The sequence below is a fragment of the Sceloporus occidentalis genome, unplaced genomic scaffold, assembly GCF_023333645.1.
Source record: "Sceloporus occidentalis isolate IW3139 unplaced genomic scaffold, rSceOcc1.0.p SCAF_19, whole genome shotgun sequence".
NCBI lineage: Eukaryota > Metazoa > Chordata > Lepidosauria > Squamata > Phrynosomatidae > Sceloporus > Sceloporus occidentalis.
Window position 1 is genome coordinate 13,815,001 of NW_028316999.1, and position 242,500 is coordinate 14,057,500.

The 242,500-nt window shown below is 39.6% G+C and overlaps 5 protein-coding genes across 30 annotated transcripts; 4 read left to right on the forward strand and 1 right to left on the reverse strand.

Moving 5' to 3' along the window:
• Positions 1-5,842: 5,842 nt before the first annotated feature.
• On the reverse strand, positions 5,843-61,586 carry LOC149302474 (clathrin coat assembly protein AP180-like). 25 transcript variants are annotated; one of them, XM_089482668.1, is made up of 27 exons: positions 61,457-61,586; positions 38,895-39,037; positions 38,420-38,495; positions 36,108-36,210; positions 35,835-35,928; positions 34,042-34,153; positions 33,393-33,499; positions 33,125-33,166; positions 28,505-28,575; positions 27,253-27,274; positions 25,574-25,674; positions 24,019-24,119; positions 21,523-21,537; positions 21,249-21,425; positions 16,964-17,071; positions 16,273-16,533; positions 15,359-15,436; positions 15,167-15,238; positions 14,221-14,304; positions 13,032-13,109; positions 12,295-12,447; positions 9,706-9,849; positions 8,160-8,190; positions 7,453-7,567; positions 6,403-6,486; positions 6,045-6,140; positions 5,843-5,935 (listed from the first exon to the last, which is right to left on the reverse strand). In XM_089482668.1, exons 1-27 carry the CDS (start codon positions 61,584-61,586, stop codon positions 5,843-5,845), a joined length of 2,691 nt encoding a protein of 896 aa, XP_089338794.1. The 25 variants fall into 25 exon arrangements, with proteins under 25 accessions (XP_089338794.1, XP_089338797.1, XP_089338792.1 ...); XM_089482671.1 differs by having other exon boundaries at positions 9,706-9,834; positions 16,270-16,533; XM_089482666.1 differs by having other exon boundaries at positions 16,270-16,533.
• A 28,655-nt stretch (positions 61,587-90,241) lies between these two features.
• Positions 90,242-107,605, forward strand: LOC149302475 (protein ripply2.2-like). The gene is made up of 4 exons (XM_089482558.1): positions 90,242-90,306; positions 90,473-90,554; positions 105,340-105,410; positions 107,431-107,605. Exons 1-4 carry the CDS (start codon positions 90,242-90,244, stop codon positions 107,603-107,605), a joined length of 393 nt encoding a protein of 130 aa, XP_089338684.1.
• Positions 107,606-113,580: 5,975 nt separating this feature from the next.
• LOC149302476 (cytochrome P450 3A24-like) lies at positions 113,581-125,641 on the forward strand. 2 transcript variants are annotated; one of them, XM_089482510.1, is made up of 13 exons: positions 113,581-113,651; positions 114,337-114,430; positions 115,296-115,348; positions 116,695-116,794; positions 116,876-116,989; positions 117,699-117,787; positions 118,127-118,275; positions 118,946-119,073; positions 119,571-119,643; positions 120,039-120,199; positions 120,729-120,955; positions 121,504-121,666; positions 125,552-125,641. In XM_089482510.1, the coding sequence occupies exons 1-13, from the start codon at positions 113,581-113,583 to the stop codon at positions 125,639-125,641; spliced, it is 1,512 nt and encodes a 503-aa protein (XP_089338636.1). The 2 variants fall into 2 exon arrangements, with proteins under 2 accessions (XP_089338636.1, XP_089338634.1); XM_089482508.1 differs by having other exon boundaries at positions 119,571-119,620; positions 120,010-120,199.
• Positions 125,642-138,452: 12,811 nt separating this feature from the next.
• LOC149302477 (cytochrome b5 reductase 4-like) lies at positions 138,453-211,263 on the forward strand. Its single transcript, XM_089482658.1, has 16 exons — positions 138,453-138,527; positions 141,593-141,746; positions 152,489-152,589; positions 153,282-153,366; positions 159,596-159,637; positions 160,267-160,321; positions 181,264-181,321; positions 185,125-185,218; positions 187,178-187,210; positions 189,887-190,009; positions 191,197-191,337; positions 203,038-203,190; positions 206,265-206,415; positions 207,258-207,344; positions 209,772-209,936; positions 211,209-211,263. Exons 1-16 carry the CDS (start codon positions 138,453-138,455, stop codon positions 211,261-211,263), a joined length of 1,572 nt encoding a protein of 523 aa, XP_089338784.1.
• A 19,497-nt stretch (positions 211,264-230,760) lies between these two features.
• On the forward strand, positions 230,761-242,083 carry LOC149302478 (melanocortin-2 receptor accessory protein 2-like). The gene is made up of 3 exons (XM_089482559.1): positions 230,761-230,887; positions 239,224-239,323; positions 241,696-242,083. The coding sequence occupies exons 1-3, from the start codon at positions 230,761-230,763 to the stop codon at positions 242,081-242,083; spliced, it is 615 nt and encodes a 204-aa protein (XP_089338685.1).
• The last annotated feature ends 417 nt before the right edge of the window (positions 242,084-242,500 follow it).

The following is a 242,500-nucleotide window of genomic DNA, read 5'->3' on the forward strand; positions in this document are numbered from 1 at the left end:
ATAAAGTCCCATTGAGATCTCCAGTTAATGGAAAGTAGCAATAACAAAAATACTGGAATAGTGACCCCTACTAACCCACAAGGGTGGTATACCTGTTACAGAGAATAAAACCATGTCATTAAAACTAGTGTCACCATATGCTCATCTTAGTAGAACCAGAGACTGAAGGCACTTCCAAAGTCAACTTTGAAATTTGAAAGCGATATATATCTGTACAATAACGTTTGATTTTCTAAATATGCATTGCCTGAGCTGTAAAATATTTTTCCACAAGGTTTTTTGGGAAGACATGCATCTTAACCAGCCAAGGGCATACATATCTTCTACTCAGGGTTTGCAGTCCTGCATATCTCGCTTCATATTTCCTGCAAGCACACAATTCTATATGCATGAGAGCACCAGTAACCTTGTCATTATGGTAACATAATCCAGTGTTTACAGCAGGCAATAAATGCAGCCAGAGCGAAATGTTTGTATTGTAAATGAAACATGCTTAAAAAATGATGCTGTATACTATTACAGTAGGCATAGCAAGTCACAATATGTGTCCGGACAGTCGTTAGCTATCCAAGTATTGATGGTACTTTAGAACTAGTAGTCCACTGTACAGTGCTATAGAATATGATGGTGCTATATAAAAGAATAAATAATATTAATAGTAGGAGCACCAAAGATACAATTTCTGAAGCCTTGCAAATGAGAATTGATTTCTGCATATTCCACGAGAGTATTGGGGACCTGGAGATTCTTCAGTGATGGCTTCTGAACATACTGCCATCTGTTTTACTCCAGAATGAAACTGGTCTCTTTTTTGACTTAGACAAAGTAACCTTCTACATCAAGCCTTGTATAAAATGTAAGATCAAGTTTCTGGAAGCCCAAGCACATAAACATCTATGGGTTTTGGTTTTTTACAAAGGAACCACCAGTACCTTATTTTCATAATTTAAGCTTTTCTCTCTAGATGCAAAGACACAGAAAAAAAATTAATGTTTTATTTTATTAAAAAAAAAATCTTCTGTGTTTCGGTGCTACACTCATTGCCTGCTCCTCACATTATAACTCTTGAATAGGCCACACATTCTGACTATCCTTATTTGAGCAGGATCCTTTGATTGAACCGTGTTCAAGCTTTGATATAAAAAACTGTTTAGACATTACTAATCTCTTATGATCACTTTATAAACTGCTCAGTAAAAGAATAACATGTTAAATAGTTTTTTAGGATTATTAAGCATGTTTTTTGTATGACGTTCCATTTGGAGGTGTTATTTGCTTAATTAGGTCCACGCACATAAATCTAATGATACCAGGCATTGCAATGCAATCTATCACCGCCTTTGCCGTTGTTATGTGGGATATATCAAGTCTTTCTGTTGGAATGTTTGTTACCTGCTCATGCGCTATATATATTTACCGCTAATGCTGACATTATTAACCTCACCATAATTAACCAAAGACTTCAGGGACCGTAACATTGTATACTCATCAGTAAATGTCTGGTACACAGAGGTAATACGCATATTGAGCTCCATTACTGTAGTCATTTCAGGGGGTGCAGTTATCACTTTGGCTTCTCCCTGGTGGTCAGGCAAAAGTGGAATTTGGGCATTGATGTCACCAATGTCCACTGTTGAAGTAAACTGCAGAAGGGGAGAGCAGGAAAATAAATTGGTGGCATCAATGACCAAGTCCAACTTTTGCTTCTCCCTGGTGGTCAAGCGAGAGTTGGATTTGGTCATTGATGCCACCATTTTCCATTCCTGCTGCTTCAGTTTACTTCAACAGTGGAAATATTAATGCAATATGCACAAGTATAACCACCAGCTTTTCTTAGAAACCATTTAAATTGTTTCCTACCCTACTCGAGATCAGGTATAAAAATAGAAGGTAACGGTAATGGTTACAGGTAACAGTAATGCAGGAAATTAGCAAGGGGAACTTCTGCTTTGTTGTTACTGTCACTTTACAGTCTTGCTATTTAGAATACATTCATAGTACAAATGTAGAATATTGTATATCAGTGTTTCTCAGATTGTTTCCCAAACACCCCTTGATATTAAACCCGTTCTGTTTCTTAAAACTCAAGTCATCACCACTACCCTAAAGTGCACATAAACCACAGGTTGAGAAATTCTTGCTAATTCCTAGCAAAAATTAAATAAATAAGAATGTTATTCTTTGCAATATATCGGCCTACAATGGAGTTATTTTTTACCCCCTGGGCTCATAAGATGCCTACTTGTTACTGAAATTTTACAGTCTCATACTGTATATGGTGCTAAAACAAGGAACATAATAACTATTTGCCTATGTTACATACTACTCACAGGATGTTTTAGGTGCTATCTTTATATGATCATTTATTAATGTATTATAAACCAGTTGGTTTTATTTAAATTTACTACGTTAAATACTTAGTAATGTAATACATTCTTAGAAACATGTCAGGAAACATGCATGGCATTCAATGTAACACGTTTCATACACTTGTAAACCATACTGTGTAAAATGTGCTTGTATGCACCCAAAGTACTGAAACTATGAACTGTAATATAGGTAAATCTGCGTTTTGTAGGATTGAAAACACAAATACAGTACATCAGAGCTATAAATCTTTATAAGTAACGTCAGAATTAATTTATTGTACTTTAATGCATCGTTAAAATAAAAAACTAACCATTTCTCCTTGAGCCAAATCCTCATTCTGTCTTGTGTGGAATACAAAGTCATGCAGTGATACAACAGCCAGGGCAAGTGACTTTAAGAAAACCACAAACACTCAATAATGCACCAATTCACCAAAATATGAATAAACAAGCTGAGAGTTACGGCTGCCGGTTACCATAGTGTTCAGGGCTCACAGCAGCATCCAGGTTTGTGCTAACAACCAGGAATGCCCACAGTAGGAATCTATGGATGAGATGTGCACTTATTAATCATTGATCTATATATATAGCAGCATTATATTCTGTAGCGTTGTACAACGGGTAAACAGGACATAACATGTAGTCCATCACATACTCTGCCCAAATATGCTCATAAAATAGACATTATTGAAGTTATCACATCTTTATCTCTGTTGCCATCACGCCCCTACCCATTTCTTACTGGTTGCACAATGTGAGATTGAAGAAAAATAGAAGCCCATATGGTTTACACAATTACAAGAAAACTGGGGTATTTTGAGTTACTCCTCTAGCCATTATTTAAATAAAAAATACGGTACTAACTTTTCATAACTATAATACCCTCCCTATAAGATTAATTTATAGAATTACGTAGATCCAACAGCAGCCCAGGTAAGAATACTGCCCTCTCCCCCACTTGGTAGCCAAACAGATATAGCTTACGTGCTAAACAATGTCCTATGCCTATCCCTGTTAAGAAGCCACCTCCTGACGTCTCCTTCCGAAAAAGTCCTTTACGTAGAACTTTACTCTTCATTCCCGAGCTGCCCTGCCGACACCAGGACCTCTTACAACTCTAAGCCCAACACCCCACTGATTCAGGCACCCCAGGCTGCTATCTGGGCCAACCTGGTCACGCATGATCCAGGATGACTTTCAGTTTTATACAGTCATTTAGCTGGAGCCAATCATTTCTCCCTAGCACTCCCATTAAAGTAACTGAAGCAACATTGAGCGATTTCAAAGAGGGTTCTACTGAGCATCTGCAAGAATCATTGGCGGGTGCACGGAATATCTAGGTCGCATTGGGGGGGGGAGCGCAGTGCAGGGGGGAAGCCTCTGCATATCCCCATGTCTTCAATCTTCATATTGCCTAACTCCAAATAACTAAAAAACAGCCTGCATCGATTAGCATGCAGTAAAATAAACTGGTGTTCATGTAAAATGGACTCCCATATAGAATTGACATGGAAAAGGTCCTGTATTAAAATTAAAGCCCACTTTTCTTCATTGCTAAACAAAATTTACTATACACAGCACTGTACATATGATCAAATAAAATTGCATTATTTTATAATGTCATTAGCAAAAGTAACTTTAGCAAGATTTTCAGGCATCCCTGGGCAACTCTACCTGGTAAAGAATGAGACCAAGACTTTGTATACTTTTGCTTCTGTTCAAGGTGTTTATTGCATCTCACAGGGCATACATGCACTGGGTCTTTAAACCAAGATACAAAGGAAAGCCATTTTGAAATTGATTTTAAATACTTTTATCCCGTTTGGAGTGTATGTTTTCCCCACAGTAAATTCAGATACAACCATCGATTAAATAGTTAACTTGAAAGACTTACAATAGGTGAACATCTTTCCTAGCCAACGGACTTCTACAAACAGCTGCTAAGCCACTTGTAACACTGATCAACAGTGACTTTATTTGTATGCAACCAAGACCTTAAGCCAAGCCATCAGCACAAAACAGTATGAGTGTGTGAACAGAAGTGTAAATCTCACAATATGTACAGGAAAGGGTACAACTGGGTTGGAGGTCATTCACAGACTGTACAAAAGCTACTCACAGCCAACTTATTGAATGAGAAAACAAACAGAGTTAAAAAGTAACACAGAGCAGCACAAATTAAACAGAATTACAGTAAAACGTTAAAAATTATATTAATGTATGCATTGACTACGGGTACACTAAAGTAGTTGGTGTTCCATGAGAAATACACCTACATTTCTTGAAATAGCACACAATCAATGCAAGCTTAACCTTCAATTATTTTAGGACAGATCCATAAAGCTAACTCAAGACATAAAATAAAACATAACAAATCAAAAGACAAATAAAATCGAATTAAATATATATAACTTAAACAAAAAACTATTTATCGTTTTCCTGATATGTCTCTCAGCTCCAGATGACTACCAACCAGAGCAATATCTTTGATTTTTTTGTTATATATTACTATAAATGATAAAAAAAGTTCAGAACATATATAGTACAAGATACAGAAAATAAGAATTCGTTTTTCTTTCTAGAATGGACCATTTCTGTGGGCAGTTCTTTCACACAATCACACACACTTACACAACAACAGGTTTGTATTGGAGCCTTTTCTGTACTTACACAGATAGAACAATGATATTCAAACATCATAGATATGATAAACCCTCAAAAATAATAGACATTTCTCCCCTGACTGCTCAGTACGTGCACACACACACACGCACACACACAACACCTGCATATTTTGTTTCTATTTGAGAGATACAGAAAACAACCAGAAGATATGGGAAACATATACCCAATGATGAAAACTGGAAAGCACAGAAAACCCATATGCACAAAAATATGATATATAGCAGAAAACAGCTAAGGTAGAACACGTCCCTAATGTTTACTTTCACAGCTGTGCTACACATTTCGGAGGAGAGAGGAATCCAAGTACTGTGTTTGGTACTGGTGGCTCATGTAAGAAATTCTGAGCAGCGATCTGTTTGTAGGCTCCAAATTCAAATTGTCATTTCACAAAAATAGCATCTGTGAAAAAAAAAGTAGCAAAATTAGCAATAAAATTGTCGGAATGGAGTGGGTCAATATTTGGCCAAGTCAGAATAGTGAACGCATACAACAGATATTCTTAAACTACTTTTTTAGGGACTATTATGTGAAAATTAAACCAGTACTCTATAGCATTTTCAATATCTGATGAGCGACTCCCATTTTTCTAAATTATGCTCCTTTTATATGTTGCTGACCTGCCATTATGTGGAAGAGGACACGGCTAGCAAACACGACGACAACCATCAAAGGCACCCAAACAAGGGTAGGGGATAATATTTGGGAGAAGCGTCAGTTTAAATATGAACACTATAAAATATGAACTTTTAAGAGGAAAAAAAACCCAGCATATATTATACCTTACAGATTTATAAGAAGTCTTTGATATTGAGGTCTGCTAATGGATCCTTTGTTGGAGGTTTCTTAGGGCTTGGAGAAGCAGGAGTTGGACTTGGAGAGAGCTACAGGAGTAAACCCAACATTTAGTAGAAAGAAGAACAGTTTATTGCACAACTGTAAAAGGAGCATTAGAAAGAATTTAAAAAGCTTATAATGCAAGCTGAATCATACCGGAGTGGTATTTCCCCCAAAGGCCGGCCGAATCATGGGCTGCCCATACATCATTGGCTGTTGGGGCATCATAGGGACATTTGATCCAGCGGGAGGCTGAAAACAATTATAGGCATGTAAGAAGCAATAGAAAAAAAAAAACACTCTCTGGTTGCCAAGCAAACACACTTCAGAACAAACATAAGTGTATATATTATATACACTTATGTATATAATATATTATATATAGAGACAGACAGGTATTAGAAAAGGCATAATGTACGCTGTTAAGTTAATATGATTTCCCCTCAGTGAGGTGGGGGTTACTTTGACTTATTTCATTATTATGTTAATGTGCGCATGTGTTTCGTTTACTTACAAGACCAAACCCTGCTGCTGCCTGCGCACCCGGAGCAGCACCTGCTGCTGGGGGAACTCCGCTCACAGGAGGTACGGACCCTTGCTAAAAAAAACAAATATAGGATTAATCTGGGCCCCATAAACACCAAACTGCCAATGGAAACCAAAATGAATATATTCAAAGTCAACCAGGACTGGCATCATTGGGTAACTATGGAATATTAGAACCTCTACTCAAGGACACCCACATTAAAAGGGCCAAATTAAGCAGCTCAATGAGATTCCACCAGCATGTCAAATGATCAAGACTCAAACACACATATTACAACAATAACGGAGACTGACAACGGAAGAGGTCAGCCGGCGGAGTCCAGACGGCAATCAGCATGCAAAACACAAAAAAGAGGTTTGCCTGACAATTCCTCTTGTGAAAACAAATGGCAAACTATCTATTTCTTCTTAATGTTATTTCATAAAGGTAACAGCAGGAAAGCACCACAACAAAACCCGGCTATGATTAAGCACAAAGCTTTACTGTGTTTTGTTATACTGCTTTCTCACTCGTCTTTATTAAGTACATTTTTGAAATTTGCTTGGGTTTTTTTTTTCACGAGAGAAACTGTCTTCTCAAAAACACATATGCCAGATTTCCTTTATAGAATTTGTCCAAAACGGAATTGGGTTTATTTGACAGGCACTTTTTTTCAGGCATTTTTCCTACTTAATACCTGAGAAAAGGTCAGAGAAAAACTATCTTGACCCGACAGTGGAGTCAGTCATTGTTCACAACTGTCCAAGGAGCATACAATAAATCTGTTCCTATTTACCAGTTATTCAGAAGACACTACTATCTCATTATGTAATGTAAGAGCAGAAGTGACCTCCAAATGGATCGCACACAACTTTTGTACAGGCCAATGGGCGAAAGCAAAAGATGTTGAATTCAACAACAATCTTAGACCAAGGTCACTATATGAAACTACCCTGCAGTAAGAGCACAATGGTAGATTTTATAGATTAAGGTTTAGAGGGAGAAAAGAGTAGAAGAGATATACAAAAATCACCATACCATAGGACCACTTGATGGACCACCACCAGAAGCCCATGTTGCTGGAGCAACCTTTGGCTGCCAATTAGCACCGCCTGTAAGCTTCTTCTCCCCACCACTCCAGTGAAGATCTCCCCTGGGCGAGTAACCAAATGTCATTTATCGCAAAGCACACAGCTCGGACAAGCAATCACACAAAAAGAAAATACAGATCCAGGTATTAAACATTTGCACACTTATACCTGATACTTTGGCCATCTGTCACAAACACCATCCTGGTGGTCAACATTGTGCTTAAAATATATTCTAATCAGTTGTACAACTAGTGTAGAACCAATGAGGGATAATGTCATTTGAAAGGGCAATGATGGATTTATTACTGCAGCTGTATATACGGTATGTGAATAGCATTTTTATTTCAATGACGTTAAGGCTGGTGGTTGTTTTACAAAAACAAAATTCACAGCTTTCTATAAAGCATATCGAAACATTACAAAAGAGTTTCATTTTAAGAACAAAGAAAATCAATGGCAACATACAAAGATACTTCTTAGACTGAATTTACACTAGTTATGGCGGTTTAACTTAAAAAAATGTAAGTCTTTTCTATTGTCTTGTGAAGAAAATCTTCTGGTTTTACTTTGGGGTTTTGCCTTTTACACATTTTGCATTTTTCAGAGAATGATTTCTTAGTTTCCAACTAAAAAATAAACAGGAAAAATGCTTACTTTTTAACAGTGGTGCCAGAAATTCCAAGATCTGAAAAAAGTTCAAATTTCATATATGCATTAGTAGAGGTAGGAGTGTTACAAAAGGTTTCAGGACAAAAAAGACTCAGAGAGAAAAAGCAGAGCTACAGAAGTTCATTTCTTTCATCATTCCTACAATACACAGAACATAAATAGAGCAATTTACTTAAATCAGATAACAAAAATGTAGCTTATGTCAGTGAAAAAAAAAAAGATATGAAATCCAATATAAAATAAAAAATTACAAGAGCATAGTTAAACAGTAGAAGAACAACTCAACTAAGGCAAGACCATTGGGCAATTGGAACTGAACTTATATCATGACTAGTTGGTAAAAAGAACGATTTAACTCCACTAATAAGGATTGGTAGGTTTAAGCCAACATAAACAGTGCCTTCAATCCCACTCCTAAATTTTTAACCCATAATGATTGCTAGGGTTACCTCCTCTCGCATGATTCAGCAAGCTCTACTGAGTAGAATTTTATATGGGTTCAAAAATCTGTCTATAAAGAAACTATGCTGTTTGATGCTCTGTTGTAAAATTTCGGATTTAATAAGCAGACTGAACAATAAAGGGATAATGGCTTTCCGAGGTGTCAGGGCAGCATCAGCCATTACAGTGGAGCCAGATGGATCTACCTTTAGGGCTGATGATGCAGAAACCACCACTTCGCTGATGTATGCGCACTGAAGGTGCAAAAGAGGCAAATGTATATCTCCTCTTTGCTCGTTTGCTGATCACCTGTGCTGTCATCCACAGTGACGTGCTATGATATCATACAGCCCACACACAGAGGCATGATGCCATATCCTGGCATTCCACACATTCACTGTGCCCTGCTTACGTCACTGCTTCCATGATGCAAGCATGAGTATATGCTCCATAAAACACATAGTAACTGGAGCATATATAGTGCATGCATGCTTGGTCTCAGAAAAGAAAAATACTTCATGCAGAAAAATAATTTAATATGCCACACATATAACTTCAATATTCTTCAGCATGGAGGACAGCCAATTCTGACTGTATGAAGAAGCTGTATATTCCCTATATTTAAGAAACAGTTTCTGATTATACATTAAATAGTTTAGCTAGTATTAAATACTAGCCGAGGTGCCTATCATTAAAATGAGAGAGGTGCCCAGCCCACTTACATATCAAATGAAATCCGCATGGAGTGGTTCCAGTAAAGTCAAGCCACTAGCCGAAAGCACTCCATACATACAGGGTGTGGCCAGCTGGATATGACCAACCACACGCTGACAAAGCCTAAAAACTAAACATGCGACCTGTCATATCCAGCCACCGGCTGCCCTTATGTCATCAGCGTGCCCTTAAATTAAAGATGCTAAAATGCTTGGAGACTTTTTCTACGAGAATCGAGATGGCTAAAGTTTTTTTTTCTCAAAAATGACATTAAAAAATGACCTTTATGAAATGAAATTTTTTAACCCAGTTAACGGTGTAACTAATTATTCAACTGTTGGTCTGAAGCAACAAGAAATGGTAACATCCAACTTACTGCCTACTAAGCTGGCGAGAGACGAGTCGAGGTCACTGGCCACGGGTTTGCCTTGTGCAGTACTGTTTGCTGCTGTGAGTGTAGATGGCATCTGGGATGAGGGGGTCATAGTTGGCATGAGAAGATCTCCTAAACCATCAAAAACTAAGACAGGTGAAGAAAAAAAAAGATAAGAGGTAACTAATAAGAACATGTGCATATACATGCAAAATGCAAATATTGACATCTTTTGTAGCAATGCTGGATTCCTGGATTTGTGAAACAGTATCCCTGCAGCTGACATGTCATTGAAGGAAATGTACTATGAAATAAGCATGTGTACGATGGGTATCTAAAATGTAGAAAAAAAGAAATCAGACGTTGACAATCTCTTTTTCTCATAGGTAATCTGTTAAAGCATATCCATTATCCATTAAGATTGCTTCCTACGGCAGAGCATTTGACATTTTCTTTCACTCTTAGGCAGGCAGAGTAAATCGTGTATGCCACTTTATTATTCTCTCGTGTGTCGTTCTGTTTCCCCTGCATTGCATCCTACAAACACTGATGTCAGATATAGACACCTATGCAATTCTTTATGGAAAAGAAATCTTCACGGTTGACTAATCACATCATTGTAAACACAAACCATATCTGTTTTTAAAAAAATTACATTTGTATAGATTTCTTGAAATGATTTTGTTCTGCTAATCCAGGAGATTATACGGCATTATTCCCATCTGTGTAGTTTTAACAGTGCTAATAGTAGGGGGGTCTGTGTAGACGTTCTTCTGGTTAAACCTCATTCTCAACCTGGGGCACATGTGATTTTGCAAATAGGTAGTTCAATCAATATATTTCAGATTCAACCAGGTACCAAAAAAACAATTATCTGGAGCTGGACACATTTCAGAAGGATACTACAGCTTTACCGGTACCTAGCCTGCTTAACATAACCAGAAATGGAATGAGAGTTAAGTGTGTATGATAGTCTTAAGATGATTAATGCCAGATTCCTGGAACAGCATCATGCAATTCACCGGGGTTTAGACACTAAAGTGAGTGTTGGCCGGAAAGTTTCAGCTGCAACTCAATCAACTTGATAACTTTAAGGAGGGACAACCTTGGCAGGCTTCTACTGCAAGGATGGACGAGTCAGTCCTGCATCATTTATAGTTGAGTGGGTTTTCTTGAGTAATTGTCTGCATTATGCAGATCCAGCTCTAGGTTGGCCCTTCTTGCAGAAGAATCCCACTGGGGATGGACCTTCATAATGTATAATGGAGTTGGTGGGCTTAACCGTAACTCTCCGGTGATCTTAACGGTCAACTCCGACTTAAGTGAATAAACCCCAATAGCTATTAAAAACAAATGCAATGGTCTACCGATTAAATGCACAACTCACCATGTAATATTGTGGCACAGCCCCAGCATGGAAAGAGATAAAACGAAACAAAAATACAAACAAAATGAAAGCACGGTGGAATGTCGCGTGTAACAATAAGTAGAAAAAGGGCTTGCATTTTACTCGGTTAGTTTCACATGCAACCTATAAGTACATTTCTGTTACTTTATAGGGATACGGCTTGTGTTTACCTGTGTAAGTGAATAAAAACCCATGCAAGTATACCATGCCAAATTATTAAAATAATTAAATAAAGCCCAAAAATGATAATGCCACTATATACTCTTTCAGCCAATAAGCACTTAATAAAGCTTAGATTTGACACCAACAAAATAATTAACATATTGAACTGGACTGATGACTGGAATGGCCTCTAATCAAGAAGAAGTGTCACCAGTTAACCCTAATTCTTACATCAGCATGATTAGAGAAACAGACAAATGTAAGCATTATTTAGTATTAGTATTTTTTAGGGGGTGGTAAGTCTCTACCATTAAAAAAAATGTCAAAGGTTTTAGGTGTGGAATACAAAGTCAAGATGATCCATACACATTCAAAAACATAGTGGCGTTCCCAACAGACACAAGCCATAACTAGACACCACTGGAGAAACTAAGCAATATAGCTGTATTATAAGGAGTGCGGGAGGCATTTTCATTGAGAACTTCTACATTTTTCATTGAGAACTATAATATGCATGGTAATGATCATTCCAGACTTAACTGACAATAACAGTTTACTTTCAAGGATGAGTGAAAACACGTCTGTTTTCCAGACTGACCACAAATCAGCTTCACGAACAATGTTCCATCCAAAGCAACACCGAGTAAGGGCTTAAAAGAACACGTCCTATGCATTTAAATAGCTTTTGCTTCTTGCTAAAGCATGACTGCTGTGCTATTTTTTCTATACAACGTATGGCTTTATTTTAAACTGCTGAATAGAAAAATATCTACAACAGGCCTTTAGAAAGTATTCAATTACTGAAATGAAGCCTATATCCTTTACACAGTTCAATAACACTCCATAAGGAGCGCCTCAAACACAAAGTTTTAAAAAATGGCCTTATCGCCATAGTTCCTGCTGATTTTTTCAATTTTACACCTTTTGGTCAGAACTGCTCATTATAAATTGTCCCAATGGCACATCACAAAAGGATGATTGCAGTGCGTTATAAAGGATCAAGTATGTTTAGAAAAACTCACCTGAGGCATCGAAGGAACTTCCACTGCTGGCAGCGGCGGCTGTGGCAGCTGGCTGACCTGCTCCAAATGCTGCATCAAAGTTGGGCTGGATGAGGTTATTCTGTGCTGGAGTAATTGGTGCTGGGGATGGAGCAATAAAGGAGCCTCCAAATCCTTCAAAACATAACCTCCATTAGTTAGAAAGATTAAAGCTTAGATGATAATTATACAGAATTTATTGATAAAATCAACTAATTAAAGTCAATAAAGTACTGGTATGATAAACTTCACATAGGAACTCCCTTTCAGCTTTAAAATGCTCTATAGTTAACAATAAGCAGGGGGCCATTTACTTGCCCTTAATAATGGAAAATAACTATTCCTTGTAATAAAGACACTTAAGAGGTTTATTCAGCTGGCTGAGAGGTGAAAACCTAACATACAACCATGTTAAAGATTCTCCAGGTTACTAGTGCCTTCGTCTTACAAGGTCTAAGATCCCCAATACTGGTCTGTGTAGATTGTTGTTTTATACATACCACTGCCAATAAACGGCCATGATAAATGTTAAAAATCACACACCCTCCAGCCGAAAGGGCTGCAATGTACTATGTAAAATGTACTAATGTACTAGGTTGATTGGGCAAATATGACCTTTTGGAGAATCAAGGCAAATATTGAACTAGTATTCCTGCAGGTTGAAGTGCAATGGTATTAAACATGTATGTTTTATTCAGCATTGCAAGGCAAACATTTACCAGCCAGCAGGTCTGCAGAAGCCGATGAAGTAGTAGGTGCCAAAGCAGCTGGCTGTGGTTCAGTTACTCCAAAGGCATCTGCCATGTTATCCAGGTTGCAGCAAGTAATGTAAAGAAGATTCCAGTAAATGTGTTGTGTAGTTCAACATAGAAAGTCCCACACACAAATTAAACTACAGTAATGACACTTGTCTGTTAAGCCTGGCACTCACAGACAAGATCACTTGCTTCAAGACCACTGTCTGACTTAGCAAGCCAATAGTCTGAGAAAAGCCATGAATTAACAAGAACATAATTTAACTGTTTTCTTTGGTTAGGTACCTGGAACTTAATTTGCCCCTTTGGATTTCGAAGAGTTAGCTAACACACATGCAAATGCTTAAGTTTACACACTATATGAATATATTCTAGTTAAAAGGTAATCAGGAGAGAGGACATCACCAAAAGCACTGTCATCCTGCCCTTACTTGAACTCAGGGCAATATGGCAGCACTTGCGGTGACATCCTCTCCCCTATCCTCCAATGGGGGAGAGGATGTCATCAAAAGCGCAGCTATACTGCCCTGCTCCACATTAGGGCAAAAGGGTGGCACTTTTGGTGACGTCCTCTACCTCAATTGGAAGATCAGAAGAGAATGTTGCTGCCATTTTGGCGGAAATTCCCGCTGGGCTATGTCCGCAGAGATGTGGACAAAGATAGCAGATTGAAGGTAGAAGAGAAGATGGTTGGCAGAAGCCGAAGTGGTCGGCAGAGAAGGCAAACATTTGAAGAGCATGAGAGAGAGTGAAAAAGAGTGTGAGTGAATGTGGGCACAGAGCAACTTATTTTATTCCTGAAGTAAAAACCCAGAGAATTTTTAGTCAAATCAAATGGGCAGGGAAAAAAAATTATTGCCCATCGTTTATGGCCAATTTGCACATGTCTAATTCAAAGCACATACGTGATATCCTCACATAAAATGAAGAGCAACAAAAAAGGATGTTTTCAATTGTTTTAAAAAAAATTAAGAAACATCAAAAAGAAAGACAAATATAATTTGGTAGATGCTGCTTTTACTCAAAGAATATGCAAAGCGTGAGTAAATGGGAAAAACCACATCTTAAGATATTTCTTATTTTGATTAAAAAAAAAAAAAAATCTATATAGCAGAAGAAAATCACAGGAAAAAAAATGTAACCCAATACAAACCCCCAAATAAGTCGAGAACAGCTGATGACTCCACTTTTGCTGGAGAGGCGGTGGGTGCAGGTGATGGAGAAGCGAATGTGTCCACTGCATTAAAAATAAAAGGAATCACAAAGCACATTATACTTAAAGTCTGCTACCAATTATCATCATCCATCCCTTAAGGCTTAAAATCATTTAAAAACTGGAGCTGAATCAAGTATTTCTCCAAGCTAACAAGCAGTGCCACTGTATAAAAAATACCCAGACTACACGTTGAACTGTAACACTAGCCGGTAGCCCAATATCCATGCACACAGCTGTGGAAAAAGACATTTAGCATCCAGACAGAACAATTTTATTTCAAATGAGTTTGTGGGCGTAAACTTTGTTTGTATATTCACAGTGCTTTACATTCTTGGGATAATGAAAAGCATAAACCACCGAAGATAAAAGTCTGCAATACACAATACACTGTCCTTATGGCTCATAGGGAAGCTGAGCGCTATGGCTTAGGAATTAGTTACAACAAAACTTCCCTTGCTTGCAAAAAGTTGATTGCAATGGAATTATTCTGCAGTTATAATTGTGGGTATACATAATTGTTTAAACACAGCTTAAATAAGAATACAACGTACACATTATTAAAATAGAAGGGGGAAGAAATCAGTGGTTATTTCTGTACTTTTGCAGTACATGCGACAAAAGGATAAATAACAAAATGCAGAAAAGATCTCCATCCTGCGAGTTGATGGAGCTAGAGTGAGGTGCAGAAAATGCTATGTTATTGCAAGCCATGCTCATATCAAAATGTAAAACGCAATTAACGAAGACACCAACGCAACTTTGAGACAGATGAAAGGGTTGGATATTTTACCCAATATCCACCTGGACTTGAAGCTCTAGTTTGTGAGCGACACATCTAAAATAGGGTATACCAACACAAGTGCTTTGAGCAAAAAGCACTCACCAGATAAGAGGTCTCCAGTAAGGGAACTCTCGGGCACAGGAGAAGCCCCATGTGGTGGAGATGAGAAAGCATCTTTCCAAAGCAAAAAGAAATAAAAGTCATCAGTTTGACAAAAATGAGGATGAAAAAAATCAAAAAGCAGCAGTAGCTCATGGAGCCAAGGACGCCAATGAAAAACATGTCGTGCTTTACCTGTGCCAAACAGATCTATGCTAGGTGTGGCATCTGGCTTAGGTGCAGCAGCCGCCTCCGAAACAGAATCAAATAAATCTAAGACCAAATACAGGCATGTTATTTCATTACTGGACCACTAGACAGCATCTCGTAAATAAGCATGAATCGGTAGGCAAAATGTAGAGTAAAAAAAAAAAGCAGAGTTTGTTTGGTTTGGTGAACATACATATGGATCTGGGCAATCAGAATGTCATGTTCCAACTCATCACACAGACACAAAGGATTGGGCACACTGGATTGTAAGAAAATTATGCATTTTTCATATCATATCTAGCAACAAGCACATTATTAGCTAAGAATGACTTAATCGTTGTTCTAAGAACCCAACTTTTAAAACCACTAGCCATATGTGTGTGTCTGTATCTATATCTATATATATACATATACACACATACAGTAAACATACATATTTACAGTGTAAAGTAAATAAAATCAAAAGTTTGTTAAGATATTCACTAAAGCACGTTGTACGACTCAGAAGCATAGATGTCTAGAAATCCCTGTAATCTTCACTGAATGAGCGTATATTGATGTGCAATAAGCAAAAATATCAGAAATTAACGTTTTGCTCACTGGTAACATACTTCAAGCTCTCCATATAGAACATGTATTTGGTAGTGTACATTAACCCCTTTAAATGGTGTGTATAGTGCAATAAAACAGAAAAAGAGAGCACCTGTCTGTGGATTATGTGATGAGATAAAACATGGACGTTTAAGGTCAGATTCAAATGTATGCTTTCATGGATTTTCAAAAGCGCAAAAACTAAAAATCCATAATGTGCTAATAAAGAAATCAATGAAAGGATAATCTAACTCTTCTGTAGGAAAGAGGGGGGAAAAAGATACTAAAGCACCAAAAAAAATTACCACCAAAGATATCTAGAGCAGGAGGAGCAGTAGTAGTAGTGGTGTTGGTGGTGGTGGCAGCTGTGGCAGTGGTAGCAGTTGTAGTAGTAGTGGTAGCAGTAACTGCTGTAACAGGAGGAGGAGGAGAAGGAGTAGTTGCAAGAGCCGTAGCGGCTGTACTAGTCGTGGGGGTAACTACAGGAGCACTGGTTTCGGTTGGCTTCAAAGCAAAAAGGTCCAGTTCAGCAGCACCTTCTGCGCTACCCTCGGATGGGGCAAAGGGGTCTTATAAAGGAAGAAAACAGATATAGGATCAGTCAGGGAGGGATCCAGATGAAATAACAGTACAAAGAGTTTTAAAAACATCTACAAGCTGGAAGGCCATGCATCAAGTATATTAGTACGCAAAGTACAGGAACCTATAAGATTAGCCATTACACTAAGAGAACCGTTAATAAGAAATCACCTACATCACAACTGAATCTCTTTATGGACAATAAAATGCAAAGAAAATGTTCACATGACATGAATGTAACGATACCCGTTAAGGACAGGAATTAGACTGGCAGTTATTTGGTCAAAAATACAGAAACCATACACCACGATACTTCTTTAGAGTGGACACATATCAAAGCAATAGGTCAGCCAGATGATCCATACAACAATTGGTACAAGGCATTCCAGAAGAGGACAGGGAGCAGAAATAGAAACCCACCGTTTCCAGAGCATGCATCAAGGGCTGCTGCAACAGGGACAGGGGTGGCTGGTGCTGCAGCCCCTTCAAGTGTTGCAGGGGCTTCTCCAGGAGATGCAGCAAAGGCATCTGTGGTGCATTTTTAGTTTAAGGTATGCAAAGAAAGAGGAAAGAAAGGATGATAAAAAAAATAAGAAAAAAAAATCCACACATTATTTTACTAAACCCTTATACAACAAGTGTCATCTTTTTTCCGAAAAAAAAAATAACAGGCCTGTATTGTATAAGGGCTTCATGCATTCATATTCACTATCTCAAGCTGCATTCTTCCATGGTCGAAACCAAAGCAGGGAACAGATTGCATAAACAAGGGCTTTTTGGCTTCTCTTCTCATTTTTGTCTCTGTGATCTACAAAACAGTGTTTTTACTCAAATTTTTCTTCTACTGTATGCAAACTTGAACAGATGGACATAAGCATTTATTAACTAAAGCAGACGTTTGCAGGAGAGTTTCAATCTCAATTCCCTGCCTTCTCTGTGTATTAAGAAGGGCCAACTACATGAGTATCCCCAGGGAACCTGCGAGTAACCTTGTATACACATAGTTAAATCAGTAGGCTCTTGAAAGACATCTCATTGAATTATATATTAATCAGGGTCAGCATGGGTCTTCTTGTATGAGAAGTTCACTAGGGTTAGCCCTTCAACACACATAATGAAGTTAGCGAACCATAACTGCAATATCGTACTTTGGTAAATAAATTCCATAACACTTCTGTAAATCTTTATAATTCTCCTTCATGGGAATGCAGTTTGAGAATCCAAACGTAGTTTCTAAAATATCAGAATGGAAGCCCAAGGATCTAGCCAGTGGATATACAGCCAAGGCACAGTTCTTCCATGATTACTCAATACCTCAGTGCTTCAATGGATTGCCTGATCCACTTGTATAAGCAATCCAAACATTACGTTCTTCAAACATATTTTTGCGTCTAGAACACATTGGGATTATGTATAAACAGTGCTTGAGAAGTTTGTAAAGTGGTCTTTCCAAACAATTGAATGGTCCTGGTAATTTTAAAGCCATAGAATCACTTCTTTATACATAACGCCAATCGAGTACTAAAAGATGGAGCTTGCAAGCAGAAATAACCTTGCATACACTTCTCTTACTTGGGTTACACTTGGGTTACATGATTTAGTCATAAAAGGTGAATTGTTTGCAGGAAAAAACTCAACCCAAATTCCAGATTGCATTATATATAGAGAATCTGATTGAGCTATACCACTAACACTTATACTGGCTGTTCCAATTATTTACCACCTTCTCGGCAAACTTCTTTACAATAGATCTAAGGCTCTGAGATTCTAGTTTTAGACTCTATATCTCTTGTAATATTTGTCAATTTTTTCATCTGTGAAATAAACTTTGGGGTTTAACTGAAGAGGGATGCATGGTCTTCAGAACCGTACACAAATGCTCTAGGCGACATCTGACCAGAAATCAGTAAAGTGGCATAACCACCTTCCTCTTCTTGTTACAAATGCCTTGAGCCATACAACCCAGCATCATGCTTGCATCTTTTACCGATTGCACAAGCCATTTACATGGTCTCCGTTATTTTGGTAAAAGGCTGATCCCCGAAGGGCTGAGGTAGCACTGTATGAAGTAGTGAGATTTCATGAAACTCTTCTCACATATTTAAACTGCAAGAAAAGCTCACTTACGAAGCTTCACAATTTATGGTAAAGCCACAGAGCTGAAATGTTCATAATTTCAAGGGATTTATTGAGTTTCCGATAAATATTTCTTTATAATACGTGTGTGACATTCAACATGGACTGTAGCGTGTTGAATGTCACACACGTATTATAAAGAAATATTTATCGGAAACTCAATAAGTGACTAGCTCAGGGACAAGACTTTTACCAATAGTAATATTTCCAAAAACAAGACCTACAATTTTTTCAATAAAACTGAGAAAGACTATGCATCACTTAATGGAACTTTATGACATAATTCCACATTTTTGAAAAATATCAATGGAGACTTGTCCATGGCAAGCAACTTTCATAAACATTAAATTCAAATTGGTCCTTTCTTTTTACAGTTACATAATGGGCATAAAATTGAATTTTTACAATGTGCAGTAAATATGAACTTTGTGCATTAGCATAAAAAACAGAGTATTTTGAGGGCATGTATAGTTTTTGGGATGATATAAAAATTGTGCTCTAAAACACAGACCTTTTTTCCCTCTGTTTTCCTTTCTTAACGGAACAATTTTCAGATATAAAGCTTAAAAGGATTTTGAAGAATAACACAATCAGGGTTATACCTAACAAGTGATACTACTGTTTGCCATGAACATCTTTGCGTGACAGAAACCAATAGAATTTCCTACTACAGAATATTTTGTATGAAGCTCTGAGGTAAAAAGGCCACTTGTCATACCTAGAACCACAACGGCTCTTTATAAATAACGTCCAAAGGCTTTTAATATTAGCATCTAGCTGGAATCTAGTGAACTTTCTGAGGCTGGTTAAAAGACTAACGCTATATTTCAATATCAACCTTAATAAATTATGGTGTTAAGGTGAGGGAGACAACATGGAGAATTAAAGGCGCATTTCAAGGGTACATTATTAATTCAGAATGCTTGCATTGTAGTGTAATGAGAAAATATAATGAATATGGAGGGAAAAAAATCTTTAACTTGGAAATATTACAAGGGTGTTATTTGCATAGGTCAGGGCTCGACAAATCCCAGGCGCCAGGTCGCCATGGCGACTCAGAATTTTGTCCTGGCGCCTAGGTGTTTGTCAGCCTGTGATCGCGGGAGGCGCTGCTGCTGCTGTCTGCCCAGGAGTCTGGGCAGACAGCCCAGCCACTCAGAGCCCGCCCCCGAGCCTGTGATCACTCCCACGGAGTGATTCTGTAGGCTGAAACCGCGATTGCATGAAAACCTGCAATCGCATTTTCAGCTGCCACAGGCAGCTTCAGGAAAGGAGGTTGAGTGTTGACAAGCGTGGGGACCTGACACAACACCCCCCTGCTGCCTGATCGCTCCATGAGAGCGAAAGTGCAGCGTTAACCCCTTCAATGCCGCAATCGCGGCATTTAGGGGTTAATTCCCGTTTTGTAAGGGGCTTTGCTGCTGGTGGTCTGTCTGGAAGCCCAGGCAGGCCAACAACAGCAAAAACGAGCCCCCACAAGGCCTGTGCTGACTCCTGTAGGCATGGAAGCCTACAGCAGTCATCAAAGAGACTCCCCCTGCAATGGCTGGTCTATAGACCAGCAATTGCGTCCCAGCTGCCAGAGGCAGCTTCAGGGACAGGGGGAGAGGGTTCTTCGGTCTCCACTTGAGTGTGGAGACCAGACCCAACACCCCCCTGCTGCCTGATCGCTCCATGAGAGCAACAGTGCAGCGTTAACCCCTTAAATTCCACAACTGTGTATAACACATTTGTGGCATTGCAGGGGTTAACATTTGTCCCCACAAGCTTGTGGGGACTAAATATCAGTCAATGCTGTGCTCCAATGGAACATCAGCATTGAAAGCGTTAAAAAAAAATAATAATAATAATAAAAAAAAACAACTACAACAAAAACCAGCACTGACCTGAAAGTCCAGGGTGCTTCCAGGTCAAATGCTGTGATTTTAGTAAGCGGGCTGATGATGATCAGATCACTCCTAACCAACTGTTAATTTAAAAAAAAAAAATCCTGGCTCCTAACTTTTTTAGCTGGCGCCTAGATTCACAACAAAATTTGTCAAGCCCTGGCATAGGTTTAGCATGAATTTGGGGATGTAGTTTAGAAAGTACCATTTGCTTTGCTTTTTTTCTTTGTCCGATTTCTAGATACAATTTACAAAAGAAAGGCCCAGAAAGGGATCCTACATGGCCCCAGTTTTCACTTATCTTCAGTAGTGTATGTGAGTGGCAGTTTAGCACTTAAAGATGGAGTCATAATAAAACGCTTGAGATAAGCTCTTAAATAGGCACTCAACTAAGGAAACTGAGAAGCAGTGGAGACAAAAAGTGAAATTATAGATAAAAGGAAAACAATTGAACAAGCAATAAGCACTGGATACACAAGTGACCAGAATTCTTCATTTTATCCTAAGAGGTACCAGCTATTGCAAGCGAATATGGTTCCATTTTACACGGGTTTGTAGAGATACATGGTTGGGACAAGAACAGAGGCCATGTAACTATGAACGAAAGCATCAGAAATGCTAAACTACAAGGTAAACCAATGAGTCTCACAAGGAATACAGAGTTTTCGGCTAGATGTACAAACCTCCGAAAAGATCAACTTCAGCAGTGGTAGTGGCAATAGTTGCAGCAGTGGCAGGGGCTGAAGAGGCTGTGGATTCAGTGAGGACAGAAGTAGTGGCAACACTGGGCTCAGTACAAAAAGGATCAGAAAGCTGAAGAGGCTCTGAGGAAGCTGCAGTAGAAGGTGCAGAGAGAGAGTCTGCACAAAACCATGAGTAGAGAGTAAAAGCAAAGAGTGAGTGACAGCCGAGACAGAAACACACACAACGACAAGTAACACAGCTACAATGACTTACCCTCGCCTAACAGATCTGTGTATAATCCGGTGTGTAAGCAGTTCAAGAAGAAAATAAGTGTGAGAAGTGGAATTTTACAATTTTTCACTGCCAAGTGACCTACGGTATTTAATAACTATTGATAGAGAAAAACAAAGGGTTATTTTTTTTTTTATAAACTCCAAAATGACCCAAGCCTTGGTTACACATATTTTAAAACTGAAAATATGGATTGATATTCTGGTGCTTTAAGTGAGACTCTCTGAGTACAACTGTACTAAAACTAAAGCCAGAGTAAACCCTAAGAACAGATCTCCATGTATGTGTTCAGAAGCTCTAGACTGCAGACTTCTGACTTGTTGAGGACCCAGAAAGGTCCTGGAGCATATTCCTAGAAAACGAAAGTGATGATTTTTTTGACCCCAAATCCAAAAGAAATGAATTTTCTGTAAAAACATTTTCCCAGCATCAATATTTCAGCAAGTCTCCTCTTTTGGCATATTATAAGGCTAATTAAACTACTTTATTTTTGCTCCTATACTAAATAGAATGCAGATTTCTATTGAAAGTCACACAACTGTGCAGCTCAAATACAAATTCACATCAACAGTCCTATGTTATTATTAGATTACATTTATAGCACACCTACGAATTCCACATTATTAACTGTAGAGAATAAATGCATAAAACTCAAATATTCAATTTATCAATTATAAAATAACCAAACCCCTACTAAATGGCTTCCCTAATGGATCAAGAATATAGGAACTCAATGCCGGGCCGATCCTTGATTATTCAGTATGACAAGGTCCCCTCTTCAACCCACTAGAATTGCTTTTGAAACTCAATGTTTTATATTAAGCTAAAGCCTAAGTAAATATTCAATGCTTGCAATCGTAAAAATAACTTTCACAATCTAAGAAATACTATGGCTTCTTCTACAAACATTACAGCAGTATTTCATTTCATTTTTGAAAATTATTCATAGCGTGCCAGTAGATTCCATTGGGCTTTAACAATAGGTTAAGTGTTTGGTATAACTTTTTTGGTCTACTAATGTTTCAGGAAGTGGGAGCTGATTACCCCTGATCTGAATACCTAGAAGCACAGACCATGATGTCATCTGGAAGGGAACTTCATAGCTAGAGGCAGAGCCAGTGGTTAATTGATTAAATGTAATAATACACACTTCCCATAAAGGGAGAGCTTTCTATGTTTAGTTCATAGGAACAAAAATAAAAACAAATAGCATTATCATTTACATTAAATTGAAAACTAAAAATATTAAATTCACTTGAGCCAAAACAAATGTAAACATTTTAGTACAAAAAGCATTCATTGCCCTGTAACTCTGTGTTACACAAAATAGTCCTCAAGAGGCCTGGATGAGACGCTGAAATACGGTACTAATGTTGGGCCTATTTGATGATACTCTTTCAGCTTTCATTAAATATTAGTGAGATATATGCAAACAGGTGCTTCCACTAGGCTACTTATTGTAAACTGGAGAAAACGTTCAACAAAAAAAGACTTTCTGATGCTCCATATCAGAGTGCATCCCACTTTTGCTTCTGCCAGCAATACTGTTTCCTTCAATCAGCAAATGCTGCTAAATAATAGATCACGCAACTGTCACGTTTATCAATCTATATGTAAAAATGGGTTGAGTTATAAAATGCTCTTTTTCTATAAACAAAACTAAACATTGCAGTATACAGTAGTAGATTTCCCTAATGTAATTATCATATGTATTTCCAGTCATCTTCATATACTTCTTACACAATTTGGACCCCTGCTGAACAATAAGATAATTTTATTAGCATTGTTCTTAGACTGCTGCATTGTGGACTTTTTTTTTTATACCTCTACTATAAAGACTTTATTTTGTATCTGGAATGAAAGATAGTACTGACTAACCATGTATTCTTATTGTGTCTGATTGCAATTCTGTGTGTGAGTTAAGCTACCCATGTGTTTGTGTGCTGGCATGTTGGACAGCTTCAATGTAATACACAGAGAAGCTATGATTTCTGTGCTTGATGGTTGCCCCTTGGTTCTTTGGCCTCCTAGCAGACAACACTGGTTTCCAGGTTTATACATACTAACTTCATTTTATTTTTTGACTTTTTTTTTATTATTATTTTTTTTAACATGTATACTTCCAATAGTTAATCTAACATGAGAAAGACACACTCATCAGTGTGAAACACTTTACAGCTGGATGATTTAACAGCAAAGTTTCATTAAGATGTCGTCTTTTGATTCAAGGGAGGTAAATGAGCCCATATGAAGAGCAAAGCACTAATTCTGCGTTTACTCCTCAGAGAACAAGAACATTTTAAATAAGCGAGTATAGCCTTCACCAGTAATTGTAATGCACTAGGTAGTATTGAATGGCAGCTAGTCAAATTATAAATTATTATTCTCATTTGAGAGTGACAGCTGTAGAAAGAAAAAAGGGTGCACAAGCACAGTAATAGCCTGGTTCCAAATTTACAACCAAAAACTGAGTATTACCTCCCCATGCGCTGGCTCCTGCAGGAACAGCTGGTGCTGACTGTACAGTAGAGGTGAAGTCTGGCTGAAGATCCAGAAGATCATTGGATGGTTTAGCAGAGCTGTTTGGAGAACCGCACATTAAGTGTAGTGAGACACTAAATTTTTATTTTATAAAGGACATTAAAGCCAATCTTAAGCTTGTTTGGTTGCAGTCCCCCCTTATAAAATGTAACAGTAGTTTCAAAGTGGACTTTAAAATAATACCGTATTTGCTCGATTATAAGACGAGGTTTTTTCCAGAGCAAATGCTCTGAAAAATACCCCTCGTCTTATAATCAGGGTCGTCTTATAATCAGACCTCAAATAGGTCTGATTATGAGACTAAGATCCAGATCCCCCGCAGCGATGCAGAGGACCTGGATCCTCCTGTGTTAACCCCCCCCCCAACTTACCGGTGCTTCTGAGTCCCCGGTGCTTAGTCCGGGCTGCGTGTAGAGCTCTACACGATACAATCGCGTAGAGCTCTACACGCTTCCCGGACTAAGCACTGGGGACCCAGATGCAGGGGACCTGGATCCTCCTGTGTTAACCCCCGACCCAACTTACCGGTGCATCTGAGTCCCCGGTGCTTAGTCCGGGCTGCATGTAGAGCTCTACGCGATATAATCGCGTAGAGCTCTACACGATACAATCGCGTAGAGCTCTACACGCTGCCCGGACTAAGCACTGGGGACTCAGAAGCACCGGTAAGTTGGAGGGGGGGGGGGCATAACACAGGAGGATGCAGGGGACCTGCATCCTCCTGTGTTATGCCCCCTCCAACTTACCGGTGCTTCTGAGTCCCCGGTGCTTAGTCCGGGCAGCGTGTAGAGCTCTACGCGATTGTATCGTGTAGAGCTCTACGCGATTATATCGCGTGGAGCTCTACATGCTGCCCGGACTAAGCACCGGGGGCTCAGATGCAGGGGACCTGGATCCTCCTGTGTTATGCGCCCCCCCAACTCAGAAGCACCGGTAAGTTTGGAAGAGGGAGGGGGAGTGTTAAATGGGGGGTGTAAGGCATTTCTGGAGGCAGAGTGCTCTGTGAAATGCTTTTTAACCCCTTTAATGCCACTCTGCCTCCTGAAATGCCTTAAACCTCCCTATATGCCATAATATGCCTTTTAATCCTCTAAGTGCCAGAGTGGCATATAGGGTTAAAAGGCATATCATGGGGCACAGTGGCATATAGGGTTAAAAGGCATATTATGGGGCACTGTGGCATTTAGAGGGTTAAAAGGCATATCATGGGGCACAGTGGCATATAGGGGGTATAAGGCACTTCTGGGGCAGATGTGCATAACTAGGAGGCAGGTTGGAAAATAGAAGGAAATAAAACCAAAATATTTTTCTTTTATTAAAAAAAGTGTTTAAATGAATTAAAATTTACTGGTAAAACTTTTTTCCTATAGGGTCGTCTTATATTCAGGCTTTTTCTTTTTTTCCTAAATTAATATTAAGATTTGGGGGGTCGTCTTATAATCAGGGTCGTCTTATAATCGAGCAAATACGGTATTAACAAGACAAGACCTACCATATTGGAGAAGCAGTACTTGAAGCTGCAAAAAGGTCAATAGGTGGAGATGTGTCTACACTTTTTGATGGGGTGGTGTTAGGTGATGTAACTGGAGAAGACTAAACACACAAAATACAAAACAAGAGATTATTATTTTGACATGGCCAATGTTAATTCAAAAAGTAACAAAATCATTGAATGTTTAACAAGTCCCCTCTTTTCAATTTTATACACACTTGTACAGCTAGACTTTTTTCCATTTGGAAATTCCCTTGCAGTCTTTTAACGTTGGGTTATTTTAACCCCTTAAGGACAATGGGTGGTCCCTAAACCCATTGAAAACAATGCATTTTGAGCCCGTACATGTACAGGCTTTGTCATTAAGGGGTTAAAGAAAAACTATTTCACGTTGAAGTATAAATATATTGCAAATCTCTTTTCAAGCAAGTAAGTACTACAAATATGGCTACATGTAATGTTATTGCATTGCCAGACCAGTATCACAGATGTTCAGTAATACTGAAAGGATGGAACTGTCAGAATCTTGCATCACAAACTAGGGATGCACCGATATATCGGTGGCCCAAATATATCAGCCGAAAAGGGCATTATCGGCAAAATGCCGATATAAAAAAGAAAAAGCATCCGAAAACAATCGACTGCGGGTGCCAGGCTGCTTACATGTGCGTTGGTCGCACAGTGTGCGAGCGGCGTCTCTTGTATCGGCCAGGAAAAGCAGGAACCCAGCAGAGTCATGTGAATGCATGTCACATGACTCTGCTCCGTTCCTTCTTCCCCTGGGGCCAGAACAAGAGATGTTGCTCCCACAGCAACACAGAGGGAAGCAGCATGGCCCATGCAGAAGTCTGCGAGTGGGAGATCTACAGTTCAGGTAAGGGGCTGGGGAAGGGTGTATGAGCGATTGTAGTATGAGACAGAAGTATGTGTGATTAAGGGAATGAATGAGTATATGAATGAGTGAATGAATGCTTGTGAATGTGTGTGTGTGTGATAGCATGGATGTGTAAGTGTGTGTGTGGGGGGTAGCATGGCATGGCATAGGTAGCCTGTAATCACACTCCTATCATGCCCAGGTTCTAGCATGTACCGGCTGCCTGGACATGATAGGAGTGTGATTGCCGTTAGCAATTATATATATATATATATATATATATATATATATATATATATAATATTGTTGTTGATTTTGTTGGTCCAATTTTGGTGTGTTAACCACACTTTTATTAAAAGTAAGTAACACACCAAAATTGGACACAAAAAATTCAATAACATTATATATATATATATCATTGTTAAACTGCAGTCACATTCCTATCATGCCCAGCTTCTTTCATGCCCTGGTCATGATAGGAGCGTGATATATATATAAAAAATTTCTCCTTGACTTGGTTTATAAAAATGAAAACAAACAAAATAGGTCACCAACCCAACCGGGCTGGGGGAGTGGTAGGGCTTTGCGGTAGGATGTGTTCTCAGAAACATGAGGCCATATTTTATTCTATCAATACCAGAAGATTAATTAGATATTTGAAATTAATATTTGAAGGATGCAAACTCATTAATGCTAGATTGACAACACATTGTTATATCACCAACACTTGTTAATATAGCTAATCTCTAAAATCTGTGTGTGCACTGTATTCTGATCCAGAAGCATACTATTATATGTCATTTACCTTGCCCAGCGGAGACCCAGAGCTGAAACCACAAGATAAATACAGTGTGTGTTAATAACTGAATTACTTAGAAAGTAAAAAAACATCTTAAAGAATGTCAAAAAGTAAATTACGCTAATTTTTATTCCTGGGAACTTCCCAAGGCTGTTCTAATGGAGCGCTACTTTTTCTTATGGAAGGTAGGAAGGGGTGGACAAGCCCCAAGTAGATGGAAAGGGGTGCAGGGAGTAAATAAAACCTTGGCAATGTGTGGGCAGATTCGAATTCCATTATCCAACTTGGAGAATAAAAATCCCCCAGGGGTCGGGACAACCGCTGACTCAAGTGCAAATCAAGTGTGTCTGGATTTTGCTAACAATGTTGCTTTCATAAGTGAGGATTGCATGATTTTGGCAATGGTAGCACTGCTACTGCTACGTGATGCTGCTAAGGACATAATAAATTACTGACCAGATAATGTCCTGATTTAAATAGAAATTGATCAGGTCTTTCTAACTACTACATAAAGAACATGTCCTTGTAACATTTATTCAGAAATGTTCTTTAACCAGCTAGTAGAAACTCAACCTTTATTTCTCAACCTTTTCCAACTAAGTACATGGTACTGGATTTTTCCTACAAGACAAAACTATTGTACAACTCTTCCTTAGTAAGAAATGTTTTCTACCCAATTTCTTTTAAACGAACTGTTTGATGTTATCTGATCATAGAGAAGAATACACTATCAATGCCAACATGTTTATTTCTCTTTAAAATTAGGGCCATGGATACTTTTTAAATGAAACTGTATATATCTATATATTTTACTTTCTTAGAATGGACACAGCTTATGATGTTGCAGGAATAGCTCTACTGGGATAAACAAATAATGTGAACAGATTATTAGTAAACTTCAAGGTCACTCCAGAAAATTCTGACAAGCTCTTTCTTTGAACAATATTGAATAATAATATTTTATAAACTACATTATGTACTCACTCTTCACTATAATATCCAATGAAGCATTAACAGAGGTAAACATGAAAATTAGAACAAATTGAAAGTTTCAATTATTCAAATATAAAAAAGCACCATGCCTGGAATCAAAATTCCTACATTCCATCTAGATTCCAAAATGTCGATTACACAAAAGATGAATCCTAATTATCAATAGTTTTATACAGGTAAATTATTCACAACACATTCATAACACTCACTTCATAACGGACTTGTCTAATTTTGTAGTCAGTAAGTGGTTTACACAGACACATACCTACTCCCTGGTTTCTTCCCTTCCAGTGTATTTAGATGCTGTTCCAAGGTTTCCATTAGGCTGCTTGGTGCCTATAAAAGAAAATACTAAATAATTTAGACAGCATAATGAAACAATTTACTTCATTGTACACTTTTTCTATTTGCGCTATATTTTACATTTGAGAGTTCAAAAAGGAACACATGGGTTAAACTTCAAGAGCTGAAGGGCCATGTAAGTTAGGAGGTGAAAGGCAATTTAAGTCACCCAGGTGGAGTAAGCCGAGGATAGTTCACATAGTACAGAAGTCAAAAGTACCCAGTTCATGAAGATTCCCAAGTTCACGGCGACAAATGTAGCAGCAGCAGGGGTAGAACAATGCTGAATGCAACATGTTGAACTGCAATACAAATAATAGTCCAACGCCACCTGTTAGGCCTGATGATCCTCAAAAACTTACATAGATAGTTGTGTTACATAGCGCTTTTCCACTGGTGCAGTTGTAAACGCTGGAGAGAATTGGTTTTAGTTGCCAGTTTCCTAATTTCACCTGCTCGGGTTTGCATACTCACAGTTCAAGTGAAACACGTTGTTTATAAGCCATATATATACTTGCAATAAGGCAAGAATTTTAGGTTAAAAAAAAAAAAAAAAAACACCCAAAAAATTGGGTTAGGTTTATCTATGCATTCCATGCCGGGGGTTCAACAAGTAAGACAGGTTTCAAGGAGGAGCCTGGGTTGAGCAGGGCCCATAACGTTGGGTGACCCTGCAGTAGAAGAGAACCAGCTCACACGGTGTGGGAGTTAGTGTGAGTGTATGTGTGCATTTGTGAGTGTCTAGGTGTGTATGCTTACATTTTATAAATCAGATTTTTCCGTGGGTAACACATCCTTAATGGTATTTTGTTTATCCCAGGATGGGCTTATCCACGAGTATATACGGTACTCTTCAACACTTAACTACTGAAAAACACTCTACATTTCATACTGTGCGCCTTCAACTCTTTTTTTTTGTAAACTACGTATAAAGTCGCATCAGTTGTATGAGATTAATGTTACTAGTATAAGGTGTTGCCGAGTGTAGAAAACGCTTACGTCATACAAGTAACTTAATGCACATGGATTCCCATCTGAAATGAGAATAAACCAGTTTCTAAGACAACCACAGCTCTCCAACTGGTTTATTTTACTGCACTTTAGTACACTTACCGGTAAATCAATAGATGTCATTTTTGATCGGAACATACAGTAAAAACAAATTACAGGGGTACAACCACTTTGATTGTAAACCTACACATTTGTGTACGGCCTCTGAAAGCAGAATGCGTTACATACAGTATGTTTCATTACATACAGTATGTTTCATCTGCTTTGCCTGTTAAAACTTAAGTTCCGTTTCAGACTGCATTCTGGATAGAGGCTGGGTAATCAAGATTTCAGTTTAAAAACGCAGCCATTTCCAAATTCCTGGCAGATCTACCAACTTCTGCTCTTTTGCTGATGTATTGTTGTCAGGTGTAGAGGATTACAGTTGCATTAAATATTTACCAAACATCCTCTTAATGCATAAGGAACCACCGGTACACAAGCAAAGATTTTCCATATTTGGGGTAAAGGGAAGTCTGTCACGTTCATTATTTTTATAGAAGTTAGGCTTGTCTGCTAAGGGTGTTTGGCATGAGCAAAGCCATCATTTAAGGAGACATCATCATAAAACACCATTAGGTAAACGGAATAAGACTAATACAGTTGTTTATACAAAAATAACCTAAAAACAAAAAAAAAACACCCCTTTCATTGTCTACACAGCTTTCTGCTTGAGTTACTAACCCTGAAAAATAAAAATGTTTACCATTTAATTATTATAACCGGTTTTCTGGTGGAAAACCTTTTCAGTTGCTGTTATCTATTGCCATTTCTCAACAGCAAATAAGGCAGATAGAGTTCTACGAGTCCCTGTTTATAATAAGACGTCATTATTTGGAATTCATTAAACAAATCTGGTAAAAAAAAATAAAATAAACCTGTCATCTAAGGAAACCCTTCCTCCAGTGGACTTCTCCATCTACGTACATATTGCCATACCAGGAAAGCTGAGTTTCCAGGTAAAGCTCAGGTTCCTTGGGCCTCTTGGTCAGTTACTTCAATCTCCGGGCAGGAGTTGTGAACCAAATGTAGTGCTAACCCCCTCTAAAATCTCCAGTTAACAAACCGGTTAAAGTTCCCAGGTATGCAAGATTTTCAAGATGCTTCATTTTATCAGATGTTCACCCATGCTCTTGATACAAGAATTTGAAAAAAAAAAGTGCAATGGACAGAAGTTAATAGCCAGAAACAGATATTAGTAAGAGTGTGAAGTTTACAGCCAAAATATTCTTTTGTAAATCAAAAACTATTTACCGGTTCATCGACGATACCATCCTTGAAAGAAGAAAATTAAAAATTTCAGAAATGCAATGAACTGTACATATTTGCTTTATATTATGGATGTGTCTCATTCTGTAATATCACAAATTACATAAACAAATAATAAAAAATAAAAAAACACAACAACAACACTACCTATAGCTACCCGAGGGTGTTGGCTGCCCCCTATTACTATACTAAAAATATCAAAATACTAGCGAACGTCCGTTACTCCCGCTCAGGATATCTGGATATGAGGCAAGTAATTATTATAGGTTCACTGGTACCCAAGCGACAAGGCATGAGAATACCCAACATGGCTTTCGAAGTATGTGAGCTTAATTATAAGATATACCACATCCTCCATTCTCAACCATGTTAAGGATATAAATTAAAAAAAAGACATGTAAAAAGTTTATTATCCAACATACATTTGAAAAACCTACAAAACAGAAAGCTGAGCGAGTCCTTAGATACATTTATTCCTTTCTAGATGAAATGACAAATTAAACCAAAGACGTTTGGCAATTAACTGAAATCCTATGAGAATAAAAATATGGAATAACATAATTAGAGACCTTTACATGTGGTGTGATTCCCACAACTAGCTACAGGGACCGTTAAATAAAAGGGATTTTCTCAATGTTAATTTAGCTGAAATTTGCATACTGAAGCAATCTTATCAAGAACCCTTGGGCACTCCATTAAACAGTCCTAACGCCCCATTTACTTTACAAATATGTAGACCACGGCACTATAGCAGATTATTGCCCAATTTATGAAGGTTTCCAGGGAGACTTGATTTTCAAATCAAAACATGCAGTCATTGCTAGAACCATTTCAATCCATAAAGGGACATTACAAATGAAAGCTGCCATGTAATTATAGACTATTTTGCAGTGTTAAAGGGAAATGTCCACCAATGTTTTTATATTACTAGTGCTTTCAAAATTGAGTCAAAAAAGAATTACCTTTTCAACACAATATAATGTTTTTTATGGCTGCATGAGTCCATCTGCTGGCACCCTATACCCTCCAGATTAAAAGTCGAACTGCTGACCCTTAACAATGGAGCTCTTAATATTTCACCTATACCTCTGCTTTTTAACTCCCAAAAAATACTTGTTACAATTCCTTACCTTGATTCTCCCCTACTTATTCGGGCTCTTTGGGGAAGCATACAATCTATACTCTTAAAACCCCACAACCTACATTCTTCAAAGAAACCATCTATCCCCCAAAAGATCACCATCTTAAAGTCACCGGCATCTGTGTGCGACCGTCACTACAATCAAGCCACCCTCTGCCAAGCAGTCCTTGTCATTCTCGTTCTCAACCTCCTAACAGACTGGAAACTTACAAGCGCAGGGCCATTTTTTCCTTCTGCACCAGTATGTCCTATGGGTTTTGTGTTTGGTTTGGATAATCTTAATTTCAATGTTAAATTTGTATTCACCTTTCACCGCAATATCGTCGTGAAAATCTGCGGCTGCTTTATAAATAATATATAATACTAGTGTGTTTAAGCTGTAATATCTTAGCCCAATCTACAAGACAAAAACACTTATGGTGCAGCCTCACTTTTAATCACCTAGGAGAAGCCTCTGACTACGCAGAAACAGACTGTATTCGCTATACACAGGTCATTGTGTTTGTGTATGGCATGTTGCCCAAATATCAGACTGCTACGTACAAATGTGGTCTTCAGTTCTGCAGATCAATTACATTTTAACAATTTGAAATACATTCTGCTTTTCTACAGAGCTGTAGTACATTACTGTATACAACACTAATAGTACTTCCAATTTGTGTGTCTTTGTATGGGTATTAGTGTAGAAGCCATTATAGGTTTAAATAGCAAACATCAATTGAACTACCTAGGAGACTAAGCTGCTGTGTACACATACCCAACGGATACCGAAAATAACATTCATTGTATGTAAGTATGGAGTATAGAGTCTTTCTTACACGTCACACTGTTTTAATTAGCTTCTATTACACAGCAAAGAATAAACCACTAGCTAGCTACAATAGCACGCCGTCCATTTGTTTGTGGTGTTTAATGACACTGATGGATATGGCTCCATCTGAAAAGGTACAGTCAAAGCAAATCTTTCTGGCACATACTAACTGCTGACCGCATACAGGCAAAACGCTGGTGCTTTTTTCACGGAGGATAACCTGGGAAATGCACTGTGAAAGGGATAAAGGAAATGTAAATTGCGCTACTTACTTGTGTAAGATCTGGTATATCTCCTTTATCAATGCCAACTTGCTGTAAATTAAAAATAAAAAAAATTAAAATACAATATATATATATAGGATGTGGTCAAGGCCCAATTTGGCATCACCGATGAATTGGAAATAGGATTTGAGAAAGTATTTTTAACTGACATTATTATGCATCTATTACATATATTAGTGTAATATAATATTAAAAAACATTTGGATAAAAAAAAAAAAAAAAAAAAAAAAAATCACAATCTGGATTACATGCTTACCTCTGCAACTTTCATGAACTCTGAAACTCTTGTCATTCGCGTGAGGAATCGCTTATAAATTTCTAGAGCATCTTTGCATTGTCCCTTTTTCATTTCAAAAAATTTTTCTATCATGCAAGACAGAAATTGGATAAATGCGTTATCGTCATGTGCTTACCTATACACATAGTCAACACTGTCAAACCAACAAAAACAACAAACCACATCTTCCCTACGTCTAAAATTTTAAACTGATATAATTACCAACCACGCGATCATACCTGGGAACTTTCCGGGTTTGATCCGGACAACTCTAGAAGAAGCACCACTTCTCCGATTCAACACCCCAATCTTCCAGGTTTCCCCTTTAGATGGGGGTGTTTCCCAGGGTGTCAGAGCAAATGCCCCCGACATCAGCAGGCAAGTCCTGGCCACATCCCACAAGGGAAGGATCTGGGTAGCCGGAGCCCATAACTTCCCAGGTATGCACACATGTATAATTATTATGCAAAGTTGTAAATTAGATTCATAATTGTAATTAAGAGTACCACTACATATTTCAATGCCACGGAGGACACATTTAAAGGCTTTTTTTTTCACGTAATGTGAATCATACATTTTAATTTAAGGGTTTGTTTTTTTCATATATCTGTATTGTCTTAGTACTCACCCAATAAATTAATTATTCCATCATTATAACAAGCAAACAGCTTGATAAGATCTTTAAAAAGCAGCAGAAACGCAGCATTTATAACACCATTAGTCAGCTCGTTTGGATGAACCTGTCACCAAAACACAAAAGATTAAAAACATATAAAAAAAGATTAAAAGGCATACTTGTTACCCAGCCACCATAAAATGACCCATCCTAATGCAGATAATAGATTCACATGTGTGCATGTCTTTAAATACAACCACCTGGATGGGCCGATAGCTACACTTGGTAACTTGCAGGTTTAGGCTTCACTGGGGAGTCTGTATTGGAGTGGAATAAGGTGGGGAGTGGGCATGCCAGAGATTTACGGCCGTGGCCCAGAGATCAGAAGGTGTGGTGCTTTACCAGGAGTATCTGGGCGACATCCAGAGAGCTCCCAGATATGTAAATATCTTAAGAGAAATATGGATCTTAAGGTTAACCAACATGGATGTTTCTTTTAATCCATTTTTAGCTTTGCATCATTTACTTATATAGCGCCAACAATACACAGTGCAAGCACAGGATGTTCTACTTTTACATCACACTGGGAAACAGGAAATAAGGAACACCCATACAAAATATATGTTTCCCTGCTGTTCTGCAGCAACCAAAACCTACTTAGCATACATTACTTGGCACCCTATTGACAATATAAATATGCCATGTACAGAAAAAGAAAACGCTTGGAATTCCCCTTCAACGATTGTTCTCTTAGAAAATATGCCCCATAGTATCCAAATCCATCTATAATCCTTTAGGGGAATGTTTTGTCACATGGCTGTGAGAATACAGTGGAACTTTCCAGGATGGACAAGAACATAAAATGTTCACAGAATCAAAACACAAACTAGCAGCAGAAGACGTCTTTATATTTAAATAAGGGAAACATGGTTATTTTTATAAATCTAACCTTGTAGAATTCTTCAAAGAACTATGCAGATAAGGTACGTTCCTGCCACCACACCTTCTGCACTATTCAGCATGACACGTTTTGACATTTCAACGGGTTAATGTGATTTTGAATGCCAATTAAAATGGTTTTAAAATGGATTAAACATAATCTGATGATTAGAACTCGTGCTGGCCAAACCAGGAAATTTTATAATACTGGAGTCTCTGACTATTCTTAAGCAATAGAGTTATACTACTGAATGTTACATTATCACCAAATCCATAGAGGCTCTCAAGCCAAACTTTAGCACTTACTTAAAGCTCTCTTTTTTTTCGTGACGTGCCTGACCTGTCAATGGACGTGAAGGGGTTAAAAAAGGTTTGACCCGAAATCTCCAGGTGAAGTGGTGGTCTCTGGGTCACCTATTTTCTAAAGGAGGGGAGCAGCATTTGGCCACATGCAAACACCACATATTAACACCATACAATTACACGTGCACACTCTGCTAACAAAGTAACACACACTTACACTAACACCATGCTCACATAAACATTCTTGCAACACATGCATACTTTATTGCCAACACACACACTCACTATATCACCATACATTAACAAATATACACACACTCTCCAACAACATACACATGCATATAAACAGACACACAAACTCTCTCCATCTCCCATCTTTCACTCCCCTTACCTCGCACAGTGCCCCATCTTCACTGCAGCTTATTATGTGACAATGCTGAACTGGCTAGCCCCACCCTGTGACATTTCTAGGTATGGATATATATATATATATATACACATATATACACACACACACACACGTTCTGTGCCAGTTATGTGCGTGACTGTAGCTACATACTTACATCAAACTCAAGGAGAGCATCTATCTGTCCCTGGAGTATTGGCATGCCCTTTAGCAACTTTTCTGGCACCATCGTCCTCATGACTCCTTCAGCTCTGCAAAGGGATTTCATGTTAGACAGGTTTGGGTGAAAAGCTACCCACAGGATTTAAGTTTTTTTCAGCAAGGGGATATTTCTACTTTTTTTTTTTTTTTTTTTTTTTTTACAGGGTATAGATATAGAACATGAATACATGTTTTCAAAAAAAATGTTTCAAAAATAACAATTCCATACCCTTTCTTTACTCTTGCGAAGTCAAATGCCATTTGTCTGTAGGAGAAAGCTTTTTCGTTAAGATACCTGCTGTACCGCCTTATAAACGTGGACATATCATAACCTGAAGAAAAAGAAACAGTTTTGATACTTTAAGGGTTATAATGTATATAAGTGAATATAAGTGATAGGCTAAAATGTTCAAAGGCAGTCCTGTCTATGGCAACCAATGGAATATTCCTGCTTACTGAACCATTAAAGCAACTGCTATGGCAATAGGACCACTTTTCAAGCACTGCACCCCAATCACTGTGAAACTGTACAAAATGCTCAAAGCTACTGTGGCAAAAAGAAAAATTCTGTTTCATGATGATAGTCCGCTGTTAAGTGCTGCCATTAAAAGCATGAAAAGAGTTGAGAGTTGACACTAAGAAGAATGTAAAAGATAAACCATTTTAAACAAAATTGTTCCATTAACATTTTTGGGCAAGGGGAATAAAGCTCATAGAGAGCTACTGTGCTAGAATGTTCTCTGCTTTTCAGAAAAAAATGGACACATCAATATGCCAAATATTAATCAGAAAACCTGGCGTATTGTAGGGCTTCAGGACTTCAGTCAGACAATGGGGATATAGGGGTGTATGTTTACAATTGGTATATTGTACCATAAACATTAGAAAAAGTATATCACGCAAATGTTAGCCATAATAATCCGGCTGAAACTGTGTTATTGGACAACATTAACAAGCTATGTGGGTTGAAGGTTTTAATATTAGGTAGGATTCTTACAGCTTGATGCAAGTACTTACACAGCAAGAGAGCAGTTTGTTTAGCTTCCTACAGAAAAAGGAGCCCCAAAGACTGAATATGAGCTATAAAGGAATCGTAACTAGCTTCTACCCTCCTAAATATACAACATCATAACGTAACAAACTAAGACTTACCATACTTATACAAACAGTTTCACAAGACTACTAAACATAGCCTGACGTGATATCCTATAACTTGACGAGCCTTGCTTTTATATGCAAATAAACAGTTTAACAAAGTGGGCAAGCCATGTCTGGGGGCCTCGTTAAAATCATTGCTGCCGAGAAAGATATAAAGCCTTTCACTAATTATATATATATATATATATATATATATATATATATATATATATATATATAGAGTGGAGGTGTCTAAATGACTAAAACAAATTAAAATACCCTTCACTTGGTATTTTACCTCTCCCTTCTCAGCACTACCCCATCTTAAGGAAAATGTAATATACTGGGGAGTAATAATCACGTAAAAAAAGGAAGTTACGATAACTGCTTCTAGTTGTGATTATTTTTATACTGAACTATAGCATTCAGTTTGGGAAAGTGGCAGATCCCCAAATTTCTTCTTGTGGAACATAAACAGTCTACTCTCTAACAATATATATGTAAGGTCTGTTTAATTGATAACCATAGCTGGGAATTTTCAGGGTTTCACCCCTGAGTCTCAGGCTTTTTTTCCCCCATAATCTCAGAGTGAAGGGGCACATTTTTTGGGTCACCCAGTCTGGAGTTAACTCCTTATTATCCTACACTGTTGTGATCATATATAAATATCCCAGTTGGTGCTTTTGCGACCATTACGTGTGTGGTTGTTATGTTAAGCGTATCGTTAAAAAAATAAGTTGTCAAGGTTTCCATAACAACCAGTATTAGAGTCATTTGGTAATACATTTGGTGAGTCTCTATGTAAAATCTTCCCGATGGGCTAGAAAAGGATTAATATTTCAAGAGTCTCAGGGAAAGCTCTTTTAAAAAGTTCCCAGGTATGCCAGTTATTGTCCTAGAACAAAGCTATGAAGCAGTGGAGTGTTTTGGCCTAGGTCAACTAGGCTTCACGTTTTCATTCTGGCTAGCACCCTTTGACCAGCTGTACTGGGGCAGATGACCCTATGAGGAGATGGGGCTTCCCAGCTGCTCAACAAGTTGGGTCTGTGCTTCATCCAGCAGAGACCACCATAGTATTTTGTACTGAGCAACCTTCTGGGGCAGACAGCCAGGATATGATGTCAAAGTGTGGTTCACAAAGAAGACCCACAGTGAAAGGTGGAGGGACCCCCTCTAAGATTGTACACTTGTACAAGGTTCTGGGGATTGTACACCACTGATCAAATTATATCCATTTTCAGTGCAGGTTAGAATATGATCTGTAGCACAGCAATCATACAAAGATGGCAACCAAACCACAAGAAAACGCAACAAAATGATATGAACGAGGTGAAATACATGCATGCACTGTGAAAGCATTTTTCAAACAAATATTATATTTAACACGAAGAAATATTTTCTTACCATGTGATCCACTTTTGTCCAAAAAATTACTAAGATTAAATAGTGTATTCCGTGATGCCAAATACTGGATAAACCTCTGAAAAAAAAGACCATACTGCAGTTATCCAAATCCAATACATTTATTTGTTATTGGCATTATTGTGTTTTACCCTTTCGAGTTGATCCATAACAGTATCTAGTGAGAGTAAACACCAACCCTTCACTACTGAAACCACTCAACTAATCACCCTATTTGTGGCTCCTGCTATATATTATATTTAATAACCAAAATGAAGTTTTCAAAAGCGTTAGAAATGTTTAAAACCTTATTTACAAAAATATAATTTGGTAGATATTGCTAGGTTATTTACGATGGGGCCAATTATTAACAAAAGTAAGGGTATTTACTGAAAATATCAATGGAAATTCTGAATACCTTTAGATTTCCTGCAACTGGTTACATTGTGCATTCATCAGCTGCAGCTGGCATCCTTACCTCATTGCCATGGACCATCAAATGATGAGTTGTGACTAAGGCTTTGAACACAACCACCCAGCTGCTGTTAGTTGCTCGTTCAAACAATGTGTCAGCCATTTGAGGAATATTCACATTGGTTTCATTGGTAGCCTGGATTAAATCTGGGTGGGGGGAACAGACAAATGTAAGGAACGCCAAGTAAAACAGAATATGTCATGACATTATGTAAAAAAGAATTTGACATTTATTAGGAAGTGCAGTTGTCGATAAAGATTTGCTGTCTGGTGGCTTGCTACTTAATGATTCTGTGTATATATGTGGAAAAGATCAGAATCAAAATGCCCAAACGGAAACAGTCAAAAAAATGATTCTCACAGACTTAAGAATGCTACATGTGTTTGAAGGGGCATGCTAATGCGCATGCACCAGGTAAAAAAGGCACCCAGACCTTCAGGAGTAGTACGGCAGCTCGCTCACAGCTGCACTGTAGACAGAACTATGCATGAGGTAAGGAGGAGCCGGAGGAAAGAAGAGACAGGGAGATATGCCCAAGCTGCACTGAAGGTGGGGGGAGAGTGTGTGTATATGTGTGTATAAGAGTAGGGAGTTTGAGTGAGTGTACATTTTTGTATGGGGTTAGTGTGCATGTCAGCGTATGACAGTGTGAGTGAGCAAACGACATTGGCATGTGTGTTACTATATGGTGTTAGTGTGTGCATTAGTGTATAGTTTTAGCGTGGTGGCAACGTATGGTGCTAGAGGTCAAGGATGAGCCTAGGGTTAGTGGTGCCTGGGAGAGGGGGAGTGTGTGTGTGTATATGCATGTAAATGTCTGTTGTTGGTGTGAGTGGGTGACAGAGCAAGTTTGCATGTTAGCGTGCATGTGTTTGTGCATGTTAAAGAAATATTGCACCCAGGCACCATTAAGCCTAGGCTCAGCTGTGCTTTAATATATTACGCTAATAAACCTTACCAGATGTTTGCTTTTATTTTTTTCTTTAAAGGACTAAATCACATAAACAGAATTTTTCAGTTTCTATAGCAACGACCTATCAGAGCCTGCTTTTGTGTCACGTGCTTACTGCAAAAACTCTATATGAGAAAAAATTCTGATTAAAAATATTTCTTCGACGGGTTTGCTCATTTAACAGTAATGCTGCAAAATGATTATCATTAAAACATACTTCAGAATGTGTGATGAAAGCTAGTAATACATTTCAGTGAACACCCATATACTAAAGACGGCAATATATTTCCAGAAACACTGTAGTCAAATCACCAAGGTCAACCATTGGTTAATACTGCCTTTCATTCCGACATATCCTCTAACAGGGATATTAAAGAGCTTGATGCCGCATCTCTTAGGAGTAGCTTGGGAATTCACAGGTTAGTCTTCAATTAGTTCTCAACACTGCACACATTTACAGAGCACATACAATTCCCTAACGTGCATAAAGGGAATCCAGCCAAAAGCAGCAGGCGGGCGGTGAATCAGCACGGTCATATGTTATCTTCTGTATAATTCACTGTACCCCTGTGAATGTGCCAAGGGGATATCAAAATATAGCAAAGAGTTTTGACATTTATAATTCAAACATTATATATACAGTGAACCTAATTTATGTTATGCCTTTTATCGGAGGCAAACATCAGAGTGAAGAGGTGGCCAGATGAAGACCTAGGAAGAATTATCTCCAAGATGCAGGCATACCCGGCTTTAGGACCTTCACTTTAAGGACATCCGCAAGTAAGGATACAGTTACAGCACAATCATTCCACTGTTAATATGCGCTCACGTCTTGAGAATAGACACATAACAGCATGTCTCCAGCTTGTCTTTTGAATCTTTTGAGCATTTCATGCTTTGTAGCAGAAATGACCTGATGACTGCAGTGCAGTACATGCATTGATGAGCGAAAAAAGGCAGTGCTTCAATTTTAGTCCATTTTCGTTTTGCATACATGCTCTGGACACATTGTGTACCTTAATGCGGGATATGCCTGTAGTGAAGACATAGTCATGTGTTAGTATGGACTCTTCAATACAAAGCTCATCTTAGCCTACAGCAGGCTGCTACTAGATGTGCCGAACCTTGGCTCAACCTTTACCTTTTTTTTGTGTATTGTCTATAAGAAAAGTCGATGCAAAACAAAGCTGATCTAAGGTTAACGCAATTGAGAGTCATAACTTCTTTTTCATTCTTGCAAAATATTTTTAAAATATTGAAATGTTTTATTACAAGAACTAAACATCAATGAATGATTGCATGGATATATTTGAAGATAAACCATTCCATTAGTGGGAGAAAAATGGCACTAGCACTCTTATAGAAGAGAATATATCACCATCGCTATCCATAGCATCTCCCTCTTTCAACTTCTCCTTATCTATTTCCAAGTTATGGTCTGATGCTAAGGTTTGCACACAAAAGTTAAATTCATTTACATACAGTATATTATACAGGGAACTCCCTGTCCTGGATGTATTTACCCCTTAAATAGACAGCTGCCACCGAAAAGGGTGTCTAAAAAACAAAGAAAACAAAAAGTAACGAGGCGGAATAATTATTCATATATCATAGACTACATTAAATATTTCTAATTCTTACAGATTATTAATGTCCTCCAACCCAGACTACAATGGCTATAACATGAACCTAACTCAACATTTGTTCTTGAATGTCTTCTGGTGAGCTATACATTAGGCAGGGCCAGCTCATCCCTTCTTACAAGAGAAACTTGCCTTTGTTTTTGAAATGCATAATAAAGTCAGTCTGAAACTCCACTGCAAACTCACTAGCCAACTCTCATCTTCGTGCATAAACTCTGCTAGACCAACCCCAGGTAAGAATGCTCTCGTCTACCCCTCCCAGAATTGGGAGCAAAAGGGATAAGCAACATGCCCAATGTTGTCAATATTGCGTGACCCTGTTGAAAACCCACCTCTCATCTACTGGAAAATAGAGTTATGTCCTTTGCTCAGAACGTGCCCAACTATTGCCAGGACCTCTGACAACTCTAGGTCCAGGTTTACTTCAATTTAACAGTGATTTGTGGCATAAGTCAGCAAGACTATCGCTAATCAATTTCACATGTGGAAATTATCACTCTTGCCTTTCCTTATCCCTTACGATAAACAACAACTAGCAACAAATGTTAAATGCAAGATTTGCGACAGATCCATTTTAAAAGGGACAATTCAGCCATCATGGGCCCTCGTGCAATTAATTGTACAGTGCTCCCTATGCATATGAACTGCCTCCTGTCCCCAAGCTTTTTGGCTCGCAGGAAATGTATTGAGCCTAAAGCATCTTCTGTGACCCATGAACACATTCTCACAGGGAGCCAGCTTCAGCTCTGACTTCCAGCAGAGTTCCAGGGAGCCTGAGACACCCTGTGTATATTTTTAACAAATCTTCAAACTATCTCAGAGCCTTCCAAAAAGTATAATGAGTTATTGACACCTTTCTCATATTCATTAGAGGGACACTCAATAATATGCACTTTAATGCATATGATAGCCGAGTGGTACCTTAAAATTTCTGCGTGGTCCCTATTGAAAATAAATGGGGGATTCAGTAGATTTCTCCATTTGTATTTTCCCCTTTCCCTGTCCTCAGCTATTTGCCATGTATGCTTTCGTCTCAACACAACTCCTGCCACGTGTTGTTCTTAACATCAGTTAGCTCCAGTGCTGGCTCATCGATGCGTTCCAGGAAAATGGGTGTTTGTTAGATATTTGTTTTGCTTAAATTCCTAACTTGCTGCCCCGAGCTCCTTTTTTTTTTTTTTTAGCGGAGGAGAGAGAGAGGGGCGTTTTCAGTACCCGCTCGGCGCCCCTCTCTCCCCTCTGCGAGCCCTCTAGATCGGTCTCGGTGCCGGCTTGTAATGTCTTGGGCCGGCCCTGGGTGTAGGCTCTTTCTTTTTTAAATGATGACGGACAGAGAAGGGGTTGAAGGTAAAGGCGGTCTCCATGTCCCATTACCTTTTACGGCAAGAGCATATTTATAGATTTGACTATTATATCATCTTCCATATAAACTTTTGCCACGTGATTACAACACATGTCCCTGTCACTCATGTTTCAGTTATATCTAATGCAAATGTATATTTAAAGAAATCATGCATTTCTTACAGTGTTCAGAAAGTGTTGTCCCCGAATATTAATTAGTGATGTCCGGATCATGAACGAATCATTCATTTGATCCGGTTCTTTTTAGTGATCCGGATGAATCGGTTCACTAGACTGAACGATTCATTTGTAGCGGTTCAGTCTGTGAATCATGCAGCTGTAACCTGATCCTAGAGCTGTGAGTCATCTGCAGAGCACTCAGACACAGACTCTGGGGTCAGGTTACAGCTCATTAATTCACACAGGAACGATGACTCAGAGTCAGAGAGTCGTTCAAAGAGTCGAATGATCCGAAGAGTCGAATGATCCGAAGAGTCGAATGATCCGAAGAGTCGAATGATCCGAAGATTCAAATGATTCGAATCTTACAGGGATCCGGATCTTACAAGGATCCGAATCTTACAGAGATTCGAATCATTCAGAGAATATTACTGATACCATACTTTTATAAATAAATACATTAATAATGTTCACACTGTCCCCAGGATTTAGATTCCCCTGAGTTTGCCCCCCTTTACCTATAACTGCACCTACAGTTAACTTTATTAAATTAATTAAATTAACCCTCAGTCTTCAGCATAAAATTAACCCTTATACCCCATCAACCATAACTGCCCCTGAAATTAACCGTTAAGATCCCATTAACCATAACGGCCCCTGAAATTAACCCTAAATACTCCATTAACCATAACTGCCCCTAAATTAATTGCATGTACTCCAGATAAATTACCTAATAAATTGGTATGGTTGATGGGGTCTTTAGTGTTAATTTAGGGGCAGTTATGCTTAATGGGGTGTTTAGGGATAATTTAGGGGCAGTTATGCTTAATGGGGTCTTTAGTGTTAATTTAGGGGCAGTTATGCTTAATGAGGTGTTTAGGGTTAATTTGGGGGCAGTTATGCTTAATGGGGTCTTTAGTGTTAATTTAGGGGCAGTTATGCTTAATGAGGTGTTTAGGGTTAATTTGGGGGCAGTTATGCTTAATGGGGTCTTTAGTGTTAATTTAGGGGCATTTATGCTTAATGGGGTGTTTAGGGTTAATTTGGGGGCAGTTATGCTTAATGGGGTCTTTAGGGTTAATTTGGGGGAAGTTATGCTTAATGGGGTGTTTAGGGTAAATTTGGGGGCAGTTATGCTTAATGGGGTGTTTAGGGTTAATTTGGGGGCAGTTATGCTTAATGGGGTGTTAAGGGTTAATTTTAGGGGCAGTCATGGTTGATGGGGTGTTAAGGGTTAATTTTAGGGGCAGTCATCGTTGATGGGGTGTTTAGGGTTAATTTAATGGTGAGGGTTAATTTAATTAATTTAATAAAGTTAGCTTAAGGTGCAGTTGCATGTAAAGGGGAATGTAAATCCTGGGGGCAGTGATTATTAATGTATTATTTATAACAGTATGGTGATATTCTCTGAATGATTAGAATGCCAATGAAGGCAGAGAGTCGTTCAAAGATCCGGATCTTACAATGATCCGGATCTTACAATGATCCGGATCTTACAGTGATCCGGATCTTACAGTGATCCGGATCTTACAGTGATCCGGATCACTGTAAGATTCGGATCCCTGTAAGATCCGAATCTTTGAACGACTCTCTGCCTTCATTGACATCACTGGAGGCAGGGGGGAGGATTCATAATGAAAGGGGCGGGGCCAATCGTTAGTGTGCCTGCACGGAGTTACTGGAAAACAGGAACTCCGTGCAGGCACACTGAGTGATCTGAAGATCCGGATCATGAATCGGATCATTTCAGTGAACGAATCGAAATGATCCGATTCACTTTAATGATCTGAACTTCCCATCAGTAATATTAATGGAAGCGCTTTCCTGTCTACGATTGGCTGCTCTAACAAACCACAGCTGAACACATCTCCTACCATATGATATACTAACCGCCGGTGATCTCCAGCGCTGGCTAGGCAAGTTATTCAGAGAGGCAGATTTAGTAAGACGAACCATACATATGCATAGATGTCAAAGGGAGTGCTTTCCTGCCACTGCCAATTTTCCAGAAGGTTAGTATTCTATTTTGTTTTAAAGAATGTGTATTAAAGTACTCAGAGTATTTTAATGTCCATTCTTCTTTGGCGAGGCTGCCTGGGACATTAATCTGCCCCATGAATTCCTTATGGGGGCAATGCATGGTACTGATTAGCGCTTAAGCAGCTGTATATTATAGAGGGCCATGCTAAGGCAATCCACAAAATATATTTTCTTTGAACAAAATCTTATAACAGTAAGAATTGCATTGCTTAGCTCATCTATAACTATTCTGTTTATCATTTGTAGTAGAGATGAGTTACACAAATCATTTTCCATATGGCCCCAAACCTCTACAGTCCCCTTTCCTAGCTCCAGACACTGGTATGGATTTTTTTTATATCAGTCCAGTGGTGATTTACGCCATTGTATTTTGTTCATTCTGGTTTGGTTTGTACATAAGGTATATTTCTTTCTGAAATGCTGGGGTGTTAAACAAATTTTCTTCTGTTTTTTTTTTTAATTATACTTGAATATAAATGATTTATCATATTGTTCTTGCTGTTAAATTGCCTTTTTAGTTTTACAAAAGTTGAGAACTGAAAAATAAATGCAAACATTAAAGTACCTAGAATTCACAGAAGGTGGCAATGTATCTGCAACAGAAGAATTTACCAGCAAGCAAGTTATGAATGGAGAGTAATGTATTACCCAACAAGAACACCATTCATGAATGTACATTCCAGATAAATGCTAGGAACTTTGTCGATTTTTGGGATGTAAGAAAAAAAAAACACACATTAATCGTTGATAAATAAGAAAAAAAGAGCATGTTAACTTGTGACTCACCAGTAGACACTTGTGGATTAATAGAATATTATACCAAAATGTCTTCTCTATATATAACTTTGTGGACAAATTTGACCAAATGTATACAAATGGCTTCAAAAGATAACACTGTTTACCCTTACCAGCTGAGTGCCTCTGCACATAGGGAATGTGGCCCCTTTTTGCAAAGTCCAAGCTTTACATAATTATAGATATCTGAGCCTACTACTGGAATTAAAAGAATGAGCATTGCTTCCAACATTTACAGAAGCCTTTGCTTAACCCCTTCAATCTCCTATAGATGTACCGGGACGTCCAAAAAACACCCACAAAGAAACCCCTATGGACGTCCCGGTACGTCCAGCCCTTCGTGCAGCGTCAGGGACACATCCCTGCCGCTGCACGGGAGACCAGGCTGTCGTTTGACAGCCTGGACTCCCCCCTGGCAGCAGAAGCCAGCGTTGCTGGCTTTCTGCTGCCCGATCTCCCGTAACAGCTTCCGGCGCGAGGCCGGAAAGCTGTTACAGAGAGAAGTGCTCGTCGCTACAGACGTCACCTGGAAGCTCACAGGAGGATCGGGTAGCCCAGCAGGGTCTGTCTAGACCGTGCCGGGCTACTCGATCACTCCGGTGAGGGAGCTATAACAGTTTCTAGCAAGAATGCCGGTAAACTGCTACTGCTGGAAATGCGCGATCGCGCTTTCCCTTCCGGGTCATGTCACTACTGGCATGAATGCCAGTAAACTGTTATAGTTGGAAATACTGCTGGCTTTCTGCTGCCCGATCTCCCGTAACAGCTTCCGGCGCGAGGCCGGAAAGCTGTTACAGAGAGAAGTGCTTGATCGCGCGATCGGGCTTTCCCTGCCAGGTGACGTCACTACTGACGTCACCCGGAAGTTCACAGGAGGACAGGGTATCCCCTGCAGGGTCTGTCTAGACCCTGCTGGGCTACCCGATCGCTCCTATGAGGGAGCTGTAGGAGTTACCGGCACGAATGCTGGTAAACTACTACAGATATATGCCCGATCGTGAGATCGGGCATTCCCTCCAGTATGTCATTAGCCTTGGGGGACTGCCCTACATCCGGGGCAGTCCCCCAGTGCCACACATCCGGCAGTAATGTCACATGATCGCTGTGATGACCAATCACAGCGATCGTGTGACCGTTACTGCAGATTCTCTTCCTCTCTCCTCCATTATTGTGATCGGAGAGAGAGAGAGAGAGAGATCATTGTGCAGAGCTGCAGCGTTTTGTGAAAAAAACACATATATAAACCATCATATATAAACCCCTACTACCCGTCTTATCCAAAATCAACCCACCCTTTCCTCCCCACAATCCTCCAAAAAAAAAAAACAACTTAAAAAATAAAATAAAAATAAAAAATATATATAAAAAAAAAAAATTGGGTTTAGTTTGGTGGGTGGTTAGAGGGAATTGGGGATAGTGTAGTGTCTTAGAAATTGGGTAGGTAGGTGTCCTGTATAATGGCGCAACGTGTCTTCAGCGCTGAGGAGGCTTATGACTTCCTCACTCAGTCGGATGATGAAGCCACTCTGACTGCGTCAGACGACGATGCCACTCTGACTGCATCAGATATTGATCCAGTATCTGATGGATCTACGTCTGAGTCAGAGGAAGAAGATGATGGCCAGGGTCCATCTGCTAAAGCCGGGCGTGGAGAGCCTGACTCTAAATATAATTGGGTGCCCCCAAATATGATTGACCCAGTAATCCCTGCTTTTACTGGGACTCCTGGCATCAGATGTGACATGATGTGTGATGCTAGTGAGCCAAACTCATTTTTCAATTTAATGTTTGCCCCCGAGTTTTTTGAGCTGCTAGCAGCTCAAACATCTATGCAGCCCAGTGTCAGGCAGCTGACCAAGGAGACAGAAGCCAGACCTGGTACCCCACTGACCCCATGAAATAAAAAAAATTTGGGCCCTGACCCTTATGATGGGCATTGTCAAAAAGCCCACGATACGATCATATTGGAGCACAGATCCCATAATATCCACCCCTGCTTTTTCCCAAATAATGCCCGGGAACAGGTACTTTGAGCTCCTAAAATGTTTACATTTTAGCGACAATTCCCAATGCCCCCGTAGAGAGCACCCCCAATTTGACCGTTTATACAAATTGAGGTCCATTATTAATTTTTTTTCAAGTAAATTCCCTGAAATTTATACCCCCGATCAAAATGTGGCTATAGACGAGTCCCTGGTCCTATTCAAGGGTAGACTGAACTTCAAACAGTATATCCCGTCCAAGCGCTCGAGGTACGGTGTAAAGTTATATAAACTTTGCAAGAGTGGGACGGGATATACTGTTTCCTTAAGAATCTATGAAGGGAAGGACAGTCACCTTGATCCCCCTGGCTGCCCACAATCTGTGGGTACTACTGGGAAGATAGTGTGGCACCTGCTGTCCCCCTATTTGAATAAGGGCTACCACCTCTGGGTGGATAACTTTTACACCAGCCCAGATTTGTTTCATTTTTTATTTTTACAGCAGACCCTGGCATGTGCCACTGTTAGGCCAACCCGCAAGGGTTATCCTAAAATTCTTACGTACCCAAAACAGAAGCGCGGCACTACCAGTGCTCTGCGCAGTCAGGAGCTGTTGGCCCTCAGGTACACTGACAGGAAGGATGTGTATATCCTCTCCACTATACACAATGAGAAGGTGGTACCTGTCAGTGTACGTGGGGAAGGTGATACTCAGGGGCTCAAGCCTCAGTGTATCACCGATTACAACAAGAACATTGGGGGTGTAGATCTTTCTGACCAGTGTCTGCAGCCGTACCTGGTGCTGCGTAAGACCAAGACCTGGTACAAAAAGGTGGCCATTTACCTCACCCAGGTTGCCATGTACAACACATATGTGTTGTACAAGAAATGTGCCACTCGGAAGATCTACACCTTCCTAGAGTTCCAGCTGAAAATCCTAAGGGATATCCTCTTTGAGCAGGCAAACCCTAACGTGCAGGATGAGAATGTCCTGCGTCTTACCGGCAGGCATTTTCCTTCTACAATCCCCACCACTGGTGCCAAACAGAAGCCTCAGAAAAGATGCAGAGTCTGTTACAAAAAGGGTATTAGGAAGGACTCCAGGTACCACTGCCCTTCCTGTCCCTCTTTGCCAGGACTCTGCATCGATGAGTGCTTCATGATCTACCACACCAAGGTAGATTATTACATTTCCGTTATACTTTTTATTTATTTTTTTTTGTGTGTTAGGGTTAGCCACAGGGGGGTATTTTCAGTTGGCACAATTCCATAAGTTTTTGCCCTACAAATTTAAAAAAATCCATAAATAACCATATGCATAAAAAACCTATGCATGTGGGGTATTTCCGTAATCAGTGATCCAGTATGCAAGCACGTTACAATTTATGCCCTGTAATGTCCAGAAAACCACAAAAAAACTAGGCATGTGGGGTATTTCCGTAATCAGGAGAGCCGGGTGAACACTTTAGGCTGGATTTCTCTGCCGTAACATATACCCTGTACAAAATATCCTCAACAACACAGATGTGTTGGCGAAAAAATTATTGCTACGGCTGACTTTGGCAGTGATTGGCGGCCACATGGTTGCATGAAAATTGTCCAAATGCTCTTGATGAGATACTCTGGGTTGTCTGCTTTTCAGAAAGATATACTTTTAAAAAACTAGGCATGTGGGGTATTTCCGTAATCAGGAGAGGCAGCTGAACAATTTAGGATAGATTTCTCTGCCGTAACACATACCCCGTACAAAAAATCCTAAGAATACTACAAAATATTAAGACGCATTGTTGAAAAAAGTGCAGGAACTAATTTCTGTGGCCACCTTTGACAGTGATTGGTGGCCAAATACTTGCATGTAGAGTGCCCAAATACCCCTGATAGGATAGCCTAGATTGTCTGCTTTACAGAAATATATACCTTTGTGGGTGTTTTTGTTGTATTTGTTTAAAATTAGAGTTGCAGTCCCATCATACCTAATGTAAAAATTTAACGGCTTTGTATAAAGTAATGTACACCTTATAGTATGTTGGCTTTATGTGCTGGAAAAGTATGAAAATTCTATATAAATTAGGTATTTCTGAAATCAGGACACCTGAATTGATAAATTTGGATGGAATTTTCTGTCACTTTACCTAATTTTGTGAGGATTCAGAGGGAAAATTTAAAAAAAATTAGGTGTTTTTTTCTAATTTTTGCTAGTTTTTACTACATTTTTAATTCTAAATTTTCAGCTAATCATCCAACTATGGTATCAAAAGAAAGCTCTATCTCTCCTTGAAAAAACAATATATAGTTTACATGGGTACACTATTCACAGGAAAAGAGAATCATCGCTGAACCGACATACCCCAAAAATGGCAAAATTGCTCCGGGCTTTGAGGTACCAAAAACCCCTGGGATTGAAGGGGTTAAAGCACACATTTTGTTGGAAGTCTTATAAAGCAATTACTACAGGGGTCGACAAATTTGTTTTGAATCTAGGCTTTTTTCCTGTCCCAATCATGTTTTTATTTTCCTGGCATCTGTGGCTTGTCAAGCCTTGCCTTAAACTAACAAACATTCCCACACTATAGCACCATACAGTAACTGACACATGCTAACATATTATGCGCATAAGCACTAATACACTGTAGTTAGTTACTGTAGTAACACACATGTTAACATTCAACACTCATGTACACACATGCTAACACCATACACTAATACACAGACTCTAGCACTATATGCTGACATACACACTCACGCTAATGCCATATTGTAACATAAACACCATACATGCTAGCATCACTCTTATACACATGCAGATATACACACACACTGGCTAACACTATACATACATAAAATTACACACTAACACTACAGTATAATGTACATCCGCTGACTCTAGTACCATAGATATACACACTGACTCTGACACAATAGTATACACACACAATAACATACACTACTCCCCTTACCTACCCTCTCTCACGTGGAGAACAGTCATACCTTTGCCTATCTTCTGCTATTGTGAATGCGGCACCCTATGCTTTCCTACATGGGCCCGGTGAGGCGAGTGCCGTGAGGCACCCAGCGGGGTCACATAACGTGCGATACGTGAACCCGCTGGGAGCCTCATGGAACACACTATACCATGGAAAAGCATACCCAGATTCATGATGGTAGCCCTGCAAAACCCTGGGTGCCAGGAAGTCGTTTCTAGTCGCCATGGTGACCTGGGGTCCGGGGTTTGTCAAGCTCTGAATTACTATTCATTGGGGTATAAGCTAGACTTGTGCATTCGTATTTGTATGGGGAACATGAATGGTGCGTTTTCTTTATTCAAACCGAATAAATTTATATGGCGGAGGGTAAACATACATGAAGACAAAGAAGCACAAGAAGAATCTTCCTCTTCGTTAATATCTCCTAGCTGATCTCCCTGGTCCCTTCCCACTGCCTCTAGCCTACCTTGTCTACGTAGCATTGCAGGGGTTAACGGGAATCTGTAGGTTTGCGCCAGGAGTTAAAGGTCCATACGAGCGACTCTATTGGTCCCAGGCAGGGAGCTTCCCTGGCATCAACCAATGAAGAGCAGCTGCCCTTCATTGGTTGATGCCAGAGGAGGCCCCTGCCAGGAACCAATAGAGTCGCCCATACGCACCTTTAACTCCTGGAGCTTACCCAGGTCAGGTTGTGGCCTCTGGAGTTAAACGTCCATACAAGCGACTCTGTTGGTGGCCGGCACAGGGCTCCTCTAGCATCAACCAATGGGTAATTTGGCCTGGGGAGACTAATGGCTTAAGCATTACAGAGGATCCTGCAGATTCTTTCCGTATGCACTTGCCCTTCTCCCTAGCTTTATTCTGTGCAGATGTGTTCAGCTGAACACCTCTCCCTGCATGTGATATACCTCCTCCAGCACTGGCTCAGCAAATACTGTAGGTGGGAGTCTATTCAGACCCCATGAATATTTTTGGAAAGTGCTCCCACTGATTTCAACAGGAACACTTTCCTGCCAGTGACAGCGCTGTTTCTTCTGTGTCATGCAAGAGCTTTAATTTTTATTTATTACTTTTGGAACAATGCATATTAAAGTACTCAAAGAGTATTTTAAATATGTATTCTTGTATAGTGGGGGTGTAACGGACATTAAAGAGTGTGCTAAACCCATTAATAATACAGAATAGACATCAAGATCACTATATTAATAACCTCCAAACAACCAAATTTAGTATAGTAAGTCTGCACAGAAATATTCTGCAAAGCCTACAGCAAGACATGGTCTGAAGCAATGACCCACAGAGTCTCTGAGCTCATTTAAATTCTTTAGATGATTGCTTAGCAATAACTTCATAAAGATGGGCTTATGTACTAAAACCTCTGTGGGAATGCTTCACTAGTAACCGAGTGCTGACTCAGCCACATACCTCCTGTATAGCACTAGAGACAGATTGCGCAACCAGCACCTTACTGGATGGCGTGAGCAGCTGAGCATAGTATTGCCCCGTCACTGAATTACACGGACTGAAATAGGAAGGAGTTATCCTTTATTCTTCAAGTGCCCATCTGTTTCTTCAGTGCTTCACTAGAGCGACACATTAAATAGACAGCATTTATCAACCTCTGCTATAAATCCGATTCCCCTACAGTTGTAATGAAAGCAGTAAAACATCGTATTTCAAGATACATTGGCCATTGATAAATGGTAGAGCCAAAGGACACCCTGCATGGTAATAAATGTTATTAATGAAAAAAGGGATTAAAAAGCTATTTAAAGAAAATAAATCAGGAAATGGCTGTCAGATTTAAGATGGTTACATGTACCATCAAAGAACACAGTTGAGGATATTAAAGCAGTAGAATGAAATAGTATATTAAGAACTATTAAATAGTGGGTATTTTTCCCATTTTGACAATAATTTGTTCATATTTGTACTTTTCGTTAATTAAAACAAAATTGGGACTTGCTACATAAATGAGGACTCTGAATTCAGGATTAAACAAGCCTACAGGATCTGCGATTACCAGCAGCCAACAAATGGGAACAAGTCTGGTAGCCCACTAGGCATTTGCATTGCATAGCCCTAGGGTAGACCGGGCTTGTCAAAATGGATTTATATATTTAAGGGGGAAAAAAAGATGCAGCAGTTTACCTTTACGACCTTTTTGCATAATCTGTTATAAATTAATAATCAGATCTCTTTTCGGTCTTGCCCATTAATACATATATAGTACAATGCCTTTTGTTGTAACACTAGCTGTGTCTTTATTGCTTAAGTCCTTGGAGAGGCATTGTAAGCTTGTTTCAGCAGGGCTCTCCTCAACTTTTGTTTCTGTAAATCCAAGCTAATTATGTACCGCTGGTTATGTTCTGTTTATACTTAATATGATGATGCTATATAGATCAATAAATTATTACTATTTTAAATGAATTTTCCATCATGCGCCAATACAAATTCACCATATTTAATATATGCAAACACGATGAACTGAACTGTAGACTATTTCAACATTATCTCCATAGCTTTAGTCTGTGGGGGTTCCCTTAAGGAGACAGGATAGGATTCTCTATTCTCCGATTACAATATTTCAAACAAGATGATATTACGGGCACTGCACAAAACTGATCTTCCTGAGCGGAGATCTATACTCAATTGTAATGCTGGCGCAAAAAGATTTAATTTCTTTTGTAAAACGCCTCCCAAAAAGAGAAAAAGCCACAAAACAAACACAAATATGTGTTTTTCGTCTAAATTAACTACATTTATACATCCCCCCCATTTCGGCAGAATAGGACCAATTATTTTGCTTGTGTAGCGATTCAAACAGAAATCGGAGAAATTAGAGAAATATTTATAGGTTAAAAGTTGTTGGGTCGTCAGGGGCCACAAACACAATGGAAAAAGTTATGCTTGAGACCAGTCGGTTTGCCACCAATCTACCAATCAAACTGCAAAATAATTAAAGCAGAAAGTGTATTTCTGGGCCACTATTAGGCTGCATGTCAATGTCTGTTCCACACAATGATACTGAGCCATGATTACTGTAAGATGGGTGCCAGACCTTCTGCATTTATGAGCCTGCTATTCGAAAATAGAACACTACTAGATTTACAATTGAGTCATCTAGTACTCCTGTTCTTTACTAGTTCTAAATATCCAATATTCTGCCATATCAGTAGATACTAGCACTGGTTCCCAAGTATGGTGTGCCTATATACACAGGGTGCTCTACTCCATCAGTGGACGTTGAAGTAAGGTAAGAAACTTTTGGACCACCTGGAAAATCTTTATATTCTGAACACTAATTCAACAGCACTATGAAACTATCACAGAAGTCTCTGTGCCCTAGGCTCCTGAAAGGGCCTGAGGGCCAGCCTCCTCCCTACAGACTATGGGCCCTGGCCTTGGAAGAGGTTCTGTTTTTGAGGAGGTGGGTACAAGGTGTCCGTTGGGACTACTTCTTCCCCCTGGTACTAAGTTACCAGTCCAAACTGCTTATAACCAGGCAGAGTCAATTTAGACTCAAATTACACTCTTTTAGTCTCATCAAAAATTTTAATACATAGATATGATAACTTAAATGTACTAAAAGCCTACATTTCTATTAAATATTTTTTCTGTTGCCAATTTGCAGTTGGCGTACACACTATTTTAAACCAAGTGCATTGTTGCTTTTACACCTCTTGTATCATCCTGAGGACCATCATAGCATGTCCTGGAGACAGGGGAGGGCTGGGAGCCTAAAGCCTGGGGGGCAAGTCTAGTCAAGTAGCCCATTATTCCACCGAATCAGCCCACCATCCATACCCATCTTTTCCTAATTTTGTAACGCATATTGATGTAATGTGATGGGATTCGGGATGCCAAAAGCCACAATTTACTGCCACTAATCCTTTTTTAATAAAATATGCAGACTTAAATAGAGTAAACAACACAAAACCTTTACTTTCCCTCTCACTGTGACTACAAATTCAGGGGGGCGTTTTATCTCTGGATAAGTAAAAATTAAATAGTTCAATTTATTCCTACAGTAAGTAAAGTGCCAGGAAACAGGCTCTGCCACAGCGCCACCCATCACACACACCAGGACAGGCTCTGCCACACCTACACCCAGACACACACACACCAGGACAGGCTCTGCCACACCGTGTGAGCGAGTGGCAGAGTGCAAGCGTGCATGTGAGCAAGTAGTTTAGATTTTTTCCCCAATGGGGTCATCTTATATTCAGGCCTTTTTTTTTCCATTAAGATCCAACGCTTGGGGGTCATTTTATAATCAAGGTTCTCTTATAATTGAGCAAATACAGTAAACGTTTAAAACATGGCCTTTCCTAACATTTCAGACTGCTCCTTTGCTCAGAAATCTTTTCTTTTCAAGTCTCCTATCTTATGTAGTCTAAACCAAGTGATGGACAAATGTAGGTAGCGTACAGGAGCTGTCCAACCCTGCCTTACCTATAGAGGAAGCACTCTTTCAATGGGAACAGTTATTTATATATCTGAAATGCTCTAGTGGACGATAATTGCAGATAGCAGATTGTTTAACCAGTTTGGTAGGCAACATCTATTCAGTATAGATGATGAACAGAAGAGGCACACAACAGTTCCCTTAAGGTCATCGTTATGTTAATTTAAAAGGCAATCATAGTGTGCCGTGGAGTATGCAGTAAAAAATATGTGCTGAGCAGCTGTGCATGTCATGAACCAGTATTCAAAAAATGTAAGTTAATTAGTTGTATTATCCAACATCTAAAATAAAATCCAATGTTTATTTGCAGAAAGAAATAAAAAAAAACCATTAAAGTATAGAGCTGTACTACCATTACCGTGCAGATGATACATCCAACCGCCTAAATCATTTCCTAGATAAGATACACTTACTCCTAGGTGCCCTGCAGACCCAAAACATGATGGAGTAGATAAGGCTGATAAGTCTACCACTGACAAACAGGGTCAAACCAAAAAAAAATATATCAAAATGCTGCAAAGCCCAAGCACGCACAGACAATTTAACAAGTAGCTAGAAATATCCCTGTAATTGAAAACATAGCAGTACTCTAACACACACAAACACTAAAACCATCAGCAGAAGTATAAAGGGCAATGTGTCAGAAATGAACATAAATTAACAGGGGCATCAATTCGCGGGATAAAAATATAATTTTGCCCAATGGTAAGGCCGCACCTTGAATATGCTGTGCAATTTTGGATACCTATTCTAAAGAAGGATATTATGGCACTGGAAAAGGTACAGAAGCGGGCTACAAAATTAATAAAAGGAATGGAGCACTATAGTTATGAAGAAAGGTTAATTAATTTAAATCTGTTGGTTTAGTAAAACGTCGCCTCAGAGGGGGATATGATAACATTATATAAATATATTCGGGGCCAATACAAACCATTGTGTGGAAATCTGTTCATAACAGGACTATGCATAGGACACGTGGTCATGCGTTCAGATTGGAAGAAAGGAGATTTAGTCTAAGGCAAAGGAAAGGGGTTTTTTTACAGTAAGGGCAATAAGGATGTGGAATTCTCTGCCTGCAGAGGTAGTTTTATCGGAGTCTGTACTGACGTTTAAACTGCAACTGGATGGATGCCTGGAATAACATAATATTCAGGGATATAATTTTTTAATTATGGGGAAACAGCTTCTTGAACCAAGGATAGATCTGACTGCCATTATGGGGTCAAGATGGAATTTTTTTCCCTAGTTGCTGCAAAATTGGAAAGAGCCATTTCTATGTAAATAGAAATTTAAACATTAATATGATAAATTGAATTACCGTATTTCCCGATTATAAGACGAGGTTTTTTTGAAGAGCAAATGCTCTGAAAAATAACCATCGTCTTATTTTCGAGGTCGTTTTCTAATCAGACCTCAAATAGAGGTGTGATTACAAGACTAAGATCCAGATCCTCCACAGGGAGGGTAAGAGTGGCATATGGGGGAGTATAAGTGGTTTCTGGAGGCAGACGGGCATTTAGGGGGGTTAAAAGGAATATCAGGGAGGCAGAGTGGTATATAAGGCATATCTGGGGCGTAGATGTAAGGAAACAAAAAAATCATTTTTCTCAATCATAGTTTTTATTAAATATGAAAAATAGTTTACATGTGAATATTTACTAGTACCATTTTTCTCTTAAGGTAGTCTTATATTTAGGCTTTTTTTCCTAAATTAATTTTCACATTTTGGGGGGTAGTCTTATAAACGAGCAAATACGGTATTATATACCGAAATGTACAACAAAGAAGAATGTCTAATACATTGTATATAAGATATGCCTTATTATCAATGAAATAAAAATACAAATCATCACAGAAAATAAATGCATAGATATATTATGTCAGATATTAAACTCAGATGTTAGCAGCTCACAGGACTTGGTTCTTCGCAATGTATAATGAAATCAGAGAGCTGAAATGTTTAACATGCTTATAAACTCAAACTTCAAGGCATACTCCTCACTGGACCATAGCAGAAATATACAGGATTAGTAGATTCACAATGTTTAGTTGGCGCTCATTACTTGTTTAGAGTGAAATGCCCTGACAGTAGATGAGGGAGAAGCGAGATGTGCAGCTGGATGAATAAACCTCACTGGTACCCATGGTAAGATTCATTTAAGATATTAAGCTAGAGATCAAAATCAAGATAGATGTTCTTAAAAGAGGAAAAAAAGGTACTGCAGGTACTTGGTTAATTAACACATATCTATTTAAAAAAAATGACGTGGCTCCGCCATTTTGGGAAAGTACTCCAAGAGGCTAGAATATTGCAGACAGATTCACAGAGAAAAAGAAGTGCGGAAGTACTTGGATAATGGAGCTGATACCGAGAAGCGGGCAAAGAAATAACAAGAAGAGGCAAGAAAAGAAACTGAGGAAAAGGAGACAGGGACTAGGAAGCAGTAGGCGGAGGATGTAGGGTGACATTGATGGTGTGATAACAGTGAGATCAACAGGGTCATCTTATTTTCAGGCCTTTTCTTTTTTTGTTTAAATCATTAAGATCCAAAGTTTAGGGTTTTGCACAAATACTGTATTCTTCTTATAAGATTTATTTTAGTGGTATTTATGTCAAAACTAGTTTGTGAAAACATGACTCAATAAAAGCTGGTGGGGGCTTTATAATTATAGCAAGCATTCTTGTCTGAGTCATGGCATAGACGATGAAGTGTCCCATATGTCTGATGCACAAAACGCATGCCTTGTTCCATCAGTAATTATGGTCAAAAACTGAATGTGGTAAATATTCACAAAGAGAAATGTAATTATAAAAAATAAAAATAAAAAACATGAGGCACTATAACAAAGTCTGCACTAAGGCAGTCTGTACTTTTAAGGTTTGTCAAAGAGAAATTGATAGGCAGCCATATTGACTAAGTTTAACAATATATGGCAAACAAATCCAGAATACTTCACACCATCCCTTTGTTTATTATTGTTATCATATTCCGATAGACAGAGAGTTAGTAAACCGGTAGTTTTACTTATTAGCTAAAAAAAGTAAGAGTAACAGTGCCTTTGTCACCTTGACATACTTTATTCCAGACTAAAGAATTAGAAGTCATTATAAGCCAAATTATGAAAATATATATTTTCCCAGGAAGAAAGTGATCTTGCTTTGTGCCTTTATTCAGTGACATATACTGGTTTAGGCCTTAAAGGCCTAGAGTGAGAGGATGAGGGGACACCCGATCACTCTCAGTGGGCCTGTTGGGGAGATCTTCCGTGAAACCATTTACTCTGCCGAGATTGGTGTCCCAAAATATCTTTTCAACTCATTGCGAGGCTTCACAAACACAACAGTGCATACAGACAGACCACAAATTTAAAAAGATCACTGAATATGTACATTATCTTTCTGTCACAATCTATTGTTCAATATATTCTACCCGAGTTCTCCATGTCTATAATACTCCACTATCTCATCTGAAAAGTTGAGAGATACAGTCCCACCTGCAGGGTCTCTGCAGTCCCAGCATAAAACGTGGTATTTCAGGGATCAATCTCTTTAGCTGGACACTCCAGCCACAGTATGCATTTGAATGCATATGATAGCTGACTGGTCTCTTTAAATTTCCATGTGGTCCTTTTGAAAATGCATGGATTCTGCATAATCCCCCATATGCATCTTCTTATTTTCCCTCTACTTGGCTTGCAGGAGATGTGTTTGGCCAACAGACTCACCACCAGTCAGCTCTGCATCTTTAATTTGAGCTGAAGAGCTTTCCTGCCCCTGGTTGTCTGCTTCACCTGGAATCATCCAGCTGTACCTTCATAAGTTAATCATCACCAAACACTTCCATCCACAGTCTGACACTGGTCACCAACAACCTCTTACCAGGAGCTACATTCACCCAGTAAACCACTTTGGTCCTAGTCACACCTTTAATTTCAAACACTGGCACAAAGTTAGACAGCAAGGTTAATAAAAGCACCTGGCTGCTTCTCATGGGTTCTACAATTATATTCTTCTAGAAAAAGTGAAACATTTGGGTGACATAAGCCCTATTATGTCTGTTGAAAAGCAAGTAACACATTCTACATTAAGAACTAATACCAGTGCTCAAGAACGGTGACTGCGGTGTCATGGTTAGGGGATATCATTGAAAGAACCATGGATAAATGCCAGGCCACTCATCTGTCAGCTGAAGCACAACTGTGTCAAGGATGCAAGACAAGGATGTGTAATATACAAGCTACTATACTGCAGAGCGGATGAAGAAGATGAATGGATGTATTGGAATGGCCAAGTCAAAGTCCAGCTTTACACCCCACTGAGATGAAACCAGAAACACACAAATGTCACTGTGTTAAAGCAGTTCTGCATGTCGCTATAAGTAACTACAGGAAAGATTTTCTTGCAGTTACTGCTGCTAAGGGTGGCATAACCAGGTTTTGTCTCAAAACGGAAAACAATTCATTTACTTACAACAAACGTATGGTATGTAGGTATCAAAACTATGTTTCTTCAGCCTTGCTAACACCGGGGAATAGCACTAACCACTATAACAAATGAACCAGGGGTGTGGTAGTAGAAGGAAGAATATATTACAGCTCCTTCATTTTCTCCACTCAGCATTAGTGCAGTGAAACAGAGGGTGAAGGAAGGTCAAAGACAGATATAAAGATGGACGTTGAGAACAATACAATATATATTTCATTGATGTAAGTATTTCTATCTTCATCCCACTGCAGGTGAAGAGCCTGCAATGCACTGCACAGGATAACAAAATGATGATTGATTGTTTGGTAGCAGATTTAATGGATTGTGGGGCAGTACTAGCAACAAAGAGTTAATCAGTTTATTCTGCATAGGTTTTCACAATTTCTCCTTCCATTGCACACAATTATATTTATATCTATGACATAAATTAAATTATATATTAGATAGAGAGAGAAGGAGAGACAGAAAGAAAGAAAGTGATCTGTATTCTAGCATGATTTAAAATCCATCTGTAATATGAGGTCACTAAGTCTACTACTATAAAACAAGCTAAGCTGTTCATGATGCAACCCAAACTTACGGGTGTCACATATTCTTCCTTAGTGATACGAAAGTCAATCCTACAATATGATACATCAAACTAAGCCCTATTCATAGGAGTCATATCAGACCACCAAACCTCAATAAATATTAACCTCTTAAAACCCAGACACATCAAACCAAACAGAAGCTCATTCTACCCATAAATCCATTTAGATGGGTTATCTCCATCGCATCAGAAGGAAGACGCTTAATTTATGTGTAAGTACCACATTCTAATAAAGCCACTACGGTCGGCAGTAAGTGTTACAGAATGGGTGCTGGACAAAGGCCAGGGGTGTTATACAGATTGGGTGCTGGACAAAGGCCAGGGGTGTCATACAGACTGGGTGCTGGACAAAGGCCAGGGGTGTCATACAGAATGGGTGCTGGACAAAGGCCAGGGGTGTCATACAGAATGGGTGCTGGACAAAGGCCAGGGGTGTTATACAGAATGGGTGCTGGACAAAGGCCAGGGGTGTCATACAGAATGGGTGCTGGACAAAGGCCAGGGGTGTCATACAGAATGGGTGCTGGACAAAGGCCAGGGGTGTCATACAGAATGGGTGCTGGACAAAGGCCAGGGGTGTTATACAGAATGGGTGCTGGACAAAGGTAGCGACTGACTGTTAAACAAAATAGGTGCTGTACAAAGGCTGCCACTGTTATACAGAATGGATGCTATACATCGGCTGGGGGGGGTTATACAGAATGGGTGCTATATAAAAGCTGGGGATATTATACAGAATGGGTGCTATAGATAGGCTGGGGGTAATATACAGAATGTGTGCTATACATAGGCTGGGGGTAATATACTGAATGGGTGCTATACATAGGTTGGGGGTAATATACAGAATTGGTGCAGTAAAAGGCTGGGGGTAATATGCAGAATTAGTGCAGTACAAAGGCTGGGGGTATTATACAGAATGGGCGCTATACACAGGCTGGGGGTATTATACAGAATGGGCGCTATACACAGGCTGGGGGTATTATACAGAATGGGCGCTATACACAGGCTGGGGGTATTATACAGAATGGGCGCTATACACAGGCTGGGGGTATTATACAGAATGGGCGCTATACACAGGCTGGGGGTATTATACATTGATGCTTACAGTCCAAGTGCTTCTTCTTGGGCCCCATCACTTCATGAGTGGTCGCCTTGCATACTGCCCTGGCCACGGCCGAGCCGGTGACGCTGTACTGTGCGGCTGCAATGCGATCTGTCAGCGTCTGGCCCGACATCTTCTCGTCCTCTTCTGCCACAAACAAGAGACTTCACATTAACGCGCAGCCCCACCACCTACTTCCACGCGGACCGCCCCCCAGCCCCCTGTACAGCGTGTGCGAGCATCCACCGGTACTCAGGAGGGCAATGACACCGTCCGCATCCCCGGGTATCCTAGTTACCGCAAACCACGGAGCAGCCCGTGCCCCCCTCCCCTCCTCTCCCTTCTGTCTTCCTTCGGCAGCAGCTGCCATCATTTGACAGCCAGACCCCCACCCCCTACTCCGCACATGACAGCAGCGAGCTGGAGACCCTCGGACAGGGAGTCCACCTTGCTTTGTACAAATGAAGCAATTTACCTTGTCAGCCTCCCAACGGAGCAAAGCCTTGTACCAAACCACCCTGATGTCCCCTCTTCTCACTCACCCAGCGTATCCTCCTCCCTGACAGCCAGGGATTATCCCCACCCCCACCCTGCCTCTCACATCTTGCCTTTAATAATTAAAAGGCCAAAATGCCGGCTGATCTCTACACATCGGGGACGGGGGGCACCAAACAGCGCACCTCCGCGATGCAAAGATCCCCATCACCCCATGCACCCCCCCCCCCTTCTGCTGCCATAGGATGCCATTAACCCTTTGTCGTAAAGAGGGGCCTGCACTGCTCTACCGAGATACCTTGTGCACAGGTTATAGGTAGGGGACGTGGTGCTAATGAATGGGTGCAGAGGGATCAGGTAGCACGGAGTCAGACCTGTGCCTGGCTCTGCGGGTTATCCTTCTTCCTTGCCGTCCTCCTCCTCCTGCTGCTGTAACTGATGCTAGAAGGCAAAGACTCTGCCCGTTCCCTCCCCCAGCACTCCACACAGGGAGGTGTGATCACCTACGCCTATTACAGTAACCCCCCATATACTGTAGATAGCTGCACTGCTACCCTATTCTATTTATACATAATATAGACATAAACACACACACATTATATATATATATACACATACATACATACACGTTCTATAGAAAATAATTGCCTTGCTACAATACAGATTTTGGAATGCATATATGCGGTGTATTTCATATAGCAAATAGGATATCCAACTGTATTAATGGTTGTTCTTTTATTGCTATTTTTGGGGACGGGGGATCAAGTAATACATATATATATATATATATATATATATATATATATATATATATATAATAAGCTGGAGCTCCCCATACATTAAGGAAATGGGTTTAATGTAAGTCTGGATGATGCAAGGTGTACCTATAGAATATAAATAATTTAAATAATGGTTTTCACCATCCTTTTTTTTTGGTACAAAAATCCCCCTTGGCATAGTAGCTTCTAAATGCTATGTTCTAGTCGCCCCCCCCCCCACTATATTGTCCCAGTGGGTGCTACCGATTGTTCCACTGTGGACCCAAGGGAAGGATCATCATTGTAAAAGCCGAACGAAGCTTGTATCCTTGTTGTCGTTATACCCACCATGAAACCTGGTTTGCAGGTTATTCAATAATAAATGTAATTATTTGCTTGATAGCAGAAGCATCGCTGCTTGTTACCAGGTGTGCGCGTCAGATCAGCGCCATTTCTCCCTACAATGATTAATGGTTTATTCTAATCAGGTGGTGCATTTATAGACAGGATAACGGGATTAACCCCTGCACCGCTGCCACAGTTTAACCCTTTACGTAATAAACACTGAATAAAAAAAGCATGAGTTCACGGTTAATGCCGAAAGAACACTGCCAGCTAAGAGAGGAAACATTGTAGCAGCAGTGCAGATATATGAAGTCATTTGCATACAAGCACTGCAGTACACGAATTGATATTTAGAAACAAACAAGGGATATTACTGCGGTGAATTCAAGTGAAATTTGTTGGGTTTTGGGTTTTTTTCCCAATATTAAAAAAAAAAAAAGGAAACAAAAGATGTTCTCTCTTTGTGACCCAAGGAGCATCTCACAGATGCAATGCATGCCAAAGAGGCACACCAGTGTCTGGTAATCCTCAGGCATGGAGCAATGCAGGTTTTAATAATAGCTCTGCATCAATACAGGCCTATTAACCAAATTCCCTAAACCAATTATTTTTCCACATATCCGTACATTCGCGTTAGAAATTAAAGGTCTTATGTACAGAATGTGGTCTTATCACCATAGCAACCAGTGGCATGTTCCTGCTGACTGGATCATTCCATAGTTTGCTATGGTGATAAGACAATTTTTCATATTTTTGGACCAGAATTAATTCTTAAACATGTCCCCTCCCATGCGTGCTCCAAGTGTTAGATATTGAGAAGAAAACATAAGGAGGTTTATAACGTTCCTGTCACTCAAGTATCCCCAATTTGGAGGGATAGTCCCCAAATCAGAAATAATTTCTTTAGGACTTTGTAGAATTTATTATTATAATATTCAGTATTATTCATATTTTACGAGTATAATTTTTTGCATTGCCATTCACCATGGTGAATACATTTAATGGTGTTTAAAGCAGAAACACAAGTTGCTTTTGAAATATAATTCACCTTTAAAATTGAGAGCAGGGGACAGCCTATTGCCTGAAAATATTTGATTATGCTACAAGGTGTGAAACATGGTCTGCAATAGTCCAGCCAACAGGATCATTATATTGGTTGCTATTGTGATAAGGCCACGTTTCAAACATCGCTTAATAATTTTTATATCCCTGTCCAAAATTATAAGGGAGATATGAGATTCCATGTTTTATACAGTACAACCATATGCAGCCCCTATATGGAGACTAACATCATAAAAATTCAGCATGCAGAATACCAGGTTGCGGTTGTGAAGTAATGCTTATAGTCTGAATTTCTTTTTTTCAAAACAAAAACAAACACCTATACTGTCAGAATGTCCACTGAAAAAAAAACACACCAGGATCTCCCATGGCCATCCCATTTTCAGAGTGTTCTGCTCTATTGCTCAAAACAGGCGAATATGGAGGTTACTGGCTTCCAGAACTAATCAATGAAAGTAAACTGCTTTAGAGAGGCTTTCTTAGTTCTCATAAAACACAGCTATCTAAATGTCCTACCATCCAAAGGTTTCATACAAAAGGCATTTGGTTATCAAATTTCCTAGATGACGGTATCCTGAAGCATACATTGGGTATGAAACCAGATTTAATCGATTGACATGTCCCTAGAGATACTAGAGATGCCTCAATTAGACACAACTTTATGCTTTCGTGAAATACAATTTGAAGCTAAGTACTCCCCAAAAATGAGGTCAGAACATTCATGAAGTCTACAACAGTGGACACAATTGCTTATAATGAGTATTTTATTAAATCTGACACCAATGGTTACAACACAAACCACTTTGGATAAAGTGATAGGAGCAAAGGTGCACTAGACAGCCTTGGTCCATGCAATTTTATGATCAAAATGACTGGTCAAGAGTGATCATAGACAGTTCTCTAAATGCATTAAGTTGGCAAATTTTGTATAGAAAGAGCTTATAAACAAAGTGCTGGTTTAACACAACTGCACGTATTAGCTAATACCAGGAAAATTTTCAATATCCACGAATCCCAGAAGGGACCATTTTGGTATTTTCCAAATGTCCAAATTTTCTCCATTCACCATACAGTGCTTTTGTTACTGGACATATTTTACTCCACAATCTGACTTTGTCTCTCTCTAGTTCTCCATGATAGGAGCTTTAGTCTTTTGGTGCAGCCAGCTTTCATTGTCAGCCTACTCAAGCACAAGGGGTTCATCAAAACAGCCATCTGTTCTCATGGTCAGTCATAAAACGTGACCTGTGATTGAGAGCAGAGGACCAACCTATTTCTTCTAAATTTTAAATACTAAGTTGGACGTCTGTAATTTACCAGCTGTATATATCAATGATCATAATGGTAACATTATTATTCTTTTTTTATGCTCACACACAATTATAGATCCATGCTCACACACACATTAACACAATGGAGCACTATAGTTATGAAGAAAGGTTAACTAATTTAAATCTGTTTAGTTTAGAAAAACGTCACCTCAGAGGGGATATGATAACATTATATAAATATATTCGGGGCCAATACAAACCATTGTGTGGAAATCTGTTCATAACAGGACTATGCATAGGACACGTGGTCATGCGTTCAGACTGGAAGAAAGGAGATTTAGTCTAAGGCAGAGGAAAGGGTTTTTTGCAGTTAGGACAATAAGGAAGTGGAATTCTCTGCCTGCAGAGGTAGTTTTATCGGAGTCTGTACAGACGTTTATACTGCAACTGGATGGATACCCAGAAAAACATAATATTCAGGGATATAATCTTTAATTATGGGGAAACAGCTTATTGATCCAAGGAGAAATCTGACTGCCATTTTGGGGTCAAGAAGGAATTTTTTTCCCTGGTTAGTGCAAAATTGGAAAGAGCGAAACCGGGGGTTTTTTTTGCCTTCTTTTGGATCAACAACAACAAATTAACAGATATAGGAAAGGCTGAACTTGATGGACGCATGTCTTTTTTCAGCCTATGTAACTATGTAACACATCCATGCTCACACACACACATTAACACAATTATACATCCATACTCAAATTTTTGTGTATTCATTAAGAAAAGATAAAAAGGTTAAATAATAAAAACAAGTTTCTTTGCTCATATTTACCAAAAGTGCCAATATTAGGGGAGGGCACTGTATGTATCTACCTTAGGCTCTCAACGTCTCCATCCTTGATACCTATGATACACAAGATGCTTTTAATTGCACATGTTAAAGGACAAACACCCATTACTAGACTTGTGCATTCGTGTTCGTTCCTAAGACACGTAGAAGAGAAGACAGTGCCGGTAAGACGTAGGCGAAGACGAAGACACACGCGAAGAATCTTCGTGATGGTCTTTGTCTACTAATCTCCCCGGTCCCTTCCCCATTAGATACATTGAGTAGCTTAATAAGTTATTATGCTACTCAATGTAAAACCAACAGAGGGCAGCATTCTGTCCGATGATATATTAGCCATATGTGGCAGTGTGTTCATTTTAATTTATTAATTATTTAAATAAAATATATTCCCATGATCCGCTGGTCTACCCGCCGCAACAGTTAAATGTCCGCACTCGCGGACATTAATTCTGTCGAACTTGCAAACTCTTTTTTCCTATTTATTTTAGGGTTTTTTGTATTAAACCATTACACGAAAGGATCATGGGAATATATTTTATTTGAATAAATGCAAATGAGCACACTAGCATATATGGCTAATATATGTTCGGACAGAATGCTGCTCTCTGTTGTTTTACATTAAGTAGCATAATAAATAACTGGATTTCAAGCATATGGAACAATGCTACTTAATGTAAAACCATTAAGTAGTTTCTATACATGAAATCATCATTTAAAAACTGTATTTTCTAATATTAAAATTCTTTTAAGGATCCAAAACATTTAATAATATATCTCAAATAACAGATGAAATAAGTATCTTGTGATAATACCTTTTTTATTGGACTAACAGAATTTAGGAATGACAAGCTTTCGGGAGCTCTTCTCTCTTTCTCAAGTCTAAAACATTTCTGAGCAAAACAACATAGAATTCAATGTTGTGTGGTGGTGGTGGGGGGGTTACTGCCCAGATCTGATAAGGGAGGGTGAGATGTTTAAAAGTATGTGTCCCTCCAGAGGGTCATAAATGTTCTGAGTTGGGAATTTTGTGGGGGGGGGGGGGTAGCACTGCTAAAGACAAATTGACACAGAAAACAAATTAAAAATAAAATAAAGATGCTAGTGCTCACATACAGGGAATAGGAATGCAGTGATGAATATATGGATGGGAATGTACAGTAATACCAAAGGGGACTTCAGTAATACCAAAGAAAGACAAACTTTTGAAGTCAGAACGATTCAACTATTCAACAGCAAGAATAGAGGACTCAATGCTGATTTGGGTTTCCTGTCCCACTACACAGGTTTTACATAACCCCCCACCTGCTATATGTACTGTATTTTTAAGTGCACCATGTTCATCTATATTTACCTGTATATATGATAACATGTGTAGACATATACATTCCCATCCCTATATTCATCACTGCATTCCTATTCCCTGTATGTGAGCACTAGCATCTTATTTTTATTTATTTTTTCTGTGTCAATTTGTATTTAGCAGTGCTAAAATTCCCAACTCAGAACATTTATGACCTTCTGGAGGGACACATACTTTTAAACATCTCACCCTCCCTTATCAGATCTGGGCAGTAAGCCCCCCTCCCCTCCCCTCCCCTGCCACACAACATTGAATTCCATGTGTCGTTTTGGTCAGAAATGTTTTAGACTTGAGAAAGGGAGAAGAGCTCCTGAAAGATTGCAGTCCAGCTATGTAATGTCAATAAGTTGAAGAACTAGTCTACAGAAAACTAGAATCATACATAGACATAATGGCATTTTACATGGCAACAAATAATATTGTTTCACCATGTGGTGTAATACAGTGAGAAATCATTGAAACGAGATGCTTGTCCACCCAGTCCCTGTGTATGACCTGATGGGTTTCACTAGTATGTAGTTATTAGACATCTAAAAGCTCAGTGTGGAGGAAAATTGTTGCTACCTCAAACTTAAGCACTCCTAGCAAAATATTTATATATGTTAGGGAATGGCAAAGAGTCCAATTTATGGTTTCCTTGTCAAAAATAGTCATTATGTATGCATCCAAACTAATGTCTCAATAAATTTATATTTGGCATTTCCAAGCAGTTTAGCAGGTTAGCTCATTAGTTACATAAATTTTTTTTTACCTACATCCATAGGTACTAGGCCTACCATCAATTTCCTATCCTAGGACCTAAAACTATACCTTTATTAGATTATCGCAAAACTCCTGTGGTTGATGGCCACTAGCAGAGAATAGTTTTTGGATATCCCAGTATGAGCAAAGGCATATCAAACAACTTGGTTTTAGCCAGATGGTTGAACGCAAACACCTATATCTGTTCTAGATAAAACAACCACAAGAGGGAGCTCTAAGGCAAAAGAAAGGTTGCTAATAACTTTAAAAAAAAAACAAACATTTTAATTTATATTTGAACGTGTTTAAAATTGTCCTGAAGAAATATATTTAAAGATCGACTTAAATTATATGCCATTTACCCGTGAACTTCATCAACTAACATATACCTGTATCTGTTTTTTGTATAGGCTCGTTAAAAAAAAACAGATAAACAGAACTGTTATTGCGTAACTGGGTCTATCAGTCCCCTTTCAAAACAATGTTATGTTGGCTTAAGCATTAGGAGCATGTGGGTGTTTGACAATTAAGCTACAATAGATGCATCAGAAACATCAGAAACTGGTGATAAACATTTACAAATGTTATCGTAATTTATGGCCAGGGGTTTTATTTACTGGTTTAGTGATTACTGTAAAGATATCTTTTCATAATAGGCAGGAGCACCATCAGGGGGTACGACCGGTTCTGTCACCTCAGAGAGCAGTAATGCCAGGGAATTGAGGCCCAGCAGGACCCTATCACCATCTCCCCCAAGCCCTTTTTGTTTTGATGTATGGCATTAGCATGAAGGTGTATATCTGCATGTAGTGTTATAGTGTGTGTATTGGTGTATGGGGTTAGCATGCCTGTCCATGAGTGTATGGTGTTAGCATGTGTGTCTGTGTGTGTTACTGTAAGCAGTTACCATTAGACTTGGGCACCAGGGGGCTCTTCGTGTTCGTCTTCGTGCTCGTCTTCGGGGGGGAAAAAACCTTCGTATTCCGCGAATATTCGCCCGTTCCTGTCTTCTCTTCGGGCGAATATTCGCGGACATTCTTCGTGCTCGTTTAATCTTCGTTTCCTTCCCGGTTGCCTTGCAGGGGTTAATACGGGGTTAACAACACATCGGAGCAGCAGCAGCTGCCGTGAAGGAACGTGTGTGCAACTCTATTGGTCGTTTCGGCAGGGGGCTGGTCTGGCATCAACTAGTGAATTGCAGAATGCACTTCATTCGTTGATGGCAGGCCAGCCCCCTGCCGAAACGACCAATAGAGTTGCACACACGTACTGAGGTGTACTGTACACAAAATGAGCTAGAGACAAATGCTCCAAGGAACTTGGCCTCCGTTTATCATACACAATCACACATCCATAGATGTTTAATAAAAGAATAGGGATTATTTTACATTTTTAAATTGATTTTGGACCACTTGTAATACATGCCTAACATTTGCTACCTATTTACAATGGCATACTTTGCAACAACCCAACTTTTACTGGACAGGACTGGAAAAAAAGCAGGACTGTCCACCAAAATCTTGGGTGTGTTGGCAGGTATGCGGATGGAAAAATGTTGGACAAGAACTAAAAAATAGCTTAGGGTTAATGTACGGTTATGTTTAAGATTAGTAGCAGTGCACTGCTTTGGTTAAAGATGTATTATGTCTAAATAATAATTTAATTTTAATGGGTTTTAAAAAAAAATTAGGGGTTTATTTAAATGTATTTTAAAGTTAGATTTATTATTTAGTACTTTATTATATTTATTTAATGTTTATACTAGTGCTACCTACCGAGCTATAACTACCAACGTGTATTTGCATACCTAGTTTAGCTAAATTAGATGGGACAGGACTGGAAAAAAGCAGGACTGTCCCTGAAAAAGTTGGGTCTGTTGGCAGGTATGTGGATGGAAAAATGTTATAGTATGAAGTGTGAGTTATAGCGTTAATGCTAGTGAGTGTAGAAATGAAGGCCAGGACAAATAACAAGAGGAAAGGTCCTTGTGATTTTTGCATTGTACGTGTATGTGTTATGTGTGTTATGTGTGTTGTCACTTGTCACTGTGTTATATGTGTTATGTGTTATGTCACTGTGTTATTTGTGTTATTGTGTGTGTTATGTTTGGTTGGTTGTGTATCAGAAGGAAAATAATGAAATGGAAATGGAAAAGGAAATGGGAAAGGCGAATGAGTGGGCAATTGGCGACCCACTCACCTGTTTCACCCCAGAGCAAAGCATCCAAACACTGTCAGTCCTAGACGTTTGGCAGCGGACTTCCAGAGCTCAGACACAAGGCCCTAGCGTAAGCTGGCCACTCCGGCGGAGGTAGCAGGCGTTGCCACACCGCAAACAGACGCAGCCAGGGGGGAGAAACTGCCCTTACCATTAGGGACATTTGAGGCATGACACTAGCCAGGAAGCGAACTGGCATCGAAGAGACGCTGGCATCACCACCAGCAGCAGCAGCAGAATTGGGAAAGGCGAATGAGTGGGCAATTGGCGACCCACTCACCTGTTTCACCCCAGGGCAAAGCACCCAAACACTGTCAGTCCTAGACGTTTGGCAGCGGACTTCCAGAGCTCAGACACAAGGCCCTAGCGTAAGCTGGCCACTCCGGCGGAGGTAGCAGGCGTTGCCACACCGCAAACAGACGCAGCCAGAGGGGAGAAACTGCCCTTACCACTAGGGACATTTTGGGCATGACTCTAGCCAGGAAGCGAACTGGCAGAGAAGAGATGCTGGCACCACCACCACCAGCAGCAGTATTGAAAAATGGGAAAGGCGAATGAGTGGGCAATTGGCGACCCACTCACCTGTTTCACCCCAGGGCAAAGCACCCAAACACTGTCAGTCCTAGACGTTTGGCAGCGGACTTCCAGAGCTCAGACACAAGGCCCTAGCGTAAGCTGGCCACTCCGGCGGAGGTAGCAGGCGTTGCCACACCGCAGACAGAGGCAGCCAGGGGGGAGAAACTGCCCTTACCATTAGGGACATTTGAGGCATGACACTAGCCAGGAAGCGAACTGGCATCGAAGAGACGCTGGCACCACCACCAGCAGCAGCAGCAGAATTGGGAAAGGCGAATGAGTGGGCAATTGGCGACCCACTCACCTGTTTCACCCCAGGGCAAAGCACCCAAACACTGTCAGTCCTAGACGTTTGGCGGCAGACTTCCAGAGCTCAGACACTAGGCCCTAGCGTAAGCTGGCCACTCCGGCGGAGGTAGCAGGCGTTGCCACACCGCAAACAGACGCAGCCAGGGGGGAGAAACTGCCCTTACCATTAGGGACATTTGAGGCATGACACTAGCCAGGAAGCGAACTGGCAGAGAAGAGACGCTGGCACCACCACCAGCAGCAGCAGCAGCAGAATTGGGTAAGGCGAATGAGTGGGCAATTGGCGACCCGCTCACCTGTTCCACCCCAGAGCAAAGCACCCAAACACTGTCAGTCCTAGACGTTTGGCAGCAGACTTCCAGAGCTCAGACACTAGGCCCTAGCGTAAGCTGGCTACATTGGCGGAGGTAGCAGGCGTTGCCACACCGCAGCAAGTGCAACCAGGGGGGGAGAAACTACCCTCTCCATTAGGGACATTTAAGGCATGACACTAGCCAGGAAGTGAACTGGCAGAGAAGAGACGCTGGCACCACCACCAGCAGCAGCAGCATTGGAAAAGGCGAATGAGTGGGCAATTGACGACCCGCTCACCTGTTTCACCCCAGGGCAAAGCATCCAAAGACTGTCAGTCCTTGGCGTTTGGGAGCAGACTTCCAGAACTCAGACACTAGGCCCTAGCGTAAATTGGCTACACCGGCGGAGGTAGCAGGCATTGCCACACCGCAGCAAGTGCAACCAGGGGGAGAAACTACCCTCTCCATTAGGGACATTTGAGGCATGATTTCAGCCAGGAAGCGAACTGGCAAAAGATGCTGGCACCACCACCAGCAGCACTGTTGGAAAAGGAAAAAGGTGAATGAGTGGGCAATTGACGACCCGCTCACCTGTTTCACCCCAGGGCAAAGCATGAAAGTCTGTCAGTCCATGGCGTTTGGGAGCGGACTTCCAGAACTCAGACACTAGGCCCTAGCGTAAATTGGCTACACCGGCGGAGGTAGCAGACGTTGCCACACCGCAAACACGTGCAACCAGGGGGAGAAACTACCTTAAACATTACAGATAAAAAAAATTAACTTTCCAAGCTAAGAGCTGGGTAACCCAACTTGGGCAGATTGAATTTAAGGAAGGCAATCTGCTCCATCAGATGAGGTGCCATGTGTGAGCGCTGTGGACTCAGTATGTTTCCAGTCATAGAAAACACGCGCTCACTTTGAACAGTGGTTGGCGGACATGATAGTAGCTGCTGCGCAACCCATGAGAGTGCAGGCCACACACTCTTCTTTTCATCCCAGTAGCTAAGAGGATCAACATTAGGCGCAGAAGGAACTTCACAGAGGTAAAGTTTGACCATTTCAGCAGCACTACTCTCCTTTCTGCTGCTAGCTCTGTCAGATGGTCCAACTATACTCCCAAGTGCCTCTTCCCAAAACGCAGCTGCTCCACTCAGCTGTGTTGTGCTGCTTGTGGCACTGCTGCTGATGCTGCTGCTAGGAGTAGCAGACCACATCATCTCTTCCTCCTCCTGCACCTCTCCCTCCTCGGACAGCATTCCCATTTTACGCTGCCAGTCACGCACCTTGTTGACCAATTGCTCCCGGTAGCTACTGAGAACATTAAATTTCAAAGCTAGCTTTCCCTTAATTCTTGGATCGCAAAGGCACGCTAGCATCATTTCGGGACTCTCTTCCATTCGTTTGCGAAGGTGTACTTTTAGCAGATCCTTCAGCTTCCTGACTATGGCTGCTATGTCAGGATGTAGAGTGCCACCTTGAACAGCCTCACGGTTTCCAAGGAACACATCCATCTTGCTGCCTAGATGGGAGAACACTGGGATTACCTGGGCCAGACTGGCAGTGTTTGAGTTTAAATTTTCTGTGGCATCCCTGAATGGTTTAAGGACTGCCACTAGCTGGGCGATCACTGTCCAATCCTCCCTATTCAATGGAGAGGTAATCCCAATATTGTGCTCTGAGGCAAGATTATGGATTTCCCTCTGCTGCTCCAAAATCCTCTCGAGCATGTCTAACGTGGAGTTCCACCGTGTACTGACATCCTGACGTAGGCAGTGTACGGGAAGACCTGACCTCTCTTGCTCTTCCCTCAAAAGTTGGCTAGCCTTAACACTATGGTGAAAGTGCCCAGCGATCTTTCTGCAGCGGGACAGAACTACTGCTGCCACATTAGTTCCTTCTGACATTGCTGCCTTCACTACAAGATGGATGATGTGGGCTGCACAGCGCACACCAACAATATGACCATCTCGCAGCGCTTTCACCATATTGGCACCTCCGTCAGTTACCACAAAACCAACTTCAACATTGGTGCCCGCCTCTGCTCCCACCCAAAGGCTAAACATTTTCCTCATCGCATGCAGAATGTTTTGGGAAGTGTGCTTTTCATCCATCACTTCTGCATGGAGAAGGAAAGATCGGTAGCCTGCTGCAGCAGCTTCCTTAGACACACCGGGCTGCCACCAGTGTGCTGTCAAAGAAAGAAAGGCATGCTGGCCGCTAGGTGCACTCCACAAATCTGTAGTGAAATGAACAGACTGACCAGCAGCCTTGGAAAGCTCCTCTTTCACTGCTGTAACACAGGACCGATACAATGAGGGGACAATGTTCCTGCTGAAAGTGGAACGTGACGGAACTGTATATTGTGGAGCCACAGCCGCCATCAATTGTTTGAAAGGCTCCCCTTCGATCATAGAGAAGGATGCCCCTCCAACAGCAATGAACTGACCAATCAGTCGCGTTACTTTATTGGCCTGCTGTTTGGGCATTGACCTTTTGGATTGGAATGCCACAAATTGTTCCAGGGTGGGCTGGACATGCAGTGCTCCAACCTGCCTTGGTCTCTGGCTGCCAGCACTAGTTGCTGCTGCTGCTGCTGCGGCTATTGGCTCAGAAGAAGAAGCTGTTGGGGTTTTTCCACGGCCACCAGCTATGCTGCCTGCAGTAAGTTTTCCCTCTGCATCTTTCCCCAATAGCACAGCGTTGTGTTGAGTGCTGAGGTGATGCTTCATGCTAGCACTGGTAAAATGGCCAGACACTTTCCCTCTGCTTATTAGCTTCCCACAATGTTTGCACTTTCCATAGCGCCCTTCTTCAACATTTTCAAAGTGCTCCCAAATTGGGGCGCGCATAGCCTTGGAGTGTGCCTTGGGTGCTGCTCCTACTGCTCGGGGTGGATGAACAGAGGCAGAACTAGTGGTGGTGGGACTGGTGGTAACAGTACTGGCCATAGTGGGACTGCTAATTGCTTTAGATTTGCTAGGTTTTGCTGCTGCTGCTGGTGGTGGTGGTGGTGGTGATGATCGTAGCGGAGAAGGTGGAGGCTCAGGGGAAAATTGTGCACTAGTCATTTGGACACTGCTCCCTGAGGAATCTGATTCCTGACCACTCATCTCCTCTACTTCCTCTGGCTCATAGTCTAGCTCTTCATTAGCCAGATCGAATGGAATTCCTGCTAGGCTGGAGCTAAGACTGATATCGTCGTGAGACTCGTGACTAGTAGTAGTGCGAGCAGGAAGAATAGACTCTGCACTTGGCCTCTCAGTCTCAGGCTCCTCTGCTACCTCGCTAGGTGGAGTTCCACTATGTGTAGCCCTCTCTCTAACTGTCTTTACAAAAATTTTGTAAGGACTTGGTGGCTTGCTAGAGGTACTAGGAGGACATGGCGTGGCGGTACCAGTGGGAACAGTAGGCGCAGCACTAGTGGTGGTAGAGGCGGTAGAGGTGGGGGTGGTGGTGGTGGTGGTTTTCCCTACAAAGGAATGAGATCGCTTTGGTTTGGGACCCCTCTGAGTCTTGCTGCTAATTTGGCTCTGCTTGGTACCTTGCATGCTGCTGGTGGATGGGGAAGATGCTGCTTGGGGCAAAAGGCACTTCTTTTTAGTCACTGGGCTGGTACTACTTGTGCTACCCTTTAACTTTGAACGTGCTTCTGGTGCTTTAGGCTTTCCGTAAAAAACCATAGAGCTTGTGGGCCTAGCCGCACTACTACTGCCTGCTTTTGGTGCCTTTCCTTTACTTGATGATCCTTCAAGCAATGCTTCCCCAAATGATAAGCAAGAGCTTGGCCTACTTGGCCGACTAGACTGACGCAAAGGCTGCATCTTAGAACTGGTGGTGGTGCTGGTGGTGGTGCTGGTGGTGGCGGTGGTAGATGGAGCTTGTCCCTCCTTAGTCCCAAAAGGAGGATCCATTTCAAATTTTGTGTTGTGTGTGTAGTGTAGTGTAGTGTTTAAAAAACTATAAAAAAAATAAAAAAAATAAAAATAAAAAAAAGGAAAAACGAATTAAAGACAAAAAATTAGAGGAAGTTCTCTTCAGTGCTACTGCTTAAAAAGTAAAACTATGCACTACTGCACTGTGCTGTGTGCAATCTGCCAAAGTGCTAAAGTTATTTAAATTATTAACTCAAGATTAACTATTTAATAACTAGCAGTATTTTATTTTTAATTTGAATTTACACGGGCCTAAGAGCTTAGCCTACTACTATGCTAGCCTAAAGCTATATTTCCTTACTATAAGTCTACCTCTAGGCAGACGCTCTCAAACCCACTAAGCTAAAGTGAGGTTAAATCAGATTCAGTATATGATTTATTAATTAATATTAAGTTATATAATATTAATAGATTAGAAATAATTTACTTATATATTATGTATTATAGATAGAAGAATATAGATTATGAATTAGAATTTAGAATTAGAATTACTTATATTATAGATTATGAATTAGAATTTATATTGTTATATATTATTTATAATATATTATAGATTAAGATTAAAGAAGATTAGAATTATTTTAGTACTACAGCTAGTAGCTTGAAGCTTTGCTTAGTACAGCTCGTCACAGTCAATTTTTCTTCAAAAGAATTAGAAATAAAATAAAATGTCACAGCAAAACAGTTAGCTTCACTGCTGGCTGCACTCACTAGCCCAACAAGTTCACTTCACTGATGGACTGAGGTGAGCAAAACACTAAGGGTACTTTTAATAAAATTGAAATAAAATGTAAAATAAATGAGAAAATCTTTGCAAAACAGTTAACGTCACTGCTTGCTGATCAAAAAAAACCACAGCACTTATGCGGCTGCACTCACTAGCCCAACAAGTTCACTTCACTGATGGACTGAGGTGAGCAAAACAAATGAAATAAAATGAAAGATTAATTAAGAAAAATTGACTTGGTCTCTTGCTGTTGCTAAAACAAAGCACAAACTATAGAGCTGCAGCACCAGTACTAATAAGATTAGCTGAACTATACGCTAGTAGTAATTATTTAATATTATTACTTTTATTTATAGCTAATTTAATTAACTATTAAGACAAGAAAGAATTATAGAATTATTGATATTACTGATTTTAGATTAGACACTAGTAGATGTCTTGAATGTCTACAGTACACTCTACACTAGTATACTATTACTAACTATAACTGACAAATATATATATAATTTTATAATGAATTCAATTATTAATTATATTAATTAATATTACTGATTTTAAATTAGACACTAGTAGATGAATGTCTACAGTACACTCTACACTAGTATACTATAGAATATATATATATATATATATATGACTGACAAATATATATATATATAATAATGAACTATTAAATTATAGATTCTATTAAATTATTATTTATATATTCTATTTAATTTATTTAAGCAGGACAGGCAATAGGCACTAGTGCCAGCCCAGGGCAAGGGCACCCCAGTGCCACTGAGGCACTGGGTGCACTGTCAACTCAACAGCACTTACACTACAGTTGATGACAAATTAAATAAAAAAAATTAAATTAATCAAATTATTATTATTAATTATATTAAGTAGCACTGGAGTGAGGATGAAGTACACTGTGAGAAATGGCAGGCTAAGGCTTACCAGTCTCACACAGAACAGAACAATCTCTCTCTGTAACGCTCGGATGCAGCACAGCAGTGTTGCCAAAGCAGTCACAGCGAAAAATGAATGGATCTCTCAGGCAAGCTCTGGTCTTATAAAGGCGCCTTCAGAATTCAAAAAACAGCAGCACAGGCATTGGACGAGACCCTTAGCGTGACGTCACAAGAGTGAGCTGATTGGACAGACGAGATCAGCTCACTCCTGTTTGAAATTTTGGCGGCTGCGCGGCAAAAACGAAGACGATCACGAAGAATCTTCGATTCTTCGTGGTTGTGAGTCTTCGTCTTCTCCTACGTTTTGCCGGCACTGTATTCTCTTCGGCGTGTCTTCGGAACGAACAAAAAAACGGCCTCTTCGTGCTCGTTTTCATGTTCGCCCGAAGACGAATGCGCAAGTCTAGTTACCATCAGACTACGTTTTTTTTCTTTTCCCTGTTTGCACATATTTGAGGTTGTTGGCTCCTCATCAGTCTGGTTGCAGCTTGCTGTCCAGGGGTTAAATGGGAGGAGGTTTAATTGCACCTCCCCCAACACATTAATAAGGTTTTGGTAGCAGTATAAACTGCTTTGTGTGCCCACTATGTAGGAGGTGAGAGTAGGATCTCACCCTATTGAGAGTGTGCCTTGACGTGGCGGGTGAGCTTAATTATGCTTTGGCCAATTCATATAACCAAAACCTCTCATTTATATTATGTTTATATATTTGTTGCCAACTTTATTAGTGTGAGAAGCGCAGACAGTATTTTGTTTTTTGTATACATTGTACAGCCAACACACTGTATTTGCAGCATGCTCACACTGTTTGGTAGGCCTTATATTATACATTTGTATTATTTGAGCCTGAGACTAGCTTAGCGCACCGACATTTTTTCTTTTCCCTGTTTACTTTAGATTAAGCACAGATGTGTGAAACGCGTCTAGCGTGAAGTCTGATCCTGTCAGCTTAACCTGTCTGTTGTTGCTGTCCAAGGACGTGAATAAAGTTTTTTTATTTTACCTCACCTGGTTGTTGAACTAATTTCTGCTTACCCCCGGATGTGCACCCCCTGGTTTGCTGGTTTGAAAGTAAACAACAAGCTTGAAGCGAGTCCACCTGGAGGAGTGCTGCATTAGCGTTTGGGGCAGCTGGAGCATGGCCAAGATTTGTGTGATTTTGTTACTGAAGGTGTTGATGTTTTTGAGCATATAATGTTAGCATGGGTGTGTCTTTTACCATATGGTGTTAGAGTGTGTAAGGGTATGTTAGCATTGGTGTATGTGTGTTGGTATTTGATATTATCATGTAGATGTCGGTGTCAGTGTATAATTTTATTGTGAGTTTGTGTGTCAGTGTATGGTATTGAATTGTCAGGGGTGAGCCTACGAGAGGAAAAGCTAGTGTGCGTGTTAGTATGTACGCATGTTAATAGGTGTGTAATAGGGGCCTTAAAAAAATACTGCACCCAGACATTACTAACCCTAGGCTTGCCCCTGTTCTCATAATGTGTGCTTGTGGGAGGATCTTAAGGTGAAGCGATAGGTGGAGTAATGGGTGGAACAGCGGGATGGACATGGGGCAGGCTGATGGGAGGGGGTAAGGTGATAACCATGTACTATGCCCCAAGATTTCTGATGGTGGCTCTGACAATGGGTGGCATGCCTACCTCGAAATTGAACACACAAAAGGATGCATGAGAAATAAAGAATAGTACCAACAATAACCAATAGATGGCACCAAATCGCTCCTCAGACATTTATTGTCCCCAACACCCTTTATGAAAAACAACAAATAGAGAAATTCAAATATATAAAGAAATAGTTCCAATAATTCCATAACCTGAGTTCATATTTTGTTTTCACCTATTTATTTTTTAAAGCTACATGTTTTCAATTGTTTTTGCTTCTTATAATATTCTATTTATTGTGTCCCCACTAGCTTTTACAGATTGACTTTTTTATTTTCGAAATAATTGCCTTAGCCGTTTTTATATTGTCCCTTTCTATTTTAAAATTAGTAATGTTTCATTTGTTGCAGCTTATAAATGAAAATGGATACAGTTGTATTTGTTCAAAAGAAGGTGGGGTCATGAAATCAGATACCATTTTTTGGGCCATTGGACAAAGAGGTCTCGAAACCTTTGTGATTTTTATTTTTTTTTCTTTGCTGGTCCAATAAAAAAAGATTACTCAGCAAAGAATTGCATTACAAAGATCCAACCCCAGTGAGCTGCAGGGAGAGCTTTGCTGGCCCTTTATAATGTATACTTAAATCATCAAGGTTTATTCAATGTCTCTTTACACATTGAATTATGCATTGTCTTCATGCTGTAGAAACTTGCTAGTTTTGGCCCTTCATAACGAAAAGTGAAAAAAAAGTCTCCTGCAAAGTCTCCCTTAAGTGAGTAAATCCTCAGGAATTACCTACACCTTTAAGTGAGGGTTGATAAAGGGGAAATTGTTGGCAAGGGGCATTCCTTAATTGAATCACACTTCTATAAGCATGTTTTTCCTTTTTTGTGTGATTTACTTGTGTAATACTAGATATAGCCACCAGGGTGTCTGGAGTAACAAGAACTCACTGGTGAATATTTATTGTAGCGGACTAGATAGCTGTGATGTATAGTTAGAACTTGCCAAGTAGTACTTTCACATTGTAACGCCCTATAATGTATAAGATCAATGCTCTGGCACTTTAAGGCCAAGGGTCAACCAATATTTTACATGTAGCCCCATACTGTGAGAGTGTAAAAGCAAAGCGTGCGGCCATGTGTATCCAGCAGGCGGCAGAATGCTACGCTCTTACACTCTCCCAGTGTGTGGCAGCACACTTAGGGACCAGGTCTTCAACATAAGCGGCAGTAAAGGTAAGTGACCCATGCCATCTGGCTTCGGACCGCTGGGCAAATGCCCTGTATGTCAGATTGCCAGACCAGACCTGCTCCTGTCCCAGTTTATCCTGGCGATAATCTTAATACCTCCTTTCACATAAATATGATCACAATCTGCATTTATACAAGACTGCAACATCTAAAAGTAAATCTCTTGATTCAGAGGTAGAACTAAGAGTACTGTTAGTCTTCACTCATTTAATAATGCAAATTTTACATTGCAGTTTTAAAACCGATTGCTGCGTTGTTGTTCACATTGTTGGCACAATACATATAAAGTGCAATAATGTTTACAAATATCTAAGAGATCAGCATTACGCCAAAAATAACTCTACTACAGATCGACACTTTTAATTGTATATTTCATCAATAATGAAAGTAAGTAGATAGGAGTATTAACAAAACTTACAAAATAAAGTATAAATTATATTAAAACTGAAGTGTTTCATTCTTTTTCTAGCTTTGATCAATTTAGAGAATTCTGAAATACAATTAAAAGCCTAGGTGTCATGTATAAACCTTTTTAATTAAATACTATCAGTAATAACAGGAAAAATAAATAGCTTAGGTCACTGCTTCACAGTCATGACTCAATGAGTTTACTACAGTTTTGCCCGACGAACAAATGTTCATTAGATGAGTGATTTCATTTAGATAAAAAGAAACAAAAATAACCTTTACTTTGGATTGTACTCAAAAAAAAAAAATTGTCTATCTTTCATATTAACATGATAGAACACAATTTCCACTGCTTTCAGCAAACTTAGATTTGTGCATATGCATAATATAGACACATTTTCAATGCCTTTATTTACATCATGTCCTGCATTAAGACATTGCCAAATACACACTAATAGTGCTAAACCTATGCATGTTATACTTCTAGTAAAGCAAAAAACATTTCAAAAATATGATTATAGATCTGCTTTTATCCTGAAAATGACTTTTTTGGACTGTGTCGACCCTATTGGCTAGAGCACCAATCTAATGACATGCAAAACCATCAGGTTTTCTGGTTTGGTAAATGGGTGAAGGACAAATAAAAACCCCAGGGCTGGACATGATTAAAGAAAGACCCAATATTTGTTTTGCCTAAGGGGAAGTTGGATTTATGAAGTTTGCATGATTGGTTAATTTTGTCCCAAAAAACAAACATTGTGCTTAAATGAATATAGTCCAACCATCCTTAAAGATATTCAATATACAATTACCTAAACTTAAACACCCTCCAACCAAGCCCATGTGGTATATAGATACCACAGCAGCTTGTGCACAGTAAGCTCAGTGGGTTGATTCCATAATATATATGAAATTTATTTTTGAAACATGAATATATACACTCACTGTAGACTTTATTAGGTACACCTTGCTACTACCGGGTTGCACCCCCGTTTCCCTTCAGAACTGCCTTCATTCTTCATGGCATACTTTCTACAAGATGCTGGAAACATTCTGGTCACTGTGAAGGCCACTTGTCATGTTCAAGAAACCAGTTGGAGATGATGTGAGCTTTGTGACATGGTGCATTATCCTGCTGGAAGTAGCCATCAGAAGATACACTGTACACTGTGGTCATAAAGGGATGGACATGGTCAGCAACCATACTCAGTACTCAATACTCAAAAAACAATACTCAGGCAGTCTGTCGCGTTTAAACGATGCTCAATTGGTACTAAGGGGCCTAAAGTGTGCCAAGAAAATGTCCCCCACACCATTACACCACCACCACCAGCCTAAACTGTTGATCATGTTGTTTACGCCAAAGTCTGACCCTGCCATCTGAATGTTCTTAGATTACAGGGGTGACACCCGGTATGGTCTTCTGCCACTGTAGCCCATCTGCTTCAAAGTTCGACGTGTTGTGCATTCAGGGATGGTATTCTACATACCTTGGTTGTACCAAGTGGTTATTTGAGTTACTGTTGCTTTTCTGTCATCTCAAACCAGTCTGCCCATTCTCCTCTGACCTCTGACATCAAAAAGGCATTTTCGTCCACACAACTGCCGCTCACTGGATATTTTATCTATTTCATCATTCTCTGTAAACCCTAGAGATGGTTGTGCGTGAAAATCACACTGATTCTGAAATACTCAGACCAGCTCGTCTGGCACCAACAGCCATGCACGTTCAAAATCACTTAAATCCCCTTTATTCCCCATTCTGATGCTCAGTTTGAACTTCAGCAAGTTGTAAGGTAATTATCTGTGGTGTTTGGTTTATCTCTTTAAAACCACTGTTTTTATGGCTTGTAAGTGCTTTATACTGTAGATGTAGAGTTGGGAGCCTCATAAAGCCACTGTCCGCTTACAGCATATGCCTTGTCAGCAGCTTTTGATCCCTTCCCACCAGCGTCTACATAAAATATCAAAATTGCTGGCATTGTGTCCTAGTATTTCCACAAAATCATACAGGAACCAACAAATACCTCATGTGTAAGAAGGTTAGAGGTTTTATTTACCCAGATCTTGGTCCCTAGCTGTGTGTATGCCATGGCTGGTGAACACACCTCTAATATATCAATTTTTATACCTTTAGTGTTTTTTTCTTGTTTTTTATTTGTTGTTGAAATACAGTATTTTAAATGTGTGCCTTTAGCTAAGATATTTGTTATAATAGCTTTACATGCATGGTTATAAACCACCTGTACAATCTCTAGTGATCTCCTAAACAATGCAAACTGTAGGATTCCAAATGAGGAACCATGGGAAATGAATGCAAAACATAACACAAATTAAAAATAACAACACAACTGAGAGGTTTTACTTCCAGATTCAATTATGGATGTATCCCAGATTTAATAGTTATCACAGTGTGAATGATGGCCATATCCAGTTACAAGCACAGAATCTACAGCAATTCACCATAAATAATTCAGCACATAGGCCTATCAATAAATGCTTTACAAACACTGAAAAAGTGCCATGCAGCACAAAAACAGTTGTAGAGTGCAGATGCAAGCCTTTTGGCTAAGATCAAGTGAGTACCTGTGAGAGAGGGAAAGCCTGGTCCTCTGGGCTTAGGCCTGGGATAGCATGAAGCCCCGAGGTTGTAATTTGTCCCCAGTCTCTGGTCCAGGACTGGGCGCTGTGCACAATGGTGACGGTGTGGGGTTAGGTTAACTTCACCTTTTTTGTGTCACATGCTGGTATGCACTTTTTGAACATCAGACCATTACGTGCAACTTTTATTTTTGTAAACACTAGCCCCAGCCGTTGGGCTTGGTGTGCGATGTATACAAGGTAAAAAAATATCACAACAGAGCTGGGTTTCCTTGAGGAGCACTTTTAAATTTTTTTTTTCCACATGATTGCACAGAGCATGTGTGGTTTTTACACTTTTTGAATTTGTTTTAATACAAACTGATTGAACGACAGGGTATATGTTGTTTTGAAACACTGAAAAGCCAAGTATAGCCAGGTCCCCTAAAAAAGTCCGGCTTTTCTGGTGAGGAGGATAGGTAGCTCTTTTGAACGCCCCCCTCTTCTAGCAACTGTCTCAGTGATCCCAACCGTTGCACAGAGGGACCAAGAAGACCCAGCCTTTTGGCCAGGGAGGGTAGGAAGGGGCCGCATATAAAATGAAGAAAGGGACCTGGTGTCTACCTTGGGGCTTTAAAAAAAAAGTTAGTGGTTGCTAACATTGTGGTTGTTGCTTCTTGAGATCAAGTGAGTACCTGTGAGAGGGGGAAAGCTTGGTCCTCTGGCCTTAAGGCTGGGATAGCATGAAGCCCCGAGGTAGCAATGTATCCCCAGTCTTTGAAGCCTCAGGCTTCCAAAAAAAAAAAGTTAGTAGTTTTAATCACACTCTGATGAATGTTTGTAATTCATTTGAGAAAAGAGTTCTGTTAGAGAATGTATGTGTGGAAGGTCTAGAAATAACCGTGACATCACTGGCATCCATAACATAGCCATAGCATTCAGCAGAATAATCCAATCATCAGGCGTATCTCATAGGATTATTTTAATTTGTATATGTTGTCTGTGCTACCATTTGACACTCAAGAACCATTCAGCCCATCTAGTCTGCCCATTATTCCTGGTGTCAAACCTTCATCTGTACATGGTCTATATTCTTTTCTTAAGTATAAGTATATTCCTAGATTTTCCTTTTTTGAGTTAGTTCAATTAATACTTCCTTCTACTGAAATAACATTACAAGAGACTTATGCATTATATTAGTAATACATTCACGATTCAGATCGTGATTTTGGGAGACCAAATTATTTAAAATTTCTCATGGTCCTTTCTTATGACCAGGACACCCATATGCCATATGTCATGTGTGTTTAATTTATGTGTGGTTAACATCTACCACTTTTGCTTTGAGGCTGTTCAACCTATCTACCACTCTCTCTGTAAAAAAAAAACCTTACATTGCATCTATCATTTTATGTACTTATATGATTCTATCACAACCCTCTTCCTCTTCTTCAAGCTATACATATTTAAATCCCTTGGTATATCCTGATCATTTTTGTCCTGCAAACCATTCACAATTTTAGTAGCCCTTCACTCTTTAAAATTTGAATATGCTTCTGGAGATGGGGTCTCAAGAATTTTGCACAATGCTCTTGCTGAGGTTTGACCAGAAATCTGTAAAGTGTCATAATAATCACCTCCTTCTTTCTGCTGCTAATGCAACGCTTTGTTGTGTTGCCTGCTTACCTTAAAGTGATCAGAAATAAAATTGAGTCCCTTTCTTCAGTCATTGGCAGCACAGTATCCTCAATGCTACATTTGGCCTTTGAACCTTTGCGTCCCAAGTGCATTATTTCACAATTATCAAAATTAAGCTGCAGCTGCTACACTCTTGACTCCAATTCTTCTAATTTACTTACATCATTAGCTATTTGGCTGATTCCACTAGGAATGTCTACCCTGTGCAGAGCTTTATATTGCCTGCAAGAAATCTGTATCTTACCTTTTCATATGCTAAATTTTCACAAACCATGTTCATTACATTGATGCAAACTACACATTATATTTTACTTTTGTTTCAATCACATTAAATATGTTAAAATCCTGTCCCTAATGGAGATAGTTAATGTCTTTTAATATATGTACTTATTATATTGTGTTTCTCTTTGTGTTTATGTTTGCTCTTAATTAAGTCCTGAGAATACACAGTGCTAATCCACGATGACAGTAAATACTTGTTTGCACAAAGCATTACTCCTGCTGTTCTGCAGACTAGAGGAATGCAAAGGTGAGAAATGGGTCTGTTTATTGGGCAGAATGAGCTGAAGAATTCACAGCATTATCTCATAATTAAGTTTAAAGAGAACATGTGAGTAAATAATGCTGGCGTTATGGAATATATACATAAAATGCATACATTGCGTGGCTATTCAGCTTCTAAACTGACAAAGCCAAGATCTGCAGTGTTTAATTTATGATTTAACCTCTAATTTAACGTGACTAGATTTCCTCTATGTAAAGAAATCAGTATCCAACCAATGTATCCAACCAATGATTTAAATGCAAGGTATTCATTTTCTACAAGCATCCATAGTTAAAGGGAATATCAGTTGATCCAGGCGAATTCCCGGGTCATGGCATATCAACATCCGGTTTGTTTTTAAGGACAGGCTACCATAGGTCACAGTGAAGGTACATAACCTTGATATCCGAGACCTTAGTTAATATTGGACTCCAGTGAGCAAGAAGGCAGAATAAGGCCATGTGAAAACCTCAGAATGAGATGTAAAAATCACCCTCATTAACAAAGGGGAACAGAAAGGAAAAGGAAACCAAAAAATAAATAAAGAGTAATGTTCAACCAATCCATATTAACATCTCATTATCCTTAATCCTCTCCATAAGACTCAAAATCAGTATTAACACAATATGAATGTGCATGTGGCTAGTTGCACATAGTAACGATTTAGGCTATATTGCCATATGCCACTTAATGATTAAAAAGCAAAATTAATAGAATAGAGAAGTATATCACATTACATTTATGTATATAGAAGATTATGTGTAGAATGCTTCTATGTTCCAAGTGGCTTCGTGAAACACATGTTAGGCGTTCTTGTAACCCGTCTGATCTTTTATGCTCTGTTTTATTAACTAGTTTTATATATGGCAGTCTTTTTTGTTTCGATTCTTCTCTGTTTACAATATCGCATATCAGATCCATTAAATTATGTTGTGTTTATTATCATTTTAAATCTTATGGATGGATTATGGATAATGAGATTTTAATCTGGATTGATTAAAGGTTACATTTTATTTAGTTTTCGTTTTCTTTTTTCTCCTTTTGTCAATGATTTAATGGTTACCCCTGAAGCAATTATTGAGTTAGACACCTCTTTGTCTTGAAAAAAATCATCCCAACTCATCTTATTCCTAAATGTCTAGTCATACGAAGTCCATCTAATTATAATTATTCTTTCAAGTGAAAAAAAAAGGATACATAAGAAAGATTAAAATATAAATAATAATAAATAATTATATAATAAAAAATAATATGAGGCAGACGTGCAAACATGCAATAAAAATGCGATCAGATGTTGGACTTCCAAAATGGTTTACATTAAATGTAATATTTCATGAATGTTCTTGAGCATGTTTGCTTATCTATATACATTTTTCCAAGCATTACAGCTGGAATCTTGAGCGGTTTATTCTCAGGCTTTGAGGTGTTGTTAACACCCTTCTGTTAGGCACCTCTGCAGACCATTAGCAAGAACAGATTAAGCTGTGTTATTTGAATTAACACTTACAAACCTGCCCATGAGCTGCACTGAGATTTAACTGCTTGCATAAGGATCAGCGCAGAGTGTGAATGTTTACTGAATCTGGCCAATGCACTGTAATGTCCTTAATTCACTTCATTATGGTTCCCAACAAATTTCACACCAACACTTGACAAGCAGCAAAATGTAACCACAAAGACCGCAAATGCAACACTTGCGGTAAGGTTTCCCATGAATATTGACAGGTTAGAAAGAAAAGGACATTTACAGGACTTGTACTGGAATAAGAATGAAATAATGAACATACTCTGACCGTTTAATATCACAATTGTTATCACAATTATCAATTGTGAACAAAGAATAAAAAATACATAGTTGAGTTTGAATCTTGGCACATTAGAGGATATTGTTATATTTGATATATACTTTAACTATATATATATATAACATTTTTGTTATTTTGTTACCAGAAGGTTGTTTCCTATATATATATATATATATATATATATATATATATATATAGATATAGATATATATATATAACCAATTCCCTACTTTCCTTTATCAAATTATAGGTTTTTATGATTTAGAAGTGAAACCTATTCCAAAGGTATCAGAATGTAATTTGAGTTGCAATACAAACGCTTTGTATCATGTTGATGAAACATCTGCTAGTCAACACTATTATAACAAATGTTCAATTTCTTAGGGATTTGTTTACTTAAGTGTGAGTATGCAGGTAAATTGAACACTGCAACTGACCAACTTCACTATGCATCGTGAAGAACCAACCATAGTGTGATTCTCTAGCAAGTAGGATTGAGCTGGCCCTGCGTAATGTATTTTTAAATCTTACTAGGGCAAGCCCAACTTGCAGGAGAATCACTCTGTGGTTGGTCTTTCATAATACATAAATAAGTTGAAATGCCCAAACTTCAGCAAGTTCCCTGCATTTTTTGGTTATGTTCTAATATGCACCATGCTGACTCACTGCTCGCACTCCATAATTAAAGGCCACTCCTGGAATATAGCCAACTCATTTTTTTTTCCCCAAAGATGCAATTTAAGGCATACATTGATATCTATGATTGTATAAAACACACTTTGCTAAAATCCAAGCTTATACCCAGTCAACACTCATATATTAATTAAAAAACCCAACATATTTACCAGTAAAAAGATCGTAAATATAAATTTGACTTGTGCATGCAAAGACCAGAATTATTATTACAACATTATCAGCTATTGACTGTAGCTGTGCACTGAAATTGTTAGCGTTATATACATGCAATCATACAATATGGTAGAAAGTGAGATTATATAAATTAATGCAGGGGGAACATCTGCCACTGAGGCCTGGTTCACCCAATGGTCATGAGTGCAATTAAATATGTTTCTAAAATAATGATGTCATACCCTGGTTCCTTCCACCAGATTGAGTACCTTTGCAATCTGATACACAAATCTTACTAGACCCCAGGCCTACGGCATCAGGCAGTGTACTCAGAATACTTACCACTTCTGTGGTAATCGCAAGGCTTACTATGAGTGGTGGTTGCCATAGTATAACCTTCTACAATGTAACAGCAAGGCATTATTAACATTGTATGAGTGATAGTTAACCCTTTGCTACAAATAGAAATTACCATCCACCAACACCTCAAATATCTCTATATAATATTTATAATATATCGTGCAATTTTATGGGATGCAGAAGAAGTAGTAGCCAGTAATAACCAGTACCTCTCCAACCATCTTTGTGTAGTCAGTCACCTCCACTGACTCATGGAGTACAACATAGTATTGCATTAGGATTGGTGGCCACATTCTTGTGGTACAGTACTATGCAGTATGATAAAAACAATGATGGTTGTCTAAAACTTTGCCAGCTTTAAAAGAAACATTTTCTACATGCCCAATAGGCCACTTGCCCACCCAGGTAACTCACATAAGCACTGGCACACACTTTTAGAAAACACTCTCACATTTGCACAGACTTACACACTCACACCAACATGCACACACATACTCACTAACACACACTTACAACCAACAGGCTCAAGTTAATACACACTCCCTCTCATACACATACACATCCAAGCTCATACATACACATTCATGCACACACACAAACACATACATCAATGTTCACACACCAACATATACATGTTCATACACACGTACACATACACACCAATGCTCACACATACACATCCATGCTCACACACACTTACACGTCCTTTCTCACACACACACAAACATACATTCTCACATCTTACCTCACAAGTGCCACATCTCCCATTAAAATTGTGCACACAATGTATGTTCAATATATTAGATATGCTACTCTATTATGTGTAAATACATACATATACAGTATCTAAGTGTAGAATTGACTCACTGTCAGCAGGTGTGCTTGTATCTGTAATTGTAAATCTATCATCTAGCTAATGTCTTTTTCTTATCTGTTTTTTGTAATCTTTGTTTCTAATCTATCAATTATGTGTCTATAATTGTAAATCTAATTATTACTTATGTTTTATGTATCTATAAGTGTAAATCTATCTAATGTGTCTATCTATCTATCTATCTATCTATCTATCATATATCTATAGTTGTACATCTATCTATCCATACATCCATCATTGAAAACCTATCTATAATATAGCTATAATTCTAATTTAGTCTATCATTTTTTATTTTTTTTATAATTGTAAGTGTGTCTATCATACATCTATACTTCTGAATGAAGCTAAAAAATAAGTACTGATCAATGTAAAACAATCTTTCTACCTACCTATCTATATCTATTCCTATTTATTTATATATTTCTAAAAATATAATGTATCTATATTTGTAAATCTGTCTATCTATCTATCTTGTATCTATAATTGTACATCTATCTAACTGATCTATGAAATCGTTTAAATGCTTAGAAGTTTGCTATGCAATGCATATTGAACAGTGGGAATATACAATATACTTTGCAATAAAATGCTGTGAAATATGAATACTTTATGTTCATAGCGCCTGACAGCAGGCTTTCAGCAGAGGTCCCAGCAGGAGAAGAGATCCCAGGACCTTCTGCACCATCTGCCTCAGCACGTGTCCCGTCTCTCCGGGGTGTGTACATTCACACATGGCCATGTGTACACACTGTCACCTCTGAGTGTCACTCTCCGGCCAGGAGGGAGGGGAATAGACCTTCATTCCAACAGCAAGGAGTCCAGATAAAAATCAGAAGATGCAGGGCAGACCCTGCAGAATCAGCTCTTGCAAAGGAGACAGACATACCAAGGGGACCCTGTGGACACAAATTAGAGAGATGGACAATCCAAGAGGCTCTAAAAGTGGACCAACCAAGAGCAGACAGGGTGCTGACCCAGCAAGGTAGGGAAACTAAATTAACTTTGCTGAACATTGGAATGGCAAATAAATCTGTTCTGTTCTTTTTCAACAATTATAGATTACACTGGGATGCAAAAAATATATTTTGTTATGTATTTGTATTTCTCTGGTGTGATCTTGACCTTGTTATATTGTTGCTGTATTCCAGTTGTGGCACTTTATGGAGACCATGGGATGTTGCTCCAAAGACACAGGTGCTGGAACACAATCCATCTCTCAGCCTGCAAAAGGTAACTTCACTCCACAAGCTGTGTCATTCTCACCTAGGTCAAGTGACAATTGACATTAATTGACTAATGGGAAGATACACTCATCTTAAGTTTATCTAAAAACATTATTTTTAATAACACAATTTATATTGCTGCAATGTATGTATTTGCTAAAATCATGAAAAAAGGGACAGAGTAATTATATGTTTTTGCATTTGAGGATAATGTAGGCATAGCATGCTATTCTGTTCAATGCATTGACATATGACATAATCATTCTGATAAATGTTGAACTCCTTTTTATACAATATATAAGCACAGTATATATATATATATATATATATATATATATATATATATATATATATACCTTTAACTGCCCCTCTTTTAAAGTCAGCCTCTGGTTTCCAACATTTCTGAACAAATTTTCTCTTCCTCTCCCCCTCTCTCTCTCTCTCTCTCCCAGTTTGTCTCCTTCTCCTCAGTTGTACAGCTCGTCAGTTTTTAAGGTTTCTTTTAGTAGTATCTATACCCCAAGGTCCATGTAATGTAATTGTCCTTCATGTTCTGTAAATATGTTTACCTGTACCTTATTACATACACAGATCTATGTTCTGTTTATTTTGTAAAATAACTGCTGTTAAGTCTAAAATATACCTATATAACATTGTATGTGTGTTATCTGTAGACATGCAATGGAGACCAATGGCACATCAATCACAAAGCGAAGCTCCCAGCCTTTCAACACCCTGTTAAGTAAGTACAAACATACAATCTAAATAAGCCACAGTTATATTGAATTTTTTCCTTCTTAACAATGACTTTAGTTTTTCTCTTGCTCTTTATACCTTCCTAAATAGGCTGGCTAACTAGACAGCTAGATCTATACCTGTACCAGTATCTCTTAACATACGTTAAGACATACTGGTAAGGAGATGAGGGCCTTCTTGCAAGCTTACAATCTGTTTTAAAATTGGTAATGTATAATGGTCACAGGAGTTGAAAAAGTGGCTGATGAGAGTTGACAAATGTGTACAGTCTTTAGAAGTTAGCCAAACCTATTTAGGACACAACTTGATTTTAGGAGCTAGACAAAAAGGGTGCCAAGGACCTCTGTATAATATCCCAGGAGCCATGACTTCCTAGGGCCCCGGGTCCTGTGTGTTAAATGGGGTTTGTGAATGTGAAGTGTTAAAAATCATTTTACTATAGAGGTGGATACACTGGTTAGTAAAGAGATTTATAGTTTAATTGCACATTTTCTATAATTCATATCTAATATCTTACTAGGCATTTTCACTTGTTTTACATTGTATTCATATTTTTGAAATACCAACACTGATTTACTAAAAATCGATTTCTGTTGTTTTCAGATTATTTTGGCCCAGGTCACGGTGTTATGATTTCTTGTATCAGGAAGCAGAATATCTGCTCAGAAACTTTCCAGTCCAGGCAACAATTTCATTATATCAGGAAACGGACAGCAGCAGCTCAGAAGAAGAAGACAATAGTGATGATAATTAAATCAAGAGAGAATGAAAGACTTTGGAATTAGGCTTCCCAAATGTGCTAATGGTTTGAGACCCCTTAACAGGACTCCAATCTCATGAAGGAAATCAAACTTCATTCATTGCTCTCCAGGAACTGATTAAAAAATATTTGTTTTATTTGGTTTGACTACTGAGATCAAGGTCTTATTTGGGAAAGTTTTAAACGTTCCAAATTATACCATGGGGTGTATATATTCTGGTGCTCTAACACTTTCAATAAAACGCTAAACAGATAATATGGGTTGATAGTGGTAACAAATAAATGGAACAATTTATAATATAGTTACCAGCTTTCAACAACAGATAATAATCGTAGAGTCCATTGTACTTCAATACATTCAGGCTTCATGCGAGTTTCAAGAAGACGTGGTTCAATTGAGCATATTCCCACAGTTATTACAGTAGGGCCATTTATTTTCCTTTTTTCTTTACATGCGTTTTAATGTAATTAGATATTTATCACTATATTTTTGTGACGTTATCCCCATTCTGGACACTATGTTTATGAAGCAAAGCATGTAGCTATCCCAAGATCTTCCAAGCACTTTCTACCCTAAATATACATATATGTTATAATTTATTTCATTATTTTTTTTTCACACAATGTATTATATTTGTAATAAAATGCTGACATTCTTTTTTCTTCATAGATCTGTTGAAAGCGTTTTTATTAATAAGGAAGAAAATATAAATTCCACGTTAGCCTTCTGTCTTTGAAGCTCTGTATATTACATATTGGTAATGGGAAGATTACTAAAAGCAGTTTCCAAGACATTTAAATATGCCTGTCCTACAATGCGTCCCAATTTGGGAGCATCTCAAATTTTAGCTCACTTGTGTCATTACATAAGAATTACGTATCTAAGGCAGTCCATAACCATGAAGGAACTAACAGCCCCAGACAAACTTTCGCCCTTTATTGGCCTTGTCATTGTCAAGCGGGGATGGACTGTAAGGCTAGGTTTCCACTTGGGTTTTTTTCTTGATGAAAAACGCCACTGCATTTCCCTGCGTTTTGGCGTTTTTTCTGGCGTTTTAGCCTTTCTGTGGAAATTGCTTTTTTTGACCTAAGGCAGTTTTTCCAGCCTTTACACGTTGGAATTGTCACCCAGCTAAAAGGGATTAGGATAAATGGCAAGTATCTGCCCCCTCCTGATGTCATTTACTTGGTAGAGTTCTACTTAAACACGCCCCGGTGGACCCCTTTGTCTCTTTTCTGTGGTTTGTAAGGCTTGCTTTATTCCGAATGTCTGCTCCTCTAGGAAGATTGGCCCCAAATATTGGTGCAAAATGTTTGCTGTTGCATTTGGCACGCAGGATCCAGTTGAGTATGTTTGTTTGTAATGGCATGTTTGTTCCAAATGGTGTAAAATTCAATATGAACTTTGTTTTGTGTGAAACTGTTTGTTTCCAGCCTATTTCTCGTAGGACACACAGATACTGGGTCCATCCTCTGCATTGTAACTGTGGAAAAAACGCCATAAAAAACGCCAAGGCATAAAACCCACATGGCTTTTTCATGGCATTTTTTCTCTCCCATAGACTTCTATTGGAGAAAAACGCCAAGATTTCCTTGCAAAAAACGCCAGAGTGTCAACATGCTGCGATTTTGAAAAACTGCCACAGAGCCCAAAAAAGCAGAAAAACGCCAAAGAGGACTGAAAAAACGCCAAACAGAAAAACGCCAAGTGGATATGGCATTGTGCGATTTCCTACTGAAGAACAGCTAACATCTGGCTGCAGCGTTTTTTCACAAAAAAAACGCCGTGTGGCTGAACTGGCGTTTTTATGGGCGTTTTTAGCAAAAAAAAAACAAGTGGAAACCTAGCCTAAAACAGGCTATGAACAGGCTGTCCGTTCTTGGTTGCCCCTCTCAAATCTGTTTTGTATGATATTTCACCTCTTGGGGCCCATCCCAAGTGAACAGGTTAGTCCAGACATTGACCTCCTTGCTCTCTTGTTCCTAGACCCTACTGACGAGGCCAATCAAGGTCGAAACATACGTCTGGGGTTGTTGGTTCCCTGGTGAAATTTGCCTCTCATTTCGGTTCTGGACTGCCCTCAGGGCTGGATCGGACTGATAAACTGATGGAGACAACTAGGCATCATCCTACTCCATATCAAAGGAACAATCACATACATTTTTTACCTAATTTTAATTCAATTAATGGCCCCACCCTGACTGCCCTGTGCTTTGCAGAATTGCTTCAAGTCAAACAACCCACTTGGCTTTGTTAGTTAAAAAAAGAAAGAAACATGAATTGCTTTTAAATATGGATTGCCTTTATTTCCAGCGTGCCTTAGTTGTATGCGCTAGCATTGTGCACACATTTACAACCATAAAGTATTTTTATTATACAGTATGAAATAAACAGTACGTAAGTAGTATTAAAGGTATGTCGTTCTTCACGGTACACGGTACATGCTCAATAAACAATTTAGTAATAAAGAAACATAGAACATTGGATGGCAGATAAGAACCATCTAGTCTGCACATTTTGCTAAAAATACTCAGACTTTAATTAGTACTTGATCTTCAGGATAGCTTTATGCTTATCCCGTGAATGTTTAAATCCCCTTACTGTATTATTCTCTACCACCACTGAGAGGCTGTTCCACTAATCTACAACCCTATCAGTTAAGTAAAAATTCCCTAAGTTACAAGTAAAACTTCCTTACATTGAAATGTAGCAAAATAACGGCATTTTCTTACCAAAGAATAAATTACTTTGTCAATGTTATATATAATTTTGTTCCATAAATATCAACCAGTAGTGAATTATTCAACAAATGCCCAACTTGCTCCCCGTTACTCAGGTAAAATAATTAATATGCCAGCTAAGTAGTAATGTGTAGACATCTGAGAAAATATATTACATATGTTAACATTGGTTAACTGTTACCTCTGTTACCACTGTTACCTCTGACACTTTCAGCCCCAGTCGGCTGGGTACAAGGAGCCAAGAGAGAAGGCATGAGAAGAAACCCAGACCAGGAGAAGACTTGAGCAGCAAACCAAACAGATCCCTAGATTCCGCAGTAAAGCATTTAGATCCACATATACTTAAAGTCTATTTTACTTTCAATTAAGTGAAAACGTAACTCTGGGGTAATGTGTGCCAATGTGAGAGCACAATACAATGCCTGGCATAGTGTGACTGTTAGGGTAGCTACACTGGACCTATGTTAACATATGTAATATGTTAATAACAAATGACTGGGTCATTTGTTTTGTCGGTGAAATTATTTAAGTTTTTAGATTCCCGTGAAGACTTTGGTGGTCCCAAGAAGGAACCCTTCCAAAAAATTACTGCAGTTTTTCTGAAGTAATACTGCAGTTTTTTGGACATGAAAAAACTGCAATACTGCACGTTTACTGCAGTATTACTGCACATTTACTGCAGTTTTACTGCATTTGTACTTCACTGTACTGCAGTTTTACTGCAGTTATTTTTGTACGGAAGTACAAATGCAATAAAGCTGCGGTACATTGAATTACAACTGTAGGTTTGCAGTATAAAAAAAAGTGCAGTAAATGTGCAGTAATCCCGCAATAAAACTGCAGTACAGTCAAGTACAAATGCAGTAAAACTGCAGTAAATGTGCAGTAATACTGCAGTAAAAGTGCAGTATTGCAGTTTTTTCATGTCCAAAAAACTGCAGTATTACTTCAGAAAAACTGCAGTAATTTTTTGTAAGGGAACCAAGAAGATCTGGCACTCCCTTGGCGGTTTTTTTCTTTTGCATGGGAGGGAAGGAAGGGCCTACATACACTTACTTACAATCACTGGCTCCTTTTCTTTACCAGTGCTGAAAAAGCCAAATACCTCGGGCTTCAGTCCATATTGGCTTGCCCAGTTATTTGACTTTGTAATCCAAACATCAGTCTTTCTGATATGTGTCTTGAACTAGGCCTCATAACTAATATGGACACAAAGATGGTTAGGGATGGCACAGTCTATAGTCTTACGCATTAAGAATGCCAGCATATAAAATTATTAGTTACCCAGGGTACTATTTACAAAATAATTTGTGTAACATTACTTCACAATATGCTACCCAACATTTAGATGTGCATCTTATTATTATTATTATCTTTTATTTATATAGCGCCAACAGTTTATGCAGTGCTTCATACAATACATAAATTCAAGGGGTATGACAAGAATTGACAGACTAAGACAAACCGATACATTAGGTGGAGAGAGCCCTGCTCGCAAGCTTACAATTTGAGATTTTTTAAACAAATCTTAATGTGTCCAACCCAGTACATTCCATAGTAGCAATGCATCAAAAAATGCATAATTTTCTACTTTCTAATAGGGAGATAAATCAGTAAAATTTAAGAATACACATAACTAACAAGTAAGGCTCTTTTTTTCTCAATGAGAATAGTTTTTACATAATGGATTACATCCTTTAGAATTTTATTTGGAATGTCTCTAAAGAATTTTCTTTCAAAAAAACACAATTGTCTACTTTTGTGACTTTAAGAGCAGGTTTCATTGGATTTGCACGTGTGATTTTTCACAGTTAGCAGGTATTACAAATAATAAAGGAAATTAAATGTAACAACAGACAATGTGATAGACAATTACTTTATTATGTTACATCTGCAGGACTGCTCTGTCTTGTAAATTTCATTTGATAGATCGAATTATTTAATTTGAATTAGAACATGAGATACTTACAGATATCACAGTGAAATATACAAATGCACAGTGATGACCTTTCTGGTTCTGCAATTTAGAAATAGAGACCTAAAGAATGTAGTCTTTCAGCAAAAGGACCAAACGTGGGGGCAGATCATTATCTCCCTGGACCATCTGCCCCCAGCACGTGTCTGGAGTGTGTCCATTTACACCTCTCCATGTGTACACACAGTGCCCAGGCTGTTACCTCTGACACTTTCAGCCCCAGTCGGGCTGGGTACAAGGAGCCATGAGAGAAGGCATGAGAATAAACCCAGACCAGGAGAAGACTTGAGCAGCAAACCAAACAGATCCCTATATTCATCAGTAAAGCATTTAGATCCACATATACTTAAAAGTCTATTTTACTGTCAATTAAGTAAAGACTTAACTCTGGGGTAATGTGTGCCAGTGTGTGAGCACAATACAATGCCTGGCATAGTGTGACTTAACCTGTTAGGGTAGCTACACTGAACCTATGTTAACATAGATTTCTAGGTCAAGAAGTCATAAAGTTTATTTATATCTTAATATATGGGGGTGATAGAACATACAAGTGATGGCATATAAACGGGTTTGTTGCCCAAACACTGTCAATAATAGAGGTGCTGCTATAACTGGCACCTGTTATATGTATTTCTACAATATATAATATAGATATATAGAGGTGTATGATGGCTTTACCAGTAAATATACCACCCAACATTGTAAATGGTCAAATAGAACACTTGTGTTAGAAGATTTGTTATGTGACTTTGTTACCTATTTTATTTATAAAATCGAATGTAGAAACATGTTTTCTATGCACAGTATTGTGACTTTTGGGGCTGTGTAAAACTGGCTTCAAACGAAATTCTGGGCTCCTACAATAGAGGAAACATCAGGGAGTGGGTTCTGGGTTCAAAAGAAGGATTGCCCCCCCCCCAAAGGTGTTACACTAAAATACTTCTAAAATATAAACAAACTTCTAAAAGGTGAATATTATGCAGTTGGTTACCATTGAAGTTTAAATATTTTAGAAGAAAGCTTGAAATATCAAAAAGCTGTTTGGTACCGTCGTGTTTATTTACTAAGCAGTTGTGTTATCTGATCATTACTTTTCTTTAAGTAGTATTCTGATGTGTAAGAATTGTTTCAGAATATATACAGCCCTCCACATTAAACGGTCCCATAGAATTTAGACAATGTAAGGTTAAAAAATTGACTCAGACCTGAGGCTCTGTGGGTTGGATAAAATAACAAAGCAGCTAATGTAACAAGCATCATAAAGACACTAGCAAGAGGTCAAGAACAGTGTTACTATCACAGGCAAGAGGCTAAAGCAGGTAGTGGAACACCAAAGGTTAAAGATTCACATTCCAACACAGAACCATGGCACCTAAATTTTGTTTATGCCTTACAGAAGTATCAAGTAATTAATTACATAAAAAGTAGAAAATAGCACCCATATTAAAATGGCAACCTGTCTTTAAAATATCAATAGAGAAATAATGTTATTAGCACCCCTCAATTTGTAAGCATTTTATATATTTATTAATATAATGTATGAAGATACATTACAGAACATAGAATATTACTCACAAAATGTATGTACGTTTCTTCTCAATGTTATTTTAATTTATATTTTGGTTTGTTCTCTTGTGATTGCACAAAAATTGCTACATACTGATTTAGTGCGTCTCAATAGTGACATCTACTGGTAAGTAATGTGTACTGTATTTGTGCACCAGCTTTTGTGTGCTTTGCACACGCAGAGCATCTGATTTCATGAGTAGGACGGTCTACTCACCTTACCCTTAACACTGAAACATTATTTTAGTCCTTTAACCCCTTAACAAACTGCATATTATATCCACAGGTTTTCAAAGAACTCTGAAAGGACCCGGACCCAGTTCTTTATCATGAAAGCAGATCAAAGCTATCTTCTATTGTTGTTAATGCACCTTCCTTTTTAAAGCTAATAGCCAAAGTACCTTATATGAGTACGTAATGACCTATGCTCTTCTGGAATTAGCAGAAGTTCTTGAAAGGTCAAATTGGATTATATTTTCTTTCTTGTGTCTACCACTGAGTTTTAGAACACTGGATAATGTAACTAACTTCCAGGTCTGCTTTGTTTCTGGTATATAAACATAAAGCTCAGTCTTGTGGTTAAATAGTAAGCAACCACTAAGACCTACCTATGTACACATTTCAAGCTATCACACAATAAAGATGCAGGCTTATGTACCCAGCTTCCTACATAATGTCCAGTGCGCTCTAAATTAAAATGTATGCTAAATCAGGGAAAGCCAATTATGGTCATTGTCAGCACTCTTTCCAGCTGTTTATATTAGTAGTGATTTTGGGTATTTCATTTTTTAAAGTTGGTTTTATTACGTAATCCACAGCATAAAACATTAATAAGGCTAGACTCCTAACTAGTGCCACTCTAAGGCCCTTAGGGAACCCAACTTAACTTGCTGCTCTTGGAACCCTGGCTTCATGGTGGCAGATACATAACTAAAATATCACTTACATTTACAAAATTTCAAGGTCATCAGAAAGACCAGAAACCAGGCTATAAAGTCATATTATACTGATAATAACAATATGTGCTCTGATAATAGATCACCACACCATATGTATCTTTACTCATGGGTTACCTTTAATATAATCCAATGATACCCTTTCAAGGAGAGTCAGTCATCAAATGTTTACCTCCCTTTGCTATAATTTGTGTAGAAATAAAAAATAACATATCGGCAATATTTTTTTAAAATATCTTTATATATTTTTTAAAATAACATTAACAGAATCAATTTATTACATAAAAATGAAATAACTATTGAGAAGTGCCATGAGTTTTGAACTAGGTGTGTAACGCTTTCATGATTTTAGTTTTGGTACAATATGAATCCTTAGATAACACATAAAAAATATTTTAATAGAAACCATAAAGTTTGCTATAGCTTACATTATCTGATGGAATAATGCAGTTAAATGGGACATAACACAGTCGACAGAATGTTTCTTCATCCATCCAGAGGACTTTGGAATGTCTTAAAGTCACAGAAGTGTCTAATTCTGCACCCTGACTTGTGTCCAGTGGTCTGTGATTTCCATTCCATAGTATCTCTCACCCATTTGGTGAGGATTTGACCATACATGACCTGTCTCTCACCCAAGGTAGAGAGCATAAATGACACTATTTGGTCTAATGTTTGTATATATGTTTAATAGCTTGTATTTCATATGTAAACAATATTTAAAGAGACAGTAACTCATTTACCACTGATAAAGTTAAATTAATGAAACACAACAGTGAACAGTGCTATAATGAGATTAGTATCTACCATAAGTAAATGCATACTTGGAATGTAAACAAAATGTATGACCATTTCATTACAAAGTGTAAACTATGGATAACAGGAACCTTCTTTTATGGAATTTGAATCTCCTCAATATGGAAATCTTAATCAGGATTAAAACTGATCCAGTTTTGATTTAAATTAGGTTATCACTATGTTTATGGTAAATCACATATAATCTATATGTTTATGGCAAATCACAGAGAAAAGAGAGATGATATATGTATGTGTAAAGCAAAAGTGTAAGTAAAATTCTCCTACTTTATATTACCTCCTTGTGAGCTAGTAGATAGGTGGAACAGGTTGTCAGCAGGGATGGTAGAGGTAGAAGGAATGTAAGCATGCTATGGATAAGCATATAGCTCTCCTGAACATAATACAAGGCCAAGGACTGCTTAAGGTTTGAGGTTTTTACATCAGGAATATGGGCAGACTAGATAGGTCAAGTGGTTGCCATCTGCAGTCAAATTCTAAGTTTCCGCAATTTAAGTATGAAATGTGAGCCGCTCGTTCGTGAGAACATTTGCAGTGAGGCTGGTTGAGTGCAGGACATATTAAATTCATCCTGACCACATGGTCAAGGGTCAGCTTTTAATATTTTTGTGCCCAGAGATCCACTCTGTCACAGATTCAAATGTTAATGCCCCAAGGTGCCATCCATGTTAAAAACTCTACCGTCTCTTTCCCAAGTCCCTCTGTTACCCCCCTTACCTTCAAACAGTATTCTATTAGGCATGTGGAGGGTGGACATCAGTGCTCAACTGTGTTGGACCCAGGGCTCCATCGGAGACTGGGCCTCATTCAGCTAAACTGGCTGTAGCACTCATCGAGGCCCATAGCATTACCGGCAAGCTGTTTTTATGAAATATTTAATTGTGATTTCTGCAGTCATGAAATTTATTATTTTTAAACTAATTTCTCTAAAGTTCCAGGAGGATACTAGTACTACCAAAATGATGTATTTTAAAGACAACTCCCTTTACAAACAGTGCACAGTTATCATATATGTGTGAACACTAAAATGTAATTTCCATTTGAATAGCCCCACCATAAAAAGCTTTATTTTTGTGTAATTGGTTATTTTAACAAGGAAAAACCTTACCCCACCCATAGTTTGATTAACTGTAATTGCTACAGTGGGTAGGACTCCGCCAATTTCTACCCACCAATGTTTTGCAAATTATCAAACCAAAACCCATATAAAATAATAATAAAAAATGTAAATTAGAAAACTCCCTGCCTTCTTCTTTGTCCATTGTTTCCAGAAACTGGTTAGTAACCGAAGGCTCTCGTGTTGAGTCTAGCCGATCAATCTATGCTAGCATTGCCATAGACTGGATAAATAGTCCACATAAAGAGATGCTTCTACCTCCACAACAGCAGTATCATTGTCTTTAGTGACTAATTTAATATAAAAAAGAAAACTTAATTTAAGACTTACACCAATTGATCTGTGTCTTAGTAATGTAAATCTTATCAAGGCAATGATGGACACAGATGTCATTCTGTTTGGAAAACCAAGTCATCAATGATTAGGTGTAAGTCTCTTTGGTGTTTTATCAGACTCCATGCTGGTTCATGAAACCAATGCTTTTAGATACACACACATCACACTTTGTAATTAATTACAAAAACTCATCCCATCTTGCATTATAATGAGATAAATAAAGGTGGCTTCACAAAGTGCAATTCCTTTTCTTTGGACTTTGAAGAAGCCAAACCATCATCCTCTATGGTCTACCACTTCTACACTGTCAACACTTATTGTCTTACTAGCCTTTTCTATGCACCTCAAGGCTAACAGAAGACAATGAGTAGTGTATCGTCACACTGTAACATATCTACTTCATCCATTAGTCAGTCCCTGGATGTAAAGCCCCCCCAGTGGTTGTATAGGAGAACACATAGGGCAGATCTCATGTTTTAACGTTCAGTCTGGACACCCCCATGCTGCCTACCTTCCATTAGCACTGACTTGTTAAAAATCTCCCTAAACCATTTGTGATCACATTCCTCCCCTCTGCCAATCTGATAAGCCCAGTCTGTTTGCTTTGTAATCTTTTTTTTTTTAAACACCCTGGTAAGGTGAGAAAGAAAGAGACACGAGCCTTCAGCACACTTTTAATGTTCATACAATAAAACCTTTCTGTTTTTGGTGTCACCCAACCAAGTGATTATGTGTAAGTTAGTAAAAATCAGAAGACTTTAAGGGGCCAATAACTTAACATGCTGTCTGTAAAGAAAAGCAGCTAACGTCTAAGTTGCTGACAAAGTATAGAGGAGATCGGATCATAACAAGATCATTAAAACAACGAGTTACTTTAAAGATCATAGAAGGTTCAATCTATTAAATGCAGAATGACCTAAAAATACTTACAGCATGTCAATGCCTTACGTGTATTATGTACACGTAACAGTGTAGCCAGTCCTTAAAACCCAGACCATCTACTTGAGTTTTGCGACTTAAAGAATAAACATGAAATGTAACAATTGTCTAGACTATCGGTCTGTAGCAGTAAAAAATAATCTAGTATGTCGATCTTCTTTATCTTTAAAGTTCCTTATAGCTGGTTCAATTAAAACTTGTTTTGCTTCAGTAGCTTCCAAACGCCATCTTTAATCCATTGTATGTTTCTGGACAGTGTTGTTTGATCTAAGTGACTCAGTGTTTACTGACAGTAAAAAATAGGTTATCAGATGGGGCACATCAAAGTTACAACTTTCCAATAGATGTTCTATTAACAGCGCGTCCGGCGGTAACCATGGAGACAGCAACTTCATTGATAAAACTGGTGCAAACCTTTCACTAAATATGGATGTGCGATTACAATATATATATATATATATATATATATATATATATATATATATATATATATATATATATATATATATATCCTATAATACATTGAGCATATGTGTGTGTCTCACATATGAACCCCAGTACAAGAATTGTCATTGACATATGTTTATCTACTTGAGTTATAGGTGAAGAATGGGACATTGTATGATAAGGCAACTTATTACACTGATGCATTCATTTGATTGATCTCTGCTTATGTCCAAAGCATGAGAATTACCAGATCTGAGTGACCTGTATATGCTGGAGCTTGCTTGGCCCGGGCATGAAGCTGTCGAGGTGTGATTAACACTTTCATGTGACTTCTAGCTCCAAGCCATTTGGATGGTTACACGAGTCTAAATACCCAGTGGTCATTAGATGCCTCCTTCACGCTTCAGTCTCTGTTAATCAGTAATGTAAACTGTGGGTTGGGCTAATCATGGCTTCTGATGGCTTATAAAGGTTGTAGGAACACGGTCACTCTTGAGTTTTAAGACAACGTGGTGAGACAAGCAACAAAAAAAGAAGTATGGAGCAAAGGCTGACAAAGGACATTGGTGGAGGAGCTCATGGTGTCCCATCATTAGGCTGTTGCAGCTGTAAGTGCCCCCGACCCCTAACCCAAGGATTTGTTCCTGAACGAAGACCAGTGAGCAGGAGAGCTCCCAATCGGTAATTATATAAATCTCTTTACTTGGAGATCCTGGGTGCTTTCATTAGGAGGGTATCTTCGGTAGCCAGGAGAACCTGTAGATGGAAGCCTTGGGGCATCTTCTTGGCTAAGAGGCAGTAGATGGATAAGAGAATAAACCAAAGCCAGGAATATCTATATGAAAATATGTGAATTGTACTGAAAGAATGAGGAAAAACATTTATATATTTTTTATTTATTATTATGTGTTTAAACAGTTGATCCCATATAACTGATAATTAATATCACAAGGTTAATCCCAATTAAAGTACCTTCTTAATGTTAGTATGACAAACCCTACTTTTCCTGTAAATATATATAAAATATATAAATTCGTGTAATACACTATATTTTGTTAAAGCAAAGCTGACAAATAAGGCAAACTCAAAAGCCATTTGGGAAAGTCTCACTGTGCATATATATATATTGTAAAAAGCACTAAAATGTATTACTATATTTAAAAAAAATAATATATGCATGTCATTTTTTAAATTTTATATGTCATTGAATTTCAATGGTTATTAGATGTGGATATAATCCAATGCACTGTGTGTGTTGTTATATTTATTGCAAAGAGCAATCTTATATGCTCACTAGCCACTATAAACTGTATCTTGCAGACCACATGCCATGTTTTGGAGACCCTGGGTCCATAACAGCTCCAGGCCAAAGGGCCAAAGACTGGTAAGCATCACTCACCCTGATTTCAATACATGTTCAGAAAAGTGTTTTAACATATCAATTGCTGATGTTAACTGCTTTGAACTATTGGGAAAACCTTTAATGTGCATTTTTTGCCTTTAAGCCACAATAGTGACATATATTGTAAAAAGCACACTTTGAAGGCTTTGAAGTGGGCTTACTATTTGTAATATCTTTTGCCATGCAAGCTGAGACTATAACACTGAACATGGATGTTTAAGTCCCTGGTAGCCGAGTCCAAGAGCATGATTCAGACTATTATAATGTTATTACTTAGCAATATAATTGCATATACAGATGTCTCAGTCAATTCTCACTTACAAGAACTAGATCCAGAGATAACTAAATCTAAAGACTTAGTTTGCATCTGTGGGACGAGTACGGTATATTTAAAATATTATTATTAATTATTATCCTTTTTATAGCACCAACATTTTACACAATGCTTCTTACAGTACAAACATTCAAAGGGTATGACAAAACAGAACTTGACAGACGAAGACAATCAGTTTTATTAGATAACGTACTCAATTAGCTTACCTACAAAGAGTACTTAGCAGTATTTTTCAAATTGTTTAGCAGCGAGTCCCATAGTGATACAATAAATATATTCAGCCATATGTTGCTGTAACACTCGCATATGGCCAACCTGTTTTTTTTTCCAACCGATTTACAAAAAGTCTAATGCATTGTGTGATATATAGTTATATTCCAAACAATATATACTTGTATAAAATTCTCCCTCTTGTGCTTTGCCGCTATACACAAAATAAACATACATTTTTTAAACATACATTAATATGAAAAGCTGGGGCATCAATTTGTTCCCTCACAAGGCAATGAGGAATGTCTACAGACAATGGAATATTTTTTATAGTGTCCTGGCAAACAACTGGTAAATGACATGGATATCACACACACAGCTCTGTTATCTGAAAAACAGCTTTCAGTAGTTAACATGTCCTCTTCTTTTAACCCAGCCAGATGCATTCAGCCTGTGTGAAAATCCTCAAGCCCCACAGAAGCCTGCAGAGTACAATCACCCTGTGAGGTAAAATGTGTTACTGATGTAAACTCAAATGAAACATAGCTTTGAACACTTATTTAAAAGAAAGCAGATGTTAAATCCTAGGGAGGATTTCACATGGGGGATGGAATTTTAGCTGATAATCCAGATCTGTGCCTACTGGTGTTCTTCTGAGTTTATATGAATCATCTCAATCCCTTTGTTATCAGATAAGATATGATACATGGCTCTACTTTAGACCTCCAGTGTTATGATATACTGAAATATAAAGTGCTTTAAAACACTTTATTAAACAAATGCAGGCCACAGTTAAAAAAAAGCATATTATAAGGAATGCCTTCTTTTTAAATCAATCTTTCCTCAGTGGTAGGCTCTTCACATGTGAGTTTGGGATAGTCAGTATGTTTACTCCACAGCACCTTCTAGACAATTCTTCGTTTTTATTAAGGCATGTAGACATTTAGACTGTGGGGGAAATATATGTGCAAAAGCCCCTTAGGGAATATAAGACCATGGGCATCCCCAGGTCCCCATTCCCTTTATGCTATGGAGATCTGTTTCTAGCCACTACAGCTTCCATTGTATTCTTACCCTCTTGGCTGAACACTGGATCATTCAGCTCTGGATACCTGGGTATCTAGTAGTAAATTGCTGGGCAGTAGGGTGTGTGCTATAGCTGTGTAAATTGCTGGGCAGTAAGCTGTGTGCTATAGTTGTGTAAATTGCTGGGCAGTAAGCTGTGTGCTATAGTTGTGTTAATTGCTGGGCAGTAAGCTGTGTGCTATAGTTGTGTTAATTGCTGGGCAGTAGGGTGTGTGCTATAGTTGTGTTAATTGATGGGCAGTAGGGTGTGTGTGTGCTATAGTTGTGTTAATTGATGGGCAGTAGGGTGTGTGTGCTATAGTTGTGTTAATTGATGGGCAGTAGGGTATGTGCCTTAGTTGCTGCAGAATAGGATGTACTGTATTTGTGTAAATTGATAGGAACAAGGGTATGAATTAGTTAGATTGTGGGGGTAATAGGGCTGGATCAACTCCTTCATCTGTTAACATGTTTGAAGGCTAATATTTTACTCTGTTGTTGTTAAATACTTTTTAATTGGCAACTAACATGATTCAAATGCATTAGCATCACAAAACAACTTCTTAGTATCATTTTGATACTTTTATGATACCAGTAATGTTACTTTAAATGCAGAAAAAATGGCAGGTATTTCACGAGGAATAACAAATTATTTAAACTGAATTGTATTTGTTCTGATGCCTGTGGTACATTATATATATAGTAGTAGTATATTTAGCTCTTACAATTAACTAACCCTAGTCACCATATTTTGAAGAAAGCTCACTGGGATTGGATCTTTCCAATGATTACTGATTACAAGGAGTTTAAATGTTCATCTCATCACACCTCATCTGCAAACTAATGAAAGGACCGTTTTAAATGTACAGTGTAATATACACAGGGTTTTATTGCAAGAATACAGCATTCACAAAGGTGATTTATATGCCAACTGTCATCTGTATTTAGTGAATATGACATTACATACAAAACCATACAGGGAATCTTTAATACAGTCCATCCCTTGTCAACTAAAAAGGTTACACAAAATATTATTAGTTTAGTATATTATTTATAATTGTAAAAATTGTAACATAATACAAATTCACATTAATTACTAACGTATCATATGTCTATATGTTATGATCTTATGATCACAATATTTAGACACTTTCCTTAAATGCTAATTGTCTAGATTGCTAAATATCTATAAAATGTTTTATAACTAGATAAAAGTATGCCCAAAATCATTAAAGATGCTTTAAATCATTAATAATGCTTTAGATCATTAAAGATGATATGAAGATTTAGTATAGTATAATATATATGTAGTAACAAAATAAATTAATACATTGACAGCTAATGGCTACAATTGGCTAATGATAGCTGTATTATTTAAACACTGGAAGTTGTTTCATATCTAGTATTACACCTTTAGCAGTGTAAACAAAGTTAAGCATTTTCTCTCTTTTTTTTTTTACAGATTATTCTGGCCAAAGTCCAAGTCTATAGATCACATGTACCAAGAAGCAAATGATTTGTTGAGAAATTTCCCTGTCCAAGCAACAATATCCTTCTACAATGACTCAGAGTCAGACACAGACAATGAAGATGACCCCAGTGAAGAAGAACAAGATTCTGGATTTGAATCTGAATAATCATTAGATGTGTTTCAAAGCCTACCATTTTATCAGAATACCTAGTGGTCACATGTTGTAAAAACATCATAAGCAGCTCAGCTGGGTAGGACAGCCTTTCTTCAAGGAAGTCCCATCTTAAGATAGATGGGAGAAGCCAATACCAGAAAGTACGTTGTAATGTACAGTAGTAATGCATTTCTTAAACATGTGAACCCATATATATGAATTTTCATCTATTATGTTAGCAATAAGCTTTGGTTCCCTAAAATGGAAAACCACTACTTCTTAGACACTACCTCAGAGCTGTACTAGTTGATTAAAGTGATGGAGCAGCAGAAAGGACGTTTTATGACTTGGATTTAGAGATTTATATATTTTGTGTATTAGACTTTATGCATTACATTGTATCTATGCACCATTATTACTTGGACCTAGGCATAACATTAATACACTCAACCCCGGATGTCTTAGTATTTACTTTGTTGTACAAGATGGGTTGACAAATTAATATGAACTTGGGACCAGCCAAGCCTGAGGCCATGCTTATTTCAAATGTTAAAAGTGAGTATAAGTATTGTTTGTCAGTATGGTGCCATGAAGTACTTTCCACAGTGCCTCATGTGTAACATATTCAACACAACAGACAAACTAAGAGGTGTAATGTCAATGAGGTAAAGAGGGTTCCATCTTTACAGGACCTTTAATAGACCTAGGCAAACAGAGTACCATCATTTTCTGATCTGGGTCTTGTTGTATAGCATACCTTAAGTCATGTAGAAATGTATATACATAAATTAATTATATTTATTTGAATGGAATTGTATATGTATATTATTAATAATTAAAATACTATAACAAAATAATGTCTGTTATTTAGTCTGCCCTCGATTTGCACTGTTATGTCTCTAAAGATCGGTTTGGTGTGGGAGTTCTACTGAATGCCATGGTGTACTGAGATGGTCATATTTTCCTGTACATAGAAGGCTTAAAGTTGTCCTTAACTCTCACTTAAGTAGAGGTTTTCTTGATCTGATCACAAGACCATCGATGGACCTGTGAAAATAAACAGTGCATTAAATATCAGAGGCAGGGTAACAACTTCAAATGGCTGCATGAAGGTAAATCTCTGGTTAATGAGGGTACCTAAATGGCTATAAAAACAAGTGATGCTAAAAACTTATAGTTCCACAGACTCTGAAGATCAATTCATTTAGTTTCCCTTTTTTATAGTCATGCTTTTATACACACCCTCTTTGTAGTTTTGCATGTTAACATGGTGTCATTGGATATGATTTCTGTTCAAAGTATTTACATTTTAGCATGTTTCATCATTTGCCTCGGGCAATGTTGTAACCTGAAAGATTTTTGTAGCTAATACAGGTCTAAAATACAGGTTTATGAAATAAGTGCCTATAACTAGTTTTAACTGTATAGATGGCCCTTTTACAAGAGAAAGTTTGTAATGCTTCCAGTTGAAGTCATATAACAGATTTTATTTTACGACATTAACTATGTGGCACAAGGGACCAAACTGACATTTCCAGTATATATACTGAAATCCAGGTAGTCTTGCCAAGCTAAAGCAATCTTAGTAAGACTCACTGACATAAGAGGTATGGTCATCATACTCCAAAACTAATGCTACAAAGTGAGATGTTTCAGTTTGCAACTGCTCATAGCATAGAAAGTAGATGATTTCATGTTCAGCAGGCTCAGTTTATATCTATTTAATGTATAGTTGCAAAATATGGCATTTAGTTAGGATGTTAAACTTGGCCCACGTAAGAAATTGTAGACACAGGGGGTTAATCTGTGCTGCCCCTGGAGTTGCAGTAAAGAAATTGTAGGGTGGGACAGTTTTGGTTACATCCATAAAAATACCAGAGAAAAACAGATGACATCTGGCACTGACCTTCCCAAAATGCTGCATATCTAGTAGTATGCCCAACCCAGCCAGTCATCCAGGTACCAACACCAGAGATTAGACTAACACAGTACATCCCCTTTTAAACGTTATCTATGTTAAGGTAACTCTGACATCTAATTAAGTAAAAAAAAAAAACAGACTGTCATTTCAAACCTAATTTAGTTTCCAGCTGACTATTTAATGTGTATGAGTAGACTGTTTTTCCAAGTAGAATGTACTCAAAAACATTATTTGAGAATTTTAATTTTATGAGATACATGTGCCCTCTCAGTGCCCTCATTGTATGAGGTTGTGTTAAGGGCTAAGAGGCTTATGTGAGTTCATAATATCACACCTCAAGCCAGTCTTACAGATGTCATGGGGAAAAAATGTTCACCTCCTCTGGTGTCAAGTCCATCTGGTGACTTGTTACTGGCTACATCTGTCTGTCTCCTCAAGTTACATATCACACTGGACGCTGTGCAGTCATTGTGCCATGTCCTAACACTGCTCTATCACACCTTCAGTCCTCTGTTATAAATCATTATAAGTGGGGGTTGCCTCCTGATATTTTATAATTTAGCAATGTTCTCATGCTTCAGTTCACCACCAACAAATGAGTACCTTTTTTTAGGCACACTTTATTGTTCTTCTACCCTTTATTTGGATTTAACACTTTTACATATATTGTTTTATTTTGTTGTATTTGGTTAAATAATAGAATGTATGCATCTATACCCCTGGGATACCAAATGAGCATAAGATAAAAATCAAAGAAGAACCGTTTGTGGTGGGAAGGTGACACCCAACAATCAACTTATCATTCTTAGAAGCAATGAAAGTGGTCTAGCCCTGAGACGTTAACCCTTTAGGCAACAGTAAAATCCCATGTAGCAGTTCACCAATAGTGGTCCAGACGGTTGATATATCAGTCTTCATACAGATTCTAACTTGCTGGGACTTAGATTTTTCTCTTTTGGTATCCTGTATCATGCGAAGAAATATACATGCAAATATCATAGACTGAACTATACAACTGGTTATAATATTGGAAGAATCGGCCTCACTTTGCATCTAGCTCACATGTTTTCCTGGTGTCTGTCACTAATCACAAATGTTACGGTGGTCCCGGGGCAGCATGTAATATATAATGCAAGAAATAACACATTTGAATGTAATAGGTAGTTAGGTAGATGTTCTATCTATAAACTCTCCAATATCGGCATTGGCTCATGGAGGACATCTAGTGGTCACATTTTGCAAAAACAGTAGCGACTGAAATGGCTGTTACCAGATATAGTCTCCATTCAATAAGGCATGCATGTGCTTTCCCTACTTTACATACCAAACAGCAAAATCCATCAAAATTAATTCCCAGTGATTTTTGAATGATAAAAAGAAAGTTACTGAGGCCAGGTTTTCCAAAAGACTAAGTACTACTTTCCGGATTGCTGTCCAAGACATAGGAAGAAATAAAAAATGTACTTAGGTATGAAATAAACTTAACCATAAATGACTAACCATCAGTTTACTCAATTTACCACCAGTAATTCCATCAATTAGTTTATCACATAAACAATTATTTATGAAAAGTCTTTATCTGCATAAACAACTAATCTTACCAATAGGAGCAATCCAGATAGGAATTTATAAAATCCTTACGCAATGGTAGCACGCCCAAATTACACATTTTAGTCTTAAAATGGAAATGTGCTAGGGAAAAGTATTCTGCTCTAAAATGTTGCAACATAAACTCACAGGTGGCTCTCCTTTGTAGTTTTGAGTTACATTTTAATTGATTATAATTGTGGCTTGTCTAGTAGATTTTTAATGCTTTTTCTCCCACTGTGCTAGCGTAACACAGTACTAGGGCGGCATCTTTGTAGTAATTTAGATCAACCATCCTAGGTAAAAGTTTTATCTTCTTGTAAATAAGGGCACTGAGAGGGCACATGTATCCCATGAAATTAAAATTCTCAAGAAAAACAACTTTTGTTGATCTGAAATTAATACAAAGTTGCATCCTAGACAAAAGTATTATTTTCTTGTGAACCTTATCAGTGGAGTGAATGTTTTTCTATGTCCCTTGATCCATATCTACTGGATCACACTTTTTACTCTTAGCCCTACGACTGGCTTGGCCCAGCTCTCAAGAGCCTCCTTGTGGTATGTGTTAAAGACCATCTGGAGAGACTGGGTCCTGCCTCAGAGGGACTATAAGGGACCATTTACCATCAAAAAAACATATTGGTATTTGAGCAGTCTTGGTCCCTTAATCACCTGATATAACCTTCCAAATGAGGTGGCAATACCTTTACTGGGAGTATGTGGGTTCTGCATCAAAACCGTTGCCCCCTTTCCTAAATTGTGTACGCTGTGTTTCTTTGGTATAATTATGGCAAACATCTTCCATGTTATGCGAGTAGTCTCTATGTATGTAGAACCATATATATTTGAACGACTTATTAAAGGTGGGTTGTGATTTGGCACATAATTGGGGTTTTCTTCCTTTCTTTTTGCATTTGTATTATTATATCATATATGTATATCATATAACATAATGTATGCTGGTCTTATTGTATTTCTTGACTTGTCCTGAAATATACATAGTCTTTTTTCTTAGTTAAAGAATAAGCTGTTTATAAGTTGTAACCTAAATATAACTAAAACTATAACTAAATTAGAAGCATTAGCATCAACAAGAAAAGTAAGCATGTAGGGCAGGACATAATAAAAGAATGACACTACTAACATTTACTGAAAGCTAAATTTTAAGATTTCCTAATGCCTTATTTAATCTGTACCTGTAGCAGTATTTAAAATACAAGAGTCTCTATCTGGAAACAAATATATTTAAACCTAACACAGGTTTTACAGATATGGGAAACCACTGGCCTGTATTGTGTTCTTAAGGGAACCGACAAAGCTTTTGGCATAACTAAACTTATTTATTAAATGTTTCTAGGAAGCTACGGTAAACACATAAAGCAAGTTTCTAATATAGCGCATATTTTAATCTGTAAACACCATAGCATAAGTTTATTTAGTGTATAAACCTAGTATTTGGGGTAATCAACCAATCTACGTTTAGTTCTGCAAGGTTCAGCCTAGTAACAAACTTTATCTGACCTTACTGAGGGTGCATTACCTCAACATGTAGACTTTGTACTTCCTGTTGTTACTCCAGTAGCCACTCTTTTTTTCACCAATCGGTACAAATGTTACCTTTTAAAGTAACCTTAGACTGAAGTCACCTTTTAAGGTGTGTAGATGGCTATTAGGTGCAAAATACTGTGACCCATCAAAAGTATCAAATCCACTTTCTGCATCATCTTTTTACTTTAGCTTATGTATTTTATATACCATGACGCTATGAGTCCTCACATATATGTACAATTACAGAATGACCTAGTTTTGGCAACATGGCAATAGCTAAACTTATCTTTTGCTGGACTGACTGACTGATGGTCACACCTGTGAAGGTATACTCCTTACCTAATGAATAAATTAACTATAGGTCCTACAGAATCAGTCAAAGAACCCTAGTGACGAGATCCCATCACTCGAGCCCTTTGGTTCTGTAGGTTCTACTGCATCATAAAAAAGCAAATATCATTAAAGCAAATTCCTTATTAGATTTGTGTATTGTTAGCAAGGATACTATGCCAAACAGTCACATTCATAACCTGTAAATTATTATTAAGTCTTGCAAGCAGTTACACTATAGAACTACAAACCATATAAGGAAGGATTTGTTCTTTCATGAGTGTTTGTTGCCACCTGATGTAATCACAGGACACACACACACACCTTCCTACAATGTCACGCAATGACCCAGCCCCTGATATCATATGACTGATCTGCAGGACAAAAAGAAAGAAGGGAGACTCGGGGACAGAAATCACCGTGAACGCCCAGAGACTATCGTGCTAGGCGCGGGCTGCAACGCAAGGGGGCGCTACACGACACTTAAGACATAACAACTACAACACACGCACACACGGGTGTGAGGACGCAGAGACGCAGGATATAAAACAGCAGCAACACAGTCAACCGGTTTCTTAGTGAGACACCAGGCAGGAGAATCATGGACTTTTTCCCAAATCTGTCTCCTTGGACGTGGCTTCTTCTAGCTGTTTTCTGGGCTCTCTTTTTACTGTAAGTACACAATACAACTGTGCGATCTGTGTCTGAGCTCCCCTCTCTGCCATGTACTTGTGACATGCTGTAACTACTATGCTATATACATATATATACATATATATATATATATATATATATATAGTACTCTTTTTTCTTTTCTAACACTCTATTATGCAACTCGGTTCAATATTTCTTATAACTGTTTAGTATTAGGCAATAGTATGCATAACAAAGTTTCACCATTTTTAGAATAAATAGACTGGCAGCACGGGCAGCCTTGGTAGGGCTAGATGGCCAGGTTTAATCCATATTACCTCTATTTTGTGTGTTGTAACACACACAGACGCATGCTAGTTATTCTACAATTTGTGTAGATTTTCTAAATTGTACATTGGTTTACTTAAACTACAAGTAGTCGCACAGACTATATTATGATGTAAGTTGTCTGTAATAGCACAGCCAAAATTGCCTGATTCAGAAAATGACATAATTTAATTCCAAAGTAACTTTACAGTGTGTGGGTAAAGAGTTGTGCAATTGTGGAAGTCACCCGACTCCAAGCTGTATTAAACATGGAAACAAGTCTTAGTCTGTCAATTCTAGTTTTGTTATGCGGGCTAAAAAAATAATTGGTAATAATAATAGGAAAGAGCAATTCTTGTTTAACACAGCACTTCTTTTGCATTTTATTTATTTTCAGGTATGGAATATATCCATATAGATTTTTTAAGAGGTTGGGTATTTCTGGACCCAGACCATTACCATTTATTGGCACATTCCTGGAATACAGAAAAGTGAGTAATTATTATTTTCATGGATTTAAAACTGTATATGAACTATTACATACATTTGACAGATAAGCTTATGTGTTACTATAAATTCACAAATGTAAAATAAAAAGCGAATGTAGTAAATTAATATTGCACTAAATAAACTAACATTGCACTAATGTTTTGTTGGGTTTTTTGCAACCCTTAGCTGATTGAGCCAATAAACAATGAATGTAAAGACTCTAAAGGGGTGTCCATCAGGCAACTATCCAGCTGTTGCTAAACTAGAATTGCATGGATCACAGTCTATATCTATTTAAAGGGATAGTTTGCTACCCCTGGTGGCCCCAGTAAAGAAGAATGTATGTTTATAAGCATTCTTTAAAATATAAACAGGAGAAAATATATATAAGTTACCTGAGGTAGAAGCTGCAGCTCCCCTCCTTGTCTGTGGACTGATGATTCTTGCCACATATTACCTTTCAGAACCCCCTTCTCCCCCTCTAAAATGTCAGTCTGACTATTGTAATTTTGTCCCCAGCACTTCACCCCATTGCATCCATATCTTTTCCCATTTTCCCAATCTCTCCCTTTCCCGTCTCTTTCTAAAACCCCACCTGTCTCCTTTTCACTTGACACTTATCTCCCTATACTCCATTATCTCCTGGCCACTTCTGTCTACCTGGCTTAACATCTCCTCACTTCAGGATCACAGTCAAACACACCTCTCTCCTAATTTCCAGGTTGATCATTAGGTTATTGACTATGATATTGTGAAAAAATAATGCCTGGTTGAGCCCAGCTCTTTTGGTCCTTTGGTGATACTGATGATTATCTGTTAGTCTGTTAGTATTTTAATAGTTTGTCTCGGGTGCTTCTTTCAATCTAGGGAGTGGTGCAATTTGATATGCAATGCTTCAAGAAATATGGAAAAATATGGGGGTGAGTTTAAAATTCCAAATCAAAAGTGTTTGTTTTACAAAATATTTTGTAATGTGTCTTTTCAGCATATGAATATGCCTTAAAACTGTTCTGTTGCCGTGTTTAGGTAACTGTCTACACAAATTCCATATCTTTATTTTTCAGAACAAATAGGACTTTCTTTTGAAACCATAGAAAAATTCAAAAACTAATAACTGCCAGTGGTAGTATCTTAAAAACCTAATAAAATCTTTAAAAAATAAAGAAAAAAATTCTTTGAATTTCTTTTACACTTTAGGTGCCACTGTTAAACATAACCAAATTTATATTCGGCAACATCCCCTGATTTCAGACATACCCCACATAAATGTTTTAATGTTCTAGAGGGCCACATCCCTTACATAGTACCCTCTAAAGCATGGCCAGCAGGGGGTCTAGACAGACCCGGCAAGGAACATCCCGTCCTCTGCTGACCTTAATGTCAACAGTGACTCCCGGAAGGGAATGCCCAATCTCGTGAGCGAGCATTCCTTATGACTAACTCCGGTAGGATTTACAAATGATCAGTCAGCAGGAAGCAAGGGATGCTGGCTTTTGCTGACAGAGGTGAGTCCAGGCTTTGTAAATGAAATGTACATCCTAAAGGGCTTTATTGAATGCCCTTTTAAGATGTACAGGTACATCCATAGTAGACTGAAGTGGTTAAAGCAGGAACTCTCTCCACAACATTAATAGTTGATGAAGACCACTTCTGACTTCCCCACACCCTAGATGTGTGGACCAGGGTCCCACTGTTTTCTGCCAATGCTGAGCTGATAGCACTGCTGGCCATCTTCTGATTGCAAAGGGAAGTAAGCATGATGTGTCTTTCATCTACTGCATTAAGCTTCCTTGGCCAACCACTGCGTCTACAGTCCTTAACATTGCACGTTTCTTTGTGCTTCTTCAAAACATCTTAAGTAGAACATCGGGAAACCCTTGTCTGCCTTGACATTTTTCCTTGGAATAGACATTTCTGATGCAATTTAACTACCTTGTGTCTTTTCCTGTGTTTAGTCTTGCCATGGTGTATGATTTTTGACAGCTTGTTAGTGAGTTTGGCTGTGTCTCACTCAGTTTTATTTGTGACTTTGTGCCTAGACTTATTTGTACCTACAGGAATTTATGCTGTTTTTAAAGCAAAGGGTGATCACACCAAATATTGATTTGATTTATACTTTTCTTTTGTTCACTCACTTTCCATTTTGTGAATTATGAAAATAATGAATCTATTTTCCAAAGCATTCCTATATATAATTTTAAGATTGTATATGTACATAAATCTGCCTTGTATTGCTGATTTCCACCATCTTTATGGACAATTTCAGGCTTTACGATGGAAGACAGCCCGTACTTGCTATTTTGGACCCTGCAATAATCAAAGTTATTTTAGTTAAAGAGTGTTACACTAGCTTCACCAACAGACGGGTGAGTTAACAAACAAAGTGGAAAACAGATTTTAACCAAGTTGCCCCTTCTTTAGCACTTCTTTATTCCATCTTTTTATAGAACTTTGGCCTCAATGGTCCTATGGAGTCGGCACTCACTATTGCTGAGGATGAACAGTGGAAGAGGATCCGTACAGTTCTTTCACCTACATTCACTAGTGGGAGACTCAAAGAGGTAAGTAATCCAAAAAACACCAATGTACACACCAAAACTACTCGAGAGTAAGAGACATATAAGTATTTTCTTACATCAAAGAATCTAAGTAATCAAATTACTTAGTTTTTATAGTAGATCATAAAATGCCTTGTAATTGTGACAATTTTTTAATCAAAAATAAATTTTTATTAATTTTATTAGAGATTTATTTTTGAACTTCTAGCAAGAGAAAAATTAAGGAGAGATCTATTCGCTATGATCTTTGTTGGTCTGATAATGACATGAATGTTTTCTTCAGTCAGATCATGGCCCTGACAGAAGGAGAGAACTTGCCAGGGTCCTTCACTATGTGGTTTCCATTTAAATGCACCGCGAGCATCCTCATAATCTTTCATCTATTGGAAAATTCATTGTAACACAGGCACCAGAAGTTTCTCAAGTTGCACTACAGAATCCAACTGAATCTAATAGGGACTGATCACACAGCAACTAAATGCTAAATTCGCCATACACATCTACTGTTGTCACTCTCAAATGTGCATTTGTAGTGAGCTGACATCAAGTTAGCTTATTTTAAACTCTGTGATTCATGAATTTAGGTCACAATTGTCCCCCATTTTGCCCAGGTGTCTCAATAACACTACATCCTATAGATGTTAATTCTGCTTTTATTTCACTCAGTACAGATTAGGCATCCATCTTTCTAATTGAACCTCTTCTATTTCAGATGTTTCAGATTATGAAAGATTACTCAGATGCTTTGGTAAAAAATATTCAAGTTTATGCAGACAAGGATGAGCCGTGTATCATGAAGGAGTAAGTAGCAGGCAAAGCAGATTATGTTTCCTTATAATATTGTACATTGTGTTCATGGTACATGGGCACTGTACCATGAAAGATGAACCTTTTTATATTATATTTTATATTACAAATGATATATTTTGTACAAAAGGACAGATTATCCATATAAAATGGTATCAAAAGGAAGCCCTACTTGTCCTGAGAAACAATAAATGAGAACACTAAATAAGAAAGAAGGAATTTACGGTTGAGGCAAAAATGCCTTTTCCCTTATTGGGTTAAATAGGATATAATGTTTAAAAAATACTGTGGTGTCTTCATCCTTAAATATTTATTGTATATATTCTTTTATAGTGTTATTGGGGCATACAGCATGGATGTCGTAGCCAGCACTTCATTCAGTGTCCATATTGATTCCCTGAATAAACCTAATGATCCTTTCGTAACACACATCAAGAAGATACTAAAACTGAGCTTATTCCATCCATTGCTCATCTTTGCTGGTAAAGTTTTATTTTAACATTCTTATTAGCACTTGCAGCCAATATGGCTGTTTTATATACATATTCGTGGTAGATGGTTGACTACAGGGAACTTGTCTTTTTTACGCATTTTCTAATAAAAAAATTCATTAATCAAATAAAAATGTCTATAGCTTGCGTAAATAGGTTACACTTTTCTCTAGTTAGTCGGTTATATATAGGAACAGTCGATATCCATGATATTAGACTCATATGCAGATAGATTTTGTTTCTACAATGACACAAGCTAAAAGAATATTCTACATGTATATATCACACATTGACTAAATTGATAAGGGTTTTTAGTTATCTTTTAAATTATTTCATTTTAGTTAATTTTATTATTTGTTTTGTTATATATTGGGAAAAATTATGTTTTTTTGGGGAATTTTGCATTCTTACCATTACTTAATTTGACCGGAGGAATGTTTCGCATTTAACTAGGTATCTATGAACTGCTTAAAGTGTCCTAAAATAAATGTATAGGTTTCCCAAGGTGAAGTGTAAACTATAGGGTTATTACGTCAGTCTAACCGTTGCAAAAGATCCTGTTCCTACAGGTGCATGAGATGATGATCCAGTATTTTTAGTAATAGTTAATTGTATTAAATACTTAATGTTTCAATATAGAAACTGTTTTTTTTCTTTTCAGTAATTTTTCCATTTCTTCTCCCCGTTCTTGAGATGATGAGTGTGCAATTCATCCCAAAAGACGTGCTACAGTTTTTCATGAACGCAGTGGCTAGCTTTAAGAACAAGAGGAAGAAGGGAGACCATTCGGTGAGCTCACCCTAACACCAGACCAAGGAGGACTGGGGTTTTGAATCATTCTCAAACTGAAATTTTTGCTGTGTAGCCCAAGAGATGGGCCCACAGATGAGAATTTGTCAACAGCCAGAATAGGACAGGTTACAGGCATGCTCAAATCATACGCCAGGGGTTTCTGAGACATTTTATGTTTTAACATAGAACATAAGACGATGTTTCTTATAGAATATTAATGTCACTACATTCAATAAATAAATATCAGAAAAAACATGGCAGTTTCATATGCAGATTTGGTAAGAACCATCTAAATAAGATTTTTGTATCATTTGTGTCCGTCCTGGTTTTGCAGATCTGAGCACAAAACCAGTAATTTGCTCAAATATTTTCACATATTTTTACATTTAACGTTTTTGGTTATAGGACATGTCATGATTCTCAATACCATAATGGCACAGTGTCTTTTTCCAAGCCTGTTATTAAAATATAGTTGTGTCTGTCTTTCTGTAAAGGGTCGTGTAGACCTACTGCAGCTCATGCTGGATTCTAGAACAACAGATGAGTGCCTAAGTGGAGAACAGAAAGGTATGTGGAAGTATCTGATACCTGCGCAACAAACTGAATACTGACTTGATTTATACTACACATGAATGTTTACACCTGTTAGTTCACATGCCAAAAAGTTTTCAACACTTTCTTTAAATATGGAGCACCACCATATAATGTCATTTCCTGACACCCAGTAGTAATTACTGTCCTTATAGCAGACCTGTCATAATCATTTTTGTCGATGACAACGTTTGCTTCAAGTAAGGAATTGAATGCCATCTATGTGTTGTGATAGGTATACTGTACTGGCAAATACATAGATAGTCATATGCAAAGCTTTCTGAAGTGAGTAAGCTGCCTCTTTAAAGTCTTGTTGTTTTCCCTAAAATGCGGACTCATGAGAGATTTCACCCATTTGTTTCTCTTCACAGCCCTAACAGATGCAGAAATAATGGCTCAGTCCATTATATTTATACTTGCTGGTTATGAGACCACAAGTTTGTCGCTCTCCTATCTGTTTTATAATCTCGCCACTCACCCAGATGTCCAGCAAAAGCTACAGGAGGAAATTGATTCATTGCTACCTAATAAGGTGAAAATGTACATCATATATTTTAACCTTCTTGTATTTTATGCCACTTGGCTGAACTGGTCAGCGGTGATGGGAAGCATCCCTGAGTGGTATAACAGAATAGATGTGGAACCACAGAGAATTAAGTGCATTTATTAAGAATGGCACTAGCAATTGAAATAACTCTGGAGACTTATGAAGAACCCAGTGTTCTGTTTCCCTATACAATTGAAGTTGCCAGACACCTTTTTAAGGGCCTAGTGCTTTTTGCTTGCAGCAGTGATCTGGCCGCCTATACTAGTTCACTGCTGCTGTGGTAAGTGACTGTATCCTAACCTTGATAAATAAACTCTTAACTATGTCCCATGTACCAATTTACTGCCAAAACAAGTGTCTCTCGCTGCACTGTCCAAATTGCTTGGCTTCCTGCCTTAAAGTCACACACTATTACACAAGGTCTTATGGCTTCTATTAAAAGCTTTACCATGGCTTGTATGTTTCTATATTAAGTAAATTTCAATAACAATGTTTTTATTTATGTCTGCTGTAGGCCACCCCAACCTATGATATCCTGATGCAGATGGAGTACCTGGATATGGTGGTTCAGGAAAACCTTAGAATGTTTCCACCAGCAGGGAGAATAGAAAGAGTCTCAAAGCAAACTGTGGAGATTAATGGTGTCACCATCCCAAAAGGCACAGTCACAATGATCCCAGCCTATGTGCTGCACATGGACCCTGAAATATGGCCAGAACCTGAAGAGTTTCGTCCAGAACGGTACCTTGATTAAGTGATGATATCTACGCAGAGTTAAAAAAAAGCAATGGAAAGTGCCGAAAAACGAGAAGAAGCCGTTATGTACTGCATTGTTTCTCTAAAATGATTAATAAAAGATTTATTTCAGCAGATACCATAGGCAGAAAATTCTAGATGGTTGAAGGTGTAGCACCTTCTCAGTGATATTGCATATCAGTATTATTATAATTTCACTGTCTTCTCTATGATGAATGAAGGACCAATTACAGTGACTTCTCCTGAAAGAAGGGTTGGTGCTTCATAATGCATAGTTAAACTGGTGAGATGTCTTTCAAGCAATCTCATCAATTTAGCTATGCCATGTACAATGCCAACCAGGCTTTTCTTTGAGAAGCCCTTCACATATGTTATCCCTTTTATATATATATATATATATATATATATATATATATATATATATAATATAATGGAATAATACATTGGAGTTAAAATGTTTAACAACTCACAAACTATGATTTAGATAATCTACCTTGACACTGCTGATCCTTTTACTTTCTCTGTATTTCCAGGTTCAGTAAAGAAAACAAAGCAATTCAGAATCCATACACATTCCTACCTTTTGGAGATGGTCCTAGGAACTGCATTGGGATGAGGTTTGCTCTGCTTAGCATGAAACTAGCCATCACTGTCTTGCTGCAGAACTTCAACTTTAGGCCTTGCAAAGACACTCTGGTAAGAAATAATTTCTAGCACATAAGTGTCCATATGGCTAGGTCTTTAAACAGCATTTTTAATGAGCACAGGTCTTGCACAGGTCGACATATTTTGCTAATTGCTTATGGCGAGCAGACATTGGCAGATGATAGGCACATGTAGCCCCATGGAGCAGGGCTGAATTAACCCAATATTATATATACCATATTTGCTCGATTAGACAAGGTTTTTTTCAGAGCAAAAATAATCATCTTATATTCAAGGTTGTCTTCTAATCAGACCTCAAATAGTGGCATATAGGGGGTTAAAATGAATATCAGATATTCAGAGAGGCATATAGGGGGTTAAAAGGAATATCAGGGAGGCAGAGTGGCATATAGGGGTTAAAAGGAATATCAGGGAGGCAGAGTGGCATATAGGGTTAAAAGGAATATCAGGGAGGCAGAGTGGTATATAGCGGGTTAAAAGGAATATCAGGGAGACAGAGTGGTATATAGGGGTTAAAAGGAATATCAGGGAGGCAGAGTGGCATATAGGGGTTAAAAGGAATATCAGGGAGGCAGAGTGGCATATAGGGGTTAAAAGGAATATCAGGAAGGCATAGTGGTATAAAGCAGGTTAAAAGGAATATCAGGGAGACAGAGTGGTATATAAGGGTGTATAAGGCATATCTGGGGGGAAGAGTGGCAAATAGGGGGTCAAGAGGCATATCTGGGAGGCAGAGTGGCATATCAGGGAGGCAGAGTGGCATATAGGGGGTATAAAGCATTTCTGGGAGCAGAGTGGCATATAAGGGGGTGGATGTGCATAACTGGGGGCAGGTTGGCAAATAAAAGGAAATAAAAATGCATTTTTCTCAATCATAGTTTTTATTAAATATGAAAAAATAGTTTACATGTGAAATAATATTTACTAGTAAAACTTTTTTCTCATAGGATAGTCTTATATTCAGGCTTTTTCTTGTTTTCCTAAATTAATATTCAAATTTTGGGTGGGTACATCTTCTAATCAGGCTCATCTTATAATCGAGCACATAACGTATTATATAGATCACCAGTGGCGACTCTAGAAACAATATATAGGGGGGGCACACAAGATACCACAGTCAAACTGGGGGGGCATTAATAATTTCCACCATTAAATCATACTACTGAAAAAACATATATATATATATATATATATATATATATTAGCCTCTGCTGCCCATATATATTAATATTAGCCCCAGTTGCCGATATATATATTAATATTAGTCCCTGCTGACTATATATATAAATATATACATAAATATTAGACCCTGCTGCCGATAGCAGGTATAGATCAACACATTAAGACACAAACATGTATAGATCAATTGAAATTCACTTGTGATCTCAGCACTGAAGGTATATATCAAATCAACAGAATCAGACATACAAATCCTGTATTTGCAGGTATACAATAATAATATATGAAACGTAACATCGCAGGTATAGATCAAATAAATACATGGAAACAGCATTGCAGGTATTAATCAACTGAACAAGACATACAAACCCTGTATTTGCAGGTATACATAAATAATGTATGGAAACATAGCATACCAGATATGGATCTACAGAATAACACACAAACCCAGCTTTGCATGTGTAGATCAATTGGAATTCACATAAAAACACAGCATTAAAAGTATATTTAAAACCCCCTAAATTACAGGCATAGATCACAGCTGGCACACCCCAAAGCAAGCCCTGGCGTCCACACTGCCCACATAGAACCTGGCCAGCACCCAGATAACTCACATAAGATTTGCCATCTTTGTCCCATATACACCCTGCCTGTGCCATCTTGGTCCCCAAGGCTCAAACATCCTGCTAGTGCCATCTTTGCCCTTCCACAATTATACATCTATGATACACACAAACACATTAACTCATGCTCTCCCTCATTCAGACAATTCATCCACATATTAACTCATGCTCTCCCTCATTCAGACAGTTCATCCACATATTAACTCATGCTCTCTCTCATTCAGACAATTCATCCACATATTAACTCATGCTCTCCCTCATTCAGACAATTCATCCACATATTAACGCATGCTCTCCCTCATTCAGACAATTCATCCACATATTAACTCATGCTCTCCCTCATTCAGACAATTCATCCATTTTAAGAAACTACACCCCTTGGAGCTTCAAATGAGGGGCTACATGTATTTCTAGGACAAAAGTTGAGTGCACAAATCATGATGGAATATGTCGCTTTGGCTAGAAAATATGTTTTTTCTAACCATAGCGACATGTTCATTTGTGTCTTGCGCACTCCAGGTTTGTACTAGAAACACATACAGCCCCTCATTTGATGTGCCAAGGGGTGTAGTTCTTGCAAATGTGTACTTTTTGTGCCATAATTTAACTTCCTAGGTGAGCAGTAATGCCACGTCAAGGCTTCAACCCTAATTACTGATCATTCACACGCCTTTCATATCTCCATTCACTCGCAGAAGCACACACCATACTTTCCATACATTCACTCACAGAAGCACACAACATTCTTTCCCCTTACAATCCCAAAGAAATGATGGTAAAGGGAGAAAAAAAAAATCACTTTTACAGCAAAAATAAGTCTTGCAGTAAAAATGCAAGGCGCTGCAGGGATGAGATGGTTACTCACGTACCACACAGGCTAAATGGCTGATTTTAATAATATTTGCAGTTCATCAGGATTTCAAAAATTTGCTTCCCTCAACCGTTAGCTAAATTTAATTTTTAATCAATTAATTAATTTAAGCAAAGGGATCATGGGATTAAAAATTAGTATCGGCCATTTTTAAAAGGGGAATGTGACTTTTTATAGCAATATGATCGCTGTGGTAACGTTGACTACCACAGTGATCATTTAGCTAGAATACTTAAACTTTTTTTTAAAGTTAAACTACTTTATGTTTAAATAATTTAATTTGGGGGTCTCTAGGCAATTTTGATCTTTTTTTATCTGCCTTTAGAGACCCCCAAATCATTTTTTTTACATTTTTTTTTTTTTACTTAGTATTTTTTATTCTTATTTATTATTGTAATTACCTTTCCAGTGGTATATGTTGGGGGTCTGTAGTTGCTTAGATGCCTGAGATACAGGCATCTAAGCAGCATGCCCCCATACCTCTTTAACTGACAATTGTCAGTTGTTAATAAAGTTGCGCGGTGACGTCATCGCGTCATTGCGCGAGACTTCACCGGCCGGATCGGGTGGCCCCAGTGATGCCCTTCAGTTTGAGGGGCAGATCGCCGGGGTAGGTGGTGATGGAGGTCCACAGACCTCCATCAAGGTAGGGTAGTGCTAGTGACGGCATGGTGCGGTCGTTAGCACCTGACTGGGACTGCTAGTGACGGCACCATGCCGTCATTAGCAGTCAAGGGTTTAAAGTCCTATTGCGGGAGTGTCCTGGGTGGCTCCAAATTCGGTGGGGGGGCAAGGAATATCCTAGGGGGGGCAATTGCCCCCCCTTGCCCCCCTGTAGATCACCAATATTTATTGTCACCGATATTTGTTTATCAATGAGGATTAATACATGATATGATAGAAAGAAAACAAAAAAATTACTTGTTCACAAATTAGAGGTTTGGCTAGTAGCGTAAAACTTTCTTAACCAACTAAGCTCTACACAGGAACAGGGAAAAAAATGTCTGCTGCAGTCCTTGAATCTAGTGAATCCAAACAAATTTTTGTCACTTTTGCAATTCGTTTTCGTTAGTTTTGTCGGAGATTGCCCTCGTTTTTGTTGATTTGTGCGAACGCAAAAAACAGGCAATTTTTTAAAAATAAAGTTTGCACGAATACTAAGTCTAGCATTCACAGCAACTTTCTCTCTTAGCAGCTGATTTCTATACTGAATTAAAGCCTTAAATTTTATATTTCTTCCAGATCCCCATGGAGTTTAACACACTAGGTTTCATGCAGCCAAAGAAACCAATAGTGCTGAAGATTGCTTCCAGAACATCAGTAATGAAGTAAAACCATATAATACACACTGTATTGTCCTTCCCAACACAATCCTTCCTGATCTGCTTGACACTAAACAAAAAACAATTCTCCGGGAGCAAAATACAAAAGAGAAAAAATATATATATATTGTATCACTCCTAGAACCTCAACCTTTGAAAATACTCATGAATGTACTCACAGGAGGTATGAGAAGTGTTTTCCTTGAAACTATTCTACATGTAAGTGACAATCTTTTGGAAGAAAGATCTTTTGGAAGAAAGTATCTAATACTGACTTCTATTCAATAAAAATACAGTCACTAAAGCAAAAAAAAAAGAAAAAAATGTGCCGTATAATCTCTAGTCTGTAACAACAGAGTGGCGTTTATTGAATGCTATCCAGATAAGTAGTGTTCATTAACTATGTACACATTATTTAAACTTTGCAGGATGGAGTTAGTAATATTGGAAAAAATCCGTTTTTTCGCACTTCCAATATATGCAATGCTTTGTTATTAATCTAATTTGTGCAGATTTGACACTCGAGTCACAGTATCATAATTAGCTTTTGGCTATGATGTGAACTGAAGAGAACTCAGTAATCAATGGGAAAAAAAATCTTTTTTCAATTTTTTTTATCTCTTTTTTAATTATTAAAGCATATTTTATTTAAAAAAAACCCACATACTGAAATCGTGTTCAACCTTGATTTATTTAATTATTGAAATTACGTTGAATAATTGTTGCATCATTACTGGCTTTTACCCTATAATTATTTGTTTGCAGGATTTTTTTGTAGTATAATATGTGTGTGAGGCTACTACTGTAATGGACAAATAATTAAATAGTTTCTATATAAATGAGTGTGGTCCAGTTATTTTACCTTTGCACGATTTCTGCAGGAGCACAGGTGTAACTACAGGGGCCTCTGCCTCTAGGGGGCATGTATATATGCATGTGTATATATATATATTTTTTTGTTTTTTCCCCTGATGATTTTTAACCTGTGCTAAATCCCACAACAAGGGAATAATACACATAGTGTCTAAGCACACACATTTGTATGTTTCTTAATAAAATCCACATTCCCAGAGATACTTTAGTCAGCTTAATAGGTTATCAAACATTTACATTTGCATTACATTTACTTAGCCACACGGTGGCAGTATTACCCTTGTAGTGTAACCTGTTGGAAATCCCAACCTGTTAATCTGTCAAATGTAGCTCCATATGCTTGTTTATATAACTTTTTTAATTATTATTATTATTATTGTTATTATTATAGTTTTATATAGCACCATCATATTCCACAGCACTAGTTGTATAATAATAATAATAATGTATTGACTTATAGGGCACCTTCATATGTCGTAGTGCTGTGCAATAGGTAAACAGGAGAAAACAAGTAGTATGTACATAACAATTCAGAGAAAAAAGTAAAGGGGGTCCCAATAAAATAAGCTGATCTCTTGTTTAAACCCTTGGTGCTTCACAAATACACAGTGGTAAGAACTATGTGGCACTTTTAAACCCTATACAGGTAACACCAGACAAATTGATGAAGAATATAAATGTGAGCAATTCAGGCTGGGAGTTCTAAATGGGGAAAAGTCATCAGGGAAACCAATATATTCCTGTCAATGACTTCACAGTTAGCTCTTCACCTGTTTCTTAGGAATAAGGAGCCAACAATAGGTGTTTCAAAGAGGCAATATGGCTCTTGTTGAGAAAGTGATGATGAAACTTTTTTTTTCTTTCATTTTGGAGAGTATTGTGACCTGGTCTATGTTTATTTCTTAAGGATTTTGTTTCTGGAGCTGACCATCATGTTTGTCTATGTACAGTCTAAGTGTGCAGAATTTACTCAGTTAAATATTTATACTGTTCCTTAACATAGAGTAGGCTACCCAGCGAACTCTCTCTTCTGGGAGCTGGCTCTTTGTAAGGGTGTGGCTATTCTTGAACTTCCTTTACTTGGAGGGAACTGTGAAGGGAGCAGGGGAGAGTGGGGAGTAGGTAGAACATGGGCAGGGAGTGGACTTTGCCTGAAAAGTAAGAAACCATGATACGGTCAAACCGTATTTAAAAGTTCACATCCCCTCTTTCTCTTCCTTCTTCCAAGTTTTATATATGACAATCCTTTAGTTTTTTCCTCATGATTTTAACCTGTGTTTCAGCACACATATTTGTATGTGCTTAACAAATAAACAAGAACTCTGCAGATTGAATAGAGGTACTGCATTAATCGATGCAAGTCAATAGACACCTCCTAAATGTGGCCTTTTAGCCCCAAACAACACACCAAACCTATGCATAGGTGGTATCACTGTACTCAGATTTTACTGAATATGTGTTGTTTGACTGTGACGTATACCAGGAGCTGTACATTCATACTTAAAGTACAATGGTGGTAGAATTAGTGAGTGGAAAGAGTTGAACTACCAGCATTTGAAATATCTTGAGGAGTTTAGTTTTCCAAAATATATGGTTGGATAGGGTAAATTGAATTGGCTGGCTTCAAAAATGTCTCAAACACTGGGGCAGGATGACCAGATGTCAAAATTCCAAGTTGAAAAAACTGAAGTGCACATGTCCCAAATGTGACAAACCTATGCAATAGTGGTATCACTGTACTCAGGTGATATACACATTTACACTGTACTTGTGAAATACACATTTGGGTGTTGTTTAGCATTAACATATACAAGGAGCCGTAAATTCATACCTGAAGTACAATATGTGTGAAAAAAGAAACACAAAAAAATACTACAAAAAACTTTGACAATAGTGGAATTAGTGCAAGGAAAAAGTTAAAATACTAGTATTTGAAATATCATGGGTTGTCTAGTTTTCAAACATATATGGTTTGATAAAGGTAAACTTAACTGACTGGCTTCACTGATGTCCCACATAGGACATGGGGGCAGAATGACCAGGTTTGGCAAAAAAATGCTTTAAATAGCAATTTGCTACCTGTACATTGAGTATTTCTGAACTTTTAAATATTTTTCAAATGAAAACATTTCAACATATTTTAGTTTTCTTTTTTATAGTAAATTTGATTATATGATCAAAATAATGGTATCTAAAGAAAGACTTACTTGTCCTCGAAAAAAATAATACTGTGGGTACAGTTAATAAAAAAGAAAATGACTGCTAAACACAGACACAGGAAAAATGTTATGTTAAAACTACTGTCTCAAAGAGTACAAAATAAAACAGCTCTGTCCTTGAGGGGTTAATAAAATGTAACATCCGCTTCTTTAGGATATTGGTGTAACCTATCATAGGCACAAAGAAATGACAAATCAGTATGTATCCTGAATCAAAATTTATCAACACTGATGTGTTTACTGTAGACCTGGAGGCTGCCATTGCTTTCAGTCTTGTGTTATTTTGGACGACTTTACCTGTACATTAACCTCTTAAGGCCCAGGCTGTTTTTAACTTTTTGTACCCTTTGGGACCAAGGCTGTTTTAATACCTTTGCGGTGCTCGTGTATAGATGAAATTTTCTCCTCACTCATTTAGTGTACCCACACAAGTTATATATTGTTTTTTTCAGGACAAGAAGGAATTTCTTCAGATACCATTTGATCATATTATCTAATTTCCTCAGAAAAAATTATGATGGAAAATTGAAAAAAAAACCCTCACTTTTATTTGAAAAATCTTTTACTCAGCCCAAAAAGCTAATGAAAAAACCTGCTAAATAGATTCTACTATTTGTCCTGAGTTTAGAAATACCTAATGTTTTTTTGCTTTTTTCTGCAAGTTTTTTTGGCAATAAGTACATGTAGTGTTTTGCTATTTTAAAACCATTTTTTCCAAAGCCGGTCATTCTGCCCCATGTACTATTTCAGCTATCTTTGAAGCTGGCCAATGCAATTTACCCCATCAAACCATATATTTCTGAAAACTAGACACCTCAAGGTATTTCAAATGCTGGTATTTTAACACTTTCCATGCACTAATTCTACTACCACCCTTTGTCAAACTTTGCGGTAGTAATTTATTTTGGGGTTTTTTTTCACTAAAATTGCACTTCAGGTATGGATCAACAGCTCCTGATATACAACGCTTTCAAACAAGACCCCATTATGTGTTCAGCAATATCTCCCGAGTACAGTGATACCCCCATGCAAGGGTTTGTCGGGTTGTTTGGGAGGTAAAACACCACTTTTAGGAAGTGCACATTTTTAAACTTTTACATCAGGTCCTACTGCCCCCATGTCCTAATAGGGCCATCTTTGAAGCTAAATCAATTTACCCCATCAAACCATATATTTTTGAAAACTAGACACCCCAAGGTATTTCAAATGCTAGTATTTTAACCCTTTCCATGCATGAAATTGTATCACCAGCCTTTGCCAAAGTTTGCGGTAGTAATTTTCTTTGCATCAAACAACACCCTAATGTGTGTTCAGCAACATCTCCCGAGTAGAGTGATACCACCCATGGTGTTTGGCGGTTAAAAGGCCACATTTGGGAAGTGCGCTTTCCCCACCCCCATTTTGGTCAGTCTGTGCCCTAGGTTTTAATACAAAGTTATTAGTAAATATTAATTCATATGTTAACTATTTTTCATATTTAATAAAAGCTATGAGAAAAAAGCCTTGTTTAAATTTTTTTTATTTACCAAACTGCCCCCGATTATGCACATCTGACTAGGGCTGCAACTAACGATTATTTTAATAATCGATTAGTTGGCCGATTATTTTTTCGATTAATCGGATAAAAAAATTCAATTTTTTTTCAATTTAAAATAATGTAATAAAAAACGTACAATTTACACTTTCATCTCTTTATTGCAATGGCCTCTCTCTCTCTATTCACCTTCTTATTTTACTCACATAATAATAAAAGCTACAAGAACCCAAACACTGTGTTTCTCAAACTAGGTTTAAATACAAAGTTATTAGTAAATATTAATTCATATGTTAACTATTTTTCATATTTAATAAAAACTATGAGAAAAAAGCCTTGTTTAAATTTTTTTTATTTACCAAACTGCCCCCGGTTATGCACATCTGACCCCCAGCTTGCCACTGTGCCCCCATATATGCCTTATACCTCTTATATGCCAGTGATATGCAACTGAGCCCCCTGATATACCTTTTACCCCCAGATATGTTTTATACCCCCCTGATATGCCTTATACCCCCTATATGCCCTGAAATTCATAATACCCCCCATACACCACTATAACTCACCCATACACCACTCTGGCTCCTCCCCCTCCCATACACCACTCTGGCTCCTCCCCCTCTCATACACCACTCTGGCTCCTCCCCCTCCCATACACCACTCTGGCTCCTGCCCCTCCCATACACCACTCTGGCTCCTCCCCCTTCCATACACCACTCTGCCTCCTCCCCCTCCCATACATCACTTTGGCTCCCCCCCCTCCCATACTCCACTCTGCCTCCTCCCCCCCCCCATACTCCACTCTGCCTCCTCCCACACTCCACTCTGCCTCCTCCCCCCTCCCATACACCACTCTGCCTCCTCTCCCTCCCATATACCACTTTGCCCCTCCCATACATCACTCTGGCTCCTCCCCCTCCCATACATCACTTTGCCTCCTCCCCCCTCCCATACTCCACTCTGCCTCCTCCCCCTCCCATACTCCACTCTGCCTCCTGTCAGCCATGGAGGTTCACAAGACACCAGGGAGCCGGGTAGAGAGGCAGAGTGCCATATGGGAGGGGGAGGAGCCAGAGTGGTGTATGGGAGGGTGGCTCCCATACACCCCTCTGACTCCTCCCCCCTCCCATACACCGCTCTGCCTCTCTACACGGCTCCATTACTGACAGGAACTTTCACTGCAGCTTCATAGAAGCCTCAGCGTAAGTGAAGGTGAGTAACGGAGGCTGTCTGTGCGATGCAGACCCCCACCGGCTGACAGAGAGGATGATCCTCTGTCAGCCGGTGGGTTTCTGTACGATGCGCACAGACAGCCTCCGATACTGCCCTTCACTTACGCTGAGGCTTCTATGAAGTCAGTAACGGAACCCGGTAGAGAGGCAGAGTGATGTATGGGAGGGGGGAGGAGTCAGAGGGGTGTATGGGGGGGGAGAGAGACGGAAGTGAGAGACCGGCCGACAGTGAGGGGAATCCAGGTCCCCTGCAGCGTTGCGGGGGATCTGGATTCTAGTGTTATAATCCGATCTCTGTTTGAGGTCGGATTATAATTTTTATAATCGATAAAAATCGATTTGATTAATCGATAATGAAAATCGTTGACAACGATTTTCATTATCGATTATTATCGATTAGTTGTTTCAGCCCTACATCTGACCCCCAGCTTGCCACTCTGCCCCCATATATGCCTTATCCCTCTTATATGCCAGATTCCACTGTGCCCCCTGATATGCCACTGTGCCCCTGATATGCCTTATACTCCTTATATGCCAGTGATATGCAACTGAGCCCCCTGATATACCTTTTACCCCCAGATATGTTTTATGTCCCCCTGATATGCCTAATATCGATATGCCTTATACCCCCTATATGCCCTGAAATTCATAATACCCCCTCATACACCACTATAACTCACCCATACACCACTCTGGCTCCTCCCCCTCCCATACACCACTCTGGCTCCTCCCCCTCCCATACTCCACTCTGGCTCCCCCCTCCCATACACCACTCTGGCTCCTCCCCCTCCCATACTCCACTCTGGCTCCTCCCCCCTCCCATACATCACTTTGCCTCCTCCCCCCTCCTATACTCCACTCTGCCTCCTCCCCCCTCCCATACACCACTCTGCCTCCTCCCATACATCACTTTGCCTCCCCCCCTCCCATATACCACTTTGCCTCCTCCCCCCTCCCATACTCCACTCTGCCTCCTCCCATACACCACTCTGGCTCCTCCCCCTCCCATACTCCACTCTGCCTCCTCCCCCTCCCATACATGACTTTGCCTCATCCCACTCCCATATACCACTTTGCCTCCTTCCCCCCTCCCATACTCCACTCTACCTCCTCCCCCCTCCCATACTCCACTCTGCCTCCTGTCAGCAACGGAGGTTCAGAAGACACCAGGGAGCCGGGTAGAGAGGCAGAGTGGCGTATGGGAGGGGGAGGAGCCAGAGTGGTGTATGGGAGGGTGGCTCCCATACACCCCTCTGACTCCTCCCCCCTCCCATACACCGCTCTGCCTCTCTACCCGGCTCCGTTACTGACAGGCACTTTTACTGCAGCTTCATAGAAGCCTCAGCGTAAGTGAAAGTGAGTAACGGAGGCTGTCTGTGCGATGCAGACCCCCACCGGCTGACAGAGAGGATGATTCTCTGTCAGCCGGTGGGGGCCTTCACGATGCGCACAGACAGCCTCCGTTACTGCACTTCACTTACGCTGAGGCTTCTATGAAGCTGCAGTGAAAGTGCCTGTCAGTAACGGAGTCGGGAGAGAGGCAGAGTGATGTATGGGAGGGGGGAGGAGTCAGAGGGGTGTATGGGAGGGGGGAGAGAGACGGAAGTGAGAGACCGGCCGACAGTGAGGGGAATCCAGGTCCCCTGCAGCGTTGCGGGGGATCTGGATTCTAGTGTTATAATCCGATCTCTGTTTGTGGTCGGATTATCTAAGGAGAGGAGTTTTTCAGAGCATTTGCTCTGAAAAAACCTCTTTTTATAATCGATAAAAATCGATTCGATTAATCGATAATGAAAATCATTGACAACAATTTTCATTATCGATTATATCGCTTAGTTGTTTCAGCCCTATTTGTTTTATTTTTTATAATTTTACTAATGACATTATGATTAGAAAGCTGGGCTCCATTCACTTGCATAGTTGAATGCAGTACCTGTGGCATAATCACTCGCAGTGGCGGTTGTGACCGCTCTCTGGAGTGTTAGTTTAGGAGGCGATCATTAATGTACAGTACCGGCGACAGTACAGTCCTGTAGGCAGGCATGGGAGGAGGTGATGAGTGAAGATGCAAGAAGCAGGTCATTGGATCTTAGAGGGCAGGCTTGAGTATATTTGCTGATGAGGGAGGATAGGTAGAGGGGAGTGGCATTTGTGGGAGCTTTGTAGGCAGTGGCGTCGCTACAGGGGGGCAAATGCCCCCCCTAGGTTATTCCTTGCCCCCCCGCCGAATTTGGAACCATCCAGCGGATTGCCCAAGACAGTCCCGCAATGGGACTTTAAGTCCTGGGCAGCGTGAAACGCTTTTTTTGGGGGGGACGCGGAGGAGAGAGAGGGGCACCTAGCAACCGCTCGACCCCCCTCACTCTCCTCCACGAGGCCTCTACCTCCGCCGCAGTGCCGGCGTTTCATACTGAGCGCCGGTATATGACATCATATCCGGCGCTCAGGAGTGAAGACAGAAGCCTCGTTCTCCCGCCGCAGGACTTTAAAGGTGAGTGAAATACAAAGGGGGTGAGTAGGGAAAGAGGAGGGAGAGGGGTTAGAAAGTGATAAGGGAGGGAGAAGGGGTAGAAAGTGATAAGGGAGGGAGAAGGGGTAGAATGTGATAAGGGAGGGAGAAGGGGTAGAAAGTGATAAGGGAGGCAGAAGGGGTAGAATGTGATAAGGGAGGCAGAAGGGGTAGAATGTGATAAGGGAGGCAGAAGGGGTAGAATGTGATAAGGGAGGCAGAAGGGGTAGAATGTGATAAGGGAGGCAGAAGGGGTAGAAAGTGATAAGGAAGGGAGAGGGGGTACATGTTAATGAGTGAGTATGAATTAATGTGTGGATGAATTGTGTGAATGCGTGAGAGTATGCATTAATGTGTGAATGAATTGTCTGAATGAGGGAGAGCATGAGTTAATATGTGGATGAATTGTCTGAATGAGGAAGAGCATGAGTTAATATGTGAATGAATTGTCTGAATGAGGGAGAGCATGCGTTAATATGTGGATGAATTGTCTGAATGAGGGAAAGCATGAGTTAATATGTGGATGAATAGTCTGAATGAGAGAGAGCATGAGTTAATGAGTATATGTGTATCATAGATGTGTAATTGTGGAAGGGCAAAGATGGCACTCACCGGGGAATTCTCTCTGACAGATTCTCTCTGACAGCGGGGGAAGGTCTGCGCGATGGACGCAGACAACCCCCCTGCTAGCCGCACACCTCCTTCCGGCTGCAGCGGAAGTCTACACGCTGCCCGGACAACACACCAGAAGTCAGAAGTACCGGTAAGTTTTTTTTTTGGGGTGGGGGTGTTAAATGGGGGGCATAAGGCACTTCTGTAGGCAGAAAGTGCTCTATGAAATGCCTTTTAATCCCCTTAATGCCACTCTGCCTCCAGAAATGCCTTTTAACCCCCTTAATGCCACTCTGCCTCCTGAAATGCCTAATACCTCCCTATATGCCACTCTGCCCCATAATATGCCTTTTTACCCCCTAAATGCCAGAGTGGCATATAGGGGTATAAGGCATGTCTGGAAGCAGACTGGCACATAGGGGGTCAAAAGTCATATAATGGGGCACAGTGGCATATAGAGGGTTAAAAGCCATATCATGGGGCCCAGTGACATTTAGAGGGCTTAAAGGCATATCATGGGGCCCAGTGGCATATAGGGGTTTAAGGCATTTATGGGGCAGAGTGACAAACCTGGGGGCAGATGTGCATAACTGGGGGCAGGTTGGAAAATAAAAGGAATTAAAAACAAAATATTTTTCTCAATCATAGCTTTTATTAAAAAAAAATAGTTTACATGAATTAACATTTACTATAGGAGACTTTTTTCCTATAGGGTCGTCTTATATTCAGGCTTTTTCTTTTTTTTCCTAAATTAATATTCAGATTTTGGGGGGTCGTCTTATAATTAGGGTTGTCTTATAATCGAGCAAATACGGTAATAACTGCAATGCTGTTTTCATGTATTTATTTGATCTATGCCTGCAATGCTACGTTTTATATATTGTTATTGTATACCTGCCTATACAGGATTTGTATGTCTGATTCTGTTGATTTGATATATACCTTCAGTGCTGAGATCACAAGCATGTCTAATGCGTATATGTGATGGGCCATCACATAAATCAATAATAAAAGGAGGGGCTTGCTGGGGGCATTAATACAAATAGTATCCTGATGTAGATTGTGTCCTGCTGTTTGTGTGTTTTTGGTTATCAGTGTACCAGAGCCTGTCCTGGGGTGTGTGTGCGTATAGGTGTTGGTGCGGCACAGCCTGTCCTGGTGTGTGTGTTTTGGTGTCCGTATGGCATAGCCTGTCCTGTGTGTGTGTTTGGGTGTCGGTGTGGCAGAGCCTGTCCTGGTGTGTGTTTGGGTATTGGTTTGGCAGAGCCTGTCCTGGTGTGTGTGTCTGGGTGTCAGTGTGGCAGAGCCTGTAATGGTGTGTGTGTCTGGGTGTCGGTGTGACAGAGCCTGTCCTGGTGTGTGTGTCTGGGTGTCGGTGTGTGTGTTTGGTTATCTGTTTCCTGGCAGTTGGAATTATTTAATTTATACTTATCCAGAAATAAAATGCCCTCCTTAAGTTGTAGTGACTTCAGGGGACAAAACATTCAAGGCCCTGAAATCATTTAGTGGAAAAGTTGAGGTATTGTGTTATTTATGCTATAATATTTATTTCAAGGATTAGTCGTACTAAATTGTGGCTTCAGGCTTCCCATGTTGAATGACCGAGTATTATGTTAGTCCAATAACAAAAGTCTCATTCCATAGCACATTACTTTTGGCAATATATATATATATATATTCTCAGTGGTATGAATTAATGGTGGAAATTATGAATGCCCCCCCCAGTTTGACTGTGGTATCTTGTGTGCCCCCCCTATATATTGTTTCGCCAGTATTTTGTATTTTGAATTTAATTCTGCTATGGATGAGGAGCCAGTGGAGGGACTCGCAGAAAGGTGCGGCAGATGCAGACCGTCGGGTGAGATGGATTAGTCTGGCAGAGGCATTGAGGACAGACTGGAGGGGGGATAGTCGGGAGAGAGGGAGGCCGGTAAGTAGGTTGTTGCAGTAGTCAAGACGGGAGATTACAAGGGAGTGGATTAGTTGTTTTTTTCCGGTGCTGGCAGTCAGGAATGGACAAATTTTGGAAATGTTACGTAGTTATTTGTGGCAGGATTTAGAGAGTGATTTTGTGTGATTTATGTGAGGGGTAAAAGATAGGTTAGAGTCTAGGCTCACTCCGAGGCAGCAGACATGTGGTGAAGGAGAGATAATGGTACCGTCGACAGTGATAGAAAGGTCAGAAAGGGAAATAGAGTTAGAGGGAGGGATTAGAAGGAGCTCTGTCTTAGACATATTTTTCTTGGTGAGAGGCCATCCAGGAAGAGATGCCAGATAGGCAGCTGCTGATCTGAGAGAGGACAGATGCAGAGAGATAGATTTGTGTCGTCTGCATAGAGGTGGTATTTGAAGCCAAACCTGTCGATAGGGACCCGGATCCTCCTCTCTGGCAGCCTCTGCTGCTGCCAGCACTCCCTCTGGGGGCTTCTATGATGGAGCACAGGCATCACATGACCTTCCAGTGCTCCACCATAGAAGCCCCGGCGGAAGTGCTGGCAGGAGTGGAGGTTGTCTGTGCGCATCCCGCAGCCGGCGAACATTTGCGGGATGCGCACAGACAACCTCCACTGCTGCCGGGACTTCCGCCGAGGCTTCTATGGTGGAGCACCGGAAGGTCATGTGACGCTGGCACTCAGTCATAGAAGCCCGGCGGAAGTACTGGCCACCAGCAACGGAGGTCTACATCAGTTCTTTGGCAGCACTGATGCTTCTGTGCATGAACCCAGGTGTGCAGTTGTACAGACATAAGAAGTGTGCATTAACAGCAACATTCTCTCTTAGCAGTTAATTTCTAGACTGAATTAGATTCTTGAAATTAAGCATTGAATATTGCTATTTCTTTTAGATCCTCATAAAATGTGTTAAATATTTAAAAGAAATAAAAAAAATAAAGTTTAACATATTTCACATAATAAAAATGTAAGCTTGATTTATTTGATAATTGAAATTACGTTGAATAATTATTGCATCATTAATGGCTTTCACCATATAATCATTTGTTTGCAGGAATGTTTAGTAATATAATATATAAACTCTGATGGACAAATAATTAACGTTATATATACAAGACGGAATTAGTTATTTTTTTGCATGAGCTTTTCTATTTGCTTATACAAATTTGGATCACTTCAGGAAGATATTTTCTGTGGATTGTAATGTTTTAAAAATGGCCATGTAAAAATAATTTTAGTGCTGCATTTTAGTGACTTGGCAGTAAAATGCCCCATTAACTAAATATTGTGCAGCCGATGCTTTTAGGGATGGATTCCTATAATCTATAAAGAAATGAAGGCTCTGAAACACGAGTTCCTTAGAACATAGCAACTATGAGAAAGAATAGGGATTTGAATCTAAACACAAACAGGGATGGAATTCTTGACTACCCTACTGACCTATATCCATGAGTATTCTAAATAACTAAAATAAACCTAAATATCAAGATCCCTGTAAAAGAAAACCTATACAACCATTCACTAACCGGAAGCAAAACCTGGAGCGAGGCTTGGGACGCACTAGTAAGAAGAGGTTTCCTTGGGCAGTCCATTACGGGTTGTAAACCACACCCTTTCTGTTTACTATTGGACAGAAGGGAATAAGAGGCGTCGTTCACGGTTTTGTTACATGACGTCCGGGTTTCTCTGACTTCTGCTTGAGGGATACATGGCGCTATAGGGGATTAGTGAACGGAAAGGTTTGTGTGAAATCCCACATTCACTGTCTGTCAGAAAGCTACACGTGACAATACAACTGTATGATCATACACTCTCTTCATGTCTCACAGAACGGAGCTGTCTGTTTTAGTCGCTGTCACGTTAAGGCCTCCGGATTACTAACTGAACAAGATGCTGAACGTCCCGTCTTCATCCTTCCCTGCCCCCCGGTCCCAGCAGAGAGTGGCCACAGTTGGTCGTAGTAAGGTAGGGTCTAGTCTATCTGTGTTAGCTATGATTCATAATACCTCAGTAATACCCCGTGCGGTGTCACGATATGAGCATCAACACAACTAAAGTATTCAACTGAAGGTACTGACTTGCATTGCTTGGTAAAACCATTCCTAGCAGTCAAACATGTAATGAGAGAATAAACTACATGCAAGTCAGTAGCTGCTACAATATTTTACTTGCTTCTGTGTAAAACAAAACATATACATACACTAGGGACTGCTGGCACCTTCTGCGCTGGGGGGCAGGTAAACCCATTGGCCTCTTGCACCCCCCCAGCAACTAAGGTACACACTGGTGGGCGTTTTTCACGCATACTTACAGTCATGTTAATGCACATACATATTAACCCCTTCAGGACCGCCGTCCTCATACTGCGTCTTCCCTTGAAGACCACAGTTTTATTTAAATATTTTAATTCCGTGCTCGTGATTCGCTTCAAAGGGATCACGTGCACGGAATTGAGGGGGGGTGGCAGCTACGGATCGCTGGGGACATCCAGCGGTCAGTAGCAGCCGCCCCTCGCGATCCCAGCGTCCATAGCGATGCTGGATCGCGCATCATCGATGACGTACCTGGTATGTCCCGGTCTGGCGGTGACGTATGACCAGGAAGTACCAGGTACGTCCCAGTCCTGAAGAGATTAACATATGTCCGCTATACCAGCTAAACACACTCATGCTGACACATACACACTTAACAATCGTGTGAAAAAAAAAGTGCACCCTCTTAGAGTTGTAGACATATCACGACATAACAATCATCTGTTCCTTAGTTTGTCTAAAAATTAGGTAAATACAACAAAAGATAAACAGCAACACATGCTATAGTACACCGTGTCATGATTTATTTAACAAAAATAAAGCCAAAATGGAGAAGCCATGTGTGAAAATCTAAGTACACCCTTACTGCTTCCACAGGAATTAAGATACTAAGTAGCAGATTTAGGTGCTGCTAATGAAATTATCAGCAAGTGTTACCAAATCTATGAAAGCCGAAGTTTTAGCAGTTTCCCAGTCTGGGGCATTCAGGTGTTTGTTAACACAATTCCAAGGAGAGCATCAACAGTGACCTTAGAGACGCGATTATCATTTTACAGTGAGAAAGATTATGTAAAAGTAGAAAATATTCCAGACAGTTGCCAATCTTCCAAGGAATGGAGGTCCCAGTAAATTCACCCCAAAGTCAGACTGTGAAATGCTCAGAGACATTGCAAAAAGCCCAAGAGTTACATCTCAGACTCTACAAGCCTCAGCTTGTTAAATGTTAGAGTTCATTACAGTAAAATTAAAAAAACTGAGGAAATATGGTTTGTTTGGAATGGTTGCCAGGAGAAAGCCTCTTCTCTCTGAAAAGAACATGGCAGCACGGCTTAGGTTTGCAAAGTCACATCTGAACCAACCACAAAACTTCTGGGACAATGTCACTTTTAGATGAGACTAAAGTGGAGAAGTTTGGCCATAATGCTCAGTGCCATGTTTGGTGAAAACCAAACTCTGAATATCGGCACAAACCCCTAATAGCAACTGTCAAGCACGATGACAGAGGGGTGATGGTTTGGCCTTGTTTTGCAGACACAGGACTTGGAAACATTGCAGTCACTGAGTCGGCTATGAACTCTTCTGGTATACCAAAACATCCTATGTGAGGCCATCTGTCCAGCAGCTAAAGCTTGGCCGAAATTGGGACATGCAAAAAGACAATGATCCCAAGCATAACAGCAAATCTACAATAGAATGGCTGAAAAAAGAAAATAAGCTGTTGCAGTGGTACAGTCAAAGTCCAGTCCTCAACCCGATTGAAATGCTGTAGCGGGACCTTAACCCCTTAAGGACCTGGCATTTTTTTACTTCGAACTTTTACATCTGGTCCTACTTCCCCCATGTCCTAATAGGGCCATCTTTGACATTACCCCATCAAACCATATATTTCTGAAAACTAGACACCCCAATGTATTTCAAATGCTAGTATTTTAAACCTTTCCATGCTTGAGATTCTACCACCAGCCTTTGCCAAAGTTTGTGGTAGTAATTTGTTTTGTATTTTTTTTTACACAAATTGTATTTCGGGTACATATATTTAGCTCCAGGTATACATCACTATCAAACAACACCACAATATGTGCTCAGCAACGTCTCCCGAGTACAGTGATACCACCCATGCATGGGTTTGTCTAGTGTTTGGGGTTAAAAGGCCACATTTGGGATTAGAAAGTGGTTAGAAAGCTGAGCTCCTTTGACTTCCATGGTTGGATACAGTACTTGTATTCAACCTGCAAGTGGAGCCAGAGTTCTCCGGTGAACTTTTCCAACTTTATTTTTTTTTTTTTACAGGACACGCCGCCATCATGCGAGTGGCTAAATCACTCTCAGTGGTGGTTGTGACCGCTCTCCGGAGCAGTTACAGCGCGTCCTGGGGTGAGTATTCGGTGTTGCTGAATGCTGAGGCATTTCAGCAACACCATTGAAGTTTAGGAGGTGATCGTTGATAAACACTGAATTTCAGAAGAGCAAAGACAACCTCTGCTGCTGCCGACACTTCCTATCACCCCAGCACTCCGTAATGGAAGCCCCCAGAGGAAGGGCTGGCAGCAGCGGAGGTTACCAGAGAGGAGCATCCAGGTCCCCTGCAGAGATCTGAGGTCTGATTATAAGACGGTTTATAAGAATATAAGGCGAGGGGTATTTTTAGAGCATGTGCTCTGAAAAAAAGTTGTCTTATAATCGAGCAAATACAGTAAATGCTTGCTCCTCTTAGCAAAACAATAACATTTTAAATCAGGTGTATTTTAAATACAGTGTATGGCAGACATTGACGCCTTGGGGAGGGGCCACATGGGGCCCCTGATGCCAATCTCAGTGTTGTTAAACACTGTTTAAGCGGAAGCCTGGCGCATGACACACGTCATTAAGAGGTTACATTTCATGGTGTTCCCACTGCAAATGCATGAGGGGATTCTGCCTGATCCTTTCATATGCATGTGTCCCAGCAATTGTGAGTGAGATTTAAAAAAAATATTTTATTATTATATTTATTTTCAGGTGCCTCTCAAGCCTGGAAGAAGTCTTATGGATTGGATTCGAGTGGCAAAAAGTGGTCAAGATCTGACTGGGTTAAGGGGAAGACTGATTGAGGTTTCTGAGGAAGAGCTTTCCAAGCACAATACGAAGAATGACTGCTGGATGTGCATTAGAGGTAGGCTGCCATAGTAAGCATATATTATAGTGTGCATGTGTGTGAAAAAACAGTGCATTGGATAAGCACTTCATATCACAGTTTCTTGCCTAAATATAACAAAATATATTTTAAACAATCAGTGTCCAAACCTTATATTTTTGAAAACTAGACATCCCAGGGTATTTTAAATGGTGGCAATTTTACACTTTCCATGCCAGGATTTTTGGGAAGATGGGACATATTTTTACATTTCTGCTCTACAAGACAGATGAGATATACTGGCAGGAATCCAGTGACAAAAACATTTTTGAAAAGTATAATGGAGCACAGAGAACTCCTGCTCCCTTTCTACTAAATACATGTATCACAATACCTCGGACCTTGAGGGCTCTGGCTACCCAGAGCCTACCCTTGTGGGACAGGGCAAGGACTGGTCACTGATGTTGGGGGGCGTTCCTGCCAATGTCGGCGGGCATTTAAATGGGTGTAGAGTGGGTCATGTCAGGACCCCGCGTCCCAGAGTATTTGGGTGTTGACCCGGAGAATGGCCGCTGCTCCCGGAGTTCTCCAGGCCAAACACGGAGAGTTCCCAGCTATGTGTATAACATGGCATGCATTTAGGGTATTTTATCACACTAAGGAAATAAAGGAAAATACTGTGCAGAGTCCAGGATCATGCGTGGATTTGTCCTCCCACAAAGCTTTGAATTCTGTTGAAAGCAATGTGTGTATTCAATTAATGTTAACCAGAACATGGAACAAAGACTAGCCCAGCACATGGGGTCACACCAGTAGTAGTAGCTGCCCTACCAATGATGCAGTCAAATTATGACAAGCACTAAAAAGAATGTGTATTGTGCACAGAAATGTTATTTTGGTTTTTGTTCAAACTTTTATTTTGTAATTTGAATAACAGGAACTCAGGCCCCTGTATGCACATTTATGTACAGAGCAATACATAAATTTGCTTGCATAGACTTTATTAATAACATATTTCTAATGTGTTTTTATAAAATCATTTTAATCATTCATTTTAATGTGGAATAATGTCCTATTAGTATTCACAGTTACCTTTTGAGGTCTGTTTACCACTATTGAAATTATGTACTGTCAGGCATACTATATAATGTTTTTCTTTTACAATATGTTTTCATGTATTTGTTTCATTTATTGATTCTAGCTTAACTATATGATAAATTAACAATTTTATATTACTAAACCTAGGGAATGACTGCAGCCCTTAAATAAAAAAAACTGTTAGTGCCTTAGCTTTTTGATGGCTTTTACATGGCCAGTGGTGTTTAGTTCTGCACACACCATGTCCATTTTGCCCAGTTAGTCTCCTTATCCAAATATACTTAACCCTGCCCACTGCCCAGAAACCCGCACCTTCCCAGAGCAGCTTCTTTATATAGGGAGGAAGGGGCTATAAAATCAGCCCTTAGTGTGGTGTTCTACATTCATAGATGTAGCCTTCAATACAAAACTACGTGTGCATGACTTTCTTCTCAGAAATATAATATATCCTTCAGTAGGATTAGGTGTATGCCAGTCAAAGATGTAGGCAGAGCTGGGTGAAAAAAATGCACACAAAATAGCTGGGTGCAAGTGCATATAGAGGGATTCTTTATGCCCCTATAGATATACATATATGTCCTCAAAAGCAGTGCCATGATGCCCATTAGGACATATACAGCCATGTCCATAACTATTTGGACACATTTTTTAGGGGTTCTATACACCATCAATTTGTAATGGAGCCATTGAGATGTGTCACAGTGCACAGTGGTTTTACATCCAAATCGGGTAAATGGTTTAGGAATCCTAGCACATGTTATGTTTAGGGACCAAAAGTAATTGAGTAATTGACCGGAAAACTGCTTCATTGTTGCTATTCCTGTATTGGTATAGCATTATTTTCTTATTTATTTTTATTTTATTCCTTGCTGTTGCTGCCGGCCAAGTATGTCTGACCATAAGCATTTTGGAGGTTCCATAGGAGACATACCAAAAAAAAAAACATCTGGCAAGACTAAGCATGCAGCTTGTTCCGTATATAAAGAGACCCTACAAGATCCTAAACAATCTCTCTGTTCCTCATGTACGAGGCCTAAGGAGGTGGCAGATTAAAACATTTTTTTATAAACTGAATGAGGTCAGAAATGCAGTCTATCTTCCTCCAACTTGGAAGTTTGCTTGACTTTCAACCTTCAGTTAAAAAGACTACCCAGGACTTCCTCAACCTCTGACCAGGAGTTGCTGTCTTTTGAGGATCTCTTGGCTGAAGAGGAAGAGGAAATCTCACTTTTTCCAAGTGGAGGATGTGGTCAAGTTAGCCTCTGCAGTCCGAGTGATAGGGACCAGGAACCAGACAGAGACAGAAAGTGTGATGCAAAACACATTTTTAATTAAAAAAAATGTATATATCGTGATCCAAAATCATAGCCGGGGTCGGTAGCCAGAGTGGGTGATCAGATGAGCTGGGGTCAGGAATAAGAGCTTCAGCGAAGTCAGAGTCAAAGCCAATAGTCAGGACAGGAATACACTGAATAGCAGGAAATTAAAAAAAGGCAAGGAGGTAATGAGCCTTGCTGCTTAAATAGCCTGGAATGAGTAGGAAATGGGCTGCCTAAAAGCAATCAGATTAGTAACCCTGGTAACTGGGTAGGAAAGGGGCTGGTTGTGGTGAAACAGCTGAGTAACCCTGACACGGGGATGGAAAGGGCTGTTCATTAATAAACATGTGAGTAACCCTGACAGTACCCCCCTCTCAAGGACCCCCTTCTTTGTGGGTGGGTCCAGGCTTCAGCAGGAAGTGGGCATGGAATGGACGAAGGAAGGAAGGAAGAAGGGGGCATGGACATCAGAGACTGGGACCCAGGAGCTTTCTTGTGGACCAATTGGTTGCACACATGAATCAATGATCTTGTGTATTTTGTATTCCTTATGATTGTCAACCGAAACGTGACATGGAAGTCGCAGAGAGGTGGTGTAGCTGTTACACACCAAAGATTTCAAAAGAGAAACATGGAATACGTTTGAGATGCGCATGCTAGGAGGGAGGTCACGCACATAGGCTACAGGGTTAACCCTTTGAAGTACAAGGAATGGCCCAACGTAATAGAGTGCTAGTGTTTGTGAGGAACACAGTCGTAAGGTACGGGAATACAGCCAGACCCAATGGATAGAAACTGCTCCAAGGCATGGTTTGCTAGTTCCGCTGCACCATTGAATTGCGGATGGTAGACTGAGGAAAAGGAAAGATTAATTCCCGTTTGCTTACAAAAAGCGTGCCAAAATCTAAACAGACTATCTACCCCGATCTGAGATGATCAGTTTGGGTAACCCATGTAAACAAAAGACTTCCCGAAAAAAAATCGAGGTGAACTTTTGAGACATAGATTTTTAAGGGGATGCAATGCAACATCTTAGAAAACTGGTCAACAACCATGAGAATTACCGTATTACCATGTGAGACTGGAAGATCCACAATAAAATCAATGGACAAGTATGTCCAGGGTCGTTCACTATTCGGTATAGGTTGAAGGAGGTCAACTGAAAGATGTCATGGTGTCTAATTTTGGGCACACACAGGACAGGCAGCTACAAAGGCAGTGACATCTGAACGGAGACTAGGCCACCAAAATTGTCGAGAGACGGCCCATACTATCTGGTTTTTACCTGCTAGTTTGGTGTTGTGATATGTGCTTAGTGGCGGTTATCTGGTACAAAACTTCAACGACCAGTAGGTTTCTCTGTAGGAGCATTGGCTTGTGCAGCCAGAGTCTCTTCACCTAGAGAATCATTGGAGTGGAAGATATCTCCTCCTTTTATAGAAAGAGAACTGCCGGGATAATGCGTCTGCTTGAATGTTTTTAGTACTGGGAAAATAGGAAACCACATAATTAAATCTTGTAAAAGGATTTGCGGATGAACTCCCAGTGCAGAGCATCCGCAACATACTCCTCCCTCGCTTGATTCTCTGCTTCAGACAGTGGGTATACGTGGCCAAGATGGGGGAATGGCACCAGGTTGGAGGTCAATTGTGCAGTCATTAGGCCAGTGTGGCAACAAAACACCGGCCTGACCTCTGTCAAATCCTGGATTTCTTGGTTCACTGCAACAAAGAGACCTAAACACTGGTCCTGTTGGTCCATCCTAGTGAACATATTAGGTGTAGATGGATTGCCTTTACCATCCAGATTCATGACTCTTGCGTAATGTTAGGGACCAGGAAAAAGACAGAGACAAAGTATAAAACAAAACCCCTTTATATATATATATATATATATATATATATATATATTAGTACATTTAATACATGAACATATGCTTTTGGGAAGGTTTGTGTGTGTGTCTATGTGAAAACACACATCTGTCTGTCTCCTCCATAACTGGGCTATGCAGGAACTCTTTGGAAAAAGGTGTTGGGTGAACCAATTTTTGAATTGAAAGAATATTTTAAAAACGAAATATGTATCAAATCTAAATGGAAATATTAACCCTTTCTCGCCTGTACTGGCTCACGATGCAATGCATTCGCGACAAAGCCTGTACATATACAGGCTGATGTTACATACCTGCATCGCCGTGATTGGCGGCTTTGCAGCATCCACGGAAGCCTCACAAGTGCTTCCTAAGCATAATCGGTGTTGCTGACAGGCCTCTATATCGAGGCATTCAGCAACACAATCCCCTCTACTCCGATCACCTTGTGAGAGCAACCACAAGCTACATCAGTAAATGGCATTGCTGCCACTCACAAGATGGCGGCGCCAACTGTCAACTGTCACTGTTCACAGAGGGTCATCCAGGAACTGCATTCAACCATGCAAGTCAATGGAGCCCAGCTAACTAATCACAATGTGATTTGTAAAATAAAAACATAATTAAAAACATTAATAAAAATAAATAAATTTTGTAAAAATAATTCCCCACTGTCACCAAAAAGTACAAATAAATAAATATATATATATATACATATATGTATATATACCGTATTTGCTCGATTATAAGACAAGGTTTTTTTCAGAGCAAATGCTCTGAAAAATACCCCTCGTCTTCTAATCGGGGTCGTCAAATAGAGGTCTTATTATGAGACTAAGATCCAGATCCCCCACACCGCTGCAGGGGACCTGGATCCTCCTGTCTCCCCCCACACACACTTACCGGTGCTTCCTGCTGTATTGCCGGGGCAGCGGGTTGACGTCTACGCGATCCGCGTAGACAACGTCCGCTGCAGCCGGAAGGAGGTGTGGCTAGCAGCGGGGGTTGTCTGCGTTCGTCGCGGATACCTTCCCCGACTGTCAGAGATCAGAGTTCCCGGGGCGGGGAACTCTGATCTCTGACAGCCGGGGAAGGTATCCGCGACGGACGCAGACAAACCCATGCTGCCAACTCCACCTCCTTCCGGCTGCAGCAGAAGGAGACGTCAACCCGCTGCCCCGGCAATACAGCAGGAAATTGGAAGCACCGGTAAGTGTGTGTGTGCGTGTGCGTGTTAAATGGGGCATTTCTGGAATGCCTTATACCCCTATATGCCACTCTGGCACTTAGGGGGTTAAAAGGCATATTATGGGGCAGAGTGGCATATAGGGAGGTATAAGGCATTTCAGGAGGCAGAGTGGCGTTAAGGGGGCATTTAATAGAGCACTCTGCCTCCTGAAATGCCTTATACCTCCCTATATGCCACTCTGCCCCATAATATGCCTTTTAACCCCCTAAATGCCAGAGTGGCATATAGGGGTATAAGGCATTTCTGGAGGCAGAGTGCTCTATACAATGCCTTTTAACTCCCTTAATGCCACTCTGCCTCCTGGAATGCCTTATACCTCCCTATATGCCACTCTGCCCCATAATATGCATTTTAACCCCCTAAATGCCAGAATGGGATATAGGGGTATAAGGCATTTCTGGAGGCAGAGTGGCACATAGGGGGTCAAAAGGCATACCATGGGGCACAGTGGCATATAGAGGGTTAAAAGGCATATCATGGGCCACAGTGCCACATTGGTGTGGCAAGCCTGGGGGCAGATGTGCGTAACTGGGGGACAGGTTGGAAAATACAAGGAAATAAAAACAAAAAAAATATTTTTCTCAATCATAGCTTTTATTTAAAAAAATAGTTTACATGAATTAACATTTACTGGTAAAACTTTTTTCCTTTAGGGTCGTCTTATATTCAGGCTTTTTCTTTTTTAGGGGCAGTTATGGTTAGTGGGGTCGTGGAGTTAATTAACGACCCCATCAACCATAACTGCCCCTTAATTAGCCCTAATGACCCCATCAACCATAACTGCCCCTAATTTAACCCTGAAGACCCCATTAACCATAACTGCCCCTAAATTAACCCTAAACACCCCATCAACCATAACTGTCCCTAAATTAACCTTAACAACCCCGTCAACCATAACTGCCCCTAAATACCCCATTAACCATAACTGCCCCTAAATTAACCCTCAACACCCCATTAACCATAACGGCCCCTAAATTAACTCTCAACACCCCATCAACCATAACTGCCCCTCAATTAACCCTAAATACTCCATCAACCATAACTGCCCCTTAATTAGCCCTAATGACCCCATCAACCATAACTGCCCCTAAGTTAACCCTGAAGACCCCATTAACCATAACTGCCCCTAAATACCCCATTAACATAACTGCCCCTAAATACCCCATCAACCATAACTGCCCCTAGATTAACCCTAAACACCCAATCAACCATAACTGCCTCTAAATTAACCCTCAACACCCCATCAACTATAACTGCCCCTAAATTAACCCTCAATACCCCATTAAGCATAACTGACCCTAAATAAACCATTGACACCCCATTAAGCATAACTGACCCTAAATAAACCCTCAACACCCCATTAACCATAACTGCCCCTAAATACCCCATTAACCATAACTGCCCCTAAATTAACCCTAAACACCCCATTAACCATAACTGCCCCAAATTAACCCCTACCTCCCCTAAGTTTCAGCAGCCCAAATATTAATGTTATACTCACAGTTAGATGAGTGTCTTAGCCATGTGGACGCTATAGGAAATGGTCAGGGTCAATTGTCAGTGTGACTGCAGGGAGGGACTGGTAAGTAGTAACTGGTGTAAGTCACACTAAATGAAACGGATTATAAAACGAGGGGTATTTTTCAGAGCATTTGCTCTGAAAAAACCATCATTTTATAATCTATAAAAATCGATTCAACTAATTGATAATAAAATTAATTGGCAAATATTTTCATTATCGATTATTATCGATTTTATCGATTAGTTGTTGCAGCCCTAAAAAAAATCACTAAAATAATACAATACATAAACAATAAAGTGAGCTAAGTGATGTAATTGTGACATCACTGGCATTAATAACATGTCTAACTATACTGCACTGATAACAGGGAAAATAAAATATAAAAAGATATTAATAAAAAAAGAAAAAACCCTTACATCCCATTGCCCTAACACAAAATCTAAACGTTTACTCCCCCATGGGCCTTGACATTAACGTTATAGGACTGCCTGTTTTGGTTCCTGAGCTTTTCCTGTTTTGGTTCCTGAGCTGTTCCTGTTTTGGTTCCTGAGTTGCGGCCAGCACCCCACAAGTGGACTCCAAAGCTGAGTACCCTGCAAGTGGGCAACCTGCCTTGTGCCTTGCAAGTGGGCAGTCTGTTGTGTGTGCCCCATCCAGAGGGCTTCCAGTCGTGTGTGCCCCATCCAGAGGGCTTCCTGTCGTGTGTGCCCCATCCAGAGGGCTTCCTGTCGTGTGTGCCCCATCCAGAGGGCTTCCAGTCGTGTGTGCCCCATCCAGAGGGCTTCCAGCCAAGAGACTTTCCATATATATGTTGTTGTACCATCATCTGCAATACAGATATTAACTGCATATCATGTCTGTGGTTTATTTCCTGTTCCTGTCTGAAACAACCCCAAGCCATCATGCATCGTCGGGTTCAGACAGAGCCCCTCGTATCCCCTGCACCTGGGCTCCTATCAGACCTGTTCATCCGGTCCGTGACAAAGGGATGGATAGGACTCTCTAGAAAGAAAAAACCTAAGGATGTGGGGTATTTCCGTAATCTGGAGATGCAGCTAAACAATTTTGGCAGGTTTTCTCTGCCGTAACACATACCCTGTGCAAAAAAATCTAAGCAACACAGAAGTGTTGGTGGAAAAAAAGCGCAGGAAATCATTTCTGCGGCCACATTTGACAGCGATTGGTGGCCAAATAGCTACATGAAGAATGCCCATATACCCCTGATACGAAAGTCTGGGTTGACTGCTTTACAGAAATATATACTTTTGTGGGTATTTTTGGTTTATTTGTTTAAAATTAGAGTTGCAATCCCATCATACCTAATGTAAAGATTCTATAGCTTTGCAGATAATAATGTAGATCCCTGCTGTATGGAAATTCTATATAAATTAGGTATTTCTGAAATCGGGACACCTGAATTGATTAACTTGGAGGGGATTTTCCATCACTTTACCTAATTTTGTGAGGATACAGAGAGGAAAATATATTAAAAAAAAAATAGGGTTTTTTCTAATTTTAGTTTTTACTAGATTTCTCATCCTAACTTTTCAGCTAATTATATAACTATGGTATCAAAAGAAAGCTCCGTCTCTCCTTGAACATACAATATATAGTTTAAATGGGTACAGTATTTGCAGGAAAGGGGAATAGTCACTGAACCGCAAAAATGGCAAAATTGCTCTGGGACTTGAGGTACCAAAAACCCTTGGGACTAAAGGGGTTAAATGCATGTATTTATGTACATGAAATAAAATACAATAAGTCCTTACAAAATGCATTTAACCAGTATATATATATGTTTGTAGGGGTACATACAAGAAATATTATGTTCTGTTGAGGTTTATACTATATTGTATAGTTAGGCATCATGTACCTTCTAGCATTTTGGGGTTTTCTACATTTCAAACCTGTATTCTGGTAGAAAAACACACTTTATTTTACTGATATTATTTTAACATTGGTATGAAGAGCTGTCTACTAGAAAAAAAATAAGAAATGTTCATACATACAATTAGCATCAATTTAAATTAAATTGGTTCCTTTTGTTCTAGTATTAGTTTGGTACAGTGACTAATTGATGTTTTCTTAGAGATGTCTAAAAGTAAGCTAACATGTACAAGTGAGCTAACATGGAACCTCACCCTCCTTTTAATTTAATTCAGTTCAGGTTTGATAATTATAGCAATTGCTTTCTTTTAAAACACATGCTGTAAGGATTCACAAAGGCATTTTTGATGAATGCTTATTAGCATGTGTGATTTCAAGGAGACATGAAATGTTAGAATTAGATGACATTAATTTTGGAACATTCTGCTGCTGAGATTTCTTTTTGTCATGAATAGATTACTTTTAGCAACTGTTGAAAAGTTTGTGTCCAGTTCCATTTTCCCTCTTGTGACACATCTCAAAGTTTATCAAAACAAAGTTAAAGGAACAGTATGGCAATCTTTTAAATGTGAGAACACCAAATAAACAGCGCTTAAAACCAGACCAACACATTTATATTTTCAATAAACATGCGGCTCTAATAGTGTATTTTGGGCAAAGCACATACGCCCGGAGTTTTATATAAAGCCTGCCCTCTTATCATAGATATTTGGAATGCAGGTGAGCTTATGTGTTCTGCATGCAAAATACAGTAGTAAAGCCTCAAGTTTATTGAAACGATAGCTGGCAATTTGTTTTCGGCTTTAAATGTGTTTATTGTTCATGTCCTGCTGCTGCCCAGAAAATATGGAATAAATGTGGACATAATGTATGCCAATATCTAAAGTGTATTAACACTTGGTTTATGATTTGCATTTGCCTAGTGCATCTTATAAGTAGCATTGCATTTTAGTATAGAGTTAATTCAACATGGAGAACACACATTTGCCAATATACAATTAACAATACACAAATTTATTATATACAATTAACAATAACATGAACATACTAGTACAGAAACCTTGTCTTTAGCGTTTATCGTTAATTAGAAAACCCTAAACCCCTGACCTCATGAAAACACAGTGTCTATCACTCTAGTAGGCAACTTGAAACCCCTGACCCAGTACGGATCATTTTATTAGGCAACTTGAAACCCCTGACCCAGTACTGGTCACTCTATTAGGAAGCTTGAAACTCTTGACCCAGTGCTGTTCTGTCTACCCAGACCAAGAGTTGATCTCAACATATTTTCCCATCTTTGAAGGGTTCAGTAATAGTGTTTTCACTGCCGAATATATTCTTTTCTACCCCTGACAAATAACATTTGTACTGGCCCACTGCTTCTAACTGGCTTATTTACTGCACCTGGAAGAGTCAATCTCGTGTTAAAAAGTCAGGAAGTCTTTAATAAATTTTCTCTGAATTGTCTCTGAAATTCTAGCGCTATCTCTGGCTGTATACCATTTACACTCACTGTATCTCCCTATACAGGAAAGTCTGTAGTAAGTATTTTAATACAATTGCTGGCATAATATAAACAGAAATATACATGCATAGTACATATACAGGCTACTATTTTCAGCCTGATGAGTGCTGATGAGGATTTGTTCTCACATATAAATATAGAGTCTAATGACTATCATTCATTTGTTAGGATAACACTTTTTGTCATTATCAACCATTGTTGCCATTACTTGCAAGAAGCAGGCTTAATTTGTATGTACAATGTAAAAGCGAGTTAAGTGGCAATAAGCAGAATTAACTTGACTCAGTATAATTATGTTATTATTGTTTCAGGAATGGTGTATAACATCAGTCCCTACATGGAGTATCACCCTGGGGGAGAGGATGAGTTGATGAAAGCCGCTGGAGCAGATGGCACTGATCTTTTTAATCAGGTATGTTCACAGCTGGAAAATTTACACTGGTTAATAGTTGTTAGAAAAAGAAGAAATAATAATAATTTACGAACATAGTTTGCTTGTTTTCCCCGGACATGTACATATTTTAAAAGACGCACATTAGTTGTACCTCATTCATTCCCATATACAAAAATATAATTCGTTTTCTGTGGCTAAACAAAATTTAGGGTAAGAAATGTACTATGTCACTTATTTGTCATATCTTCACCTTAACCTCTTCAGTTGCATTACAGGTCCCAGCATGCTTAACAGTCTGATGTGAGTCTGATTGTAGTTGTGGCTCACAGTTGCTGGCATGGCTCTGACAGTGGTTAAAATTCCAACTGCTTGTGAGGGGAACCATAGAGAAAGGAAAGAGAGCCTGAAATGGCAGACATAAAGGAAAGGAAGCTGAAATGGGACAAAAAGGAAAATAACTAAAATCAGTAATAAATAAAAAAAGTAGACGTATATGGAGTTTTAATTACAATACCAGTTAATGTCTAGCAGCTTAGAAAATCTTTATAATGTTTTTCTTATAGGAAATGTTTTATTGTTGTGTCATTACAAATGTAAAAACAATATTTATATAATCATTGATAATGCTGCTTTATCTGGGGATCTGGTAATTTTGAAAAACAAAAGGCCCTTACCAACATACAATGAGATGTATATTTTTTTGTTGACAGGTTCATCGCTGGGTTAATTATGAATCAATGTTGAAGGAATGCCTTGTAGGTAGGATGTCTGTGAAACATTTCCCAGTATCTAAAGGTACGCTTTGAAGTAAAAATAGTAATTCTACAGAATTGACGTGTAGGACTTCAAAAAATCCCTCAAGACCCAGTGTTTAGGGATTTCTATTAACTAACATCCTAATTCCCTTTCTCCCACCTACTTTAAGCTTAGCTTTTCTAGCCCCCCCAGCTTTCAGACTGAACTTATGTCCTTAATATTATTACCTAGTCTGACTGGTCCATTGCAAAGAATGGCAATTTTACCTCTTGTGTAATATACTTTAACTCTGTCTAGATTGTTAGTTTGCTTGAGAAGAGCCCTCCTTAACTTTTGTCATAATTGTTATGTTGTGGCTATTCAGACCCCTGTGCGCATGCTTGGAAAGCTCCCCCATTAATTTCAGTTGGAGAGATTTTTTGCCACCAATTGGCTGCTTCAGGCAAAGAATTGTCAGACCACGGAGTAGGAAGCAGCTGCATAGCTGTAGCTTCTGCTTAAGTGCCTTTGTGTTTTAACACCTTAATGACCAATGACGTGGCAGACACAATCACATGCCTGGCACGTCATGGCATTAAATAAGCTTAGAAAGCAACCTAAGATAGCTTTGTTTGCTTAAACAGTGTTGTTGTAATGCCTCAATGGCATTCAGCAACATCAAGAACTTTAGTATGGGCCCCCTACCGAGAGCGTCAACGTCCGCAATATACTGTATGGTGGGGCATGCTTGATTGAAAAGGGCTTCAATGGCTTGAAAACCCAAAAGCCCGCCCACCCTAGGACTCTCTGTGACCATGCCACTGCAAGAGATTTTTCCTCTCCCAAGAGATAAGGGAGGCCATTAAAAAATAAACATGTTTCCAAAGAGGGTCTCTTCAGACCCTCCCATGCAAGTCAGTAGAGCCCAGCTTTCTCATCAGAATGCGATTATTAAAAATTATGCAGTGATGTCACCATCAGGGAAACCATCCAGTTCCAACACAATTTACCAAAAAAGTCTAAAAATATAAAACATACAAAAAAAAACGACGTTTATTTTTGTGAGCAAGTGCTAAAATGAATGCGATATTTACTGGAAATCCTGTCATGGAAAGAGTTAACATACTAGCATTTAAAATATGTCTAGTTTAGAAAAAATATATGGTTTGATGGGGTAAATATGGCCAGGTTCAACGATGTCCCAAATAGGGGATAGGTACAGACTGACCAGATGTCAAAATAAAAATCTCAAATGTGACTTTTTAGCCCCAAGTAACCCAATAAACTCATGCATGGGTGGTATCACTGTACTCTGGGGATGTTGCTGAACACATATTGGGGTGATGTTTGTCAGTGACATATACCAAGGGGCTGTAAATTTATACTTAAACTTTGTGTGAAAAAAAACAAAAAATAACTACCACAAACTTACAAATACCACCATCTGAAATACCCTCTATTTTTCAAAAAAATATGAAATATTATGGAACACGGAAAATAATATTTTGCATTTAAAGCATGCTGTATGGAATGTTAAACTTTCCCTTTAAGAGTAATTTTGTGCCTTCTTTTAACATCAGTTGTGGGAAAATTACTTGAAGAGATAATAAGTAAAATTAGCATGGGTTTATGAAGAATAGATCTTGATCATCGTATAAACGTTATGGATTTACGTCACGTTTCAGCTTCACTAACTATGTAACTGCTTCTAGAATACAGTTCTTTATAACTTAATATACAGCCCTGCGTAGGTTACCCACAGTAAGAAACACTGTATTCGGCTTCAGTACGTGTACACTTTGTACATGCGCTTGTATTAATGGCTTATGCCAAATGGAGTGCTGAAGTAAATGCCACATTAGAGTAAATGCTTTCCAGTAATAAGCAAAAGTAATTCAAGTGATTTTTTATTTTTTTTTTATGTTTAATAGCTGTATATAATTACTTCACTTCATGTTATAGCTAGTTTACCTTAATGGAAGTAGTGCTAATATGAGTGGTGCTACATTGTGATCTATGAGAGTAACATTTAAATATGATGGTCTGGAAAATGATTAGATCATTTCCTAGGGTGAATTTGCCCAAAAAAATTTTTGTGGGAAAAAATAAACTCTCTCATTAAAAAATACAATTCAGTTATATAGAACATGTAGGAAATTTTATATTCTGTATTTACGTTTGCGTTTCAGTTACTCAGCCTTCACAATTCTGGCTAGCTTACAAAGCCCTCCCTAAGCAAAAAATGTATTATGTATGTATGTATTTCCTTGACATCTCACAGGATAAAGAGACTACACATCTAGGTGTAGGGTAGGAAGAACAAACATTTAAAAGGTACCTCCCTTCTTGTTACCTTGTGGTTTTCTTTTGATTAACCTTTGGTAAATAGATGTCTCATATATGGCTTTTTATCCTTTCTTCCTTGTAGTAGCTAGGTCCGTTTTGCACTGGCTTCTACAGATCATGCAGCAGCTGCTGAGGGTTTGCATTTGTTCAGCTGCCATTAGGCTGGCTGTCGACTTTCTTTGTGATGGTTCTATGGAGAGTGTCCGAGTGTCAGTGGTTTTGTGTCTGGTCAGCTGCCTTCAGCAGACTTAGGGTAGGGTCTTGGTCCTGGTCGCCATGGCGACTAGAAACCACTTCCTGACGCCCACAGTTTTGCAGGGTGCCTGATTCAGGATGGCAGAAGATAGGGAGTGGCGTGGCTGGCCTCCACAAGGGAGTAGTGAATATGTGTGTGTACTGTATACTGTAGTGTCAGAGTCAGTGTGTACATTTATGGGGCTGAAGTCAGTATGTATATAGTGCTACAGTCAGTAGATGCAGGGGCATACCTAGAGTATTTGGCACCTGGGGCAGATCCTGTATGTGCCCCCCCCACAAACACTTTAAAACTGCATAGCTTCTGGCGCAGACATTGAAGGTGGTACAGCGTTACTGTTATCATTAGATACTGAGGCAGACATTGACTGTGGTACAGCATAACACCTACCACTATATACTGAGGCAGACATTGACGGTGGTACAGCATAACATCTATCACTATATACTGAGGCAGACATTGACAGGGGTACAGCATAACACCTATCACTATATACTGAGGAAGACATTGACAGTGGTACAGCATAACACCTATCACTATATACTGAGGGAGACATTGACGGGGTACAGCATTACACCTATCACTATATACTGAGGCAGACATTGACAGGGGTACAGCATAATACCTATTACTATATACCAGGGCTCGACAAATCCCAGGCGCCAGGTCGCCATGGCGACAGAGAATTTTGTCCTGGCGCCTAGGTTTTGTCAGCCTCTTACATCCATAAAAAAAATGTGGATGTAAGAGGCTGAGTCACCACACGGGGGCGCTGCTGCTGCTGTCTGCCCAGGAGTCTGGGCAGACAGCACAGCCACTCAGAGCCCGCCCCCGAGCCTGAGACCCCTCCCACAGAGTGATCCTGTAGGCTGAAAACACGGTTGCTGGAAAACCAGCAATCGTGTTATCAGCTGCCACAGGCAGCTTCAGGGAAGGGGGTTGTGTGTTGATTGGTTCCCCACACAAGTGTGGGGACCTGACCCAACACCCCCCTGCTGCCTGATCGCTCCATGAGAGCGACAGTGCCGCGTTAACCCCTTCAATGCCGCGATCGCGGCATTTAGGGGTTAATTCCCGTTTTGTACGGGGCTCTGCTGCTGGTGCAGGCAGACCAGCAACAGCAAAAACGAGCCCCCACAAGCCCTTTGATGATTCCTGTAGGCATGGAAGCCTACAGCAGTCATCAGAGACTCCCCCTGCAATGGCTGGTCTATAGACCAGCAATTGAGTCCCAGCTGCCAGAGGCAGCTTCAGGGACAGGGGAGAAGGTTCTTTGGTGTCCACACTCATGTGGAGACCAAAGAACACCAGCCCCAACACCCCCCTGCTGCCTGATCGCTCCATGAGAGCGACAGTGCAGCGTTAACCCCTTCAATGCCACACTTGTGTATGACACATTCGTGGCATTGCAGGGGTTAACATTTTTCCCCACAAGCTTGTGGGGACTAAATATCAGTCAATGCTGTGCTCCAATGGAACATCAGCATCGAAAGAGTTAAAAAAAAAATAAAAAATTAATAATAAAAAAAACAGCACTGACCTGAAAGTCCAGGGTGCTTCCAGGTCAAACGCTGTGAGTTTAGTAAGTGGGCTGATGATGATCAGATCACTCCTAACCAACTGTTAGTTTAAAAAAATCCTGGCTCCTAACTTTTTTACCTGGCGCCTAGATTCACAACAAATTTGTCAAGCCCTGCTATATACTGAGGCAGACATTGACGGGGGTACAGCATAACACCTAAAACTATATACTGAGGCAGACATTGACGGTGGTACAGCATAATCCCTATCACTATACATTGAGCCAAACAGTGATAATAGTGCAGCATAACTCCTATCACTATATATTAAGCCAACCATTGATGTGGTGTAGGCCTACCACTTCATTGTCTGGCTTAGGGATGCACCGAAACGCCAATTCTGGACTGGAACCGAAAATGACCCCCCCCCCACCATAAAAAAAATCTCATACTTTTATTTAAAGTAAGTAACACAGCAAAATAGGACAAAAAAAATTCAATAACAATATTAATATTTTATTATATATTTTTTGGTATTTTTTTCTGTCTATTATTTTTGTGGTAATTAAGCAACTGAGTCTAGCCACAAGGGCCCTGTGGTTTTTTAGACTGACAGTTGTGATTTTATTAAAAGTGGTTTTTATACTGTCACATATATTTCTAGATTTTTCTTATTTCCCTAAACTGCTATTTCCAAATGTCATTGTGGTTTACTGAGGACTGATACAATTGTTTTAATATTATAATACAGTTGCAAACTAGACTTTGTTGCTCATCCTCCTCTTTACTTCCTAATTTCTAGAGCTCTAAATGTAGTTGGGACAAAAACATTTGATTGTGGAGTTCTGTGCAAATTTGGTTCCGTTTATGGTACAGATGTGAGCAAGGGAGTTTACTCTTTTATAGTACCCAAAGTCTTGGGACACTCTTATCTGATTATACATTTAAGATGCTTCAAAAGCTTTACTTCCCAAGTTCATTTCAAGATGGAGAGAGTATAATCTACCCTAGACCATTTGTGTGTTTAATAGACCACAAGGATGTGTGTCAGCACATTACAGATCTTTGAGAGTGGCCCTACATGTAGGCAACAAGTTTCTACATATGCAGTTTCAGCGTTTGCCTTTACCCCTCAGAATAATAGGAAAAAACATTTTTTTATTGTTTGTTCCACGTGAATTTCTGAATCTAAAGGTATTGTTCCATCTAGTGTGCTGAATTAGAAACTAAATGAGCGTTAGAAATGTAATTCCCAGTACTACTGAAAACCAAACCTTTTCCAGAAAGAATTGGTAAATCATGTACAATGTTGCCAGGAACGCTTATTTGTCATGGGACACAAAAGCTGACAGGTTGTTAAGAAATAAATTACAATGCACATAGCCAAGCTCCAGTGAGCGAGCAGCAAACAATACAGGACAATCCAACAGTCATTAAACACCTGAAAAGAAAATGACCACCTGCCTAATATTGCGTAGGTCCCCCTTTTGCCGCTAAAACAGCCCTGACCTGACATTGCATGGGCTCCACTAGACCTCTGAAAGTGTGCTTTGGGATCTGGCACCAAGACCTTAGCAGCAGATCCTTTATGTCCTGTAAGTTGCAAGGTGGGGCCTCTGTGGATGCATCCTGGTGCCAAGTGTTCTCCAGGTAAGCAACGCACCCGCACCCGACCATCAAACCAGGCAACCTTCTTCATTGCTCCATGGTCCATTTCTAATGCTCAAGTACCCATTGAATGCAGTGGACAGTGATCAGCATCTCAACAAACTGCAGCGCACTGTGTCTTCTGACACCTTTCTGTCAGAACCAGCATTAACTTTTCCAGCAATTTGATATACAGTAGCTTGCCTGGACAAAATGTTTGCTTGCTGTCTAACATATCCCACCCACTGACAGGTGCCATGATAAGAAAAGAAGTGCTATTCACCAGACCTGTTAGTGGTCAAAATTTTACGGCTGATCGCTATATATATATATATATATATATATATATATATATATGTATATACACATTTTGTAAATCAGATTTTTATTGTTTTGTACAGGTATAACAGGGTGGCAGTGAGGGGAAAATAATAATGGACTTAAAGAACATTCTTGTGATAGCAATAAAATGTATAAACCAGACAGCCGGGACTACCAGCATATTTTTCCTTTTTTTTAGAGGGCACATCAGCAGAACTGAAGGAAAAAAAAACTTTAAATGGTAAGCGTTTTTTCATCCTTATGTTTAATTCCCAGAGTAATTAATTTATTACAAATATTAGAGAAGTATTAATTTTCCTCGTAAAAATATTTAACTCAAATTGCAAGAAATCACATGTATATTCTCTTTTTGAGGAAGTGGGCTTACTACTATTTATTATGTTACTAAAATTTAATATATTGAATATATCAATAATTTCCATAAAGAAACATGTCAACTTAAAAAAAAGTGACATAGATTAACTTAAAAAAATACATGTGTTGCTTAAATTTTTGGTAATTTAAGATATTTGCAGTATAAGATTTGCAGCAAGTTCTATTGTCTCTTCTTCTAAGAATATGCCAAATCCCAGAATGTAACTGCCTCCTTCCTGACTTGATTATTAATTTATTTTCATTTTTTTTCTGGTACCGGAAACAACACAAGGTTTAGCGTGAAATGTGATTTAGAATATTAACTACCGACACGGAGTACATACACATGTGCAAAATTAATACTTACATAAGACAGACCACTTACATCAATGTTAGCAAAGATGTCAGCGGAATATATATCCCCTATTTATCAGAAGTGAATGGAGAAAGTCAGTGTTTGCACATATGTTGAGTTAAACTTTTTTTTTTCTTTAGGTACACTACCACAAAGTAAAGTGTCAGCAGTAACAGACAGAGAATTACACCCTAGGTAAGTATGACACCCTATAGGAAAAAATATAAAAACATGGCAAGGAAATGTTATGTAGTCTTAGATGTAAATAGCTTGGCCACAATCTATTAAAAGTAAGAGTGAAAGTTCTTTTAGAGTCCTACTTCATTCTCATTAAGGTAGAATACACAAGCTATAACAAATCCTGAAGTGTTGGACAATTTGAATATGTTCCTAAAGTAAAAAAAAATGGTTGATTTTGACACCGTGAAACAAATGGTATTAGGCTCACTTACTGGCATTCTTGGCAAAACCTTTAAAAGGGTGTTAAACTTAGGTAGGAGAGGAGATGACAAGTTGATATTTTGATTTTTAGGGAAATTGTAACTTGAAATGACACGCCAGTATGCAGTTATGCAGACCTTACTTTCAGTTGCACAACTTGTCAACAAGATTAAGTTTAAGAGGAAGGGAGAAAAGTCAGAAAATTAGTTATAAGTTATGTAGGTTTTGACACCATTTACAATTTGACACTAATGCACTAAGATCTATCCCTTACTTTTGTACTAACACTAAAACACAGATTGAAAAGCAAAAGTGTAACGGAAATTACCTAAAGTTTTCTTTCTTTCTTCAATGTATGACTTTGGACATTATCATGTACCATTTGAAGCAATGATCCTATCAAATGTCTTTCTTCTTATTTGCCGTTTGGTGGTCTCGGTAGAATAAGAGGTCATATGAAATAGAAGAAGTTGAAGACCATTAAATCACTTGCAAAGTCATCACTTTTGAACAACTCTATTACCTATATATTTCCATATATAGGATGTTACCTGTTCAAAGATTTTAAAAGAATGGTGATCAGATTGCACAAGAAATCTGCTCTGATTTTAATGCAAATACATATATATATATATATTTATTTATATTTGAAAGTGTGCATAAATAACACATTTCCTTACAGCCCCAACTCATGGCAAGCATTATGAAAATGTATCCATCACTCCCTAGACTTGGGTCAGTCCTCTGAGGCCAATAAGTGGATCTTCCCACTCTAACAATAAAATGTCCAGTAAAGTGCACATTCTGTGTAGACTAACTCCTTTTTTTTCTGAAACATCATTCCAAGTGACAATTACCATTGCCTCAATGTCCAGTGTGTCTATTGCAAGCTGTTATTACAGGTGCATGTGTCATGAATTCTTCTTTATTGAAATGTGACTTGTGGCCAAAGTAACATTTCTACGCAGGCACATTTCTCGACTTTCATTTGCATACTTCTTCTTTAGTATGTGTAATCAATCAAACTCTTGACCATAGTTGTTAGCAGCAGAACTAAGCTTTTGCAATTGTTATTTTTCACACTTTATTACATCATGGGTTTTCACAAATAGGAGGCTGATCACAAATTGCTGAAAATGATGACATGGCAAAACAAATGATATCTGACCTGTGAGAAATAAATACTTGTTCATGTGAGTAATCTAATTGTTTGACCTATGTAGGTGTGCTGAATACAGCTCGACCTGCATGGGTTTTATTACATATACTCACACTCATTTGTTACATAAGTTGGATGATGCAGACAATGTAGAATACTGTAAAATAGTGTATAGAATTCATGTCTAAAATAAATTGTATTATACCTGTGATTAACACTTGCTACAATTTGCAGTGACATACCCTTTTATCATGTTTAGGGTGTGTTTTTACATGTTTTATTGTTAAACTATGTTACTTTTAATTATATGTGAAATATTATAAAAATATATTTAAAAATAAATAGACTTAACACTGAAGAAATGCTTAAAAATATTTGGACCCTATGTTAAAAACAGAATAAGAGCCTTAATGGCATCTTGTGTTAGGAAGGGATGAATGTGGGCAATGTTTTTAAAATGGAAACAGCAGTTTTTTGGAAAGCTAGCATTGGAGAGTAGGAAGATTAGAAGTTTGGTTTTCGAAAGATTGAGTTTAAGTAATCATGCTGACATCCAGTCAAAGAGGCAGCGCAGTTAGTTACCTGATCTAAGAGGGAGGGATCAGGAGTGGATAGGTAGCTCTTGGTGTCATCAGCATCCAGGTGGTATTCAAAACCAAAGGTTGGGGTTAGATTGCCAAGTGAAGAAGTGTAGAACAGAAGGGGTCCTAGAGCTGATCCTTGGGGTACACCAACTGAGAGGGGAAGTGTTACTGGAGAGGGAGGTGCTAAGGATATGATCAGAAAAGGTAGGTTGTGAACCAGGAGAAAGCAGCGTCATGGAGACCAAAGCAGCAGAAAGGCACTGTAGGATTAGCATAGTAGTAGGAGGAGTATTAGTAGTAGTGGCCCTTGCGTTTAGCAGTGAGTAGGTAATTAGTAACTTTATATTCAAGACCTCTCCACCCTGACATGCTGTCAATTAACTTCTGTGCCACATCCTGACTGAAGGCAGCCCATTCTTGCATGATCAATACTTGGAGTTTGTCAGAATTTATGGGTTTTATTTGTCCACCCGCCTCTGGAGGATTGACCACAAGTTCTCAATGGGAGTTTCCTCGCCATGGACCCAAAATTTCGATGTTTTGTTCCCTGAGCCACTAAGTTATCACTTTTGCCTTTTGGCAAGGTCATGCTGGAAAAGGCATTGTTCGTCACCAAACTGTTCTTGGGTGGTTGGGAGAAGTTGCTCTTGAAGGATGTGTTGTTACCATTCTTTACTCATGGCTGTGTTCTTAGGCAACATTGTGAGTGAGCTCACTCCCTTGGCAACCCCACAAGTGAATGGTCTCAGGATTCTTTACTGTTGGCCTGACACAGGACTGATCGTAGCGTTCACCTTGTCTTCTCCGGATACGTTTTTTTTCGGATAACCCAAACAATCGATAAAGGGGATCGGAGAAAATAACTTTACCCCAGTCCTCAGCAGTCCAATCCCTGTACCTTTTGCAGAATGTCACTCTGTCCCTGATGTTTTTCGTGGAGAGAAGTGGCTTCTTTGCTGCCCTTCTTGACACCAGGCCGTACTCCAAGAATCTTTGCCTCGCTGTGCTTGAAGATGCACTCACACCTGTCTGCTGCCATTTCTGAGCAAGCTGTGCACTGGTGGCCCCCTGATCCTGCAGCTGAATCAATTTTAGGAGACGGTCCTGGTGCTTGGTGGACTTTCTTGGGTGCCCTGACGCATTCTTGACAAAAATTGAACCTCTCTCTTTGAAGTTCTGGATGATCCGATAAATTGCAATCTTTCTAGCAGCAATATCCTTGCCTGTAAAGCCCTTTTTGTGCAAAGCAATGATGACAGCATGTGTTTCCTTGCAGGTAACCATGTTTAACAAAGGAAGAACAATGGTGTCAAGCATCACCTTCCTTTTTAAAGCTTCCAGCCTTTTATTCTAACATTATCAGCATAACAGAATGATCTACTGCCTTGAACATGTCAACACTCTCATCTGTGTTAACGAGAGAACCACTGACATGATGTCAGATAGTCCTTTTGAGGCAGGGCTGAAATGCAGTGGAAATGTTTTTTGGGGATTAAGTTAATTTACGTGGCAAAGAAGGATTTTGCAATTGATTGCAATTCATCTGATCGCTCTAAACAACATTCTGGAGTATATGCAAATTGCCATCATCTAAACTGAGGCAGCAGACTTTGTGAAAACTAATATTTGTGTCATTCTCAAAACTTTTGGCCACAACTGTACAATCTGTACAAGAAGCTTGGAGGCGAGTTAGATGGTTGATAGTATCAATTTTATTATTGAAGTATGTGGTAAAGTCAGAGGTACTAAGGTTATTAAAAAAGGGTAGTTGTGATAGAGCGAAGAAAGGAATTTAAAGTACCTAAGAGGTGTTTCGGATTATGAGGCAGGGAAGAGATAAGGGAGGTGAAGTATGTTTCCTAAGCAAGGGTGAGAGCAGAGTAGTAGAAACGTAGCATTAATTTATCGTGCAGAAAATCAGACATAGAATGAGACTTGGGCCAACCATGTTTAGAAGTGCGGGAACAATATTGAAGGTGTCTGATCAGTGCCGTGTGCCAGGGTTGAAAACGTGAATGTAGTGAACAGTGACTAGTAGTTGGGGTTACATCCTCAAGAGCAGATGTGAGGGTGGAGTTATCCAGAGAGGTAGCAAGATTAGGGCTGGACATATTTGATGTGGGAGAGTAGAGGGGGTAAATTGGTTGAGAATTTCTGAAGATTGAGAGGGCTAAGGTTTGTGGTTAGGGGAGAAAATGAAAAAAAGGGAAGGTGGGAGAGCAGGAAAGGAAGGGATGGTCAGAGAGGGGAAAAGGGGAATTAGAGAACTAAGTGAGATAGCGCATGCTAGGGTGTAACCATCATTCTAAATAGGGCTGTGTGAGATCAAAAGAAGAGGTAATGGAAATGAATTTTGAAGTCACAGGTTACAAAGGGAGGTCTACTGGGATGTTAAAGCCTCCAAGTATGACAGAGGGGACATCAGACAAGATGAAGTGGGGAAGCCATGATGAGAATTGGTCAAGTAAGATATTAGCAGGACTAGGGAGATGGTTTATATAGGGCTGCAACAACTAATCGATAAAATCATTGCCAACGAATTTCATTATCGATTAGTTGAGTCGATTTTTATCGGTTATAAAATGAGGGTTTTTTCAGAGCAATTGCTCTGAAAAATACCCCTCGTTTTATAATCCATTTAAGTGACTCACAGCAGCAGCTCCTACTTACAGTTCCTCCCTGCAGTCACTGCCGATTGGCCCGCCCACTTCCTTTTTCCAGTCTCTCCCTGGAGTCGCTGCCGATTGGCTCCAAGGAGGGACAGGGAGAAAGGGGCGGGGCCAATTGGCAGTGACAGGGAGAAAGAAAGGGGCATGGCCAAAGTGCCGATTGGCCCCCCCCATTTGCTATACTGTCGACATGGCTCAAGAACTCATCTAACTGGTGAGTATAAAATTAATATTTGGGCTGTTGAAAGTTAGGTGCAGTTATAGTTAATGGGGTGTTTAGGGTTAATTTAGGGGTGGTTATAGTTAGTGGGGTGTTTAGGGTTAATTTAGGGGCGGTTATAGTTAGTGGGGTGTTTAAGGTTAATTGTGGTTGATGGGGTCTTCAGGGTTAATTTAGAGACAGTTGTGGTTGATGGGGTGTTTAGGGTTAATTTAGGGGCAGTTGTGGTTGATGGGGTCTTTAGGATTAATTTAGGGGCAGTTGTGGTTGATGGGGTCTTCAGGATTAATTTAGGGGCAGTTATGGTTAATGGGGTCTTCTCTTCAGGGTTCATTTAATACTGAGGGTTAATTTAATTAAATAAAGTTAACTTATCGTGCAGTTAGAGGTAAAGGGGGGCAAACTGAGCTGAATCTAAATCCTGGGGGCAGTGAAGATTAACCCAGTACTTATTTATAAAAGTATTGTGTCTGTGAACGAGTCTGCAAACCTATGAGTGCACTATGGCATATCAGGGGGGTATACAGCATACCTGGGGAGGACGGATTGACATATCTGGGGGTATAAGGCATATATAGGGTATATAAGGCATATGTGGGGAGGGCAGTGTGGCATGTCTGGGGGTATGATTTCTGGGAGGCAGTGTGGCAAGCCTGGGCTGAAATGTGCTGGGGGGGGCAGGCTGGGAAATAAAAACAAGAAATGTATTTTTATCAGTTTGTTTTTTACAGCCTACGTTACTTTATTAAATTATTTTAAATAAATGAAAACATTTACATTTTTTTATCCGATTAATCAATTAACCCCTTCGCGACCTTTGCCGGTTCAGGACCGTCATAACAAGAAGGTCACTAAATGACCTTTGACGGTCCTGAACCGTCAAAAAATTAAATAAGCTTAGAAAGTGATCAAGGATCACTTTCTTCGCTTAAACGGCCTTGCTGCAATGCCTCGATGTCGAGGCATTCAGCAAGGCCGAGATCGGCATCGGGGGCCATGTCTGGCCCCTTCCCGGGGCGTCAACAGCCGCCATACATTGTATGGCGGCGGACGCCCGTTTTAAAAGCGTTTAGGAGGCGATCAACGATCGCCTCCTAAACTTAAATGGTGTCGCTGGAATGCCTCGATCAGGAGGCATCCAGCGACACCAAACACTTACCTCTGGGTGGGCTGTGACCGCTCCGGAGAGCGGTCACAGCCGCCGCTGCCGGTGATCTTCGCCATCAAGCAAGATGGCGGCGGCCCGGGAAATAAAACAATAAAGACGAAAAAGTTCGCTAGAGGGTCTCCAGACCCTCTAGAGAACTGGCTCCACTTGCTGGTTGAATACAGGTACTGCATTCAACCATGCAAGTCAATGGAGCCCAGCTTTCTAATCACTATGTGATTAGTAAAATATTCAAAAAAAATAAATAAAAAATGGAAAAAAAAAATTAAAAAAAATGTGCTAACATTTAAAAATAATTATGCAGTGATGTCACTAGATGAACCATCCAGTACCAGCAAAATGTGTAAAAAAAATATAAAACAAGTATTAAAAAAATAAAATAAAATTAAAAAATAAAGTTTATTATTTTGAGCAAGTGCTAAAATTTCTCAAAAATCTCAACAAAGAGTTAAAATAAAAGCACTTCAAATACCCAAGGGGTGTCTAATATATAAAAAAAATGGCTGATGGGGTAAATTGGAGTGGCCTAGCTCAAAGATAGGGCATAGGTACAGACTGACCAAAATGGAGAAAAAAAGCGCACTTCCCAAATGTGGCATTTTAAATCTGAAACAACCCGACAAACCCATGCATGTCGGGTATCACTGCACTCAGGAGATGTCCCTGAACACACATTGGCGTGTTGTTTGACAGTGGCATATACCAGAACCTGTATATCTTTAACTAAAGTACAATTTGTGTGAAAAAAAATTAAAAAAAATTACTATTACAAAGTTTGACAAAGTGTAGTTCTATAATTGGTGCATGGAAAGGGTTAAAATAACAGCATTTGGAATACCCTGGGGTGTCTAGTTTTCAAAAATATATGGTTTGAATGGGTTAAATTGAGTTAACCGGCTTCAAAGATGTTCCAAAGAGGAGATGGAGGCAGACTGACCAGATTTGTTAAAAAAGATTTGGAAATCATAAAACGCTGCTTGTACTTATTGCCCTATAACTTACAAAAAACAGCAAAAAAACATAAAAACATTGGGTATTTCTAAACTCAGGACAAGTAGTAGAATCTATTTAGCTAGTTTTTTACTTGCTTTTTTAGGTGAGTAAAAGATTTTTCAAATAAAAGTCATAAAATGTGTTTTTTTTTTTCAATTTTGCACCATGTTTTTTTTATTTTTTTTATAGTAAATAAGATGATACGATCAAAATAATGGTATCTGAAGAAAGCCCATCTTGTCCTGAAAAAAACAATATATAACTTATGTGGGTACACTAAATGGGTGAGGAGAAAATTACAGCTGAACACAAGCACCACAAAAGTGTCAAAACAGCCTCGGTCCCACAGGGTACAAAACGAAAAATGAGCCCGGTCCTTAAGGGGTTAATCGAAAAAATAATTAGCCAACTAATCGATTATGAAAATAATTGTTAGTTGCAGCCAGGCCCGGACTGGGACAAAAAATAGGCCCGGGCATTTAAGCCTGAGCAGCCCATATTTATTTATTTATTTATTGTTAAAGCCCACCCTTCATGTACCATCTTTGCATTTAATCATTCACACAAATCATTAACACATTCATTAATGCAGTCTCACAAATCATTCAAGCAATTCATCCACACATGAATTCATTAATTGTCATACGCATTCACACAATTCATCCACACATTTATTCATTCATTCTCATACGCATTCACACTACCCCCTCTCATCATCTTATCTGCCCCTTCTCACTATGTTCCCCCTTTTCACTATGTAACCCCCTTCCCCACTTCTCAATATGTACCGCCTCTATCTATCCCCTCTCCCCCTTTCTCACTACCTAACCCCCCTCTGCCCCTTCTCACTGCAGCCCCTTCCCTCACCCTATTTACCTTGTTGCCAGAGCAAGCAGCAACTGCGACCGCGCCTGTGGCAGGGCAGGATTGACTTAGGGGCTGATGGAGCTGCAGCTCCAGGCTCCTACCTTAAAATATGCCCAGTCAGGACCGGACTGACTGGGCCTATATGGCCGCATTAAGGCAGAGCCCCTTAAGCCCGCCGCAACTGCAACCGGGTCCGCCACTCTAAGGCAGAGCCGGCCTTAGGTGTTCTGGCGCCCTGTGCAGACTACTCCTCTGGTGCCCCCCCATCCCAAAAAAAGAAAGGAATAAAAACTTGTAACAAAACTCCCCTTTCTCACTATCTATCCCCCTGTATCACTATCTACCACCTCTGCCTCTTCTCACTGTTATCATTATATACTGAGGCAGACATTGACGGTGGTACAGCATAATACTTATCACTATATACTGAGGCAGAAATTGACGGTGGTACAGCATAACACCTATCACTATATACTGAGGCACACATTGACAGTGGTACAGCGTAATCCCTATCACTATACATTGAGCCAGACATTGACAATAGTGCAGCAAAACCCCAATCACTATATACTACGCCAAACATTGTTGTGGTGTAGGCCTACCACTTCATTGTCTGGCTTAGTAGTAGGGATGCACCGAAACGAATTCTGGACTGAAACCGAAAATGCAGCATTTACCTGTCCGAAACCGAATATGACCTCCCCACACCATAAAAAAAACCCTTTTATTTAAAGTAAGTAACACACCAAAATAGGACAAAACAATTAAAAAACAATATTATATGTATATATATATATATGATTGTTAATAGCAATCACATTCCTATCATGCCCAGGCATACCCAGATTCCAGGATGTACTCGCAGACTTGGCATGATAGGAGTATGATTGCCCTATCTACCCCTTCTCACTCCCTTCTGCCCCATCTACCCCTTCTCACTCCCTTCTCCCCTATCTACCCCCTTTCCCCCGTCTCACGCCCTTCTCCCTATCTACCTCCTCCTAACTATCTACCCTCTCCCTCTTTGAAGTTCACTTACCTTTCAGGAGTCCTGCGGTGAGGGTGCAAGGCCTCTGCCTCCCAGCTCTGCCACTGTATGGAACAGTATAGAGTGATGGGAGTTATGATGTACTTTTAGAGCATAATTAGATCATGAAAAAGACATTGGAAATGGTACAGCATAACACCCATCACTCTCACACACTTACCAATCCACACGTATATACCAATCCACACGTATATACCAATCCACACGTATATACCAATCCACACGTATATACCAATCCACACGTATATACCAATCCACACATATATACCAATCCACACATATATACTAATCCACTCTCACTGAATATTTTCCTACCTTTCCTCTTTTCTCCTTACAGCTCCTTTTCCTCCTCTTCTTCAGTTCTTCTGTCTTCTCTGTCTTCTTCCGGTTCAGAGGGCACGGACAGCGGTGGGCGCGGCTTCAGTGTTGTGCGCCGGGATCTAACAACAAACCCCGGCGCACAGCAGCTGTTACCGCGCGGATCACAAGGGAGCGGTATCGGAGGTCTTTAGCAGACCTCCAGCTCCCTTGAGTGATTTTAAGCCGGGTTGAACCCGGCTTAAAATCACTCAAGGGAACCGGAGGTCTGTTAAAGACCTCCGATACCGCTCCCTTGCGAGCCTGCTCCTCCAGCGGCGGACATTACTGTCCGTCTCTGGAGGGGTGCCGGGTGCCGCAAGTTGGCACCCGCTGATGAGCGGCACCCGGTGCGGACCGCCCCCTAGAGTGTGACGCCCTGTGCGGTCGCACACCCCAAAGGCCGGTCCTGCTCTAAGGGGCCGGGAAGCCCCCACCAGGGCCGGCCTTAGGGGTTTGCGGCCGCACAGGGTTTAAATTAAAACATCGGGGTTTTTTTTCAACTTTATTTAACATCCTCCATGTTAAATAAAGTTAAAAAAAACTTTATTTAACATGGAGGATGTTAAATAAAGTTAAAAAAACCCCGATGTTTTAATTTAAACCCTGTGCGGCCGCAGACCCGTAAGGCCGGCCTTGGTGGGGACTTCCCGGCCCCTTAGAGTGGCGGACCCGGTCGCAGTTGCGGCGGGCTTAAGGGGCAGGTGCCCCTTATGCCCTGCGTTAATGCGGCCGTAGGTAGGGTAGGGGCCTGGAGCTGCAGCTCCATCAGCCCCTAAGTCAATGCGGCCCTGCCGTGTGTGCCCGATGGCCAGTCCGGGCCTGGTTGCAGCCCTAGTTTATAACAGCAATGCTTGCAGTGATGAGATAAAATAACCAGAGGGCATGAATAGCAAATGAGGAGGAGGGTTATGGAACAGAGGAAAAAGGCTGAAAGCTGCAAGTTGTGAAGAGTAGGAAGCCTTCACCACCACCACCCTTTCTGTCATCTGGGAATGTGAGTTAGATCCAGGCCACCATAGAAGAGAGCCCTTAGCCACACCACCTAAACTAAAATGCCCCTTCTTGGTCATTTCAAATGTTTGAATGTTACTTTAACCCCTTAACGACAAAGCCCGTACATGTACGGGCTTGCAGTGCAACATGATAACGACAAAGCCCGTACATGTACGTGTACATGCTGTTAAATAGCTGCATCGCGGCAATCGCTGCATTTTCGTCACGATCGCCGGCTTTGCAGCATCCACGGAAGCCTCACAAGAGAGGCTGACCGTGGATCCGGGGAGGAAAGCCCTCCCCGTGAGAAAAATGGCCGCCGCCGCACCGATCATCAAAGATCGTGGCGGCGCACGGCTAAAACAGCTTAGGAAGCGATCGGAATCACTTCTTAAGCATAAACTGTGTTGCTGACTTGCCTCGATATTGAGGCATGTAGTAACACAACCCCCCTACCCCCATTCACAAGATGGCATCAACAATGGAAAAAAATAATGAGTTCACAGTGGGTCTATCCAGGTACTGCATTCAACCATGCAAGGTTAATGGAGCCCAGCTCACTAATCAGTGAGATAAGTAAAAAAAAAAAAAAAAATGAAAAATAAAAATGTTTTTTTTTTAAAAAAAATATGGTAACATTTAAAAATTCCCCACTGTCACTAAAAAAATAAACAAAAATATTTTTTTTATGAATAAGTCCTACAATTCACGCTATAGCTTCACAAAAATTCCCACATTGGCATTATAAATGCCCATAGGGTGTCTAGTTTTAAAAAATGTATGATTTGATGGGGTAAATGGGGTAAGATGTCCCAAATATGGGACATGGGGGCAGTAGGACCAGATGTCTAAATGGCAAAAAATACACACCTCACAAAGGTGGCCTTTTACCTCCCAAATAACCCAACAAATGTGGGGTATCACTTCGCTCAGGAGATGTTGCTGAACACATACTGGGGTGTTGTTTGGCAGGACATATACCAGGTGCGGTAAATTTATACCTGAGTACAACGTGTGTGAAAAATGAAAAAAAAAGCAAAAAACCATAAAAACATTGGGTATTTCTAAACACAGGACAAATAGTAGAATCTATTTAGCAGGTTTTTTCATTCGTTTTTGCAGATGAGTAAAAGTTTTTCATTTAAAAAGTGAGAAAAAGTATTTTTTTTTTTAACAGAAAATCACCATATTTTATCATTTTTTTTATATAAAATTAGATGATATGATAAAAATAATGGTATCTAAAGAAAGCCCTGTTTGTCCTGAAAAAAACAATATATGATATGTGTGGGAGCACGAAATGAGAAAGAAGAAAATCACAGCTAAACAGCAACACTGAAAATTTTTAAAAGAGCCATTGACCCACAATATACTACAAGTAAGAAACAGTATTTTCATTAAGGGGTTAATGATGAACAATTGTGTACATTTTTTCTTTTTTTTTAGATATCAACACCGTTTATTGACAAAGCAGATGATAAAATGACAGTGGACATATCAAGTAAATCGGTACAAAGTAGGACAAAAGCAACATGAGTACAAAGTTGCAAAGGAGCATACAAATGCGGGTCACATAGCGCCAGCAAATACATCAAAAACTGCAATAGGCAGAGACACAATAACCGAGCCGTTGTTATCTGTAACCGCAGAACGACCCAGCAGCAATGCAGCGAGCAGTAAAGTAACAAAATAAACATTATAGCAATACGCATGTTACAATGTCGTTATTCCAAGATAAACAGTGAGTGGAAAAGAACAAACAAAAAAGAAAAAACATAACCATGCTCCAGGGAAATAACACATCCGAAAACAAAATGTATAGTAGCGCAGACCCAAGGGCCCAAAGGCGGAAGACTAGGAGAGTCCCGAAAGTAATATCGACCCACCAGCCACACCGTGAGGCGGCCATAATTAGTGCGAAAGATAAAGGTCCACTACGCGAGGAGAGGAGACGAAAGTCGACCATGGGAGCCATTTGAGACCATTGGCATATTCACGGCCCTGAGCAGAGGCCACCAAGTCCTCCATGTGAGACAGAAAGTTAACCCTCGCTACCCAAGCAGATAGTGGGGGGGGGCCGCGGGTTTTCCAGAACCGGGGGATAATGGCCTTCGCCGCTTGAATCAGGTGTATGGTCAATGATTTTTTTATAAGAGGTGAAGGAGGAGTGTGTGTGGTGTAAGAGGAGACCCTGGGGAGAGGCCACATAGTCGGGATCTATAACATCCCGAATGACCTTCACAACAGCCTGCCAAAAAGGACGGATATCAGCGCAGTCCCACCATATGTGCCTATAGGTGCCGTCCTCGACCCCGCACCTCCAACAAAGGGGGGAAATTTGGGGGAGAAAACGATGCAATTCAGCTGGAACTTTGTACCAGCGGGACAGGAGCTTGTAGTTACACTCCTGTACCAGACTGGCAATGGCACCTTTGTGAGTGAGCTGTAATATCTTGTCCCAGTCAGCATCAGACAAGGAGATTTGTAAGTCCCGTTCCCACAGACTGAAGTAAAAGGGCTTAGAGTGCCCATAGGCCTCCTGCAGCAGAGAGTATAGCCGAGATAGCAAATGAGCGGGTTCAGAACCCAACAGGCAAAGTTGCTCAAAGCCCGTTAAGGGCCTAGTGAGCCGGGTGTCAGGCAATAAAGAAGAAATATAGTGCTTGAGCCCATGGTATGCTAAGGACAACAGGAAGGACGGAGTGCGAGGGTGTAAGAGGTCAGCAAGGGAACGGAACGCGCCCGACTGCAAGACGTGGCAAAGCCGCAAGGTCCCTGTCCGCGTGGAAGTGAGTAATCGAAGCACGTCCTGAGGGACATGAATAGGCAAATCAGGATTGTGTGTCAGTGGGAGAAGCGGGCTCGGGACGGAGGTGAGGGCAGTTCCCCTCACTACTCTACGAAAGGCCTTCAAGGTGGCCGAAATAGTGGGGTGATGAGGGAGCGTGCAACCCCCAGAGCCATGTAACAACCAAGGGGCTGCAGAGAGATCAGCACCAAAAAAAGAGTCCTCCAGTTGGGTCCAGAGCTTGGGGACCGCTATCGACCACTCCACCACTCTACGTAAATGGGACGCCAACCAGTACCACTCCAGATTCGGTAGAGCCATGCCACCGTGCATTTTGGACCGAGAAAGGTGACTAAAGGACAAACGAGGAGTCCTCTCCCCCCAAACAAAACGCGTAAAAACCCTATGGCAGGCACGAAAAAAGCTCCTGGGCAGAAGTACCGGCAAACATTGAAAAAGATACAGAAATCTTGGGAGGATGTTCATCTTAATTACCGCTATACGGCCAAACCAGGAAATATGGGGTACAGACCACCTGCGTAAGTCCTGGGTCACGGTAGTCAATAATGTAGAAAAATTTAGTGGAATAACCTGGGAAAGATCGGACGGGATCCATAAACCCAAGTATTTAAAGGCCACGTCCTTCCACTTAAAAGGAAAAGAACGGGACAGGTACAAACGCAATTCGTCAGGAATGTTTACGCCAAGAATTTCTGATTTCTGTAAATTAATTTGGTAATTAGAAAGAGTATTAAAATGTTTTAATTCCGAAATGATGTGGGGCAAAGAAAAAGAGGGATTGGTGATCATACACAGCATGTCATCAGCATAAATGGCAATTTTGTGGGTGGTGGAAGCAACAGTTAACCCAGTGATCAAATCGTTATCCCGTAGCGCCTGAGCCAGGGGCTCCATCGCCAAGATAAACAATAATGGGGAGAGAGGACACCCCTGTCGCGTGCCATTCCGCAGGGTAAAGTGCTCCGAAAGGATGCCATTAATTTTTATGTGAGCCGAGGGGTTAGCATACAAGGCGGTGAGTAGGTTAAAGAAAGGGCCCCGGATGCCCAACTTCTGTAAAACCCGAAACAGAAACACCCAGGAAACCCTATCAAACGCCTTTTCGGCGTCCATAGAGACCAAGGCGCAAGGGACGTTGTGGGCGCGTGCATACGCGATGAGATTAAGTGTGCGGATCGAGTTGTCTCTGGCCTCCCTCCCCGGCACAAAACCGACCTGATCCCTATGAATAAGGGAGGGGATGTAGCGTTGCAAACGAAGGGCCATCACCTTAGCTAAAAGTTTTATGTCCGTATTAATCAAGGATATGGGGCGGTAATTGGCGCATAAATCCGGATCCTTGTCTGGTTTGAGGATGACCGAAATATGGGCAACATTGGACTGGGGATCAAGCTGCGCTCCAGCGGCCAAAGTATTGAAAAGAGTGACTAAATGCGGGCCCAGAACGGGAAAAAACTTACGGTAGTACCCAGTGGTGAAGCCATCCGGGCCAGGGCATTTGCCACGAGGGGTGGATTTTAACGCTGTCTGAATCTCATCCCCGGTAACAGGGGCATTTAAAAAAGCTAACGCGTCCCCGTCCAAGCGCTGGGGTAAAAATTTCCCTAAATAATCCTCAATGCGACGTAAGTGGTCAGGGGAACCAGCAGCCGGGGGAGTTAAATCATAAAGGGCCTTGTAATAGGAGTGAAAACATTTGGCAATGTCATGAGATTCATAGTGAAGAGATCCGTCTGGGGATCTAATTTTGGGAATATAAGAGGAGGCTCTTTGGACACGCAAAGCTCTGGCCAGTAATTTACCTGATTTGTTCCCCCATTCATAGAACAATTTCCTAGTCAAAAGAAAATGTCGTTTTGTAGTGCTATCGAGAAGGGAGGCCAGCTGATCCCGCAGGGTATGCAATTGGGCCAGAATCTCAGGGGCCAATGTGAGTTTGTGTGAGTGTTCTAATCGGTGGATCTTACGTGTGATGTCGAGGATAGAGGCCAATTTTAACCTCTTGAGAGTGGCACCAAGTTTAATCAGGTGACCACGTATTACCGGTTTATGGGCCTCCCACACCACAGGGAAGGGAAGCTCATCTGTAACATTATCCTGGAAATAATTGCGGAGATGCGTTGTAAGATCCTCAACATGGTGGGGATTATCTATTAAATTATCATTTAATCTCCAACACCAATGTTTGGGTGCACGTACCCGGAGGCGTAGTGTGAAGTGCGTCGGGGCGTGATCACTGAGGGTTTGTGAGCCGATGTCAGAATCGTGGAGATGTAGAAGGTGGTGGTGGGAGAGGAAAAGGCTATCAATCCTCGTGTAGCGGTCATGGATGTGCGAATAATAGGTATAGTCCCTAGCTGTCGGATGCTGGGACCGCCACGTATCAACCAACTGGTGAAGGTGCAGGGCCCGTTTAACTTTCTTAATGTTGGAGTAGGGAATGGATGAGGTGTGTGCGGAGGAGTCCCTATGCGGATCCAAAATCATATTTAAGTCCCCCCCAAAGACATTCAGACCATCCTGAAATGAACCAAATCGATTCAACATGCCACAAAGGAAAGAAGACTGATTACGATTAGGAGCGTAAACATTACCAATCGTGACCTTTAGGGTACCAATGTAACATTTCAGGAATATAGCCCTACCCTCAGGGTCCCTCCAGACGTCCAGGAGTTGGAACGGAAGGGATTTGTGGATAAGAATAGCAACCCCTTTAGTTTTCGAGTCAGGGGCACTTGCCAAAAAAGCGTGTTGGTAATATCTATTGGTCATACGAAACTCCCTGGTAGCTTTGAAGTGAGTCTCCTGAAGGAGAGCAACATGGGTTTTTTGGAGTTGTAAAGTGTATAAGACTTTTGACCTCTGCTGGGGTTTATTCAAACCTCTAACATTAAGAGAGGTAAATTTGAGTATGTCAGGAACCATAGGGAGAACGTCTGGAGGAACCCCGCTGGGATAGTGTCAACCCTGGAGCCAAAAAGAAAAATAAGAAATAATAAAAGAAAACAAAAAAAAACAACCACAAAAAAAAACAAAACATAACAACAAATGTATGTAACGACAGAAGATGCCGTAGCATCGAGTATTGAGCCAGACGACCTTAGGAAAGGCCGAAATCCTGTGCCTGAACCCAACGAATGGGTCAAGCCAGTAGACTCTCGGGGGGTGGGCAGAACTGCCCGGTAAGAGAGCCGCCAAAGGCGAGTGCGAGAAAGGGTGGTACGGGAAGATAGAGGAGAGGTATCCCGCTACACCCAGCCCTAGGGAGACAAGCCCCCCGAAACATACCAAAAAAAACGAATATATGTGTGCAAGTATACCCCACTAGGGACCGCTATAACGGGCGGTAAACGAGGTAGAAACAGCTACCATGCGGCAATGGAAGTGAAACACCCGTGTACAGGTAAGTGCAAGTGTAATAAGGACGATGATACGGTAAAAAACAAAAGCCGACGAGCGAAAAAAGAAAAAATACCCTGTGGAGACGACGAGGCAACAGTAGGACGAAACCGTACAGCATAGCGTCCGTGGGTCCCAATAACAATCAAAACACAGCCGAAACAGCGAGAAAGGCCCTGAGACGCAAAAAGGTAACAGAGTACCGTAATCAGTGGGTGTCGTGTGGCTTGTGCTTCTTACGCCTTTGCGGCCTGGGGGACCAATCTTGTGACGGGTCCAGCAGAGTCTCCGGTGCAGAAAATGACGGCTCCCAATCGGTGACCTCGCACGGCGGTAGACCAAGATCCTCTGTGAACTGGCGGACATCACAGGCATGTCGGATGACATGAGTAGCGTTGCCACGGCGGACCAGAAGGGCAAACGGAAAGCCCCACTGGTAGGGGATATTAGCCTCGCGCAGGGCCTGTGTGACGGGACGGAGCAGCCTCCGGGCCTGCAGAGTGAGCGGTGAAAGGTCCTGAAAAATGGTGATAGGGTGCAAGTCCCAAAAGCAGGTTGCGTTACTCCTGTAATGGCGCATGATCTCTTCCTTCAGGGGATAACTTTGAAGGCAACAAACAACATCCCGTGGGGGTGCGGATCCCGTAGGCCTCTGACGGAGAGCTCTATGGGCCCTGTCAAGATGGATAAGTGTGTCAGTCGGCCTGTTGAGAATCTTATTAAAGATGGTTTGTAGCGTCGGCGCAATCTCCTCATGAGTAACCGATTCCGGTATGCCACGGACCCGTAAATTATTTCGCCGGCCTCGGTTATCGAGGTCTTCCAATTTCCTAGTGAGTTGCACTAGAACATCTGCCTGGCCCCGCAGCTGGGAAGTCAGAGCGTCAACGGTTTTACAAATCTTTGGCTGCGCGTCTTCCAGAGAGGCCACGCGGTCGCCAATATGTCGTATGTCTGCTTGTATAGCAGAAAGACTCACGTGGATGCCTTGCGTAGCCCTGTCGACAATCGCCGCGATATCATCCTTAGAGGGTAGAGAGTCGAGCTTGTCGTGCCAAAGGCGGTCCGCCCGGTGAGTGTGAGGTGTCTGTGAGGTACCGCAGTCCTCGTCGGCCGGTTCACTTGCCTGGCTCGCGGGAGAAGATGGCGGCCTCTGCGAGGAATCGCGGGAGTCCTGGTCGGACGGCGCGGTGAAAAAGGAGCGCACAGAGGTAAGTGCGGTCCTGTCCTTGGACCCCGACGGCTTCGGGGTATTGAGCTTTGAGTGTTTGCCCATCTCGGGGGGTATAGCGGAAAACCGAAGCCTATTTACGAGCGTGGTGAGCGGGAGCCCAGGACTTATGCGTCCATCTCGTTCGCTGGTCGGCCACGCCCCCCAATTGTGTACATTTTTTAACATTAATATTGTGCATCTATTGAAGAAAAATCTGCACGTTATATCTGTGTTAAAGCAGAATTATAAATAGAGTGCACATTCCAAGTACAAACACATTTGATGTGTTGATATGGATTTTTCCAGCACAGGTGTCCTTAGGGATGTTGTTATAGTTCACAAAAAATATCAATAATTTTCACTGTCCATGGAAAGCTTAACCCCTTAACGTCCATTGCCGGGTCAGGCACGTCATGCAAAACGGTCACTTAACGACCTATGACGTGCCTGACACATTATGAGACTTAAACAAGCTTAGAAAGTGATCAACGATCACTTTCTATGCTTAAACGGTGTTTCTGTAATGCCTCGATGTCGAGGCATTCAGCAACACCGAGATCGGCATCATGGGCCATGTCTGGCCCCTCCCCAGGGCGTCAACATCCGCCATACATTGTATGGTGGCGGACGCCCGTTTTAAAAGCGTTTAGGAGGCGATCAACGATCACCTCCTATACTTAAATGGTGTTGCTGGAATGCCTCGATCAGGAGGCATCCAGCGGCACCAAATACTTACCCCAGGGCGGGCTGTACAGCCACAGCTGCACGCAGTCTTCACCATCCGCAAGATGGCGGCGGCCCGGGAAAAAAAATAATAAAGTTGAAAAAGTTCGCTAGATGGTCTCCAGACCCTCTAGAGAACTCTGGCTCCACTTGCAGGTTGAATACAGGTACTGCATTCAACCATACAAGTCAATGGAGCCCACCTTTCTAATCACTATGTGATTAGTAAAATATTTTAAAAAAAAAAGAAAAAAAGAAAAAGCTTAAAAAAAACATGGTAACATTTAAAAATTATTATGCATCAGAGGAACTATCCAGTTCCAGCAAAATGTAAAAAAAAAAGTCCAAAAAGAATAAAATAAATTAAATAAAAAAATAAAGTTTATTATTATAAGCAAGTGCTAAAATTAGCGCTGTATCTTCCCAAAAATCCTGACATGGAAAAATTTAAATAAAAGCATTTCAAATACCCAAGGAGTGTCTAATTTAAAAAAAATTATGGTTTGATGGGGTAAATTGGAGTGGCCGGGCTCAAAGATAGGGAATAGGCACAGACTTACCAAAATGGGGAAAAAAAAGCGTACTTCCAAAATGTGGCATTTAACCCCAAACACCAGACAAACCCATACATGTGGGGTATGACTGTACTCGGGAGATGTTCCTGAACACATATTAGGGTGTTGTTTGATAGTGACGTATACCTGGAGCTATAAATTTATACCCAAAGTACAATTTGTGTGAAAAAAATACCAAAAAAATACTACCACAAAGTGTGGCAAAGGCTGGTGGCAGAATCTGATGCATGGAAAGGGTTAAATACTACCATTTTAAGTACATTGGGGTGTCTAGTTTTAAAAAATATATGGTTTGATGGGGTAAATTGTAGTGGCCAGGCTCAAAGATAGGGCATAGGCACAGACTGACCAAAATAGGGGGAAAAAAGCGCACTTCCCAAATGTGGCCTTTTAACCCCAAACAGCAGTCAAACCCATGCATGGGTGGTATCACTGTACTCGAGAGATGTTGTTGAACACATATTAGGGTGTTGTTTGATAGTGACGTATACCTGGAGCTATAAATTTACACCCAAAGTACAATTTGTGTAAAAAAAATACCAAAAAAATACTACCACAAAGTGTGGCAAAGGCTGGTGGTAGAATCTCATGCATGGAAAGGGTTAAAATACTAGCATTTGAAATACCTTGGGGTGTCTAGTTTTCAAAAATATGTATGATGGGGTAAATTGAATTAGCCGACTTCAAAGATGGTCCTATTAGGACATGGGGGCAGAATGACCAGATGTAAAAGTTCCAAGTTAAAAAATGTGCACTTCCTAAATGTGGCGTTTTACCTCCCAAACAACCCGACAAACCCATGCATGGGGGGTATGACTGTACTCGGAAGATGTTGCTGAACACATATTGGGGTTTTGTTTGAAAGTGATGTATACCAGGAGCTGTAAATCCATACCTGAAGAGCAATTTTAGCGATAAAAAACACAAAATAAATTACTACCACTAAGTTTGACAAAGACTGGTGGTAGATATGGTGCATGGAAAGAGTTAAAATACTAGCATCTGAAATACCCTGGGGTGTCTCATTTTCAAAAATATATGACTTGATGGGGTAAATTGCATTGGCCGGCTTCAAAGATACCCGAAATGGCACATGGGGGGAAGAATTACCATATTTGGAAAAAATGGTTTTGAAATAGCAAAAAGCTACTTGTACTTAATGCTCCATAACGTGCAGAAAAAAGCAAAAAAAACATAAAAACATTGGGTATTTCTAAACTCCGGACAAATAGTAGAATCTATTTAGTAGGTGTTTTCATTAGCTTTTTTATATGAGTAAAAGATTTTTGGGGTAAAAGTCAGAAAATGTGTTCTTTTTTTTTTTTACATTTTTCATCATATTTTTTTTTTTTTTTTTATGGATAATATGATTAAAACAATGGTATCTGAAGAAAGCCCTTCTTGCCCTGAAAAAAACAACATATAATTTGTGTGGGTTCACTTAATGAGTGAGGAGAAAATTACATCTAAACACGAACACCGCAAAAGTGTTAAAACAGCCTCGGTCCCAATGGTACAAAAGGTAAAACACAGCCTGGTCCTTAAGGGGTTAAGGCAATGTATTCCTTTGTTCCCCTTCTGCAGTGGATGGATGCTTGTTTTTCTACTCTGTAGGGTATACTAACATTACAATACCTTATTCGAAGCTGACCTTATTGTTTTCTTAATGTCATAACTGGACATTATTTTTTCTTGAACATATAACGGACACGTCGCTGAACAATGCTTACTATTATTGGTATGCATTATTACACTGATTCTTCAAAAAAAAAAAGAACAAAGAAAACAAACCGCTGGAAAAAAATAATCTTGTTCAGATACAATTATTTTCCTCATTACGTATTTATTAATGTTTAAGCGATTCCTCTATCTGTGTATTTGTGTTTATTGCCATATTTTTCTTACTTCATTGCCAGGTCTGATTGGTTCCAAACAGATTCTGTGGTTACTGTTGTTATCTACACCAAACAAAAGGTACATTAGTAAAATATGACGCTTCATTTTATGTGCTTTAATCAAGTGTAATTAGGAAGATCACTTTGAATGTATTCTGGAAAATATCATCTTCCAGTTGGTTTGCACTTAATACTATGTATTTACTCATGTATACTACTCATATTTTTATGTTTTTATGGCACTTAAGAGTGAGGGTTTTTTGTTATACATAAGGACAACATGTACCGTATTTGCTCGATTATAAGACGAGGTTTTTCCAGAGCAAATGCTCTGAAAAATACCCCTCGTCTTATAATCGGGGTCATCTTATAATCAGACCTGAGGTCTGACTATAAGACTTAAGATCCAGATCCCCCGCAGCGATGCAGGGGACCTGGATCCTCCTGTCCCCCCCCCCAACTTACCGGTAGTTTTGAGTCCCCCGGTGCTTAGTCCGGGCAGCGTGTAGAGCTCTCTGACAACCAGGGAAGGTCTGCGCGATGGACGCAGACAACCCCTGCTGCTAGCCGCACCTCCTCCCAGCTGCAGCGGAAGTTGTCTACGCGAATCGCGTAGAGCTCTACACGCTGCCCGGACTACGCCCCGGGGACTCAGAAGCTCCGGTAAGTTTGGAGGAGGGAGGGAGTGTTAAATGGGGGGCATAAGGCATTTCTGGAGGCAGAGTGCTCTGTGAAATGCCTTTTAACCCCCTTAATGCCACTCTGCCTCCAGAAATGCCTTTTAACCCTCTATATGCCACTCTGCCCCATAATATGCCTTTTAACCCCCTAAATGGCAGAGTGGCATATAGGGGTATAAGGCAATTCTGGAGACAGAGTGGCACATAGGGGGTCAAAAGGCATATCATGGGGCACAGTGGCATTTAGAGGGCTAAAAGGCACATCATGGGGCACAGTGGCATATAGGGCGTATAAGGCATTTCTGGGACAGAGTGGCAAGCCAGGGGGCAGATGTGCATAACTGCAGGGGCAGGTTGAAAAAAAAAAGGAAATAAAAACAAAATATTTTTCTCAGTCATAGCTTTTATTAAAAAAAAAATGTTCACATAGTTTTAGGGCTGAAACAACAAATCGATAATAATCGATAACGGAAATCGTTGTCAACGATTTCGGTTATCGATTAATCGAGTGATCGATTCGTTGTTGCAGCACTCAGCTCGCTTTACCTCCTCCGCGAGCGTTTCTCCGCTTCTGCTACGCGCTCTGCAGTCTCTGTCTTCAATGAGTTACGTGACCTCTCTGATCGCCGGATGTGACGCGCTTCAATTAAGAAATGGTGTTGGTCTGCTGTATAAAGTTACTTGAAGGTTGGAACGAGTCCATAGCTGAGGTAAGTGATTCTCTATGTGCGAGTGTCTTATGTGCGAGTGTCTGTGCAAGGCAAAGTGAGAGTGGGGGTGCAGGGCAGAGTGGGAGACTGGGTGCAGGGCAGAGTGGGAGTGCAGGGCAGAGTGTGGGTGGGAGTGCAGGGCAGAGTGGTAGTGTGGGTGCAGGGCAGAGTGGGAGTGCAGGGCAGAGTGGGAGACTGGGGGTGCGGGGGTAGAGTGTGATTGTGGGGGGCAAAGTGTGAGTGCTGGGGCAAAGTGTGGAGTGCCGGGGGCAGGGCAAAGTTCTGGGGTAAAGTGTAAAACTTTTTTTGGTATTAAAACTTAGTTTGAGAAATAATGTGTTTTAGCTTTAATTATGTCAGTAAAATAAGAAGGCGGATAGAGAAATGCCATTGTGATAAAGAGTTAAGTGTTAATGACACATCTTAATGTAAATTATAAGTTTTTATTTTAAATAAACGAAAAATTAGCATATTGATTATTTGTATCCGATTAATCGAAAAAATTATCAGCCAACTAATTGATTATGAAAATAATCGTTAGTTGCAGCCCTGCGTAGTTTACATGAATTAACATTTACTGGTAAAACTTTTTTCCTATGGGGTCGTCTTATATTCAGGCTTTTTCTTTTTTTCATAAATTAATATTCAGATTTTGGGGGGTTGTCTTATAATCAGGGTCGTCTTATAATCGAGCAAATACGGTAATTTTTTTCCAAATTGAAGTTCCACATTAGTTATTTGTAGTATACATGAGATATTATTGGTCCTTCATGGTAAGCACAAAACATGAATGTGAAATGAAAATGTTTCTTAAAAAAAATCCTTTTTTTTGTATGCACTTTATACACACTGCTGCAAGACCCCCCAAACGTATCAGGAACACTCAAAATGTGTCTTTTGAAACATAACAGGACAACGCATTATGTGTTTATGTACAAAGCACTAATAATAACTAGAACATCATAAGAAGTGAGTAGAAAAATAATCCCCATGTGCCCTGCATGAACCTTGCCAATACAAAGCATATATATACCATTTATTCAGTTCTGCTTTGGAGTCCATTAGTTAAATATTATGGATAGTTTTTAATTTGTTAGCCATCTCTATATGTATAGTCTGTAGTGTCTGTCTCCTAATATTGCTTTTTCATCTATTTGTTATAGCAAAACTATTCTGTGTGGAAAGAGTGTAGAGCTAGAGAAAAAATCACTAACGCCTCCCTCAGATATAACCCTGCCATCCACACACAAGCTTTAATTCCATTTGCTGATTCCAATTCCTGACGCCGGATCAGATGATTTATTTTCCCTTTCATTTATTTTCCATTGGAGTTAGAATTTTATTTCTAAAAAATGCTGATCACTGTGATTTTGAGATCTCTCTAAGATCTACAAGGCAGATAGTTTCTGTTCCAGGGCTTCCTTTTTCTTTCTGGTTTACAGGGCTGTCACTGGAGAATATGTAGATGGCACAATAGGAAGAGTAATTAAGTGTATTCAGGCTTCCCTCTGACCTGGTTCAATTCAAACCGGTTTGGCTTTGTGTCCTGCTGTAAACTTAAAAGTACCTCATTGTTCTGTTTTGAGGATCTCATGGGTTAACATGGCCCGAACCCTTTCCAGATCCTTGAGGTTTTTTGTTTTTATCTATTTTTTAAATCATTGGCTCTTTTATAATTACTTTCAGCCAGACCATTATCTCTCCTCCACAAAACGTTACAGTAAGTGCTATACATTCTAGCAGGTAGCGCTCTCTTGGCATACGCCAAACCCAGTTTTGTCTATCAGGCTTCCAGATAATGAAGCATGATTCATCACTCCAGAGAACACATTTGCACTGCTCCATTCTGGTGGCAGTTTGCTTTGCAACAATGTAGCTGACACTTGGCATGGCACGTAGTGATCTATGGCTTGTGTGCAGTTGCTTGGCCATGGAAGTCCATTTCATGAAGCTTTGATACAGTACCTATGCTAATATTGCTTCCAGGGCATAGTCTGGAACTCTGTAGTGGGTGATGCTACAGAGGGCGGGCAAAGATTTAATGTTTGTCTTGATTCTGTTTCTTGTAGATATGATGGTGTGTCCCAGGATGCAAATGGCCTACACCTTTTTGATTGCCCCATAATTTATTTACTATAAATATGTGCTAAAGTGTGTATGTATGGTATATAATATATTGTTATGCGTATATTATGTAAACTTTGCACAAAAGAGTTTGTGAATTAGTGGGCAAATATAGCTGACATTTTTTAGCCTTCATTAAGGCTAAAATGTTCTCTACTATATTTATGCATTTAAATGCAACTACCACTTAAATTTTGGATAGTGCTAATTCTTGCGCAAACCCAAATTCTAAATGTAGAACATAATACAGTGACTGTAGAACTCCATGATTCTAATTTGACAGAATCCGACTTTCTTAAGTTAGATATTATGTACATTGCTTCAATAAACTGCAACCTCCTGGGTGATTTTGCTTCTCTTTTTATTAGAATATAGGCTCTGATTCAATCATTGTTGATCTTCAAGAGAATATCTTGAGGGGAGAAATATTTATTGGAGATTTTTCGTATCTTGCATTAATTGGTATGTATGAACACATAATTTAAAATGGAATAGTGTGTATGAATGTGTGTGTGTGTATATATATATACATATATATATATAATGACATATTTATAATATATATAATAATATATAATATAATATATATTATTATATTATTATTATATTATATTATTATTATATAATAATATATAATATAATATAATATAATGACCCTTTTATCTGAAAGTCATAAATGACTTAGCATGGTCTTCTAGGGCAAGCAGGCTCAGGAAAAAGATATTTCCAGCAACTGCGAGTGTTATGTACATGTGCAAACACCAATGTAAAATCATAGCCCTCTCTGGTTACACCTTGCTGACCCTGACTGGCCAGCCCAACTATCCACTTGCCAGACCCAGTTAAGCTAGGCTCTGCAAAACCTCTTCCAGACAACACACCCAATCTAGGCAGGTAGAGCTACACTTGGCTCAGGGATAGTCTTTTCAGGGCCTTTTGCTTTCCCTGAAAAGCCTGTATGTTGCTTCTCTGGCTTGAGGGAGCTTAAATGTCTGTCTGGTGCACCTATTGCAGAGTTCATGAGAACCCTAGATTGTATCATGCAAACCCAACTTGAGAATCCATTCATTCAAAATTGGAGTTTGAGCTTTGGCTCACCTAGCTCTCCAATTGATCCACTCCAGGAGCCCATAGAAAAGACAAAACATTTCCTGTGCTTCCCATTCTGTCTTTGGAAGAAATTGATTTGTTTGGCTGGTGCAAGAGTACCTTAAAATAATGCAGTAGTTGCATTTAGAACCATATAAATTTAATTGAAGGACCTATAGTATCATCCCCTAAACTTTGGAACTGCACTGTTATTGTGATATACCATGTCAGTAGTTATTAGCCAACAACTCATACCCACATCTTACAGGTCAGTGGTTAGTGTTCCACATTTTAATATCCTGATTATAATAATCAAGTAGCGTGTCAATGTAACCTGTCAGGATTCGATATGTCACATTACACTCACAATTGGACACTGAATTTTGTTGTAACGTTTAGTGCCTTTAAAGGAAGAAAAGTCTAAATGCTAAAACTGAATGCATTGAGAACAGATCTACAGATTTGGCATTACCCCTTTCATGTAACTTCAATCTGTCCACTTCCAGAGTGCTGGAGCTATCAGTAATATGCATTTTAAAGGAGCATTTTTTTTCTAACAAAATCATGAGATATATGTAAACCTTTGCAGCTTTTGAGCTATCTCCTAAGTCAATAATTACAGAAGTTCCAGCAGCAAAATGATGGTGTTACTTTGGGTTAATAGTTAATGGACAAATGATAGTTAATGGACAAATGATTTACGTATAAATTGATCCAGCTTATAAAACATTAAAATTAAAATGAACTTGTGCCATATGTTTCTGGGTAATAGTTAAATCATGCTAGCATAGTATAATTCTTACATTATGCAGTGTAATACAGGAGAGAGATTTGATCTCTGGCGAACATATGGAATTCATACAGAAATATTCCGTGAATTAGAATATAATGCATAATCATCTGGTGTGATTTACTAAGTTCTTGCTACAGAAGATTCTACACCAGCTATTTATAGATTATATACGTGTGTGTGTGTGTATATGTGTATGTATATATATATATGTGTGTGTGTAATATATGTATAATATAAATTATATTTATAGATATATACACAGTGCCTTCCACTTATATTGGCACCCTTGTTAAATATGAGCGAACAAGGCTGTAAAAAACCTCAGTGTTAAAGTGTAATGCCAATAACTAATTCTTTCCCTGCCATCAGGCATAGTGTCACAAATATCATTGTATAGTTTAATAAACAAGGTTTTCCTTAAAATGTTTTTAGAATATTTTATTTTTAAACACCAGTTCCTTCTTCCTGTTGCACACTGGGGGTATTCCCCTATTATGTACAATGCAGTTTTTTAAATTGTTGTCTTCTTCTTCTTTTAGAGTTAAACCATGCGGTAGAGAAGGATATTGACGGTAAGCAAACACAATACCTTCACTTTTTACTTAAACTGTGTGCCACCACCTTATCTATATTTATCTGTCTGTCATAAACGTTCAGTGTGGCCTGATTGTCATCTGTATGGTATGGGAAGCCAGTTCTCCCCCACTTTGGAGAATCTACAAGACCCTGATGAGTCTCAAAGAACCTTTGTTGAAAGCTTACTTGAGTTGCTTAATTTTGAGAAATTAGTAATGACCTTTTTATAGGGAACAGGTACAAAAATTGAAAACCGGGACTGTTTTTAAGGAGTTACTTGACTTTTAGACATTTAAGTACAAAATACACATGTCGCTGTGAACATCATTTCACAGAGTATGTGTGAGTAAAACTCTCTCTATATGATTTTTAAATGATATGTTTTCTTCTATTTGCCATGAAAAAATGTCTAAGTGTGGCCACATATCTAAACATGTTTGTATAACATAATGACAGATTTGCTTTTTAAATTATATTTGTTTTTCAGCATCAAACACAAGCTGTTTTCCATTATGTACTAGAATTGAAACAATGTAGGGTCCATGACCTGGGTGATTCATTTAATTCCCATGTGCTGCCATCTTCAGATACTTAAGGGGCATTAACTGACACACAGCATTTATATCCATCTATCCTCACTGGCCACTTTATTAGGTACACCTGTTCAACTGCTTGTTAAAACAAAAAGCTAATCAGCCAATCACATGGCAGCAACCCAATGCATTTAGGCATGTAGACGTGGTGAAGAAAACTTGCTGACGTTCAAACCAAGCATCATCAAAGCCTTGTTGATGTCAGAGGAGAATGGGCAGACTGGATTCAAGATGATAGAAAGGCAACAGTAACTCAAATAACCACTCTATACAACCAAGTTATGCAGAATACCATCTCTGAACACACAACACGTCGAACCTTGAAGCAGATGGGCTACAGCAGCAGAAGACCATACCGGGTGTCACCCCTGTCAGCTAAGAACAGGAAACTGAGGCTACATTTGGCGCAGGCTCACCAAAATTGGACAATGGAAGACTGGAAGAACGTTGCCTGGTCTGATGAGTCTCAATTCCAGCCACAACATTCAGATGGCAGGGTCAGACTGTTGTAAACAACATGAAAGCATGGATCCATCCTGCCTTGTATCAATGGTTCGAGCTGTGGTCTAATGGTGTGGGGGACATTTTCTTGGCACACTTTGGGCCCCTTAGTACCAATTGAGCCCCTTAGTACCAATTTAGCATTGTTTAAACGTGGCAGCCTACCTGAGTATTGTTGCTGACCATGTCCATCCCTTTATGACCACAGTGTACCCATCTGCTGATGACTACTTCCAGCAGGATAATGCACCATGTCACAAAGTTCGCATCATATCAAACTGGTTTCTTGGACATGACAATGAGTTCACTGTACCCCAATGGCCTCCACAGTCACCAGATCTCAATCCAATAGAGCACTTTTGGGATGTGGTGGAACAAGAGATCCACATCATGGATGTGCAGCTGACAAATCTGCAGCAACTGCGTGATGCCATTGTGTCAATATGGATCAAAATCTCTGAGGAATGTTTCCAGCACCTTGTAGAAAGTATGCCACAAAGAATGAAGGCAGTTCTGAAGGGAACAGGGTTTCCAATCTGGTACTAGCAAGGTGTAACTAATAAAGTGGCCAGTGAGTGTATATATAATATACACCTCGTTCCTGCATTTGTCAGACTTAAGATCTAATACAGTCAATGTGCAACTCAGGGAGCTGGTACCTCTAGATTGTAAGCTATTTTGAACAGGGCACTCCTCCCCTGTGTTTCTGTATGTCATCTTGTTATGTTATATATACTAATTGTTATGTCCTGTCTACCTTTTGTACCGCACTGTGGAATTTGATGGTGCTATATAAAACATTAATAATAATAACTAAGGCTGGGTGTTGCAAGGGATGGACAAAGAGAACAACACTGGCAGCTTAGATATTAGATTAGAGTACGGCATTGGAGAACCAGCAGCCCTCAACCTCCATAGCGAAAATAGCCAAATAGACCTGCTCTTAGGATTGTAAAAATTAAGCATTATGGGAAATAAACCTTTCAGAGCTGCCGGTAACAGTTATTTATCTTTTTTGTTTATATCTGCTCTATGTTAGAAAAAAACATATACAGGTAAATTAATTTCTAAATTCACAGTGCGTTATTTTTCTGCTAGTATCATTTTAAGACTGAGACCTTTCATTATTTGCTGCAAATCGTTATGATAAGGACTCAACACATATATAAAGTCAGAATGTAGCTGCCTAAACATTGTATAAGGAGTCAGAGACAAATCTGTGAGTCAGTCTGAAAATTGAGCAGAACGTTAGGAGCCTAATATATACTGGTATATATAATTCTAGGAACCATGGCTACATGACTCCTGCTATAATACCTTAATGGGTAGACATAAAATTACTTATAACTTCTAACACACCTACATTTTCCTCCACTCTGCAAAGTTGACATTTAAGCATTGATTTGTAAAAAGTGCTCCAATTCTTATATTTTGGGTTCTTTTAATAGTGATTTTTACCTCTTGTGGTTATGTAAGTGTCACTATGTCTGTCCTGAAAACAACAAAGATGTCAACTCTCTGGTCCTCTGTTTTTTGGGTACTTTCATACAACTAACCTGCCCTACACTTTGTTTTCAGTTCGTGTCAGTGAAAAAGCTGGGAAATTTGAAGTGGTGCTTCAGAAGAAGGATCCTATTATCTGGAAAAGTTTAGGGAAATATTTAGAAGGACATGACTCCTATATAAAAAGTTCCCAGAGAGGTATGTGAACAAGCTTTAGAGTTTATTTTATTGCTGATTTAGAAATCGGTGATTAATGTGAGACTCCAGCCATTATATGCAATTTACGACAATTTCTCCCCCGCAGAATCTTGACAATCTTTCCATACCTCTAAGTCTTGGGCTGGCAGAAAAGGTGTTTGGCAAAAAAAATATCCTTCTTCCAAAAGCACACACATGCAAGTGGGTCTAATGATAACCCCCAATGTACATGGGCAGAAACTACTAGATTTCAATACTTGTCATTGATTAAAGCAGTGCACTGCCTGGGGTAGTTTACGTTTTTTTTTCCTGTACAGGTTAAAAAATGCCTTATAAAGTATTTCTCATTAGTGAGGCTGTATGGTTCCCTAGACTCTCCTTGAATTCAACTTGTTTTATCATTTCAAAAATTATTTTGTGGCACTTCTTATAGGTCATGCTTGGCAAAAATATAGTTTTTGCTCAATTTGAAATTAAGTGCATAAGATTCATGGTTTTGCAAAATAATCATTCTTTGCACCTAGGTTTTATTGGTGAATGTAAATGTCTACTTTATTGCTTTGGTCAATTAATAATAGTACTGATTTTTTTACATCCCCGACAAGCAGCTAGGGGTTCGTCCTCTTTTACGGTCTATGAAAATGTATTATTTTGATTAAATGATGACCCATTGATTTCCTGCTATTGTATCAGTAAAATGACAGACAAGTAGTCGGTTCTGTTTTGAAGATTCTATAGCCATAAATGCATTAACACGTAATGGTTCTGGCATTTTCAGTCAATTATAGTTAGCCCTAAACTCTGAAAGAACAAAATGACTCAATTTACTGATAAAAGTACGTACAAAAGCCAACAACTAAAACCCAAAGTCCTATTACACTTGCTATTTTATGCTGTGATCCAAGTCAAATATATGGCCTATCTTTACAACAAATCTTGATCAAGTGATAGATCCTTCTCAATCAAGCCCCCATTTTCAAATGTGGTTTCATGACCTTGTTATTGTTTGTTTAATTGATCCTTAACCTCTATAATCTAAGAGTAAAACGCTTGTATTGATCTTAAGTTACCCTATGCACATTGGTGGTTGTTTAAATTTAAAGTTTAGTTGATCAGTTCATTGGAAACAGGAACACAAGTAGACTTTCTAGTGTGAATAATTTTACAATGTTTTTCCTGTCTTGTAGGACTTTATTATAGGAAGTGCACACTGCTTTCTAAAAGTGATGTCAATTACAATACCAAGTTATTTTGCTTTGAACTACCTAAGAGCTGTTATCTTCAAGTGCCTGTGGGACATCATGTTTACCTTAAGCTACACATCGAAGGTAAGAAAATGTTTTTATGTAAATTATGTTAAGATTGAATTGTGATCTTCCTTACTATACAGTATTTATAGAGCAATATTTAAATGCAAGGAGAGAAGCTCTATTGCAAATATGTGACTAGAAGGCTTTTTTTAGTGAAATTGGTACCACGTGTGTATATTAAAGGGCAAACTTGACTAAACCTTTGTAATCTGCCATGTTCATAGTTTTAATGTGTCTACCTATGGCATACAGATAGTTGCTGAAGTATTCTTTTTAACATGACCTTTAGTCTAAAAGTGTGCTAGACAATGTAATTAGTTACATAGTAAAGGTGGGAAAAAAGAATGCATTGATACACTAGAATGCATTGATACAAATGAAGGTGACAGAAACCTCCACTTGAGATCAAACCAGTTTTGCCCAGAAAAGGAAAATATTCCTTCATGGCTCCAAGGGCAGCCAGAATAAACACTGGATTAACCACTATTTAAAAACATTATGAATACCAATACTTGTCTAAATGTAATTTGTTCTCAAAAGATTTAGATTTAGTCCCATTAATTTAAAAGCCAACTTCTAATGATGGGCTGTCTGAAATTCCATAAAAAAACCTAAATAGACTATACACTACCCAGGTTTAACATTGGCATTGCTACAAAGGACCTGTTCAGTGTGGTGTTTGAGTTGGGTAAATCACTCAAAACAACAATGGCAGCCTCTAGGTTTGCTGAGAATGGAAGCCCATTGTCATTGCCAATGCTAACCTTCATATTAGTGTTACTTCTATTAAAGTGACAATTTAATGTACCAGACTGCCCCACCAATATGCATTCTTTAAAAGGCTAAAAAAAACCACTTCTATTAGGGAGAGGCTGCATAGCCTGATCTGACAGTTCTGACCACTGATTGGATGCTTCAAGCTGCCAATCAGCACATGTTTTTTTTTCAGACACCCTTCCTTCTTTCTGATACAATCTGTGTCTTCTTGTCTAGTAGCCAAGGTTAAAAATAGTGGATGAGGAGGGGGCGGAGCCAGCGCTCGATGAAGATGGCCGCTTAAGCCTTTAGCTCTGCTCGCCGTCCGCCTTAACTTATGCTTCGTTCCGCTCTATTCCGATGATGGGGAAGACCAATCGAGTCGGGGGTACCCACAGATCTCTAGGGACCCGAGATAAGACCTCAAATCCTTCCGTGCGGTCCTACTTTCATGGCACGCCTGACCAGGACTCGCGGGACTTGGAGGCCAAGATGGCGCCCTTGCCTGCTAGTCAGGCTAGCGATTGCTCGGAGCCAGGCCTCTCGGATCCAGACCCGGGCTTACCTTCCTTGTCCTCCTCTGATTTCTCGTGGAGGAAGGCCCTCAAGTCGCTCCTGACGAAAGCAGACCACGCGGCTGTCATTGATTCCTCATTGATTAACTCCATGGAGAGCCCATGGAGTTAAGGCCGACCTAGTGGATATCAAGCATGACCTGAAACAGATAGGAGACCGCGTGGTGACGTTGGAGGAAGGCCATTTGACTACCTGCGAGAGGATTAATCACCTCTCTTCCACCCTGCACACACACACAGACTCATTACAACAGCTGAGGCGGCAACTTGAAGACCTCGATAATCGGGGCAGAAGAAACAACCTGCGGGTGCGCGGCTTGGCTGAATCGATACCGCCGGAGAAAATCCGTTCAACCTTGCAGACCATCTTCAACTCGCTGCTTAACCAACCAGACGACTCTCCCATCCATTTCGACCGAGCTCACCGTGCTCTTCGCCCAAGAGACCTGGTTTGTTGCCTGCACGAGTACACGGTCAAGGAGGCGATTCTCAAGGCATGCCGTTCGGCTAGTACCGTGGAATTCGAAGGGGAGAAGATCTCTGTCTACCAGGATTTGTCTCCACTTACCCTCCAGAAGCGTAGGGCGCTGCGACCCGTCACTTCAGCACTTCGTGATGCTGGTATCCCCTACCAATGGGGTTTTCCATTTGTGCTCATCGCGAGACAGAACGGGGACACTTCCACTTTGAGACACCCCGGAGAATTGAAGTTCTTCCTGGAGGAGCTGGACTTGCCCCCCATTGATGATCCTGACTGGGAGGCTGCTCTGCCGACTCTGCAACCTCTCTCCGACCCGGCCGGTTCCTGGATCCCGCACACCAACCGAAGGAAGAGGACCCGACGCGCTCCTTCCACTGCTCCGACCACTGCTCCGACCACCGGCTGATTCGGCTTCTTCACCGCCCTCAATGTTGCGTCTCCCGGTGTGGATATCATTGACTCTGGCCTTGTTATGGGCACCTACCTGCTGGACTCTACCCGTCTTTCCGAGTGCCCAAGCCCGCTATTCCTCATCTTCGTGGTCCGGGACTTGTAGACCTCTGATCGGGTATTATGTTCTGTTTTTTGTTCTGTTTTTTGTGCGGTTTGCGTTTCTCACATTTTATTATGTTTTACCATACTGACCTCCTTGCACCCACTCATACACGCTTCACCTCGCACACATCAGACATGACCACGACTGCTGGTGGCCCTGGTTTCTGGGTCTTATACCCTGTTGGTCTCCTCTGACCATGCACACACATTACATGAGCCTGGGTCCATGTCCCTTACTTCGGGCCTGTATGCTCACTGACATACCTCCTCTGGGCAACCCGTTTTTGTGCTCCCATTCCTGACCTGTAGTCTCGTGGCAATGACCCTTGTCTAACGCTGCTTCTACACTGCACACACTCTACACATGCCTGGGGCCATAATTCTGTAATTGTGTTTATTTTTATTTCTACTTCACCTGCTGTGTTTTTGTTAAGTTTATGATTTTATTGAGTATTCTGAGACCACTGTAGGTGGGGCCGCGCCTTTACCTGACACGGGGTGTCGCCCTCCCCCCTCAGACATGGCCGCCGGCCTCGGCCTCCTTGCCGGGGTTCTGCCCCTGGAGACCCCCTCTGGGTACCCAATACCTCTTCGCCCTGTCTCCCCGTCCTTTCGGAATTGTGGGAAGCTTCCTGCTTTCCTAGGCGGACGGCGCAGTAGTTGCTTTCCTTTTCTTTCCCTACTCTCCCACCTATTTCTTTTTGCTCTTTCATCCCTTTCCACTCTTTCCCCCTTACCTTGTTTTGCAAGCCTTCCAACCCCCGAGCTCCCCTGTCCTCTTAGGACAGTGACCTAGGGACTCTCTGCAGTCCCACAGCTCACACGTTCCTGACACTCTGTGTCGTTGCATTAGACTGGTTTACAGTCTATTCAAGACTCACACACCACACTTTACACACATATTTGTTCTGTTGGTTTATTTGTTTTTTTTTCTTCTGTTTTTGGACTGATTGATTCGTTGTGACTCTCTCCCTCACTCCCAATATCCACCAGGCACCATTGTGTCTTCTGACCACTTACGCCTTGTTACTCTTAACATGAGGGGCTTGAATAAACCAGAACAGCGCTCCAAACTCTGCTCCTTCCTTCGCTCCTCTAAAAGCCATATTGCTTTTATTCAAGAGACTCGTTTTCGACAAGGAGCTGAGCGTCGGCTCCTGGAGCGGAATTTTGCTCATTCCTATTTTTCCAGTTCACCCACCTCCAAAACGAAGGGAGTAGCCCTCCTGATCCATAAGATAGCCCGGTTTCAACCCTTAGATGAGTGGTCTGATGACGAGGGACGATGTGTATTTGTGAAGGGTTACATAGGGTCTCAGAAAATAACCTTGGCGAATATTTACGCCCCTAACAGGTCGCAGAGTAGCTATATCATCTCCATACTTAACAAGCTGGCGGATTTCCTGGAAGGGATTACTGTCCTGGGTGGGGACTTCAATATGGTCTTTGACCCTCTGTCTGACACGTCCTCTGGCAGATCTCACATCCCGTATTCCATGATCCGCAAAGTCCTCAAACATTTTAAATTGAACCAACTCATAGATGCTTGGAGGGTCTTGCACCCGGACGGCAGGGACTATACCCATTTTGCAGCACCTCATACTACCTACTCCAGGATCGATACCTTTTTTGTCTCCCACTTCCATCTCTCCTTCCTGCGCTCTGCTGAGATGGGCCCGTCCGCTATTAGTGACCACGCTCCGGTGTTTCTGTCACTCTCTCTGTCCTCGCTCCCTAAGCCACAATGGAGTTGGAGGCTTAATGAGACTCTGCTAGACGATCCTCATAATGTATCCTCTCTGTCCTCCCATATTTCTACCGACTGTTTGGGAAGCCCATAAGGCGGTTATGAGAGGCCACCTGATCGGGCAGGGGGCTGCAGCGAAGCGTATACGTTTGGACTCCATTCTGTCCCTTACCAGACAAATAGCGCAGCTAGAAGTGAGACATAAATTGACACTCCTTCCGTCCCTGCAACTTCAACTCACTGCCCTTCGGACGAGACTAGCGTCCCTGGTGGACATGCGTATTAAGCACCACTTTTTGCTGACGCGCCATAAATTTTAAGAATTCGGGGACAAGCCAGGTAAACTGCTGGCTAGGGCCTTGAGGGCGAAAAGGGCTCAGAGCTACTTGCTCAGGATTCGTGATAGACACAATCAGCTGCACTTCCACTCCCATAAAATCGCTGAGTGTTTCCAGCAATATTATTCCTCTCTCTACAATCTCCCACCTAGCCCAGGCCCCCCCTCGGATGTTCAGCGGGCCACTGCGCACCTTCAGAAGGTTCTGTCCGCAGAAGACAGTAAGCTCCTTGAGGACCCGATCCCGTTATCCGAGGTCGAATCCGCAGTGAAGAGCTCTCCCTCTGGCAAGAGCCCCGGCCCGGATGGCTTCTCTGCCGTTTATTATAAGAGATTTCTCCCTCTCCTGGGCCCCCGTTTAGTCACTCACTTTAATGCTATAGCTAGGGGTGAGCCCTTTGACCCCGGGCGCTCGATGCCAGTATTGTGGTCATCCCGAATCCTGACAAAAATCTGGACCTCTGCAGTAGCTATAGACCGATCTCACTAATCAATGTGGACGTCAAGCTAATTGCAAAAGTACTCGCTAACCGCCTTCGTCCCCTCTTGCCGGGCCTCATCCACCCGGACCAAGTTGGCTTTGTGCCAGGGAGGGAGGCGAGAGATAACACGATCAGGGTCATAGACATTGTTGCGCATACCCAGTATTTCCAGACCCCAATGATTCTTGCCTCCATGGATGCCGAAAAGGCATTCGACCGGGTCTCCTGGTCCTTTTTATTTAAGGTCCTGGAGGGTATCGGTTTGGGCACGCGGTTCCTGATCTGTATCCGTGCGATGTACGCCTCCCCCATGGCCCGCGTTACGGTTAATGGTCTCCAGTCCGGTGGGGTGACCCAGTCCAATGGGACGCGCCAGGGGTGTCCTCTCTCCCCCCTCTTGTTCCTCCTGGCGGTCGAGCCACTTGCCTCGGCTGTCCGATCCAACCCGGCAATCAAAGGCGTTTAGATAGCGAGTCGCTCCCATGTGATCTCGCTGTTTGCTGATGACGTCCTCGTGACACTCTCGGATCCATACCATTCTCTCCCCACTTTGTTGTCACTACTTGAGCATTTCCACTATCTCTCCAACTATAAGATCAACTTGTCCAAGTCCGAGGTGATGGGGTTCCATCTCCCGCCGGACCTTTCCCATCAAATCCGCTCCACGATGCCCTTTCGTTGGAAGGAGGATTTTATGAAATATCTGGGCGTCCTCATCCCCTCGGACTTGACTAAGATTAAGGCTCTGAACTTTGATCCCCTTTTGGCTACCCTCCACGCCGACTTGACTAAGTGGGCCTTCCCCCATGTGTCCTGGTTTGGCAGGGTTAGTGTCCTTAAAATGAATGTTTTACCCCATTTTCTTTATCTTTTTCAGACATTACCCATCTTTCTCCCCCGCTCCTACTTTCGTAAGTGTCACAGTGCCTTTCTTCTGTATATCTGGAAGGGCAAGCCCCCTAGGCTCTCCTTTTCTTACCTGACCAGGCCAAAGACGTCGGGGGGAATGGGTCTCCCCAATCTGGAGCTATACTGGCGGGCTGCCCACCTCCGCCGCATTGTCGAATGGTCTGTTGGTTCTAACCGGCCTTGGCTTCAGGTTGAGGCCGCGGCCCTCTCCTGCCCCCTCAGTGTCCTTCCCTGGATCTCTGAACCGCAGAGGTGTGTTGTTCACACACCTCATCCCTTGATTGCGTCAACACTGAGGGCACTCAAAGGGGTTGCGCGCGCTGGAGGTGTCTTGCTGGAGCCCTCTCCCCTATTTCCTATTTCAGGGCACCCTGACCTTGTACCTGGGGGGGATGCCATTCGTATGTCGTCCCTTACGCCCCCTACTGTTTCCGTACTTCGGGTCTGCCATGTATCCCATGGCTCTACTTTTAAGCCGTTGACGGAACTGACTGGTAACCCAAATTAAGCATTTTCTTGCTTCCTCCGGCGCACTTGCTGGTGGGACTCCTGCACCTACCGCATTCGAAGGGCTTTGCCTGGCAGACAAGGAACCCCCACACCTCCTCTCTGCCTTGTATGCGATCCAGCTCGCCCCAGTGGTACTTACTAAACCATATTACTTTAGTCTTTGGGAGGGGGACCTGGGGATCTTTTTTTCCCTCGAGGACTGGGAGAGGATGCTTATGATTGTGCACAAGGGGACCGTATCCAGCAGAGTTCAGGAAACGCTCTTTAAAATAGTCACCCGCTGGTACAAGGTTCCCTTCGACCTACACAGGTTTTTGCACCTGATTCCCTACCTGCTGGCGCTGCAATGCCCTCCCTGGCTCCCTCTACCATATCTGGTGGTCTTGCCCCGCAATCCGGCCATTTTGGGACGAGGTGTCTGCTGTTATCCGGGAGGTGGCCGACCAGTCTTTCATAGCTACCCCGGCATCCGTACTCTTGCACCATAACACTATCCCGTACAGATCCTACAAAGGCTCCATCAAATTTCATTTAATTAATGCTGCCCTCACCACCCTTCCTAGATCCTGGAAGTCCGCCAGCCCTCCCTCTATATCTGCCTGGTTCCGACGTGTCGAATTTATCTACCAGATGGAGGTCCTCACGGGGGCCACTAGGGGCCAGGAGCATTCGGTCGAATGAGGTTGTTATGTCGCACAGATCTCCTTGCCTTATCTGGAAACTGTACATCTATGTCCGTGCTGACAGTTTATTGGCCTGCATCCTGTGGGAGGCAACCCCTCCTGACTGTGTATCATGTGTATCCTGATTATACGATGCTACTGTTGAGATTTTGTGCTCTGTCATATCTGATTTGCAATAAACGGTGAATTGAAAAAGATAGTGGATGAGGGTGCAAAATAAAAGGAAGAGCAGGGTAAAAGTAATATTAGAAAGCAGACACCGCCTTGTCACGCCAAATATATATAATATATTATTATTATTTGTTTGATTTATATAGAGTCATCTTCTTCCATAGCATAATACAAAGGAGAAACATGATGTGAGCAGTGCTTTCCCTAATAATTTTAACTTACAGAGCAGTTACATGTATATGTTCCCCCATCATACCGTCAAACAATATCCAGTTAAAACAATATTGTGATGTTTCATGTTTTACAATGAATTACATGGAAATATACTGGGATACAATGTAGAAAATGGCAGGTATTGGTGCAACAGGGTTCATAATAACATTTTGGAAAATAGACAACTTCGCTTCTCCTCACTCATAATTCAGCATGTGTTGTTTTTCTTTTTAGAGAGCTATTCATTTTGCTTATTATATCATTATCTTGTAAACACACTTTATCATTTTGTGCAAGTTGATTTAATAAAAGAGAATAACCTTTAATGGGCCATATGTATAAAGAACATTTCCAAAGCAAAGAGCTTAAATTGGAGCAGTTGTCTTGGAAACAAATGGGATGTTGATTGTTTCACATTTAGCACTTAGAACCAAGACTTACCATTACAAATATAGTGAAATATAGATATACAGCACTTTCTTCTACTGAAATGCTTTTTAATATACCATAAGTGATAAAGGATGCAAGCTTGGGGATTGGTCTGACAAATCACCTTGCACTTTGTGTAACATGTCACATTTTTACATGTGGATTTGAATGTATTGATTTAGATCATAATATAAGCTGTTGTCCAACTGGCGGCCTGCAGGACAAATGTGGTTTCTAAAATGTTATTTTACCCTGTTCTATATGTTCATTTGTGTTCAAGCATGAATTTGAGAGTTCTACCCTTGGTTCATTGCTTTTGAATGGCATAACACCCCTGCAGGTACAGTAAAATGCATTTGATAGCATGTTTACAATTGGATGACCATGTCACGGTTTTCTATTGGATAACTGGACACATAGGGTGTGGGTGTGCAAGGGTTAACGATACCAGCACCTTTGGTCACACACTTAACACACCACAAAAACCACACCAAGCTTATAATACGTAATACACTGTCACCACCAAGCTATGTTCGAAGCTGACTACAGCTTATGGGCATTTCAATAACGCCCAGTTTCACATTGAACGGATCAAAAATGTATAAAACCCAATTTTACTAAAACAATTAAGTGATGTGGTTTATTCTGGCTTTCTCTGAAAGGTAGAGTTCGGTTAGAGCACAGAGACAGACACTGGGTTAATATGTAGTTTAATCTGACTAATGTCACAGTGCTTATGTACAAAAATTATATGAACAAAGGTGATAACAATTGAGACATAGATACAGTTTTGAAAAATAAAACAAGGAGAAACAGAGAAAAACCTAATGATACAAAAGCCATATAGTTCATCTGCGGGAACCTCAATGTCCTTGTTGAGTTGGAGGATTTCCAGTGATGTTCCAAATCCATCTAAAGTTCCAGAAGAGGTTCTCCGATTTTCCAAAAAACAGTCAGTTTTATCCCCTGGTGAGATGTTCCGCCCCTCCATTGTCACAGAGAGACGTCCCAGGCATGGGCATAGGAACCCCTAAAAATCTGGGGGGGGATAGCATTTTTACTGGTAGGGTATACCTGACCATTTCACCAACAGGGGCTTTTATGACATTGCATTATAAATACATAGACATTAATATGTAGTTGGTCCCCCTTTGCAGCTATAACGGCTTCCACTCTTCTGGGAACGATTTCCACAAGATTTTGGAGAGTTTATGTGGGGAATTTTTGCAACCATGCCTTTATGGACCTTGTTTTGTACACTGGGGCACAGTCATGATGGAATAGAAAAGGACCTTGCCCAAAACTGTTCCGACAAAGTTAGAAGCATAGTGTTCTCCAAAATGTCTTGGTATATCACCTTCAGCTCATAAAACGTTCTACTAGATGAATGGGAGAAAATTCCCACAGAAACAGAAAAATCTTACAACCACGGATGGACCCCACTGGACACGGCCACAGAGACTACTATGATGTATTGAAGGATCCATCTAAGACTCCTAACATGTCATGCACACAGGAACATATCCACACACTTAAACACTTGAATAACATACATACACATGCACACACTAACATACACACACACCCCAAAACAATCCCACCCTAATATACCTAGACACATGCCCACCATAACACACCTGGAAACATACTAACATACCCATTAAAACAGATGTGCACAATAACATACCCACAAACATACGCTATCATACCCAGACACACATTCAAACACATCCTTCACTTACTCTGCCTACCCCTAGATTTAACACGTGGCGCTTTGTATTAGTGATGCCCTAGATCAAGTAGCACCCCGCAATATTCTCCTGTGTCCAAATGCTACATACAGTGACACACACTCATTTTAACCAGAAATAGGCCTGGATTTAACCCTAGGTGCCCCTGAGTTAAACATGTGTTACAGGGAATCATTCTCTTCTCTTTAAGTACGACATGCCTGCTCATACACACACATATGCACTGCTCTTACGCATGCCTCCCCACAAAAACACATATATACGCTGCAATTGCCTGCACATACACACTTGCCAGTACTCACACATATGCACTACCCTTATACACGCCTGCCCAAACATACATAAACTGCTCACATATACACTGTGTATACCCCCCCTCGTTTTGCACATCAGACCCCCCCTCGTTTTGCACATCAGACCCCCTCTCGTTTTGCACATCAGACCCCCCCTCGTATTGCACATCAGACCCCCCCTCTCGTTTTGCACATCAGACCCCCCCTCGTTTTGCACATCAGACCCCTCTCGTTTTGCACATCAGACCCCCCCTCGTATTGCACATCAGACCCCCCTCTCGTTTTGCACATCAGACCCCCCCTCTCGTTTTGCACATCAGACCCCCCCCCTCGTTTTGCACATCAGACCCCCCCTCGTTCTTCACATCTCTTACCTTTCTCTTCTTCCTTTCTGCTTTCTCTTCTTCCTTTCTGCTTTCTCTTCTTCCTTTCTGCTTTCTCTTCCTCCTTTCCTTCTGGTTTGCCACTCACTCTCAGTGCAGTGCGGCTGCGCACAGCTGTTTATGCTGAGCACCGGGGCTGGGATATAAACGTCATATCCCATCCCCTGGCGCTCAGTGACAGAGAGTGTTACATTAATGTTGGACTGGTTAGGGAAATCCGTGATCTCCCCAACCAGTCCTGCACGCTGCAGCTGCTGATCGGGCAGCTGTGCACCGAGGGCACTCGCCTCACTTACAGCCCTGGGGGGGATTTCTCTATTATCGGTCCCCCCCACATGATTTCCTGGGGGGGATCCATCCTCCCCGGTTCCTACGCCCGTGGTCCCAGGCCTAGCCCTTAGTATCACACACATACCAAACTACATCTTAACATACATCTGTTAAGATTGACAGATCTCATTGTGTCCTCAAGATGACCCAAACCCAGCATAGAAGACCACCACCCTAAATTCCATATCATAGGGGAGTTACCATTAATGGTCACTGAGACTGAACCAGAATGAATTTATGGGAGAGCTCTGGTATGTACAAGGTTTTGGGTCAGTCTTTGTGGCTTAAGAGGACTAGCTGTTGTAAAAACGCATCTGATCAGGTTAACCCTTCCAATGCCAAACCCTTCCCATGCCTAACACAGGCTTTTCTCAGCCATGTTTTCCAGAGTACCAATAATTTTCCCATTGCTGACCAACACAGGTAAGTGCTCCCTTGCAGTTTGTTAGATGTATAACTCAATTGATAAGCTGGTTCCCATCCATAAGATTTTACATCCCACTTGGTGCAGGGCAGCAATTTATATGCGCTGGTCAGCAATATGTGAAAATTACCCTGGAAAAAATGGCTGACGTGTTCGCCTGCATTTACAACTATACCATGTGAGGTGAAAACGTGTTAATAATCAGGTCCAGAGTAGAGATGACTTATTGTAACTGATAATATCATGAAAAGTGAACATGAGAAAACCCCAATAAAAATTAAATTAAACAGAGTGGTGGTGACTAAGGGGTTCTGACACTTTAAAGCCAGCAGGGTCTGGCTGCATAAGCGTGGATGCAAGTTACATTTACTTTGCAGTGTGTGGCCCTGTTTATCCAGTCGGCGGCTGCACAACCCAATCTACCGCTGGTGCAGCAGTATCTGAAAGTCTTTGGTTTACCTGGTATTTTCCCTGGATTTCCAGAAGGCCAGTCCAAGTCAGTTTGCTCTATTTTACTAACTGTTGTCTAACATGTGAAACTGGTTGGATAGAGCCTAGTTTAGAAATGTAAAAAGTAAAAATCAAAAGACGAACACAAAAACCTACCTGAAATTGTATGTTTTTTGTGGATTATTGTGTACATTGTACAGACCTTCAAGTGCAAGTAACTGTTTTTTTTTTCATTTCAGGTGTAGAAGTAGTGAAACCATATACACCAGTTTCACCATGCTTAGTATTGGACCACCAGAAGACACCAAACCACCATAGTCGATATTTATATATAATGATAAAAATATATCCCAATGGATGTTTTTCTCCACAAATAGATCACTTGGCAGTAGGTAAGGTTAATATTATTTTCATATTTCTGTTATTTTGAAGCTATATTTTTTAAGTATTAGTGTGGCCTACAGAATGCATTTTTATGTTGACAAATACAAAATGCATGATGCAGTTTCTTTTACAACCCCTACTGAACCAGCTTTGTCTAGTGTTTGTTCCATATATATATATTACATTATATTTATTTATATAGCACCAACAGATTCCGTAACGCTGGAATTAAGACAATTTAAATATTATTAACAGGCGTTAAAGATAATAGTACAGAAAGAGAAAAGAGGGCCCTGCTCTTGCAAGCTTACAATCTGTTTAGTGTTTGAGGGAGAGCAGAGACAGTAGAAGGAGACTACTTAAGTGAGGATGAGTTGATTGTAGCAAGGGCGATATGGAGAGCTCTGTTGATCTTACAGATGGACATGGCTGGTGCAAGGATGTCACCCTAGGCGGAGTCATGTGAGTGCAACATACACATGACACCTACATTGCAGGCATTGATCACAGGTCACACACCCCAGCTAGCCCTGGCATCCTTTTTGCACACATAGGACTTGCCCAGCACCCAGATTGAAGACATGGAACTTGCCCCAGCACCAAGATTGCGTCGACAAAACTGCCCAGCACCCAAATTGCACACATAGGACGTGCCCCAGCATTCAGAACTCCTCCCACCTCTCTTTTGTCCCTGACTTTATTTCTCCCCTTCTCTCTTTCTGTTTATGTCTGGTATCTATATTTTCTCTCCTCATCCTTCTCTTTATTTCTCCTCCTCTTTTACTTTACCTCTTCCTTTTTCACTATCCCTTACCTTTTGGCTTATTTCTCCTCTTTCTGTTTATCTGTCTTGGTCATTCTCTTTATCTAGCCTCCTCTTCGCTTTCTTTTTCTCCTAACCCCCTTTATTCTATTATCTCTCCCCCTTTTTTTATCCCCTGTTTCTCACCAGGTCTCCTCTTTTTGTTTATCTCATCTTTCCAATTTCTCTTTATCCCTCCTCCCATCTCTCTTCATCATTCCCTTTTTTCATAAACCCCTTCTCCCCATCTCTCATTATCTCATCTCTCAATTTCCTCTTTATCTGCCCTCTCTTCATCTCCCCTTTCTTGTTTTCTTTGCCACTAATCCCGGTCTTGAATTCTCGTTCTCTCCCATCTCTCTTCTTTATAATTATCTCCCCTTCTCGCCATATCTCCTCTTCCTTTCTCTTCATCATCTCTCCCCTATATCTTTTTCTTTATTTTTCCATTTTTACTATATCTCCCCTTTCTCACAATATATCTCCCCTTTTCTCCCCATCACTTACCTTGCTGATGTCCTGTGATGGGAGCACAAGGCCTCTGTCTTACTGCTCTGTTGCGGTGCTCCCAGCTTTACTGCTGAGCAAAGGGCGGATCCAGAGCACTCCCACTAACACACAACCAGACGCACACATGCAGATACTTGCACTAACACACAGACACTCAGACAACTAGACACTAAGGATGAACATACACAGACACTTGAAACTAACACACATGCGCACACTAAAATACACAAGCAGATACCAACATAATCATACCTAGATAGTCAACACAACTAGACACAAATATTAACGTACCCAAACAAAGACACATGTTCACACGCTCACAATGCTTGGGAGGAATTTAGACCATTCTTCCTTACTGAACTGCTTAAGCTCAGCCATATTCTTTGGATGTTTGGTGTGAAAGGCTCTCTTGAGGTCATTCAACATCATCTCAAGTGGGTTAGTGGTGCCTTTTTTAACATAGTACTGCGTGTTCTTTCTGAACAATTCAACCATAGTTTCATCAGTTCACAAAACATTTTTTCCAGTCGTGCTGTGGAGTCTCAAGGTGCTAAGAGAGCATTGACCTCTGCCTTGGTGCCCTATGAATCCTGTGTCTTTCTGAAGGTGGAGTCATGAACGCTGGCTTTAGCTGACACGAGAGTCCTGCAGATCCCTTATGTTGTTTTAGGGGCATTTTGCCATCCTGGATGACTTTATGATTTGCTATTTGAGTTGTTTTAGCAATTATTACCCCTGTTGGGATGGTTGACTGCTGTCCCAAACCTTCTCCATCCGTTAAATATAGTTCTGACAGTAGTTGAGTAGGATGACTGTGTAACCCATTCTGGACTGATGAACACCTGCTTTGCAGTGTTCCTAAAGAAAATCTTTTGAGCCTTTCTTGACTATGGAACCTTGTGTGTTGACACCTCCAGTCTAATGGCCAGGTTCAACACTTGATTTAGGTAAGACTGGCCTAATTAAAACCCAATTGCTTATTAAAGTCTTTTAACACATAAGAAAAATAATCTCAAAACAAGTATATTTCTTGTTCTACATCAAATAAATGAAGCAATCATCAGACTTTGGTGCCATTTGTTCTCTAATTACCTATATATATATATATATATATATATATATATACATACATATATATATATATATATATATATATATATATTACTACCCACAGCATGATCTGACTAAAAAGCAGTGTGAAGAACATGAATGAATATGGGGAAAGTATTTTGTAACACAACTATATCTTTGTTAGTTTGGGAAAAGGAAGTCAAACCAGCAGAAATAGCTGCTGAATACTACCTAAAGTAAAATGTCTTCCATTAACTGAATGCTGCCTTGGGTAAAGGTAATCTAGTTCAGGAAAATACCTGAACTAAAAGCTGCAATGAGTGAATTTGGCTATAGATTATTTTTCTTTGGTATCACTTAGACTTAGGCCTGTTTATTCGTTAGCCCCACATGATGTATAGTTACAAATCAGTTAGCCTGGCATAATGTATAGTGTTCACAGGAGCTGTTCTTAATGCATATTGGTGGAGTTGAAATGTTTAACCCATCTGCAAACCTATGGCTTAGTGAATATACAATGAATATAATATATATATATTTAAATTGGACATTTATCTTTGGCTAATATTTGGAATTAACCACACACACTTTCGTAGTGTTAATGCTCTATGTATTTAAGTCACTTCATTACATCTTTATTATGGCTTTCTAATTCATCAGCATTAGAGTGGTGTGTTTATTTATTGTCCATTTATACAGGTGATTATATCTCCATCAGCAGCCCTCAGGGAGATTTCAGGATGTCCCAGACTGTAAACGTGGAGGATGTCTTTCTTTTGTCAGCAGGAACTGGTATAACCCCAATGATACAACTGCTGGGGCATGTTTTACATAATGTTTCAAACCTCAGGTGAATATTACTTGTTCATTCATATGTCTGTTCATTCATACAGTATACTGTTATAGAGACCTAGCTGTATAGCTGTAAGTACCAAATCTTGAAGGGCATACATAATTTCTGCAAATGTTCAATGTAAGCAACAGTCAACTTTTACAACAAAGGCTAGAGACTTTATAAATACGTTGTTGAAAAGCATGGTATGAAATCATTAGTATTGCAGAAATAATTGCTGCGCACAATGTGCTATGTTAGCATGGCAGATAATTGATTACAGCACCTAATATTTTAGTGAACGCTTTGTATGGATCATGGTATTTCTATCAAGTCGGGTTTTTTTTGTTTCAGTAGCAACAGGTAAGTCTTATTATATAGATTGGCAAAAGCGCAGTTATTATGCACTAGTGCTCAACAGTCAAGAGGATTATTACATTATTGGTCTATTTAGCTTATCTTTCTGCTGCGAAGTTTCATACCTATAGTGGTTGAAGTGTATAGGTCTATACAATTATAATTTCTGGTATATAATGGTATGCAGGGACATGCTCAGAGTGGTGTTTGAGAAAGCCCCCCGAAATATCATATAACTGACAAAACTGGCAGCCTCCAAGTCTGCAGATAAAAGAAGTTTATTGAAACAAAATGAAATATAACACAATCGACATTAATGAAAAGCTCATTACTTTATACAGCAATGTTACTTTTTCCTATTTTTCCTATATAAATGAAATTCACATTGACCTTTAAGTGACATTGCCTAGTGGATTTTATTTTTGTATTGTTTTAATGCCAAAATAAAAAAATAACTTGTTTATTTTAATGTTGTTTTACCACCCCCAATCCCCCACCCTCAGAAAAGTCAAGCTGATATTTTTCAACAAAACAGAGGATGATATTTTATGGAGAGAACAAATCGACAAACTTTGTGTAACAGATAAGCGGTAAAGTATATTAGAAATAAAAAAAAAAAAACCCTCTTTGTTTTGGCTTGTTTTCATTTCAGGTATATAATTGTATGCAGGGACATTTGTCGTATATCTGACAAGAAAAAAATATTTTATGTATGAGAAATCTCTAGTGTAATAATGATTTGCCTTTAGTGGAGGCGGTAATATTGAATCCCTTAAGGACTTATACCGTCATACATCTATATATGCTCAAGGACAGGTGTATTTTTAGAAATACCACCATCAGCTGGATATGTCTATTCATTGTGAGTTTAAAAATAAAAAGTAATTAAGAAATTATTTTTAATAGAACACGCAGTAGCATATAGTTGTCTGCCTTCTTATGTCTCTAGTTAGATTGTTTCTCATGTGTTTTCATGCGATGTTGCCCTTGGTTAACAAGTCATTTTCCTTACCTTCTTAGAAACCAAGATATTTCATAGCGTTTGCTGTTTTTCTGCTGGGCTGTTAATTTTTTACTTTGTAATGTACCTTGCATAATGTGCCTGCTGAAAAACCACGATAAGCGAAGAGAAAAACTTTTCCTACTAACCCGCAGAAAAGTAGCAAGCGCAATTTCAAACCTAAGCTCTATGCAAAACAGAGAACATGTAAGAGAGAAACCTTTTTCCAAAATTTGCCAGAGGAACTGTAGTCTGAGATATTTGTTTCTTATGTTGAAATAAAATGTATTACCGCAAATTTTTTTTAAATTAATTGGTTTATCTATGAGATTGTTCCGTACGTGACCAAAAGTATGTGTACACCCCCCTGATTGAGTTTAGGTGTTTTAGCCACATCTATTGCTAACAGGTATAAAATCAAGCAGATAGGTATGCTATCTTCATAGACAAACATTAGCAGTAGAATCATTATACAGGGCACTATTATAGGTTGCCACAAGTCAGTTTGGGGAATTTTGACGCTACTTGATGTGCCCCATCCACTATAAGTGCTATCATTTTGAAATGGAAGTGTCAAGGAGTAAAAACTCAGCCACATAGCAGTAGACCACACATTCTTATAGAGCAGGACTGGTGAGTGTGGAAGCATAAACAGATCACCTGTCCTCTGTAGCATCACTTACTTTGAAACTGCCTCTGGAAGTAACATCAGCATAAGCACTGTGTGTTGGGAGCTTCACAAAATGGGTTTCCATGGTAAAGCAGCCGCGGCACACAAGCCGAAGATCCTTATGCGCAATCCCAAGTGTCAGCTGGAGTAGTGAAAAGCATGCCACCACTGGACTCTGGAAATATGTCCTTTGAAGTGGTAAATCACGCTTCACTATCTGGAGGTCTGATCCATTAATGTGGGTATGGTGGATGCCAGGAGAATGCTATCTACTGGAATGCATAGTTCCTACTGTAACATTTGGTGGTGAAGGGATAATGGTTTGTGGCTGACACCTGATCACAGATCCATCTGGGTTGCTAGTTGTGTGGGCATGTGTTTCCTGCTTAATCTGTTATGAATGTATCTGGGGACCAGAATAGCTGTCCTCTTCCATATAGAAGCTGGGTTGGTTGGACAGGTCTCACAAGGAGCATGACTAGCCCATATAATGTCACAAAGAGGGCAAGCAGTGCCAGAACTTGGTGGGCAAAGCAGGGCCCTTTTTACCCAAGGACAAAGGGAAATGTTCCCTGGGCCTAGGTTTACCTTAGAGGGCCACAACAGTTTCAATGGAGGTTGATATCTGTACAGCCACCAGCTCATCTTTGCTGTGTAAAAAAAACTTGAAATACTGTGAAATAGCTAGTCAGTGTCCACCTCCATTGCACTGCATCTCCAAGAATGAAGCTCCATCAATGGGTTCAGAGACTGGGTAGTTGTGGGTATCCTGGGAAAGGCTTATCAGTCCTATTTTACTTTTAAAGATGGCTCTGTGACCAAACACCATTCCTTCCACTTGGAGAAAAACAAAGAGGTGACCAGAGGCACAATAACATGTCTGTTGTGGCTAAGCAGCTGCAGGAGGAATTTTGGGAACATTTAAGCTTACAAGTGTGTGGCTTCTAAGCAGGCAGCTACCTCCCGATATTATGGGTTCATTGGATGAACTGTCATTTTCCCATGTTTGGTTTGGGTTTTGGGCTGAACAGAGGATCCCTGTCTGTGCCATTTACATAAAAGCCTGCAAAACAGACCAAGGTTCCAGTGTCAACCAAGACAATTGGAGTAACATTATCTTAGCCCAAGAGAACCACTGTGAAGGGCACTGGAGGTTTTAGTTATTTTACAGGTTAAATGAAAATAGAAATAATGAAATATTTGAAGATAATGTCAATTGTTCTGCTGTGTGTTTCGGTCTAAATAATTAATGTGATGCTGAGTATTTCTACCCATCACATCTCCATTAAACTATGCCAGGCATTTAACGATGTAATATTTAATCATACTATTGTTATTTTCATTCAGATTTGAAGCCCAGTTTGTACTTTCTGAGCCTAGCAATGGATGGAATGGATATAAGGGCCACATATCATTGCAGATGTTGTCAGACACTATCAGAAGAAGTGAAAGAGACTCCAAAGTGCTTATATGTATCTGTGGTCCCGATGGATTTGTTGATCAAGGAACACGGTAATGACTGCAAACCCTGATGACCCATGCTACACGCAATATTTATTTTTCTTAAATGTTTATGGGCTAGCTTATGATTCATGCGAGACATTTTCTTGGTACATTGCAACAGAGAAGCAATACTGAGGTTTTTTTTAAAGGTTATAGTTTCGTAGATTCAACAGTTCATATTTAAGTATGCAAAAACGAATATGTTTTTCTCTGCTCTTCCTGCAATATTTATTATGACATTTCTTGCTTTCTTGTACCACAATAGCACCTAGCGGCATCCCCAGAGAGGTGCTTATGTGATCACAAGATTTCATCTCACTTGCTGGTGCTGACGGATGTTTGTAGCATTTTCTTCTTTACTGCAGAAGCTGTTCTGCCCTGAGGCACATAACAATTATATGACTGATCTTTCAGATTTTAATACACCTCCAAATAAATTATATAAATTTACATGACATTTCAGGTCACATTTCCAGTCCTGATCCTCTGTATATCTACAGGTGTATTTTTAACTTCCTTCAGTTTAAGAATCTATGAGACATTCAGAATTAATTATGCCATAACATCTTCTGTAGTCTTAACAACCGCAAAACAGCTTAATATACTGTTGTTGCTATGGTGCATAAATATTAACTTTGTCACATCCTTATGATTTTATTTGAATACTTGCATACACCCATATTTTTCATTTTACTGGTTTCAAAACATTGTTATCATTTCAAAATCATATTATCATTTGTATTGTACTCTTTAGTCATATCGTTTTATTCCAGGAATGGAATTGAAGGCATGTAAAAAACAAGACTGTTAAATCTGGCTAGGTTATATAATAAACTACTTCTAAATCTGTATCAGAATTTATATATGAGTAGAAAGTATCCTGCCAATATGCATTGTAAATGTAATGATACATTACATAGGTGCATCTCTTATGAAGTATGCTAATTTAAATTTTATCTTAACACTTTAAAGGTCATCTAGGCCCGTGGTTACCAACCAAGTCCTGAAGACAAATTCTGTGTTCTATTTCAAGTTCTTTAAGGACTGGGTCAGAAACCACTGATCTAACCACAAAAACAGAGTTTGAGAAAACATTATATTGATATTCTTACATACATTTGTATGGGGTAGTTACATATTTGGCATGTCAAGATGATGCCTCCTTACCATTTACAGGAATTTACATGTTTTTCCTATTTTAGTGCTTGGGCTACATTCATAAGGCATCTATTGGTTATTTTAATCCAGTGAACTATACCTAATTTTTGTTCTTTATTTTAGATTTCTGCAAGACCTTGGCTTTTCCTCTGAACAAGTATTTCCTTTCAGAGAATGATTTTGTCTTCCTTCTAAAGAATAATTATATATTCAACTGCAATTGTACTTTCTTTGTGCTTATATTATGCTGATTGCTTGTAAGGAACATATGGATAAACAAAGGTTTATATATAGATATTTTTCTGCATTCCATTATGCCAACTGTGGACTCTGAATGTCATTATGCAGACGGGTAGATTATGAAAAGTCCTACTTTCTGTACATGTTTACAGACATATTGTTCTAACTCACATCTTTTGTTAGATTAGACAGTAGTTTTAAAATATCCCTCCATCAGCTATTTCACATCATGTCAAGTAAGTTTGACTTTGCATATTACAATGAGGACAAAGCCTTCTCAATCATTGAAATATTAATTTCACTTGGATTTCCTGATGGGGTTCATATTTTCCTATTATGTACAAAATCTTATTTTCTTACAAAATTTGTAATGTAAAAGAATCATTGCAGGTTATATGCATACATTTTCTTTGTTATAATACTGTTAATTTTCATTATTATATTTGTAATGAAAAGTTACTTGAATAATTACTGTATTGTTTTCTAGGTAACTGTTAAACTCAGGAAGTATATTAAAGCTATAGACCGGTTGAAAACTTTCCTGCATATTTAGTTAGTTGAAACATCTCTTTGTTGCCAGTTTAGCCCAGGAAGAATTTATGACATCATTCAGATTAATTCTAGTCAACCAGTACTCGTTTTTAAAATGTATGCTTTGGAATATTCTTTGTTTCCCAAAATGCATTCAATCTAATCTAAAAGTCTTGGCAACAGCAAAACAACTTAATATACTGTTGTTGCGATGGTGCATATCTATTCCCTTTGTTACACCCTTATGATTTTATTCTAATTCTTGCATACATTTTTTTTATTTTATTGGTTTTGAAAACATTGCTAAAATTTCAAAATCACATTATGATTAGTATTCTACTTTATAGTCAGGCCCTTCTATTCCAGGAAAACATTTGAATGCATGGGAAAAAACTGTTAAATCTGGCTATGTAATAGAATAAACCTGTTTTACAATTTATATATGGGTAAAAAGTATCCTGACGATATGCCATGTAAATGTAATTATAACTTACATCGGTGTATATATATAAACCATGCTAATTTAAATTTCATCCCAACACTTAAAAGTTCATCTAGGCCAGTGGTTGCCAACCCAGTCCTCAAGGCAGATTAACATCCAGAATTTAGTAAATTCTGTGTTTTTTTCAATCGGGAGATTAAAAAAAAACTGGACCATTGATGTTACTTAAGGACAGGGTTGGAAATAGGGCATTAGTCAATATAATTATGTATCGCTCGAAGATCAATTGAGCAAAAGAAAATGCTTTATTAAATATAGCTACGTGATGCATGCATAACATGTTTTGCTACTAGACTGCCTATTCTGTGTGCTGAGGTAGTAGAAGGGGAGTGTATTTTTATAGTCATCTCGGAAGATTAACCCTTCCAAAGTTGACTGGATGGGTATCTTATTATATTAAACATTTAAAAAAAAAATTTATATTTTTGTGATAAAGCTCAAAATCAAAGATCTTGGCATCAAAGTGTCAATGTTGTATCTGCATATATCTCATTTCTGCCATTTCTAAGCTCTTCTATTTGTCACCCCTCTCAAATGGGTTCTAACTTTTTTAATACCCATGCCTATACCCATGAAACTGAGGAGAGCCGGATTATTTTGAAAGGCAAAATTTGCAGATACGCTACGCTGTAAGAAACCTTTTCTAATGTTTCTTATATGCTCATTAATTCTGATTTTGAAGGGACAAGTCCTGCCCATCCTAATAGACACCATTCTAAAAAAAATAACACCTGAGGTGTCAAATGTAATTGGATTACAGTATGTGTAATAGGGTATTCTAATATAGTTTTGTGATTAAATGTAATATTGTTGCTACTTAAAATCCTTTAGGAATTGTATGAATAAAAGCCTATCTGAAATATACTATGATTTTATTTTTTGTACCCTTTGTGACAATGGTTGTTTTAACATTTCTGCGCTTCTCGTGTTTAGCTGTAATTTTATTTTTTCCCGTTTTACTGAACCCACATAATTTTTTTTTGTTTGTTCAGGACAAGAAGACATCTTTCTTTAGATGTCATTGTTTTGATTGTATCATATTATAATTTTAAAAAAAATGGTGAAAAAGTTAGAAAAAGATGACTTTTTCTAACTTTTACTTGAGAAAATCTTTTACTTATCTATAAAAACTAATGAAAAAACCTGGAAAATAGATTCTACTATTTGTTCTGAGTTTAGAAATATCCAGTTTTATGTTTTTTTCTGCATGTTATGGGGCAATAAGTTATAGCGTTTTGCTATTTCAAAACCATTTTTTCCATTTCAAAACCATTTTTTCCAAATATGGCAATTCTTCCCCCCATGTGCTATTTCGGGTATCTTTGAAGCCGGCCAATGCAATTAACCCCATCAAATCATATATTTTTGAAAACTAGACACCCCAGGGTGTTTCAAATGCTATGCACTAATTCTACCACCAGTCTCTGTCAAACTTTGTGGTAGTCATTTTTTTCACACACATTTTACTTCAGGTATGAATTAACAGGTCCTGGTATATGTCATAAAACACCCCAATATGTGTTCAGCAACATCCCCTGAGTACAGTGATACCCCACATGAATGTGTTTGGGGGCAAAAGGGCCACATTTGGGGCATGCACATGTTTCAATGTTAAACTTTGACATTTGGTGATCCACTGCCCATGCCCTATTTGGTACATCTTTGAGCTTAGCCTTTTCAGTGTGCCCTATAAAACCATATATTTTTGAAAACTAGACACCCCAGGGTATTTCAAATGCTGGTATTTTAACTCTTTGCATGCACACATTTTACCACCAGTATTTTTTCTGTATTTTTGCAGTAGTATTTTTTGTGTGTATTTTTCCCCACACTTAGGTATTTTAGGTATGAATTTACAGCTCCTGGTATATGTCACTGTCACACAACACCCCAATATGTGTTCAGCAACATCAGATTTTTGGGGGCTAAAAGGCCACATTTGGGGAATGTGCATTTTTTGTGACGTGTGGTCATCCTTCCCCCGTTGTTAATTGGGACATTGTTGAACCCGGCCAATTGAATTTACCCCGTCAAATCATATATTTTTTAAAAGTAGACACCCCATGGCCATTTAATATTCCAGTATTTTAACTCTTTCCATGCAAGAATTGTTTTAAGCTTAAGCGCTAATTTTAGGACTTGCTCATAAAAATATTTTTATATATATATTTTATTTATTTATTGTTTTTACATTTTTTGGAACTTAACGGTTCCCTTGATGGTTCAGTGGAAAATTATTTTAACATTTTCTTTTTTTTTTTTACTATTTTCTTTTTCTTATAATTTTTTCAATTTATTTTACTAATCACATTGTGATTAGAAAGCTGGGCTCCACTGACTTGCATGGTTAAATGCAGTACCTGTATTCAACCTGCAAGTGGAGAACTCTTTTCAACTCCATTGTTTATTTTTAAAGGACGTCGCCATCTTGCGAGTGGCAAAATCACTCGCAGCTGGGGTGAGTGTCGCTGAATGTCTGCATGTCATATGGGAGAAGGTACCCATTGATTGGTTGGTTGATATTCCTTTTGAAGTTATGTCTCCCTGGCCCAAATGAGACTTCTTATCACCACCTGGGGTCTTAAAACAGTGCCCAAGAGATCTATCACCCTGATACAGACCCCCCTAGAATTTATGACCTGTGGAATTTATGACCTATTCAACCCTCAGGCACGCCTCAAGCATATCAATTACACTAAGACAACGATTATGCATATATGCATACACACATACATACACACACACATCTGCTCGTAGTGTAACAAGGAAAAACCTAAAATTATTTATAGATGAGTACATAGTATAACGTGCATTTAAGTAAAGGCTATCTTAATACAAAAAAAACATCTCAAATCTTTAAAAAAAAACAAAAAAAAACCTATATGAGAACTTTCTATAACACATACTGAATTTTTTTTTTAAGTTAAGGAACTACATGTGACACCTCCAATGTCATTTATATATCAGTGTCTGTGCAATCTCTATTATATAAGCAGGACGTGTAATGAGCATATAAAAGCATTAAAAAAAATTCTTACTGCTGTATTTCCCTTATGCCATCAAAACAATCTGTCTCTCTTCAGTTTTATGGGTATAGAAAAAGTGTAAACCCATTGGAGAGGGGGCGACTAGGAGAAAAGCTTAGGAATAGCAGAAATTAGATGGATATACAACCTTCATACTCTGATGCCAAGAGGCTTTAACTCTGATTTTGTTTTAAATCTTCCAAAAGACTCTGACTATAAATAGCCTTCCTCTATCTCAGGACAGTGAATAATGCTTCTAGCGGCGAAAAATGTTGTGCATGACGTAGTGGTAGTGTCTTCTTTCTGACTGCTGTAAAGATGAAAACGCTTATGGAATTCTGGTGGGCGCAGAACTGCCGCCGATAGTTTCTTCGTTTGATTGACTTTTTAAAACGGACCTTACGCACAAGTCAACCACTTGTCATGTTTTTAAAGATTGTTTTTAAAGTACGGTATATTATCGGGGGGTAATAAATTATTATTTCTGGAGTTTCCTTGATTCCCTCTGCACCTCAATAAGAACCCATTGTTTGATGAAAGGGAGCATAGAGATACACAACGCTTGTACATGCTAGAGACCAGGAATGCCGTGTATGAGATATACTTCCACTTGGGTATTGTTGACTAATGATTGTGCTTGGTGTTATTTTTTAGCATCACCCATTAGCATACACACTATAACAAAAAAGTATTCCCTTTCACATAATCTCACAAAAGTGAGTACACCCCTTACATTTTTGTAAATATTTTATATCTTTTCATGTGACAACACTGCTACAATGTAAAGTAGTGAGTGTATAGCCTGTAAAACAGTGTAAATTTGCCTTCCCCTCAAAATAACTCAAAACACAGCCATTAACCCCTTAATGTCCATTGACGGGTCAGGCACGTCATGCAAAACGGTCACTTAACGACCTATGATGTGTCTGACACGTCATGACATTAAACAAGCTTAGAAAGTGATCAATGATCCACTTTCTTTGCTTAAACGGTGTTGCTGTAATGCCTTCAGCAACACCGAGATCGGCATCATCCGCCATACACTGTGTGGCGGTGGACATACGTTTTAAAAGTTTAGGAGGCGATTAACAATCACCTCCTAAACTTCAATGGTGTTGCTGAAATGCCTTGATCACAAGGCATTCAGCAACACCGAACACTCACCCCAGGACGCACTGTGGCTACTCCAGAGAGCTGTCACAACCGCCACTGCGAGTGATTTCGCCAATCACAAGATGGCGGCCGCCCTGTAAAAAAAGACCCTCTAGAGAACTCTGGCTTCACTTGCAGGTTCAATACAGGTACTGCATTCAACCATGCAAGCCCAGCTTTCTAATCACTATGTGATTAGTAAAATATTTTTAAAAAACTATATATATATATATGGGGGGGGTAAAAAAATGGTAACATTTAAAAATTATTATGCATCAGAGGAACCATCCAGTTCCAACAAAATGTAAAAACAGTCCAAAAAGAATAAAATAAAAATAAAAGTTTATTATTATGAGCAAGTGCTAAAATTAGCGCTGTATCTTCCCTAAAACTCTTGACATGGAAAGCGTTAAACTAAAAGCATTTCAAATACCCAAGAGGTGTCTAATTGAAAAAAAAAATGAATGGTTTGATGGGGTAAATTGGAGTGGCTGGGCTCAAAAATAGGGCATAGGCACAGACTGACCAAAATGGGGGGAAAATGCGCACTTCCCAAATATGGCATTTTAACACCACACACCAAACAAACCCATGTGGGGTATCACTGTACTTGGGAAATGTTGCTGAACACATATTGGGGTGTTGCTTGATAGCCAAAAACTTTGGCAAAGACTGGTGGTAGAATCTCATGCATGGAAAGGGTTAAAATACTAGCATTTGAAATACCTTTGGGTGTCTAGTTTTCAAAAATATATGGTTTGATTGGGTAATTATGTGGCTTCAAAGATGGCCCTATTAGGACGTGGGGGCAGTAGGACCAGATGTAAAAGTTCCAAGTTTAAAAATGCGCACTTCCTAAATGTGGCGTTTTACCTCCCAAACACCAGACAAACCCATGCATGGGGGGGGGTATCACTGTACTCAGGAGATGTTCCTGAACACATATTGTGGTCTTGTTTGAAAGTGACGTATACCAGGAGCTGTAAATCCATACCTGAAGCACAATTTTAGTGATAAAAAAAACACAAAATAAATTACTACCACAAAGTTTGACAAAGGGTGGTAGTAGAATTAGTGCATGGGAAGGGTTAAAATACCAGCATTAAAAATACCTTGAGGTGTCTATTTTTCAAAGATATATGGTTTGGCTGGCTTCAAAGATACCCGAAATAGCACATGGGGCAGAATGACCAGCTTTGGGAAAAATTGGTTTTAAAATAGCAAAACGCTACTTGTACTTATTGCCCAATAACTTGCAGAAAAAAGCAAAAAAACCATAAAAAATTGGGTATTTCTCAACTCAGGACAAATAGTCAAATCTATTTAAGCATGTTTTTAGCTTTTTGGATGAGTAAAAGATTTTTCAGAAAATGTTTTGTTTTTTTTAAATTCTTCATCATATTTTATTATTCTTTTATGGGATCTTTTATGGTATCTGAAGAAAGCCCTTCTTTTCCTGAAAAAACAATATATAACTTGTGTGGGTACCCTAAATAAGTGAGGAGGAAATTACATCTAAACACGAGCACCGCAAAAGTGTTAAAACAGCCTTGGTCCCAAGGGTACAAATGGTAAAACACAGCCTGGTCCTGTACACCCCTAAATGGAAATGGCTAAATTGGGCCCAATTAGCCATTTTCCCTCCCTGGTGCCATGTGACTCGTTAGTATTACAAGGTCTCAGGTGTGAATGGGGAGCAGGTGTGTTAAATTTGGTGTTATCACTCTCACACTCTCTCATACTGGTCACTGGAAGTTCAACATGACACCTCATGGCAAAGAACTCTCAGGATCTGAAAAAAGAATTGTTGCTCTACATAAAGATGGCCTAGGCCATAAGAAGATTGCCAAGACCCTGATACTGAGCTGCAGCACTGTGGGCAAGACCATACAGGGTCACCATTCACAGGACAGGTTCCAATCAGAAAAGGTCTCGCTATGGTCGACCAAAGAAGTTGAGTGCTCAGCATCATATCCAGAGGTTGTCTTTGGGAAATAGACATATGAGTGCTGCCAGCATTGCTGCAGAGGTTGAAGGGGTGGGGGGTCAGCCTGTCAGTGCTCAGACCATACGCCGCACACTGCATCAAATTGGTCTGCATGGCTGTCGTCCCATCTAAAGATGATGCACAAGACCGCCCGTAAACAGTTTGCTAAAGACGTGGTCCGATGAGACAAAGATAAACTTATTTGGCTCAGATAGTGTCAAGCTTGTGTGGCAGAAAACAGGTGAGGAGTACAAAGACAAGTGTGTCTTGCCTAAAGTCAAGCATGGTGGTGGGAGTGTCATGGTATGGTCCTGCATGAGTGCTGCTGGCACTGGGGAGCTACAGTTCATTGAGGGAACCATGAATGTGAACATGTACTGTGACATACTGAAGCAGAGCATGATCCCCTCCCTTCAGAGACTGGACAACAGGCCAGTATTCCAAGATAATAATGACTCCAAACACACCTCCAAGATGACCACTGCCTTGCTAAAGAAGCTGAGGGTAAAGGTGATGGACTGGCCAAGCATGTCTCCAGACTTAAACCCTGTTGAGCTTCCGTGGGGCATCCTCAAACGGAAGCTGGGGTAGCGCAAGGTCTAACATCCACCAGCTCAGTGACGTCGTCATGGAGGAGTGGAAGAGGACTCCAGTGGCAACCTGTGAAGCTCTGGTGAACTCCATGCCCAATAGTTTTAAAGCAGTGCTAGAAAATAATGGTGGCCATACAAAATATTGATACTTTGGGCCCAATTTGGACATTTCCACTTAGGAGTGTACTCAGTTTTGTTGCCCAGGTTTAGACATTAATGGCAGTGTGTAGAGGGGGCAGCAAATGTACATCGTTATACAGGCTGTACTCACTACTTTACATTGTAGCAGAGGGTCATTTATTCAGTGTACTCACTTTTGTGAGATACTGTATTTGCACACATTGCTGACATTTTTGTTGAGGCAGAGCTAGGTATTCATCCTAGTTAAGTAAAGTAGGAAAAAGGTACCGCTGTGGAAGTCAAGTATATATATATACATATATACAGGGCCGGCCCGACAATGGAGCCGAGTGGGGCAACCGCTCCAGGCGGCACTTTTGAAGGGTCGCCCCAAGTCCTTTTTTTTTATTTTTTCTTAAAGCGAAAGAGAAAGCTCGCATTACAAGCCGGCACCGAGACCGAACAGGGAGACTCGCTGCAGGACTGCTGAAAGGTAAGTACAAGGGGGGCGGCAGGGATGGAGGGAGAGAAAGGGTAGTTAAGGGGGGGGCGGCATTTTAAAATTCGCCCCAGGCGGCATTTTGCCTTGGGCCGGCCCTGCATATATATATAAGTGTATATACCTAATATGTAGTAATTACATATTTGATAAATGCATTTATTCTAATTAACCACAGCGAACAGATGAGCCTCAAATAACCTCTCTCCTAACATTATCTAAAAATAGGGCTGCTTTTTTAGCCATATTACTTTTTCATTCCCGGTAACAATGACTTAGAGACCTAAACAACCACCATTGTGTTACATAAATCCTAATATCTTAGATACTATCTTCTACTGGAAACAGTTTATGCTGTGATATCTGATGCCGGTAGTTTAACCCCTTCGTGACAAAGGCTGATTTTACTTTTTGTACCCTTTGTGACAATGGCCGTTTTAACATTTCTGCGCTGCTCGTGTTTAGCTGTAATTTTCTTCTTTCCCGTTTACTGAACCCACACACATTAGATATTGTTTTTTTCAGGACAAGAAGGGCTTTCTTTAGATGACATTGTTTTGATTGTATCATATTATTTACTATTAAAAAAGTATAAAATATGGTGAAAAATTTAGAAAAAAATGACTGTTTCTAACTTTTAGTTGAAAAATCTTTTACTCATCTATAAAAGGTAATAAAAAAACCTGCTAAATAGATTCTACTATTTGTCCTGAGTTTAGAAATACCCAATGTTTTTATGTTTTTTTGCTTTTTTCTGCACGTTATGGAGCAATAAGTACAGGTAGCGTTTTGCTATTTCAAAGCCATTTTTTCCAAATCTGGTAATTCTTCCCCCCATGTGCCATTTCGGGTATCTTTGAAGCCGGCCAATGCAATTTACCCCATCAAGTCATATATTTTTGAAAACTAGACAGCCCAGGGTATTCCAAATGCTGGTATTTTAACCCTTTCCAAGCACCATCAGCCTTTGTCAAACTTTATGGTAGTAATTTTTTTGCATTTGTTTTTTCACACACATTTTACTTTAGGTATAAATAAACAGGTTCTGGTATATGTCACTATCAAAAATGGTGTAAAATAGCAAAACGCTACCTGTACTTATTGCCCAATAACTTGCAGAAAAAAGCAAAAAAAACATAAAAACATTGGCTATTTCTAAACTCAGGACAAATAGTAGAATGTATTTAGCAGTTTTTTTCAGAGCTTTTTTGGATGAGTAAAAGATTTTTTTTGCCAGACTCAACGCGGCTGCCAAAGAAGAACTGCTTTTCGCCTGGCTCCCCACATTACCCCTTCAGAACTGCTTTCATCTCCCCCTGACCCCCTGAGGAGCCTATGCAAATAGGGGCTACTACAGGGGTATGCAAGTGTTTTCTACAGTGGGCTACTTCATTAGAAATGTAAGTGTGCGTGGGCCACACTCATATTTCACTGAGGAAAAATATGGCCTTTTACCTTTATAATGCATATTAATACAGGGTTAATTTGTCGATAATGAAAAAAGTTTTTTGATCAATGCTTATATGTCATTCTATCAATACTAAATTCCAATCCCAATTTAGTACCACTGATCCTTTTTAACCCCTTAAGGAACAGGCTGTTTTTTACTTTTTGTACCCTTTGAGACGGGGCTGTTTTAACACTTTTGCGGTGCTCGTGTTTAGATGTAATTTTCTCCTCACTCATTCAGTGTACCCACACAAGTTATATATTGTTTTTTTTCGGGACAAAGGGGCTTTCTTCAGATACCATTCTCACTTTTATTTGAAAAATCTTTTACTCATCCAAAAAAGCTCTGAAAAAAACTGCTAAATACATTCTACTATTTGTCCTGAGTTTAGAAATAGCCAATGTTTTTATGTTTTTTTTGCTTTTTTCTGCAAGTTATTGGGCAATAAGTACAGGTAGCGTTTTGCTATTTTACACCATTTTTTTCCAAATCTGGTCATTCTGCCCCATGTGCTATTTCGGGTATCTTTAAAGGTGGCCAATGCAATTTACCCCATCAAACCATATATTTTTGAAAACTAGACACCTCAAGGTATTTCAAATGCTGGTATTTTAAGCCTTTCCATGAACTAATTCTACTACCACCCTTTGTCAAACTTTGTGGTAGTAATTTATTTTGTGTTTTTTTATCACAAAAATTGCGCTCCAGGCATGGATTTACAGCTCCTGGTATACGTCACTTTCAAACAACACCCCAATATGTATCTTTGATCCCGGCCACTCCAAGTTACCACATCAAACCATTCTTTTTTTTTTTTTTTAGCTTAGACACCCCTTCGGTTTTTAAAATGCTACTAATATGTCAAGATTTTTGGGAATATAAATTTATTTTATTCTTTTTGGACTTTTTTTTTTTTTACATTTTGCTGAAACTGGAGTTTTGCTGAAACAGAATTTTTAAATGTTACCACTTTTTTTCCATATTTTTTTTTTATTATTTAAAACCTATACAGAGATTCCTGGGTTTTGCTAATAATTATCAGCGTTTCATCAGGGACTTCTCTAACGTTGTTGCTCCTCTAACCTAAGTAGGGTGCTGACTGTTACAATTGATCCCAGGAAGGCGTCAAGGAATTTGGCAAAACCAAAACTCGATTTTCCTCCACTGAGGTCCTGATCCACCCTGATATCTCATAGACGTTTGTGTTAGAAGTCCATGTTTCAGAAGTAGGAGCAGGAGCAATGTTGTTTCAACATAAGGTTTATGATAAGCCATTCCATCCATGCGGGTTCTTCTCTAAAAAAAAACCGATGCTGCTTCAGCTCCCTCTTCATTTTCAGGCTGCATGGCTGGCTCTGGGCGCACGCGCGCGTTCCCTCTCCCCTTTATCCATCCCCGAGTGCATCGATGATGTCATGCACAGGGGTGGGGCTCTCCTGGTGGCAGGTTTAAAAAGCTGAGTACTACTCAGTGTTCCTCAGCTACGTTACTGGACTTTGCTGTATTTAGTGAATCAGACCCTGCATATACCTCCTGTACTGGATATATTCTGCATACCAGACTCCTCACCTGCACTCCTTACAGGAGGCTCAAACTTCTGCTCAACCTGGCACTCCTCCCAGGACACTATTTGTACCACACAACTATAGAGAGGACATTCTCACCCTACATAATTCCTCCAAAGTTGCGGGCCATTCTGGAGTTAGACGCACCTTGTTCTCGGTTGGACAACAGTTCTGGAGGCCATCGTGGAGAAATGACAATGATTTTGTCAGAGCATGCCACGTCTGCGCCTCGACCTAAACACCCAGGTGTCTTCCCATAGGACAGTTATTACCTCTTCTCATCTCTAATTGTCCTTGGACCCACATTGCAATGGACTTTGTTATTGACCTCCCTCTGTCCGACCTCTATACCACTATATTGACGGTTACTGACTGTTTTTCTAAAATGGTTCATTTTATACCACTATGCAAATTACCATCTGCCAAAGAACTGGCTAACATATTCCTGAAAGAAATTGTTCGCTTTCATGGTCTTCCCCAAGAGATTGCTTCAGATTGAGGGGTCCGGTTCGTCTCTCAGTTCTTGAGAGCTTTCTGTAAACAGTTGGGGGTCACACTGGCATTTTCTACAGCATAGCACTCGCAAACTAATGGAGCTGCAGAATGTTCTAACCAAAATCTGGAACAACATCTGAGAGCTTTTGTGAACGACAACCAGGATGACAGGCACGAACTCCTTCCATTAGCGGAATTTGCCTTTAATAACTCTCTACAAAATGCCTTTTTACTGCGCCTATGGCTTCCACTAGAAGCACTTATTTGAACTCCAATTTAACCAATGAAATTGAATGTCGCTATCATTGAGAATTCATAGAACTAATAATGAGAGAGAGAAAGAGAGAGAGAGAGAGAAAGAGAAAGAGAGAGAAATTTCATTTCCAGATGAAAAAACTCTGAATTTCTTCTGAATTGTAAGGTCAGGAAACAAAATTTGTTCTCTGAAAATGAATGGAAGAAAGCTTTTTTTTACTCATCATACACATGTCTATTAACTATACAATCCATTAGTGCTTTGTCACAATATTTTTGAACTTGTCACTGTTTATTGACAATGTAAAAGATAAACCCAGGCATAATCTGTTGCGTAGCAAATTAAAATTATTATTTCTAATTATTTCAGAAATTACCTAGCTGAGCTTACTTGATGCATTGCTGTTCTTTGCCAGATTCATTCTCCAGAGCCCAGTGAAATACTGTGCTGTATTAAGAAAAATGCTGGGGTCCACACTGCCCACATAGAACCTGACCAGCACCCAAATTACACACACAAGACATGACATCTTTGTCCTCAAACAGCCCGGCCTGTGCCATCTTTGTCCCATAAACCACGCTACCTACGGCACCTTTTGTCCCATAAACACCCTGCTTGTGCCATCTTTTCCTTTCCACAAATTAATTAAACATCTATGATACACACAGACACTTAGTCACTCACTGATTCTCACGCATTCACACAATTCATCCACACATTAATTCATTAATTCTCTCACTCATTCACACAATTCATCCACACATTAATTAATTTATTCTCTCACTCATTCACAGAATGCATCCACACATTAATTCATTTATTCTCTCACTCATTCAAACTCTTTATTTCAATATTCTTACTACCCTACATTCTCACTATTTACCGTGCCCCCCTTTTCTCACCATCTACCCCCACTCCCCCATTTTCTCACTATCTACCCTTTCCCTCCCCTTTTGTAGATCACTTACCTTGCAGAGTTCCCGCGGTGGGAGCAGGAGGCCTCTGTCTCACTGTTCTGCCGTGGTGTGCGCTGCTTCACTGCTGAGTGCCGGAATATGACGTCATCCCACTGTAACATCCCTCTCCAGTTATGAACTAGCTCCATTTTTTGTCTTGGTCTTTGGGGAGAATTATTATGATACGTAGTTCTGTATGTGTTGGTTATTCATTACTCAGGAGCTACACTCCTACAGGCTTCTTCATATGCATATATGGTAGATCTTATACGAGGTCCAGGTACCTTGCCTGGTGGGTGATATCATAACCATACCTTGACTTTCATTTTCATATGAGGCAAACAACTTAATTTGATTTTATTTGATGATTATTTTATTATTTGACAATAGCGTGATTTATAGTTAAGAGATTTGTTTATATTAATATTCCACAACCTGCATTCTTTAAAGAAACCATAAGTTTCCCCACCTTGAACGTTTCCAGGAGACTTGCCCAAGCAGTCCCTTACCTTCTGTCTCATTTTCCTGGCCAGAGCAGGAACCGCTTCTACTCCAGTACCAGTATGTTTTATGTTTGTTCACGTTATAGCTAATTGTTATAATTATGTATTCTGCTGTTAAAAAAATAAAAAATGTAATGTAATCATAATATTTATATTGTATACATTCCCATGAGTGAGTGCCATTAATCAATACTATCCTAATTCCGTGGTTTTTGAAAGCTGATCCCTATTGATTATTGCCTACAATTACCTCTTAGTTTTGTACTGACACCTTAGAATTGAAGTCATACGTTGTATTTCTTTGCACATCTTTTGCCTCTCTGTTATTAGCAGTGGCAGTATTTCTATTTTGTATATATATATATATATATATATATATATATATATACTTATTTGCTTTTTCTCTATTAGTGATTTTATTATTACCTTACAGTTTTGCTTGTCGAGGCATATTGCAGGTATGTGTTTCTAGTGGACGAACCATACGCAAAAATAAGAATTTTATTACTTATTGGTTTACATTTCTCACACTTTCTTCAATTTGTGTTTCATTTACTTAAAAAACATAAAAAGCCAGGGCTGATGTTTCCCAGGCATATATTTTTTTTTTTTAAAGCACAGAATGTGTACATTATAAATTAATTCATTTATTCGTGTTGGTGGATTTGGTGAAGGCACATATTTGAGGTGCTGCATACGCTTGTGTCGACAGGGCAGCCATTAAAGCAAATAGTGGAACAGAGTAAAAAAAATAAGCAGCTCATCGCAGCAACTGCTGATCACACAGAGCTTAAAGTGAAGGTTCATTCGGACTTTGGCACTTGCACTCTGATTGGCCCTTACATTAAGCCCTGGCCAGCATGAACAAAAAATCTCACGGTAACAAAGCTACTATATATATATATATATATATATATATATATATATATATATATGTGTGTGTGTGTGTGTGCGTGTGTAGTATGTATGACCTAATATTAATATCCAAATCTACAGCAATAAAATAATATATATTCTTCAAGAACAAACCTAATTACTTTATTTACTCTGAATGGAGAACTGTACCAGGGAAATGGGTGTAAATGTCCCATACAATGCTATGTAGTTTTATCATAATCTGTTTTTATGTGAATCTATGTGCTTTGATCCTTAGTAATGTATAAATTAAAAGGAATCACCTCAATAGGAGTTATCTGTAAAATACCACTCAGTATTACAGATGACAACAAGGACATTATGGATAGAGGTTTGGTTATGGTTTACTGATGCTTCAGAAGGATAGTGTTTTATGTACACAATTTAATTTATACATACATTATGTGATGATTATATACTTTTTAGTTTAAATGTTAGCTCTAGATAACTCATTGATACCGTTGTATCCACCAATGATCCAGAACTCCCATGAAAAGGGATTTCAGAGATGGGGGATTTGGGTCCATCCTATTTAATCCACTTGAAATTGGACTAACCATTAGAAAAGTTCTACAGATACATACTGTTTATCATATATAGTTTTAGAATACGACATTGGGAGTTTATTGATGATTACCTGACTTTCATGTATTTCCCACAGGACAGAAAGAGGACTGAAGTACAGGTGATTATTTAATGTTCTAGCTGAAAAGGAGAGCGCCGCTGACCTAAAGCTGGCAGGCAAGCAGACGGTAGAATTTGGAATCTATTCACTAAAAGGGTAGCTGACAGGAGAGTTAAGCTTTCACCTCCGCGTTCTTGCCTTCTATCATGTAATCTCTGAATGACAAATCACTCGCTTGGTGTAGCCGATGAGCTGTCTCCGTATTCACACTTAATGCAATTAGTCATTATTGTGTCAATATTCAGTGATTAGTGGTTGTTTTAATAGAATCTTTGCATTCTTCGCACGCTCCTGATTGGCATATTACGTTTTTATTTAACCATTAATTAGCCTTTTTATTGCAAAATTAGCATTCATCACTCTCAGGCCGTTTTTTGAAAGCTGTTTGGTAATGTAAAAAATAAATAAATCAATAAATAAATAAACCGTCACAAAAAATATGCAGAAAGAGTACTTGGTGCCACAGGTCAGGATGCTGCAGCTGTTTATTGTTGACGCTAGTGCGCATGTGCAACGGGGAACGCATGGCGCTCTAAACCAGACTCAACGATCATCCTTGTACTTTGAGAAAGAATGCAACAGGATCGGATCGGTGCAGCGCTCACTGTAAGTACATTACATTACATAGCTGGCCAATGTAGGGATGATAGAACTGCAGCATGGTGGCATACTATATATATTAACACCTACTCTTTTGCCTGATGATGATTGGAGTATACAATGTATGTTACATAGTCATGTATTAATTTTATTGTGTTGTATCTTGTAAAAGAGATCACAATGTGCATGTTATACTTAATATACACTGCAATGGTAATGAATCTGAATGAATGCATAATAAATCTGCCCTTATTTTTTTTCTAATATCAGAGGGAGGAGAATGTGTTAATTTGGTGGGGATTGTAGGGTTAAGGTGAAAAGGTATTTTTTCCTCCATGTCCTGCTTCCACCTTTAACCCATCGAAAAACCATTAAAAATGCAAAACATTTGCAAATGATGTAAAGTCAGCCTGCAGTGAAAGGGTCAACCCCTATAAATTAGAATTCACTGCCAGAGGCTTGAGCCACTGTAGGGGATAAGGCTTAAATGTGGTTTATGTTATGGTCCATCAGAAACAATAACCCAATTAAACAACTGCTTAAACTACTAAATTTGAGGAAGGGTAAGCGAATACTGCAATACTTGCCCTCCTGTGCCAGCTCATGTATTTCTATCCTTTTAACTAACAAAGAAAGGCTGGAGAAAAGGGAAGTTTTGGGGTGCAGAGTTTTGCAACAATCCTGTGATTCATGTATTGTGCATATGTTCCTTATATTTTTTTATAGAAATTTATACAATACAAAGTTCTTACAATTTCTTAAATTAAACATCTAAATATACTTTTTATGTGAAATTCTTTGCAAAATGTAGCATTTTTTAAGACATTTTATTGTTGGTCAGAAGTGCCCCCATGTGGACAACTGTGTGACTGCGTAGAAGGGTAATGATTGTTATTGCCGTATTAAGCTAGCCTTGTATGAATTAATGGTGGTGTGGTTAGATGTCTGGGTTTTGCCAAACAAAATGAGTTCTTGTGCTCAACCAGCATTCAATTATATATATTTACTGTTTACTGTGAATGATGTATTAATGGATATATAATTTTATACTGTTAAAGAAGCCCCTGCTGTGAAATTGTACTGGGTTTTTACACTTAATTGCAATCTTCTTGTTAATGTACTCTACACTTTCTATGTTATTATGTTATAGTAAATGTACTTTGCCTTTTTTTATCACGGTTTTTATTTGGTTATAGTTTCCACATGCAAATTATAACATTTGTTAACATATAAATGAAAAGCCTTTACATGTTTTCACTCTACTACCTCTTGATTTCTGACATGTGCAATATGTCAGCACAACCACGATGGGTTGGGCGCATCATGACATGAATTTGCATGGCTGAACAGCTGCACACAAGCCAAAATATCACTATGTCCAATGCCAAGCATCAGAACGAGTTGTATGAAGTAGGCCGCCACTGGACTCTGGAGCAGTGAAATGTGTACTCTGGAGTGATCGATCATGCCACACTATCTGGAAGTCTGATTAACAAATGGGTTTGGTGGAATACCAGAACGCCTAGTGCCCACTGTAAAGTACAGTGGTGGACGGGATAATGGTCCAGAGCTGTTTTTCAGGGTTTGGGCTAGGTTCTAGCAGCGAAGGGTAATGTTAATTCTATAGCATACAAAGACATTTTAGACAATTGTATTGTAAGCCCCTTCCTGTTCCATAATCACTGTGACCCTGTCCACAAAGCAAAGTCCCTAAAGTCATGGCTTGACCAATTTGGTATAAAGCACTCTCTGATCAGGCCCCTGACCTTAACCCCAATGAACATGTTTGGGATGAATTGAAATGCAGATTGCGAGCCAAACCTTCTTTTCCATCATCAGTGCCTTACCTTACAAATGCTCTTATGGGTGAATGTGGACAAAAATACACACTCTAGAACAGGGCTTGACAAATCTCTAGGTGTTTGTCAGCCTGTGATCGCGGGGGCGCTGCTGCTGTCTGCCCAGGAGTCTGGGCAGACAGCATGGCCACTCAGAGCCCGCCCCTGAGCCTGATATCACTCCCACGGAGTGATTCTGTAGGCTGAAACCGTGATTGCAGGTTTTGCCACAGGCAGCTTCAGGAAAGGGGGTTGAGTGTTGATTGGGTCCCCACACATTTTAGGCATTTTAGGGGTTAATTCCCGTTTTGTACGGGGCTCTGCTGCTGGAGTTTAGCAAGTGGGCTGATGATGATCAGATCACTCCTAACCAACTGTTAGTTTAAAAAAAAATCCTGGCTCCTAACTTTTTTAGCTGGCGCCTAAATTCACAACAAATTTGTCAAGCCCTGCTCTAGAATCTTGTGGGAAGCATTCCCAAAAGAGTGGGCCAACTCCTTATTTATGCCCATGGTTTGGAATGGGATGTCCAAGAAGCTCATGTAGGTGTGATGGTCATACAGTGTATGCCAGCATGTACATTTTCATCACATTTACCCATTGGCAAACGTGTGATTAATGCTAATGTTGACAGCATCATTTATGTCAAAATGTTAAATACAGATCCCGCATATGTACTTTTTGAACCTGTAATATTTTGTAAAGAATCCCAAATACAACACAGGTTTATAAAAAATGTTAAATATATATGTGCCACAGTTATTGGGACCCCTATAAATTCATATTAAAAGTATATTCCCAGTGACTAGGAACAGGAGATTGCTTAACTGTGACTTCCTGTTTCACAGGGGTATATTCCCAGTGATATTTTAAATTTTTAGTACACCTGGGAGTGTGTAAGACCAAGGAATATACCTTGTGGTTGTGGCAGCACCATGAGATTTCTGAGGGAAAAACAAGCCTTTTGGTTTGTCTGGTTTCTAAATTCCCCTGACTTGAAACCCATAGAAAACCTGTGACGACTCTGATGTTATCTTGGTAAAGGGAAGTAGCACAAAGTATTGACTAAAAGGGTGCCAATAATTGTGGCACTCATTTATTTAACAATTTGTTTGGTTTTTTTGGGGTTTTGTGTTTCCAGTTGTCAGATATCCATGAGAGCAGACTACGTTTGTGTATTGTTTGAAGAAAAAAGATTAAACAATAAATATAATTTGTTTTCACAGTCTTCTTTGCTCATATTTACCAAGCTTGACAATATTTGTACTGTATATATATTTAATAAAAATATTTTTACTAAAATCCAGTAGGATTGCACCCAATGCAGGGTTTTTTGGTTGATATATATACACACTGGTATATGTGCCTCTTTATCCTTTCCCTCTCTACCTTCTGTGTTTCTCCCTTCTGTCTTGTTTTTCCAGTTATTAGTGGAATAAATGTACTGTACAGACAGTAAGAATATACAGTCATCAAAAGGTGCACATTTAGAAACAATATATATATTTTTTAATTTATTGGGTAACTCTTGCTTATAAATTCCTTTAGAACAAGTTTAGCTATTCATAACCAATTTTTAACATATAGGAAGATATATTTCCCCATTATTTTCCAATATAACATATTTAATATGATTGTATCCATCCTTACAGTTTATCCTACTAAAAATAATCTAATCTTTAGATTTTTGTCAACATTTCTATATGAGAGGCAGCAAACGTTTCTCTAGTAATATATTTTTCCTTTGTTGTTTAGATTAGATATGACTGATCAAAATCCCCTTATCAACAAAACTTCAAATAAGCCACTGCCCAGGTCGCACTACACATGGGAATATGAATACTATGAATATGCACCTGTTTCTTTTGAAGGATTAAAGGCTCATAAATGTAAGTATTTTATATCATTTGTATGTATATTTGTTGACTGTGGATAATAGGACTTGTGGTCTCATATGCTGGAGGGACACTTATAACCATACTCAGTTTTTGACTAACAAGATATGAAATATCAGTGTCTAATAATATCACATGTATGTGTATCCTATTTAATATATATAATAACTAAGTTGTGAAGATTTTACAGGGAAGAGAGAGAGAGTGCTGGAGTGATGACAATGCTGGCTTTATTTACAGATATACCTATTGTACTCTTTCGTACATCCATCACCCTTGCTCTGACCCAATCTGAACATAAAATAAGAGTTGTGAAATGTGTTTCTAAAACTTACTCCAACACTGCCTAATCCTAAAATGTAAGAAAAAGTCGCTTGGGCATCATGAAGTATTCCTTACCCCTTAAAAGTTCTGATATAAAGAGCTCAAAGGCATAAAGGCATATCTGGGAAGTGGCATATAGGCAGGTATAAGGCATATCTAGGGGCGGGGCAGAGTGGCATATAGGGGTTAAAAGGCATATCAGGGAGGCAGAGTGGGATATAGGGGGTTTAAGGCATATCTGGGGGACAGAGTGGCATAAAGGGGGTTAAACGACATATCATTTTTGTTAATCATAGTTTTTATTAAATATGAAAAATAGTTTACATGTGAATTAATATTTACTAGTAAAACATTTTTCCTACAGGATAGTCATATTCAGGCTTTTTCTTTTTTTCCTAAATTAATATTCAAACTTTGGTGGGGGTTGTCGTATAATCCGGGTCATTTTATAATCAAGCAAATATGTTATTTGTTCATTGCTAGTGGGTCATCACTTAGTTGCCCCTTTCTAGAGTAAATCTACTGATTATCATTACCATTGAAAGGTTCATATTCAATAGATTTCAATGGCTCACAAGGCAAAGCTTAATTAATAAACCCAATATAATGTAGGGATGGAGGCTGGGTTAAAGATTTGGTAAAGAAACAAGCAGATAAAGGAATGTGTTCAGAATATATTCAGAAACTGTGAGCCAGGAGAGGAATATCTGTTGTATTCTGACCTTGATTGCAGTCAATAGCTGTACTTTATTTATACATTCAAGAAGAAACTCATACTTTTATTTGAATATGAAAATCCTTGGAGGCATCAGAACATAACTTTACACAGAGACATATTCCATACAGGTTTGAAAATGTGGACTATAAGAAAGCCACATTTAATATTTTTTAAAAAATGCACGCATCCTCTAACAAAGCAACATTTTATGGACTCCACGCTTTTTAGAAAATGTACCCTTACGAAAAAATTATTGCAGTTTTTCTGAAGTAATACTGCAGTTTTTTGGACATGAAAAACTGCAATACTGCACTTTTCCTGCAGTATTACTGCACATTTACTGCAGTTTTACTGCAGTTATTTTTGTACGGAAGTACAAATGCAATAAAGCTGCAGTACATTGAAGTACAACTGTAGGTTTGCAACATAAAAAAAAAAGTGCAGTAAATGTGCAATAATAGTGCAGTACAGTGAAGCCGCGCCCACTGAACCGGAAGAAGACAGAAGAACTGAAGAAGAGGAGCGAAGAGGAAGAAAATAAGCTGTAAGGAGAAAAGAGGAAAGGTAGGAAAGCATTCAGTGATTGAGAGTGGATTGGTATATGTGTGCATTGGTATGTGTGGATTGGTATGTGTGTGGATTGGTATATGTGTGCATTGGTATGTGTGCATTGGTATGTGTGGATTAGTATATGTGTGGATTGGTATATGTGTGGATTGGTGTTTGTGTGGATTGGTGTATGTGTGGATTGGTATATGTGTGGATTGGTATGTGTGGATTGGTATATGTGTGGATTGGTATGTGTGTGGATTGGTATGTGTGTGGATTGGTATGTGTGTGGATTGGTATGTGTGTGGATTAGTATGTGTGTGGATTAGTATGTGTGGATTGGTATATATGTGGATTGGTATATATGTGGATTGGTATATGTGTGGATTAGTATATGTGCGGATTGGTAAGTGTGTGAGAGTGATGGGTGTTATGCTGTACCATTTCCAATGTATTTTTCATTATATAATTATGCTCTAGTACATCATAACTCCCATCACTCTATATGGGAGACAGAGGCCTTGCACCCCCACCACAGGACTCCTGAAAGGTAAGTGAACTTCAAAGGGGGAGAGGGTAGATCGTTAGGAGGGGGTAGATAGGGAGAAGGGAGTGAGGCGGGGGTATAGGGGGTAGATAGGGAGAAGGGAGTGAGACGGGGTAAGTAGGACAAAAGGGAGTGAGAAGGGGTAGATAGGGCAATCATACTCCTATCAGGCCAAATCTGCGAGTACATCCTGGAATCTGGGCATGACAGGAATGTGATTGCTGTTAACAATCATATATAAATATATATATATTAATATTGTTATTTAATTGTTTTGTCCTATTTTGGTGTGTTACTTACTTTAAATAAAAGTGTTAGATTTTTTTTATGGTGGGGGGGTCATATTCGGTTTCGGCCAGGTAAATGCTGCATTTTCGGTTTCAGTCCAGAATTCGTTTCGGTGCATCCCTACCACTAATGAAGTGGTAGGCCTACACCACATCAATGTTTGGCTTAGTATATAGTGATAGGAGTTATGCTGCACTATTGTCAATGTCTGGCTCAATGTATAGTGATAGGGATTACGCTGTACCACCGTCAATGTGTGCCTCAGTATATAGTGATAGGCGTTATGTTGTACCACCGTCATTGTCTGCCTCAGTATATAGTGGTAGGTGTTATGCTGTACAACCGTCAATGTCTGCCTCAGTATATAGTGATAGGTGTTATGCTGTACCACCGTCAATGTCTGCCTCAGTATATAATGATAACAGTAAGTGTTATGCTGTAGCACCTTCAGTGTCTGCGCTGGTATATAATGGTAGAAGCTATGCAGTTTTAAAGTGTGTGTGTGTGTGGGGGGGGCCACATACAGGATCCACCCCAGGTGCCAAATACTCTAGGTACGCCCCTGGGGAGATGCACTCCGAACCGGAGCGCGACGCCACGAGCACCCGGGCGGCGCGTCCCGGACGGGACCGTGACAGTTTATTTACTTTGGAGCTATAGTTCAAGCCAGACTGCATCTGTCTCTTGGATTTACCATTTCACCTGCCTGACCCGGCCTGCATATTGGATTTACCCCTTTTGCTTGCTACCTGTCCCAGACCCTTTTGGATTCTTACCTGGACTATTCTAACCTTGTACTCCCCAGCAGTCTGTATACTTGATATGCATCCTACTCTGCTATTTATGGTGAGATGTGGCTGCTTTGTTTAATATATCTATATTCAAACATTCAACTTTTGTCTCATTTGTGAAGTGTGTGTCAATCATTGTGTGCGTTCTTACACTCCTGCACTCTGGACTCCAAGATCCAGTAAGGGGTGAGATACGATGAGCCTGGCACTCCGTTAACAGACATATGATTTTCAGCAGTAAGACGACAGGAACACACAATACAGGACAGTTCTCAAATACGCTAGATAACCAAAGTATGTGGAAATTTACATAATTTAGGTGTTTCACCCATAGTTAATGGTTGTAAAAAAGCAAGCACATGTCCTCTCCCTGGAGAAATATTCGCAGTAGAATGGGTCACACTGAAGATCTCTGTGACTTTAAAATTGGAATGTTTGGCGCAAGTCAATTCATGAAATATCTGTCCTGTACACTTATTGTGAATCTGAAGCGTTCAGGAGTAACAACAGCTAAGCCACAAAGTGGTAGACCACGCACAGACCATGGCCAGTGAGCGATGAAGCGCTTAAAATTCACCTGTCCTGTATAGCATTACTCAGTACAGAGTTCCAAACTGCCCCTGGGAGCAAGATCAGCACTAGCACTGTGTGTCAGGAGCTTCTTGAATTGAGGTTCCTTGGCTGAGCAGCTGCACATAAACTGAAGGTCACTATGCTCAAGCATTGGCTGAAGTGGTGGAAATGTTCTCTGGACTCATTAATCATGCTTTACTATTACTGATGGAAGAAAACTTAATTTGTTTAATTTCTAAAAACAAAGCACTGTCTGTGTCTGATAGATGTGTAGATATTGAGTTTAGAATGTTAAATAAATAAAAGAAAATTGATTGTTTCTCTTATTTTTTGTTTTGCTTCCAAGTTTAAAAATTGCTGATTCTCATATACTGTTAGAAGTTAAGATTCCTTTAAGGTTAACAGGGACAAGTTCTGTTTGGAACATACACATTTAAAATTTCAGTAAAGATACACAATACATAATGCATAAATGCATAAACAATACTTTTAAAATGTAAACCAATATGCCAAACATAATTTTCTTATGAAAAATGTACAGGATACATTCTACACTCTTAAGTATGATTCATATACTTTTTATGTACAGTATATGACCAAAAGTATGTGGACACCTACCATCACACCTAGATGGGCTTGTTGGACATCCCATCCCAAAACCATGGGAATTAATATAGATTCACTCCCCTGCTTTTTGGCTATTCCAGCCTCCACAGTTTTCCACAAGATTATAGAGTGTTGCTGTGGGACTATTCTCCTATTCATCCAGTATGTGTGAGGTCAATCGCCGATATTGGACGAGAAGGCTTGGCTCACAATCTCCATTCCAGTTCATCCCAAAGGTCTTCAATGGGGTTGAGATCAGGGCTCTGTGCAAAAATCCTGAAAACCACCCCAGACCATTTTCCCTCCTCCAAACGTCACTGTGCATGACAGTAGGTTGCACCCTCTTGACATGCACCAAACCCCGATTCATCAATCAGACTTCCATGTAGCGAAGCACGATTCATCACTCCAGAGAAAAAATTTTTACCCGCAAATGTAATGTAGAGGCAGAATATATGCAGCAGTAAAAACCTGGAAAAGAAAAAATCTGAGGCAGGAATTTGCAGAGGCCATTAGGTCCAACCACTTCCATACTGCAAGTCAGAAGAAACCAAGAAAAACCAAGAGTGGATCTGAGAATGCAACATCGTGGGAGGCATGATACCCACCTGCCACAGTACAGCCATACAAAATATGAGTTCCAAGAAAAGAGTACAGTGATACCCCCCATGTATGGGTTTGTCTGGTTGTTTGGGAGGTAAAATGCCACATTTAGGAAGTGCGCATTTTTTAACTTGGAAATTTTACATCCGGACCTACTGCCCCCATGTCCTAATAGGGCCATCTTTGAAGCCAGATAATTGAATTTACCCAATCAAACCATATATTTTTGAAAACTAGACACCCAAAGGTATTTCAAATGCTAGTATTTTAACCCTTTCCATGCATGAGATTCTACCACCAGCCTTTGCCAAAGTTTGTGGTAGTAATTTTTTTTTGTATTTTTGTCACAAAAATTGTATTTCGGGTATAAATGTACAGCTCCAGGGATACGTCACTATCAAACAACACCCCAATATGTGTTCAGCAACATCTCCTGAGTACAGTGATACCCCACATGCATGGGTTTGTCTGGTGTTTGCTGTTAAAATGCCACATTTGGGAAGTGCGCTTGCCCCCCCCATTTTGGTCAGTCTGTGCCTATGCCCAGTGGGAGTGCCAATATCTTAAACTAATTAAGGAAAAAGTATGCTTTTTATTTTTTTTTATTACAGGAATTAATATTGACCTTACTGCAGAGATATTTCTGTTTCATATAGATTTACCTCAAATGCCGAAATACAATAAAATTTTACTGATCAATATATTATTGGCATGTAAAATCTGTATTGCACGCCATTGGAAACAACAAGAAACCCCTTTATGGGAAGAAATTTCCAATCAAATTAAAACCCAAGCTATCTCAGAAAGATATTTTTATCGGAATAATTTAGCCTTGTATGTTAAAATCTAGGCTGGATGGAATCAACTCTACCGATCTACCTCTTAAGAATTAATTTATCTTTTTTACTATGTATGTTCAACCCTATCATAATAGGTATTCGAAACTAGTCATCTCCATGGTCCAAGAGTCTCATCGGGGTCGTTTATACAGGGAAGATGTTTGTGAATTTGTTGTTTGTTATTGACATGAACATGATAATTCAGCGGTTTACGATATTATCTCATAAAATAACCTTTGATTAAGCATCTTACCGGCTATGAAAGAATCTGGTATAAAGTACGGTATTATATTTGTTTTGTTCATGTCTTTGTTGTAAGTTTTAGAGTGATTGTACCAATGTACATATTGAAGTTTGTTTGTTCAAGTCTTAATGTCCTAAAAAAAATTCAATAAAATATTTATAAATAAAAATAAAAAAGTGCGCATTTTTTAACTTGGAACTTTTACATCTGGTCCTACTGCCCCCATGTCCTAATAGGACCATCTTTGAAGCCGGCTAATTCAATTTACCCTATCAAACCATATATGTTTTGAAACTAGACACCCCAAGTTATTTCAAATGCTAGTATTTTAACCCTTTCCATGCATGAGATTTACCACCTGCCTTTGCCAAAGTTTGTGGTAGTAATCTTTTTGTATTTTTTTGCACACAAATTGTACCCCAATATGTGTTTAGCAACATCTCCCGAGTACAGTGATACCACCCATGCATGGGTTTGTGTGGTGTTTGGGGTCTAAAAGGCCACATTTGGGAAGTGCGCTTTTCTCATTTTGGTCAGTCTGTATCTTTGAACCCGGCCAATCCAATTTACCTCATCAAACAATTCATTTCTTAAATGTCGAGATTTTTGTGAAGATACAGTGCTAATTTTAGAAAGCGGGGGGGTTCCCTTGCAAGTGGAGCCAGAGTTCTCAAGAAGGTCTGGAAACCCTCTAGTGAACTTTCCCAACTTTGTTATTTTTTTAAAGGACGCTCCGCCATCTTGCGAGTGGCAAAGTCTCACGCAGTGGTGGTTGTGACTGCTCTCTGGAGCGGTCACGGCAGCCCCTGGGGTGAGTGTTCAGTGTCGCTGAATGCCTCGCTATCAAGGTATTTTTAGCAACACCATTGGCAACATCATCTTTTTAAAAAGAGCGTCCGTGCTATACAGTATATGGCGGACGTTGACGCCCTGGGGAGGGGCCCCCGATGCTGATCTCGTTGGTGAATGCCTCAACATCGAGGCATTACAGCAGCACAGTTTACGTGCCAGGAACGTCATTGGTCGTTAACTGACTGTGTCTGACGTGCCTGTGCCGTCATTGGGTGTTAAGGGGTTAATGAACAGGTCATTGTCCATTTCCTGCCCGTTCACTTTGGATGAAAATCAGGGGGCTTTTTACATGCGAAAACGAACGTCATTGTTATTAACTCTCTCATGCTCTTTGACACTCTCATTCACTCTTTCATTCATGCTCTCTCATACTCTTGTTTAGTGTTTCTCTGAATGTCTCCTAACAGTGGTGTGAATAAGAAAGTACACCCTCTTTAAATTATATGGTTTTACAGATCAGGACATATTAATAATCATCTGTTCCTTAGCAAGTCTAAAAATTAGGTAAATACAAACTCAGATGCACAACAACACATGATAATTTATACACGTGGCTTCTCCATTTAGTTGACATATTACACTGTGTCATGATTTATTTATGTGTTGTTGTTCATCTGAGGTTGTATTTACCTATTTTTTATGCCTGCTAAAGAACAGATAATTGTTATGTCCTTTTATGTAAAACCAAAGAATTTAAACAGAGTATACATTCTTTTTTCACGACTGTACATTCTCTGCTTCTGTGACCCTGTCTCTGTGCTACTCTTCTTGTCTTATATCTTCTTATTCTGCTGCATTCTCTCTTCATCCGCTGCTCCAAAAAATCTTAATTGTTCATCTGCTTCATTGTGGACAATGAGACAGCGAGATAACCTCTAGTGAGCGTTCACAAAATGGTGGATCTTCGGGGCACGTCCTCTGCCTCCCGATTGGAGGATCAGGGGAGAGGTTCTCCATTTTGGTCAAAGTAACCTCCCGTGAACTTCCGCAAAATGGCTTCTGAGCAAATCCTCTCCCCTGATTGGAGGATTGGGGGAGAGGGTTTGCCTTGGAGGTCCGCTGTTCTGCCTGTAGTAACTTCCAGGTGAACTTCAGCAAAAGAAAAAGAGACTTCCCAATGAAACAAACGTAAACAAAGCAAAGAGCTCCAATGAACCAAAAAAACGTAAACGAAAATTCAGAGCACTGAATTTGGATATTTTCGTTTGTTTCCTTGTGGTCTTACCGTATTTTTGGATATTTTTGGGAATTGCTAAAATATGCAAATTTTGATAAAACTGCAATTCGCTCATATGCAAATGCTGGCTTGTTATATATAAAAAATTTTGCAAAATATTAGCTAAATTAGTGATTGAGTGTATAAAATCACCATATTTTTTCTCTTTTTTTTTTGCAGATTCAATAGTTATTGGATTCTGGGTCGGCCTTGCAGTCTTTGTCATATTCATGTTTTTTGTTCTGACTTTGTTGACAAAGACAGGTGCTCCTCATCAAGAGTAAGTAATAAATATATAACAACATAATAAATGTAATGTTCAAAAACATAATGAACTTTGAAATATCCTATATCAATAATACTTGAATAATTCTTATTGATTTTACTTTATTCTTTTTATTGATCATTAGACAAAACACACAGAAAGTTCTTATTTCCATAACGGACTAAGTCTGTGCCTATGCCCTATCTTTGAACCCGGCCACTCCAATTTACCCCATCAAACCATCCATTTTTTTAAAAATTAGACACCCCTTGGGTATCTGAAATGCTTTTACTTTAACTCTTTCTGTGTCAAGATTGTTGGGAAGATACAGCGCTATTTTTAGGAAGCTGGGCTCCATTGACTTGCAGTACCTGTATTCAACCGGCAAATGGAGCTAGAGTTCTCAAGAGGGTCTGGAGACCCTCTAGTGAACTTTCCCAACTTTTTTTTAAAGGACGTGCCGCCATCTTGCGAGTGGCAAAGTCTCACGCAGTGGCGGTTGTGACAGAAAGTTCTTATTCCCATTACGGACTTACAAGGGTGAAAAGAGAAGACAGGTGTAAAATTGGGAACAGTCCTTGGAATTAGTAACATGATTAACTTTTCTAGGCAATTGCCCCCAGCAATTGCCCCCAGCCCGCCCTAAATCTAACTAAAACGACAGTGCGGCTGCGCACTAAAGTGGCCGATGCGGCTGCACCACCGCCGGGGCTGTCTTTAATGCGGGGCAAAAGCCTGCAACAACCTTGATCGCAGGGGGTCACTTCCGCAGGGGCCCTGCATCTTACCTGTGCGTTGCTCCCACTGCTGTCCTAGTGCTGAAGGGTTAATGCAGCTGGTTACCAGGTGCCTCGGCTGGGCCGTTTCTACTCCTTGCCAGATCCACCAGAACATGGAGTTCAGACACAGCCACACAACAGCTAGAGAGAGGATAAGGGAGCTGAAGGGATAGGACAAGAGTAAAAAAAACGGTTAGAAGGATCGGGTACCGAGAGAAGAGCAGGGGGGCACAGAAGGAGGAGAGAAAGAGACTCAAACTAAGTTTGTTTCCAGATGAAAATAATAATAAAAATAATTTTACAGACTTTAGACTATTATTTTTATTTACGATTATTCAAAATTAAGTGTAGTTTTGCACTTTTGAATGTTATGTTCCATGATTAGCAAAAAATCCAATATGGTTATGAAATAGACACACAAAACTCAAAATGTTTTTAGTTTGAACAAGATTTGAAAGCTTTTGAAACTATACTGTTTACTAAGCTTGGTTGACTGTTCATTTAAACTAAATGTAAGTGTAAAAAAAACCCCTGCAATTTGTGGATTTGCTTTAGCTCAAGTAAAACATATTAAACATTTTGACTCATGCTTAACTCCTTAACGACCAATAACGCGCATGTCACGCAAAAATGGTCAGTTAACAACCAATGGCGTGCCTGGCAGATCATGGCTTTAACCCCTTAAGGACAATGGGCAGTTCCTAAACCCATTGAAAACAATGCATTTTGAGCCCGTACAGGTACAGGCTTTGTCATTAAGGGGTTAAACAAGCTTAGAAAGCGATTTACAAACGGTGTTGCTACAATGCCTCCGCAGAGTTTAGGAGGCGATTAACGATCGATGGTGTCGCTGAAATGCCTCGATGATAAAAAAGAAAAAAAAACACAAAATAAATTACTTCCACAATATCTGGCAAAGGGTGGTAGTAGAATCAGTGCATGGAATGGGTTAATATACCAGAATTTGAAATACTTTGGGGTACCTAGTTTTTAAAAATATGTTTGGTTTGATAGGGTAAATTGCATTGGCCGGCTTCAAAGATACCCAAAGTAACACATGGGACAGAATTACTAGATTTGGAAAAAATGGGTTTGTTTGAAAGAACAAAAAAAATTTGGTATCTCTAAACTCAGGAGAAATAGCAGAATCTATTTAGCAAATTTCTTCATTAGTTTCTGGGATGAGTAAAAGATTGTTCAAATAAAAATGAGAACAAATATTTTTACATTATTCATCATATTTTTTTTAATATAAAATTAGATGATGTGATAAAAAATAGTATCCGAAGAAAGTCCTTCTTGTTCTGGAAAAAACCCAATATATAACTTGTGTGCGTTCACTAAATGGGAGAAGAGAAAATTACAGCTAAACACAAGCCCCAACAAAAGTGTTAAAACAGCCTTGGTCACGTAGGTTACAAAAAATAAAAAACAGACTGGTCCTTAAGAGGTTAAAGGGCCCTTAAGGGGTTAAAGCTGATTAAAATTAAAAAAATACATATTTCACAATGTCACAATGAAACATTCTACCAAAAATCAAAATAATTGTGTTTTTTTGCTAGTTTTAAATGACCAGACTAATACTGGAAATGCATTTTTTTTCTTTAGACATGTCGATATAACAAGAAAACAATTCCAAATGGACAGCTTTCCATCAGGCTTCAGAAGACCGTTAGAGGCAGACAGAATTTTTTCCTGCCAAGTTGAGGAATCTAGGTCACTTTTTCATTGTTATATAAATGAAGTTGATCAACAGGATAGGAAGAAATCCCCCAAAGGACTTGTGGATAGTGGTCTGCTTATACAGCAAACAGTTCGAAACTGTAAAGTTGAGGAAGGTATAACTGGTCTTGCAAAATTCAACATCCCAAACTTTGTCACCACAGACCAGAGTTCATCTTTAGGAGATGATGATCTTTTAATATATGACCCAACAATTGTATTACAAAATAAACCATCTTGCTCGGATAGTATAACTTCACAAATGGATAAATAAGCCAACAGGTTCTTTTAAGCTAAAGTGGGTACTGAAAACCAAAATGAGGCTAATTTTTAAATAAATAAGCCAGCAGGTTCATTTTAGCTAGGCTCACTATTGCTCTCAAAAAGGACCAGGTGTCAGTTTTACTGTATTTCCAGTTAGTTTTCCCCATATTTTCTATACATACATATAATGAATTACAAGTCACTTTGGTCTGTTTTAAATGACTGCAGTCATTTTGTTAAACACATTGCATTTTCTAACAATTCTCAACATTAAAAATGCAAGTTTACATGTGTATTATAAATGTTTATATATTGTAGTAAAAAATACTTTACAAAATGTTTCTAAATATACATAAAAGGGAAAGACCTACATTTCACTCACTGGCGTTTCAACTTGCTTCAACCCTTTGTTATAAGGGGGCAACAT

Excerpts from the sequence above, each read along its gene's own strand:
- LOC149302476 (XM_089482508.1), top strand. The coding sequence starts at position 113,581 with ATGGACTTTTTCCCAAATCTGTCTCCTTGGACGTGGCTTCTTCTAGCT. Across the intron at positions 118,276-118,945 it reads TCCATTGCTCATCTTTGCTG|TAATTTTTCCATTTCTTCTC; the intron begins GTAAAGTTTTAT and ends TTTTCTTTTCAG. Across the intron at positions 119,074-119,570 it reads GGAAGAAGGGAGACCATTCG|GGTCGTGTAGACCTACTGCA; the intron begins GTGAGCTCACCC and ends CTTTCTGTAAAG.
- LOC149302474 (XM_089482665.1), bottom strand. The coding sequence starts at position 61,586 with ATGTCGGGCCAGACGCTGACAGATCGCATTGCAGCCGCACAGTACAGC. Across the intron at positions 12,448-13,031 it reads TTCTGCAGACCTGCTGGCTG|GATTTGGAGGCTCCTTTATT; the intron begins GTAAATGTTTGC and ends TATGTTTTGAAG. Across the intron at positions 6,487-7,452 it reads GTCCATCAAGTGGTCCTATG|CAAGGGTCCGTACCTCCTGT; the intron begins GTATGGTGATTT and ends TGTTTTTTTTAG.
- LOC149302477 (XM_089482658.1), top strand. The coding sequence starts at position 138,453 with ATGCTGAACGTCCCGTCTTCATCCTTCCCTGCCCCCCGGTCCCAGCAG. Across the intron at positions 159,638-160,266 it reads GGAAAAAAAAACTTTAAATG|GTACACTACCACAAAGTAAA; the intron begins GTAAGCGTTTTT and ends TTTTTTCTTTAG. Across the intron at positions 181,322-185,124 it reads TTATCTACACCAAACAAAAG|AATATAGGCTCTGATTCAAT; the intron begins GTACATTAGTAA and ends TCTTTTTATTAG.
- LOC149302475 (XM_089482558.1), top strand. The coding sequence starts at position 90,242 with ATGGACAATCCAAGAGGCTCTAAAAGTGGACCAACCAAGAGCAGACAG. Across the intron at positions 90,307-90,472 it reads CAGGGTGCTGACCCAGCAAG|TTGTGGCACTTTATGGAGAC; the intron begins GTAGGGAAACTA and ends GCTGTATTCCAG. Across the intron at positions 90,555-105,339 it reads CATCTCTCAGCCTGCAAAAG|CCAGATGCATTCAGCCTGTG; the intron begins GTAACTTCACTC and ends CTTTTAACCCAG.
- LOC149302478 (XM_089482559.1), top strand. The coding sequence starts at position 230,761 with ATGACTGATCAAAATCCCCTTATCAACAAAACTTCAAATAAGCCACTG. Across the intron at positions 230,888-239,223 it reads AGGATTAAAGGCTCATAAAT|ATTCAATAGTTATTGGATTC; the intron begins GTAAGTATTTTA and ends TTTTTTTTGCAG. Across the intron at positions 239,324-241,695 it reads ACAGGTGCTCCTCATCAAGA|ACATGTCGATATAACAAGAA; the intron begins GTAAGTAATAAA and ends TTTTTTCTTTAG.